The sequence below is a fragment of the Ursus arctos genome, unplaced genomic scaffold (genome assembly GCF_023065955.2).
Source record: "Ursus arctos isolate Adak ecotype North America unplaced genomic scaffold, UrsArc2.0 scaffold_30, whole genome shotgun sequence".
Taxonomy (NCBI): domain Eukaryota; kingdom Metazoa; phylum Chordata; class Mammalia; order Carnivora; family Ursidae; genus Ursus; species Ursus arctos.
The window spans coordinates 24,973,784-25,262,141 of NW_026622986.1; the positions used below are offsets into that span (position 1 = coordinate 24,973,784).

Sequence of the window (288,358 nt, forward strand, 5' to 3'; positions counted from 1 at the left end):
TTCTTTTTCTAGTTTCTTAAAGTGGAAGCTTTGATTACCAATCTTAGATCTTGAGCTCGATGTTATACATTTCCTGATAAGCATGGCTTCCACTTCAGCCCACAAACTTTGTGTGGTATTTTCATTTCATTTAGTTTAAAACTTATTTAAATCTCTCTTGAGAATTCCTCTTTAGCCCACGTATCATTTACAAGTGTGTTAAATCTCCAAATGTTTTTTTGAGGGTTCCCATGTATCTTTGTTTTTGATTTCTAGTTTAATTCCATTTTGGTATGAGAGCATATTGTGTATGGCTTATCTTTTTTTTAATTTGGTAAACTGTATTTTATGGCTCAGAATGTGGTCTATCATGGTGAACGTTCTCCTCGAACTTGAGAAAAATGCATATTCTGCTATATTTCGAATATGAAGTATTCTATAGATGTCAATTAGATCTTGTTGATAGTGTTATTCAGGTCAACTGCGTCCCTACTACTTTTTTTTTGACTGTTGGGTCTGTTAATTACTGATAGACAGATTTGGAATTCTCTAACTGTACTAGTGGATTCATCTATTTTTGCTTGCAATTCTATCAGTTTTTGCCTTATGTATATTTTTGTTGTTAGGTGCATACACATTAAGGACAGTTACGTTTCTTGAAGAATTGACCTTTTCATCATTTTGTAATATCCTTTTCCATCCCTGACAATTCTTCTTGCTTTGAAGTCTTCTTTAAATTAATATAATCACTCCAGCTTTCTTTTACTTAGGGTTAGCTTGCTATTTCTTTCTCCATCTCTTTACTTGTAATCTGTGTGTCCTTATATTTAAAGTAGGTTTCTTCCGGGGATGTACTGTATGGTGGCTAACATAATATAATAAAAAATCATTAAAAAAAATAAAGTAGGTTTCTTATAGACAGCATATAGGTGCAATCCTGTTTTTTTAATCCACTCTGACAACTTCTTTTAATTGGCATATTTAGACCAATGATGTTTAAAATGAGTATTGATATAATTGGATTAATATCTACCATATTTGTTACTATTTTCTATTCATTGCCCTTTTTCTTTGTTTCTTCTATTGGCTTTCACTCTATTTCTGGCTTTTCTGCTTTTAACTGAGCATTTTATGTTATTGCATTTTCTCTCCTCTCTTAGCATAACTTAGCATATACTTCTTTAACATTTTTTTCTCAGTGGTTGCAAACACAGAACACTATACCATTTCCTGCATAGTGCAAATACTCTGTAACAGAGTATCCCATTTCCCCTGCTCCCATCCCTTATAACACTGCTGTTGTTCATTTCATTGATCCATTAGCTATAATCACTGAATACTCATGGCTATTAATACTTTGAACAAACTGTTCAATTAAGAATATGGAAAACAAAAGACTTTATCTTCATTTTTGTTTCTCTAATGATCTTCCTTTTTTTGTGTAGATCTGAGTTTCTGACCCAGGTAACTTCCATTTTCTCTGCAGAACCTTTTGCGTTTCTTACAAAGCAGGTCTACTGGCAATAAATTTCTCAATTCTTATCTGTCTATGAAAGTCTGTCTTTCACTTTGAAGAACAATTTCCATGGACACAAAATTAGAGGTTGGTGGTTTTTCTCTCTCAACACTAAATATTTCGCTCCCTTCCTCCTGCTTGCAGAGCTTCTGAAGAGAGGTCTGATATATTTCTTATCCTTGCTCCTCTACAGGTAAGATTTTTTTTCCTTCTGGCTTCTTTCAAGATTATCTCTTTGCCCTTGATTTTCTGCAGTTTGAATACAATATACCTAGGGGAAGATTTTTTTGATATTTAACCTGCTTGGTGATCTCTGACCTTCCTGATCTGGAGTTTGGTGCCTGTCATTAATTTTTGAAAAATTCTCAGCCATAATTACTTAACACAATCTCTTTCTTTTCATGCTGATATTCTCATTGCACATACATTAAAAAATTTGTCCCACAGTTCTTGGATATTCTGTTTTCATTCTTTTTTCTTTCTGCATTTCAGTTTTGGGAGTTCCTACTGACACTGCTTCAAGCACACAGATTCTTTCCTTGGCCATGTTCAGTGTTTTCATGAGCCCATGAAAGGCATTCTTCATTTCTGTTACACTGTCTTTGATTTCTAGTATTTCCTTTTGATTTTTTCTTAGAGTTTCCATCTGTCTGCTTATATTACCCCCCCCTGTTCCTGCCTGTTGTCACTTTTTCCATTAGAGCCCTTAGGATACTGACCATAGTTGTTTTAGTTAAATTCGTCTTATATTCATCACATCTGCTGCTTGCTCTATCTTTTCAAACTGTGTTTTTTTAGTATGCAGTATAATTTCTTGTTGAAAAATGGAAATGATGTAGTAGGTAAAAGACCTGAGGTAAATAAGTCTAGAGTGTGAGGTTTTATGTTTACTTGGCTAAGACTTGGACTATGTTTACTGTCTGCGGCAGCTGGGGGTGTCATAGGCTAAAATTTCCTCCGGTGTCCTTGTTTTGTCTCCCCTGTTGTCTTTGGGATTCCCTATATACCTCTTCTGTAATAAACCCAAAGATGAGCAGTTCTTCCAGTTGTAATCCAGTCTAATCCCATATTAGGCACCTTGTTGATGTGGTGGTAGGGTAGGCGTGGGGGAGAAGAGTCCCACAGTCCTACGATGAGGTCTCGGTCTTTTACTGAGGTCCTGCCTCTGCGCTGTGACCTTTACAAGTGCTTCTCAGACTTTTTCTCTCCTCCTCAGGTGAGAGGAGTAAAGCTAGAGGGGGCTGGAGTTGGGTATCAGGCTCTGATAAAAACCAGCAGGTTCGGGTCTGGTAAAACAATTTCTTTTTGAGGGACAGCATTCCTAAGAACAGAGTGCTCTGGTGTATTTCAAAATGGCTACTTTCCCCCTCTCCCTGCTAAAAGTATGAAGAGTTTTTAGGAATCTTCACTGTGAGGATCTTCTAGGGCTCCTGGAGGTAAAATTCACACAAGTGTGGGGTCCTCTTAAGAATGGGCTCCTATTAGAGTTTTTAATTCTCAAGTGTGTCCGCCCTGAGCCTTTGGCAATTCTTCAATTACAGTTTTAAGTTCCCCAACTCAGACATTGGCTCCTACTGTGGTTTCTGCTCCTGAGACACTGATCTGGTCATCTGAGACTCTCTCTATCTGTCTGACTGTCTCTCCAATCTCTGGGCAGTGGTTTGCCCCGTGACTTCAGTTCTCTGAGGGATTTAAAAAGAGTTGATGATTTTGAGTCTGTTCAGCCTTTTCCTTGTTAGGAGCATGCGAGTGATGGCTTCCAAACTACTTACAGGCCAGACTAGATCACAATTATTTTAAAATAAAATACTTGAAGACTTAATATTATAATCTTATTCAGCTGTAAAATTTTCCTTGGCTCATCCCTATTTCTTCCCAGTTCTCATCTCTGTTGCTCCCATTTAGCCACACTTCGAGAGCACAGACTAGCGGGTGCTAGAAGAAAGGCCGACATTCCAACGACGTGTCATTACCTGGTAACAGGAGAACTGGACCTCCGAAGAGACTAAATTAGTTACAGAAGACATGCACAGAGTTTACAAGTTGCTTACCAAACTGTTGGCTTCCCTCAGTACGATGGCTTTAATTTAAACTGACTATATGAACTTGCCTTCATCTGGATAATCCTTTCAATTATCCAGCCAACGATTTGATCACAGCTTTATTAAGCCCACTCACCTTGTTAGTTCAGAGTTGGGAATCAGCTTAATATTTTTACTTGAACAACATAAAAGGATAGTCCCTTACCTTAAATGCGAAACCATCTGGGTTGCTTTTCTAAGATACTACAGAAATCTATTTCCTCCGATACAAAAGAGTAAAGAAAAGAATTTAAACTAGAAACTATAAACAAGACATTAAAAATGAAAATTTCATGGTTATTTCAGACATGTCTTTAACAAGCATTCTCCCTGGACGGAGGTGGGGGGAGTCTAAGTTACTGTGAATCTGGGCAGTGTGTTCTCTTGGCATGAAGACAGAACTAACTGTTTACTGTATGGTGACTAACATAACATAATTTTAAAAAATTTAAAACATATATGGATACGTACACACGTGTGTGTGTGTGTGTGTGAGTGTGTGTATTAAATCAAGTTTGCCTAAGCGAGATTATTATGACAAACCCAAACAGAGGAGATCTTTTAATTTTATTCTAAATGTTTTAGGATATACACACACAAAGACACCGTTGACTTTTACGACTGGCTAAGCTGGGTGAGCTGTGGGTTTACAAAATAGAGCAAATCCCTATCTTTTCACCACCTTAGCAAGAAAAATTTCTAATTCAAACAATACAGACTAGTCTCTAGTAAGGGAGTTTGCTTGTATTCATAGAATTCGCAAAACAGATGTGAATAAGTACTAAGCTTATATGAAGCTGAATATGGTTTGAGACACATCTCGTGAAACTGGCCAATCATATACAGACAGTGTGAATGATTCAAAAGCAAAATTTTATTTCGCGATACCTGTTTTTGTGATTATGAATATACAGCCGGATCCAGGGAAATTAATAGACAGCTGTTTTTTTTTTTTTTTAGAAATTAATAAACTCTCTACTGTACAAGCCCGTATACCTGTGGCTACAACGAAACCAGCGAACCTACTGTATGTTCTGCACGTGCGGCAGTACGTTTTCACTTGTTCGGACGATCAAGTAAAAGCCCACAGCGCTCACGTGAAAAGAGCCCCATCATAACTGTGGCACGATACCACGGCTGCAATAAGACCACAACGTACACACAACCTCAGACAGACGTGTCTTCAGTGGATGAAGAAAAACAACAATATAATTTATTTTAAAAAAACCTCCAAAGAGACTTTTCTTGATTAAATCTGTGACCACTTCCTTTTTCCCGCCTCCTTAAAAGATTTTCAAAGTTTATCTGTGAGGCCTCTTCCTTCAGTTATACTTACTCTCATGATGTCACACACTCATTAACCGCATGAACAGTTCAGCTCACACACATGCAACAACAACAACAACAAAAAGAAACAAAGAAAGAATCTATTATCGGAAGACTGGTATGTTCAGGATTCTAAGGAAATCCACAGAATATGTCCCGCTTAGAACATTTTGATTTTCTTTCTCCTAAAATAAACACAGTGAGGCAAAATGTTTGCATGAAAACAAATAACACAAAAGCACAACTCTTGGAGGAAGAAAATCTGATATTTACCAACAGTTTGGGGGGAAGTGAGGTGTGAACACCTAAATGATGCAGTCCATAACATGGATCTGGAGTGTGTCTATGTCGGGCAGAACTTCTCCACATTTGGGGCAAGAATGAATTGGAATATTCCGCTGTTGCTGCTGCCGCCAGTTTCTGTCCTCAGCTCCTGGGAATAAGCAGTACGTGAAACACTATTCCATTTCTTCCACGTTGCAAGTGACTTTGTTTGATTTTAATAACGAACAATTAATGTTACCATCTGTTAACCTTTGCAACTGATACCTAAAGGGGAGTGAATACAGGGATTTTGGGGGGGGTGTCTTTAACTTAAAAAATCTACACACACAGAGAAAATCTCCCCAAATGGTACCCACTTTCCTATTACTTTGGGATTTGGGCTCTAGTCTGGGTTGTAGACATGTGAAAATATGTGGCTTCAGTTCTAGGTACAGGACAATACATGCTCTAATAAAAACAAGAATATCTGAGAGAAGGAACAAGATAGATGAAGATACGAGCTACAGAGGACAGAAGGTATAGAAAACAGTGAGCAGCACATGGAGAGGTATCCTAGAACAGTGTGAACCTTCTCAGAAGCAGAGACAAAAATTCATTCATTCGGCCCATGAGTCTGAGCACCCGGGAGGTGGATGAGAGGGGTACAGAGATGGTGGGGACTTCAGGTGAGAAAAACGACGGCAGGAGAGCATGAGGGAAGGGCCACACTGTGTCATGCACAAGGCAGGTTAGTGGGAGGACAGAGAAGGGCCCCTGATGAGACTCATTGCACTTGAGAGGAGTTTTAGGGATAAGTAAGGGCTGCTCGGGCAAAGTCAGTGATGAGAAAGAATGGAAGAATGGGTTGTGTCACTTTGTCCAATTTTGGAACTGGACTGAGGGGCAAGTCTAAATTAAAGAATGCTCAAAATAAGCCTTGACTCTAAGTAGGTCCCACATGTGCAAACTGTGATCGATGCTGGAAATGACTTCTGGCTCCTGGGACCTCTCCTTGGTCTGACCCTCCTGGACCAATGCAAACCATTTTGGTCTCAAGACTTTCAGTCAGCCCCCGAAATGTTTGTTTTTGGAAGCTGACAGCGGAGGCAATTTTCAACATGGTTTTTGGCTTCTGAGTGTATTACTTGAATTGAATAATATGTGAGACCATGGCAGATAGTTTGTGTTCAGCAAACTCTAGAAGCATCCTTGAATGGAAATACTGATCCCAAGGCATGAGATCTGAAAGTGGGGGACTTTCTAATGGTCTCATGGTCCTAGATCAGGAGTCAGCCAACTTCTGCTCTAGATGACAACCGGCCACTGACTAGAGACTACTGATTCTTCACTTAAACTTTCTGGCATCCACCTGTGCCTTTTTTTTTTTTTTTGTCCTGGTGTAGACACAGACTTGGGCTGTTGCATTAGTCAGTTTAATGGGTTCCCTCTACCTCCAGGCGCTTTGCTATAAAAAGCTTAGTCCATTTTCATTGTTAACACACCACACTCCTCTCGACCCTGGACCCTTTAGTTTCATCCCATACTTATGTAAATCGTAGCTTCAAGGTCAAGTTTAAAGTCACACCTCTTCAAAGCCTTTCTCAGCTCCCCTGGCCCTCAGTGATCAACCTGTCCTCTGACCTTCAGCACCATTATTTCTATTACTTAAATATTATCTTGTTCCATGAACCCATCCTTTTATATGCACATCCTGTCTCTCCAACCAGGCCATACGCCACGGACCTGACCACGCCTTGTGCTCAGCTGAATGTCGAGGACCAGGGCAGGAGCACTGACGGCCACAGGTGACCATAATGATGAAATACAGTCAAGAGAGGCTACTGTTTAACAGGCAGCTTTGTTATGAAGCTAAAAACATTATAATAATAAAAATAAGATAAAATAAAAACCTCAAGACAGTCTGTTTGGAATATTGCTTTTTTCAAGACAAAAAGCTTATTAGGATAATCATGAATAAATCTGTACTTTGTGATGATTTTTAGATGATAAATATAAGAGTATGTGACTTTTTTTTTTTTTAAACATAAACAGGTTTTGCCTTCTTTAATTCTGACAAAATAAAATCTTCCTCTAAGAAATTCAGGTGCAAGAGACTGTCCTTTTGGACCCAAAACAGTGTTGTAGGCACTTTTGATAACAGAGGTATATGGGTGTTTCCGGGATACTTAAAATCAGATTGGAGAAAATGTCTGGTGGTGCTCAAGTGGGTAGACACAGCTTTCAGAGAAGAACACGGCTTTACCCTGTGACGCTAAACACGCCTGAGACCAATGTTCATGTCAGTCCACCTGACAGGTCTTAACTGCCAGGATGAAGAGAGTCTGGTGTCTGGACTCATTTTGGTAGTGGATGAAGCATGGGGTACACTGGAAATAAGACTAAGGGATGCTATATTTTTTGCGGTTTGACCTGGAATTCATTGTGTAGAATGCAATGAAATCTGTCTTCAAGCATTCTCTTCACAGGGTAGTTATTCCCTGGAACCCTGAACACCTACAATCACACGCAACTCACCTCTCTGAACGAGGTAGGCCTGCTGGTCGGGGTCACTGGTTCTTGCCCCATGACGGCTCTGCATCTCCATCAAGGACTGCCTGCTGGGATGAAAAGCAACACGACAGTGATGTTCTAATGCCCTGAAATACGACAACATTAAGCAGACATTCAACAGCAGCATGGGGAAAAAAGAGCTGAAAAAAATGCAAGGTTCAGAGAAACCATATCTTAAAGATTAACTTGAATTTTAAATATTATTGGCACCAGGACACGGAGTAGTGAAAGAAACTAACAATTATGATTAAAAAAATCAATCAGTAAATAACCAAACTGTCAACTGATAAGGGAATGGACTAGAAAAAAGTGGTATATTTCTAAAACAAGACACTATAGAGCAATTAAAGTGAAATAAAACTGCATATATATTTACAAATACACGCACCCAGAGTTCAAAATCACTGTGTTAGATAAAGCAAGCTGCAGAATACCTAGTGACCATTTTGTAACTTACGCATGTAGAAACTAATATTGTTTCAAGATAAGATATAGATATTATATTGATACTACGTAAAAGTATAGGACAGATGGGGACGTTACCCCCAAGTTCCAGGCAGTATGGGGCACAGAGACAGAGAGACATAATGAGGGGTGGGGAACAGATGAGGCTCCAACTTCGCCTACAACACCCTTTTATCTTTTGCTAAAATCTCCATGATGCAAATAAATGTGTGTCACTGTCAGTTCTGGGCGGGGGACATCACGGTGTGTGTTATTTTCTTCCCCGTAGTTTTCTATTTCTCTGCATTTCAAATTTTTTTCAAAATGGAAATTTAAAAGACAAGTAATTTTAGCCACGTCTTCTTTGCAACACATTACAGGATTGTTTAAAGTGTTTAAGACTACATACCCCTAACAATGGCAGGACAGGACTTGGGAACACGTAAGGTCATGTTTTTACAGCATGTCTGAAAGCAAAGAACTCCTCACGTTCCCACAAGATGTGGCCAAGCCTCGCGGTAAGTCATGCTGAGTGTCAGGGGCACAATCAAGCCAAGTGTGCTCAGCGTGATTCCTACAGCTCAACTTAGGGAGCACCTCTGACAGGCCCCCCGTGCTCGGCCTGTGCCCTGGGCTTCGGGCGTGTGCTCTGAGCCTTCCCGAGCCTCACCTGCCTCCATCTTCAAAAGCATTATTCTCTTTCAGCAGGATTGCCAGCTGCAGTGCCAGCTGCTCCTTTTCTTCGTGTATCTTCTCTCTTGCTGCTCTTTCAGCGTGAAAGTCAGAACAGTAAACCTCCATCTGGTAGAAGGTAAGAGAGACAGAAGTTACTACATAGATGAACGTGGATTCTCTCCGGCCCGCCGGATGACTGGGCGCAGGGGGAGGGCTGCCTCCTCTGATTCGCCTCGTAAGGAACAGGTGCGCACAGCCTTGCTGGAAACCAGCATGGCGACCACGACTTCCAACCACCTTCACACAGAAGACAAGTGTGTGTGTGTGTGTGTGTGTGTGTGTGTGCGCGCGCGTGCACTTTAAACAATCAGAACCCAACGATGACACTGATATAGGTGGTTTAAACACTGCACGTAACATTCATTCAGTAAAATTCTCCAGTCTTTTTAAAAAAAATCATATTCAGAATTAGCTTAATATAGTAAATGGTTTATTTACTCTGTCAGGTATATTCATGAAGGCTGGCCTTAAATTTTAAATAATAATAATTAATACACGCTATTCATTGAGTTCCAAACACGTACAAGGTCCTATGTCAGGTGCGAATATTCTTATTTCACTTTATCAAAAATCCTGGGAATGTAGAATGGCTATGCTCATTTTACATTTACAAGTTTAACAGTTCTCAGTCTGGGGTAATTTGGGTAAGTGGTCAAACCAGCGCTTGAACCAAGACCGAAACCCATATTCTATACCACTTCTCATGGTGGCAGTCAGCCTCCAAGATGGCTCCAGTGATGCTCACCTCTTGGTATTCATACCCTTACGTGGTCCCCTTCCGCACTGAATAGAGCCAACCTGTGTAACCACGTGGCTTCTGCCTTGTTCTCTCCTGGGTCCCCTGCTGTGGGGGAAGCTCGCTGCCATGTCATGAGGGTGCGCAAGCTGCCATGTGCGGAGGCCCACAGGGTGAGGAACTCAGGTCTTCTGCCCAGAGCCATGTAAGTGAGCCGGCTTGGAAATGGATCTTCCTGCCCATCCTGAGCAGAGCCTCACGAGGGGCCCTGAGCCAGAATCACCCCACTAAGCTGCCCCTGAATGCCTGACCCACAAAAACCTGAAGATGACAAATGCTTGTTGCTGTTTCAGCTGCTAAATCGGAGGGCAATTTCTTACCTAGAAATATATAAATATTATGCCGTGATAGCAATTTCTTCACTGTTACAAAAATTTTAAAGTAAAAATGAACTGCTTAATAGTGAAATGAACATTACTCTAATACCAGTTTTTTAACTTTCTGTATTTAAAATTAGTTTTTTCCCCAAATTCCATGGTTCTAGGATACAAATATTTAGCTCTTACTTTTAGAAGTAAAATTAATAAAAACTTAAATATTCTATCACAGTTTTAGTTATAAAAAAAGAAAAAAAACAAACCAAACCCACAACTATGTAATAAAAAGGTCATTTTAAGGGACTTCCTGCCATTTGTGAACGGTCCAACATTTTATGCGATCACTGATGCATCATGGGAATTTTTGAGTCAGATCTCAAGTTACGTTACTGTCTCACTTCTATCACTGATCAGCTTTAAGCCAGTCAGACCTGGGTCATTCTGTCCATTCCTACATGCCCTGCAGTGACACCAATGACTCACATTACAGGTGCTCAAAAAGAAGTGGCTGAATGAATGAATGACAGTATCTATGAAACCCCAACAAATACCCGTGTATAGGAAGACAAAGGACATGACAACAATATCATGAGGTACCCAACAAACAAAATGCTATAAAGAGCTTGGGCTTGAAATTCTCTTCCTATAGAAATAAAACTCAAGTCCATAAGTGCAGTCAACCACCTCCGGATTCCCTTTTTGAATGAGTATGTATGTAGTCATTAGGAAATAATAAACTGTTGACTTTGTTATGTTAAAAATAATTTATCAAACCGGCAAACATTTAAAAGAATGATGCAAGGAGGTGGGGAAATAGACGTTCTCACCTCCTTTGGTGAGAGGATAATTTTGGTTATGCATTTTTGGAAGACAACTTGTTAATATTTATTTAACTTAAAGACAGGCATACTCAATAACTCAACCATTCCATGTCTAATCTCACTATAGATTTCACAAGTGTGCAGAGACATACATACAAGAATGTTCAGTTCAGCATTGCTGATAATAGCAAAAATATTGGTACGACCTGTACCTCCATTAATAGAGGGCTGGTTAAATCTATCGTGGTAATGCACACTTGGGAATACAACTGTTCAAAAAAATAACAAATGGCTATGAGTATTAATGTGGAGAGAAGTCCAAGACATGATGTGAGTGAAAAGTTGTAGTATAAAAGGTATGCTGCAATCCCACTTTTAATTAAGCAAACAAAATAAAAACAGGAGACAAAGGTTTCCCCCCCTTTTTTGTGGTTTTACATCTCAGGCAGGATGAATCCAACTGATGAACTTTCTGCGAGTCCTCCACCCACCAGGAGCAAGAGTGGGGCCAAGAAGTAACAATAAGCCACGTACACAAATTCTTCCAGAGTAAAAGAAGGAATGTGCCTCAACTTGTTTTCATGAGGCCAGTAAAACCTTGATATCAAAACCTCACAACGATGTTAGCAAAAGGAAAGTTCTAGGCCAATCTTACAAAAGTCCTAAGTAAAATACGAGCAAGCCAAATCCAGCAATATGTACGAAGGATAACTCAAGAAATGTAAAGTTTGTTTAATATTTAAAAACCAATGTGATTCACCACATTAACAAACTAAAGGAAAAAGGCATGTAATTATCCAATTATATCATTACCGGAAAAAAAAAAAACATTTCCTAAATAAAATTCAACATCCACTCGAAATAAAAATTTTGGCAAACAAGGAAGAAAAGGGAGTTTCTTTGATTTGATAAGTGGTATCTACAAAGCCTATGGTAAACACCATACACTTAGCAGTAAAATGTTAAAAACACTGCCTCTGATACTGGGAGCAAGGCAAGGCTGCCCACCATCTGCACTGTCACACAACACTGTATGAGCGACCCAGTCGTGTAATAAGGCAAGAAAAAGAAATAAAACATAGGAAGAACTGGAAAGGAAAAAACCCAAATCTGGCATTATTTAAATGATATGATTATGAATGTAAAGAGTTCAAAAGAATATTCAGAGATATTATTAAAATTAAAATGTGAATTGAGCAAGTCTACTGCATACAAAATCAATATCTAAAAATCAATTGTATTTTTATATAACAGCAGGTGTTACAAAACGAAGATTTTAAAAAGGGGCTACTTATAATATCATAAAAATAGAAAGTTATCTATGAATAATCTAATAAGAGATGAGCAAAATCTTTACTAAGAAGAATTAGAAGAATTAAAGAAGATACATCATGTTCATGCATTGGAAGAGTCGCTGTTGTAAAGATGTCAGTTACCTCCAAATTGATTTATATATATTTAATAAAATTCCAGTCAAAGTTCCAGGAGGTTCTGTGTGTGTGTGTGTGTGTGTGTAAAATACCAAGTGGATGCTAAAATTTAAATGACAATGAAAAAGGGAAGGAATATCTAAGGTCCTCTCGACAAGTATCAATGAGGTAGGAAGAGTTACTCTACCAGGTATCAAAATTTTGGTGCTTCATAGTATGTCAAGACAGTATGGTACCAGAGCAAGGGTACAAAAATAGCTCAATGGAACAGCAGAGTCCAGAAATAGATCCATAGACACATGAACACAATATATGACAAAGAAGGCAGCACATTACTTAAGATGACATTTTAAATAAATGGTGCTAAGGCAACAAGGCAAAAAATAAATCTTCACCCTTACCTCACTCTACAAAGAAAAAATAATTCCAGATGGTTTCTAGATCTTAATGTAAAAGGCGAAACAGTAGAACTTTTAGAAGACGACACGGGAGAACATCTTCATGGCCTTGAGGTAGTGAAAGTCTTTTAACAGGACACAAAAAGCACTAATTGTAAGTACGAAGACTGATAATGTAGACATTAAAATTAAGAAATTTTGTTCATCAAAGACAACTTTATGAGCGTGAAAAGACAAATCACGGAGCCAAGATATCTGCAACAAATATAACTGGCAAGGGCTTGTGTCTGGAGTGTATAAAGAACTCATAAAATGAAGACAGCAAACCAGAAGAAAAATGGGCAAAGACATCTTCAGGCACTTCACAAAAGAGGGCACCAAGAAGACTAGTGAACACTTGAGAAAGTACTCAGTCTCATTAGTCATCAGGGAAATGCACATTAAATGAGACACTATTATATGCCCACCAGAATGCTTACAAATAAAAGTAAAAATACTAGGGGCGCCTGGGTGGCACAGCGGTTAAGCGTCTGCCTTCGGCTCAGGGTGTGATCCTGGCGTTATGGGATCGAGCCCCACATCAGGCTCCTCTGCTATGAGCCTGCTTCTTCCTCTCCCACTCCCCCTGCTTGTGTTCCCTCTCTCACTGCCTGTCTCTATCTCTGTTGAATAAATAAATAAAATCTTTAAAAAAAAAAAAAGTAAAAATACTGATAATACAAGTATGGGTAAGGATGTCAAGCAATGGGGACTCTGTTGACGGGAGCGAAAACTGGTACAACCACTTTGGAAAAGTGTTGGCAACATCCACTAACACCGAGTAACCCTTGTTCTAGGAACAAGCAATTCCACACATGGCTAGATATGCACGCAACAGAAATGAACACACAGGCCAACAGAGACATCCACAAGGATGTCAGAACAACCTCAATCATAATGCCCCAAACCGAAAATAATCCAACTACCTACCAGCCGTAGAATGGATAAATTCAACGAGCTCTACCCTTCGAAGTCTGGTGCACTTTGCACACATGATATACCTCAATAAAATTTTTAAAAATATATTGGTGGAAATTATATAAAACCCAAAAATATATTTCGAACACCATCACTTTCCCATAGGAGAATATAATCAGGGTTGGCCTCACCCAGATCATGTTCCAGAATGCAGCTCACCTGAGCCCGAAGAACAGTCATGGTCTCCAGGTCCTCCTCCTGCTTGGCAATGGTCTGCTTCATCTCATCCAACTGCAGCTGCTTGGAAGCCAGGGCCTTCTCTGCCAGTTCCAGCTTTTCACTTAGTTCTTGCAGGACCACCTTATCCACTTTTTCTGACTAAAAGAGACAAGATCATTCTAGAAATGGCTGAGAAATATTTCGACCTATTTTTTTCTGAAGACTTATTTATTTATTTGAGTGAGAGATGGTGCATGAGCAGGGGTGGCGGAGGGACAGAGGGAGAGGGAGAGGGAGAGTCTCAAGCAGGTTCTGTGCTGAGGACAGATCTCCACATGAGGCTCAATCTCACAACCCTGAGATCACAACCTGAGCCAAAACCAAGAGTCAGCTGCCTCACCGTTGACGCCCCCCAGGTGCCCCTAATTCAACCTAATTTAGTAAAACATTAAACGAAGTTTTATTTTTTTAAATGACTGGCTCTAAACTGTTCTGTTAATTAGCAATGATAACTTAGAGAATTGTATTCATTTAACTTAAAGCTTGCAAATTATAATTTCTTAATTTAAAACAATTACAAAAACACTAAAACTAGGGAAATAAATGACAAACCCTGATCTCAGTGAGGTTGTAACTTGCTGATACTGTTATTTTTCCCACTGATATTACTCTTACGTGGTGAAGTCAGTGGAAAAGATGAAACATGTTTAAATTAAAAACTGATCACCTCACACCTGTCAATATCAAAAGACATAAAAGAGGTTCCTCCAAAAAAAAAAAAAAAAATGGAGGTTCCTCAAAAAGTTAAGAATAGAACTTTTTTAAAAATAGAAATGGTCCAGCAATCCCCCTTCTCTGTATTGGTCCAGAGAAAATGAAAATACTAATTCAAAAAGATATAACCACTCCTGTGTTTACTACAGCATTATTTGTAATAGCTAAGATATGGAAGCAGCCTAAACGTCCACTGTTAACTGAACGGATAAAGAAGATGTGATCTATATATGTACACACACACAGATACACACACACACACACACACACACACACACAGAGGAATATTGCTCAGCCTTAAAAAGACTGAAATCTTGCCATTTGTGACAATATGCATGGACCTAGAGGGTATTACGCTAAGTGAAGTAAGTCAGAGAAACAAATACCCTATGATTTCACTTATAGGTGTAATCTAAAAAACAAAACAAATGAACAAACAGAAACAAACTTATAAATACAGAGAATGAACTGGTGGTTGCCAGACGAGAGGGAGATAGGGGGACGAAGGGGATCAAGAGGTACAAACTTCTAGTTACAAAATAAATAAGTCAAGGGATGTACAGTACCGTGTAGGGAATACAGCTGACCCTTGAACAACGCAGGGGTTAGAGGCACTGAGCCCCTGCAGAGTTGCAACTCCACATATAACTTTTGACTCCCTAGAAACTTAACTAGTAACAGCCTACGGTTGACTGGAAGCCTTACCAATAACTTAGTGGATTAACACGTATTTTGTATGTTATATGTATTATATGCTGTATTCTTACAATAAGGTAAGCTAAAGAAAAGAAAATGTTATTAAGAAAATCATAAGGAAGAAAAAATACATTTGTAGTTCTGTATTTTAAAAACTCTGCATATTAAGTGGCCCCCTGCAAAGCCTTTCTGTTCAAGGGTCAATACTATTGTAATAACTCTGTACGGTGACAGATGGAAACTACAAATATGAGCGTTTCATAATGTACGTAAACATTGGATCACTATGTTGGACACTGAAAACTAACATGACATTGTGTGTCAACTCTACTTCAATTCAAAATAAATAAGTAAATAGGTAACAAAAAAATTTACGAGTCCTAGAGAGGAACAATATTCTATTAAAAAAAAAAGAAAAACAGGGATGTCTGGGTGGCTCAATCAGTTAAGCGTCTGACTCTTGGTTTTGGCTCAGGTCATGATCATGGCTGTGGGATCAAGCCCTGTCTCCTCGGGCTCCACACTCAGCAGGGAGCCTGCTTGAAAGATTCTCTCCCTCTGACTCTCTCCCCATTTGTGTGCACTCTCTCTCTCTCAAAATAAATAAAACTTAAAAAAAAAAAGAAAAACAAAGAGTACATTTATAAGTATATAAAAGCAAAGACCCCTTCTAATTCAAAGCTTCCACGATCTTTACTTATTTATTCCAGCTTCATCCAAGTAAAACTGACAAATTAAATTGTAAGATATTTAGGGGCGCCTGGGTGGCTCAGATGGTTAAGCGTCTGCCTTCAGCTCAGGTCATGATCCCAGGGTCCTGGGATCGAGTCCCATGTCGGGCTCCCTGCTCAGAGGGGAGTCTGCTTCTCCCTTTCCCTCTACTGCTCCCCCTGCTCGTGCTCTCTTTCAGAGACACCCTGACTACCTGTCAGAGTCTTCTCTGACAGTCTGTTAAATAAATAAAATCTTCAAAAAAATAAGTTGTAAGATATTTAAAGTGAAGAACAAGACAATTTGATATGCGTATACAGCGTGAGAGGGTTCCCCCCACCAGGTTAATGAACACGCCTATCACCTCACACATGGACCCGTTTTTAAACTGCCACACCATGCTAGCGTTATACCAGTGTAAGTGGCAGGCTGGTGAGTCCAGGGTCTCAAGGTCACTGACAGCAGCAAGTTAGCCCTGTGACAGCTCCACGGAGACAACCCCTCCAGTGGCGGCCTGCAGTCTCGCTGTGCCCTGCTCATGTGGGAGCCCAACTCTTGATTTCAGCTCAGGTCATGATCTCAGGGTCGTGGGACTGAGCCCCCAAGTCGGGCTCCGTGCTCATCGGGGAGTCTGCCTGAGATTCTCTCTCTCCCTCTCCCACTGCCCTGCCCCACCCTGCCCTATTTCTCTCTCAAATGATAAATAAATCTTTAAAAAAAAATGCTAAAAGCTTACTCCCCGACTGTAGGGCATTAGTGCCATCTTTGCATACGAGGCACATTATACCCGGGTGGAACTTCAGTTCAACACACTTAGATACAAGAAATCAATTATAAACTGAAGAACAACCTTTGAAACAGACTTAGTTAAGGATTAACATAACTATTTTACATATAAAAACGTTTATAGTTTCTGTTCTTTAGGACGCTATGAAAGTCATTTTTTTCTAGGAGTACCTCTTTCCTTTTCAGTTCCTCGAGTGTTTTCAATGAATTATTGTATTCTTGAAGAAGCTTGTTATGTGTCAACTGGAGAGTGGCTAACCTGGACCTATTTAAAAAGAAATTAAGAAATGGAATCTTGGGGAAATATCATAAAAACTTAGTCTTGACTTCCCACCTTCTTCTGAACACTTGACTAGCAAAATCTTCTTTCCCACCTTTACCATCCCACCACCTGTGAGCATTTTCTTACGCTCAAAGAAAACAATCTTTCCAAAAAAAAAAAAAAAATCAAGGTAGATTACAAGAAACTTTACTAATTTTGTTATAATAGGACAAATTTTATCTCCTCAGAGAAGTCTCCCGGTACTCCTTCAAATACATAAAAGAGAAAAATTTTTAATTTATTCTTAAATCCTAATTCCAGTCTTATACAAGTGCTCTTCTATATTCTTGTAGCGAGTGGTCATTCAGTTGTGGGATACTCACTTTTCCTCTTCGGTTTTAGCTTGCTCCATTTTGATTTCTGATCGCATGCTTTCCACTTGTAGCTCCAACTTTTTGTTGTTATAAACAAGCTCTTGCTTTTCATTCAGTTCTGATGGGGTTGCAGAATTTTTCCTTTCAAGGGCCTGACATCTAGGGAAGACCAAAATTTCATGAGGATCAACAACGCTCCTTCGTTTCTCAGTGGCTTTTAAACCAATCCCAAGAGTATGTGGCAAATGCAAAGAAATTTAGGATTGCATTTTTCAAGGATTTAATAGTGCAAAGTAAAATATTTCACCCTCCTTGCTTCTTTACTAGGCTAGCAAGTAATATTTCTAAACTCTCACGACTAAACATTAAACAAATGCAGATCTTTTTTTTTTTTTTTGGAAAAAAGATTTCTATATTTCTGAACCTTTATGCCTAATGTAAAAAAAAGTACAGACCTAAGACCACACAAGCTATGGAATAACTGTCCTGAGTAGTCATGCAAATATATTTTTGTTCTCCAGACACAGACCAAAATAGTAACTGGCTAAAGGTGCTTTTCATATTGTGATCCATGGATATCTTCAATATTTTAAAAAGTGTGGGTTCTGTTAAACATAAAGAATATGACTTCTGACAAAGATTTAATAAGGGAAAAGGAAGTGTCCTAAGTTCTCTTAAAGATGAGAAAGAGAATTTCAATATAATAAGAGCAAATATGAACCAATGGTTGCTCTATGCAAGGCATTAACACCAAGCATGGTAAACATCTCAAAACGCCGTTATGAAGTAGGGCTAATGATGCACATTTTACAAATGATAATACTAGGCCTCAGAGAGCTTCAATAAATAACTTGCCCAAGGTAATACCACAGATAAATTCAGATCCATGCTTCAACTAAGTCTACGTGTCCAGTCCCTGGCTTTGTTAGCTGCTGGGCTGTGCCAGGTTACCCTAATACGGTATAGCCTCGGGAAGTCTAACTCTAAGGCAACGGACACTCATGTATTGTGCTGGACATAAGTTTGCCAACGAATCCAAAAGAACATCAACTTCGTTTTTTAAAATTTTGGGTAACTTGCTATAATAAGAAAAACAAGCAAATGCAAAGTTCTCAACTTAAATATTAGCTTTCATAATTGATTGAAAATGAATTTTTCCCCCAATAAATCTCAATTTTTTTCCCCAACAAATCTCACTCAAGTTCTTCTTTCTCCTTGCAGCTTTCATTTATTTTGCTTACGTCAATATTGTCAGCTCAGGTAAGGAAATCTGGCTTACTGCTTTTTCACAGGTCCTCACATAGGCTATAGTACACGTAATAAACATCCCTGAACAGCAGAATCAGATTTCCCTGGGCCCCATTCCCCCGTATTACAAGTATTTTATATTTATAAATGAACCTGTGCATTAATTTCGACGTTAGTGTTTGCTGAATTCATATTTTAATTAGGTTTCTATTTTTCTTCTAGTAACACAGTAACAAAATGTTTTTACATAGTAGTATATTTCATAAAAATGTCTATTTTCTGAAGGAAACTAGAATTCATCTCTCATTCTTACTTCTCTTGAAGTCTCTTCTTCATTAGCTCAGCCTCACTGAGTTTCGTATGAGCCTCTTGAAGCTCCTTAAATAGAGTTGTCACCTGAAGGTTCAACGTCTCCACTTCACTTCCAACCTGTCATTCAGAAAATCCCAAACACACACATGTGATTTGGATCAGAGAACAAATGAACCAGTTTGTGAGAAAACTGTGTGAACCATCAGCATCCAACTAAGACTGACTGGGGAACTGATTAAACTTTTGATAATTAATGCTGCAAATATCTTCCATGAAAAGAAATGTTTTAGATACAACTCTGTTTCCTTATATGTCTATATTTATTAATTATATATAACATTTTATATTTCATAATATGTAACTTCTATGTATAACCACTAATACATATGGCAATATTTATATATAAAACTTTTTTTTAATAACTGATCAATTTGGATGCACTGTGATAATGACCTTATCATAATTTTTCTTTTCCCTGTAGACATGTGTGCAATTTATTTAAAGGGAAGAAGAACTGTCTCCTTTTTGATTCTGGCAACCCAAGAACATTCCCTCTTAAGACTCGTAGGGGCCAAAATTCACACAAACATTCCCAGATGTTAAGGCTTTAGGTTTTGCTAATTTCTGCTCACCCTTTATCATACCTCAGTTAATCCCGATTGGGGTTCAGGGGATCATAGAGCACAGCAGTGTCAAAGCACAATCTAATTACCCAGAGAGCAGCTTATGCCCAGAGTCCTTGGCTGATTAATGTCTCTAGTTTATTCCATGCTTTTCATTGAACTGCGTTTTCCCTGGCAGCTCCAGATTGGGTGTCAGTGAGCTTTATGGTGCCTTGGAAAACTCAGTACTCCTCTATTACTGGTTGTCAAATTGGTTTCAGTCAACAACACACTATGACTCCAGGGTCGTCTCTTCATCTCAGTGTTTTAAATCTTCTCTGGTCTCTTGAAGTAGGAGATTCAGCGCAGAGCATGGCATACAGTAGGCATTCACCATATATTGTTGAATAAATGAACTGGCTGAAGTGAGCATCTTACACAAATGTCTTTCACGTCGACGACTGCAGCTCTTACAACTCTCTGCCTTCGTCCACCCTCCCTAAGCTTAAGACTGTGTGGCAGGCTCCAACGCACATCTGTGAGGTGCCACCAAACACTGGCTACAGAAACATGACCCTTTTCATTCAAACTATTTCATTCAAACCAGTAGTAGGGTAGAACTGAGATCTTTCAATTCTATCTCAAGTTTCTGAGTCATAGTCTCAAAACATCTCATTATAAAGTGGACAAAATTCTTTTCTCCACTAGAGGGCCTGTTCACTCACAAAGTTAGGAGAGAAAAATCAGTCAAGAAGAGATAGAGGCTCAGTGGGTTGGGCGTCTGACTCTTAATTTCGGCTGGGGTCCTGATCTCAGGGTCATGAGATGGAGCCCTGTGCTGGGCTCCGCCTTCTATGGACAGTCTGGTTGGGATTCTCTTTCTCCCTTTCCCTCTGCCCCTCCCCCCACTCATGCACCCTCTTGCTCTCTAAAATAAATAAATAAATCTTAAAAAAAAAAAAAGAAGAGATAGAGGTGTGATTCCTTAGAATCACTGGGATAGGAACGCATCTCACTACAATTTACTATGAATGAAATTCAAATCAGGACAAGGAAATAGAAGAGAAATAGAATATATGCAACATTAAAATTATTTCTATTTCTAAAGCTAATAACAAAGCACAAGACTTGACTTCAGATATGATTCTTAGGTCCATTGGGGGTGTGACAGCAGCCTTAGAACCTGGGTACCCACAGTTTCTGGACCTTTCTCCTCTTCTTTCTCTTTTCCTGTGCTCCCCTCTGTCTGGGTCTCAACCTCAGAATGATCACTGGCTTTCTTTTCAAAATATGAAACTCTGAAAAATATAGAATATGGAAAAGTTACTTTCTCTTTGGTTTCTTTTGGTTTCAATTGCAGAAGCACTAAAAAGAATATTGTCCAAAATTTGGATAAAGGATTGGGGGTTTCAAAATCTCCCTGCATTCGCTACATTAACCTTTTTGGGTTAAGCTCTCATCCTAAAATTGGCTAGACGTGATTTAAGGGATGAAATCATGCAGAGGTAAAAGGTGGGCATAAATCATCCAAAACACTGAAAAACACTGCCTCTTTTCATGTAACAGTAACAGACAGAAATATTTTTAAAATGTCTTTGTGTGTACATATGTGCATGCATGTGTGTTACACTGAGTGTGTGTCCCTTCATAAGGGTTCAGAAGAGAAAGGAAGTCTTTTTGGACCCACCTAAGTTCACAAGTCCTTAAAAACAAACAAATTGTACCGACATTCTTACACTGAATCATAACCGTTTACACGAAAGCCAGCCCAATGCAAATGAAACAAGAAGAGATTTCTGGTTAAAGATGGTGAACTGAATATACACATGGGATTTTTCTCCCACCCTGAACCCCACCAAAATGACTTTTAAAAAGCTTTTTATGTACAAGAACAAAGAGAAAGGGAGAAGAAATAACAGCAAGAAGATTTGGGGGGCACGGCTATGAGTGGGAACTGACTTGGCAGCCCAATAAGGCTGGGTCTGAAGCCAACAGTGGGGAAAGCCAAGATGTAACCTGATCGACACTGTGGGAGGCAGAAGGCTCAGGAGTCAGTGAGATCAGGTACCTCTGGACATGGGGACAGAGGTGGGGCCTGTTTAAGAGGGACTGGAAGTGGTGCCTGGGTGGCTCAGTCAGTAGGGCGTCTGACTCTTGATCTCTGGGTTGGGAGTTCAGGCCCCACATTGGGCTCCATGCTGGGTGCGCAGCCTACTTAAAAAAAAAAAGAGCGTCTAGAATATCACAAAATAAAGGGTTTCTGGGTTCAGACATTAGTCAGATATGAGACGTGGGTTCTTCTGTAAGGGGAACTTACACACAGAACATTAAGACCCTCAGTCACCTTTTTCTACTCATCTCAAGAAATTCGGCATTTGAAAAATACCCTCCAGGCAGGAGGCTGGAAGAGTGTCCTCTGGAGTATGTAACCAGGATAAGGGAAAAGATTTAAAGTTTCTGACATGGGGCTTCCCCAAGGAAACCTCCCAGCCAGATATCCCTAGATGAATACCCAGAGCTTCAATCAGCTTCTAACACCCTGTAATCCTGCTACATCTGGTCCAACAGCCAAGATGGCTAGATATTTAAGGAAAACCTTCATATGAAACAGAAAAAACTTACTGAAAATAGAATATGCCAGTGGGGGGGGGCGTCAAAAATATCACTAATATCCTTAGAGATATGAGGAAACATACAACCACAAAAAAATGGAACACAATAAAAAAGGAATGCTCAAAGGTTCTCCCCCACAAAAAAGGGAAGATGAAAGTTGATCAAATTTATCAGAAGGGAGAAAAAGGGGGGGACAGAAAAAGGGAACAAGGAGTTAAGAAAATTAGAGGAGATCCAATTCAAAATAATAGTAATGCTAGAAAGAGAGAACAAAGAAAATTGAAGGCAAGAGATTATCGCTAAATTAATTCAAGATCATCTTTCAAGAATTGAAGGACATGAGTTTGCAGAATGAAAGAGCCCAAGAGTGTCCAGAACAAACAGGTGAAAAATAGGCTCACACCAAAGCACGTGAGAAGTATCATCCCCAAAGATGAGCGACCAGAATGGCAGTGGGTCTCTCAGCATTAACACCAGAAGCTAGGACACAATGAAACAATGTTTTTAAAATGTGGAGGGAAAATTATATCTGATTACAGAATTCTATATCCAGCCAAACTGTCCATGAAGAATAAAGGCAGAAGGAGAGATTTTTAGATGTGCGGGTCTCAGAAGATATACTGCCCATATATTCTTTTTCAGTAAGTTAGTGGAAATGTGGTGAGCTCTGTTTGAAAAAACAACAAGAAACAACATTTAGAAAGAGTAGGAAAGGCATTGGATTCAGGAAACGTGATGGAACACCGGAGAGCTGAAGGAATTCCTCAGGGCAGAGGCAAAGGGAGATGCCAAGATGAGCGCCATGAGGCGGGACCTAGAAAGCTAGTCGGCCAGACTCCAGAGAGAATACGACTAGACTACTAACATGTCTGAATGTATCTGAGAGGTTTCCTCATTGGGGAAGAGCATGGGGAAACTGAACAAATTTTAAAGATGTAATTATGCACACAAGTAAAAAAGAAAAAAAGAAAAGAAAACCAGGTTGTATAAAAAAAGGAAAAATGTTTGGGGCACAGAACAGAGCTCAACTGAGTACTCCCTGTGTGCGCCTAATAACGTAATCACTGAGTAGTTCTAATTAAATTTCAGTATAGCCAGTTTTGGAGGTGGAGCAGGTAAGCCGGGTCCAGAAGCATCTGTGTGTGCAGTGGGAAGTCAACAGATTGTGCTCACAACAGGGGGACAACTCAGTAGCAATTTAAGCCTGGTGCATGGAGGGAAATATCAAAACGGTCACAACCATCGCAAATTGCCAAACCTAACTGGTGCACAGGCACTATTTCCCGCTCAGCCAGATAAATGGGTTACGAGCCAGCTGCTGTGGGGTTGATGGATGGGCCTTTTTCACGCCACTCATGTATGACCCAGGGCTCTGATCTACATTTGAATTACTGCTTATCTTACTTTTCTAGGGCAATTTTTCATCTTGGACTTGCTTTACCTGCTGCTGCTTGATTCTCTTGAGCCACACTTCCTATACACTTTCCCCCTTTTTACTTGCTGCCAGTTTAAATTTGTTTAGAAAACACAAATTACATGAAATATGACTCCTGGAAAACAATGAGGAAAAAAGAAGAGACAAATCTACAATCCCCTTTCCCCAAAAATTTCTTGAAAGTTTTCAGAAAAAAATTTTACTGTCTCTACGCCTATTTGTCATGATTAAGGAAAATAGTTGAAGACTCACTTGTTTGAGAAAGAGACGTGTTAGGTCTTGGGATGTGTTTTCATCGTATCCTATACAGCATGTAAGCCAAGCTGGTCTGTCCAGATATCAGGGATTTTATTTCTTGGGTTTCAGTTCTGCCATAGCGAGGGGGATATCATCATCCTGATACCCACCCACTGGACATGAGTCTTGGCAACTACTGTTGACTTACCAGTTGTTAAATACTGAGAGAAGGCTGGCTCACAGAGTGGAGATTTAATGCTCTTGAGAAAGGGACCCTTTACAGGTGGGAGACTAAACACAGCCATCTCAAAGGCACGCCTGACTCCCTAGCACCATCCAAAGAGCGATAGCTGCAGAGAGGGCTGTAATTAATCTGAAAGCAGGAATTATATATATCATATGAACGAAGAGGAGGTATAATTAGCAAATTCCCAAACTGACACTTTCATCATGAAAGTTAATCATGTTGTCTAAGTACAGATGAATTACTGGCCAAACTTGACTTCTGAGAATGGTGTACAGAACACAGGAAGGGTAAAGGTGCCCACAAAATACAAATAGGCTGATTATTCATGGCTAGTAAAGGTCTCCTTCAAAGCATGACATCTTCCCTTTAAAAACCAGCTGTGGTAATTAAGGTGTAAAAAGAGTGCTTTTATCTATCTATCTATGCATTGTTACTATGTTTTAGGATTTCTTTAAAAGATAGGACAAATATCTTGCTCCATTAGAATACATGGTACTGGTCTCCTAGAAGTCAACCTTTGAAATTTTCTAAGGGACAACAGTAGGATACGGGGTAAACCTAGGATTCAGAGCCAGTGCGTCCTCTGCACCTTTTGAAACGAGCTATCAAATAAGTCATTGGACCAATGTTGACGTGTCTTCCAGGTTAACCTCACCTGAATAAATAACTTATGTTTCATATTTTATGAAAAGATCTTTCTATAGTTAAAAATTTCAACTGTTTCAGGTGCACCTGGGTGGCGCAGTTGGTTAAGCGTCCTACTCTTGGTTTCAGCTCAGGTCCTTATCTCAGGATTGTGAGACTGAGCCCCGCACTGGGCCCCATGCTCAGGGTGGAGTCTGCTTGACACTCTTCCTCTCCCTGTCCCTTAGCCCCTCTCCCCCTCCCTAAAATAAATAAATCTTAAAATTTAAACTGCTTCAGTTAGAAAGTACTCCTCATAGTGCTGTAATTTTAAGATTAATAAGCCATTTATAACGTCTGAGAGAATTAATTATGTCACAGTATATTTATGATTAAATGCTGCAATCGCTGGAGTCCTAAAACTACTGCATAACCTCTCCCATGTCCTACATGGTTTAGCACTTTGCATTTCTAAGAAGTGCATTTGCACATAGAAATTCATTGTCTTCACAACTCTATAACGTAGATGAATTTTACCCCAAAGTGTGTGTGTGTGAGGTTACATGTATACCATATTCTATGAGGCCAGTATTTCCCTTACACCCAAACCAGACAAAGACATTACAAGGAAAGAAAACTATGGACTGATACCCCTTATGAATAAAGATGCAAAATTCCTTAAGAAAATTTTAGCAATCCAAACTAGCAACACATAGAAAGGATTATACATCATGACCAAGTGGGATTTACCCAGGAATGAAAGGTTGGTTTAACATGTGAAAATCAATCACTTAATACATCATATTAACAGAAGTTTAAAAAACCATTAATCGTCCCCATAGACATGGAAAAAGCATTTCACAAAATCCAAAACCCTTCAGGATAAAAAGTACAAAAAAACAGAAATAGAAGGGAGCTTCTCAACATGATAAACGCATCTATGAAAACCTGCAGCTAACATCATACTTGACGGTAAAAGGCTGAAGGCTTTACCCCCTAAGACAAGCATGTTTCCTTTCTCCACTTGTACTTAACACTGTGCTAGAGATTCTAGCCAGGGAAATCATGCAAGAAAAAGAAATACAAGGTACTGTTGTTGGTAAGGAAGAAGTAACACTATCCCTTTGCAGATGACATGATCTTGTACAAAGGAAATCCTAAAGAATCCACCAAAAAAAATTAGTGCTAATACATGAGTTCTAGCGAGGTTTCAGGCTACAAGATCAATGTACAACATACAAAAAACTCAGTGGTATTTCTATACACTAGCAAAGAATACTCCAAAAATGAAATTAAGAAAACAATTTAATGTACGACAGTGCTAAAAAGACTAGAAATCATAGTAACAGATTTTGAAAAGTAGTTTAGGACCTGCATACTGAAAATGACAAAACATCATTGAAATACATTACAGATGACCTAAATAACTCTATGGGTTATCTGTCATGGATCAGAAGATTTAATGTTGTTAAGATGGCAATGCTCCCCAAACTGAACTCCAGATTCAATGCAATCCCTAACAAAATCCCAGCTGGCTTTTCTTTTCTTTCTTTGTTTTTTTTTTCCCCCAGAAATTAACAAACCTATCCTAAGATTTATACGGAAAAACAAGAAACCCAGGATAGCCAAAACAATCTTTCAAAGTTGGAGAATCCACACTTCCTGATTTCAAAATTTACTACGAAACTGTAGTAATCAAGACAGTGTAGCAGTAGCAAAGGATAAACATATAGATCAAAGCAATAAAACCGAAGGTTTAGAAATTAATCTTTACATGATGGCCAACTGATTTACACCAAGGGTGCCAACGCAGTTCACTGAGGGAAAGAATGGTCTTCTCAACAAATGGTGTTAGGGTGACTGGATATCCACACACAAAAGAATGAAGTTGGACCCCGACCTCACACCATACACACAAATGAACTCAAAATGGATCAGAGACCTAAATGTAAGAGCGAAAACTATAAAGCTCTTAGGAGAGAAAACGTAAGAGTGAATCTTTGTGACCCTGGGTTAGTCAATGATTCATTAGGTACGACACCAAAAGCACAAGTGACAAAAGAAAAATAGATAAAGTGGACTACTTCAAAATAAAAAAATTTTTTGTGCTGCCAGTGAGAACACCCAGGAGGTAAAGAGGTAATTCAGAGAATGGGAGAAAATATTTGCAAGTCACATACCTCATAAAGGATTTGCATCTAGAATACATAACGAACTCTTATGACTCAGCAATAAAACGGCAATCCAATTTTTTTAAATGGGCAAAGGATTTCAATAGATATTTCTTCAAAGAAGATACACAAATGATCAACATGAAAAGATGCTCAACATTATCAGCCATTAGGAAAATGAAATCAAAATCACAATGAGACACCACTTCACAATTCATGAGGATGGCTATAATCAAGAAGACAGACAATTACAAGGGTGAAGGAGGATGTGGAGAAAAGTAGAACCCTCATACATTGCTGGTGGAAACGCAATATGGCGCAGCCACTGTGGAAAACAGTTGTAGTCCCTCAACCTATTAAACCCAGAGATGCCAATGACCCAGTAATCCCACTCCTGGGTCCCAGAGGATTAAAAATCCCAGAGGATTAAAAAAATATATACCCACACACACACACACAAAAACCTGTGCAAGAATATTTAGAGCAAACATTATTCAAAATAGGCAAAAAGTGGGAACCGAACTGTTCACCAACTGATGAGTAAACAAAATGCTAACTAGTCACACAATGGACTGTTATTTGGCAACAAAAAGAAGTGAAGAACGGAGACAAGCTACAACGTGGATGAACTCTGAAAACATGATGCTAAATAAAATTAGTCAATCGCAGAAGACCACATATTATATGGTTCCACTTAAATAAAATGTCCAGAATAGGCAAATCTGTGGAGACAGAGAACAGATTACTGGGAGGAATGAGGAATCGTTGTTAATGGGTACTGGGTTTCTTATTTGGAGAAAAAAATGTTCCAAAATGTGGTTATGGCTACATAACTGTGAATATTCTAAGTAATACTGAAATGTATACCTTAAATGGGTGGATTACCTGGTGTCTTAATTTTATCTCAAAAAAGCTGTTAAAAAAAGCAACATATGCATATTTCAAGTTACCTATTTCATACCTTTCTTTGGCTTCCTTGAGTGCAATTTCAAGCTTCTCCACCTTCTGGTTTTCTTCCCTTAGACAAAGCAGGAGTTGGCTCACAGTTAATTTCTCAAATTCCAAATTCCTGGTTCCTTCTGTAGATTTGTTCCTACATCAAGAACAGAATAAAGATTAAAACGTTTTCATCAGAAAACACAAATGTCAAAGTGTCTAAGAATGTAACTGGAACCAATGTAAAGGAACCGCTTTCCGGAACACTCTCCAAATAATTCTCATTTACAGACCAAACGCAGCTGGCCTTGCGACCACCAGGCCCACACTCCTCCACGCTTTCCGGGAAAGGGGTGCGGACTCTGGGGTAGGCTCCCCTTGCACTGCACGTGCTCACTTCCTCCAAATAGCCAGTGTGCCCACATCATCAGACCCCAGCACCCCCGGGAATGTTGGAGCAGAGGTGGCCCTGGATTCCGGTGCCTGGCCTTCCTAGCCTCAAAGAGGACCACAGTCATACAAAGTACACAAACACACGTGCTGCCTGGCAACATGCAGACTGCTGGCCTTTCTCCAACTTGATATTCTCAAGCCAAGAGAAGAACTATCTTTTGTTTCTTGATTTCAAATAATTACAGCAGAAATGTAGGCACTGCTGATATGTGAAATATTTTCCTTGATTTCGAAATCTGATTATATCAAGAAGCGGCTGGATGACAAACAAAACCAGGACCACTGTGCAGCAGCTACACTTCCGGGGTGATGCTCGTGTTCAAGGTCACATGTCTCATAAACAGCTGGGATTAAATCCCAGTTCTCGACTCCGAACTCCACACCCAGAAATCCATCTCTGACTCCTTAATATACCTTCAAATGAGGTAAGGAAGCTGTTCCTAAAACGTAACTGTGGCTTGAGGCGCCTGGCTGGCTCAGTCAGAGGAGTGTGTGTCTCTTCATCTTGGGGTCGTGAGTTCGAGCCCCATGTTGGGTGTAGAGATTACTTAAAAATAAAATCTTAAATAAACCCAAAAAACAAAAGACAATCTGTGGCTTAAAAGAAGAAGTGGTTTTAGCAGGTGGATATAAATGAGGAGGAAGTGGCTTGGAAATGTCAAACAGGGCTTTCTTCTTTCCTACCACTTCCAGGAAAGTCTTTCAATATTCATAAAAACAGTAGGGGGAAAGCTGAGGAACTGCTAAGTAAGCAAGAGAGTAACTTTCGTTTATGCCAACTGCCCTGTTTGGTGAAAGACTATTAGCTAACAATTATTTTCTCCCTGATGCAAGGGCTTGGGAGCACAACTGGGGAAAAAAACCCAGCCCATTTTCATGTTTTGTAAGTACATTTGTCCCGTTAGGGAAAAACAGGTATTAAAAGCCTATGAGAGAAGAGATTCCTAGAGAAATTTTCCAATAACTGTCTCTTTCAAATAGACTAACCTAGCAGGAACCTGCTTCCAGGGGATGAGCCAACAGCCCATTCCAGGTGACAGTCTCCAATGCCCAGCCCCTCTGTCATCTCTTCTGCCAAGACCACCACCCCCCCCGCCCCCGGCCATTTAAGATGCCTGCTTCCTAATGTCTCCTTGGAACAGGTCAAGTTGAGACTCCACAGGTAAGACACCTGGACACTGGGTAAGACTGTGACTCAGAGCACTCACAGTCGTCCCTGGAGGAGATTACTCGGGATCAGTCACCTGGGTTTACCCTCGGGAACGAACAGGGAGGACAAGATGATAACGTCCCACTTACAGAGCTGCACAGCCCAGGCCAGGTCAAACTGTACCAATAAACAAATCAGCAAGCCTGAGTCTTTTGATTAAGAACCAGTTTGTCTTCACTTCTCCTCTTACGGGAGATGAAACCAGACATTCTTAAAAATGTCCTGGCGTAAATTAGTAAGAATCGATTCTTGCAGCCCAGGGTGTTTGACCTCCCAGCGGCGGGCTGCAAGTGACAAACTGCCTGGGGGTGGGGGTGGGGGGTGTCCGCCAGCCCTAGCCCTTCTTCACATACGTGTCAACGGAATCAGTTCTTGCGGGCCCAGGACTTGTCCTGATTTCTCTCACTGCCACATCTGCTTCTCCTTCCTGTAAAGGCAGAAATGAAAGGGCTTTACCGTGATAATGTCCGCAAGACAAATTCTTTATCCAATGAGAAAAAGGCAAAAGATGAAGAATTTTGATGACCTGCAACCCAAGGAAGCTACCGACATTTAAATGTGAAATGTTTCAATGAGGTCACGGAGATGGAATGGGGATTTACCCTTCCCTCACCCTGCACACCCTGTCAGGATTATAAATATCTAGGCCAAGGCGTGAAGATTGGTCTCTCATCCAGAACAGTCAACCTGACCCCGAACACATGAAAACTTATCTCCTCCTTCTCCTTGGCAGTTCGTTCCCTTCTTTCCCAAGTTAAGGTCACATGGAGGTAGGGACACCTCCACACACCTTCCCTGTACAGGCCTTTAAAATGCAAAATGTCAGAACTTGCTGAAGCAATGTTGAAAAAGAGGCTGTCTTCGGTGCGCAAAGCTCACAAAGCACGAAGCTGGCTTCTAGCAGAAATTTGTATACATTGTGGGTCATTTAAGGGAACAAGAAGTCTAAGAGTGGTTACATGATTTGAAAGACATTAATATTCCAATGAGCTAGAGGGAAAATCTTCCAAAAATGCATCAACAAAGATGGTTCTAGATAATTCTGATTGTCTACATTTTTCCTGAATCTTGAGTAGTGTTTTCCAGTTCACAGAAGCTACGCATGATTATGCTAAAGATAACTGTCACTCATCACATCAGTGAAGGAGCGTATTATGCTAACCATGCACCCCAAGGGAAGAAGCCTCATTTGGAAACTTCTCATACGCTCCTTGGCCTTCCTGAATTTTGCCAGCTATCTGCAGAAGGTGAAAGCTGTTTGATCAAACCTGTGTTTCATTATCTTTGGTCATCTGCAGAAAGGGTACTCTGGCAAAGTGTGCTTTCCATTTGGTATTTTAATTCTCCTGATTTCGGCTGCTATGAACGCACCCCAAGATGTATCAGGGAGCACGGACGGCAACGTTACTAAGAGCCATTTCCCCATCCTACTATTCTGCAGTGCAGCAAACGAACAGGAAAGCACAGAAAGTCACATGCTAATAATCCCGACACACCCAGGAGTTCCATTTTTACAAGCTCCCCATGCATTATCTACAAGGTACATTTTTCCCTCTCAGAGACACGATCTCTTTTTCTATGTCAGATGTAGGGTTTGGCAAAGCTAAAATGCCAGTGTGCTATCACAGAGGATCTTATCCTGGTGTGTTTTTCTCCTTCGCTATTCAGTGCCTTTGAGCAGCGATGGAGGACAGGCCCCTCTGTGGCTCATGGACCTGCCCTGCTCCTTGCTAGGACCGCCCGCACACCCAGATGCGGCCACAGCAGACACTCCTCATGTGCTCAGGAACGGGCCGGCAGGCGCCCCTTCACTGAGCTTACTTCGTTTTCGGTTCCGCGTGGCAGACACCGGGGGCTTCACACTCAGCTCCTGCAGGTGCCCAGGCAGCTGCTGTCAGAAGCGGGGGCAAAGCCAAGGTCGACCCTCAACCACAACCCCAGAGGCTCTGCTCTTTCTTTTCTTTACTTCTTGTTTTTTATAAACCAAGGTTCCCTGCAAGGCTTGTCTGAGAAGTGTGATAAGGCCGTTAGTTTACTGCATCTGCTCGTGACTCAGCTCCCCTGAGTACAGTGCTGGACACAGCTGAGGACCTGCTCTGAAAAAGTTTATGTTTTCTGTTTTGGTTTTTTAGATTAGTCACAAAAATGTCTGATTTGTCAGTACCTATGGGAGGGAAAAAAAAAACCTATCTCTTTTGTCATAAAAGGTAATCAATATTCTTCCATTTCAGGCGTGATAACCCTCACGAGTATTATGTTATACTTTTTTTTTTTTTTCTGAGAGAGACAGAGAGAGCGCATGTGCAAGCAGGGGTAGGGGTAGAGGGAGAGAGAGAATCCCAAGCAGGCTCCACGCTCCAAGCAGGATCTCATGACCCCAAGATCATGACCTGAGCCGAAATCGAGAGTCAGATGCTTAACTGACTGCGTCCCCCAGGTGCCCCTGGATTATGTCCTACTTAAAAACAGGAGCCAATTTATCTTGGTGATATTGACGTTCAAACACTCCCCCTCCCCGGTTGGCTTCAGTGTGTTGAAAAGACATGGTACTAACCTAGGTGTCTAGGTGAGGTTTTATAATTTTCTTAAAACGAAGTCAAAACCAGGACACTTACAGCTATCCTGATTTCAACAAAGGAGTCTTCAGAGGGGCCGCCCGAGTTCAGCTTGAGCTGTAGTTCAGACACAATCCCCAGCAGATCCGCCTTTTCAGCTTGGAGATAGGCCACCTGGGTCTTCAGCTGTTCCAGTCCCTGGTGTGCTTCTGCCTTGGGGGCTCTGGGGTCCCCAGTAGGATCCTGGAAATGAGGGGAGCAAAGTGAATCAGTGACTCAAACTAACACCTAGTTAACCAATTCAAGTGTCCCCACACCCATGGCAAGGCAGCTATGCTTTATGGTAGAAAATTCTAGCCTTTTCTTGGTGATATCTTTTGATATAACACTTCAAATAGAAAATTTTACATTATTATATTATATCCAAACAATAGAAAGTTAAAATAACCTCATGACAAGAAAGAAAGGCTTCCTCAGCACATGGGATAATCTTGATTATGAAAATAACCAATCAGACTTTGACAGTGGCAGACTGGTAAACTGTAATCCAAAACCCCAGAAAACAAGGACAAAAAGGTGCCAAAATTAACCTCTTGCCTTTTCTTTTTCCCTCCAACAAAGGCAGACCCACCCCCGACTCTCCCCATACTCATCATGTACAGTTTGAAACCAAAGCACCAAGACATTGCATTACTTGACACAAGTAGCAAAAGACAATGAAAAGGCCAAAGTTCTCCCGGGCACGAAGGCTGGAGGCTGTTATACTTCAGGTTGGTGTTTTTAGGTTGCTAAAAGTAAGCCCAGGGAGAAATAAGAAAACTGAAAATTTGGAGGCTGCTACTAAAGGTAAAAAAATTAAATTTCAGCCTACATAAGTATGAATAATAAATACTCATATTTCACTAATACCAAATATGTGTTGTGTTCCTCTTGTTACAATTACTACACATGACAAAGCTGTAAGAGAAGGGGCCTGTTTAGATGCGGTGTTTTCACTTGGAAGCAGAGAAAACAGATTCCAGTCCACACCCTGCTAATTGCTGTGTACGCTGCCCTGAGCAGATTCGCTTAACGTCTTGGCCTTGGTTTCCTCAGGTGAGAAAGGAAGATGTGGTCCCACGTGGTCTCTGTGGTCCCTTCTAGCTGTGACCTATGGGGCCTCTGCGATTTCCTCCTCAGGAAACCTTCATTGCTTTTACGGGCATGGTGCCACCCAAAATATATACTCGAGATTATCAAAGAATTACAACACAACGATATTCTCTCTCTCTCTCTCTCACACACACACACACGTGCACACGCACATGCACACACACAGCCATCTCTGTGATAGACTTCCTAAGGAACTGGAAACAGACCCAAAGGCTGTTAGCAGAACCAAAAAGCATCAGAAAGGATACGCATAAACCAGTTGGTCCATGAAATACTAAAACCTGGAGGGAAAGATATTAACACACAGCATGGGAGTGTCTCTCACACCAGTGAGATCTCGCTCTTCCTTCACGGGGAGCAGTGTTCCCTTGCCAGGAAATGACCACAGGCCTGAGAGAAAAGAACTCATTGTGAAGCCGAGGAGGTAGGTGTGCAGGGAAAGGTTATCAGCCTGGGCATCCTCTCTTGGTAATGACTCATCCCAAAGAAACGTAACCGTGAAAGGGGTGGAAAGAGTCTAAGGAGAGGCACTGCTTAGCCTGGAACTAGGAAGCAAGCAGGTAAGGGCAAGGCCATGCTCTATTAGGAATGTTCACATTTTCCTGCTGGACCCCTCTGAGGACATTTTAAAGAATGGATTTTTTTTTTTTTTTTTTTTTTAAGAGAGAGCGAGTGCATTAGTTGGGGGGGGGCAGAGGGAGGGAGAGAGAGAATCCTAAGCAGGTTCCATACCCAGTGTGGAGCTGGGTGCAGGGCTTGACCTCATGACCCTGAGATCGTGACCTGAGCTGAAATCAAGAGTCAGACACCCAACTGACTGACCACCTGGGCGCCCCAGAATGGATTTTTAAAACCACCTTGGCGTAAGAGTAGGAAACAGAGTTTTAAGCAAGTGTCTGAGGATGATGGATGGATATAAGGCCATGATTCTAGAATCTCAGATTTGTCAGGTTAATTTTCTTTTTTGCAAGGGTGAGGATCTCTTCGTTATCCTCGGGAAATTCTGAATCTACTTATTTGGCCATAAAACACCTCACAAGATAACCTTTAAAATTTCTCTTCATTTTACTACTGAGACTCTTTTCATTCCCTTCCTGGACTAGAACTCACATGTTTTATTCTCTCTGATCAACCTCAACTCCATGATTTGTTACTGTCTTTCGTCACTTCCGAGTGCCTGCCATTGACATTCCTGCAACACAACAGCTCTCCTTGCGTACTTACATCATGTCTCCATCTTGCTGTCCCGGAAATCTGCCCGGAAGAAACATCCAGCTAATGACCTCAGCCTAGCAATCTGTACCATTACAAATTAACAAGTTCTCTCTACAGAGGATAATAATGTGTAATTCTGTGAAATTGGACAGAACCATGAAAACCTCAGCCTCACCCTGAGGATCAGAAGGCAGATCTCCAAAAGAAATTCCCTATTCCCTTTTGTTGTGCGGCACAGAACACGTGAGAGGCCCTGGTGGCTGGAGGGGATTCCCTGGAGAGACCACAGCAAGGATGGGTCAGCAAGAGTGAGAAAAGTCAGAGGCTGTGAGAGCTTTAACTCGGGAAGATGACAGCCTAAATTCCACAAATCACCTCAACCAGCCCACAAAATAAAAATAAAAAAAGAGGCAGGGAGGCAACAGGTACATTTTTGGGGGAGAAGGCTGATGACCAAGATTTTTAAAGAGCCATAAGTGTCTCTTTGTCCACGTATCCATGTCCTCTGTCCCAAGGACCAGCTTCTGAGTCCTGCTTATAGCTTGTTTCAACTATCTTCTGCATTGAAAGAAGCCATCCAGAGCTCCAGCTGCTGTTCTCAACTTCTTTCAATACTGGGACTTTTTAGGAAAACCCATACACTGACTGTTTCAAGCAGATAAACTGCTTCTGGAAGCTTCTTTCTGGGCCTCAATGTGATAGGCCCCAACAGGTGATGCCAACTGTCAGCTCACATCCCAAAAGCCAAAGGAGAAAAACAGTGTAAGATATTTTCTGGGGCGCTTGGGTGGCCCAGTCAGTTAAGCACCTGACTTCGGCTCCGGTCATGATCTTGGGGTCCTGGGATTGAGCCCTACGTCGGGCTGTGCACTCAGCCGGGAGTCTGCTTGTCCCTCTGCCCCTCTCCCCGGCTTGTACACTCTCCCTCAGATACATAAAATCTTAAAAAAAAAAAAAGATATTTTCTTACAGAGAGTAGAAAATTATTCACATATCCTACGTGATCGTTTCTTCAGAGTACTCTACCTTGCAAATGTTTAGAACAATATCCAGTCAGCCTCAGAATATGGGAGGATGCTTCAAATGTGTTCTGATACTTCTTTTCTCACTAACATCATTGGCACCCACTCTTGGCCATGAACACATTTCTCAGGTTCTCTGGGTCAGTGAAAATGTGGTAACCGGACAGCCTCCTATCACAACATGACATATACGTGCCACTTTCCCAAAGTAGATGTACAATGTAAAGTGAGGAATCTCTATTTTAGACTTGGGGAAAAGACGAGATCAGTAAGTGAAACTTCGGCGCAATAAAGTTTTAAATGTAAAACTTTAAATGTAAAATGTAAAAACTAAAAACTAACACTTGGATGGTTCTAGGCAGAGATTCTCCTGCACCACCTATAATGAATACAAAATACTGATTTATAACTGCAACCTTCTTTTGACTGTAATTAATATGGTCCAAACTGGACAAATTTCCTTCCCCCAACAGAGACTGTACACGACCCTTGAAATTGTGACCAACCTTTTTAACAAGAATGGTTCTTTCAAGACGATGCAAAATATTCGTCTAGCCTGAACCGTGAAAGGTTTTGATCTAGAAGTCTAGACAAGGAAGATCCTACTCTATATATTAATAAAATATATATTAATAAAATAAAATAAAATAAAATTGCAATGGATCAGTCTGCTCACCTTAAGGGACTTTTCTGTTTTCCCTCTTAGTTTTTCAAGTTCTTCCTTCAATTTTTCATTTTCATGACTCAAAGCCATGAGACGCTCTTTGGCTTCTTTGCTTTGTGTTTCAAAAAAAAGGCGTTCTTCCTTCTGTTTCTCTGTCCAGGCTGAAAGCTCTTCAAATCGCCCTTTCATCGCCTGATTATTTAGCTTCATGGCTTCTATATGGGGTTCAGAGGGAGAGGGCCACATATCAGACTCGATTTGATGACTCCAACCTCCAAGACCACCATGCAGCTCTAAATCTAAAGACGCCCTGCTTGGCCTGAGCCCCAGGGTTGGCAGGAAATGTAGCAAGGTGACTGGTTTTTCCTTCCAGACAGGACTAGGGGGCCTCATGTCATTTCTAGTCCTCCAAAGACTCCAGGAAATAAAACTAGCTTGGGTCCCTCCACTACAGCACACAGCTACAAGACTGATTTGAACACCAGTCTTGCCAGAAGCCATGGCCTGAGACCCCCGAGTGCTTTCTGTGAACAAGGTCATATTTAGGACTAACTCCGTAAATTCTTCCTGTTTCTTTCTAAATGGACTACATGCCATTATGCCATTTCCCTGGGGTGTGTAAATATCTTTTATTCTTACCTGTATCCCAAAGTAAACAACGGAAACAATTTTAGCCTTACCAAAAGCTAAATTGTATGCTCCTTCTCCCGCTAGTGAAACAGAGAGAAGGGAATTAATTCACCGACAAGCCTTTTGACAGAGAGATTGTGCTCACGAAGGCCCGGCGGAATGCAGAAACGTGGGGGCCCGGGGCTGCTCACCTTTGAGCTGATGGTTCTCGATCAGGAGCTCCTTCATCTGCTGCAGCAGCTCCTCCGGAGTGAACGTGTCCAGGTTTGGGTGAGCCAGGTTGGGGGGTCCATTTCCCGTGGTTTCGTTGGGGCTGTCCCCCTTTTCAGTCAGGCAGCTAAGTGGTTGGTGGGACATGGCAGCAGGACCTACAGAAACATCACACACTGAAAATAGAGCTGTCCTCTCTCTGCAACGGGTCCCCGAGAGTCCCACAAATCCATGGGCAATTGCTAATGAGTATTCCAAAAGTTGCATGCTTCTTCTCTAATTCTATGATGGACATTTTTGTTTCTTTCCTTTAAACAAAAAAGGTGTTTGCTAGCTTCAGTGTGTATGTGTATGTGGGTGCGGCGAGGGCCTGTGGGATGCTGGAGGAAGAGAAGAGCATGAGATCATGAGAATCGGGAATCCTAACAGAGGAATTCAAGGAAGCTTCCAAACGTGTATTTGTAGACATGGGTACAGTATCATTAAATTGGTTTTCCTATGCAAATCTTTCAAGCTCGAATCTTTTTGTTTTGAGTGAACTGCACATAAAGCTGTTAAATAATCTCCATATTTTAGCTCTTGAATTTTTGGCTAAGACAAAAGGGAAAACGAACATATTTTGCATGCTTACTACGTGCTGAATCACTGCACCAGACATGCCAGTTTCTAATCCTCACTAAAACCTAACTGGATGGCTATTTTACAGGAGATGGAGCTGAGTTCACAGCGGTTTTATAGCTCGGCCAAGGTCACTTCATAAGTGGTGCAACCGAGTATTAACAATACCTAACCCTAGCCCTGTAATATAATAAAGATGCTACTGAATATTTAGGCTTCAATATCCAATAATTCTGCAAGGCATCCTAAAAAGACTAAGAGATCTTGCTCACTTATTGCATATTCTGAAAATATTTTAAGCATACCACTTTATTTTGTAGAGGGGTCGATGTGGACATAAATAAGATAGACAAATGTATACCAAATCCATTTACGCATGTCCTACCCCCTGGGCAAACACAGGAGTCTCTTCTAACAACTGGTGACATACTACAGGCAAACATTTTCTTTTTTGCGCTTCGTGAAGATGATGCTAAGCCTTGTCGTGGGAGATGAAGAAGGGTAAGCGTACTCTCTCTGAGACATCACCGCATCTTAACATCTAGGAGTGCTCTTGGTGACCATATATCAAAATGCAACCAAACAGGGTGCGGGGCAATGCTTCTTCCCCACCCCAACTGGAAGCAATGCCTGGGGGTTCTCTGAAGGTCCCCCGGACCCAAGAGCCTGGTGACCTGTTTTTGGTCTGAAGGAACCTATAGGCCATGAGAGATAGTACTACCACGAGAGGACAGCAGGCTCCGGCTTCTCCCCTGAGCAGCCCCCTTAAGGAGAGGCAGTCTCATGAAATGCTTTAAGGAGGATGGCAATTTATGAAGTGAAAAACACTGATGGGCCATACTATTCAACTGTGAGCCTTTGGAAGGTATCTATGTTTTATGTATCCTATTGTATTTAGAAGAGAGGTATAATGCTGAAATGTGCTCTTACCATTTGGTGACTAGAAGAGACTGCTTTTGCTTTCCCCAATAAAATAATCGGGATAAAATAATTTAGACAAAAATTTGGAGAAAGCCAGTTTCTGGCTTTCCATAGCATTCATTTTCACACAGTATGATGTTGGAGCTAACATTTCATAAACATGAGTTTTTACCAAATAATAGGAATACTAAAGAGATCCAAAGATAAAATCCTTTTAATGTGCCCCAATGTTTATAGCAGCAATGTCCACAATAGCCAAACTATGGAAAGAGCCCAGAAGTCCATTGGCGGGTGAATGGATTAAGATGTAGTATATATATACATAACGGAATATTACTCAGCCATCAAAAAAAAAAAAGAAATCTTACCCCATTTGCAATGACATGGATGGAACTAGAGGATATTATACTAAGTGAAATAAGTCAGTCAGAGAAAGACAAATACCATATGATTTCACTCATATGTAGAATTTAAGAAACAAAACAGATGAACATAGGGGAAGGGAAGGAAAAATAAGATAAAAACAGAGAGGGAGGCAAACCATAAGAGACTCTTAACTCTAGGGAACAAACTGAGGGTTGCTGGAGGGGAATGGGGGGGAATGGGGTAATTAGGTGATGGCATTAAGAAGGGCACTTGATGGAATGAGCACTGGGTGTTCTTTTTTTTAATTATTGTATTTATTTGAGCTAGAACATAAGTGGAGGGGGAGGGGCAGAGGGAGAAGGAGAAGCAGGCTTCCCATCCCAGGACCCTGAGATCATGACCTGAGCCAAAGGTAGATCCTTAACCAAGTGAGCCACCCAGGCACTCTTAGCACTGGGTGCTCTATGCAACTAATGAATCACTAAATTCTATCCCTGAAACTAATAATACACTATATGTTAACTAAATTGAATTTAAATAAAAAAATTTTTAAAAATCCTTTGCAATACGTATCATTTACTTGTCAATGTTCAATTTGCTTAGGTATTCAGTGATTATAATACACCTTGCAAAAGTAAATGGAAACATTCAACAGATTTTTTTTTTAAGTTCCTAAGCAGTTCCCTAGAGATGTGCTTACTTTAATTTTATTATATACACATTTCTCCTTAATGGTTTTTCCAAGGGAGAGGAAAGGGGAGGGAAGGGGAAAGGGGAGGGAAGGGGAAAGGGGAGGGAAGGGGAAAGGGGAGGGAAGGGGAAAGGGCAGGGGAGGGGAGGAAAAAGAAGGGGAGGGCAGGGGAGAAAAGAAAGATTTTCTCTTAAAAATTATTCAGGTATTTTTCCTCTTCAACTTTCCTTTACACCTCCTTTAGACATAACCACAATAAAGTTAAAACTGGTTCTAGCTGTTATATCAGGGCTTCTAACTTTTTCATGTTGCCCAGATTTTTAGGAAGACATGAGGGAAAAAAGCAGGGTTATGCTAAAGGGGGACAGTAGAAAAAACACCATGTGCCTTAACCAGATTTATGCCCTCTTATGATAATTTACTGACTTGTCGAGCAAATGTTGATCATTACTTTTGCTTTCAGCTCAAAAACTCCATGAAAAGTATTCTTGGGTTTCTAGGAAGATCCAACCCCACCATCCAACACATACAGCCCAGCACCATCATGGCCATGCCACCATATGTATTATATGCCTGTCTCAATCATAGTAAACACTTCACCATCCAGCATTGTTAGGAAAAATTATTTGGTAATTCAAATGCCATAGTAAATAAGAAGTTAGTATATACGCCAAACATAAGCATGCAAATACTTATTACCAAATTTTTACCAAAAGCAATTTAATTGATTTTTGGTGACCCAAAGAGCACCCTAAGATTCTAGGTATTCGGGGGGCATCATTATGAGTTATGAGTACAGTGCCTATGTGAAATGTCTATTGGTAGAATACCCATTGGAGAAAGCTGGATTTTCTAAATCTTTGCCTTAAACTACTTTCTTTTTTTTTTTTTTTAAGATTTATTTATTTATTTATTTATTTATTTATTTATTTATTTGACAGAGAGAGACAGCCAGCGAGAGAGGGAACACAAGCAGGGGGAGTGGGAGAGGAAGAAGCAGGCTCATAGCGGAGGAGCCTGATGTGGGGCTCGATCCCACAACGCCGGGATCACGCCCTGAGCCGAAGGCAGACGCTTAACGACTGAGCCACCCAGGCGCCCCTAAACTACTTTCAACTGAACAAACACAGAGATGCATTATAAATTCTTGCACATATCTTCAAAGGTTACGGAAATTGGAACTAAGCCATTTATTCCAAGGTTCTATCCGGTAACAGAATTTCTTTTTTTTTTCTTTTCTTTTTAATAACAGAATTTCTCATAAAAATCCAACCAACCTGTATCTGAAACATGTCACTTTTTTCTTTGTATTATTTTTTTTAATGTAAGCTCTATGTTCAACATGGGGCTTGAACTCACTGCCCCGAGATCACAAGTTGCATACTCTAGGGGCACCTGGGTGGCTCAGTCGTTAAGCATCTGCCTTCGGCTCAGGGCGTGATCCCAGGGTCCTGGGATAGAGCTCCGCATTGGGCTCCCTGCTCGGCTGGGAGCCTGTTTCTTCCTCTCCCACTCCCCCTGCTTGTGTTCTGTCTCTCTGTCAAATAAATAAATAAAATCTTTCAAAAAACAGAAAAGAAAAAAAGAGTTGCATTCTCTACCAATTCAACCAGCCAGGCACCCCTGAGACGTGTCATTTCTAAGCAAAGGTGATATTTAACTACAGAAGGGTGAATAAATTTAGCACAGGATTTATCAAGATTTCACCAATGAGGAAGATGGCAAACTATCTGGAAGAATCTCCTAGATTTTATTCCCAGATCTATTTGAATTCTTAAGTATATTATCATTTTTAATTCCAGAGGTCAAGTAATAATAGTAATGACTTGACTTTGTGGGTGTGGGCATGAGCTTAAATCTCATTCCTGAGTTGGCCTTACAAATGATCCAGTTCAACTTCTCATTTGATGCAAGAATGTCTTACCTGGTTTCCATGGCAGATGGTCATATAGACCAGACTTGAAAGGCTTCAGTGACAGAAAATACCAGCAATGACTTTAGCAGGCAACAGCCCGTCTTATTGCAGGACCATTCCCATTGCCAGAAAGTCATTGTGTATCGAACAGAAATCTACTGACTTCCACCCAATGGACATTGGACCAGTGAGCATCATGCAGAATAAGTCCAGGCCCTTACCCTGTAATGGCTGACATTCCAAACTGGCTTAATAAGCATTCACAGGTTCAACCCCCACATGGATAAATTAATTTTAAACAGTGAAAACCTATTTCTTTTTTTTTTTTTTTTAAAGATTTTATTTATTTATTCGACAGAGATAGAGACAGCCAGCGAGAGAGGGAACACAAGCAGGGGGAGTGGGAGAGGAAGAAGCAGGCTCATAGCGGAGGAGCCTGATGTGGGGCTCGATCCCATAACGCCAGGATCACGCCCTGAGCTGAAGGCCGACGCTTAACCGCTGTGCCACCCAGGCGCCCCGTGAAAACCTATTTCTTGATCAGAGACCATAGGTGGCTATTGGCAAATTCTGGTTTGGGATCACGAGGGGGCTGAGTATGAATCCACGATTGCATCAACTAAAACCATCATCATCCTGGAAAAAGAACTCAATGTATCCTATGAAGGGGGAAAAAGAAGCTTTGCTTGTTATACCAGAAATGCTATTCTGATTTTGTCATTTGCTAACCTCCAGAAAATGGAAATAGATTTACCCTTATCACTTAAGGCAGGAGCCTGGCAGTGTCTTGATTCTCCATTCGAGTCTGATGGGTCACCAAGCTGCTGGCACTTCCTCCTCCTCCCCATCCCTGCCAGCTTAGGTCAGGCCCTTCTTGTCTTGTCTCAATTACAGCAGCGATGCACTCCACAGAGTACAGGATTTTTGTCTATTCTGTGAACCACTGTATCCCTGGCACCGAGAACACTTGCTGAATAGTCTACGCGGTGTGACTCGCCTCTTTCTACTGCAGTCCCCCAACCACCATGGTTTCTTTCCCGGCATGAGGTCACCCTCCTGCTGAAAACCCTTCCCATACAAGACAGAGTTCCAGCTCCCAAATTGAGAAAAACGTGGCCTTTCAGAGTCTGGTCCCCACTTACCCACCAGTATCATCTCCTGTCACCACGCCACTCGCACGCAAGGCACATGAAAGAGCTCACGGCTTCCCGCTTTCTTCTGCTTCTCTGCTCTTATCTCTGTTCTTCCCTCTGCAGAAAGTGTCTGGCCCCACATTTGCCCTGGCAAATACCCACCAGACAGTTCCACGTCTGGCTGAGATAGATGGCCTGTGTACAACAAACTGCTCTTTCCTCTCAGTACCCAGTAGCACTTGGCTCTCTCTGCAAAGTCCTATAATCATCCCATTCCAGTCCATCTTCTGTCAAACATCAGGGAAGGTCTCTATTTTATTCCTCCTTGTGAGCGGCACACAGCAGGCTCTCAGTAAATGTTCACAGAAATGAAATGAAAATACAGTGTAACAAGGTATTTTAAGGTCTAGCACTTGTAAAACACTTTCTGCTTTGTAGTGACAAACCCAGCATGCTAGTATTACGAGTTTTTCTACAGCTCACCGCAATCATTCCCAGTTTCTTGAACTCAACTTTTAAAACTTGTTTTGAGAATTAGTAGTTTCTTTTATTGTCCCCAAAGGTATCTGGGTGTCATTTTATAACACACATTCTATTATTCCATCCTCATACACGTGTCAAAATGAAAACCTTCAAAATAATATTTTCCTTTGAATGAAACAGACTTCACTTCTCAAAAACAGAGTCTTATTTCTTCCTTTTCATTTGGATTTACTAATCCCACTGATTCCAAAGAACATACCAAATAGTCCAAGTCTCTATAAAATTCAGAAAAAGCAGGGCTTGGAGAAGAAAATACCCATGCATCCTTACTTAAGGGAGAAGGTTCTGTAGGAAGGTAATACAATGGCCTTTCAAGAATAAAGTTTGTTTTTGTTTTTGGGAGGGTTTCGTTGGATTCCATAGCATAATATGCAACCTGAGATTAGTTACCCAAAAAAGAGGCTATTTTTATAATGTTGTGCACAATATACAAAGAACCACTAGAAGTGGCCCGGTAGAAAAACAGATCAGTCACTCGGAAGATTCCAGTCACTGTCCTCTCTCTGTAGGCCACATTTAAACTTCGCTTGTCCATTCCAGGGCAGTTCCTGGCCTCAGCCTCTGCTCCAGGATCTCTCCAGCCCAATACAAACTGGGCACATCCTGGGAGGTAGCCAGGGTTCCCTAGCTCTTGTCTCCCTCCGCAAGGAGCAGGGGGAGGGGCTGGTTCTTGTGTTAATAGCTCGGCCCTGCTTAACCAGATCTGAGGCTTCTGAGGTCGGACGCCACCTCACTGCTCTACGGTTCTGTTTTCCATTTCATCCTTCAACAGTTCTGGGGCATACGTTTCCATACAACAGTTTTCCTGGAGGAGGAGGCCAGACCAGAACCTGGGTTTCGTTTTCTCTTAGCGATGCTGACTCTGCCCCCAGCTTACACATTTCCGACAGTAAAAACAATTCCTCTGGGGTTCTCAGCCTCAGCGAGTGTTCACGGTCTATGTATGTAGGTACACACAAACACATACATACACACATGCTCTCCCGGACACAACGGTTTATGAAGATTCCTTTCAGACGTTCAGGAGTCTCAGCGCCTTAGAGAGAGGTCACCTGTTCCTTAGTGTTCCTGGGCCACCTCATAAAGCTACAGTTCTTGTTTCTCAAAGGTATACCTTTAACCACTTCCCATATAATGAGGAACTGGCTGTATAATCATTCCCAACCTGCGGGAGGATGTCACCCTCAAACCACCTCCGTGACCTACAGAGGAAGTCACCTGCGGCCAGCCGGGCCGGTAAAAAAGGGGGGAGGGCGCTAGGGGATGGCCGCCCCGCTGCCCTTTCCCACCAGGTCAGGCTCTGCCCCGGCCTGGAAACCCTCCCGGGAGAGAGGACGCCCCAACCCTCGCCACCCACACCCCGACAGGCCCCGGGTCGCAGGGAAGTGAGCCGCGGGAACAGCTTCCAAGGCGGAAAGGCAGCCGCCGTCTCGCCGAGCCCCTGCCCGCCCCCTGCCCCCGCTCACCCGGCGCCCGCGCTCCGGCCTCTCTCGGAGTCACTGCTTCTCCCGCATCTTGCCCGCTGGGGGAGGGCTTCGGACCCGGATGCAGACGCCGACCAGGGGATCTACCAGGGGCAGCGGCGCGGGCTCGGGGAGCCTCGGGCTGACTTGCGGCCTCGCGACCCCGCCCAGCGCCGCTCAGCTGACCGCCGCGCCGGCCTCCCCGCCCCCGCCGGGAATTTCCCGGGCCCCGCCCCCGAGGCCCCGCCCCGCAGCCGCGCCCCCACAGGCCCCGCCCCTCCTCCCCGCGCGCGCCCCCCTGCCGGCAGTCCCTGCCCCTACAGCGCGAGCTGCTCGCGCTGTAGGGGCCGGGACCGGGCAAAGGAGGGCTACCTGGGTCTGTGAACGACCGTGACCGGCGGCGCTCACTTAAATATTAATTAAAGGAGTGTGCGGAGTCGGTCTTCTGTTGGGGTCCCTTTAGAAGGCCGGAGCCGCGGGGGCTCGCTGCGCCCCAAGGAAAGAGGAGTACGATCCGAAGCATCCTTTGACCAAATCCTGGATCTCTGCTAAAAGCCTTACATCTAGATCTAGTTAACTGAGCATGCATGGCTTTCCCTTAAAATAGACCTTTAATTAAAAACACAAAGCCTGCAGGATGCATTTTGGGCTCTTTGTTCCCAGAAAAGAGGCCAATTGTTGACGCCTGGATAGTTCAAGTGCAAGGCAGGTGGGATGACTAGATTGACCTGGATTGTCTTGGGAAGCAGAAGTATTGATCTACTTGTACCAGAGGGGGTAAGATGCCTCCGGATTAGACGGAATTAAAAGGGAGGAAACAGACGAGGAAGGAGGAAGAAGCACAATAATTTGTGTCCTAAGCAGAGCGAGAAGGGTTTTGGAAGGACGCAGACACAGGACACAGAAGGGAACTAATGGTGAGGTCAAGGTCTGGGCAGGGTCTCGACCTAGGCGGTGCAGCCTGTGCCCCGGCAACAGGACCCTATGCAAGACAAGAAAACAGAAATGGGAGAGGAGAGGGGGAGGAGGGGAGAGTTGAGAGAGGAGAGGGTCTGAGAGTAAGTTTGTGCCAAAGATCAAAAAGGACTTTAAATACCAGGCATATACTCTAACCCTAACCCCTAATTCCAACCCCGGCAGAAATCTAGGGTTTTATTTTCTGGAGTCTCTGAACTGCAAAAAAAACCCTAACCCTAACCCCTAACCAAGAAAAAAAAAAAAAAAAAGGACTTCAGATGCGGGAAGAATTGTATTTAGTAATGAAGACGCTGACGCAGCCCAGCAGGGCTACGCAGCACGTGGTTGTGCGCCCGAACTGCCCAATGGCTGGAAGACAAGGAGAAAAAAAAAAAAAAAAAACACCACCGAGTCCAAGTGGGAAAGGGAGGATGCGCCCTCTCCTGGCAACTCGGAAGGATTCAGTTTCACTTTCTAGACCGCCTGCTCCAGTCAGGATCCCCCTGCCTGGTCTTTCACACCACCCTTGAGTTAATAATCTCTATAATTGGGCAGTGGGTAGCAACTCAGTCCCTGGCCCCACACCCAATACCCGAGGATCCCTCCTGAGCCTGTCCAGGGTGCCTGGAGTGAGTCCCACTCCCACTGGGTTTTCTTCTATTTTAAACCATATTAAGGTAAGATAAAATGAGTATGAGAGGATTTGGGGGCAGGGAGGTGCGGGAGTATTTGGGGGGAGGCTGCACTCAGCTGGGGAGTCATAAGGTTGGAGTCGAGTTTCTGGTAGAGAAAGTGGTCAAGGGAGTTTTCTCAGCTGTCGGGGAGGGGGCGTCTGAAGCGTGGGGCAACCCTACCACTTCTTAGCTCCGTGACCTTGGGCAAGTCACCTGATCTTGCCGTGCCCCATTCTCTTTATCTGCAACACCCAAAAAGTTCTGCGAACCGAAAGCCTTTCTTAGTTCATTTGGCGGCAAAACCTGACCTCAACTGATGAAGAGTTACTTACAGCCTTTAGACCACTTCATGGGATTATTTATTTCATTGAAGACACATTAATTAGTTTGTATGAGATGTGCTTCAGACTCTCTTGGGGAGTTATATAAATTACATACTTTGTAATACATTACTGTCTCACCTTTCTAAAACACAAAAAATTCTGCATTCTGAAACTGGAGCTTGGGTCAAAGGTATTAAATAGGGAACCTGGAGGTACAGCCCCTACTGCCTATGGCCATTATGAGGATGAAGGGCTAAGACAAGTAAAAGTAAGAGGGCCGGGGGCACAGTGTCGTTGCTGTTGTCGCTGGTGTTAGAGCCTGCCCTGCTTCTTAGCCTGACTAGTCTGGGGTGCTGCCTCCTTCCTCTCACACTTCCGTGAGTAGATGGAACCTAAGTGTAGATAAAAAGACTAAGATTATCACGTGCTTTTAGCTGTTCACTGATGTGGTTTCGTGGTAGGTAAATGCAAAGCCGTGTAGCAGCATATTCAGTTGAGATATTCATTTATTTCATGCTTTCTGTGCTCCCCCCCCCCCCCCCCCCCCCCGGAGAAAGCAGCTCATCTCTTTGTGGTTCGTACCTCAAGGGCATTTGCAGGACTCTTGAACAAACAGCCTTTCTATACGCAATCTACCCCAGGTGTCCTGGAGAGAAGGGGAGAGAGGCCAGGTGGTATGTGTCAAAGCAAAATGAACAAGACTTTTAGTTTCTAAAAAAAAAAAAAAAAAGGAAGAAAGTTTTATTGGAGCCCAAGTGAGGACAGCTGCTCTGGATACACAATCTTCACAAAGAAGGAGTGCTCCAAGAAAGAAGTTTTGATATAGGGTTATATATGGTTTTTGTTTTTGTTCTTACGTCAAGGGTTACAATTTGCCGTGACATAAGACATTTCAGAAAATTACGAACTTTATCTTAGGTTTTAGTATGTACAAGGTTGCGGTCTTCAGAGGCATGGGAACTTAGGGAGATTCTTATTCTTATCTCTAGAAATGTTTCTTTTAGATTTGCTAATGAAGCAGGTGTAAAAAGCGTGCTCACGGCAGAAATAGTGTCCATGCTCTGAAGTTTGGTTAAGTCATTCTGACCTTGGTAAAAGTTAAAAATAGAGCTTCCCTGAGATCCCAGGAGCAGAGCCCACAGCATTAAAAGTTGAAGTGTTCTTTCACAGCAGTTGGAGGGAAGCGTGACTCCCACAAAGTGGGAGAGGGCTAGAGGTTGGTGGTCTCACGAGCATCAGTGGCAAGCCTCAGCCCCTTTGCCTGTAATGATACTGCGACTGAGCCTCCTGAATAGGGAGAGGCTCTTCAGCCTCACCGTGACCAAAGAAAAAGCATTTGTCAGTGTCTCTTGGAGGAGGAACAGCTTAAGGTTCGTGGATTCTAAAGTGAACCTAACTACATGGAGAATTTCTTAAATAATTTTGTTCTCTAAACTCACTTTGGCTTCCTTGTGAAATGATTCTCTGCAGTGAACAAATTTTTTATTTATTTAATCATTCAAACTTCCATTCACGTCTGCACGATTATGGAAAACAAAGGGTATGTAGGCTAGTAACCCGTAAGAAAATTGCAGTACAGTGGTCACAAAACCCTGTACCATCTGAACATGTTTCCAGTGGAAAATATTTTGAGTGTTTATTTGTTTATTGGTCAGTTTGTTATTTTTCACTTGATTAAATGCCTTTTTGTTGTCTTAAACCATGTGTGTTGCAGTTTAACAATAAAGAAAAGTCTATGGGGAAAAAAACCCCAATTATACAATAGATCTATCTGAACTATGATTCCATATATTTGAGATGTCTGGAAAAGGGAAACAGAAACAGAAAGCACACCTGTGGTTCCCTGGGGTTGGGAGTGGCTTTGACTGCAAGCAAGTTCAAGGGAATTTTGAGGGGTGATGAAAATATTCTAAAATGGGGTTGTCATGATCATTGTACGACTCTATCGGCATGATTAGAATCATTGAGCTTACAATGGCTGAAATTTATAGCTTGTAAATGGTACCTCCGTAGAGCTGCAAAAACAACACCAAAAAGCACCCTAGAGCCTGAAGTCAATAATCATGAGGTCTGATGAAGGCTACACCCTTTCTTCTGAGGATACATTTCTTGGAAAAGTTCAACGGGATTACCGCGTGACCCTGCAATTCCTCTACTAGATGTACACCCCAAAGGATTGAAAATAGGCGCTCAAATGAGTGTGTGTATTTCCTCTTGCGGCTATCTGGCACTGAAGCAACTGCCTGTAGGAGAAGGGAGGTGTATAGTCGAGGCTTCCATCAGAAGAGGCTCTGGGATCAGAGTCTAACCTGCCATGAGTTTGCAAGCCAAGCATCTTGAGTGCTGGGAACAATGGCCCTGCTTTATGAAAAGCCAGAGCACAGCGTGTGTGGTCTTTGTTTAATTCCTCTCCTTTGCCTCATGTCTGTAGATCTTGAAACAGTAAACTCCTTGGGGAGGACTCAGTGTTTATCGGTCCTTTGCGAATATTAAAAAAGAACACCCTAGTGATACGACGACTTGCCAATTACTTCCTGCTCCTGTCCATTATGTATACACAGAAGCTGTCCCAGACTCCAGCACGTTTTCTCTCAAGTCAAAGCAGAGCGTGGATTTACACGTTAAATTCTTGTTTCCTTGTTTTGCTCTAGAACTGTCAAGAATTCCTGGAGTAAAATTTTCCATTGGAGTGCTTAGGAGGCAGAGCCAGGGATTCGGGAGTGTCATCACCCTAAGACAACACAGCTCTCTGTCGTGGTCTGAAAATCCCAGCCATTGTCTTCGTCCTACACCTGGTGAGTGAGAAACAGCCTGGGTGTCTCGTTTTCTACATAGTTCCTTGCTTCTGATTAAATAATTCATCTGTCACTGTTGAAGCCCATGTGATTTGTCTTTTTTCCATCTCACTTATTCTTTCTCAGAATGAAAGTCCTCACTTCTCAGAAGTGAAGGGTGGTGTAGGGGACACAGTCCTGGGTATCAGGCTACCTGGGTCTGGCCTGAGAACGCACGAAGGGGCAGAGTTCCTTGGACCTTGGCCTCTGCATAGGTGAGGTACAGAGGCCGGGACAGTACAGAAGCCGGGACAGGTGATCTCTTAGCTTCCCTCCAACTCTGAAAATACAGCATTCCTTTCTGTTCATTATATTCGGTATCTTGTCTTAACAAATGCCAAATTAACTTAATTTCAGTTTAGACTTCTTTTTTCTACTGTTGATCATGGTTCTTTAGAGAAACAACCAATAGGATATATGTGTGTATGTGTCTATACAATTTTATTTTGATTTTGCAATTTCAATTGTATTTATGTAATAATATATTTATTATAAGGAATTGGCTCATGCCAATAGAAGCTGACAAATTTCTAAATCTGCAGTCAGCAAGCTGAGGCCCAGGAGAGCTGTTGGTGTAATTCTAGTCCAAAAGCTGGCAGGCTTCACACCCATGAAGTTGCTGTTTCAGTTGGAGCCTGAAGGCTGGAAATAACTGATGTCTCAGCTCAAGGCAGTCAAGCAGGAAGACTTCCTTCTTATCTGGGATAGGGTCAGCATCCAGTTCTATTCAGGCCTTCAACTGATTAGATGAGACCCACCCACACTAGGGAGAGCAATTGCTTTTTTCCATCTTATCCATTTAAATGTTAAACTCATCCCCCCATTCCCTTCTAGAATAGTGTTTTTCCAAATATCTGGGTACCCCACAGCCCAGTCAGGTTGACACATAAAATTAACTGTCATATTTCTATAGAGGCTGGTTGAATGCTTGGCTAGTTCAATGATCACAAATGATGTTGCAATTTGAAAAGCCGCAAGTCCCCTGAGAAAATGTATTCATGGATGACTTCCAAAGAGACTTTGGTAAACCTGGATACAAAATCTTTGCTGGATTGCCCATGACCTTTTGTACCCATAAAACCTCAGTGTTCCCCTCAGCAGACTCCATTAACCCTTATATGGTTTTGTGGACAGAGGTCCTATCATAGGCCAATAGACAGTTATTAAATTCATAGACATGAGCAGGAAATCAGCTTTCTGTGGGCTTGGTCTCCTCTGATTTTCACAACTGGATGCCAGGAGCACATTTCTTTCCTAAGCTCCATGGGTCAATTCTCTAGCTAATAGAGCTTTAAATTTTGCAACCAATTACTCCATTGATATTCCTGCCCTCATCCATTCCTCTTTCTGGTTCCATTGGAAACTAAGGGAAAAAATGACTTTGATTACACAGGAGTTGTTCCAATGTGGAAGTCACATCAAGCAATTCACATAAAGCAGTTCTCACCAAGTTAATGGTATCCAACCCCAGGGAGGCGGGAAAAAGTCCCAGCCAAAATACACTTCTTGCAGAGACAATTGGATATTCATGGAATATTATGGCAGTGGTGGCCAAGCTTTGAAAAGCTGGCTGTGAAAACTCTAAGAGGAAGGTCTATTTGTGAACTTGGAAGTGCTGAGGCATTATTTCCCACTGCCATGATTTCAGAGATCTTACATAAATGTAGAGCTTTCCCATTCATTGGGTCTTATTGAAATTCTGGGAAACTGCTTCATTCTGTTTATTCTAGAAAAAAGGGAAGAGTCTCTGTGGATATTTTATAAAACAATTTCCTGTCTACCTTGGTGCACATCCTCATGAATTCTTTTAGTCACCTTCAGTGCAAAAGTATAGTTTAGTTGATTCTGGCTTGGTTGGCTCAACGGTACCTTGTTGGCCTGCGTGTTCATGAAATGTCACTCAGCGACTTCTCTCTGCCCTGGGCACCCTTTCTTCCTGCTCCTATCTCCCACCGTCTGATTTCCCACCCTCACTCTCTGTTTGTGTCATCACCCTTTCCCCTGGAAGGCTGTGTGATAAAGCAGTGACACCTGGGTGTGCTTTCAATGCAGGTTGCTACTTTTCCAGAGCCTTTTGCATTTAAGATCATTTCTAACATTGTAATAAAAACTTTGTCTATTAGAAGAGCTCCAGGGATCCACTAGCAGGGGGGGGACTTCTTCTTAGGGTTGGGTCCTTCCCAGTAAGCTTGAAATCGGAGATATTGGGGACCCCCATTTCAGCTACAAAAAAGTCATGTATTTTATTCTGTCATGAAAAGGGGGATACATTTGGGAGTTTTTATGTAGGTGGAGTGGACAGAATTTCAGGGTGATGAGATGTGACAGGTGAGAAGAGGCGAGCAGTTGAAGACAATTAAGAATTTCTGCCCTGGGTGACCAGATGGATGGGCAGTACCTGTGGGGTAAGTGTGTGGTATCCACAACCATTTGGGAAAATGAACCTCAGGAGAGAGATTAGTGTCCAAAGCCATAGAACTGTCAGAAGGATAGGAGCAGAGAAATAAGTTTGAAACTTGGAGACTTTAGTTAATCAATTCCCATAGGGTTCAGAAGAAAAAAGCAATAATACTAAACTGTTTGGTTGTGTTCTTTATTTGATTAAATATGCTCATACATGCTAAATAATAAACTCATTATGTAAACATGACTCTCTACAGATTTGGCCATTATATGTAAGCTGCAAGATATAGTTTATATGGTTGGCTATGTATTTCTTGGCTCTTAGTCAGACCCTAGAGAATTTGAGGAGAAAATTTATTCTACAACTAATTCTACATGTATCTCCATATTCAGTTAATAAAAAAATGCTTTCCTCCTTCTCATCCTGTCTTCTTGATGCTGCTTAATGCCTCATTTGCTTCTTTTGCCTAATTTTTTGGAGACGAGAGCAGGCAGGTGAGAGACAACCTGTCTCATTATATTCACTTGGTGGCTTCGGTTAGTTCTAGAATGTCGTCCATGGGAGACCTGCAGCTTAGCTTCCATCCCTGGTGCTCATGTTACAAGATCAAAAACTCATTTTTCAACATGATTCATCCTACTTAGTGGCTTGTGCTAATTATAGTTGATATGGGCATTTTAGGGGATGTCTTCTCATCATGTTCCTTTCTTGTATTTGTAAACATTGGTTTGCTCATTTCATATTTCCCCTTCATTTATTCCAAGATTTATATCTCTGCTATGGAATTGGAATCCTTCTCTCTTTGGAATGGCTTGTAAATCCTTTTGATCCTTCTCAACACTATTTCTAAACTGTTGAATCTTTTTATGATAACTAAGAACCAATTTTTAAAAAGCCAATAAAAAATGACTAAACAGTGGGGTGCGGGGTGGTTCCGTTTTTTAAGTGCCTGACTTTTGGTTTTGGCTCAGGGCGTGGTCTCATGGGTCTTGAGATCCAGCCCCACATCGGGCTCTGCACTCAGCGTGGAGTCTGCTTGAGTTTCTCTCTCCCTCTCCCTCTGCTCGTCTCTTGCATCTCTCTCTCTCTCTGAAATAAATAAATAAATAAATAAATAAAATCTTAAAAAAAAAAAAAAGACTAAATGCTGAGTAAGCCTGCCCACACTTTCTGTACATAAATTGGCTAACATGAATTTACCATGGTTTAGTCTTGCTAGGATTTGATTGAGGCTGCTCTGCACGATTGCGCTGGCTACAAACGGCATGGTGGCGCTTGGCGGTGGGGATGAATGCAGGCTGCCGGGCAGCTGGCACCATAAGTACCAAGCCATGCCTCTCCCCGGTAAAGCAATTCCTTTTTCTAATTTACACAAAGGCCCTGCATTGATCAGTGGAGTCCTCGATTCAATCATTTTCTATAGCTTCTCAGCCTATGATACTATCACCAAGGGGAGGGAGCAGTATAGACCTTGTCTTCATGCGAACACACACAGAAAGTCTGGAAGAACATATCAATCTTGCCTTCAGCTTCCAGCTATACATTCCAGCCCTTTTGGAGTTCACAAGGGGTGTGCTGCCATGGCAGCTGTGCTATGCATGCAACTAGCTCCCTGCTCCCATTCTCCATGGTGCCAGACCATACTTGCTCCAACACCACCAGCGTCTTATGGTCAGGAGGAATGCCCCTTCCCCATCAGACCTCCTGTTTTCCCCTTCTGTCACCCATAACCCTGTGCTTTTCTCTCACCCACCACTTCCAGGGTTCTGACTCCCCTTGTGTTGGTACACAGGGGTTGTGTTTGGTCACGTCGCTGCGTGCCCCCTTGTTGATTCTTCATGGGGAGAGGAGCAGAGGTGAGCGTAGAGTAGGGACTGGGGCAACAGTGTCCCAATTGTCTCTTATGCTCTCCCCTGTGGCAGAAGGGCAAGAGGTCTGGGAACTCTGTTTCTGAGACTCCCTTGTCACAAGGCTTCAGGACAGGGCTTAGAAGGTGAGTCTGTGCCGGGCTGGGAAATTGTGGATGCACCAAGTGTGGGGGGGGGGGGCTTCAACAGATGGATTTGTAGTCTCTTTCATATTCCTTTGATGGTTCTCAGTCCCCAGGTTGTGGACATCTGTGACCACTGACAGTGGTCTTCTGCATTTTGCTGACCTCTGGGTGGCAGTTGCAACTTCCTGACTTCTGGACCACAGCTCTGGGCACGAACCTGGAAATTAGGGGTGAACCCCTGATGCTCATTGTAGGAGCCTTTGTAGGGAATTAGAGTTTTATCCATAACTCCCCAAATATTAGGAACAACTGCCTTACATTTTAAATATCAGTAAGAGTGACTTTGCAAAGGACATATCAGATAAAGGGCTAGTATCCAGGATCTATAAAGAACTTATCAAACTCAACACCCAAAAAACAAATAATCCAGGCAAGAAATGGGCAGAAGACATGAATAGACATTTCTCCCAAGAAGACATACAAATGGCCAACAGACACATAAAAAAAATGCTCCACATTCCCTGCCATCAGGGAAATAAAAATTAAAACCACAATGAAATACTACCTCATGCCAATCAGAATGGCTAAAATTAACAAGTCAGGAAACAACAGATATTGGAGAGGATGAAGAGAAAGGAGAACCCTCTTACACTGTTGGTGGGAATGCAAGCTGGTGTAGCCACTCTGGAAAACAGTATGGACATTCCTCAAAAAGTTAAAAATAGAGCTACTCTATGGCCCAGCAATTGCCCTACTGGGTATTTACCCCAAAGATACAAATGTAATGACCCGAAAGGGCACCTGCACCCCAATGTTTATAGCAGCAATGTCCACAATAGCCACATTGTGGAAAGAGCCAAGGTGTCCATCGACAGATGAATGGCTAAAGGAGATGTGCTAAATACACACACACACACACACACACACACACACACACACACACACACGTATACAATGGAATATGACTCAGCCATGACAAAGGATGAATACTTACCATTTACATCAACGTGGGTGGAACAAGAGGGTATTTTGCTGAGTGAAATAAGGCAATTAGAGAAAGATACTATATGGTTTCACTCATAGGTGGAATATAAGAAATGATGCAGAGGATCATAGGGGAAGGGAGGGAAAACTGAATGGGAAGAAATCAGAGAGGGAGACGAACCATGAGAGATTCTTTTTTTTTTTAATAATATTTTTTTATTATATTGTGTTAGTCACCATACAGAACATCCCTAGTTTTTGATGTAAAGTTCCATGATTCATTACTTGCGTATAACACCCAGTGCACCATGCAATACGTGCCCTCCTTACTACCCATCACCAGGAAACAAACTGAGGGTTGCTGGAGGGGAGAGTGTGGGGGGATGGGTAACTGGATGATGGGCAGGAAGGAGGGCACTTGATGCGATGAGCACTGGGTGTTCTATGCAACTGATGAATCACTGAACTGTACCTCTGAAATTAATGCTGTACTGTTTGTTGGCTAATTGAATTAAAAAAAAAAAAGAGTGACTTGAAACTGTGGGGCCAAGATCTTTGGAAATATCTGAAAAGCATGATAACCCGTGTATTTTGCGTTTACAACTTATAAGTTTGGGGCTTCCTTTCATTTCTCATTGTCATGGACATATTTACCAAGTAAAATCTACCTGATTATAAACTCCTTGAGGGACTGAGATTATTCTGTTTATCCTATTTGTCATCTTTCCCTCTCTTGGGCCTTCTTCCCTTGGCCTAGAAACATATGGCGGTCCCTACCATTCCCAAAATAACTCCATCACTAAGTAGGTGAGGCCTGTCTTGAGTCTGCTTTTCTCTTTACAACCATCAAGCATCCTTTCTAATTAATATTCTGTACCCAGATGTCTTAAGTGATATGGGACTCCCTGAATTTCCCATGTTTTGGGGGGATATTCATAAGGTTTTTGGCCTGAAAGGGGCAATTGTGGATCAAAAACTGAATGCTCTATTAAGCAAAATTTAGGACATTTTTCTTTCAATGGCCTTGAATATGGTGACATGCATTATTCACACAGAATTCAGTATTTCCTGATTGCTCCTGAATGAGTTCCCTTTTGCTCCGTCCGAGATCACCAAGGACCTCTAATTGCTAAACTCAATGGATGTGTAATGGGATGCAGGATTGTTTTTAGCGGAAGAAGCTGACATTTCAAAATGGTTAGCCCTTTCTATTTCTGGCTTGGGACACCCTGGTCATCTTGGAGCAGACCTTCTTTGTTCTGGAAAGAGTCACGGGTGTTGCCCCTTTTAGTTCCTGAGCTGCAACGTTTCGAGGGGGAGTGTGCTCTAGCATGCTTACTTAATTTTCCTTAGGCAGGGGCTGGGTCCCTGGCTTGAGGTAGACCCCAGGCCTTGACCATAGCTAAAGGTTTCAGGGGGGATAGCTTTGTTGTTTTGTCAGGGTCTTTGCGGGGGCTCCGAAAATAGGACCTTTCCCTTTCCGTGGCCTTTAACACACTGACATGCATTATTCACACAAAACTCAGTCGTTCCTGAATGCTTTTGGCTGAGAACCCTTTTGGGGTGTCCAAGATCTTCCTCCCTGCCTGGCTTCTGAACAAATGGGGACATAAGACAAGAGAGAAGGGCAGATGGAAAAATTAACATTTTCCTTTAGGACTGATTAAGCCTTGGCTGGAGGGCTTATTTACTAGGGAACTTGGCTTGCTGAGTTTTGACAGACGAGTCCACCCAGGCCAGTCCCGGCTACCACACCCTGGGGGCCCTAGAGGAGCAAAGCAGAACTCATGCTTTTGCGGGCAACTCCCTCTGAAGAGGAAAAAGAGAAGGGAGCGAATAAAGAATAAATGTGCACCGTTGTTTCCTCCCAAATTAACCACTCAGACAAGTCACCCTGCCTCCCCTAGGTTGAAGTAAATAAATGGGCGGAAAGATCCAGGAGGGTGGCCCCAGTGAGCTCCTTCCTACCTCCCTTCCTGGAGGAAACACCCGGAATAGGGAAGACGTGTCCCCTTGACATGACCAATAGAACAGGGAGAACTAAAACCAGGTCAGCTGGTGGGAAGGTACCCTGGGGTACCTGACGGGAGGGTGCTTTCCACGCACAGCAGGTAAACTGATGCTGTCACTGCTTCTGTTCCCAAACACACCAGAATCATAAGGGTGCTTGGGGAAAATGGCTGCATGGTGTGTGTTACATGGAGTGGTACCTTGGCTCAAGGTAATACTGAGGACACAGGCAATCCTGCCTCCCGTGTCCCACATCGTTGGGCTGGCAGCAGCCTCAAATCCTTGGTTTTGAGCCTCTGACACAGAACTGGTGGCTTTTAGCAGAGACACCACCGGACTGGCCACCACTCCTGCCCCTTCTCTGTGAAGTGACACTTCTTGGGGTGGGTATCTTCCATGGTATAGGCTTGTCTGGGGTTCTCAGACTCATGAGATAGGAACCTTCAGAATGTTAGGGTGGGCTGTTGGCACTTATAGCTGGGAGCTTACTGTCCCTGTGGCTTGAATACTAAAGAAATGCCACTTTTTGTACCTCAAATGGTACGAAATGATGGTGCGGTGGGTATGTGACGTGTAGCTCCTTCCCTTGTGTGATTTTCCTGATGCCTCTGCTGCATTTAACAGCTGTGATCATACACGCAGCTCCTGTGCTCCCTTCACACCACCCTGAGAGCTCGATCCGGCCTCCCCCACAGCTGCAGTGTTTTCCTGATATTCCTCCTCAGCCTGCTGCAATGCTTAATGCTCGACGCTCTCCCTCCTCGCCCTGGAAAGCCTCTCTCCCTCTTCTGGTCCTGCGCTTGCTGTCCCCCAATCATCAGACCCTCTGTAACCAATCACTCGCTGCAACCCTTGAAACATCTCAAAATCAACATGCTACAACCCCCGAATTCATAATCTTGGCCAAATTGGCTCTCTGTCTCTATTCTCCATCTCGATTCATGTCATGACATTCAGACAGTTGAGTTAGAAATTTAGGGGCACCTCTGACTCTTCCCCCCACATTGAGTTAGTTATCAAGACCTGACCCTTAAAAAAAAACTTCTTAAGCTTTTCTAAACTCTATTAGCATTTCTGCTTCTCGTGTGCTGGTAAGTGACTAACAGCTCTGAGGGGAAGCTCTGAGGGGAAGCCTTGCTTTATAGCATTTGCCTAATGTCTGTGGCGTAAATACTCCCACCATGGCTGCCATGGCTGATTTCAAGCCATCCAAGGTTTAATAGTGTCTCCCCCAAATTTCTAGAAACTGCATTGGCTTTTGCAAGATGGTACAAGCCAGTTCCACTGCACCTTGGCCCCAACCCTCCTTGGTGCTTCTCAGCCCGTCCCTCTTCAAACTCCTCTCCCCTCAAGCCATTCTGTAGCCAGCTGCTACACTAGGGTCCGACCCTGCCACTCCCCTGCAGAAACCATGCTGGCGGCTTCCTGGGTGATTCAATCCACACCGCTCACCAGTGCCCTGAGCTCTTGGAGACACAACCCTGCCTACCTCGCCAGTGTCATTTCTTGGCTCCTATCTTTTTTTTTCTCTTTGAGGCTCAGCTCAGCTGAAACCCCCGCCCACCATTTTTCAGGTTGGGTCAGTTGCCCCTTCTCAGCAGGCTTTGATTACTGCACTTATAGCCTTGTACTTATGGGGTTTTGTTTTTGGTCTTTCTTTCTTATGAATCTATAAGCTTCTTGAGGGAGAGGTCATGTGTTTGTTTTTTTCCCCTAGCTTTCTATATATAGAACAGTGGCTTTCTCATTGAAATTAATCAATAAACACTTCTTTTTTTAAAATAAGGATTCTTTTTCTTTTCTTTTTAAAAAAGATTTTATTTATTTATCTGAGAGAGAAAGAGAGAGAGAGAGAGAGAGAGAGCATGATGTGGGGGAGGGGCAGAAGGAGAGAGAGAAGCAGACTCCCTGCTGAGCAGGGAGCCCAACATGGGGGCTCCGTTGGATCCTAGGACTGTGGGATCATGACCTAAGCCAAAGGCAGACGCTTAACTGACTGAGCCACCCAGGCACCCCTGAAATCAATCAATAAAGAGTTCTTACCGGGGATGTACTGTATGGTGACTAACATAATATAATAAAAAATCATTATAAAAAAAAAAAAGAGTTCTTAATTATTAAAGTAAGATTATCAAAGTTCTGCACGCACTCGTGTGTGTGTGCGTGCGTGTGTGCGCGCATGTGTGCGTGCATGTGTGTGCATGTGTGCATGCGTGTGTGTGTGCATGTGTGTGCATGTGCGTGTGTGCATGTGTGTGCGTGCATGTGTGCATGCGTGTGTGTGCATGCATGTGTGTGTGTGTGTGTATTGGGGATGAGGTGGAGGTTTAACAATTGTCTATTTACCTGTTTCTGTGTAACAACTGCTCCTCCCCCTATTGTAGCTTAAAACAGCAGCAATTGTTTTGCTCAGGGACCTGGGGTCTCACGGGGTCTGCTAGGCAGCCCTTGCCCTAGTTTCTTCTGCAGATGCTGCTGCAGTCAGGTGGGAGCTGGAGCGGGAGCCGTCTCAAAGACTTTACCTCCCTATCTGGGAAGACTCAGATGGTCGGGGCTCCTCAGGACTCTGTCCCCACACATGGCAGCCTCAGTGGCTGGACTTCTTCCAGGTGGTTGGAAGTGGACTTCCTCTGCCCCTGCTCCCACCTGTCCCCCCATGATGACTGTCATCTGTCTATTTCCATGTTTGGAGAGTACACCCCCTCCCCAACACTACAAGATGCTTTCAGATGTGCTTTTCCTGCTTTCAGTCATGACGGACCAGGTTTTAGGTCAGAAGCTCCAAGTTTTTCCTTCCTGAGGCTGAAAACTCTTCTCGGTCTTTCTGCAGCTAACCATGTGTCTCCCGAAAGTCACTACGATGGCGACAGTGGAAGCCAAGTTGTTGAGAGAAAGCCCTGGGAGCTCTGACTGGCAGATTATAGGTTAAAAAAAAATAGGTGAGTTTTTATTTTTAAAACGCACAATCCGTATTTTCCTTCCCCGTCCCTCTAAGTCCCGATCTCTGCCACTTTCCCCTTCCCTTCGTTGATCACAGATAAGGTCTTCACCAGCAATTTACAACAATTGAATACTTTTTGCACCCTATTTCGTGCAATAGATACTTTTTTAAAAAGGCAAGTTTTTTGACGGTGATAAAGCCATAAAAATGATCTTCAAGGATTTGAACTAAGCAGGAAAGATGCTCGGCCAGCAATCCGAAGACTTGGGCTAGATCCCAGCTGCACTATTCAACAGTCACCTCTCTGAGCATCACTGTCCTCATGTGTAGAACTGTAACGCCTGCCTTGATGGCCTTGAACATCCATAAGGATCAGCTGAGCTAATACACGCCAGGGTGACTGTCAGAGCGGGACACACACGCAACACTGCACTCTCCCAATGCACCAGATGAATGCCCTGAGCAGAGGAAGGGCCATGGACGCTGACCTCAGATCTGAATTCTGGACCCTGTCATGCACTGGCTGGTTTTCTGTGACACCCCTTTCCCCTGGTTCTCCTGCTGCCTGTTTGGGGTCACTGCTCCTAGGCAGGTGCTCCTCCCGTTGATGTCTGATGGCTGGAATCCTCAGGTCTTGCTCCTCGGTTCTACCCTCTGTGTGTGAGCTCTCTCCAGGGAACCTCATCATTGCCATGTCCTTAAATCCCATCTCTTTGTGGTGACTCCCAAGTTTATATCCCCCTGTCAGACCTCTTCTTTGAGTTCCATGCTGGTCTGTCCACCTGCCTCCTGGAGATCCCTCTTCTGGTGCTGCACACACAGCTCCAGTATAACTGGATGAAAGCAGTTCTGATCACGTCCTGTCCAGCAATGTGTGGGATGCCACCCGCATCCAGTCCACCCACCTGAGTTCTTCACGTGGTCTCCTCTACATCTCTGTGAGCTTGAAGTTCACCATCGGCAACTAACTTAGCTCTGGGTAGATCCATTCCAGTTACACCGTCACCTCCCCCCTACTCACTTCCCGCGTAGCTCGGTCCACACGCCCGATGGCAGTACTCATTTCTTGTTCGCTTGACCGTTACTGGTTATCCTTTCTAGAAAATTAGCTCCATGAGGGGGACCGCATCTCCTGTTCACCTTTCTAGCCCCAGGGCCATGCAAAGTGCCTGACCCATAGCAGATACTCTGCAATTATCTGATGAGCACATGAATGCGTGCCCTGAGCGGGTTACTAACCTTGAGATAACTAGGTCTACTCCGTAACAGGAGAATTGGGTGAGATATGAGATAATACCCTGAGAAGAGCCTAGTCCAGGACCTGGCACATCGTAGGTGCTTAATAAATGTTAGTTCCCCTTCCTATAAAGAATAAAAGAATACGCTATACGGGTTGTAAGGAATATGTCCTTAATAAAGATTCACTACATAAGAGGTGGGGAGAGGGTTCCTGGTTAGGAGCTTCTTAGGACCCAGCCAGGCAGAGAAGTCTAGAAAATTCTCTTCAAATAAAGACCTCCGTGTGTCATATTCACCCACCCCAGATAATACTTGCTTACTGTTGCATTCAGAAAGACATGAAAACAAAACAAAATCAAGGCCAGAGCTGCTACCATGTGGCCGTTGCTAGGCTGGATTCTAGGGATCCCGTGACAAAGGAAACGTTGACTTCCACTCCGTAGTCGTTGGTTGTCATGGGGTTCCTTAGTTCTCATGACTTGCTCAACTAAACAAAACAAAGGCGCTTTATGAAACTGCAGAGGAAATAGGAAGTAGTAGGAAAGACCCTTAGCTTTTGAGATATTTATTAAAAGTTGGAGAGATTTGTCATAAAGGGATGGAGAGCATCCGTGCCAGGAGGAACAGCGCCTGGAATGCAGTGGGTACCTGACGCTTATTAAGCCGGATCGAATTTTCCCCAATCTGTGACTGTTTGCGTCCAGCAGATGGCGCCAAACGACTGGTTCTAGCTGGGATACACAGGCTCTGGAAAACATGAAATGTGTTTCTACAAAGCCGGCATCTTAAACAGGGCGCTCGAATTGTCTGTCTCAGACCCTTTCTTTCTCCTTTTTTAAAAAAAGATTTTATTTTTAGGTAATCTCTACACCCAACGTGGGGCTCGAACTTACAACCCAGAGATCAAGAGTCATATGCTCTACTGACTGAGCCCACCAGGCGCCCCTTTGAGATCCTTTTGCTCTCTTTTAGTATGACCTGTGGATCAGAGTAAGGCGTGGACAAGAAAATGGTTGCCTGTCCTGGAATGTGGTAATATTGCGGAATAATGGAAATGTAGGTGAAACACAAGAGATAACCTAGTAAAACTGCATCTAAATATGGAGTGGACATGTGTGTGTGTACTTGTGATGAAAAATTCCTCAAAAAAGAGGTAATGAGAAAGTATTTTTTTAAATGTTTTTTTATTATATTATGTTAGTCACCATACAGTACATCCCTGGTTTTTGATGTAAAGTTCGATGATTCATTACTTGCGTATAACACCCAGTGCACCATGCAATACGTGCCCTCCTTACTACCCATCACCAGCCTATCCCATTCCCCCACCCCCCTCCCCTCTGAAGCCCTCAGTTTGTTTCTCAGAGTCCATAGTCTCAATGAGAAAGTATTTTTAAAAACCTATAAAGAGAATTAAAAAAGTTGGAGAAGATGAAAGAGCGTATACTCAAGTGAGCATAGTAGGGAACTTAATTTGGAAAGTATTAATATGGAAAGTCCAAACGAAAGGGTCCTATTCCTCTATTCCTCACAGTCCTAGTGGGTGACTTGAATTTCAATGACTATCCTAAGCAGAGGATTCAGAAAAAAGACCAAATTGTCTAGAACCAAATCAATGAAATTCATTTCAAGGGACTCTCCCTGGCTCTCAGGGACTGGGAAGGACCCAAACCACACACAGTGCCTGTTAGGGAAGAGAAAGCCAAAGCTTCGGGTTCTGAAAGAGGACATTCTCTACTGCAGAAAAGGAGAAAAGCAAAAAGCAGTGTTGAATGGTCATGGTAGACCTGTTGGGTTCACTTTCTTTTTAGGCTTTAAGAATCTCCCATTGAAGGGACCCTGGATGGCTCAGTCGGTGGGCATTCGACTCTTGATTTCAGCTCAGGTCATGATCTCGGGGTTCTGGGACCGAGCCCTGTGTTGGGCTCTATGCTCAGTGTGGAGTTGCTTGTCCCTCTCCCTTTGCTCCTCCCCCTGTACTTTCTCTCTCTCTCTTTCTATCTCTAAAGTAAATAAATAAAATCTTAAAAGAAACAAAAAGGGAAAATCTCCCATTGAAACAAAAAGTCTGCATTGGATAAGGTGGAGGCTATGAAGAAGGGGTTTCTTCCTGCTGTTCTTGGGGCATGTGTTGCTCAGGTTAGAAGCTATTTTCAGAGCAGGACCATTGCTCTAGTTTGGAAAATGGTTCTCTGTGTCCTGGAGCCCCTACCTGGAGACATTTCCAAAGGGAAGACACAGGGGAGAGCATCCCTGAGATATTCCAATGATTGTACACAGGCTACTGCTGAAGACCAGACTAAGACCCTCTCACAGCTTGCCCAGGGAGGTATGGCTGCTCTCGGGAATGTGCGAGTTAAAAAACTCTTAAGTGAAATGATGCTCCAGGCAGAAGCGTCATTAAAACATAATAGTATGTAATTACGGGCTTTGCAATTTGCCTCAATTCCAATGGATTTACAATGCTGCTTGCAAAAAATTTTTTTAATTCCTTTCTTTTACAAGAGTTGACTTCTTACAAAAAGAGTATGACGCCCAGGTTGTTTCAAATTTGAGCTTAATTATAAAATCTATGGAGAGGAACAGTGTTTAATCCAGACTATTCCAATTCATCATTCAAAAAAATGTCTTGTGAACATACTCTGATAAGCTAGTGGCTCTCAACAGTAATATGCTAAAGAGTCATCTGCAGTGAGGGGGGCACCTGGGTGGCTCAGTCGATTAAGCATCCCACTCTCGATCTCAGCTCAGGTCTTGATCTCAGGGTCCTGAGTTCAAGCTCCACATTGGGCTCCAGGGCATGGAGTCTACTTAAAATAAAATAAAAGAATCACCTGGGGTTCGTTTGTTAAGGTGCAAATTCCTACCCCAATGGCCAGACATTCTGATTGTAGAGACTGGGGGTGGAACTCAGGAATTTGCATTTTAGAGTTAATGTCTTCATTTCAAGTAATTCAGAGCAGAAGATGGAAAGACCATCCTTAGAGAAATACTGCCCTAAGCAAGGCAGGATTAGTCAGTCAGAGAAACCTTCAAACTGACTTACTTCCATTCATTCATTCACTCCCTCCCCCCCCCTTTTTTTTTTTAAGATTTTATTTATTTATTCGACAGAGACAGAGACAGCCAGCGAGAGAGGGAACACAAGCAGGGGGAGTGGGAGAGGAAGAAGCAAGCTCACAGTGGAGGAGCCTGATGTGGGGCTCGATCCCAGGACTCCGGGATCACGCCCTGAGCCGAAGGCAGACGCTTAACCGCTGTGCCACCCGGGCGCCCCCTACTCCCTCCCCTTCTTCTGAACACTTAATTCACCAAACATTTCTGGTGTCCTACTTTGAACTTGGTGCTGTGGGACATAGTTAATACAAGGAGACTCAGTTCCTGCTTGAAGGAACTTCTATCTAATGTCTGATACAGATATTCACGTCTATATGAATGACAATGTCAGGTGTTAAGCAGTGTTTGCAGATATGATATGGGTGTCAAAGAGTATCTCAGGGATCGAGAAGGAAGTCTTGTCCGTGTGAGCTCAGGGAAGGAGGAACCGCTCTGCGGACAGGGTGGAACATTGCCTGGGGCCTGAATGATGAGAAGTGAGCAGGATATTTGAGGTGCAGGAACAGCCTTGTTTCATATCCTATGTATTAAGCAAGAATATTATTATCATCCATAGCCTCTACTAAAGATAGCAGAGTGGCAAAGCACGGCCAGGGATTAAAAGTATAATCTCGTTAACTGCCTTCAGAGGAGAAATAAGGATGAGAAGCCAAAAGTTCCTGAATCAGCAAAATCATCTCCTTGTTTTTTTCAATATTCTGGTGTCAATTGGACCATTCGCTACTTTGCTAAGTTGATAGAGAGTAGAAATGCTTGACATGACATGTTTATTACATATAACCTGTTTTTCTCATAGACCGATATCTCTTTCATCCAGCTGCCTTCAGAAAGTTAAAATTATGATAAGACACATGACAGGTATGAGCAATTAGCACCTTAAGAAGAGGATTAGGACTGTTCAAAGCCAGGGGAGGGAGATTAGTCAAATCAAACATCACTTATTTAACAAAGAGATCTGTATTCCTAATACTTATGTTCAGACGTGGTATTTTTCTTAGCTGTATTTTTCCTATTTCATTACATGAAAGAAATTTTAATCCATCTACCTTGTTCCCCTGCCCCAGCCCTGTTTGCCAGTACCCTACAGAGCATCAGAAACCAAATATTTAAAGTATTATGTCACTGAGTGTGTAGAGAAGTGGCATTTTTCTACCGCCATGCTTGGTGAGAAAGGACACAGACTTTGGAGCCAGACAATTGGGTTTTTAACCTTAGCTCGATCACTTTCTATCTGCATAGCTTTAGCGAAGTTACTTAGCTTTTATGGGCCTCGGTTTCCTTATCTGTAAGCAGACATAAATAGGATTCTTATGATGATTAATGAATACATATAAAAGCACTTAGAACAGCCCATAGCAAGGGCTCAGTCATTGTCAGCTACCATCATGAGCTCTGGTGTTAAGGAAGATACACAAGGACAAGTTTCATAGGATACGTAGGTAGACTGGAGAGGTATTAATATATTTTGAAAATCAGCTATGATATGGGGCTAAAAGTTATTCAAACCCCCAAGAAAATTATATCTTCTCTTGTAACAGAAAACATTTAGACTATAAGAATGCGTAATATAAAATCATATAACACATATTTTAAATATGAGAATAACAAGAATAAGGACATAAAAGTACTGGAGAGGAGTCCAGTACAAAAACACATACATGGTGTCTTATGTACACGCAATGGCTGAACTACACATTTGTCTCTAAGCTCCCTGGTAATCACTGCAGAAAAGGGGGACATGATCAGTTGCAAGATAAAAAAAGGCCAATTGTTCAGGAGAAACACAATTACTTACACAATTACTTGCACTGTTGTGACCCAAGGGACACTCACCAGCTCAGCTTTGGCTGAGAATTTGTAATGCAATACACAACATCTTCCACATCTTTTCAGCAGTGGAACTCCTGGGTTTCACGAGGCTGCTCTGATAAAGGTCCTCAAATCATCACCCCAGGGCACTTCAGTAACTTGGTTCTAGGAGGAGAAGGATTGTGTGGCACCTGTGGGCAGGTGCTTGGCTGCCTGGCCATCTTGCCTCATCGGGAGGAAGATTTTACAATGCCTGGAATGCCCAAAACTTCTCTCTCATTCCAAGTTGTTTGGTTTCTTAAAAGCCAATTGCAACTGTTTTCTCATTTAATCCTCAGAAACCTTTGAGTCAGGGATCATTAAACCCATTTTACAGATAAAGAAACTGAGTCCAAGAGTACTTGGACAGTGAGGAAATGGTAGGTGAGGATTGAGGAGCTGGCTCCCAGAGCTCATCTGGACCTTCAGGCCTGACCCAGTACCAGACGTCTCCGAGCCCTGCTCCCTCCACCTCACTGCTCAGTCACTCTTTTATCCATCAACATCTGATTTTTATGCCTATAGCTCCATTGAAATTGTGCTGGCAAAAGTCACAAATGCTAATTTATTATCAAATCCAGTGACCCTTTTCTCAGCTTGCCTTTTTAAAAAAATTTGAAACAATCAGTTATTCACTCTGTGGCATTCTGTTCTCCTTCGGTTTGGGGAGCCCTAAATACACCTGGTCCTCCTCCTACTTTCCCTACCACTTCTGCTCATTAGGCCTTTTGAGCAGCTCCTTCACCTGCCTCCTAAATGTTGGGGTCCCCAGGATTCCATCTTTGGCCCTCTCTTCATACTCCCCAAGAGAGCCAATCCTCTCACACGAATCAGCTGCCATCCCGAAAACAGTAATTCCCAAACTTACAGAGTAGAGTCACATCCTGTATGAGGTTGAGTTCTAAGATCAGGGTCAGAGGAAAAACAACATTTCTTCAACATGAGACTTGTTCATTGTTTTTCAGTTGAATAAGATGAAACAGCTGGCTCAAATTTGGAGCAATTATGTAGAAAAAAACGTTTCGTTACAGACTGGAATTATACTTGGAATGGTGAGGTGTTCGTATCGTGAGGACATAGGAAGGAAATGAGACCATCTGGAGGAGGGGCAGGTTTGTAACCCCCATTTCACTGCCTGCTTAGAGCCACTGTGGGGGGAGATGGCAGAAAAGAGAACATTCCTCCCCTCTCTCTGTTATTTATTTAAGACCATGCACACAGGTGAATTTGCATGCATTAACAATGACTCCATGAGCCTCCGTTCTCTGTCCCCTGGACATTTTCATTTGGTTTTCCCACAAGATTTCAAACTTAACATGCCCACTATTTCTCATCTTTACTTCCCTCTCAGTTTTACTTGATACAGCAAGATATCCACTATCTGTTACTGCTGTTATAATGATACTCCCAAATTTTGGTGGCTTAACCAATAAAAACGTATTTCTCATCTGTGTCACATTCCAAGGTAGGCCAAGAGGTGGAGGGTGGAATGCGGCACAGGAGGCCCACTCTATGAGGTCATTCAGGGATCCAGACTCAAGAAGGTTCTGCCATCTTCCATAGGTAGCATCCAAGGTTGCCTTGGTGCCAACATGCAGTCAGGAGAGGGGGTAGAGGAGGGCATGGCAAGGCCACATCTATGTGTTAGCATCACACCACATCTATTCCCACTTCACCAGGCCACCTGGATGCCAGGGGAAGAGTTCCCATCCCATCACCAAGTCTGCACCATGAGAGGGAGCGTAGCACCACATTTCCTTGGGGAGGTCGCCATCTGTCATTCTCCTTCCTCCCCGTTCCTAATTTGTTCTTTCACTAGTTTTCTCTTTTGTAAAAAGGGCCAACAATTGTGCTCTTCACAGGGGTTGTTGTGAAAAGTGAGAAAACCTGTGTAAAGCAATCAGAATGCGACTGACTTACAGTTGATGCTCACGAATGGGTTAATTATTATTGTTATTAGTTAGCTGCAGGACTTCATCACCTGCCCTGTTATATCAACCTAGAAACTCTCTTCCCTCATCACCAACTGCCAATCAGTCAGTCCTACTTACCCAGTTAAAAATAATACATACATATTTATGTGTCTTTAAATGCAAGAAACAATGTTTGTGATATGAAAATCAAAACATATGGATTTGGATCTTTTTTCTAAAGAAGGAAACAAAAGCCATTCACCCTGGGGGATCCAATATGGCTTCAACTGCCATCTTTAAAATGGGTCCTATATGCCAGATGGACTTAACAGATATATATATTCAGAACATTTCATCCTAAAATAGCAGAATACACATTCTTTGTCAGATGTTCATGGAACATTCTCCAGAATAGATCACATATTGGGCCACAAAACAGACCTCAGCAAATTCAGGAAGATTGAAGCCATACCATGCACCTTTTCTGACCACAGTGCTATGAAACTTGAAGTCAAAAATCTGGAGAGAGCACAAATACATGGAGGTTATATAACATGCTATTAAACAATGAATGGGTCAACCAGGAAATAAAAGAAGAAATTAAAAAAATACGTGGAAACAAATGAAAATGAAGACACAACAGTCCCAAACCCTAGGGATTCAGCAAAAGCTGTGCTAAGAGGGAAGTTTACAGCAATAAAGGCCTACCTCAAGAAGAAAGAACAATCACAAATAAACAACCAAACCTTATACCTAAAGGAGCTAGAAGAACAGCAAATGAAGCCTAAAGCCAGCAGAAGGAAGGAAATAATAAAGATTAGAGCAGAAATAAATGATATAGAAACTAAAAAAAACAGTAGAACAGATCAATGAAACCAGGAATTGGTTCCTCGAAAAAAATCAATAAAATCGATAAACTTCTAGCCAGACTTATCAAAAAGAAAAGAGAAAGGACATGAAGAAATAAAATTACAAATGAGAGGGGGAGAAATAACAACCAACACCACAGAAATACAAACAGTTATAAGAGAATATTATGAAAAATTATAGGCCAACAAATTGGGCAATCTGGAAGAAATAGATAAATTCCTAGAAACATATAAACTACCAAAAGTGAAACAGGAAGAAATAGGAAATTTGAACAGACTGATAACCAGCAAAGAAATAGAATCAGTAATCAAAAAAACTCCCAACAAAGAAATTCCAGGACCACATGGTTTCACAGGTAAATTCTACCAAACACGTAAAGAAGAGTTAATATCTATTCTTCTCAATCTATTCCAAAAATCAGAAAACGAAGGAAAACTTCCAGATTCATTCTATGAGGCCAGCATTACCCTGATACCAAAACCAGATAAAGGCACCATTCAAAAAGAGAACTACAGGCCAATATCCCTGATGAACATAGATGCAAAAATTCTCAACAAAATACTAGCAAACTGAATCCAAAGATGTGTTAATAAAAATCATTTGCCACAATCAAATGGGATACATTCCTGGGTTGCAAGGTGGCTCAATATTTGCAAATCAACGAATGTGACGTTATCACATTAATAAAAGAAAGGATGAGAACCATAAGGTTATTTCAGTAGATACAGAAAAAGCATTTCACAAAGTACAACATTCATTCATGATAAAAACCCTCAAGAAAGTAGGTTTAGAGGGAACACACCTCAAGATTTTAAAGCCCACATATGAAAAACCCACAGCTAATATCATTCTAAATGGGGAAAAACTGAGACCTTTCCCCCTGAGGTCAGGAATAAGACAAAGATGTCTACTCTCAACATTTTTATTCAACATAATTGTTGGACTAGTCTCAGCAATCAGACATCAAAAAGAAATCAAAGGCATCCAATTGGCAAGGAAGAAGTAAAACTTTAACTATTTGCAGATAACGTCATACAATATATAGAAAACCCAAAAGACTCCACTAAAAAATCGCTAGAACTGATACACGGATTTAGTGAAGTCACAGGATACAAAATCGATGCACAGAAATCGGTTGCATTTCTATACACCGATAATGAAGCAGCAGAAAGAGAAATGAAGGAATTGATCCCATTTATGATTGCACCAAAAACCAAAAGAGACCTAGGAATAAACCTACCCAAAGAGGTGAAAGACCTGGGGCACCTGGGTGGCTCAGTCGTTAAGCATCTGCCTTTGGCTCGGGGCGTGATCCCGGCGTTCTGGGATCGAGTCCTGCATCAGGCTCCTCTGCTGGGAACCTGCTTCTTCTTCTCCCACTCCCCCTGCCTGTGTTCCCTCTCTCGCTGGCTGTCTCTCTCTGTCAAATAAATAAATAAAATCTTAAAAAAAAAAAAGAGGTGAAAGACCTGTACTTTGAAAACTACAAAACACTGATGAAAGATATTGAAGATGATAAAAAAGATGGAAAGACATTCCATGCTCATGGATTGGAAGAACAAATATAGTTAAAATGTCTATATTATATAAATCAATCTACGCATTTACTACAATCCCTATTGAAATACCAACAGCATTTTTCCCAGAGCTAGAACAAATAATCGTAAAATGTGTATGGAAGCACGAAAGATCCCAAATAGACAAACAAATCCTGAAAAAGAGAAGCAAAGCTGGAGGCATCACAATTCAGACTTCAAGATCTATTACAAAGCTATGATAATCAAGACAGTATGGTATTGGCACAAAAGTAGATGCATAGATCAATGAACAGAATAGAAAACCCAGAAATGAACCCACAATTTTATGGTCAACTAATCTTCAACAAAGCAGGAAAGGATATCTAATGGGAAAAAGACAGTCCCTTCAACAAATGGTGTTGGGAAAACTGGACCATTTTCTTATACCATACTCAAAAATAAATTCAAAATGGAAAGAAGACCTAAATGTGAGACCTGAAACCATAAAAATTCTAGAAAAAAACATAGTAACTTCTTTGACATCGACCATAGCAGTTTTTTTCTAGATATGTGTCCTGAGATAAAGGAAACAAAAGCAAAAATAAACTATTGGGACTTCATCAAGATAAAAAGCTCCTGCATAGCAAAGGAGACGACAAAACTTAAAGGCCACCTACGCAATGGGAGAAGACATTTGCAAACAGCATATCTGATAAAGGGCTAGTATCCAAAATCTGTAAAGAACTTACCAAACTCAACACCCAAAAAACAACTAATCCAATTAAAAAATGGGCAGAAGACACGGATAGATATTTTTCCAAAGAAGACATCCAATTGTCTATCAGACACATGAAAAGATGCCCAATCACTTATCATCAGGGAAATGCAAACCAAAACTACAATGAGATATCACTTCATGCCTGTCAGAATGGCTAAAATTAATAACACAACAGACAACAAGTGTTGGCGAGGATGTGGACAAAGGGGAACCCTCCTGCACTGTTGGTGGGAATGCAAACTGGTGCAGCCACAGTGGAAAACAGTATGGCAGTTCCTCAGAAAGTTAAAAATAGAGCTACCCTATGACCCATCAACCATTTTACTAGGTATTTACCCAAAGAATACGAAAATACAGATTCAAGGGGATAGATGCACCCCTATGTTTATAGCAGCATTATCTACAAGAGCCAAATTATGGAAACAACCCAAGTGTCCATCCATTGTTGAATGGATAAAGAAGTGGCATATATACACAATGGAATATTTATTAAGCCACAAAAAAGAATGAAGTCTTGACATTTGCAATGACATGGATGGAGCTAGAGAATATAATGCTAAGTGAAATGAGTCAGAGAAAGACAAATACCATATAATTTCACTCATATGTGGAATTTAAGAAACAAAACAAATAAGCAAAAAAGGGAAAAAAAGAGAAACCAGGAAACAGACTCTTAACTATAAAGAATAAATGGATGGTTACCAGACGGGAGGTGGGTTGAGGGGGGATGGGTGAAACAGGTGATGGGGATTAAGGGGCACGCTTGTTGTGATGAACACCGGGTGGTGTCTGGAAGTGTTGAATCATTATATTCTCCATTTGAAACTAATGTTACATTGTATGTTAACTGGAATTTAAATAAAAACTTTAAAAAAAGGGTCTTATATGACTGGATTAGAACTCCCAGATGGAAGGGATCTTATTCCCTCATTTTAAAACCAAGGAAACTGCAGCCTGTTAATGGCAAAGCTGGTGCTCAAATCCAGGTCTTTTGACTCCAGTCAAGTGCTCCGTTGGACTTAGCTCCTTCCTACATAAGAACGTTCATATATTCCTCTTGATACTCATCCTGTTTACCTCCCAGTAATGTCACAGAAAAATTAAGTCAGCAAAACTACCCAGGCAACTCCTCTCCCTTGTCCTCATACTTACTGGTTGGTGTCTATTAGGTGAAAATGACTGAGTTTTGAATGTCCTCTAATCTCCTCTGGTTACCAAGCCAGCGAAGATTCCAGAACACTAAATTCTGGCTCTTTTTTTTTTTAATGTAGTTTTTTTTTTTAAATGTTATGTTAGTCACCATACAGTACATCATTTGTTTTTGATGTAGTGTTCCATGATTCATTGTTTGCATATAACACCCAGTGCTCCATGCAACACGTGCCCTCCTTAATACCCATCACCGGGCTAACCCATCCCCCCAACCCCCTCCCCTCTAAAACCTTTAGTTTGTTTCCCGGAGTCCATAGTCTCTCATGGTTCCTCTCCCCTCAGTTTTCCCTCCCTTCATTAAATTCCGGCTCTCCTTAACCTGGTTCTTCAGATCCCCAAACCCAGCGCCACCTCCCTTCCTGCTTTTAATTCTGAGCGGCAGATGGCGCTGTGCACAAGTCTGGAAGATACTGAGAGACCATGCGCTTGAGCTGCCTGCAAAACCCTGCCTTGATTGCGCAGGCAGGCTCAGCCTCCTCTTCTGGGGTTCTAGGGCTCACAGCGAGTGTGAGCTGGTCTGGGGCGGTGTGGCAGAGGCTGCCGGTTCATCACTGATCTTGCTGCCTCGCCTCCTGGGCACACGACTGGACTATATTCCTTGGTTTCTGTTGTAGTGACGGAGCTGTGGCCAGTGTCCTGTGGGAGAAAGTGATCGTCCCCATTTCCAGGCTTGGCCAATGAAAGTCTCCTGCCACCCCCTGCCCCCACCACTCCTCTAGCTGGGTATCAATGCCCAGGATGACCTTGGAAACCATAGGATAAAGGTGGCAGAGTTGGCACCACCCTGGGTCCCTGAATGACTGCATGGAGCTGAAGACCCTCCCTGATTTGGACCCACATTGGGGTGTTACACGAGTATGAATTACTGAAGTCCCCTATGCTTGAGTCTTTTAGGCTAGGGTCCCACTCTCTGCCTCCCAGAGCTACGGCAGAGCAGAGGGAGACAGAAATGCACACAACTAGTTACTGGAATTGATATTGAGTGGGCAGCAAAACAATGGAAGCAGTCCATTTTTAAAAGCTTACACTGAGTTTATAAGCCGAGGAGATTTAATGAGTAGCTGGAGGGATTTGTAGGAGAGGAACCAAAGCATTCCAGGCAGGGGGAGAGTAGGCACAAAGACAAGGAGGGGTGAATCAGGGCTGTAAATAGGAGGAACGCAAGTACTCTGCAGTAGCTGGGCTGAGAGCGGGCAAACCAGGTGAGGCTCACCTTTCTGAGCCCCCTTGTTCTTAACACAGCTACGTGGCTGTGCTCGGCACCACACTGTGCCAGATGACACGGTGAGTTGTGTGACCTAGAGCCTGCCTATACACCTTACTAGGAGCAAACAAGGCAGCTCCTGTTTTGGTCTGAGTGGTGTACAAATGAAGTATCAGGCTCGGGTTTGTGAGTGACACAAGAATAACGAGTCAATATCCTTTACTTGCAGAAAGTGGTAATCTTTCTGTTTCTATCACCTCCTGTTTTTCTAAAGAGCATTAATGTGGGCTCTGTGTGCCTTTATTACACAAGTCAAGTGTTTTTCTCTCTCTGATTTTAACCCTCTGACCTACAGAAACAGAAACAAAAATGCAACAAATAACTCCACTTTCAGACCAGTGGTATTGGAGAGAGAAAAATAAGTTGTTATCTTTCTGAGAATGGAGGCGAATGCCCTTTCCCCTGACTCCACCTCCCATTTTGGGGGCAAGAAGTATCCAAAATTGTGTGTGCAAGATCCACTGAGAGGCAGGACAAAAAAAAAAAAAAAAAGAAAGAAAGAAAGAAAAAGAAAAAAAAACCACTGAAACTTCCATTAAAAAAAAATTATGTAAGAACATTTAAGATGAGGTCTCCCCTCTTCACAAATTTTGAAGCGCACAATACAGTATTGTTACCTGTTGTACAGGAGATCTCTTTATGTGCTTTTTAAAAAAAGATTTATTTATTTTAGAGAGCATGCATGGAGCAAGTGGTGGGGAGGGGAGGGACAGAGGAAGAGGGAGAGAGAGAATGCCAGAGCAGGCTTCGGGGAGACTGACTCAGGGCTCAGTCCCAGGACCCTGAGACCATGACCCCAGCCAAAATCAAGAGCTGGCCATTCAGCCAACTGAATCACCTAGATGCCCCATCTTTGTGTGTGCGTGTTTTTTTTTTAAATCTAAGCCATACTTAATATATAATCAGTGCAGATAAAAAACATGTAAATAAAAATATGGAAGGTAACTGATTTCATCAGGTAAGCAATCAACAAAGTTTGGAGAACGTACACCCTAGTCGTCTGCATGTTCCAGGTTCCTCCTCAAGTCCCGCAGGAGGGGCCGTCCTCTCCCTACCCTCAGGTGAGCAGCTGCACACCTTTTGCAGGAGGAACCTAGGGAAATGAGCTCCTCCTGTCTCTTCGCCCACAGCCCATTCCTTGGCTCTGGTCCCTGTCTGCTTATCTTGTCCTGGCAGAACTTTTGGTCCTGAAGTCTGCTCCTGCCCAGTCGAGTACTTTCCCTCCTGTCTGGTGACTTCATCATTACCTTTCCCCTATCCTCTCCAGCCCTCCCTTCCCCCTGGGGAGGGGCACCAATCCTTACGTGTCTCAGGCACACTACTTCCTGCCCTCCTGCCCACGATCTCCAGCAGCCGGCTGCCTCCTTCTACCCCAGCCCTGCCTTGGTAATATCTACACTCTGTCCTTAAGGGACTAGTGCCCCACCTAGTGAGTGTTTCCCAGATTTTGAAGGAATACTAATAATACAATAATAACCGTAGTGACAATTGCCATCTGTATGCTGCTAGCATCCTGTGCTTTACATGACCATCTCCAATGCTGACAACAACTCTTTAAGGGAAGGGCTGTCATTCCCACTTTTGGGACAACACAACTGAGGCTGAGACCGTAAGCCCAAATATCTGAGCTGGGATTTGTACATAAATGACCCATCTGTGACCAAAGCCTGGATTTTTCTGCCACACCCCAAGGCTTTCCTCACCAGTACCCAGCATAGTAGGGATTAGATATGTCAAATCAGTGCTGAAAGAGAAGTATCCCCTTCCTCTCTAAGCAAACCATCTAATTTGCAGGCTGTGATCAAAATAGATAAATAAAATATGTGATTGGAAATACTTGAGGTTCATCTGGGGCGGAGTCAGAATAATAATTCAAAGGAATTCCGACGTCGAGAGCTTTGGTAGTGCATAGGACGCCTGCGTTCCTCTCTCCCTCCTCCAGACAGTGGGAAGAGCAACCCAGCCCAGCCCAGTCCGGCTGCCCCCACCAGTGGCTCAGCCACGGCCACCGCCACAGGCTGAAAACAGATCCCCGCCCTTCCCGCCAGGTGCATCTGGGGCCACGACACAATGTTTCCTCTACTCCGCCTCACACCTGGGTTAACACCTGGGCCGATGTCATTTTTCCACCTTTCAGGTTTATGGTTGTCACTCCAGTGGAATCAAAACCACAGATTTACTCAACGCTGTGGCTTTGGACCAGACAGTGTCCTTGAGCCACATGGTTCTTCTATGCTTCCCCCCACCCTTAGCTACCACCTGAAGATCTGAGCCGGTGGAGAGAACGTGGTTTCTTGGGAGAGAGGCAGAGGCATGCTGAAAACCCACCGCAGCTGCTCTCCACACCTGGGATACATCTAATCAGGACCTAATGCGTCAGCTGTCCCAAAACAGGGCGAGGGTCCCTTCCTCGCCCAAGGAAAGGTAACAGCCCCTGGCTGCCTGTACATTTCCCCCACACAGATGGGGACGGCTAGGTGATCGAGGGTTTTAGACAATGTTCTTTCCCTCAAGTGAGTATCCAGCTGATGGTCCTGCTGCTGTTGTTTATTTCCAGGCCCTTCCGGGGGGGTGGGCGGGGGCTTTCTCTGAACCTTAGCTCCGGGAGGGTGGAGGGCTCTTTTATCGATCGTATGCCCACTGCTCGCTCCCTCTTCAACGGCAGGCCAACCATTTGGTTTCTGCCGTCTTTGTCTTCCTACTAAAGGGATTTCGGGGGATAATTTTACAAGAAATCTCAAGTGGTTTCCACCAAAAACTAGTTTTGATTCTTCATCTCTTCTCTTGCAGCTATTTTGAGTTTTGTTCTCCTTGGTTTGCAGAGGCTTATAAAAATGCATTCATTTCCAGCTTCACAGGTGATGGCAGAGGTTCCCAAAGAGCAAAGTGGGTTCTGGCTGAGGCTGAGTCAGTGATCAGCTTGGCTGGCCTTCGGCTCTGTCCACCTTGCTTGCTCTGGTGCACGGCGTGAATGGAGACGCAGAAATGCTTCGTGGTTCCTGTATTCCAAGAAGAAAGGTGGTCTGCAGGGTCATTCTACAACCTCCTTTTGCACAGGTACTGACTGATTTGTTTGAATTTTGAGCTCTAGTCAAGAACAGAGAGTCTAATTGGATCTCCACGCTAACCAAATTGTTCAGGGCTTGTGTACAGAATACTAATTTCTGACTTGTAGTCTTGTAGTCTTTCTGGTGATCTAAGGGAAAGGGTGGCAGGGGCTTAGTTTTGTTTATCTTCCATGGTGATGTCTTACAAGGGTCAGATGCCCAAGATGTCCCAAACCAGAAGCCAGGTCAGGTGACCTGGCCCTCATTCTTGGGCTGCTCTCTCCAGCTCTGACACATGAACTTGGTTTACTCATAATTATCATTCTTATATAGCCGACGCTTCATGTTTTGCAATGAAAAGATGGAAAATTCAAATTTGATAGTTAAAACCCACGTGGCTGTGGATGTAATGAAAAACAGTCATATACGGAGACGCAATGTCTCTCTCACACACACACACATCCCACTCATATATGTTTGGGTTTTTACTTTGCATCTAATTATAATCCTCTTTTGGCTTGTTCCATACTCCCAAGGACCAGGGGACACAGAAGGACAGCTGGGAAAGCACCAAGCTGATCATCCACGTGTGGCTCTTTAGGGAGCACTTTCAACGTCATGGCCCCAGTGGCTGCTAGCCAAAGTCAACAGCACAGAAACCTTCCTGTTATATCAGGGCCTCTATCTAAAACTAGGCGTACCTGGGTGGCTCAGTCGGTTAAGCATACGACTCGATTTCAGCTGGGGTCATGATCTCGGGGTCCCGCGATTGAGCCCCACATCAGGCTCTGTGCTCAGCGGGGAGTCTGCTTGAGGATTCTCTCTCTCCCTCTCCCCACCCCCACCTGGGATTAACCTCTCTCTAAAATAAATAAATCTTTAAAAAATTAAAAAGATAAAAATGGATGAACTCAATAAAAAAGCTACAGCAGAAGGTAATATTTCCTTCCTAGGCACAGGGGTCCGTGGAACAGGGCAGTCTGAGGTCTCGGTCTCTCTGGAGTGTTCTAGCGAGACCTGTAGTTGTCCTGGATAGTCAGGCCACGTAGGAAGGACACAAGAGAGTCAGCTTGGAGTTGTCAGGACCAGAGCAGACGACTAAGGTGCCTTTATATATAACTAGGTATTCTTTGGGGGAGAAAATGGGACTGGATCAAGTTTGTTTGGGAAATTCTACGTTAAATAAAGTGAAACAAGTTTCTTCAGCCTTTACTATTCGGATTTCATTGTGAATCTCTTAAGAGGGGGAAATAATAGGAAGCTTTCCCCCAAACTCTTTGGACCTGGGAATTCCTATTCCCTGAGAATCTCTAACATCCCAAAGGGCACTGAAATTCCCCAAAATCCAGTTTGGAGAATGCCATTTGGAGAAGTCAGGGAAGCCATAGCTGCCCAGGGTTATCAGCTCCACTGACACTCAGGTCCTAGCCCAGCGGGCTTCTCATTTGGGTACCTGCATTGTGGGGGCACACAAAGGCTTGCTAAGAGTACATAAATATACACGGATAAAAAAAAATTCTAGGTCCACCACTTCCATGGGCACACTTTCCTCCACCTGCTCTGCAGAGAGCTGAATGGCCGTGAGCCATGCCTACAGGGTGCAGCGCCCCCTTTCTGTTCTTCTTACACACTGGCTGCCCTTCTTGTGATGCTGCATAGCCCCAGGGTAAGCAGATCCCTGGGGTGTTTGACAAATGCTGTTTTTTTGAGAAAGTGAATATGTCTGTTGACTGAGTCATCTTTTTGCAACTCAGATGATTTCTAATTCTTTGCTTTCATGCAAATCGAGGGAAGGCCTAATTGAGTTGTCCGAGAATTAGATCATTAATAATAATTTTGATGATAGATCACCATATCAAAAGGGGCTCAATAATTGACATAGCCATGATAAAACCCTTCCATTCTAATCTTATTTTTATGAAAATGGTTTCATAGTGCTTACAATAACTGTGATTGCAAGATGGGAATAATGTTAATAAGAAATTTCATCTATTTTACTAAGAAGTCTGATGAAGAGTAGTTTTTCAATAAAATTCTACATCTTATGTTGAATATTGATAAAAATTGTATTTCTGTTATTTTCATAAATTGTGCATTAATAATACCTATAATGACAATTCAGTCCAGAAATATTTCTTCCATAACTAGAGCTATATAGTCACAGGAAATTTTAAACATTAATTTCAAATTAGTTAAACTATGCAAGATTAATTTCAAATTATGTGTTTTGCTGCAGATAATTATGGGTGATCAATAAAAGGGTTTCAGGCAGGAAATAGCACATCATACATTTATGTGGGGAAAATGGAATGCAAATATAACTTTAGGAGTAAATGAAATATTTTTTGCTTATTGGCATATATTTAAAATGAATTATGGTGGGTATCAAATTGCTATGGTATTAGATTGCACTGGAAACATTTTTGGAAGGTCATAGGAGTTTTTTTTTTAGTGTCCAGTGTATCCATTCACCAGCAGTTATATCCTTTGTAGCTATTTAAACCGATAAAGATATATTTTAGATGTTAACCTCAAAGGGTGTGAGAAGATGTGTTGTTTTTAAAAATTATTTTCAGAGGTAACTAAGCAGGAAGTTGAAGTCTCTGTGTCCAATAGCACATAAGGAGAAGGCAAACGGATGGGTTCAGAGATGGCAATGCTCGGCCTGGCTCAGCTTCGGGTTGTCCCTCCTGCCCCGTGCCCACCACTTCACACTTCCTCCCTCTGCGGAGCCCTCACTCTGGTCTGGAGCCCACATCCATCCACCCAGCCCTATGTCCTTCACCTCCCAACCTAATATCCCACCTTACCCGTAACCTCCTCCTCTTCCTCCTCTTCCTCCTCTTCCTCCTCATCCTCCTCCTGGACCCGGCACTCTTTCCCTTTAGACTTGATAACTAGCCATGTGAACTTGGTCTCCAGACACCTCCTGGTCCACTGGCTCACACTCCCTACCTCATTCTTGCCCCAATTCCAGAAACCCTCAGGCGGTAGGAAACCCACAGCTGGTCCTGGCCCCGGAGCCCCAGTCCACCCATCACCATCTCAACAATTAGCCTTAATGTGTGGATTCGCAGTCTTCAAAGTGCTTCCCCGTTTATAGTCTCTCCTTTACTCTCTACCACAACCTGCTGCATCAGATGAAGAAGTTGGGGCTCAGAGGATTGAAGTGATTTGCAAGAAATGGTGGCGTTAACATTCAGATCTGGGTCATCTGTCCTCGAAATCTATGCTTTATCCTCAATGTCTCAGCCACGGGGGAGTCTCCTTAAGTCCAAGGTCAAAGCAAAGCAATTGGGATCTCCCTGGTCTGGAGTGGCCCACCCGCTGGAGAAGGTGGTGGGTGTTAGCTCAGTGCCCTTCTCTGCCGGCCCCTCCATGGGGTCTCCATCGAGATTCTTTGCCAGAAACTTGGAATAGTCTTGCAGACAGCGAGAGGGAAATCAACACATATGCATAGTTGGTGTGGAACAAGATACGATGGTGCAGAGCCAAGACGAGATGAGTGTAAACAAACATTCACATAAAAATGCACAAGATTTGCCACGAGTGGTGTTTTAGTCTGTACAGTTGTACCAGAAATAACACTTGGTTGGATGTCAAAATACCAATCATCTCGCTTCAGTTTTTATTTTTAATTGAAGACAAAGACTTTTAGAAACCAAGAGAAGTGCTAAATCTGTTTCAACTTACCTCAGAAAGCCCAAGTGAATAGGTATTTCTGGCTGAATAAGTTGACTTTCTCTATGCTTTATGTGTTATTTTGCAAACTTTTGAGGAGAACTTTTTTTTTTAAAGATTTTATTTATTTATTTGACAGAGAGAGAGGCAGCGAGAGAGGGAACACAAGCAGGGGGAGTGGGAGAGGAAGAAGCAGGCTTCCCGCTGAGCAGGGAGCCCGATGCGGGGCTTGATCCCAGAACCCTGAGATCATGACCTGAGCCGAAGGCAGACGCTTAAAGACTGAGCCACCCAGGCGCCCCAGAACTTTTTTTTTTAAAGTACATTCAGGGGCGCCTGGGTGGCACAGCGGTTAAAGCGTCTGCCTTCGGCTCAGGGCGTGATCCCGGCGTGATGGGATCGAGCCCCACATCAGGCTCCTCCGCTATGAGCCTGCTTCTTCCTCTCCCACTGCCCCTGCTTGTGTTCTCTCTCTCGCTGGCTGTCTCTATCTCTGTCGAATAAATAAATAAAAATCTTTAAAAAAAAATAAAAGTACATTCAGACTGCTAGACATCTATATTCAAAAAATAATTACTCCATTTTTTAGGCCTTGATTTTCTATTCCTCAGTGTGAGGTGTTTCTTGAAGCTGACCCTTCAAGAACATGATAATTGGGGTTTCTGAAAGTGATGGATTCTCCAGGTCGTAAAGGAATAAATGTGTAGTCAAGATATATGGTAAATAATTAATTGCCTCTTAGCACACACAGACATAATTTACTAACGAAAGGACTACAGCATTGTAAACAGTTGGGGATCAGCCTCAAAGACCACCTGGAAGTTCAAGTGTGCAGATGACTAGGAGGTGAGCCACCTGGAACTTATTAAACCCGTCCCCATTGGTTGGCTCCAGCTGTTTACTTTGGAGTACAGTGTAACTTCATGGTTTACTCTCCACTGAGAGCTGGGACCTGCTTGCTTTCGTGAGAGTTGCTCTAGGGCTGGTGAATGTGTTAACACGCGTTGACGGGGTTACAAATATTAAATTCTTACATGGAACTTAAAAGCAAATCTGGGTGAAACAGTGGGTGGAGCCTTTCCCGAAGCAAAATCTGGGTGACCTGAATAACTCGCAGATGGTAGTCACCTTGCTGCTTCTCTGCTCACCTCTGGTTCTGATTGGCCCTCGGAAATGTCACTGAGCGTGGGACAGACTACTTGAACGTAGAACTGAATCCCTTTGTGGCCGAGCTTTCAGGGACAGATGTACATAATCTGTCACATTGGGAAGGAGGTTAGAGGTCATTTACCTGGGTGTAAATGACCACCGAGGAACATTTGGGGCTGTTGGCATTTGGGGCAGGAAATTTTTTTTTCTGCAAAAAAAGAAGAAACGGCACCCTGCCTTGGTCCCTAAGTATCAATAATGCATCTGCCACAGTTACTGTGACATTTCCAAATACTGGGGGAGAGGACGAGAGGGTCACAGGACTTTCAGGTGACCATGCTGGGTACAGGGAGGACACCAGGGTTCAGGGAGGAGAAGTGGCTTGCCTGAGGTCATGATGCAAATTAGCAGTGGAGACAGATTTTTACTCTGATATCTGTTGACTTTAATCACCCTACTGCTACCTATCCATCTGTAAACAAGGAGGTAACATACTAGTTAATTTACTATTTATGGGCAGTGTTTGTGAAATGCTTTAAAGTCCTAGGCAAAAGATACTAAATAACTATCCCAAATTATTTTTTATCTATTTATAGCACAAGGCACTATGAATGGGAGTATACATGACAGAATAAAAATTTACATTGTAATCCGGTACGGAAGTACTTTTTAGAAACAGATCAGGGATGGGCAGAAGAGCACAGTTGTGCCCAGAGTGACAGCTGCCAGAGGACAGGTCTCGAATATGCTCTTTACACCCCAGGGCTAAGCGCCAAGCCTGGCATGAAGCTGCCAGTGGCCAATGTTTGTTCCTTGGATCTGAGGCAAAGATGTTTGCATTTGAGTTGTTCTTCCAGTTTATCAAAAGGTATCTCTTTGGAGTTTCATTTCTAATTACTCCAGGGGCTCTGGTTCGGGCTTGCTTGCATTGTGGTAAGGAAACAGGACTCTGAAAAGAAGTCCAGACTGAACGGGAACTAAGGGAGTCACCTCAAAAGCAAGTGTGCAGGAGGTGGCCAAAACAAGCCATTGGGGCTGCTGGGCGGTGTACAGACCAGGCCTCCTCGCCAGCCCATAAATCCCTCCCACCTGGGAGTTCTTGCATCTTGAGTAAGATGCTGCCGGCCAACTGCTCCGAACTGCCTGGAACAGGTGCTGTACAGACATCATCCTGATTGTTTCTAATCTGCAGATCCTGGGCTGTGTGTCTGCAAACACAAAGAAAGGAACGGGGGCTGGGTAGACAGAAACTTGTGTCTGAGCACCCCAAGCTGCTTCTTGCTATGTGCCTTTCCAACAAGAGACGTTAAGCCCCTACTTCTAAGCCTTAGCAAGTCCCATGTATTTGTCTGTGATATGAGCTTTCTCTTTTGGAAAAAAATACTGTTTTTTTTTTTTTCCTTTCAACAATCAACTTTTGTTTTTTCCCAGCAAAGCTCCTACACAGCCCTAGGCTGCTTTTTCTTATAACTGAATTATGGGGTCACTACTCTGGTCCTCCAACTCTCCTGTATAATCTATTAGAGACCTCTCTGGAAAAGCTGTGTCTTAGGGTTCTAAGTGATCAGTTTCATCCTTCCACCTGGATCTAGACGAGCAGGGTCATGTGAACACTCAGGTTATACACCTGCTAGTTTCACTAAACAAGGCAACACAGAGTGCCCACAAGACCAAAGTCTGTTCCTCTGGGAAATCTCGGCTGACCAGAGTGTTTAAAGCTTGAGAAATGGCTTTGCAACCAAATTCAGAGCGTGGCAATTTCTTCAAGACTACGGATCCAGTTTCTTCAACTACCCAATGGCATGGGGGGAAAAAAAGGAAGAGGGAGGGCAATGTTCTAGTGTGAAAGAAATATAAAAGAGACTTAAGATGCATAATACCTTATACAGTGTTTCAACTGAGTTTATGGTTAAAAAAAAAAAGATTCCTTTAGACATTTGAGGAACTTTTATGAAATTGGGTATCAGATGATTAATTTGCCAGGTGTGCTAATGGCATATGGTTACATGCCAGAATATTTTCTTTTTACATGCCTCTTGAAGCAAAATGACTTGAAAACTTGGTCTTGCTTTAATCCATTCTAGCTTTAAAAAAAGTTATTATTGATAAAAAAGTATGGCAAAATGTTGATGATTATTGAAGATGGATAACTGGTAGCTGGGGTTTGTTATACTCCATTTGGGGTACATTGGAAATTTTTATCAAAATAATTTAACACAGAAAACATTAAATATCTTATAAAAAATAGGGACATCAGGTGTGTGATAAAGGTACTCAACATATGTAAAGTCTATACTTTCTGTTTAGCTTAGAGAGAGCATAATTTTTTAGAAATTGTTCCACATAAGCCCTTTGGGAAAGAGGTTTCTGTTTGCAAGGTTTTTTTTGTTTTTGTTTTTGTTTTCTTTTGAATAAATGTTCGGGTTTTTCCTTTTTTTAAATAATTTTTATTTTGTTATATTAGTCACCATAAAGTACATCCCCAGTTTTTGAAGGTTTTGTACAGTTTACCTGAAATTTAAAATCTATATATTTTGTGGATTTTTTTTAATGTTTTGGAAATACCGCTAAATTCATGGATGTCCACGGTTCCAAAGAGATAAAGTAGGATTCACGGTAACACCTCCATTCCCTAAAGCAATCTGTTTCCCACGTTCTCCTTATTACTTCACACTGGCGGACAGGACTTCCTGGTAGGATCAGACGCTTCAGCTCCTTTTTGCTTTTCTCCCTCAGGGAAAAGGTTTTGTTTGTCCAGACATTTCCATTCCAGTCCATTTTGAAATGTCTTCCCAAAGGGTTCCAACTCCAGGGCGCCTGAAGTCAAGGAACCATGACTTGTATGGGAGTGGTGACCATAACGCCTTGCTGTTCTTTCCTTTGAGACATAAGTGGCCCGTAACATTGCGTTCATTTTGGCTGTGCCACGTCGTGACCTGACCGTATGTACTGCCTAGTGATCACCGCAGGAAGCTGAGTTAACATCCATCACCATATGTAGTTCTTTTTTTTTTTATTCCTACGGATTTATTTTACTCTTTTTAAAATAAAAATTGCATATATTAAAAAGCATACAAGAGGATTTGATATACATGTACATGGGGAAATGATTTCTTTTTTTTAACATAATAATATTTTTTTATTATATTATGTTAGTCACCATACAGTACATCCCTGGTTTCTGATGTAAAGTTCCACGATTCATTAGTTGCGTATAACACCCAGTGCACCATGCAATACGTGCCCTCCTTACTACCCATCACCGGCCTATCCCTTATGTAGCTCTAAATGTGTTTTTCTTGTGATGAGAATTCTTAAGGTCTACACTCTCAGCAACTTTTGAAGAGATGACACAATATCGCAAACTGGAGTCACTATGTTCTATTACATCCGCAGGACTTACTTATCTTATAACTGGCAGTTTGTACTTCTTGACAACCTTCACCCATTTCACCCACCCCTTCACCCCCTGCCATTGGGGAACTGCGATCGGTTCTCTGTGTCTATGAGTTTGGTTTTGTTTTTTGATTCTGTATATAAGTAAGATCATAACAATATTATTTTTCTCTGTCTGACTTATTTCACTTAGCATAATGTCCTTGAGGTCCATGCATGTTGTTCCAAATGGCAATATTTCCTTCTTTTTTTATGGCTTAATAATATTCCATGTATTATATATGAATAATATATGGAATATTCCATATATTATATATATCCATATATATATCTAAAGTATTTTAGATATATATGTATCACATTGTCTATCTATCCATCCCTCATATATATCATATTGTCTATCTATATATGGAGACACACACATATATATATATCACATTGTCTATCTATATCAGTATTTATTATCACATTGCCTTTGTCTATTCATCCATCAGTGGACCCTCAGGTGATTTCCATGTTTTGGCTATTGTAAATAATGTTATAATGAACATGGGGGTGCATATGTGTTTTTGAGATAGTAATTTAATTTCCTTTGGATAGATATCTAGAAATGGATATTTTGAAATTGCTGGATCACATGGTAGTACTGTTTTTAATTTTTTAAGAAACCTCCATATTATGTTCCACAGTGGTTGCCCCAATTTATATTCCCACCAGCAGTACATACAGGTTTCATTTTCTCTATGTCTTCAGTAATACTTATTTCTTATCTTTTTGATAATAGCCATTCTACAGGTGTGAGGTGATATTACATTGTGGTTTTGATTTGCATTTCCCTGATGATTAGTGATGCTGAGCACCTTTTCATAAATCTATTGGCCATTTTTATGTCTTTGGAAAAATGTCTTTTCATATTCTCTGCCCACTTTTTAATTAGATTGTTTTTTTTTTTCTATTGAATTGTATGACTTCTTTGTTTTGGATAGTAACCTCTTAATCATTTATATGTTTGTAAATATTTTCTACCACTTGGCAGGTTGCCTTTTCATTTTGTTGATGGCTTCCTTTGCTGTATAGAAGCTTTTTACTTTGATGTAGTCCCACTTGTTTATTTTTGCTTTTGTTGCTTTTGCTTTTGGTGTGAAATATCATTGCTAAGCCTGATGTCAAGGAGCTTACCCCCTATGTTTTCTTTTAGGAGTTTTATGGTTTCAGGTCTTACATACAAATATTTAGTCTATTTTGAGTTTATTTTGGTGCATGGTATAAGAAAGTGGTCCAATTTCATTCTTTTGCATGTGGCTGTCCAGTTTTCCTGACACCATTTATTGAAGAAATGGTCCTTTCCCTGTTGCATATTCTTAGCTCTTTTGTCATAAATTAATTGACCACATATGGGTGGGTTTTTTTGGGGGGGGGCTCTCAGTTTTGTTCCATTCATTTATATGCCTGTTTTTATGCCAGTACCATACTGTTTTGATTATTATAGTTTTGTAATATAGTTTGAAATGAGGACCTGTAATACCTCCAGCTTCATTCTTCTTGCTCAAGATTGCTTTGGCTCCTGTATTCCATACAATTCTCTTCCATACAGATGTTAGGATTGTTTCCTCTATTTCTATGAAAAATGCCATTGTAGGGATGGCACCAGATCTGTAGATTGCTTTGAGTAGTTGGACATTTTAACAATACTAATTTTTCCAATCCATGAATGCTAAATATCTTTCCGTTTATTTGTATTTTCTTTAATAGAGATAGTTTTACTTCTTCCTTTCTAGTTTGGATACCTTTCATTTCTTTCTCTTGTCTGATTGCTATGGCCAGGAGTTATAGTAGTATGTTGAATAAAAATGGTCAGAGTGAACATCCTTGTCTTATTCCTGATCTTAGAAAAAAAAGCTTTCCATTTTCTTTTTTTTAATTTATTTTTTTTATTATATCATGTTAGTCACCATACAGTACATTCCTAGTTTTCAACGTAAAGTTCGATGATTCATTAGCTGCGTATAACACTCAGTGCACCATGCAATACGTGCCCTCCTTACTACCCATCACCGGTCTATCCCATTCCCCCACCCCCCTCCCCTCTGAGTCCCTCAGTTTGTTTCCCAGAGTCCATAGTCTCTCATGGTTCATTCCCCCTTCTGTTTACTCCCCCTTTCTTCTTCCCCTTCTTCTACCGATCTTCCTACTTCTTATGTTCCATAAATGAGTGAAACCATATGACAATTGTCTTTCTCTGCCTTACTTATTTTGCTTAGCATTATCTCCTCCAGTCCCGTCCATGTTGCAGTCCATTTTCACCATTGAATATGACACTGAGTATGAGTACAAGCTGTGGGTTTGTCATATACGACCTATATTATGTTGAGGTACATTCCTTCTATACTCACTTCATTGAGGGTTTTTATCATGAATTGATGTTGAATTTTATCAAATGCATTTTCTACGTCTAATGAGATGATCATAAAATTTTTAACCTTCATTTTGTTAGAGGTGTATCATATTGATTAATCTGTGGATGTCAAACCATCCTTACATCCCTGAAATAAATACTTGATTGTGGTGTATAATCCTGTTAATGTATTGCTGAATTTGGTTTGCTAGTATTTTTTGCATCTGTGATCATCAGGGATATTGGCCTATAATTTTCTTGAAGTGTCCTTGTCTGCTTTTGAGATCAAGGTAATGCTGGCCTCATAAAATGAGTTTGGAAGTATTCCCTTCTATTTTTTAGAAGAATTTGAGAAGGATTGATACTGATTTTTATTTAAATGTTTGGTAGAATTCACCCATAAAGGCATATGATTCTAGACCTTTTTTCCTTGGAGATTTTTGATTGCTGATTCAGTCTTTTTACTGGGAATTTGTCTATTTAGATTTTCTATTTCTTCATGATTCATTCTTGGTTGATTGTATATGTACAGGAATTTATTAATTTCTTCTAGGTTGTCAAATTCATTGGCATATAGTTGTTTATAGTAGTTTCATACAATCCTTTGTTTTTGTATGGTATTACTTAAAATGTCCCCCCCTTCATTTATAATTTTATTTACTTGAATCCTCTTTCTCTTGGTTAGCTAGCTAGACTTCTCTATTTTGTTTATACTTTCAAAAAACCCGCTTTTAATTTCATTTTTTCTACTGTCTTTTTCATTTCTATTTCATTTATTTCCACTGTGGTCTTTATTTCTTTTCTTGTACTAACTTTAAGCTTGGTTTCTTCTAATTTATTCTAGTTCCATGTTTGGTTATTTATTTGAGAGCTTTCTTTTTTCTTGATGTAGGTGTTTATTGCTATAAAATTCTCTCTTAGAAATGCTTTTGTTGCACCCCATAACTTTTGGTGTGTTGAGTTTCTGTTTTCATTTGTCTTAAGGTATTTTTAAATTTCTCTTTTGATTTCTTATTTGACCCATTGGTTTCTCAATAGCATGTTGTTTAATCTCCATATATTTGTGACTTTTCTAGTTTTCTTCTTTTAATTGATTTGTAGTTTCATATCATTGTGGTTGGAAAAGATGTTTGACATAATTTCCATCTCAACTTTATTAAGACTTTTTTGTGGCTTCACATTGATCCTGGAGAATGTTTCATGTGTGCTTGAGAAGAATATGTATTTTGCTACTGTTGGATGAAAGGTTCTGTAAATGTCTATTGAGTCCATCTGGTTCAATGTGTCATTGAAGTCTAACGTTTCCTATTGATCTTATCTGGATGATCTATCTATTGATGGAAGTGGGGTACTGAAGTCCTCTACTATTATATTTCTGTCTACTTCTCCCTTTAGGTCTGTTAATATTTGCTTTATATGTTTAGGAGCTCCTTGGTATTCTTGATATTTTAACAAATAACTTTGGATAATATGGCCTTTTCTTAGTATGAATCAAACAAGCAGAATAATCTTGGTTCAGTGGAACATATATAAACCCTATATGTTTCTTGTCCTTGAGAAGCTCACAGGTTTAGCCAAAATGACAAATGTGGAACCACAGGAAAATTTTTTGCTAAACTTTTTGAAAGGATCCCATAGGGTAGGAGGCCTGTCCTGGCAAAGTGTTTTTGAAGGATATGGTCATTCATTCCAGAACCAAGTTACCAGACCATGATAGCAGTCATACCAAAAAGTGTTTCTTTTGTCTAGCTTTCAGGAAGTTAGCAGAAAAAATAATGTAAGAAATGCTAGAGCAGAAACAGGACCAAATTGCACTGAAGCCATGCAGAGGCCACTTCCACGTAGCCAAGGCTCCATCTGTAAGATTGTCACCTGGAAAAGGAGAGAGCAATGGTGCTCTCTATTTGGGCATCCTGAAATGATGCTAGGACTGGGTTTTGTAGTATTTCCTTTACTCATTCATGTTTTGAATTCAAATGAACAAAGGAAACTGATTTTTGAGGTGATATCAAAACAACTTTTCTTATGCCGTGAGAATTTCCAGAAGTTTGAGAGTTGGAGGTGGAGTCTGTGGTAAAGGCAGGGGTATCAGAGTATGCCACAGCAGTACCGGGAGAGATGCTGGTAACTCATCTGAGTCCACTTTCATCCTTGATCACATACCCACAAACTTGGTTTAGTTGTAGAACAAGTTACTCTAAATCAGAGGGAAATTCCAATCAATATCTGTTGCGTGTTGAAAAATATAGCTGTCGTTTTTTAGGGTGCTATGGTGTGGTAGGGACTGAGACACTGTTCTTCCTGTCCTTAGGTCACTTATAGTCCTTGTCTGGATGGGAAAATACCTTTTTTTTAAAGGGATAGAACTTGGTTTTGGTAGATTTAACTATTAGAGAGACAGTGCCCTTTAGATTTTACTGTCCTATTGCCTATTTGTGTGTATTTGTACACCATCAATTCATCTTCCTAGGACTTCCACCCAAACCAGTTATTGAGCGGATGAGGCCTAGGGACTAGTAGTAGTCTATAAATTCACTCTACTTCCGTGTGTGTGTGTGTGTGTGTGTGTGTGTTTGTGTGTGTGTGTGAGAGAGAGAGAGAGAGAGAGAAATAGGACAACCCACTGAAATTCCTAGAGGTTTGGTTCTTCTCTGTCATCTGTGGGTGCTCTATGAACTGAGAATTGAGTATTCACATTAGAAAAAAATAAACTTGAAATCCCAGTAAGGGATTCAAGTGTCTGGGTGGTCTGGGTCACATGTGTTCTAAATTCTGTTCTGAGCTATTCCCCTGACTTATTGGAATTGTGATGCTCCCTATTGCCTCAACCTGGCCATGTAAGCCAAGGGGTCCTAGTCAAACATGTGGTAAACATTCTACTGCAGAATAATGATATCTCCCTACGAGGACTGTTGACCTTGGCTTCCATGACTAATTGAGAAGATAGAATATGAGGTTTAAATTCTGGCTTCAACATTTATTCACTGTGTGACCATGAGAACTCGGGCAAGTTAATATAACCTTTCTGAGCTATTGCTTTAATTCATTATTAATGAAATGGGGCTAATAATATTTACCTTGTAAGGTCATGGTGATGAAATGATAAAGGACCCAATAGAGTGTTGATGTATCATATGGGCACCTGGTGGCTGCTTGATGAATGGTGTCTGTGAATGAATGAATGATTAGTGTTTTAGTGGAGTGAGAATTCAGGGAGAAAGGAGGCAAAGAGGAAGACTTCATAATATTAAGTGATGTGAAGAAATTCCTGATAAATCATGACTAATGGAAACTATTACTGAAGGAAGCTACTGAATCTCTTTCTAATTAGATTCTTTAATATAAGACAGTATTCATTTGTTGGAAGAGTTTGCTGTAGAGTGGACTACCTCCTGAGGTGCACTTTGGCTTCTGGGACATGCTGTTAGTAGACGAATTGCTGTTGAGATTCACCTATGATCCCAGACACTGGTGCTTCTCATAAACTCATCCCTAATAAAGGTCCTACCTTCTTGCTTGGTGACAGACTAGCTGGTTTGCCTTTTGGTAGTTTTGTTTTCAAGTGTGACAGAAACAGAGCTCATATTGAAGCAGCTTTTATAGGTCCTTTAAAAATGATTGAAATTACCAGGGAAACTGACAAAATGACAAAACACCAAGGGGGGGACATCCTTTGTTAATTGCTTATGAAGATATGTGAAAGGATTGGAAAGTTTGGGCCTGGTAAAACGATAGATCTGTTCAAGAAAAGGAAATGAAAAAATAGGTAACAACACCCTGGGGCAGGCCCAGGACCGCACTGGTGAAATCACGGGCTCTGTGGGAGCGTTTTGATTAGTTTCAGTTACACTACCTGTCAGATTTATGTTGGGGTAAAAAAAAAAGAGCTTATGTTACATTGACTAGTGTGTGATTAAACTGAGACTCTCAGGGGAGAAAAACAAAATGGTCAACATATATACTTTTTGGTTGGACTTTAAATCCCTTTTTTACAAATTACCTGTAATTTCATCAAGGATTAAATAAGAATGGAGAGTGCTTCCTAAATCTCAGTGAATTCAAACACTTCAGATTTTTTCTATTATGTAAAGAAGACATAGCCCAGCTATCCAGGGCCAAATGTAGACTGCAGAGTCTTATAAAACACAAAGTGTTCTTGCCATTTAAAGTTTCATTTAAAACTAACACATGTAGCAGAGAACAAAATTAAACCTCTATTTAAAAAGTATACCTTTGTTCAAATGTTCTTTATGTAGACTATAGGCCTTTCAGAACAAATTTATGTAGAACTCTCATACAGAAACAGTTTGTAAAAGCTATGGGTTATTGAGGTTTGACGAGGAAGGTACTATTGTATATAACTTCAAGCCACATCTGGTTATCAGTGCCTGGTTAGCTGGGAGAGTGACCATTTAATTCTTTATGAGTGAAGTTAGGAAACTATGTCAGGATGAGGGCGGATATGTGGGTGCTATAATGATGGTATTATTTCCAAGGACTAGTGATCCCCAAATTCTGTTTTGTGACTCACTCTTTCTCTGCAAAGTGCTCTTGACCTGAGAGTGAAACCAAGGCACAAAAACTAAATGGGAAATAGAATAACCAGAAAAAAGCCACTCCAATGGAATCCACTTAAAGTGGGGACCAAAACGTCATAGTAGACAATGTAAAACAGGTTTTGATAGGTATGATTTTTGAAAAATAAAAATAAAATAAAATGAAAATTTATAAAAACAAGTTTATTTTGTCTTACAATTAACAAAATAATTATGTAATGACAATTATGCACCAATCATTTGCTCAACCAAAAACAAATCAAGTGTTGGTTTGAAGGGTGTGATACACTGTTAACTTTGGTGGCCCTCAATGAACCATGCTTCTTTGTATTTGTACTCTTATGAGTCCTTTTACATATGGATTTTGGACTTGACCATGTTACTGGCTTTGGCCAATGGTACATTAGCAAGAGTGATGCAAGTGAAGGACTGGTGAATCTTTGCACATTGGGCCTTATTGTCTTGGGATGCTTCTAGGAACCCATCTACCATATTATCAGAAAGCATATTATCAGAAAGCATAAGCAACCATATGAAGAAGCCCACATGAAGGAGAATTGAGGCGCTCTAGCCAACTCCAATTCAGTTCCCTGCCAGTAGCCAGTACCAATTTCCAGCCACAAATGTGAGTCCATTTTATATCTTCTAGACATCCTGGCTCCAAGCCAACAACATGTGTACCATAATAACCTCTAGGTCAACCCAGAGAGTTGTAAGAAGTAATAAATTGTGATAAGTGCTTAAATTTGGGGGTGGTTTGTTATACAGCAACAGATAACTAAAACAGAAACTATTACCTGAAAGTGGGGTCTTGCTATAACATGTGGCATTGATTTTGAGTCTGGTAGAAGTAGGGAGAAATTTGGAGGAATTACAAGGAGACTGTTGGGGGGGCTGGAAGTTAATGAGGAAATTCCCATTGGAAGCTGAAGAACAGGGAACCTGAGTTAAGTCTTGGCAGAACAATGATCAAAACTGCTTGTGGTATAATGGGAAATAGAAAGGGTACCTAATGAACTTGTGAACCTGGCTAAGGAGATTTCTGGGAAGGATGTGGAAAGTGCCATCTGGCTTCTTTTAGCTGTCTATGCTAAAGTATTGGAGGAACACACTGAGCCAACAAAGGGACTGCTCAGATTTCAAGTAGAATTTGAGCTAAAGAAGAACTAGAATGTATGGGTCTGATAATGAAATTGTTTTTCATCCCCAGTCTCTATGAGAACAATTTTCTCAAAGTAAGTGATAGCCTTGGTTTGAAGATGAAATCCAGGGTACTCTTAGTGAAGTATGCACTGAGAGTCAAGGTCTGTGTTAAGGCATCTGAAAGATGTGAGGAGTATCTCAAAGATCCTCTCAACTAGACAAGAAAACGTCAAAGAATCTAAGGGTATTTTCCCATAAGATTCTGATTTCCAGCCCCAAACAGAGAGAGGATTGTCTTAAAGAGATTCGTGAGTGTGATTTTGTTTAATAAGGTGAATATAATTTGATACATAAAATATACAATGTATGTAATGAAATTATACAAGCCTACATTAAAAGGACAGAGACAATTCAAAATGAGAAGATGCCTCAAGATCCTCAAAATCCTATGGGGAGGAGGAAACAAGGTGAGGAGAAAACTCAGCTGTGCACTCTTGGAAAAATGATGGCTCAGAACAGAGTCTAAGAACACAGAGGGTGGAGGTAAGAGCCACAGAATATCACTCTCAGGGAATAGAACTGGGTCATCATCAGGAAACTGGCTACAAGTGCCTGGCTGGATTTCAAAATTGCTATGGACCAGTAACTACTGTGTGCCTTCCATTTTCAACCTTTTTTGGGTAGAAGTACCCATTGCAATTTTCTTTGCCTTGACTCTTCATTGCACGTTGACTGTGTGAGGGCCAGAAATACTTGTCTTTTTAGTTCACACTTCTTCAGATCCAAAAGAGCTCCACTCAAGAGAATTTGGTTGCTTTTAGATCTGACTTGGGTGATGAGAATCTGTACTTGATGCTGTAATGGGATGAGGCCTTGCGAGCTTTGGAGAGGTTAAGTGTACTTTGAGCGTGGAATGAATATGACCCATTAAAGGCCAGGGGGTCCTTTGTGGTAGACTGTACGTTAGTGACCCTCAGTGAAATTTTATCTTCTGGTATTCCCTTCCTCATTGATTCTGGGCTTGGCTATGTGACTAGCTTTGGAAAATGGGAATTTGGCAACTTTGATGCAATAGGAGACTTGATAAGCACTTGTACATTGGGTGTTGCTCTCTTGGGATAGTACTTCTTGAAACCTAGACACTAAGCTATGAAAAAGCCCAAGCAACCATGTGGAGAACTGAGACCTCAGAAAACACTTGAAGCTAAACTCCCAGCCAATGGCTGGGCCCAACTTGCAGCCATGTGAATGACATCATGTTGGATTTTCTTGTCAATCCAGTCAATAACATGTGAAGTGGAAGAACTACCAGATTAACTAATAGAACTGTGAGAAATGTTACACTGTCATTTTTTAATTTCATTTTATTTCTATTTTTTAGAAGAACTTTGAAACCACATCAAAAATTAATTTATTCAGATTTTGAAAAATGTTAAGAACTTTTCTTTAGCTTTAGGTGAGTGTTGCCATGTAAGAAATGTTATAAAATTATAATCAGTATGTTTTGTTTCAAGGAGCTTTCAAATTTGCTAATAAGCATTTTATTAAATTCATTAACATTATTGAACTCTTGCACAGACTTATTTATCTATTTACATTTATCACAGAATATCAGCTAGTTGTGGAAAAAAAACTTAGTTGCTATATCAATGGTCTATACTCCCAACTTTGTTAACTAATAATCTGGATTAATTGGAATTTTACAACAAAAGACTGATTTTTCACTTCTTGATTTTCTCCACTCTGCTAAATATTGAACGTAGTTGTGCTCATGGGTACAGTTGTTAAGACCATTCAGTATTGCACAGTTTATGTGATTGATGAAAGAAGAAGGCAGTGAATTTAATGACAGGTCTTTACCAGTGCTTATTGGTTGTATACTGGAAGGGTTTTACATAGATTTACTCTACTATTAACTCAAATTCAAAATTATCTTAAAAGACTGCTTGATTAAAAAAATTATTTAATCAAAGACAAAATATGGTCTTGTGGTTTATATTCTCTCACAGATAATGCACTACAAATGAAGAAGTTCATCTTAGAGCTACAGTGGGAAAGAAAAAGCTTGTGACCTAGGTAGAAAGGTACGAGGATTTGTATTGAAAATGAATTTTAGAGGGGAGAAAAAAAGATGGTGGAGGAGTAGGGGACCTTTTTTCAGCTGGTCCTCTGAATTGAGCTGGTTATCTACCAGATCATCCTGAAACCCATGAAACCAGCCTGAAAATGAATTTTAACAGAATGAAAAAAATAATGATGATTTTCAACATTTTCTTTTTCTTTTTCTTTTTTTTTTAAAGATTTTATTTATTTGACAGAGAGAGAGGCAGTGAGAGAGGGAGAGGAAGAAGCAGGCTCTCAGTGGAGGAGCCTGATGTGGGGCTCGATCCCAGGACTCTGGGATCACTCTCAGAGCTGAAGGCAGACGCTTAATGACTGAGCCACCCAGGCACCCCAGATTTTCAACATTTTCTTACATTGATCAATACAGAGATTTTAATTCTTTTTTTTTTTTTTTAAAGATTTTATTTATTTGACAGAGAGACAGCCAGTGAGAGAGGGAACACAAGCAGGGGGAGTGGGAGAGGAAGAAGCAGGCTCCCAGCGGAGGAGCCTGATGTGGGGCTCGATCCCAGAACGCCGGGATCACGCCCTGAGCTGAAGACAGACGCTTAACGACTGTGCTACCCAGGTGCCCCCAGAGATTTTAATTCTTGACAGTGTAATGTAAATTGCTGTAAAAGCTAAGAAAAATTTTAGAAAACATTTTCATATTGATACATTTGAAGCTGCTTTCCAATTTATGCAATACACTTTTGAAGTTGGCATTAATAGTACTCAGTTTACTTTAGAGCTAGGTAATTTATTTAACTTAGATGTAATTTTGAAATCAATATATTTTTGCTTAAAAATGAAATAAATTATTCTCAGATAGATGAGCTAGTTGTGTCAATGTCGAATACACTGTCATTCTTTTAAATTATTTAATGTATGGTTGGTTTGTTACACAGCAATGGAGAACCCAAATGGGAAGCTAATCATTTTTAGATAAAATTTTTAACAGCAAGATAGAATATCTTTTACTTCACATTTGACTTTTGCCATATAATCACAAAAGGGCTATTTTTGTAAAAACATTAAAAAGTTGTATTTAATTTTTCCCAAGTGCTTTGTTAATCCTTTGATAGTTGAATATTTTTATTTTTAAAGTATCTTTTAAGTTATCATTCTTGTTTATTTTCTCTTTGTTAACTGGCACATTGTGCTGTATCATGTATTTCAAATAGTTTTGCAATATTTCTTTCATCGACTTCATGAAATTCTTCATCTTTTGCAATATTTACAATTTTGTTTCACAGTAGACCTCTACCGTATTTGAATTTATTATCTGCTATAATGGTGAGGTAGATATTGATGTCTTGAAAGGAAGGGGCTTTGGTCAGAGATTAATTTTATAAGAAGTCAGTTTATTAATACATAGTTTTGTTTTATGATGACTTTGCTTTTCTTCAACAGGTCAGATAATGTATGCTCATGTAATAAGAGGTCCCCTGTACTGCTATATTTATAGCTGAGCAGGCCCTGGTACCAGACAATGCTGGGCTTTCTGGTAAAAGCTGAGTTGAAGCATGTGTGTTAGGCTCATGGCCTAAGAGGAGTTTCCTACTTTTCACCATGAATCTAAATCTTGGCACAACCCACTCAGGTTAAACTTTGGGTAGGGAAAGAACTAGAGAGAAGCCTGGATCCCCAAGCCTGTTTTAGCATGCTGTTATAGGTGTGGAAGAGGTGGGAAAAGGACATGAATGGTCTGAGAATTCAGCTTTTTCACAGTCTGCAGAGGGGGAGGCTGAAGAGAAAGAGGTCTGTTAACCTGTGTGGCCCTTAAAGGCACCAAGAACCTAGTAGGTGGGACCTAGTGAATGTTCTGGACTCTCATCAATAAAATTAATAAATCTTCATCTCTTGGGGGAGGGTGGAGGTAGGAGGGGTAGAGAAATAGAAGAGTAGAAAGAGAGGACTGAAGAACCCCATCCCTCTACAATATCCACCTTACTGGGGGAGAATCTACCATTGGGTGATGAGATGGGGGGAAGTCACCAGTTGAGGAACAAGGGAGGTCTTTCACTCTGAGGGCAGATCACTCTGTACTTTCCTCATTCTCCCTCATGGAAAGGAGGAGAGAGAACGAAGCAAAGGAATTGCTCCTCTGGGCAGAACCACTTTAGCAAGACTAAGAGAAGGCGGGTCAAAGGACATGAGCTTGTCTGAGCTGAAGTTCTTATAACTCATTGTTTGAAAAAGCTGCAAGGTTTTTTAAAGCCAAGAGTTCCTAAAGTCTGGCACTACAGCTAGGGGGGCACTGACTCCAAGGGAGGCTTGAAATGGAGGGAGCAGGTCTTGAGTGAAGATCTGGAGATGGGGCAAGATCAAGCTGTGACTGAGAAGAGTGCAAAGATGGGAGGGACAGGTGTACGTTGAAGTGGTTTCCTATGAGAGCTTGTTCCGGGAGAGCTACATCCACTTTCTCTTGGTAAATGTTAAGCTTGGTTATTTCCACGAGACTCATTTTTGTAAATCATTAGCACAACATTTATGGTTCTTTTATAGTATAGCTATAATCTAACCCTCAAATCCCACCCCTCTGAGTTTAAACATACAAATTCAATACACAAGAGAACATTTAGACTGAATAAACAGTTTTAGTGTGGAACAAACTTTCGGGAAGCTGAAGTTGTACGTTTATAGCTATGGAACATATATATATCCATTAATTCATTCAACAAATATTGAGTGCCTGATGAGGGCCAGTCACTATACCTAGTGTTCATATTATTAAAGCAGATTTGGAAAACTTATTTTTAAAAGCTGTAATGTATAAAGTGGGGTCACTGGCGCTAAGCCATAACATTTTTAAATGGAACGAAGTCAGTAATGGAAAATTTGGAAAAAGCAGATATTCTTCTACAAAGTACTTTACCTTAGGCAGAGAAGTTGCTGAAATACCACAATTATGCCTTTGCAGTGAGAGCACGGATAGAAAGGTTAGTAAACGCAGGGTGCAAGTAAAAAATCACTTAGGGAAAAAACACTAATTATGATGCCTTCAGGGTTTTGTTATAAATGAATCAATTGGATGCCAAGAAAGGACTGTAATCAGTAGTATTGACTTTCATTTATGTTTCAGAGCAATATTTGTTAAGCCCTTTAATACAGTGCTTTCATAGTAAACATAATACCCAAATTTCTTCCACACTTTCTGTTCATTTCTTAACAGTCATCACAATGCCCTACCAAGCCAAAAATCCTGTGAGATCCTTCCTCCAGAATCAGAGACCATTTCTCCAGCAAGCTTTTCAACAGGATTTTAACTCTTCTGTCAGCTGGCAAAAACATTGAACCAGCAGACTGAAAACACACAGTGGTATGTATGTTTGGAGTCTCTGTAAACTTTCCCATGCATGCTATCCCATCGGCTTTGCACATTCCCGGAGCAGATACCGATGAGCTGAGAATTCATGCAAGTGCTCAGAGGTGAAAATTGGTCTAGTATGCACAGTTTGTGAATTTACAGTCTATTGAGTGGGCCCAGCTGTGGGCCTTCCCTTCAGGAGGGCTCTTCCCTTTTAAGAACTTAGTTCCGTTCCAGCCTGTATGGCTTCTACCACCTCCCCCAGGAGACTTCACTTCCTATGGGAAAGAGCCACTTGTTGACAATATCTCAGGGAAACTCAGGGCAGCTTTATGATAAGCACACATTACCCTCTTTCCACCCCTCCTTAAACTTTGGCTTATTTTTTCCCCCCATTTCACTCCAAGGACATTGATGTGAAAGGAAGATCAGTGAAAACCACCTTGCTTTAGGTCTGAGAGTTAGTAAAAAAGGGAAGCTTGTCTTCTTAGAGACTCGCCTGACATCTGGCATGCTTAACCTTAACCTTGTCAGTTACAGACATTTAAGGGAAGGTGTTTCAGAGGATGTTGAACTAGATTTTTCAAGGTGTTCTTTCTTAGATAAAGGTTAATGCCTTCAAAGGCAATTTTTTCTCTCCCCAATTTTTCAATGGTACCAATTTGACTTTGAGCACGTGGTCTCTGTTTTAGTCATTTCTATTCCCTCAGGGACTTAAATGGTGCCTGACACGTAGTGGTTGAAAGGTAAATGCCTAAAGTTGTTTGTTGAAACAAATACAGAGTGATGACTGCAGAGTATAGAGTATAAAATCCTCAACCCATGCCTTGTATTTTCCATTTTGTGTCTAAAAATTTACACTAGAGGATGTTGGGAACTTGATTTGATGGATTTAAAATTATAACAGGAATCTTAGAGCCTCATCTTGATCACTTGAAAAATCAACCGGTCTCCCTGATTCTGTTTTGCCAACTGTGAAAGGGGCTGTTGGCAGTAGACTGAGGAAGGAAGCATAGCGCATTGTTACGGGGTGCTTGTTGACTCCAAGCTTAGCTCATTTCCCCCCTGAAATGTAGATGCCAAAATGGCACAGATTATGAGTTCTAGCAAGAGTTTAGGCTCCTGTTTCTGTCCTTTCCTGATGGGACAGAATTGTCATAGACTCATGGTCACTGGAAGGGTCATTTGGGCTAAATATTAGTCTCCAAACTGGTTGTATTTTCAACTACTGTAGACAGTGGCTACATGTTCTAAACCCACCTCCTGAAGATGTACCATGCATTAATGTTTATTCTCAGCAGTCCCATAACATTCCTGTGATGGAGCAAGATTCCAACAGAGTTTTAACAAACAGAGTTATCTCATATGAAGGAGGCCCCATTTGGGAGCCAGGGGACCCCAGGCAGGGATTCCTAACCCCGTGCCCCATTCCCAGCACCCCCGACTGCCTATAGTTATGTGACCCCGGGTAAGGCATTTCACCTCTTGGGATTCCAGCTTCTTTATCTGTGAAATAACATTGGCTTCCTGCCTCCCGGGGATACCAGAAGGAAGAACGAGTTAACATTTACATAACTGCATTGGGAGCTTCCAAGAAAGGCACTGCATGAGTAGGAAATATGATATAACAGGAAGAACGTCTTCTATTTTAAAGTTGGTCTCTGGTCAGTCTTTCTGGGATTATTCCCTATGTACAGTAGTAAAAGAATAGGCAAACATAAAAGAAAGCTCTGGACTTAATTCAGATAGGATGACTCTGAATCATAGTTGCTGGGGGGTTTTGTTGATTTGTTACCTTTGGGGTGAGGTAACTGGATTGCTATTGGGAGAAATATTTGACTCTGGACTGTATTTAGGCAAAACAGATAGGCACTCGTGTTGGAGAATGGCAGTAGGCATAGATGGAATGGCCTAAATTTGGAGTTCATCAAGATGGTAAGCCTCTGGAGGGTAGGAATTGTGTCTTAATGTCTTTATGTCTCCAGGATCTTTCCAGAGCCTGACATAGGGGTGCAGATTAGTTAGTGTTTATCTAATGAGTGCACTGGGATCTGAATTACAGCTTCATTGACCAATATTGTGCCCCTTTTCCTTAATTGTGAATTGGGAGTAATGTACCCTCTTTGCACGTTACTGTGAGGGCTAGATGAGTGATATGTGTAAAGTGCCCAGCTCACTGTCTGACACCCTTTTGGGGGCACATAATCACAGTAATTGTTGTGATGTAACAGAGTAACCATTGTCTTTCTCACCACTAATGTTGGGGACACAGGATAGTGCTGTGGCCAAAGCACAGAGAAGTCCATATCCTGGCCTTGGTATCTATCAGTGCTCAGAAAGCAATGGTTTAACTTTTCTGGAACGTGGTTCCTCATCCGTATAAGAGGGTGCTAAAATTTGATCTACTTAGCAGGTCAATATTTGAAATATAGTCCAGTATGATAAAGGGTCTTGATGTCCTTTAAAGATCTTTTGTTGTAACATACATCAGGACAATATGTAGAACAGATTTATGAAACAAAATTAATGACCTTATGGCTACCACCACAGTCAAGACATGGAATGTTACCAGTACCCCAAGAACCCATCACGTGCACATAGATCATTTCTACTCTTCTCTCACTAAACATTGCATCATGTGCATGTCATTTGGAATTTGTTAAAATATGTTTAATTGTGATAAACTATTCAAATCTATAAATGTGTGACAATTTATAAAGCAGTCCCTGATTTTTGGCAGTCCAGGTTGTTCCCACATACTGTGTTAAGTTCTTATAAACACAGATCTCTTTTGTTCTCCAAATATGCCAGTTGCTCCTTGCATAGTTACCACCATTTCAGCCTTGTAGCTGTACCATATACTTTAATATCTGGAAGGGCAAATTATCCCTGCCAGTCCTTATTTATTTACTTATTTGTCTATCTACCTATTTATTTATTTTTAAGATTTATTTATTTTATTTTATTTTTTATTATGTTATATTAGTCACCATACAGTACTTCATTAGTTTTTGATGTAGTGTTCCATGATTCATTGTTTGCGTATACAAGATTTATTTATTTTAGAGAGGGTGTGTGTATGTGCAAGTGTGGGGTAGGAGCAGAGGGAGAGAGAGAGAGAGAGAGAGAGAAACAGGCTCCATGCTGAGTGTGGAGCCCAGTGCAGGGCTCAAACCCAGGACCCCGAGATCATGACCTGAGCTGAAATCAAGAGTCAGACACTCAACCGACTGTGCCACCCAGGCGCCCCTCCTGCCAGTCCTCTTTTAAACATGTCTTAGCTATTCCACTTACTAACTTTCCTTCCTTTTTTAGCTTGAAACATCCTCAAACTAACAGAAAAGTTGCAGATTCAGTACCAACAACTTTTTTTTTCTGGAACCATTTGAGAATAAGTTGGTCCACAATGCCTCATTACCTGCAAATATATTAGTGAGCATTTCCTACAATCAAGGCTGTAGAAATCGAAAATTAATTCTGACATATTACCATCATTGAAATGCCAGGTTCTACTCAAGTTTTGCCACTTGTCCCAATAATGTCCTTTGTAGCAAAAGGACTCAGTTCAGAATCATGCTTTGCATTTATGCTTTTGCTGTCTTTTCCATCTCCTTCAATCTGGAACAGCTACTGAGTCTTTTACTGGTTTTTGTGAACTTTACACTTTCAAAGACTATAGACGAGTTGTTATGTAGCATATTCCTCAGTTTTTTTGTCTGGTGTTTCTTCACTATTATATTTGTGTTACACACCTTCAGCAGGAACATTATAGCAGTGACATGGTCATTGCATTTTATCAAGTAGCTCATGATTTCGACGTGTCCCACTACTCATGATGTTTATTTTGCGGAAGGTAGTATCTGCCAGGGTTTTCCAACCATAAAGTTATTCTTTTTTTCCTCTGTAATGAATAAATATGTTTTTGGGAGCTATTTGTAACTAAGTAAATATCCCTAAAATGTTCTGTTTATCATTCATGCATTTACTATTGTAATAGTAAGCTATTTACAATTAAAATTGTCAAAAATAGTAAACTATAGGTTATAATCTATTACTATCATTATTTAATTTTAATTGATCACTGGGAGCTCCTTCAGGCTAGATGTGTGTGTGTGTGTGTGTGTGTGTGTGTGTGTGTGTGCATGTGTGTGTTGACATGTCCCTGATGTTCGCTGAGTACTCCCCTACTTTTTGACTTTTTTGGCACAGCAGTATTCCTGGCTCATCCCACAACTACTCTATGGAATCAGCCATTTCTCCGAAGAGCCTGGTTCCTTTATTGGAGAATGATATTTAGAAACTTAGATCTGGGCACTAGGTGCTCTTATTTCTTCTATGTGTTATTGCTCCTAGGCTCTCTTAGTGGACAGAGCTGGGGAGTGTGTAGGTGTGTGTGTGTGTGTGTGTGTGTGTGTGTGTGTATCAGGGTGTTCCTAAGTCTTAGTGCAGTCTTAGGTTTTAATAACTTCCGAAGTAACAAATGCTATAAATAAATAAAAATCATTGGGAAGGTTAGTTATTTATACTTCTTTATGCTTAGTTTCTTGAATTTCGAATAATGAATTTTTATTTTAAGGTTTTATTTGTGATAGTTTTATGGATGAGAATTTCTAAGACCAGTGGATTGCTTCCCAGAAGTGGAGGTTCCCTTGCTTGGCCACCTCTGTCACCTGATGTGTCTCCATCAGAGTTTTTCTTGTAGGATCACAACAAAACTGTCATGTATTTATCGAAACAACATTCTTCCAACAAACTAGATAACCTAGGTGAAATGGACAAATTCCTAGAAAGGCACAAATTGCCAAAACTGACTTAAAAAGAATTAGAAAATCTGAATGGGTTTATATCAGATAAAGAGATTGAATCAGTAATCAAAACTCTTTCCACAAAGAAAGTTCAGGAAGACATGATTTCCCTGGTGTATTCTACCAAACATTTAAACAACAACTAATACCAATAAATCACAAAATCTTCCAAAAAAATTAAAAGATGGAAGGATACTCTCTCACTTATTCTATGAGACCAGTCTTACCTTGATACCAAAACAAAACAAACAGAAAACCCCCATCACCACAAGAAATGAAAAATACAGACTAATATCTCTTATGAATATAGATGCAAAAATCCTCAAAAAGATACTAGCACACTGAATCTAGCAACATATAAAAAGGATTGTACACCATGACCAGGTAGTATTTGTCCCAGGAATGCAAGGTTGGTTCAACACATGAAAATCAATACGCCATATTAATAGAAGTAGAAGACAACACATAATCAAATCAATAGACAAAGAAAAAACATTTGGCAAAACCCAACACCCTTAAAGATAAAATACAACAAATTAGAAATTACAAATGGGAGGGAACATCCTTAATGTGATAAAGGGTATCTGTGAAAAGGTCACAGCTAACATATTTAATGATAAAAGACTAAGAGCTTTCTGTCTATAAACGGGGAAAAAGACAAGGATTTTGTTCTTGCCACTTCTATTCAACATTGTATTGGAAGTTCTAAGCAGGGTAATTAGGTAAGAAGCAGAAATAAAAAGTCATTAAGATTGGTAAAGAAGAAGTGAAACTACCTATATGCTAATGACATGATATTTTATAGAAAAATCCTAAGAAATTGACAAAAAATGTTAGAGCAGATATATGAGATCACCAAGGTTGCAGGATGCAAAATCAATATACAAAAACCAGTTGTATTTTTACACACTAGCAATGAACAAGCAAAACATGAAATTGGAAAAACAATTCCATTTATAAATAATATCAGAAAGAATAAAATGCGTAGGAATAAATTGGATCAAACAAATACATGACTTATACACTGAAAACTACAAAACACCAATAAAAGAAATTAAAGAAGTCCTAAATAAATGGAAGGACATCCCATGTTCATTGAATAAAGACTTAATATGGTAATACTCCCCAATGTGATCTACAGATTCATCCCAGGAATGCAAGATTGGTTTAACACACAATTGCTAGAATAAAAAAAAACAAAGACAACTGTTGGTGAGGATGTGGAGAAATATGAACCCTCATAGATTGATGGTGGGATTGTAAAATGGTGTCATTGCTTGGGAAAACAGTTTGGCAATTCCTCAAATGTTAACATATATTTATCTTATGACCCAGAAATTCCACTTTTATGTATTTACCTGAGAGAGTTGAACACATATATTCATACAAGAACTTGTAAATGAATGTCTACAGGAGCATTGTTCATAATAGACAGAAAGTAGAAACAACCTAAATGTTCAGTAATTAATGAATGGATAAACAAAAGATGGTATATCCATACAATAGAATATTATTCAGCCATAAAAAGGAATGAGGCACTAATTCATATTAAACATGCATAAACCTTGAATGTATTATGCAAATTCAAAATAGCCTAACACAAAACACCATATACTGTTTTAGTCCATTTATAAGAGGCATCCAGAATAAGAAAATTTATAGATATAGAATGTAGGTTAGTAGTTGTCAAAAATTGAAGGGAGAGGAAGTTGGCAGTGACTGGTAATGGGTCTGGGGTCTCACTTTGGGTTGATGAAAATGTTCTGAAATTACATAGCAATGGTTATGCAACCTTATGAACATACTAAAAACCACTGAATTATATACTTTAAAGGGGTGAATTTTATGGAATGTCAATTTATGTCTCAGTAAAATAAAGCAAAACCAATGAGAGTCTAAAGCCCTCATTTTTTTACAATCTGAAAGCTAGAATTATAAAGAAAATCTTTTGTTATTGAGAAATAGCTGATGAAAGTTTTATAAAATTTGAAAATTGACTGGAATTGTGTATAGCACAATGTAGTAATTATATGAATTTAAAACATAGTTTTCTTTATTACCATTGACATACACTAAACTGCACATATTAAAATGTACAATTTGGTAAATTTTGACATATGAATATATTCATGAGAATATAACCACAATAAAAATAACTAGTATATTCATCATCATCCCCAAAGGTTTCTTTATATCTCTGTAATTCTCACATCTCCCTGGGCCCTAGGCAACCCCTAATCGTATTACTCATATTAAATATTAATTTGCATTTCTTAGAATTTTGTATAAAAGAAACCATATGATATATTCCTTTTTTAAGAATCTGTTGTCTTTCACTTAGCATAATTATTTTGAAATTCTTCCATGTGTCGTGTGTATTAATAGTTCATTCCTTTATACTGCTGTGTAATATTTCATTGTATATCACTTTATCCATTTACCTTTGGTAGACATTTGGGTTGTTTCCAGTTTTTAACTATTTCAAATAAAGCTGCTATGGGTATTGATATACAAATCTTTGCATGGAATATGCTTTAATTCTTTTGGGTAAATACCTAAGTGTGAAATGGCTTGGTCATATGTTTAGCTTTTTAAGAAACTATCAAATTGTTTTCTAAAGTGTTTGTGTTGTTTATGTTTCCACCAGCAGTGCATGGGAGTTCCAATTCCTTCACATTCTCAGCAGTGCTTGGTATGGCCGGTCTCTTTAATTTTTACCGTACTAGTAAGTTTGCAGGGTCTTGCGATAGTTTTAATTCGCATTTCTGTAATGACTAACAATGTTAAGTATTTTTCCACGCAGTTAGTTGCCAACCTTATATCTTATTTGGTGAAGTGTCTGTTCAAGTATTTTGCCCGTTTTTATATTGGGTCATTTGTCTTTTTCTATTGGGTTTGAGAGTTCTTTTTGTATCTGGATATGCGTCCTTTATAAGATACGTGCTTTGCAAGTATTTTCTTTCAGTCTATATCTTGATGTTTCATTCTCTTAACAGTGTCTTTTGAAAAGTAGAAGTTTTAAATTTTGATAAAGCCCAATTTTTGTCTAACCCAAGTTAGCAGAGGCTTTCTCTCAAAAGCTTTAGAGGTAATTTTTGCACATGATCCAAAGTATGGATTGAAGGCTTTTTCTCTGTTTTGTTTTTATTCGTTTTTTGGCATACAGTTATCCAATTGTTCTAGCACCTTTTGTTCAAAATAGTACCCTTTCTTCAATGATCGCCTCTGTATCTTTGCAGAAAATCAGTTATAGAAAATCATATATATGAGTTTATTTCTGCACTCCTTATTTTGTTCCATTGACCTGTGTGTCTGTGTTCATAACAAAGCTCATTTTACTGATTTTGCTTTGTTGTCTTAAAACCAGGTAATGTTAGCCTTCTAACTTTGTTTTCATTTTTTTAAGTCATTTTGGCTATTCTAAGATCTTTGCATTCTTTTTTAGAAAAAGATTTTATTTATTTATTTGACACAGAGAGAGAGAGCACAAGCAGGCGGAGCGGCAGAGGGAGAGGGAGAAGCAGGCTTCCCACTGAGCAGAGAGCCTGATACTGGGCTCGATCCCAGAACCCCGGGATCATGACCAGAACTGAAGGCAATGCTTAACTGCCTGAGCCGCCCAGGTGCCCCTAAGATCTTCGCATTCTGTATAAACTTTGGAATCTGCTTGGTAATTTCTACTGAACAGTCCACTGGGATTTTGATCAGGATTGTATTAAATTTGCAGATCAGTTTGGTTAAAATTGACACCTTAACAATATTGACTTTCCTGACCTATTAGCAAAGCATGTGTCACCATTTTTCAAAGTCTTCTTCAATCTCTCAGTAAATGCTCTGTAGTTTTCAGTGTGCAGTCTTTCATGTATATTTTCAGATTTATTTCTAGGTATTTTATGCATTTTGATGCTACTGTATTGATCTTTTAAACTTCAGTTTCCAGTTGTTCATTGTTAGTGTATAGAACGCAGCTGACTTTTGTACATTGGTCGCGCATTCTGCGTCTCGCTAAACTTGCTTATTAGTTGCAGCAGCTTTTCTCTAGACTCACTTGTACCATCTAGATAGACGATTATGTCATCTGTCAATAAATGGAATTTTGCTTATCCCTTTTCACAATTCTTTTTATCGCCTGACACTTTATGGCCAGACCCTCCAGCAATATGTTGAATAAAAATGGTAAGAGTGGTCTTAGATGGAAATATTCAGTCTCTCACATTAATGTTAGCAATAGATTTTTCACAGATGCTCTGTATTAGGTTGAGGAAATTCCCTTCTATTGCTAGTTTGCTGAGAGTTTTTCTTTTTTTTTAAAGATTTTATTTATTCGACAGAGATAGAGACAGCCAGCGAGAGAGGGAACACAGGCAGGGGGAGTGGGAGAGGAAGAAGCAGGCTCTCAGCGGAGGAGCCTGATGTGGGGCTCGATCCCGTAACGCTGGGATCATGCCCTGAGCCGCAGACGCTTGAGGACTGAGCCACCCAGGCGCCCCGCTGAGAGTTTTTAATCAAGAATTCTTTCTCTCTCTCTCTCTCTTTTGTAAGCATGCAACATGTATATTTCTGAGTTTATTAAAACTTGAAATTGCACTAAGACTTGGAGACAAAGATGTATATACGTGCATAGTCACACACCGTTATATTTCTACTTTATTTAAAACAATTTATGTTATAGTGAAAACCATGAACCACACGATTTATTCTGTTTTTCTTCCTTTTCATATTTGTAACTCCTTTCTCTAACAGTAGAAACCTGGCTTCCATTAACCTTAATATATTTGCCTATTTGGTCAACTTCCTGTGTGTATCCAACTCCCATCCCTGCCACCATCCCATATCTCCTGCAGCTGCACTCGGGCTCTTACACTCACTAGACTGCTGGTGCTTTCCCCAATATGGACACTCTCTACCCTGCTAAGCCTCCGACTCCATGCCCTGAGCTGCCCTTCTGCATGGACACCACCTTACTCTGACTACGCTTTGACACTCCGCACTTGTTATCACCAGCCCTTCCCACTGGCTTATGCACTGACATCCCATACTGGATAATTATGTGAATGTCCTCACCCCTGTTGGCTTCTGAAACCCATGTTGGGCTGCAGCCCTGTAAGACTCCTTCTTCGCCCTACTTAGATATGCATCTCTGCAAAAGCTGCTCTTCCCCATGGTTATCTTCCTCACCTTCTTGGGCTCCAAAGTCCCATCACACACAATTCATATGCAGAGGCTCCCTCCTAACCCTGCTGGAGCTCTGGCATCCTCTGCGGGGCCACTCCTTTGCATGGAGCTATCCTTACATTTTGTGGCTCACTCCTGTGATGGGCAGGTGTATTTGGAAAAGTACTTATTTTGTTTGGTCTCCTATAGCCCTCTTCCCACCCCAGCTTGAACATGTAACATGTTTGGTCCCAACCAACAGGTTTAGGACTGAGTTTTTCAGGAAATGATATGAAGAGGAGAAAGACTAGGAAGAATTCACTCATTTACTTATTGTGATTAACTTAGAATAATTATTTTTTTTATCAAACTAAAAAAACTTCCATTGTGCTTTTTATTGGGACTTTGTTAAACTTATTTTAGAAGGAAATGACATATTTGCAGTACTGGATCTCTCCCTCTTTGGATGATCCTGCTCAGAGCAGAAGAGTCTCCCAGAAGGCAACTGTAGCCACAGTTAAGGTCAGCTGGAGCTGTAATTAAGGTCAAACTCAGTATGCTTCAGGGGACAGGTACAACGATGACCCAGGAGGAACTAGCCTCCGCACTAAAGGAATTGCAAGACTTTGCCAATATATATCGACAGAATCTGGGCAGAACTGAAGTGGGCAGAGCATAACACTAGTTCTGGCCAAATTTATTGATATTGATGCATTTATCAGAGTGTAGATTCAGTGTGCTGCTGGAGGTGGCTCTAAGAGTTTCCTTGATGGGTTGACTAAAATTTAGATTCAATGATAGCATATATTTAATGAGATTGAGATGTCAGAGCTTCTGTGGTGTCATGTGGAAAAGGGAATTCAAAGCTTAAGAAGGTAGGAATATTGATCTGAATGTTTTACGTGTGACCTGCACAGTCAGCTCCCAGCTACATTCCACAAGACGGCCCAAAGACACTCCTTCACAAAAGCAGTGAGATGTATATTAATGAGGGGGCACCTGCATCCTTAAAAATCTCTGTGGCTGTTCTCCTTTCTAGGCAAGGCATGCCTGTAGAGGATGCCACTGTTTAGTTGGGTTCCCTGATTTCAAAGGGGATGATGAGATTTTGAAGCAGCAGGGGACAAGCAGTCACATTTAACTGCCTAAGGCAAGGTGAGCACATCTGCTGTAAAGACAGGAGGGACATACTAGTCATCAGAATGTTTTGAAGGTCAGAGATCTTTGGCAGTGGCTAGTTGATCATCGTGTCCCTCAGAAGCAAATACATGGAGTCTACTAGAATATTGCTTAATCCGTATTACAGGAAAAACTGTAAGCCTCACAGCAGAGTACCGAACTTAAGTTGCCACCGAAGAGAGTTGAGGCCTCTTACCCAGTTTCCAGACAGAGGTAAATTCACAGACACGGAGCCCTTTGATTGAAGGGTAGGCCAGGTACCCTTGAGGAAGGACTCCACACCATTGCCACAAGTATACATTGTAATTATTCTTCTAAGACTTCTTTAAAAGGACCAGAGGCAATTTACTAGAATGACTGTCCATTGGAAAAAGGAAAGTACCAAGACCTTTGGGGGACTTTCAGACACCGGCTCTGAAATGATCTTAATCCCAGAGGGCCCCACAACCAAAGTGAAATTTTATAATGTTCAGATTATAGATGAAGTGTAGCTCAAATCAGACCCATATCGGGTCAGTTTGGTTCGGAGACTCAGCTAGTGGTTATTTTCCCCGTTTGTGGAGGTGTATGTAGAAGAGACATGGTTGGCAACTGGGAGAATCCCCACATGTGCTCTCTGCCCCATGGGCGGTGGCCACTAGGGCAGGAAGGGCTAAGTGGAAGCCCCTAGGATTTCCATTCATAATAAGAAAGTAAGTCAGAAGTTAATACTACACCCTGGAGGGGGGGGATTGCATAATGTTACCCTGGCTGAAGGCAGGAGAGAAGTGCAGGGAGTAGAAGATCTGACAGTTGTCTTTCTCTTTTTTCTTTTTTTGTGATGCAAATGTGTGATTTAAGCTTTGATGGCTGAGGCCTGCACTTCAAAGACAGCTATCTTGAATAAACACAGTGCCAGCCACAGGACTAGATGAAGAATCAAGCTGACCCCAGGCTCCTTTCTGTTAGAGATCTCCGTTGATTTTGATAACTGAGCATTTGAGCTGCTGGCTTTTCTAGTCTCAGGCTGTAAATTTCTGCTCTTATGTTTTAAATTCACCAATGAAGAATGAGTCTGCTAAATCCTAGGCATCCTACCCTCAACCCCAATAAAAGCACAACTCCAGGCCCCTGCTCTCTTTTTCTACCTGTGACCTTGCCTTGCGGCCTCAGGTGTGCTGTGTAATTTCCAGGACTTGTAAGTAATAAACTTGTTTTTCAAAGTGTCCTGATGGTTTTTGCTGAGGGCATCTTGCAGTCATCATGAGAACCACAAGGGCTGGTCCAGACCCCAGTCTCCAGCTGAGACCAACACAACACGTGATACTTATCACATCTCCATTGAATTCATCAGTTTGGCCTGGGCAAAAGTCACATGGATCTTGAAGAAGGAGCAACGTCCACTGTAAACTAATAAGGTGGTAACTAAAATTTCAGATGCTGCCCCAGGTGTGGTATCTTTCCTGGAGAAAATCAACATGTTCCTTGGTGTTTGTTTTGCAGCTGTGGGTCTCGTATGTGTCTTTTTCTCTATACCGATTTGTAAAGACCGCCAGAAGTAGTTTGCCTTTACTCGTCAAGGCTAACAGTGCACTTTCCCAAGCTTGCCTTCGGCTAGGCCAATTCTACTCTTTGCAGCATTTATTCTGCCGAGATCCCGATTGTCTTGACATTCCGCCAAACATCATACTCTGCCTCGCTGGTGACATGATGATGATTGGCTCTGATGTTCATAAGCTAGAAGATACTTGAGAGGCCTTCCTAGTGGGAACTAGATGATGGGAGACAGAGCCCACGAAACTTCAGGGGCCTGTGACCTCAGTGAAGTTTCTGGAGGGTTAAATGTCACTTTTTCCAGGGGAAAGTAAGGTTGCTATTCTTTGGCCCACCTACAATGAAAAAAGAGGAAAAATGCTGGCGAGCCTTTTTGTCTTTGGGGAGCAATATATACAGCACATGCAGGATTTGAATGCACTACTTGGGTCGTCTACAGGGTCAATGAGAAGGCCACCGTTGTAAGTAGAGACAAGCAAAGGCATGTCCTGCCACAAGTTCAGGCTGCTGTATAAACCACTGTATCACCTGGGTCTTTTTCCCCTCAGGTCCACCAATATGTAAAGTGTCTGGGGCAAATGGGCATGCCGTAAGGAGCCTCTGGACAAGCACAATAGTCACAGCACCAGGCTCTAGGATTTTGGAGCAGACCTATGCCTTGTGCTGGATAGGACTATTTTCCTTTTGCAAAATAGTGGTATGTATCAGTGTGAGCCCAAGGGCCTGAGAACCAGGGCACCTAATGGTATAAATTCTGAGAATAGGAGAAGATGAGATGAGATGTCCCAGCTAAAGGAGTGATGCAGGAAGATAAATGACGGGGTTGCAAATTCCTCCTTCCTCCACTTTTTGTTCTATTCAGGCCCTCAATGGATTGGACGAGGCCCACTCGTACTGGGGAGGGCTGCCTACTTTTCTGTACTTTTCTGAGTCCAGTGATTCAAATGCTAATCTCATCTGGAAACATCCTTACAGACACACTCAGAAATAATGTTTAATCTGGGTGCCCTGTGGCCCATTTAAGTTGACACATAAAATTAACCATCAACAATTGCAAGGGACTTGAATGAAATAGGCTTGGAAAATGGGTGACAAGGATGTCTGGGGAAAAGGGCTGTGGATGGACCTCTTGGGATGGTCAGATGATAAAGACGTTTGTGTCCCATGTAAATGATGACCACAGGCATTCACTGAAGAGAGGCTCTCAGTAATTAGGTTGGACAAATCATGTGCTCTGTGGATACCATTCTCTCTTCTCAGCCACTCCAGTGCTTGCTCTTGGGTCCATGAAAAGGGTGGTCATGGTGGTAGGGATGGAGGCTACCATTGGTTTGACAGCACGATTTGCTCTTACCAAGGCTGACCTGGCAAATACTGCTGTTGAGAGCCTACTATGTTACCAACAGAGACTAATACCGATCCCCTGATACGGTCCTATTCACTGGTGGCAGGCTGATGACATTGGACCTCTTCTATCTTGGAGAGGGCAGAGATTTTTCCTCATTGGAATAGGCACATTCTGGACCTGGATACACTTTCCCTGCTCCACAATGCTTCTGCCAGTAGCACTATCTATGGACTCATGGAACACCTTACTCCCCATCGTGGTATGTCCCGTAGCACTGTTCCTGATCAATGATTTCCATACAATAAAGGGAATGCAGCCATGGGCTCTTGGCTGTGGAATTAACTGGTCTTCTCCTATACTCTGTCAACTAGAAGCAACTGGACAAATTTTGAAAGCTCACTAATGTAATAGAATGGCTCACTGAAGACTCATTTGTGTCAGTTGAGAGTCACAGCCTGAAAGGAATGGGTGCTGTATTATAGAATACCGGAGGGCGCCTGGGTGGCTCGGTTAGTGAAGCGTCTGCCTTCGGCTCAGGTTACAATCTCAGGGTCCTGGGATCGAGTCCCGCGTTGGGCTCCCTGCTCAGTGGGGAGTCTGCTTCTCCCTCTCACTCTCCCTCTGTGCTCTCTCTTACTCTCTCTCAAATAAGTAGAGAAAATCTTAAAAAAAAAAATACCGTATGTGCTTTGAAACAGAGAACAATCCAGGGTGCTGTTTCCCCACAGTCAGAACATATGGGTCTTGGAATCAAGGAGTGGAAGTGGCTCATTGACTTATAAGCCCAATCATTCATTGACATAATTTTTGCCTCCCACCCTGGCTACCTTGTGCTCTGCTTGTATGGAATTCTTAGTCCCCTAAGAGAAGATGCTCACCAGAGGACACCCTCATGGCCCCAGGTAAATCACCCCCATCGGCGCAGCACTGCCAGACCTGACAGAGAAGAGAAGCATGACTGATGTTTCTGTGATGAGTCCAGGAGAAAGACAATCTCTCAAAGGTGCTCGTTTCTGGAAAATACATTATGGGTAGAATTGGAAGAGTTTGGATTCTGTCAAGTTTATACAAGAAGAGAGAAATCAGCCACACGTACAGATTTTTTTATTTGAATGGAAAGAAAAGTTACGGTTTTATGATCTGTCGAAGTGTACGAATCTTTCCCAGGCTTCTGAGATGCTTGAAGATGCAATTGAAAAGCTTGCTTACCATCTTGTCTGGATAAGTTACAGCATAAGATTAACAGAGCACGGTTGCTGGGTAATAGAAAATTAATGTTAGTCCAATGACATACTGCTTTAGCCATCCCTGGTGACGATGCTGAGGTTATACTATGCATATATTCACTTCTAGATGGACGACCCACCTGTGCTTTTAAAACATTGCTGATTTTGTGTATATCCCCGTGTTGTAGTTAAATGCACATACTCGGGAGTCTGATGCTGGGGTTTGAATCCCAGCTCAGTCACTTGCCAGCTCTGTGATCTTGGGTACATCAATTAACCTCTCTGAGCCTAAGTTTCCTTACCTACAAAACAAGGATGATGGTAGTATGTACTTCGGAGTGTTGTTTGGAGAATTAGTCCTTACAATAGTGCTTGGCCCACAGTAAGCAATGAATACATGTTAGCAATTAATAGCATAATTTGGCAATACTTGCTCAAAGTCTGCTTGTCAGGAATGCAAACCATTTTATATCTTCTCTCTTTCTCTAGCAAACCTACAGAATCCCTGCTAAATATCTGTAATGGACCAAATTGTGTCTCCTTTCCTCTCAAATTCACATGTTAAAACCTTAACCCCCAAAGAAACTGTATTTGGAGATGAAGACTTTAGGGAAATAATTACTTCCTTTTTTTAAAAAAGATTATTTACTTATTTGAGAGAGAGAGAGAGAGAGAGCATGAGCAGTGGGGAGGACCAGAGGGAGACTCCCCGCTGAGCAGGAAGCCCCATGTGGGGCTCGATCCCAGGACCCTGGGATCATGACCGGAGTCAAAGGCAGATGCTTAACCGACAGAGCCACCCAGGTGCCCCAAGTAGTTAATTCCTTAGGTCACATGGGCGGGCCTCTAATCTGATGGGATTGGTGTCATTATATGAGGAGGAAGAGACATCAGAGATCTCTCTCTCTCTCCATGTAGGAAAGGAAAGACCATGTGAAGACACAGAGGGGAGGCAGCTGTCTACAAACCTGGAGAGAGCCCTCCCCAGAAACCAATGCTGATGATGTCTTGATCTTGGGCTTCCGGCCTCTAGAACTGTACCAAGAGAATTGTCTGTTTTTTAAGTCGCCTAGTCTCTATTTTGTTATGGCAGCCCTAGCAGACTAAGACCACGACATGATGAAGTTTCCTAATTTACATGTTCAGGGAGAGACAAGTGAGTAGTGCTGACATATGGTGTCAGAGGTCATCCCTGAACACCATTTACCCATCGTGTGAAAGTCTGGTATCAACCATGGGGCGTGTATGCGTGTGTGGGGGGGGGTCATATACATCACCTGAACAGGGGACTACTGTTCACTTGATTCCATCTAATGATAACTTTTTTTCTGCAAAATTCATCAAAGCCCTAGGCTGACACCCAGATATGCAGGCATCAGTTATTATCTGTGAGAAGCCCTCACTCTTACTTCTGTCTGCTTTTAGGGTCATCACAGAGGACTCTGTAGGATTAGGAACTTGGTCGACTGAGTCACTGATCAGATTCTGGGCTAATGTGGCAGCGTGTCACCTGGAGCCACCCATTCCCTCACCAGCAGGGCGGTGCTGGCTGGAGTCCTCATCATTCCAGTTTGGGGATGCCCGAAGCCCTCCCTTGGTTGTCCCCCTGTTGTGTGAGGCTGCCCTTCTCACAGCCTCTTCTTCTGGAGTCCCTGTCCTGCAGGGGTGGGATCTGGACCACAGAGATGCCTTTCAAACACTGCAGTCACGACAAGCATGCATGAATTCAACTGCCCTAACTGGAGATTTAGGGATCCCAGGAAGAAGATTTGGGGGCCACAGGGAGGTGAGGCCCAGCCTGGAAACTTCCTCTCCTGCTTCTTTATCCTTGCTTCTCCTTACCTTTTCTTCCAGAATTCCCTAAGAACTTTCCCTTCAGTGCATGGAAGAATTTAGCTGGGTTCCACGACTCAGACTTGCAGAAACCCTAGTAAATAAGATGCTTACAGAACAGAGTCTTCCATTTTAAGGCAGTTCCGCTTATACATTTATTACAAATATAGATTACATATAATATGTATGACGTACCATGGAATGCATATTAGATGCATGATTATGTATGATGTAATACATATATAAAAATATTATAAATACAGTTACAAATAAACATCCTCTTTTTTCTTCTTCTTACTACCTTAGGAACACTTTCGGCAATTTGGAGATAAAAGGAGCTGCTGAGTTTAGAGAGAAACAGACTGTTGAGCCTGCGTCTCATTAGACTCACGCACTGACTTGTGAAAAGCTGGTTGGAATTTACTTCTTAATTTATTCCTCAGGTGTAAAGAGTTCAGAATCTGAAAGTAGGAATTATATAAATCATGCAGCTTTAGGAAAATCAGGACAAAATGGCTTTTCAAATCTTTTATTAAGGCCTTCCTAAAATTATCATGAAGTAATAAGCCGCATGAAAGACAGCGAAAGAGAGAGAGCTCAAAAAAGTTGATTAGTCCACGCTGAATTTCCTAATTAACCTCTCGAAGCCCAAGTCAGATTTGCTTTCTACGCATCTTGACTCTAAACGAATCACACAGAAAATGTAACCGTGTCTACAGAGGAATCCTGCAAAGCAACAATGATTACTGTCAGGAGGCCACGCGTCCGGAACAGGCTTTAACGCCGGGAAAGCTTTGACCCAGCGCATCCGCGGGGCGCGGGAGGAGGGCTGGGCTGCAGCTCCCCGCAGCGAGGGACCTCCTGGCGCAGCCTCCAGCGCTCCCCCAGCACCGCGCCGGGCCTGGGGGGGACGGACCGCGCGCCGCGGCTCCCGAGCGCCCCTGGCCCGGGGCCGGCGGCCGCCTCGGCCGCCTCCCCGCCCTCTCCCGCCGCCGCCCACGCCCCGTCGCGGGGGGCAGGGCAGGAGGCGGGCGGCTGGCCCGCCCCCCGGGACCCTTTAAAGCTTCGCGGGCGAGGGCCAGGCGCCGTAAGCTCGGCGGTTGAGAGAGCGGCGCTCCGAGCCCAGCGCCCAGGGCTGCGCTTCGCCGGCCGGCGGGGCGGCGCTGTCGCCCGGGGCGGGCGCTCCGGGCTCCCCGACGCCTCCTGCTCCCGGCGGCCGCGCGGCCCCTCTCTGTCCTGCCAGTCCTGGGAGTCCCCGCCATGCGCCCGGGCTAGTGCGCCCAGGGCGCAGCGCCGACCCCGGCCGCGCCCGCCGCCCGCTCCCGCCGCCGGCATGCTGCGCCCGCTGCTGCTCGCGGCCCTCTGCCTGGCCGGCCGGCTCGGAACCGCCCGCGGCTGCCAGCTGCCCTCCGAGTGGAGACCGCTGAGCGAGGGCTGCCGCGCGGAGCTGGCCGAGATCATCGTGTACGCCAAGGTGCTGGCGCTTCACCAGGAGGTGCACGGCCTGTACAACTACCTGCCGTGGCAGTACGAGGCCAGCGACGCGGGGCTCTTCTACTCGGCCGAGATCGAGATGCTGTGCGACCAGGCGTGGGGCAGCATGCTCGAGGTGCCCGCGGGCTCCAGACTCAACCTCACGGGCCTGGGCTACTTCTCGTGTCACTCCCACACCGTGGTCCAGGACTACTCCTATTTCTTCTTTCTCAGGTGAGCGCCCACAGCTCCTCCTCCAACTATTTGCGTGACGTCCCGAGGGCACCGTTCTCCGGAGCCAGGTCAGGAGCAACAGGGAGTCCTGTCCGTACCATTTTGGAATACGCCTTGGGCTCCTTTCCTTACTCTTGATTCTCTCCTGCTCCGTGGGACGTCTCGACAAAGGTCCTGCGTGTATTTGGCTAAGGCTGTTAAAAACAAAACAAAACAAAAAACCGGGAGTGATTTTTGTCCTTAATACATAGAAGTGTGTTTCAGGCAGAAGCCCAAGGTGGTTTCCAAAATCCATTTGACTCCTCTTTAAATTTATACTTTTAATTGGATTCACCGGGAGTAGCTTGGGATGGTGATGGGGGGGGAACCCCAAACTTTGAAATTACACTCTCGTTGGAATTCTGGCTCAGCCCTTCCTGTGATTTTTGGAGCAAATTGTCTTTTGAAGACCCTCCGTATCCTCACTTCCATAATGTGAGAAACCAGGTTGGTTGAGACCAACGCCCAGTAATTATGTAGAACACCTGGTGCAGGTTAGAAGCAGAAGGAAGAGTCACGCTTTTCCGCACCTGCTTAAATGCCAAGATAGGCATGGTGTGGAATGCAGCCCAGCTGTTCCTTTGTTTCACCCCTTGTCACCACCAGCCGACCTCAGTGCTGGGCTTTTCAAAATAGCAAAGGTTTATGTGGGGGCCTGCTGGGGGGAGGGGAGTGGAGACCTGGCTCTTAGTGCTTTGAAGAGCATAGGTGAAACAGGCTGGAGGTTCTCTCTGACTGGAGACTCCTGGAATCTTGTCAAGTTCCATGAAAGTTGGCCTGCAGCCAAGACGGAATTCACGTGTGTAAGAACTCAGTCAATGGGTTTGAAGTTTGAAATGGAGAACAGCAGGTGGAACCCTAAAGGCATTGGCTGCATTAGCGTGATGCAGAGCAGCTGAGAGAAACCTTGAACTGGAATGTAACCTGCATATCAAGCTAGTGAGTGAGTTAATCCACAGTTGAGACTGGTAGCGGTTCCCGTTTTCCCAGTCCGTGAAGCGGCAACAAGGGCATTCGGAATGACTATGACCCGTCTGCGGATTCACTTTTAGCTCTTGAGATTTCGCATCCCTCTGAGAAAGAAAACCCGTAAGATCCACCAAGGGGCTGTTCCTAAGCTCATGGCAACACATGTTTCCCGTATTGAAGCCAGAACCTCTAAGTTTAGAATACATGGCGTGCTTTGTGTCGGCTTCAGTGGTTTAGTGAGATTAAGTTGTTTTTCTCTTTTCTAATTGCTAGGGAAGTATAGTTTCTAAAAAAAAAAGTCAGCAAGGAGTGAGATTGTATCCTTCTTGATACAAAGAAACTTAGGTTTTTCATGCTTTTCTTTAGGAAGGACAATGAGATTCCAGCTATAAAGCTATTAGTCACTGAAACTTTATTTTCCAAAGAAAAAAGCTGGAGAACTTGGGCAGACATTATATTTTCCTGATTTTTATCATGAAAGAGCTTTGTCCAGTGGCTCTGTGGTGATCAGCCAGCTCTTTCATCTTTCCCTCTGATATATTTACAAAAAGTGTGAGCAGAAATAGGGAGTCAACTGGTAGTCTGACAGATTTCCATTTCACAGGGCTGTGTTGCCTGAAGTGTGTTAACAACTGCATACAAATCATTCCTTCCCTGTTATTCTGGGACCCAGTGAGATGAGAACAGATTCTGTGCAGTGTCACAGGAGAAAGTGGCAGTGGAGGCTCCCTGGTGAGCCCCACATCCCCTCTTTGTGCCGGAGGGTAACTTCGGCCTCCTCTCCCTCTGTGGGATTTCTTTATCTTTCCAAGGGGTGATTTATAAAATGTTATAAGCTCTATAAAAATGTTAACATCTACACTGCACTCACTCTGTGCCAGATACTTTATCTGATGCAGTCCTTCCGCCACCAGCGAGAAGGTGCTAGTCTCCTCTTTTTACAGATTGGAATAGTGAAGCTTAGATAATCGAGGAAATTCATCTCCTGTCAGAAGATCAGTAGCAATGGCAGGATTCGAACCTGGGTTGTAAGAACTGGCTTTCCTTTGATTGAGAAACAACAGTCGGTGAGAAAGAAGGCCACTTGGGAGATCTACAGGTAGACAAACATATGCACACCCCCTACCCCCCACAACCCTTCACCAAACTCCCCTTTGGGAAAACCTTAAGGATAGACTCCTGTAGTGTGAGGCAGAGAAACATTTAGAAATAGTAGGTCCTCTAATGAGAGCCATGTGAGACATAGTTGGGTAATGGCAAGGCTGTCAGTATTTACAACTCTTGATTAAAGCTGGTATATCTTATGGCTGTCCAAGCTACAGTTCTGCTTTTTTCCTCTTTTATCCCATTAGGATGGATGAAAATTATAATCTCTTGCCCCACGGAGTCAATTTCCAAGATGCCATCTTTCCAGACACCCAAGAGAACAGAAGGATGTTTTCCAGCCTTTTCCAGTTTTCGAACTGTTCTCAAGGGCAGCAGCTGGCAACTTTTTCCAGTGACTGGGAGATCCAGGAAGATAATAGGGTAAGAATTGCCTGTTTCCTTTGTCAGAGCAAAATAATAGAATAGCTACATCTTGTCTGAATTTCGTGACCAAAGGATTCAAGAGTACTCTTCCAGAAGCCCAGACCAAAGAGCGTTATCCCTCCTGTTCCCCTGGCAGTTAAAACAAACAAACAAAAAAAACCAAAAAAACCCACTGCTCGTAAACTAGATTCCCCAGGCTTTACTAGTTAGTTTGGGGTTCCTCATAAAGTGAGAGAACAGATGGAATGAAGGTTGGCACACGGCCTCCGTTTTGTCTCCTGTAAAATGGAAACAATCTACATCATAGGGTTGATGAATATGATTTAACTACGTAAAAAGGGCAAAAGCGTTTAACCTAGTGCCTGACCGAGCAAGTACTCAGTACATGAGAGCTTTTATGACTATTACATCATTACTGCTATTGATAGCATAAGGCTCTCGGGACTCTTCTAAGGAAGAAGAAAGTCCTCAAGGAAATGGTTGCCCTAGCTAACACTTCCATGATCGTTAACTCTCGTTGTGAAGACCGAGAGGTACAGGGTGGCCGGTTGTGGAATGTAAGGCTTAAGATAATTTGGGGTCTGAAAATATAAAAGGGATCTGCCCCTCTGGGACAGATGCCAGAGTTGGGGGGAGATTTTGAAGACTGTCCCTTTCCCAGATGGCATTGCCATACTCGAGCTGGAATGATGGTAGGACTGGGTCAGTAGAGCGGGTGGCTCTGGTCCCAGTCTCCCATCAGAGATGTTTTCAGGCCAGTGTGACAGACTGCTGGGAGCGTTCTGATGTGGGGTTTTAGGTATCTCATGGGACAAGGACTATTTGTATGGGTTGATGAACTAATTTGCCCATGTTAAGTGGCTCACATGGCCCCAAATCTGGAAGTGTACAGTGTTGTAAGTCAATGTAGGATTCGAACCTGGGTCGTTAGAACTGGCTTTCCTTTGATTGAGAAACAACAGTCGGTGAGAAAGAAGGCCACTTGGGAGATCTACAAGTAGACAAACACCTCGGACGCCCATCCAACCTGGGTCCCACCTACTCTTCAAACAAGTAGCTACTATTACTAGTTTCTTTTAAATGTTGGAGTATTTTCAACCAACAGATAATTCAAACTTGTGTTATTTACTGTTGTTTTTGACAAAAATGGCAGCCCACTGTGCACACTTCGCTATACATTGCCTTTATTCACAAGTAGATCTTGATCTTTCTATATCAATGTAGATAAAATTTCGTTAAATGGCTGCGTAGTGGGTTCCATTGTGTGCATGCGTCGCAGTGTATTTAATCAAGCCCTCTGCTAATAGGTGGTTCGGTTGGTGTCCAGTACGTTGCTATTACAAAGAGTGTGGACACATAGGATATTCTACATACCTCATTTCGCGGGACCGCAGAGCCCAATCTTCAGCAAATATTATATGCTGACTATAAAGCAGCTACTGTGTTAGGTGCTAGTTTTTCTATGTTGGGCAAATACAAAGTCCCTGTTCTCCTGAAGCTTGTAAACCTACTGTTGGTGATTGACCGAATCAAAAGACTGTATTAATGATTGCATAGTTTTAAATGGAAACATAAGCTCAAAAAAAAAAAAAATCAGGGAATCTGACCTAGACTTAAGGGTGAAGAAAGCCTTCTCTGTTGAATTGATACTGGAGCTAAGAGCCGATGGATGAAGAGGCATCCTAGATCAAGGAGAGATGAGTGCAGTCCGAAGAAAGTCTGTGCAAAGTCCCTGTCGTGGCAGAGTGCGTGGTGCCTTTGAGGGAGTGAAAGAAAGCTACTTGGCTGGAGCAAAGGGAGTGCGTGAGAAGGATGGGACAAGAGCCGGAGGTGGGGCCAGACCTAGTGAGGATTTGGGCTTTGTCCTAATAGGAATAGGAAACCTTTTATGTTGTGAAAGGGGCGATGGGGGTCAAATTTACATTTTGAAAAATGAACTGGGGTGGAAGGAATCCAAGTGATGTGAGAACAGGTAGTGGTTATAAAGCTACCAGGTAGTTGCTGAACTACCGTAGAGGCAAGAGGGATGGAGTAAAGTGGAAAAATTTGGTAGAGATTTAAGAAATAAGTAGGTGTTCCTGATGGCTTGGTTGCAACAGAGGTGGAAGAGGGTCAAAGATAACTTCTGGGTTTCTGGCATGTGAACTGTGTGCCAAAGACCGACACTGAGAAATGTGTATAGGAAAGGTTTGGTAGGGGAATTCATATGTCAGATGCTGAACGTGCAGAGTTGAGGTGTTTTTAAGCCATCTGAGCCATTTTGCACCGGGTGAGATCTTGAATACTAGTTGGATCTGTACGTTCGGAGGTTTGAGAAGAGCTCAAAGTGGAAGATAGACCTTTGGGACTTAATAATTAGATGTCAGTTGAGAATGGATGTGAATGCAATTTTTAAGGGCGAGCATGTAGGGAGAGCAGAGTGTAGGCCCTAGGGTAGGACTGAGCCTTGTGGAATGCTAATACTGGTTGAGAAGGAACAGTCAGAGGCAGAGGGAAAGCTAGGAGAATCCAGTGTACAGAGTGTTTCTAGGAGGATGAGTGATCATCAGAGTCAAAAGCTGTTGAGAAGTCCAGTAAAATGACTGAGAAGTAAACTCTTTGGTGACATGAGGACAGTTTCTGTAATATGAGGGAGTAGGGTGGTGGGGCATGAGTGAGGGTAGACAATTCTTTGACGAAGTTTGCCTGTGGATGCTTTAGTACATATAGAGCTGCAGGTGAAGGGGGTAGAATAGTTGAGGGGAGGGGTTTTGTTGTATTTAAAGATGGCAGCCATCCTGTTCACACGACTTGGTCTCTGTTTTCCTACTCTTCAGACGCTGTTCAAGTCGATAAACCAACCAAGGGCAGGGATATCTATTTTGTTTACTGTTGTATACTTGCGCGTTTTTTATGGGTCTTACACATTTGTTAAATGAATCCCGTCTCTTCATCCAGAGAGATCTAATGTCTAAGGAAGCAGAGCCTTCTCTCTCATTTTCTACATTAATATCAAAAATCCATATACAGTAAAAATCACTCTCTTGCAGATGGTGTTATGAGTTTTGATAAATGCACACTGTTGTATAATCACAACTACAACCACAGTGCGGAAAAGACCATCACTGAAAAGAACCTCCCTTCTGCCCTTTTTTGGTCAGACCCTTCCCTAACCTGAACTCACAGGAACCAGTGATACGTTCTCCCACACTAGTTGTGTATTTTCCAGAGTGTCAAATGAACGGAATCATACAGTATGTTGCCTTTTTTTTTTTTTTTTTTAGTTTGGCTGCTTTTACTTAGCGTAATACATTTGAAATTTGTGCTGTGTTTATTAGTAGTTCACTTTATTTTTAAGCAGAGTATTCCGTAATAGGAATGTACCATGGTTTTATTTACCCAGTCATCCGTTGAGAGAGATTTAATTCACAATTTTAGGCTACTAGAGCTTCCATAAAGACACATGTACAGGTTTTTGTATGCACATAAATTTCAGTGTGTCTTCGGTAAATACCTAGGATGGGTTTGCTGGGTCATTCGGTAAGCGTGTGTCTAACTTTGTAAGAAACTGCAAAACTGTTTTTGAGGACAGCAGCAATGTTTTGCATTTGTATTAGCAATGTGTGCAAGCTTCGGTTTTGCGTCCTCATCAGTACTTGGTATGGTCAGAAAAAATAGACATCCTAATAGGTGTGTGGTAGAGTGTGTGTGTGTGTGTGTGTGTGTGTGTCTGTGTCTGGTTTGTTCTTAGATTCCACATGTAAATGAGCTCATCTGGTAACTGTCTTACTCTGACCTATTTCACTTAGCATAATGCTCTCAGTGTCCATCCTTCATCCACTGTTGGAAATGGCAGGATTTCCTTGGTAAAGGCTAAATAATCTTTGTATATGTACCACAGTTTCTTTATCCCTTCATCTGTCAGTGGACATGTAGGTTGTTTCCCTGTCTTGGCTATTGTGAAAAACTGCGCTGAACATGGGAGTGCAGATAAGTCTTCAAGGTACTGATTTCATCCAGTTTGGGTTTATACCCAGAAGTGGAATTTCTGGATCATTTGGTAGTTCTATGTTTAATTTTTAAAGGAACCTCCATATTGTTTTCCATAGAAGCTATATCAGTTTATCTTCCTACCAACAGTGTATGAGGGACCTACCTCTTCTCCACATCCTTGCCAACACATGGTATCTTCTAGTTTTTGGATAATAGCTGTCCTAACAGGTGCGAGGTGACACCTCATGGTGCTTTTGGCTTACGTTTCTTTGATGATCAGTGATGTTGAGCATTGTTCTGTGTGTGTTGGCCCTCTGTGTGTCCCTGGAAAAGTGTCTGGTCAGGTCCTCCGCCCATTTTTTAAAATTTAAATTCAATTTAGTTAACATACAGTGTACTATTAGTTTCAGGGGTGGAATTTAGTGATTCATCAGTTAGATACAAACCCAGTGCTCATTACATCAAGTACCCTCCTTAATGCCCATTCATCCAATTGCCCCATTCCCCCACCTACCTCCATTCCAGCGACCCTCAGTTTCCTATAGTTAAAAGTCTCTTAGGATTTGCCTCCCTCTCTGTTCTTGTCTTTATTTTTCCTTCCCTCCATGTTCATCTCGTTTGTCTTTTAAATTCCACATGAGTGAAATCACATGGTATTTGTCTTTCTCTGACTCTCTTGCTTAGCATAATACCCTCTAGTTTCATCCACGTCATTGCAAATGGCAAGATTTCATTCTTTTTGATGGCTGAGTAACATTCCATTTTGTGTGTGTGTGTGTGTGTGTGTGTGTGTGTATATAAATACATAAATAATCACATCTTCCTTATCCATCTGTCTGTGGACATCTGGGCTCTTTCTGTATTTTGGCTATTGTGGACATTGCTGCTATAAACATTGGGGTGCAGGTGCCCCTTTGGATCACTGTTTATATCCTTTGGGTAAATACTGAGTATTGCAATTGCTAGGTGGTAGGGTAGCTCTGTTCTTAACTTTTTGAGGAATCGCCATGTTTCCCAGAGTGGCTGCACCAGCTTGCATTCCCACCAGCAGTGTAAGAGGGATCCCCTTTCTCCGCATCCTTGCCAACATTTGTTGTTTCCTGAGTGGTTGATTTTAGCCATTCTGACTGATGTGAGGTGGTATCTCATTGTAGTTCTGATTTGGATTTCCCTGATGCCAAGTGATGCTGAACATTTTTTTTCATGTGTCTGTCAGCCATTTGTATGTCTTCCTTGGAGAGATATCTGTTCATGTCTTCTGCCCATTTCTTGACTTTTTTTTTTTTTTTTTGGTGTTGAGTTTGGTAAGTTCTTTACAGCTTTTTGGATACTAGCCCTTTATCTAACGTGTCATTTGTGAATATGTTTTCCCATTCCAGAGGTTGTCTTTTAGTTCTGTTGATTGTTTCCTTTGCTGTCCTCTGCCCGTTTAAAATCCGATTTTTTTTTTTTTTTGGTGTTACAGGAGTTCTTTGTATGTTTTGGATATTAACCCGTTATTGGACACATCCTTTGTCAATATCCTCTCTCATTCAGTAGGTTGCCTCTTCATTTTGTTGATAGTTTCCTTCATTGTGCAAAAGACTTTAGTTCGATGTGTCTCAATTTCTTTTTTTTTTTTTTTAAGATTTTATTTATTTATTCGACAGAGATAGAGACAGCCAGCGAGAGAGGGAACACAAGCAGGGGGAGTGGGAGAGGAAGAAGCAGGCTCATAGCAAAGGAGCCTGATGTGGGGCTCGATCCCATAACGCCGGGATCACGCCCTGAGCCGAAGGCAAACGCTTAACCGCTGTGCCACCCAGGCGCCCCGATGTGTCTCAATTTCTTATTTCTGCTTTTGTTGCTTTTGCCTGAGGAGACTTTTTTTTTTTTTTAAAGATTTTATTTATTTATTCGACAGAGATAGAGACAGCCAGCGAGAGAGGGGACACAAGCAGGGGGAGTGGGAGAGGAAGAAGCAGGCTCATAGCGGAAGAGCCTGATGTGGGGCTCGATCCCACAACACCGGGATCACGCCCTGAGCTGAAGGCAGACGCTTAACCGCTGTGCCACCCAGGTGCCCCTTGCCTGAGGAGACTTAGACAAAAATCTGCTCAGACTGATGTCCAAGAGTACTGCTTATGTTTACTTTTAGGAATTTAATAGTTTCAGGTCTTATGTTTAGAGTTTTAAATCCATTTACAGTTTATTTTGTGTGGTTATTTCATTGGTCCAGTTTCATTCTTTTCTTCATGTAGCTCTTCACTTTTTCCAACACTATTTATTGAAGAGACTGTCTTTTCTCTATAGTGTATTAGTATATTCTTGCCTTCTCCTTTGTAGATTAATTTACCATATATGTGTGGGTTTATTTCTGGGCTATTCTGTTCCATTGATCTGTGTGTCTGTTCTTGTGCCAGTACCATACTGTTTTGATTGCTACAGACTAGTAGTATAGCTTGAGATGTGGGCGGATGGTCCCTACAGCTTTGTTGTTCTTTATCAAGATGTCTTTGGCTCTTCATGGTCTTTTGTGGTTCCATACAAATTTTAGGGTTCTATTTCTGTGAAAAAATGCCATTGGTATTTTGATAGGGATTACACTGAAGGTGTGAATTGTTTTGGGTGGTATAGACATTTTAACAATACTAATTCTTCCAGTCCATGAGCATGGTATGTCTTTCCATTTGTCTTCTTCAACTTATTTCATCAATGCCTTAAAATTTGCATAGTACAGATGTTTCACCTTCTTGGTTAAATTTATTCTTAGGCATTTTATTACTTTTGATGCAATTGTAAATGGGACTGTTTTCTTAATTTCCTCTTTCTGATAATTCATTATCAGTGTATACAAATGCAACAAATGTCTATATTAATTTTGTATATTAGGGTTTCCTATATTTAATGTCCTATCATGTGCACATAGACACAGTTTTACTTCTTCCATTCCAATTTAGATGCCTTTTCTTTCTTGTCTAATTTCTCTGGCTAGCACTTCCAGTACTATGTTGAATAAAAGTGATGGAAGTGAACATAACCTTGTCTTGTTCCTGATTATGGGGGATACGTTTCCAGCTTTACACTGTTGAGTGGTTTTTCATACATGGTGTGTATTGGGTTGAGGTGTGTTCCTTCTGTACTCACTTTGCTGAGATTCTTTGTCATAAATGGATGTTTGGTTTTTGTCAGGTGCTTTTTCGGCATCTGTCATGATAATCTGATTTTTATCCTTCATTTTGTTAATGTGCTGTATCCTGTTGGTTTTTGTGGATGTTGGATCATTCCTGGAATAAATCCCACTTGACTGTGGTGAATGATCCTTCTAATAAATTTTTGAATTGGATTTGCTAATATTTTTGCATCTACGCTTATCATAAATATTGGCCTATAATTTTTTTGTAGTGTTTTGGCTTTGATAACAGAGTAACACTGGCCTTGAAGAATGAATTTGGAAACGTTGCTTTAATTGGTGTGAATAGTTTGAGAAGGATAGGTATTAACTCCACTTTAAATGTTTAGTAAAATTCACCTGTGAAATTGGTCCTGGAGTTTTGGGAATTTTTGATTACTGATTCAGTTTCATTGCTAATAGTCTATTCAGATTTTACATTTCTTCTTGATTCAGTCTTGGAAGTTTATATGTTTTTAGGAATTTATCTGTTTCTTCTAGGTTTCCCAATTTGTTAGTCTATAATTGTTGGTAGTCCTCTCTTATCCCTTGTATTTCTGTGGTGTTAGTTGTACCTGCTCTTTCATTTCTGACTGTGAGGTTTTTTTTTTCCTTGATGAGCTGGTTAAAGGTTTATCAGTTTTATCTCTTCAAAAAAATCAGTTCTTAGATTGATCTTTTCCTATTGTAATTTTAGTCTCTATATCATTTATTGCCCCTCTGATCTTTATTTCCTTCCATCTACTAACTTTGGGCTTTGTTCTTGTATTTCTAGATGCTTTAGGTGCAGGTTTAGATTGTTTGAGCTTTTTAGTTTTGTTTTCTTTTAACATAGGCCTGCATCACTATAAACATCCCCCTTAGAACTGCCTTTGCCATGTCTCAAATATTTTTGAACATTGTGTTTCTATTTTCATTTGTCTCAAGGTGTTATTTGATTTCTTTTTGATCTCTTCCCTGGGTTAGTAGCATGTTGTTTAGCCTTTGTGTGTTTGTGTTTTCTCCAGTTTTTTTTTTCTTGTAATTTCTAGTTTCATATCTTTTGTGGTCAGGAAAGATGCTTGATATGAATTTAGTCCTCTTAAATTTATTGACTTGTTTTGTAGGTATTCATATGAATAGATCAAGCAAATATTCACAGACATAAAAGAAGAAATCAACAGTAATACGTTGAGTGAGACTTTAACACCCCGCTTATGGCATTGATACATCATCCAGACAGAAAATCAATAAGGAAACAGTGGCTTTAAATGACACATTAGACCAGATGGGCTCAACAGACATACATGGAACATTTCATCCAAGAGCAGAATACACATTCTCTTCAAGTGCCCATGGAACATTCTCCAGGAAGATCACAAGTTAGACTATAAAACAAGTCTGATTCCTTGATCATTATGCCCTTCTTTGTCTCTTGTGACAGTCTTTGTTTCACGTCTATTTTGTCTAGTAAGTATTTCTAGCCCAGCCTTTTTTTTTAAATTTCCATTTGCATGGAATATCTTTTTCCGTCCCTTCACTTTCAGTCTGTATGTGTCTTTAGGTCTGAAGTGAGTCTCTGGTAGGCAGCATATAGAGGGTCTTATTTTTTTGGTCCATTCCGTCACCCTATATCTTTTGAATGGAACATTTAGACCATTTACATTTAAAGTAACCACCTTATACCAGTTAGAATGACAAAAATTGATAAGGCAAGAAACAACAAATGTTAGAGATGATGTGGAGAAAGAGGATCCCTCTTACACTGTTGGTGGGAATGCAAGTTGGTACAACCACTCTGGAAAACAGTGTGGAGGTCCCTCAAAAAGTTAAAATTAGAGCTACCCTATGACCCAGCAATTGCACTACTAGGTATTTATCCCAAAGATACAGATGTAGTGAAGAGAAGGGCCATATGCATCCCAATGTTCATAGCAGCATTGTCCACAATAGCTAAATCGTGGAAGGAGCCGAGATGCCCTTCAACAGACGAATGGATTAAGAAGATGTGGTCCTTATATACAATGAAATACTACTCAGCCATCAGAAAGAACGAATACCCAACATTTGCAGCAACATGGACGGGTCTGGAGGAGATTATGCTGAGTGAAAAAAGTCAAGCAGAGAAAGACAATTATCATATGGTTTCACTCATTTATGGAACATAAGAAATAGCAGGGAGATCGGTAGGAGAAGGAAGGGAAGAATGACGGGGGTAAACAGAAGGGGGAATGAACCATGAGAGACCGTGGACTCTGGGAAACAAACTGAGGGCTTCAGAGGGGAGGGGAAGGAGGTGGGGGATTGGGCTAGGACCATGATGGGTATTAAGGAGGGCACATATTGCATGGAGCACTGGGTGTTATATGCAAATAATGAATCATGGAACACTACATCAAAAACTAATGATGTACTGTATGGTGACTAACATAACATAAAAAATTTTTAAAAAGTAATCATTGGTAGTATGTACTTTTATTTCATTGATTTATGGTTTTCTGGCAGCATTTTATTTTTTTAAGTATAACTAACCTATGATGTTATTATTCAGTAATTCTTTTTTTAAACGTTTTTTTATTATGTTAGTCACCATACAGTACATCCCTGGTTTCTGATGTAAAGTTCGATGATTCATTAGTTGTGTATAACACCCAGTGCCCCATGCAATACGTGCCCTCCTTACTACCCATTACCAGTCTATTCCATTTCCCCACCCCCCTCCTCTCTGAAGCCCTCAGTTTGTTTCTCATAGTCCATAGTATCTCATGCTTCATTCCCCCTTCTGATTACCCCCCCTTTCTTTATCTCTTTCTTTCCCTACCGATCTTCCTAGTTCTTATGTTCCATAGATGAGAGAAATCATATGATAATTGTCTTTCTCTGCTTGACTTATTTCACTTAGCATAATCTCCTCCAGTGCCGTCCATGTTGCAGCAAATGTTGAGAACTCGTTCTTTGTTAGCTGAGTAACATTCCATTGTATATATGGATCACAACTTCTTAATCCAGTCATCTGTTGAAGGACATCTCGGTTCCTTCCACGATTTGGCTACTGTGGACAATGCTGCTATGAACATTGGTGTGCATATGGCCCGTCTCTTCACTACGCCTATATCTTTGGGGTAAATACCCAGTAGTGCAATGGCTGGGTCATAGGGTAGCTCAATTTTTAACTTTGTGAGGGACCTCCATACTGTTTTCCAGAGTGGCTGTACCAACTTGCATTCCCACCAACAATGTAGGAGGGATCCCCTTTCTCCACATCCTCTCCAGCAATTGTTGTTTCTTGCCTTGTCAGTTTTTGCCATTCTAACTGGTATAAGGTGGTATCTTAGTGTGGTTTTGATTTGAATTTCCCTGATGGCTAATGATTTTGAACATTTTTTCATGTGTCTGTTAGCCATTTGTATGTCATCATTGGAAAAGTCTGTTCATGTCTTCGGCCCATTTTATGATTTGTTTATTTGTTTCTTGTGTATTGAGTTTGAGAAGTTCTTTGTAGATCTTGGATACCAGTCTTTTATCTGTAGCATCATTTGCAAATATATTCTCCCATTCCGTGGGCTACCTCTTGTTTTTTTGACTGTTTCCTTGGCTGTGCAGAAGCTTTTGATCTTGATGAAGTCCCACAAGTTCATTTTTACTTTTGTTTCTCTTGCCTTTGGAGATGTGTCATGAAAAAGGTTTCTGTGGCCGATGTCGTAGAGGTTGCTGCCTATGTTCTCCTCTAGGATTTTTTAAAATTTTTATTTTTAAAAATGTTTTTTAAAAGATTTTATTTATTTATTTGACAGAGAGATAGCCAGTGAGAGAGGGAACACAGCAGGGGAGTGGGAGAGGAAGAAGCAGGCTCCCAGCGCAGGAGCCCGATGTGGAACTCGATCCTGGAACGCCGGGATCACGCCCTGAGCCGAAGGCAGACGCTTAATGACTGCGCTACCCAGGCACCCTCCTCTAGGATTTTGATGGATTCCTGTCTCACATCGAGGTCTTTCATCCATTTGGAGTTTATCTTTGTGTATGGTGTGAGAGAGTGGTCAAGTTTCATTCTTTTGCATGTAGCTGTCCAATTTTCCCAGCACCATTTATTGAAGAGACTGTCTTTTTCCACTGGATGTTTTTTCCTGCTTTATCAAAGATTAGTTGCCCAAAGAGCCGAGGGTCCATTTCTGGGTTCTCTATTCTGTTCCATTGGTCTATTTGTCTGTTTTTGTGCCAGTACCATGCTGTCTTTGTGATCACAGCTTTGTAGTACAGCTTGAAATCCGGCATTGTGATGCCCCCAGCTTTGTTTTTCCTTTTCAACAGTTCCTTGGCGATTCGGGGCCTTTTCTGGTTCCATATAAATTTAAGGACTATTTGTTCCAGCTCTTTGAAAGATGTCATCGGTATTTTGATCGGGATAGCATTGAAAGTGTAGATTGCTCTGGGTATCATGGACATTTTAACTATGTTAATTCTTCCGATCCATGAGCATGGAATATTTTTCCATCTTTTTGTGTCTTCCTCAATGTCTTTCAAGAGTGATTTATAGTTTCTAGAATATAGGTCCTTTACGTCTCTGGTTAAGTTAATTCCAAGGTAACGTATGGGTTTTGGTGCTATTGTAAATGGAATGGGTTCCCTAATTTCTCTTTCTTCAGTCTCATTATTCGTGTATAGAAATGCAACTGATTTCTGAGCATTGATTTTGTATCCTGCCGCATTACTGAATTGCTTTATAACTTCTAATAGTTTGGGAGTGGATTCTTTTGGGTTTTCCATATAGAGTATCATGTCATCTGTGAAGAGAGACATTTTGACTTCTTCTTTGCCGATATGAATACCTTTTATCCCTTTTTGTCGTCTGATTGCTGTTGCAAGGACTTCTAGTACTATGTTGAATAATAGTGGTGAGAGCGGGCATCCTTGTCGTGTTCCTGATCTTAAGGGAAAGGCTTCCAGCTTTTCCCCATTGAGAATGATATTTGCTGTAGGCTTTTCATAGATGGTTTTTTTGATATTGAGGAATGTACCGTCTATCCCTACACTCTGAAGGGTTTTAATCAGGAAAGGATGCTGTATTTTGTCAAATGCTTTTTCTGCATCAATTGAGAGAATCATATGGTTCCTGAGTCTTTTCTTGTTGATATGTTGTATCACGCTGATCGATTTGCAAATGTTGAACCATGCTTGCATCCCAGGGATGAATCCCACTTGGTCATGATGGATAATCCTTTTAATGTACTGTTGGATTCTATTAGCCAGGATCTTGTTGAGGATTTTGGCATCCATATTCATTAGGGAAATCGATCTGTAATTCTCCTTTTTGAGGGGGTCTTTGCCTGGTTTGGGGATCAAGGTAATATTGGCCTCATAGAATGAGTTTGGTAGCTTTCCTTCTGTCTCTATTTTTTGAAATAGCTTTAGGAGAATAGGTATTATTTCTTCTTTGAATGTTTGGTAGAATTCCCCAGGAAAGCCATCTGGGCCTGGAGTTTTGTTATTTGGAAAGTTGTTTATCACTGACTCAATCTCTTCATAATTGATTGGCCTGTTTAAAAAATCAATTTCTTCCTATTTCAGTCTTGGTAGTTTATAGGTTTCCAGGAAGGCCTCCATCTCTTCCAGATTGCTTAATTTATTGGCATATAGCTGTTGATAAAAGTTTCTAATAATCCTTCCAATTTCGTTGGTGTTTTGTGACCTCTCCTTTTTCATTCATAATTTTATTAATTTGGGTCCTTTCTCTATTCTTTTGGATAAGTCTTGCCAGTGGTCTGTCAGTTTTATGGAATCTGTCAAAGAACCAGCTTCTAGTTCTGTTGATCTGCTCTACTGTACTCCTGTTTTCTAATTCATTGATTTCTTGGTCAGCTGCTTCCTCGTGCGTGGATTAGGCCTGTCCCTCTGTTGCTGTTCCAGCTTCTTGAGGTGAGAATATAAAAACTGCATTTTAGATTTTTCTATTCTTTTGAGTGAGGCTTGGATGGCTATGTATTTCCCCCTTAGGACTGCCTTTGCAGCATCCCATAGGTTTTGGACCATTATGTTTTCATTCTCCTTGGTCTCCATAAATTGTTTAAATTGATTTTTGATTTCCTGGTTTATTGAGTCATTCCTGAGCAGGATGGTTCTTAGTCTCCAAGTGTTTGAGTTTCTTCCAAATTTTTCCTTGTGGTTGAGTTCCAATTTCAGAGCGTTGTGGTCTGAGAAAATGCAGGGAATAATTTCAGTCTTCTGGTATCGGTTGAGACCTGTTTTGTGTCCCGGAACATGGTCTATTCTTGAGAATGTTCCATGGGCATTAGAATAGAATGAGTATTCTTTGGTTCTGGGGTGTAGTGTTCTATGTATATCTATGAGGTCCAACTCGTTGAGTATGGCATTCAAAGCTCTTGTTTCTTTGCTGATTTCTTGCTTAGGTGCTCTGTCTATTGCTGATAGAGGAGTGTTGAGGTCTCCTACTATTAGTGTATTTTTATTTATATGTCTCTTTGTTGTGGTCAAGAGTTGGCTTGTGTATCTTGCTGCTCCCCTGTTGGGGGCATAGATATTTATAATTGTCATATCCACTTGTTGGATACATCCTTTAAGAATAATATAGTGCTCTTCTGTGTCTCTAACTATAGTCTTTAACATCCAATCTGTCTGATGTGAGAATTGCTACCCCAGCTTTCTTTTGAGGTCCATTGGCGTGAAAGATGGTATTCCATTCCTTTACTTTCAGTCTGAATGTATCTTTAGGTTCAAAATGAGTCTCTTGTAGACAGCAAATGGATGGGTCATGTCTTTTTATCTAATCTGCAACCCTGTGGCATTTATGGGAGCATTTAGGCCATTTACATTGAGACTGATTATTGAGAGATATGATTTTAATGATGCCACGTTGCCAGTAAAGTCTTTGTTTCTATATATTGTGACTTTCTGTTCTGTATCACTCTTGAGGCCTTTTTACTTTTATAGAACCCCTCCTTAATATCTGGTTTTGTGGTTACGAAATTGGTCAATGACTGGCAATTCTGGAAGGTCTTTATTTCTCCATCAATTCTGAATGACAGGCTTGCTGGATAAAGGATCCTTGGCTGCATGTTTTTCTCTGAAAGAGCTTTAAAAATGCCCCCCCCCCCCCATCCCTTTCTCTCATTCCAGGTCTGTGTAGACAGGTCTGACGTAATTCTGATGCCTTTGCCTTGGTACGTGAGAAATTTCTTTGCCCTGGTCACTGTCAATACTGTATCCTTGGATCTAATATTTGCGAATTGCGCTATGACGTGACGTGGCGTAGGTGTGTCGTGGTTGAGCTTGGGAGGGGTCCTCTCTGCCTCTTGGACAGGAATGTTTGTTTCCCTTGCTAGATTAGGGAAGTTTTCAGCTACAATTTGTTCAAATATCTCTTCTAGTCTTCTGTTTTTCTCCACCCCCTCGGGGATGCTGATGATTCTGACATTGGAACGTTTCCTTGAGTCAGTAATCTCCCGTAACCTACATTCTTGAGTGTGGATTTTTTTTGAGTCCAGATTCTATTTTAGCTTTTTCTTCTACTAACCCATCCTCCAATTCGCTGATACGTTCTTCTGCCTCATTCACCCTGGCCGTCAGAGCCTCTAGTTTTGACTGCATTTGGCTCATAGAATTTTTAAATTCTGCCAGATTTGCTCTCATTTCCGCCCTTAGAGATTCTATATTCTCATTAACATTTTCGTTAATACTTTTTTCAAGTCTACACATCATCTTGACCATTGTTACTCTGAATTCCATTTCTGAAAATTTGGTTATATCCATATCCATTAGTTCTGTGGCAGAGGCTACAGACTCATTGTCTTTCCTTTGCTGGAGAGGATTTCTCCTCCTCATTCTGATGAGGAGAGGTTGCGGGGTTCTCCGGAGCCCAAATTATTGACCGGGACCCAGGCTGTGCGCCCTTGTTTTATAGGGATCTTAGGGATGTGGGCTTCTTGATTTTTTTTTTTTTTTTTCAGCCTGCCTTCTGGGGGAGGGGGCCTGCCGCGCCGATACTCAGGCAGCCCTGTTTGGGTAGAGTCTCCGTGTCCCCTGCGAGGGGGGATGGGGATGGGCACACTGCGAGCCGGTATTTCCAGGCTTTTGTTCTCTGGCGACTTTCCCTGGAGGTTTGCTGTGCCTCTTCTGAGAGTCAGAGCAGCAGCGGCTGAATTTCAGCCTCTGTCACAGAACAGAGGGATTGCATCCCGTTCTCTACTAATATTCTGGCCACTTTAACTCTGTTACTGTTGGTGCTGCTCAACCCTGTAGCGTCCCGGGATGTGCGCCCCACACCCGGCGTCCCAGCCCTCACTTCCAGGGCCGGCGCGTCTCTGTCCTTTGTGTTTCTAACACCGCCAGCTGCCAGCCGCCCCGCGCGCGCTCCCAGATCTCCCGGTCTCAGTCTGGTTCCAGTGAGCGCACCGGAGCTCCGTTACAGTCTGGTGGCGTGCGTTCCCGGCTCACGGTCTCAGTCTGCTCTCTCGCGGGTGCCGTCCACGAGTCCGCCCGCTCCCCCGTGCAGGTGGCTATCGCTTCCCGGTGCCCGAAGGTGGTGGGTCCCTTCCCCTTCCGTTTATCTTTCGATATCTGTGCGCGGTTTCATGGCTCCCCTCTTGGTACCTCAGTACTCAGCGCTGGAGATGTTCATTTGTAGAGATCCAGATGCATCTTCCTGCATGTCAGGCTGATTCCGTGGATGTTCAGGCTGGTCTGGTACCTATCCAGCTCGACTCAGGGGACCGGCTGAAAAAGGGGTCCCCTACTCCTCTGCCATCTTAACTCTCTCCTATTATTCAGTAATTCTCAGTGCTCATAATGATAGGTGCACCCTTAGTTATCTATTTCACCTACTCCCTCAATCTACTCTTCTTTGGCAACAACCAGTTCTATGTTTTTAGAAGTCTGTTTTGGGGTGCCTGGATGGCTCAGTTGGTTAAGGATCTGCCTTTGGCTCAGGTCGTGGTCCCAGAGTCCTGGGATTGAGCCCCACATCAGGATCCCTGCTCAGCTGGGGGGGGGGGTGGTCTACTTCTCCCTTTTCCTCTGCCCCGTCCCTGCTTGTTCTCTCTTGCTTTCACTCTCTCAAATAAAATCTTTAAAAAACCGACTTTTTGGGGGTTTTTTTGTTTGCTTGTTTTCTTAAATTCCACATACGAGTAAAATCATATGGTATTTGTTTTTCTCTGATTGATTTCACTTAGCATCATACCTTCTAAATTCGTCCATGTCGTTATAAATGGCAAGATCTCCTTTTCATGGCTGAGTACTATTCCTGTGTGTGTGTGTGTGTGTGTCTGTCTGTCTGTCTATCTATCTCCATCCCACTTCTTTGTCTGTTAATCTATGGATGGACACTTGGGTTGCTTCTATATCTTGACTATTACAAATAATGCTGCAGTAAACATAGGGGTGCATATATCTTTTTGAATTAGCATTTTTGTATTCTTTGGGTAAATACCTCGTAGTCGAATTACTGGATCATATGGTAATTCTATTTTTAATTTTCGGAGAACCCTTCATACTGTTTTCCACAGTGGCTGCATTAATTTGCAGTCCTGCTAACAGTGCACAAGGGTTCCTTTTTCTGCACATCCTTGCCAATACTTGCCATTTCTAGTCTTTTTGATTTTAGCCATTCTGACAGGTGTAAAGTGATACCTCATTGTGGTTTTAATTTGCATTATGCTAATGATGAGTGATGTTGAACATCTTTTCATGTGTCTGTTGGCCATTTGTATGTCCTCTTTGGAAAAAAGTCTATTCAGATCCTTTGCCCATTTTTAAATTGATTATTTGTTTTTTTTGGTGTTGAGTTGTATAAGTTCTTTTATATATTTTGGATACTAACCCCTTATCAGATGTATCATTTGCAAATATCTACTTTCACTCAGTAGGTTGCCATTTTGTTTTTTTGTTTCCTTTGCTGTGTAAAATCTTTTTATGTTGATATATTCCTATGGTTTAATTTTGCTTTTGTTCCCCTTGCCAGAGGAGACATATCTAGAGTAATGTTTCTGTGGTCAATGTCAGAGAAATTATTGCCTGTATTTTCTTCTAGGAATTTTACGGTTTTAGGTTTCTCATTTAGGTCTGCAATCCATTTTGAGTTTATTTTTGTATATGGTGTTTTTATAGTTCTTCTGTTGCTTTCTTCCCTTGTCTTTGATGACTTTATTGTTATGCTTGGATTTCTTTCTCTTTGTTATTTGTGTGTCTATTAAAGGCTTTTGGTTTGTGGTCACCATGAGGTTTGTATTAAACATCCTATGCATAACAGTCTATTTTAAGTTGTCAGTTGCTTATGGTCTGACACATTCTAAGGGTGCTACGTTAATATCCCTCAGCATTTTATGTAATTTATGCCATATATTATGTTTTTATTTTGTGTATCCCTTAAATAATATTGTAGATCTGGTTGATTTTGCTCTTCTGTCTCTTAATTTTCATAATAGCTTTATAAATAGTCAATATACTGCCTTTATGTTTGCTTTTATCAATGAGATTTTTCCTTTCACAGTTTTCTCAAGTTTATTTATGGCCTTTTCTTTTCTGCTTCAAGAAGTACTTTAACATTTCTTGTAAGGCCACTGTAGTGGTGATGAACTCCTTTAACTTCGGCCTGTCTAGAAAACTCTTTCTCCTTCAATTCCGAATGATACATCTTGCCATGTAGAGCATTCTTGGTTATAGGTTTTTGTTTTTTCTTTTTTCCTTTTAGCTTGTAGATTATACTTTGCTGTACTTCCTTCTGGCTTATAAAGTTTCGGCTGAAAACTCTGCTCATGGTCTTAGGGGTGTTCCCCTGTACATAACTAGTTGTTTTTTTTGTTGCTGGCTTTAAGGTTCTCCTTTTATCTTTCACTCTTGACATGAAAATTATGTGTCTTGGCGTGAACACGTTTAGGTTCATCTTGCTTGGGACTTTCGAATTCTTGGACCTGGGTGTCTGTTTCCTTCAGGTTCAGGAAGCTTTCAGCTATTATTTCTTCAAACAAGTTTTCTGCCCCTTTCTCGTCTCTTTCTGGGAACCATATAATGAGAAAGTTAATCTGCCTGATGTTGTCCCAGAGGTCCCTTAAACTATCCTCATTTTTAAAAATTTGTTTTTCTTTTTGCTGTTCCTCTTGGAGGATTTCCACTACCCTCTCTTCCAGATCACTGCTCTGTTCTTTTGTGTCCTTGGATATGCTATTTATTCCTTCCAGTGGATTTTTCATTTCAGTTATTGTATCCTTTTTTAAAATTTAAGTTCAATTAGCTAACATATAGTACATCATTAGTTTTTTGATATAATGTTCAATGATTCATTAGTTGCATATAGCACCCAGTGCTCATCACATCACGTGCTCTCCTTAATGTCCATCAACCAGTTACCCCATCCCCCCACCCACCTCCCCTGCAGCAACCCTCGGTTTGTTTCCCAGAGTGAGGAGTCTCATAGGTTTGTCTCCCTTTCTGATTTCTTCCCAGTTTTCGCTCCCTTCCCCTATTGTCCTCTGCACTATTCCTTATGTTCCACATATGAGTGAAACCATATAATTGTCTTTCTCTAATTGACTTGTGTCACTTAGCATTCTCTCCTCCGGTTGTATTCAGCTCTGATTGTTTTTTAATATTTTCTCTTTGTGGAGGTCCTCACTGTGTTCATCCATTCTCCTCCCAAGTTCGGTGAGCGTCTTTATGGCGATTACTTTGAATCCCCTATCAGGTGCGTCGTTTGTCTCCATTTCACTTAGCTCTTCTTCTGAGGTTTTGTCTTGTTCTTTCATTTGGAACATTCTCCTCTCTCTCCATTTTGCCTAGCTCTGTGTTTGTTTCTGTGTATTACATAGATCAGGCAGACATTTCCTGGTCTTGAAGTCCTGTGGAGCCCAGAAGTGCAGTCCTCCTGGTCACCAGCACCAGGTGTTCCAGGGGTGTCCCTTGAGTAGATACTTGCAGTGTCCTGTTGTGGCTGGGCTGAGACATGTGGGCACGCTCTTGGGTGGAGCTAACGAGTAGTGTAGCTGGCTGAGAGTCCTACCTGCCGTTGCTGTGTGCACTGTTGCACAGGGCTTCATTCCCTGCCCCTGGGCGGGAGCTGCTTTGGTGGAGCACTAGTTCTAAGGCTGTTAGCCAGGTGTAGAGAGACAGGAGCCACTTTGTAGGGGTGCTGGTCCCAGCTGAGGCCACCCGCAGGGTATGGCAGGGTAGGAACTGATTGGGGTGGGGGGTCACGTCTGGCAAAAGCAGGAGCTAATGGGGGGCTGGAGATGTGTGCTGGGTAGGAGGTGCTTTCAGTGTTGGGGGGGCATTCTGCCAAGGCCACCTGCCAGATGTGGTGTGGCAGGAGCCACATTGGATGGTACCTGCTGGGGTGGGTGGGTTGGGCAGGGCGTGTTTGCAGTGGAATGCAGGGGTAGTGCAAATGGTGCCAGCAAGATAGATGGGAAGTGTCAGAACTAGTTCTCATCCAGGTCAGGCTAGCTAGGCAGAAGGAGGGCAAGAAAAATGGCACCTGCCAGCATTTACATTCCTTGGTAGAATTCCTACAGATCCCTGCCCCTCTGGCACATGCCCTAAAATTCTTCAACTAACTGGACCTTCAAGTTTGGTCCAGGTGCTTATCAAACTGTTTACTTTGTTCTTGGTCTTGGAGCAAGTGAGTTTGTGTGTGGGCCCTTTAAGAGTGGAGTCTTGGTGTTCTATAGCCCTTCTGCTCTCCCGGAGTTAAGCTCCACTGGGTTTTTTTTTTTTTTTTTAAAGATTTTATTTATTTATTTATTTATTTATTTATTTATTTATTTATTTATTCGATAGGGAGAGAGAGCACAAGCAGGGGGAGTGGGAGTGAGAGAAGCAGGCTCCCCACTGAGCAGGGAGACTGGTGCATTGCTCCCTCCCAAGACCCTGGGATTATGACCTAAGCTGAAGGCAGATGCATAGCTGACTGAACCACTCAGGCGCCCCCTCCCCTTTAAAAGCGAGGCATGGTGGTGCATCTTGGTGCAGGTCCCCAGGGTGCCCTATGTGGGGTTTGAACCCCTCTCTTCTCATGGGACGTCAATCCCTGTGCTATCCCTCCTGTTTGTGGGTTGCCGTGCTCGGGGTGTGAGTCCTGACTAAACTGTGTCTGCCCCTCCTACCCTTTTCACTGCGGTCCTTCTCTCTCTGGCTGTGGAAGAGTTGTTCTGCTAGTCTTTAGGTTGTTCTCCGAGAGACTTGTCTCTGTCATTGCAGACTTGACGTGGTGTTGGACGAAGTGAGCTCAGCAGCCTCCTGTTCGGCCATCTTGATCCTGATCCCACATGCTATGTTCTTAATGTCACTGTTTACTTTGATAAATATGTTCATTAACAACATTTAGCTTTAGTTGCTTCTAATACTTTGTTTTTTTAGCTTTTATAGAAGTAGGAGTAATGGCCTGTCACTGTTACATTACTGCAGTATTCTCTTTTTGTCTATATATTTACCTTAACTAACAAGTTTCATACTTAATCTCCTAGGTTTCTGTTAAGTGTCTTTTATTTCAACTTGAATTCTCTTTAGCATTTTTTTTTTTTTTTTGGTAAGGCATGTGGTGAACTCTCTAAGCTTTTGTTTGTCTCAGGAATTCTTTATCTCCCACTCATTTTTGAAGGTGGTTGGCATTTTTCTTTCAGTACTTTGAATGTATCACCCCACTCATTTTTGGCCTGCAAGTTTTGTCCTGAAGAATCCTTTGATAGTCTTTTTTGAGGAGGGGGTGTCACAAGTCACCTTTCTCCTGCTGCTTTCAAAATTCTACGTTTATCTTTAACTTTTGACAGTTTGATAGTGTGTCTTGGTATGGGTCTCTTGAGGTTTATCTTACTGGTGTTCTTTAGGTGTCCTAGATCTGGGTGTCTGTTTCCCCAGGTTTGGGAAATTCTCAGCCATTATTTCTTTGAGTAAACTTTCTGCTTCTCTCTCTCTCTCTCTCTCCTCTCTCTCTCCCTCTCTCTCTCCCTCTCTCTCTCCCCCTCTCTCTCCCCCTCTCTCTCCCCCTCTCTCTCCCCCTCTCTCTCCCCCTCTCTCTCCCCCTCTCTCTCCCCCTCTCTCTCCCCCTCTCTCTCCCCCTCTCTCTCCCCCTCTCTCTCTCCTCTCTCTCTCTCTCCTCTCTCTCTCTCTCCTCTCTCTCTCTCTCCTCTCTCTCTCTCTCCTCTCCTGTCTCCCCTTTCCTCTCTCCCCTCTCCTCCCTCCCCTCTCCTCCCTCCCCTCTCCTCCCTCCTCTCTCTCTCTCTCTCTCTCTCTCTCTCTCTCATCCTTTAGGGGCTCCCGTAATGTATATCAGTTGGTCTTCTTGATGGTCTCTTGAGCTATCTTTGCTCTTTTTCATTTTTCCTTTTTAGTCCTTTGTATGTATGTATGTATTTTTATTATGTTAGTCATCATACAGTACATCATTAGTTTTTGATGCAGTTGTTCCTTTGATTAGATGATTTCCAGTGACCTGTATTCAAGCTCACCAGTCCTTTCTGGCACTTGTTATGGTATGCTATTGAGCTGCTTAATTGAAATTTTTAGTTCAGTTACTCTGTTCTTTAACTCTGTGATTCCTGTTTGGTACTTTTACATATTTAAAATTGCAGCATACAGATCCTGTACATATTTTGTTAGATTTATACCTATTTCTTTTCTTTCTTTTCTTTTCTTTTTTTTTTGGTGTTACGATCAATGGTACTCCTTTTAATGTTCTTGTTTTTAATAGTCTGTTGCTTGTCTATGGAAATGCAATTGATATATTTTTCACATTAACCTTGTAACCCACAGTCTTGGTAATCTCACTTATTCTAAAAGCTTTTTGTACATTGCATTTTCTTTGTAAATGATCATTTTGTCAATGAATAGAGTTTTATTTCTTCAAGTCGGTGTGCCTTTTGTTCTTAGTGCATTGACTAGGACTTACCATATGAACTGCATAGTAGTGGTGAGAGTGGACTGCCAATTTTAAGTATGTTAGCTATAGTTTTTTTGTAGATAACTTTTATTAGGTTAAGGATGTTCACTTTTATTTCTAGTTAGCTAAGAATTTTAACCATGAGTTGAAGTTGAGTTTTGTTTAGTGCTCTTTCTGCATCTGAGACGATCATGAGATTTTTCTTTAGTTTGTTAATAAAGTGAAACTACGTTGATACTGAAACACTGAACCACACTTATATTCTCAAGATAAGCCCTACTATTTATATATTGATGGACTTACTTTGCTAATATGTTGTTGAGGATTTTTTTACACCTCTGTCCATGAGGAATATTTGTAGTTTTCTTATAATCAAAAAACGGTATCTGGGTAATATTAACTTCACAAAATGAGTTTTGTTCCCTCTTCTTGGATGAGATTTTAGTTAAGATTTTTTTGGATGAGATTGTATAGAATTGGTATTTGTTGTTGTTGTTAAATATTGGTATATTAGTTTACTAGGGATACATAACAAAATACCATACAATTGATGGTTTAAACAACAAATTTTTTCTCTCACAGTTCTGGAGGTGAGAAGTCAAGATCAAGGTACCAGCAGGGCTGGGTTTCTCTGAGGCCTCCCTTCTTGGCTTGCAGATGGCTGCCTTCTTGCTGCCTCTTCACATGTTATCCCTTTGTGTGTTGAGCATCCCTCATGTTTCTCCAGGCACCCTCATCTCTACTTACAAAGATACTAGTCATGTGGGATTGGGGCCTTGTTTTAACTTAATGACTTCTTTAAAGGCCTTGTCTCCAAATAGTCACATTCTGAGGTAGTGGGGGGTCAAGACTTCAAATCCTGAATTTTGGAGGGACACAATTTGGTCTATAACAGTTTGGTGGAATTTTTCAGTGAATAATCTGGTCCTGGCGTTTTCTTTTGTTGGAAGGTTTAAATTACTCATTGAATTTCTTTAATAGGTGAGTCTGCTCAGGTTACCGATTTCTATTTCCCTATATCATGATAACTGTGCAGACCTGGGGCTGAATTGGCCTTAGGACAAGGTGGGTGAGGAAAAAAATAAGAAAAAGAAGAAATCCAGAGACTTATTCTATGCTCTTTAGTACACTGGGACCCCTTTCCTGGGTCTTCTGGAAAGGAGTGAGGGATTTGTCCTGAAGTTGGTGCTATAAAGTACAACAAGTCAGTCTCTGTTGGTTCAGGTTCCGTTGTCTCTGTTTAGTTTTCAGAGTCCTCAGGTGGTTGCCTTTTGTATTCTGTGCAGAGATTTTAAGTGTAATCAGTAGGAGCCATAGGCTGTGTTCAGCTTATTTTACTTGAATGGCACTGGAGGTCAATCTTTGATTGGGCCCATCAAGAACATCAGGTCAAGCTTGAGTAGAACATATTGCAGGGAGGAAAAGAACAGCATTTACTTGATTTTTTTTTTCCTCTCATGATAAAAAGCAAATAGAAATGGGAAAGAGTATCTGTAGTTTTTAAAGTGAGGTTTGAGTCTGCAGCTGATCAAGAAAATCATAAGATCAAGAAAATACCACATCAGAACTCAAAAAGCGAGTCTCCTGAAAGCTAGTTGCGATGCAGAAACTGAAGCCTTATAAATGAGCTGTTTGCGTTCCTGCGGGAAAATCCATCTTTAGTCTGTCTTGCACTTTAAATGGATTTGTTTTTAACCCATACCTGATTTTTTGTAACACGATGAAGTAACTATATGGAAAATTAGTTCACAGAATTACACAGATCTCGCAAATTTTGAGACTTTTAATTATACAATATTTAAAAAACCCTATTAATATCATCACCAATCTCATTCAGAAAGTCTTTTAGCGTTGGGAAAATGTCAAGCATGCAAGGCAGGTTTCTTAAAATTCCAATTTTTGCTTGAAATCTTGGATTTTATCACTGACAACAAATACTGTGAGTGTTTTTCTTTGAAATGACAGGCTTTATCCATTTTTAAAGAAAATGTCTATTGAATACTCAAGTCTGAATAAGTATAGTTTGTAATTTTTTAAATGAAAACAGTGTTTCAGGAAGAAAGCCACCAGATCAGCTCAGAACTCAATCACCTGAGTGCTTTTCCTTGAGATCGCCGTTGTACTTTGATAAGCAGCAGGGGTGCTTTATGTGTGTTTCTGATTGCTTCACACAGTATTATAAATGTGTATTCAAGGGTCAGGATTTAATTAATGATTTTTACTGATTTATCAAAAATATTAAGTGAAGTGTGCCTTTTCTTTTCTGCCAACACAGCACTGAAAGCTACCATGACTGTTAGTATAATCTGATGCTAGTGCCTTGATCTGCACCAAGTGCCAGTAGTTTTACTTACCTTTCCTTCTGTGCCAACAGTGCAAATGTCAATACAGTGACAAAAACCTCTCGGTATTATTCTGAAAATAGTTTGATCTCTTGGATGCACTGAAAGGATCTTTAGATCCCCCGAGAATCCTCACACTTTGAGAACCACTGTTGTAGACCAACTTGGTGATGGGAGAATAGTAGAAGAGGCATTGGTACTTGAGCGCTCAAGGGTGGGGGACATTTTGCAGTCTGGACTGTGAAACTGTGTGACCTCATGTTGGGGGCCAGAATTTTAGAGGACCCAGAGCAAGCGTTGAGCTGGGGATTATTTCAGCAGTTGGATATCCAGCATTGAGAATAGTGGGAAGATGCATAGTTAGGGTTGGACCACATTGTGTAAGGTCATGGATGCTTCGGAAAGAATCCTAGGCTGGGATTCGGGAGCTAAGGATTCTAATTGAGACACTGCCTACTAACTAATGTTAACATTGGGCAAATCCATTGGATTTATGGATCTTTGTGCCTAGGACATAAATAATATATGCTTAATATTCTTTGGAATTATTTCATCTCTAGAAAATGAAGGTTTTTTTTTTTTCTTTAGAGGGTTCTACAAACACTAAACATTATTTCTGTTCTTAATAAAACCATTGAATCAGATGAGCCCAGACAAGTCAGATGGGATGTGGGGGGTGGTCACAGAGCTGGAAGTGAGGCCATGATCTCCTTACTTCAAGTCCATGCTATTTATGATCTTCATCCTTCCTGCTCAGTGGTCTCTTGCCTCCCAAACCTGCCTATAGAGTAACTGTTACTTCTCTGACCCACTTTGTACCTGCTTTCCTTCCTTTATCCAGCTGGTCTGGTTTTGTCCTCCAATTATGCCATCAGCACAAATTTAAATTTCTTTGTGGTACTTATCACAAGTGTAATTAAGCAATCATTAGTGCAAATATTGGTTTAATATCTATGACTCCCATCCAGAGTATAAATTCCAGATAAACTACTAACTCATTGTATTCCCAGGACCTAGCACAGTTCCCTCACATGGTAGGTCGTCCTACTATTGTGATCTTTAATAATCTCCAAATTTACATTATTGAAGACAATAAAAGCTTTAGAAAGCCAGAGAAAGAAGGGATCAGTAAGACCTTGGAGTCCAGGAAGAGTTCAGGGAAGAGAGGGGGCTTGATCTGGATGTTGTAAGATGACCTGTAGTAGACTGTCTCCAAAGTGCTTTTGAGGTATGTAGCATCATGCTAGTCACTCACGTTTTAGGTGAGAGCTATTAACTTACTCTCAGATTGTCATTACTAGACCATTCCTTTGGCCGGAAAGAGCCAAAACTGAAGTATGGAGGGCGGTCTTTTTCATTCATTCATACCTTTATTTGATGCATATTTATTAAACACATACCGTGTATGAGATGCTGAGAATCCAAAAGAGAGCAAGAGAAAAAGTTCCCTGCCCTTTTGAGGCTTACATTGCAGTGGAGTGAGCAAAGGAGGGATAGTCAATACATCCACTGATACTTGGGTCAACAAGACAGGTGTCAGATAATTGTAGGTGTTTGGCAAAGACTTAAGAGAATGGTATGATAGAGAGGAACAGGTAGGTACTTTAGGTTGAGGAGATAACAAACTGACATCTGAATCCTACAGGGCCAGCCATACAAAGATCAGGCAGAAGAGCATTTCAGGTAGAAGGAAAAGCCAATGTCATTAGCCAAGGCTGAAACTGCCTGGCGTACATGGGGATGGGAAAATGTGAATGGAGCATCGCTTTGGGGGAAGAATGGAACAAGGTGAATTAGGAGAGGTGAGCAGGACCCAGACTGAGAGAGTTGTCTAAGCAAGGGTAAGAAGTTTAGCCCTTTGTGCTCTGGGGAACCATTGAATGGAGCAATCCGATCTGAGTGACAAAAGCTTGATTAGGGGACAACAGTGGCACTGGAGAGAAATGGCTGGGTTCAGAGTGTACTTCAGAAGTGGAGCTTTTCTTCTGGTCTTCCAATTTGTCCTTGATTGGTCTACTCCTCTGTCCCTACTTTTTAAGACCTCTACTCTGTGTCCTACTCCTGCAGGGCCTTGGGCATCCCCAAGGTGTTGGCTAAATATATTTTGTGCAGCAAAATATTACACTTGTTTTAAGATCTGCATCTATTAACTAGTAATTTGCCTCCTTAAAAATAAAGCTTTAAGACCAATACCATGTGTTTTCACTTATATGTGGAATTTAAGGAACAAAACAAAGAAACAAGACAAAAAACCCCCGGACTCTTAAATACAGAGAACAAACTGGTGGTTGCCAGAGGGGAGGTGAGTGGGGGGATGGGGAAAATGGGGGCTTAAAAGTGCACTTAACATGATAAGCGCTGAGAAATATATAGAATTATTGAATCATTAATATAACACTGTATGTTAATTAAAAAAAGTTTTATAGTGACCGTTTGCATCTTTATAGGGCTTCTGAATGAGTTCTAACCCGAGTCAGTACCAACTGTGACTTTACATATCACTTAACCACTCTGAAACTCTGTGCCCTTAGCTACAAAATGGGTCTGATTATACCTACTAGGCTTCATTCACGGAACTGTAATAAATGAAAGGACCTATTTAAACATGCAAAGCATCAGGTATTTGTGGAATGTTCTATTACGGCTCTCATGCCCCTACCTATATACCCGTCTTCCTCATCCCGTAGAGCACAAGAGTAGGAGTAAAAGATCTTGAGGCCAACAGACCTTGAAACCATCAATGATGATTTTTGAGTACACCCTGCATTCTTGGCACCATGTTGTGTATGATGGAGAATATAAAAGAAAACTTGGAGTCTGAACTCCAGTAACTAGTTAGATACAGTTAACCCACGTGGAAGGCTGGATACTGCTGCTGGGCCTTATGTGATGGGAGGGGTTTGGGTAGTGGGGGAGGAGGAGTGTTAACGAAGGCCCAGAGTTCAGACTGAGCGTGTGTTAGAGCACCGTAGAGCTGCATGCAGGGCAACAGAGGGCAAATGAAGATACATAAGTGGGTGGGTCCACGCTGGAAGTTCTTCACTTATTTTTGAGTATGGGCAGTTCACACTAAGAGGAGGATTCCCTCTGACATGCAGAAGTGATGGCTTGTGGCTGTACCATGCAGGCGATCATTTCCTTTGCCATCAAATACGAGTTAGTGAAACCCAGCCATTACTCTTAAACATTGACTAATGCCATCACTGTATTGTTACTTACAAACAAACAAACCTTATTTTAGAAAAATTAGTTTGACAGGTGGTTGCAAAGAAAGGGAGAGAGGTGATTGGTACCCCTACCCAATCTTCCCTACTGGAAACATCTTGGATAACTAGAATGCAGCAGCAAAACCAGCTAATGATGGATAAAGCCTGCTGATTCAGCTGTTACCAGTTAGGCACATGCACACACAAAACTCTATGAAATTTTGTCACATGCGTGGCTTTCTGTCCTTACCACTGCAATGAAGGGACAGGACTATCCTATCACCCCAAGGCTCCCTTGTGCTACCCCTTTATAGCTCCACCTTCTCTTGACCGTTCCTGAATACTGGCAGCTACCAATCTGCTCTCTCCCTTTGTCTAGAATTCTGTCGTTTCAGGTGTTCCAGAAGTAGCTCCACACAGTATGTAACTTTGTGAGATTTTCTCGATTCCGCATCCTTTCTCTGACCTTAATCCAAGTTCTATTTCTTTTTGCTGAGTAATATTCTACATTATGGATATACCATCGTTGTTAAACCATTCACTCACTAAAAGACATTTACGTAGTTCCAATTATTAACTATTATAAATCTATTCTGAGTATTCAGGCGAGGTTTTGACATGGGCCTAAGTTTTCATTTTTCTGCAATAAATTCCCAGGAGTATCCTTGCTGGTATCTATGGAAAGTCCATTTTTCATTTTAAAAAAGAAACATGCAAACTGTTTTTCCAAAATGGCTGAATCCTTTATATTCCCACCAACAATGTGTGAGTGATCCAATTTTTCACATTGTTGCCAGTATTTGGTTTCCCACAGTTTTTGGTTTCAGCCACTGTTGTTGCTTTTAGCCATTCTGTTAGGTGTGTAGTGCTAGCTCATTGTGGTTTCAACTTTCTTTTTATTTATCGAGGATAATTCACAGGCCATAAAACTCAACTTTTATAGGAGTACGACTTGCTGGCTTTTTAGTACATTCACACATGTGTGCAACCATCATCATCATCCATTTCTAAAACCTTTCCATTCCTCCAAAAAGAAACCCGGTCCCCACTACCAGACACTCCCCATTCTGCCCACTTCCCAGCCTCTGGCAACCACTAACCTGCAGGATCTATGGTTTTGGACACTTCACATAAATGAAGTCTTGGGGTACGTGGCCTTTCATGTCTTGTTACTGTAACTTAGCGTAATGTTTTCGGCATACGTCTGTGTTGTAATATGAATCAGGACTTCATTCCTTTACAAGGCTGAGTAATATTCCCCCATGTGGTTAGACCACATTTTGTTCATTCATCAGTGGATGGATGTTTGAATTGTTTCCACTTTTGCCTGTTGGGAATAATGCTGCTGTGAATGCTCATGTATAAGTTTTTGTGTGGATGTACGTTTTCACTTATTCTGGGTCTATACCTGGGACTGGAATTGCTGGGTTATGTGGTAACTCTATGGTTAGCCTTTTGAGGAACCTCCAAACTGTTGCCCAAAGCAGCTACACTATTTTATATCCACACCAGTGGATGAGGGATTCATTTCCTCTACATCTTCACCAACGCTTGATAGTATTTCTTACTGAATCTAGCTGTCCTACTGGGAGTGAAGTGGTGTCTCATGGTTTTGATTTGTATTTCCCTATAACGTTGAACATCTTCTCATGCGCTTACTGGCCATTTGTATGTAACTTCTTTGGAGAAATGTCTCTTCAAGTCTTTTGCCCAGTTTTTAATTGGGTTGTCTTTTCAGCATTGGGTTGTCATAGTTGCTTATATATTCCATATACTAGACCGATGCGTCGGATCCCAGCCTATTGGTAATAATGCTGTTGGCTAGGAATGTCTGAGGTGCTCGCCCAGGCCTATACTCCTTGTGATGAAGCCCCCCCCAGACATGGTACCTATTGGAGCCCATGCTGTGGCTGGACTGGACCCTGTGGCTCTTATCATGATAGCAAGATGAACCTCTGCAGCAACCATCAGGTGACTTTGTGGGGGAGGAGGAACCCCCGAGATTTATTACAGGTTCTAGAGGACACGAACACCCTGAGGGCTACACAGCAAGGTCACAGGGAGACAGGGAGAGAGAGGGGAGCACGGACCTGGGGCTCAGCCTTTATTAGGGTCCAAGGGCAAAGTGGCTAGGGTTTTAAAGGTTTACTCTTCATTGGGCAATTGAAAACATGAGTAGGAATTGGGGCGCAGGAAGGGGAAAGTGGGGTCATTCATGTGGTCATTTATCTAGATTATCCAGGGCTTTATAAAAGGGGAACTTCACAGAGGGTGGGCAGCCTGGTTTCTTATTTAGTTGTGCAGCTAGTCAGCTAGCTGGCCGTGTATTTATTCGAGATGGAGGTCTTTGAAATGGATGCCTTGACAATCAAAAGTTAAATGTCAGAAACTTACACGATAATAAAAAACTGAATGTCAAGCGTTTCCACTATGTAGACCCTTACCAGACATGCGGTTTACACACATTTTCTCTCAGTCTGTGGGCTCTCTCTTCACTGTGGGCTTAACTTGTATTTCCGTAATGACTAATGATGTTGAGCATCTTTTCATCTGCGTGTTTTATCATCCCTATGTCCTCTTGGGTGAAATGTCTATTCAGGTCTTCAGTCTGTGTTTGTTCTTTCCTCCTACTGGACCTATGGCTTTAGACCTTTCCCTTTATAAATTAAATGTTCTCTTGCTTCTCGAAGTAACACTTAAGGTGGATCAGAGACACAACTCTGAAGCCACTCACAGCTATGGAATTTTTATAGTGGTACAAAATATATAACCTGAAATCTCCCCGTTAAGACTGCGCTGTACACCTGAATTTCTTCACTGTATGCACATGGCCTCATAGCGGATCTCTGAAGCTTACTTGTTTTGCAAGACTGAAACTCTAGACCCACTGAATAGCAGCTCCCCATCCCCGCCCGACCCCCAGCCCTTGGTGACTGCCATTCTCCCTTTAGCTTCTAGGAGTCTGACTACTTTAGATACTGCATATAAGTAGAGTCATTCCATACTCGGCCTTCTGTAATTGGCTTATTTTACTTAGCATGACATCCTCAAGCTTTATCCATGTGGTTGCATGTTGCTATAGCTATGGATTTTGTCCCACGCTAGGTCAATCCTCATGTTTCACTCACTGATAAACACACGATCTCAACAGGACTCCGTTTCTCCATCAGCAGAATGGGCCACGGTAGGTCATTATGGCATGGAACGTAGGCGTAATTAAACTCAGAGCTTTGTAAATAATTAGTACTCTATTCCTATGGGCCGCCTCACAGATGCCGTCAGTTAGAGCACCCATCCCAGAAAGGCAGGAGTCAGAACAAAGTGCTCATCCTGGTTTGTTAAGCTTCACTGAGTGGCCTCTTTTCTTCCTTTATTTTTAATTCCTCGCATAATAAAGTTCGCGCTTTCATCCCAAAGCCTTTCCAGAGGACCTCGGTCTCCGTATACTGAGCTGTGAAGAGAGGGAGTCCTACGGGAGTGTGGTTCTTCATCAAGGGTCTGCTGCACCCTTGAGGAGGCCAGTCCCCCAGCCAGCCTGCACCTGGCTGCAGGAGGCACCGAGGTCCTGGAGAGTTACTGTGTAAATGTGCTCCAGGACAGGAAGGGAAGGAAATAAAGCATTCCTAGAGGCCCACGGGCTGGGAAGTAGAAGCTCTGACTTCTGGTCCCAAAGTCTCCCACAGTTCCTTTGTTCGTTAAATTCTTAACGTTTCATTGTCCCCATGTGGACAAGGAGGCTGAATGTGTTGACTGTGCAGGGGCTCTGCAGAGACGAACGAGCGTTTCGGAAGATCTCCCGGCCATCAGGATGTAGTTTCCAGTACGGAATGGTGATCATTTTCCCCCCTTTTGTCTTGGAAGCGGAAAAATCTGCCACCATCTGAGCTCTCCCTGTGGACATCTTAGCTCATGCGAGCTTTTCTTGCAAAGGCGGAAAAAATCCCTTTGCCTTAATCCCCACACCCCCTCCTCCTCCCGTAAGCCCTTTGCTTCTGCATTTTCCTGCCCGGCAACCCATCAGCTGCTTCAGCTTTCGCCTTGCTCAGCACACACTGTGGTTTTGCAGACGGGAGGGGACATTTCTGAGGGTTGATCTCAGTGGTTAGAACAAATGCTGCTTGTGAATCTTGGGCCATAGGCGGTCTCCCCTGTGTCCCCCATACTGCTCTGGCTGTCACTGGACAGACCCTCAGGGACACTGTCAAGCTTCGGTTCCCCTGGCTGGTTCTCCTCTTTTAGCTAAATCAGCTGTGACACCTGGCAGAGCCATGCTCTCCCCCCAGCCTCTGGGGCTTAGGCAGACCTGGATGCTGCCAGCATGTTCCACGGGTCATTGTCCCTGGAGGGCACTCAGGGTCAGTCCATTTTTTTTCTGCGCAGCTACAGGATGAAGAATATCATGGGCTAGAAGGAGCTGAGAAGCCACCTAATCTGATCTCTTAATGCAACATTACCAAAGAATTTCCTAGGAACCCAAGATCCACCCACAGCTACAACTCTTAGCATGTGGCCTAGTGATGCTGTTTTGGCTTTAAATACAATAATCCTAATTTGAATGATACAACTATAACAAATTAGAAACTAGCATAGGCTTCCGAAAGCACGCAAGCCTTTGTCACAGCTTTGTAGTAAAGCCAGACGGGGGCATAGCAAAGGGGGAGGTGAATGGACACCCAATCACGTGTGCACACAGCCACACACACACACGCACACACACACACGCAGCAAAGGAGGGACACTTTTGCACAGTATCAGATGATAACTCTATACGTGCTTTCTGAGTTACGTCTGCTTATTTCCTCCGAGGAGAGGGTCCTTTCCCACTTCCTTGTTCTCTGGCTGGAGAGAAGGGTTGACGCCTCTGTTTTCTGGGCGATGGTTGTAGTTGTGCATGGAGACAAGGCTGGTCTCTCTGGTCTGTCTGTCTGGTTTCCTCTCTGGGTTCTCCCTGCAGACCCAGGTTGGCTGCCTGCTGGGTGCCCACGGCTTCCTGCCTGGCCTCTTTCTCGGTGAACCGCTGTCCAGGCCCCACCGGTACTTGGCTGATCCATGTCGTGGAACCCCGAGGCATTGCTAGATGGTTGACGCTGATCCCACAGAATAAGTCGACTTAAAGTGATAAATGGTAGGGGTGACATTATTTGTTTGCTTTCTCTAAACTTGTACATTTGAAAGCTTTTGGGGTTTTTTGGTTTTTTAGTTTGGTTTTTTTTCTTAGAATTAAGGTAAGTGGAGCAGACTTTTCAAGCAAGAAGGGGAAAATAGCCTTTTTTTTTTTTTTTTTTTAAAGATTTTACTTATTTGACAGAGATAGAGACAGCCAGCGAGAGAGGGAACACAGCAGGGGGAGTGGGAGAGGAAGAAGCAGGCTCATAGCGGAGGAGCCTGATGTGGGGCTCGATCCCAGAACGCCGGGATCACGCCCTGAGCCGAAGGCAGACGCTTAACCGCTGTGCCACCCAGGCGCCCCGAAAATAGGTTTTCTTGATGCTACAGTGGGTCACACAAGCCACATGGCTAATTCAGCCACGCACAGCCCAGGCCTGAGGCTGTTCCTCTGCCCGGTGTTCCTAAGGGAGATTAAGCCACATTTACCCTAGGTGTGTCTTTTCTTTTCTTTTCTTTTCTTTTTTTTTTTTTTTAAAGATTTTATTTATTTATTCGACAGAGATAGAGACAGCCAGCGAGAGAGGGAACACAAGCAGGGGGAGTGGGAGAGGAAGAAGCAGGCTCATAGCGGAAGAGCCTGACGTGCGGCTCGATCCCATAACGCCGGGATCACGCCCTGAGCCGAAGGCAGACGCTTAACCGCTGTGCCACCCAGGCGCCCCTAGGTGTGTCTTTTCTAAGTATCTATATAATTAGGTTATAAGCTACTAATGAACAAGAGTCCTATCTTTTAAATCTGATTCTTTCTGTGGACAGTAGGAACTTAATATGTATTTGCTAATGGTGAAATATTAATACGATTGAAGGAGTCACTAGGAGTCTTTCCTAGTGTTTGCAAACTGCTTATAAAGCCTTACTGGAAAGGCCCCATGAAGGCTTGGACTTTGTGTTGGAAGAAACACTAATTAACTGAAATTCTCTAGCGAAGGTCCTTGCCAATTCCTGCTGCAGACAGGGTTCTTTCACGGCTAGGACTTTCCGCTCTCGGGCCTGGGGGACTAGCTTCAGATGCTCCTGCCGGCACCTTGATCCGCTACTACGTGGGGTGGTGGGTTTGCTCCCCTCGCCAGCATTGGTCTCCCCACGCATGCAGGGGTGCCGAGGAACGATGCGGAAGGTGCTGCTTACGCCTTCTTGTGCACACCGTAGGCGATGGATACTATCTTGAGTGATGGATGAGGGCAGACCCAGTGGTTGAATCTTAGTCCTGCTCCAGACTGATTCTGTGACTGTAGGCAGCTCATTCAGCTTCTCTGAGCCTCAGCTGCTTTCACTGCAAAACTGGGATCGTGATCTCTCTTCACAGTATTGAGATTTAAATGAGATATTTATGCAACACACTTGGCACAGACTAAGAAGTGTGTAGCTGGTGAATGGGAGATCTATAATTTGGTAAGTCCCCCAGTGGCTTGCCTTTTGGCCCATTTAATCACTGTGTTAGAATGTGGTGCGTCCGTGTGTGTGTAGAGCTTAAGACATTTTGGACTTCCCAGGGTAGATTTCTTCTCTTTAAATCTTAGACCCAAGAAGGTAGGCAAGGAGACCTAAAAGCCTGGCATGCTGTGAAATATCTCCTGTTTTGGCATGTGGGATTCTCCCTCTGGGGACAGCCTGTGTTTGATGCCTGCCATGGGGAGGGTTCTGTGCAAAGAGAATACTTGGGCAAGTAGCCCGCCTGGATGCCCAGGACTCCCATTGTCATAGACTGAATGTGTCTCCCCAGATTCACATGGGAAATCCTCATCCCCAATGTGATGGTTGGGAGGTGATTTAATTGCAGTGGTGGAACTTACATGATGGGATTAGTGCCCTTTAAAGAGCGACCTCAACAAGCTCTCTTGTCCCTTCTGCTCCGAGAAGAGGGCCGTCTATGAACCAGTAAGTGGTCCTTATGCAGACAGCAGTTCTGCTTGCACATTTCACTTAGAATTCTTAGCCTCTACAACCGTGAGAAGTAAATTTTTATTGTTTATAAGCCACTGTTGAGTCATTTTTTTTAAGTTTTAGTTTTAATTCCAGTTAACATAGCATTATATTCGTTTCAGGTGTACAATATAGAGATTGAACAATTCCACACATCACCCGGAGCTCATCGCCAGTGTACTCCTTAATCCACATCACCTATTTCACCCATCCACCACCCCTTCCCTCTGGTAGCCATCAGTTCTCTATAATTAAGAATCTGTTTTTTTATTTTTATTATGGTATGTTAGTCACCATACAGTACATCATTAGTTTTTGATGTAGTGTTCCATGATTCATTGTTTGCGTATAACACCCAGTGCTCCATGCAATACGTGCCCTCCTTAATATCCATCACAGGCCCAGCCCAATCCCCCACCTGCCTCCCCCTCTGAAACCCTCAGTTTGTTTCCCAGAGTCCATAGTCTCTCGTGGTTCATTCCTCCTTCTGTTACCCCCCTTCATTCTTCCCTTCCTTCTCCTACTGATCTCCCTGCTATTTCTTATGTTCCATAAATGAGTGAAACCATATGATAATTGTCTTTCTCTGCTTGACTTTTTTCACTTAGCATAATCTCCTCCAGTCCCATCCATGCTGCTGCAAATGTTATGTAATCGTTCTTTCTGATGACTGAGCAGTATTCCATTGTATATAGGGACCACATCTTCTTAATCCATTCGTCTGTTGAAGGGCATCTCGGCTCCTTCCACGATTTAGCTATTGTGGACAATGCTGCTATGAACATTGGGGTGCATATGGCCCTTCTCTTCACTACGTCTGTATCTTTGGGGTAAATACCCAGTAGCGCATTTGCTGGGTCCTAGGGTAGCTCAATTTTTAACTTTTTAAGGGACCTCCACACTGTTTTCCAGAGTGGCTGTACCAACTTGCATTCCCACCAACAATGTAGGAGGGATCCCCTTTCTCCACATCCTCTCCAACATGTGTTGTTTCCTGGCTTGTTAATTTTTGTCATTCTAACTGGCATAAGGTGGTATCTCAATGTAGTTTTGATTTGAATTTCCCTGATGGCTAATGATTTTGAACACTTTTTCATGTGTTTGTTAGCCATTTGTATGTCTTCATTGGAAAAGTGTCTGTTCATATCTTCCCAGTTTTTGTGGCAGGATACAAAATCAGTGCTCAGAAATCAGTTGCATTTCTATACACGAACAATGAGACTGAAGCAAGAGAAATTAGGGAATGGATTCCATTTACAGTAGCACCAAAAATCATACAATATCTTGGAATTAACTTAACCAGAGAGTAAAGGATCTATATTCTAGAAAACTAGAGATCACTCTTGAAAGATATTGAAGAAGATACAAAGAGATGGGAAAATATTCCATGCTCATGGATCGGAAGAATTAACATAGTTAAAATGTCTATGCTACCCAGAGCAATCTACACTTTCAATGCCATCCTGATCAAAATACCAATGACATTTTTCAAACAGCTGGAACAAACAGGCCTTAAATATGTGTGGAACCAGAAAAGGCCCCAAATTGCCAAGGAATTGTTGAAAAGGAAAAACAAAGCTGGGGGCATCACGTTGCCTGATTTCAAGCTATACTACAAAGCTATGATCACCAAGACAGCATGGTACTGGCACAAAAACAGACACATAGACCAATGGAACAGAATAGAGAACCCCAGAAATGGACCCCCGGCTCTATGGGCAATGAGTCTTTGACAAAGCAGGAAAAAACATCCAGTGGAAAAAGACAGTCTCTTCAATAAATGGTGCTGGGAAAATTGGACAGCTGTATGCAAAAGAATGAAACTTGACCACTCTGTCACACCATACACAAAGATAAACTCCAAATGGATGAAAGACCTCGATGTGAGAGAGGAATCCATCAAAATCCTAGAGGAGAACATAGGCAGCAACCTCTTTGACATCGGCCACAGCAACTTTTTTCATGACACATCTCCAAAGGCAAGAGAAACAAAAGATAAAATGAACTTGTGGGACTTCATCAAGATCAAAAGCTTCTGCACAGCCAAGGAAACAGTCAAAAAAACCCTAAGAGGCAGCCCCCGGAATGGGAGAAGATATTTGCAAATGACACTAAAAGGCTGGTATCCAAGATCTACAAAGAACTTCTCAACCTCAGTACACGAGAAACAAATAATCAAATCAAGAATCTGTTTCTTATCTCTTTTTTTTTATTTGCTTGTTCATTTTGTTTAAAGGCTGGTATCCAAGATAAAGGCTGGTATCCAAGATCTACAAAGAACTTCTCAAACTCAATACACAAGAAACAAATAATCAAATCAAGAATCTGTTTCTTATCTCTTTTTTTTATTTGCTTGTTCATTTTGTTTAAATTCCACATATGAGTGAAATCATATGGCATTTGTCTTTGGCGAATTTTGCTTAGCGTTATACTCTAGCTCCATCCGTGTTGTTGCAAATGGCAAGATTTCATTCTTTCTTATGGCTGAATATTCCAGTGTATGCCACATTTTCTTTATCCATTCATCAGTTGATGGACACTTGGGTTACTTCCCTATCTTGGCTACTGTAAGTACTGCTCTATAAGCATAGGAATGCATGTATCCCTTTGAATTAGCGTTCCTGTATTCTTTGGGTAAATACCCAGTAGTGCAATTGCAGGATCATAGGGCAGTTCTATTTTTAACTTTTTGAGGAACCTCCACACTGTTTGCCAGAGTGGCTGCTCCAGTTTGAATCCCAACAGTGTGAGAGTGTTCTGTTTTCTCCACATCCTTATAAACACTTGTTGTTTCTTGTGCTGATTTTAGCCGTCCTGAGAGGAGTGAGTATATTTCATTATAGTTTGATTTGCATTTCCCTGATGATTAGTGATGATGAACAGCTTTTCATGTCTGTCTGTGTCTTCTGCCCATTTTTATTTTATTTTTTTATTTATTTCATTTATTTTATTTTATTTTTTTATTCTTTTTTTAAAGATTTTATTTATTTATTCAACAGAGATAGAGACAGCCAGTGAGATAGGGAACACAAGCAGGGGGAGTGGGAGAGGAAGAAGCAGGCTCATAGCGGAGGAGCCTGATGTGGGGCTCGATCCCAGAATGCCAGGATCACGCCCTGAGCCAAAGGCAGACGCTTAACCGCTGTGCCACCCAGGCGCCCCCTGCCCATTTTTAAATTGGACTATTTGTTTTTTGGGGTATTGAGTTTTTAAAGGTTTTCTCTATATTTTGGTTACTAATCCTTTATCTGATATTTCATTTGCAAATATCTTCTCCCATTCCATAGGTTGCCCTTAAGTTTTGTTGACAGTTTCCTTTGTTGTACAGAAGCTTTTTATTTTGATGTAGTCCCAATAGTTTATTCTTCCTTTGTTTCCCTTGCCTCAGGAGACAAGATAAGAAAGCAGTTGCTATCGCTGATCTCAAAGAGGTTATTGCCAGTGTTCTCTTCTACAATTTTTATGGTTTCAGGTCTTGCATTTAGATCTTTCACCATTTTGAATTTATTTTTGAGTATGGTGAGAGATAATGGTCCAGTTTCATTCTGCATGTTGCTGTCCAGTTTTTTCAGCACCATTTATTGAAGAGAGCCTTTTTCCCATTGGATACTTTGTCCTACTTTGTTGAAGATTAGTTGACCGTATAGTTGTGGGTTTATTTCTGGGTTTTCTATTCTGTTGCATTGATCTCTGTGTCTGCTTTTGTGCCAATACCACACCGTTTTGATGACTACAGCTTTGTAATAACTTGAAGTCTGGAATTGTGATGTCTCCAGCTTTGCCTTTTCTTTTCCGAGACTGGTTTGGCTATTGGGGGTCTTTTGTGTTTCCATACACATTTGAGGGTTGTTTTAGTTCTGTGGAAAACACGGTTGGCATTTCGGTAGGGATTGCAGTAAATGTATAGATTGGTTTGGGTAGTAGAGACATTTTAACAACATTCTTCGAATCCATGAGCGTGGAATGTCTTTCCATTTCTTTGTGTCATCTTCAGTTTCTTCCATCAGTGTTTTGTAGTTCTCAGAGTACAGGTCTTTCACCTCTTTGGTTAGGTTTAGTCCTAGGTATCTTATTTTTGGTGCAATTGTAAATGGGATGGTTTTCTTAATTTTCTGCTGCTTCATTATTGGCCTATCAAAGTGAAACAGATTTATGTATATTGATTTTGTATCCTACAACTTTACTGAATTCGTGTATCAGTTCTAGCAGTGTTTTAGTGGCGTCTTTTGGGTTTTCTATATATAGTGTCATGTCATCTGCAAATAGTGAAAGTTTTACTTCTTCCTTATTGATTTGGTTGCCTTTGATTTGTTTTAGTTGTCTGATTGCTGTGGCTAGGACTTCCAGTAATTATGTTGAATAAAAGTGGTGAGAGTGGACATCCCTGTCTTGTTCCTGACTTCAGGGGGAAAGCTCTGTTTCTCCCCATTACGGATGGTGTTAGCTGTGGGTTTTTCACATATGGCCTTTATTATGTTGGGGTATGTTTCCCTCTAAACCTACTTTGTTGCGGGTTTTAGCATGAATGTATGTTGTACTTTGTCAAATACTTTTTCTGCATCTGTTGAAATGATTATATGGTTGTGATCCTTTATTTATTGCGATGTATCACATGGATTGATTTTGTGACTATTGAATCACCCTTGCAGCTCAGGAATAAATCCCACTTGATTGTGGTGAGTGGTTTTTAAATGTATTAAATTCAGTTTGTTGATATGTTGAGAATTTTTGCATCTATGTTCATCAGGGATATTGGCCTATAGTTCTCTTTTTGAATGATGTCTTTATCTGGTTTTGGTATCAGGATGATACTGGCCTCATAGAAGAAATCTAGAAGTTTGCCTTCCTTTACTATTTTTTTGGAATAGTTTGAGAAGAATAGGTATTAACTCTTCTTAAATGTTCTCTAGAATTTGCCTGTGAAGTCATGTGGTTCTGGACTTTGGTTGGAATTTTTTTTTATTATTGATTTGATTTCTTTTTTTTTTTTTTAAAGATTTTATTTATTTATTCGACAGAGATAGAGACAGCCAGCGAGAAAGGGACCACAAGCAGGGGGAGTGGGAGAGGAAGAAGCAGGCTCATAGCGGAAGAGCCTGATGTGGGGCTTGATCCCATAACACCGGGATCACGCCCTGACCCGAAGGCAGACTCCCAACCGCTGTGCCACCCAGACGCCCCTGATTTGATTTCTTTGCTGGTTATCAGTCTGCTAAAATTTTCTATTCCTGTTTCAATTTTGGTAGTTGATGTTTCTAGGAATTTACCCATTTCCTTTAGGTTGTCCAATTTGCTGGCATATGGTTTTTCATAATATTCTCTTATGATTGTTTGTATTTCTGCAGTGTTGATTATTTCTCTTCTCTGATTTGTGATTTTATTTATTTGGGTCCTTTATCTTTTTTTTTTTTTCTTGATAAGTCTGACTAGAGGTTTTTATCAATTAATTTTTTCAAAGAACTAGCTCTGGGTTTCATTGATCTGTTCTGTTGTTGAAGTTTCTATATCATTTGTTTCTGCTCTAATCTTTATTTTCTTCCTTTGCTGGTTTTAGGTTTTGTTTGTTGTTCTTTTTCTAGATCCTTTAGGTGTAAGGTTAGATTGTTTGTGATTGTTCTTGCTTCTTGAGGTATGCCTGTATCGCTATAAACTTCCCTCTTAGCACTTCTTTTGCTGCATCCCAAAGGTTTCGGACTGTTGTGTTCTCCTTTTCTTTTGCTTCCAGGTACATTTTTATTTCTTTCTTCCATTTCCTGATTGACTCATTCATTGTTTAGTAGCATGTTATTTAACTTCCATGTTATTTGTGGTTTTTCCAGATGGTTTCTTGTGGTTGGCTTGTAGTTTCATAGCATTGTGGTCAGAAAAGATGCATGGTATGACTTCGATCTTCTTGAATTTGTTCAGGCTGGTTTTGTGGGCTAATATGTGATCTAGTCTGGAGAATATTCTGTGCACTTGAAAGGAATGTGTGTTCTGTTTTAGAATGGAATGTTCTGCATATATCTGTTAAATCCATCTGTTCCAGTGTGTCATTCAAAGCCATTGTTGCCTTGCTGATTTTCTGTTTAGATCTGCCCACTAATGTAAGTGGGTGTTAATAGTGCCCTACTATTATTGTATTGTTATTGGTTAGTTTTTTTATGTTAACTTTTTTGCATATTTGGGTATTCTTATGTTGGGTGCATAAATATTTACAATTGTTATAGCTTCTTGGTGGATTGTCCCTTTATTATTATATAGTGTCCTTTTTTGGCTCTTGTTACAGTCTTTGTTTTAATGTGTATTTTGTCGGTTATAAGTTTGGCTACTCTAGCTTTCTTTGGACATCCATTTGAATGATACAGTTTCTCCATCCCCTCATGTTCAATCTGCGGGTGTCTTTAGGTCTAAAATGAATCTCCTGTAGGCAGCTGGTGGGTGGGTCTTGTTTTTTATCCATTCTGTCACCCTATGTATTTTGACTGGAGTGTTTAGTCCATTTATATTCAGAGTAATTATTGATAGATATACCCCGTCTAGTAATTTTTAAGGTAGGCTGAATAGACTACGCTACCTGTCAATATTATGATCCAGTGGTCTTCCTGGATTACAAAAAAAAAGCTTTATTTTTTAGAGCAGTTTCATGTTCACTGAAAAATCAAATAGAAGGCATAGATATTTTCCATATAACTTCTGCCCCTAAATAGGCATAGCCTCCTCCATTATCAACATTTCTATCAGAATGGTATATACGTTGCAATTGATGAACCTACATTGGCTCATCATCACCTGAAGTCCATAGTTCACGTTAGGGTTCAGTTTTGGTGTTGTACGTTCCATGGGTCTGCACAAATGTATAAAGACCTGCATCAAACGGAGTGGTTTCACTGTCCTAAGATTCTCCTATGCTCTGTCAATTCTTTCCCCTCTTCCCTGTAGTCTTACTGGATTTTTAGCAAGAATTAAATGATTTTGCATATTGGACAGGGCATATTTAGAGATCTATGTATCTCTTTATGTATTTGTATCATGAGATTATAAATAAAAGTAGGTTCATGGATCAGATGAAGAAAAATAAATTCTATAACCTGTTTCTTTGTGGCTGTGGATTCTTGCCTTGATAATTCGACTTCATGTGGTACAATTCTGTCTTAGAATTCATAGTCACTCCTGCTCGCCATCCCTGCCACTCCTCATCTTTCACTTCTCCATTATAGTAGCTAGTCAACGTGTAGGGACCATGTCTTTCTCATCTTTGTGTCTTGGAGCTTAACACACAATAATTGCTCAGCAAATGCTCAGCGAGCGAGGTAGAGACTGCTCACCTACCAGCTCCAAAATTGTCACTTGCTTTCATTCTACCTTTTCCATAATTTGCTGACCACAGGCTGCTCTTCCCTCACTTATGCTGCTGCCCTTGCTCATTTCTCTACCATTCCATCTAAGGGAAATAGGGCAGAGGCTTGGGTTTCCAGAGATATGAACCAGTTTCTTCTCACCAAGCCAAGGCACATGGCTTTGAGCAGAGAGAGCAAGGGTGTGAGTTGGTTGGGATGGCATTGCTCCACTGTCGGGACCCCAGCTGGAGAGACATGGGGGCTTAGATGCAAATAATAGCAATCTTAGCCCTGTGGGAATTCTCCTTTGTCTTTAAGGCCGTAGGAAGCGGTGTGGCAGGGTATGTCTTAGGGATTGAGGTCCCGTGACTGCACTGTGTCCTGAATTTCTAGCCTACATCATCGAAACCTGGGGAAATTAAACTTTGCATATACAAACTAGGACTGGGTTAACTCTATCATCCTCAGTAACATGGTTAAAGGATGATAAGAGTGAAATGCCTTGAGGTAGTTCTGTGAAAATGGCAGGTGGAAGGTACCATGTGTCCATTTTTTCTGTCAGATGCTAGGGGTACCCCTTTGAGTGGCAGAGGGTGCTGGCAAGAGAAGAACTGTCAGCAGGACTTACCCACCTGAGGCCTGGCAGCGGGCACCTGCCTTCAGAGCCTCCTGCTGGTTTGGCCATCTACACAAAGGAAGACTTTCAAGTCCCAAGAGGGGTGGGTTCAGTATTGATTTGCCCATCGTTCCTCTAACTGAAAAGCAACCAGGGGTGGATTGGTTTGGTGGATTTGCTTTCTCTTTAAGCTCTTTTCTTCAAAGCTCCTGAAATTCATCATGTTCCTGTTCCTTTATAACACTGAACTAATGCCCAGCCTGCAGGGAGAGTGGGAGCGGAGCAGAACATGGAAGTTTCTTGACCGTTCAGAACTTGGGCTGGTGGTTAGGCCCCAAACAAAGCTTGGTTTGTTTCTATTGGAGGGCTTGCAAAAGCCTGGGATGTGCATGTGTGTTTAACGAGTTGGTGGGAGGGCCCGTGAGGACCTTCCCTCACTAAGCCTTCTGAGATGGGCCAGGGACAAAAAGACTCTGGGTGGAGGACATTTTTGTGGGGCAGGGAGTGGGGGTGGTCCCTGCTGTCTGCTGAGTCAGGGGCTTAGGAAGAAGATGTGAACAGGTGGTTGAAGCCCACAGCACTAGACAATTTAAAAATTTAAAATTTATTTTAGAGAGAACACATGGGAGCAGGGGCAGGGGTAGAGGGAGAGAATCTCAGGCAGACTCCTTACTGAGGGTGGAGCCCAGAGTGGGGCTTGATCTCATGACCCTGAAATCATGACCTGAGCTGAAATCGAGAGTCAGATACTTAACTGCACAACCCAGGTGCATTCCCCCCCCCCCAACACTAAACAATTTAAACCTATGGGTGGGACTGACCAGAGAAGGCCACATAATGGTAGTCATTTAGCATGGAATTGACTCCGGCCTTGCATAACAATACCTACCTTGATGGGGTTATGATTTCATGAGCCAGGGATATAAAACACCAGAGACCGCAAGTCTCTGATGCAACTACCATTTTCCAAACCTCTCCTATCAACTATTAAACCGGGGAGGACTGTTAGCAGACCTGTTATTAAGGAGACTATGCTGTAGCTCTAATGAAATCCTAAGAAGATCCAAATCTCCTCAACCATTGATCCTGGATAGGATTCAAGAATACAGCTGTGCTTTGTGCTCTACGAGGACTCATTGAGGAATCCAAGATATCAAGACACCAAAAGCCCACAGAAAGCCCAGCAGTTGGGCAGTGATCTAAGATGATGGGAACCTACCCATGTAGTGGGCATCAAGGACCCAGTTGCTCAGAAGGGTATGTGCCTCTGCTGGTGGGTCCGTACCAGAGGGTGCCCCAGGGCTGCTCAAGGCTGCATCTCCTTCTCTCTCCTACAGTCTTACAGAAACTTTCAACAACAGCATGCCACGCTCCCATTTTGCCACACACAATAGCATTTCCCAGACATGCTGCCCTTTTCTATTTGGTTATTCAGTGCGACAGTAAAATCAGGTCTTGGAAGGCTCAGGGGTATTTTTTAAAGACCTGTGAATGTGAACCATGCATATGAATGACAGGAGCTCTGGGATCAGTCTACTCATGTAAAAGATGGGATGATACAACCTACTTTGTAGGGGGTTGTTAGCAGGGTTAAATGTATTAACTCATGCCTATATACTTAATGCACTTATAATAAGGGATCAATAAATAATGGCTCTGTTTTTATTACTGTGATTATCTTCTGTCTTCTCCCCCATACCTCCATCTTCTCCTTCCATCCTCTACTTTCAGTTTGGGTTTCAGGAAGTTTCCAGGAAGGGGTGTGGATTGTTGGGACCAGCTGTCTTGTGGAAGCTGTATTTATCCTGTCCCCCATCTCCCACCCACCCATCTCTGTTGCATTGAGTTAGCCCAGTTTTCTTCCCATGTGCCTGGAAGAAATCAGATCTTGTTCTCCATAAGGTTGGTTGCTACCATTGCAGGTGATAGCAAGAGTTTGTCCTTAGGAGACCTTGAGGAATGGGCCTCTAGGGCAAGGAGGAAACGAGCAGACTATTGGCTTGGGTACACAGGGGGATTCTCTGGGCTGTGGGAAGAACTCTCCTAAAACAATGTGCCAGTTTCTTTTTTGGGATTCAAGCGAGAGATCCTACTACTATCAAAATCTAGTCCTCTTGTTAACCCTCTGGTCTACCTTCCTTTCACTCCGTCTTTGCCCTATGCAATTACCTCCTGTTCTGGCCAAGTCACCATTCCTTTCCTCCTTTCCTGCCCTCCACCCCCCTCTGCCTTTTCAAGGATATTGAGAGGCCAAGTTTCAGTGGATACAATGGCCACATGTATGTTTTCCATATTCTGTATGAGTGCTATCACTTAAATATATCAATTTACTATCAGCCAGCTCTGTCCCCTCTGCTGGTAGAGATAACAACTGTAAAAACAATTTCACAGAAAAACAGGAGGAGAGGAATGTGGCCAGTCCCTGGCAGCAGGATAGTCATTTTGGTGGTAGTGGAAACCTGTGACCTGCACTGAACTGTCCTGTTCTTATGTTCTGTGGATGACGCTTTTCATGGAACATGCTGACTGGCTTGGCCAGGTTCAGAAAGCAGCCTGTCTAATAAATGGAAACTCCAGACAGGAAGTTTGAAAAGCTGGCCCTTATTCTACATGGACACGATTATTACTTTTTTCACTGTACCCAACAGGCCTTTCCTGTCCAAAAAATTTCATTGTAGTGGCTGAGGTTTTTTCAGATTTGGCATGCCCTGGCCATCACTCCTCCTCCCCTACCATTAGAAGGGCTACTGGCTGTGTCCTTTGACCATCTTGGACCTTTCTGGATGTCTGCCTAGATCTTGGGTGTTTTCATTTCTCTTTGGACCTTCACAACCACAGATAACGTGATAGGTGAGAACCTGGAGGTAAGTGGCCTGCTTTAGGTCATAGAGGTTGGTAACAGGTAGGAAGAAATTCAGGTTCTCTGTTTTATTTGGCACTGGTTTTTTTCCCCCTTTACATCATGCTGCTTGGAGAAGAGACAGGGTGTCATTTACAAGAGGCCTGGGTCAGGTTAATCAGGAGGTCCAGGGGTGCCTGTATGGCTCAGTCAGTTAAGCATCTGACTTCGGCTCAGGTCATGATCTCGGGGTCCTGGGATCGAGCCCTACATCTAGTTCACCACTCAGTGGGGAGTCTCTTTCCTTCTCCCCTCCCCCTGCTCATTCACTCACTCACTCTCTCTCCAATAAATCTTAAAAAAAATTCTGGAAGTCCAAAGTCCAGTACAAATTGGGAAACATGTGCCCCGAGTGAGAGGATGCTTCTTCATTGACGTGGAGACAGCAACAGCTTTCAGGTGGTAATGGGAGCCCACCAGATAATCAGTGCCTCTGACCTTTTAGAGGAGCCTTCCATATCAGAAGAGTATCCTTGGCACCCCCTACCTTCCCTGAACAGACAGTGCCAGTGCAGGCCCTAAAGGATCTCCTTTAGGACCTAGGGATGAGGCCAAGATGTGTTGTTTGCTGTCCTGCCCTTTTCCGTTGCTTAGGTCTCCCACCTTGATTGGACTCTTTCTTGAGCCACTTCTGTTCAGCCTTGTAACTCATGCTATGGGTTGGGCTGCTGCAGTGGGCCCCATACCAGGATCCATGCTGGGTTAAGGGTTTGTGCTGTGCTATGGTATTCTTTTTCTTACACACGTAAGGGCAAGTCTCAGCTAATCTTCTATCCCCGCTGTGATCCAGCAGACTGTTCATTAGCACAAAATACCTCAGGTCTTCAAGAAATAAGCTGTAGGCTTTGCTTTCTTTGTCTTCTCTGGGTCCCTAGCTGAGCATATAGTAAGGGCTCCATAAATAGTTGTTGCTGTCATTGTTCTTATGATTTCCTTTACTCCTCACAACTCTGAAAGCAAGGTTGATGTTGTCCCTGTTACACAGATGAAGAAGCAGGCTTGGAGAAGTCTGCCGAATCACATTTGTAAGTAAGTTGCAGCAGTGGGACTCCAACCCAGGTCCGTTCAGATCCACAGGTGGGGTTCTCCTGTACCACACTATTTCCCTCTGCTGTGCTGTTCACCCCAGACTGAGCTGATTTCTGGAGTTCCTTATTTTAAAGGAACCCAGGGTTTCTAAGTGGCTATGGGTTTCTCACCCTGGTGGGTGGGGACTTGGCAAGAACTAAGACAGGGCTCCGGCAAAGAATGGAATGTGGCACAGGGTAGGGAGTGAGGTCCAGCAAGGCATCTAGAAAGCCAGGCTGGAGAATAAGGCAGAAGTTCAAATAAATGGCCTGGACCTGTGGCAGAAACTGCAGGGCATTCAAAGTTTTGGCTTTGGAAATAGGGGGCAAGGTGTGAATGAATCCTGAGTACATGGTGCCTTCTTGGAGTTGAAGCCTGCATGGCTGTGAGTATAATGACCAAAAAATACCCCAAGTGAAGCTGGGGAGAGGGGCTGCCTTGGAAGCCTTGGGGTAGAAATAATGAGCTTGGTCCAGGTTGTGGATGGTTTGACATTGAGGGCTGCTGTCCTACAGGCAGTGGGGATGAGAGGTGAGAAGATATGTTCCCAGCCTGGGAGGGAGATGGTTGGAGCCATCAGGAAGAGTGAGTGCATCTCAGAGGAGATGGGAGAACAAAGTTGGAGAGTCCAGCCTTGGGGCTTGGCTGTAGTTGGGGCTGGAAACATGAATAAGACTCAGCAGACAGATGGCCAACCATGAGAATCCTGGGTGGAAGAGCAGAAGATCTCAGCGTGATGCGATGCAGACCTGGAGACAATCAGGAGGAAGAGGGCAGTAGTGCCAAGAACTGAAATTCAAGGCACGGAAAGGACATTGGATTTGGCAAGAAGGAAGTCATTTAGGACCCCAAGGAGCAATTTCCCACTTTTCCAAAGCTCTCTCTATACATAGACAATGGTCTATGATGAGAAGTCGTGCTCTGAGGGAGTGGTCTGAGGTCCTCAAAGAGTGAGTTGTGTTCACTGTGCAAGATCTGTTAAGACAGAAAATGTCCTAGTTCATTTTAGAAAGGATACTAGCCTCTTACATTTTCTGCCCCAGCATTGGTGCAGCTGATCACAATGGCCCCTTTCCCATTTAGCAAGGTAGTTTTACTCCTTGGTGTAAATAGAGTCTACAACGCATTACCCAGGGATGGTGGGGAGGCAGTAGATAACTTAGGGTCTGATGCCATGTAATGGCAGTCAGGGACTTCTCTTCAAAATATGCTAACTTGGTCAATTTCTGTTTTAGAGAGATTAGCCCTGACACTACACCTGTAAGTAGATAGATTCCCAATTTAAATTACGGCACCGAGAAGTTGAGAAGTCAGGATTTAATCATGTGCCTGGCTTTGCAAAGTGCTTTATAATTGCTTAGTTTATTAGTCAATTTATAGAGTGACTTTTAAAGATCTTTGTAAGAGTCTCTAATTTGTGTAAAGACATACCGATTAAGAATGAAAAATAGGCGCTTGAAATGACAAAATAATTAATTTAATTATCTTCTTTGCCTGGTAGAAGCCTCCAAAGCTTGCAAAACTTAAAGTTGGGGCTTTTGGTAAATTAAGCTATTTATGAAATGGCACCAAAGTCAATTCATTGTGTTATGTATTGAAGTAGCCTTTAAAAAGCAGAACTGTTGTTTTGAGGGGGTGGTGAAAAGAGCCTATGTCCACATCCTGCCCCATCTTGGGTAAGCCACTCAGCTCATTAGACTCTTGTGGTGCTAGAGGAAGCTGGGAGGGAAGGGAATTCCAGAAAAAAACAAGTGCAGGAGGTTGAGATCTGGAATTTTGTATGGGACTGTGTACCCTGGACAGATCACTTAAAGTTTCTGGATCTGTTTCCACACTGGTGTCCAACTGGGATAATAAAACCTGCCTTCCTCCCAGGTTTGTTGAGATGGTCCAAAGAGATAAATACCGGAGATTGCTTTGACTGCCATCAAGCACTATACAAAGTATAGTGTGGTGAAGCCTCTCCATTTTTGGAAAATGTTGGGGTTTGTGTGAACTCAATAAGTCATCCTTGGCTTCCTCACCCATGTTCTGATTTAAATGTGTGGAAGGTAGGTTTAAAAAATTTTTTCTTAAATGATCAAGATGCTATTGGAAAATGTGGTTCCCATCTGTAGGTGAGTGGGCTGAATCCTAAACTCAGGATTCTGTGGACAGGCCCACCCAGGTGGGCACAGGCAGTCCTGGAAAACCATAGCCCATATCTGTGGGCCCTGATGCTCTAACAGTTTCAGCTTTGATGAGAAGACTGGACTGGCAGCTCCCTGCGGTCCACCAGCTCTCAAGAGGATAAGGGGTGAGGATTGGATGGAGTGATACATGCTCACTTCCTGTTCCTGAACACACCAGTGAGAGTTCACTCCCTGTGCCTAGGGCAGTGTGAGTGAGGGTCCCAATGGAGACCAGGAACTACGTCTAACGAAAGACCCTCTACAGAGAAACTAGACATCAGGGGACAGGAGATTCCTCCCCTACATAGTACCATTTAGAAGTAATTCATTGCCCTAGAATCGATGCTGTGGGTGCTGAATTCAATGCAGCCAATTTAAATCACTTCCAGATGCTTCTCGTCTACAGACCATGACAGGTATATTGAGACATGACTTTAGGAACATCTGGGAAAAGGCTTGCAAAGAGGACATATAAGTTAAGATGCTTGGATGGAGGTGTACTTTCTATGCTGGAGACTCTTAATGATCTGCAGTAGCTCAAAGGAACTCTTTATTCATTGTCATAGAACTCGGTGATTGATGATCCACAGTGAATGGTACTGGGAATCCCATTTGCTGCCCACTTGAGTGGGATCTCCTTTTTCTACATGTTATTTTATAGTTACTATACAGAAATGAAGTCTTTTAGTATGAGCGTTCAGAAGTTAATGACTCATTGCAGGAGAAAAGAAGCATTAATAATTAACAGACGATTACTGCCTGTGTGTAGACTTTGCCTATCAGGGTTAGTCACTTGTTAAGATGAACTGTTAGAGTCAAAAGCATTAGACTTTAATAACAAATGACAATATATTTGCCTTTCCATGTGCCTTATGAGACTTTTAGTGACTTCTGTATTCTCTCACCCAAACACACACACACACACACACACACACACACACACACACACACACACGTGTGCGCACGCACACACAAAGTCTAACAATCTTTAGAAGTAGGAATCAAATATATATTGAGCCCTAGATGAACTTGCTAACCGTAATTTCAAGATTAATGTGTATGTGAGTGTGTGTGATTGTGAAAGTATGCATACATACAATTTGTAAAATGTTGGTATTTGAGTGCCCTTCTCTTATCACCCTTTAGAATAATTTTATATATACATTTTAGGACTGAAAGCCCAGTGTTCTTAGCACACTTACTAGCAGAGTAATTTTTGGTAAGTCACTCACCCTGTTAGCTTTCTTTTCTTCATCCGTAGGGTTAACTATGTCATTAAGGATGCCTTTGGCTGCATGTAAAAGAGAAATCAACTAATGTAAAACAATGAGGAGATGTGTTATCACATGAGGCAAGAGCAAAAGCTATGGCAGCTTCAGACACAGTATAATCAGGGCTCTGGGTCCCCCCAGGGTGACTCTCTTGGCTTGGCATTCTGTCTCTGGTGACTTGGTCCTCAGGCTGGCTTCCCTCATCATTGCAAAAAGGCTGCAGCAGTTCCAGGCATCAACTCTAGACCCAACAGGATCCAAAAGAGGGAGACCTTCTCTCATCCTGTGTGGCTTTTATTAAAAACAAAAATTATTCTCTCAAACAGTCCCCCTTCCCCACAACCAGCAGGCTTACTCTCTTGTCCTTGGCCAGGAGTGTGTCACATACCTATACCTAGTGGGATCTCCTTAATTAGCTTAGAACAACGAAGACCAACCTCCTGGGACAGCCCCTCCAGAAGTAATGGCCGTGAGAAAAAGGGTGGAACTGTAACAACATTAGGGTTAATTAGGATGGGGGAAAAGGATTGAACCAATCAATTTAATAAACCCAGAGGACTGTTGTGAAGAATATGTGGCATAACCTATGGCTTAATGAACGAACACATACAAAACTCTGCAAACACTGGGACGTAGGAAATGCTTTATATGTGTGTGTTTATTGTAATGAATTTACGTGGTGGATAACTCTGAGTGCCTCACCAATAAAAATAGCATTACGAGCGGTGGCGTTTTATTAAAGATGAGAGAGGTGGGTGGTAAAGCTAGACAAGGGGGGGAAATCTAGTTGATACTTGGAGGCAAAGAGGAGACCAAGTGAGCAGCTGGCCCATATTCGGTCATCCTCTTTCCATCGGGAGGAGCTGGTACAGCCTTCTAAATAAAGGAAAAGTGAAATTGCCCAAAGTGTTAATGAGTTCCAGTCCCTCTAGTCTCTTTCCCACAGCTATTTTCTTTCACTGGTTGAAAGTGGTATTTAATAGCAGAAGTCTTTTAAAACAGCCAGAGGTTTCTTAACCAAATAAAAACTTCAGACTTTATTGCTTTTCATGGGGGAGGGGGAGAATGGAGGTAGAAAATCGTGTTGTTGTGTGTCTATGTAAATTTAAATATCTTTTTATGAGATGTACACACATACACTTGTAAGAAACCATGTAAAAACTATAGCTGTCTAAGCCAAGAAAAAGGAAAAGAAAAAAATTGGCTCTTGAAGCTTTTTTAGCTATAACTAAAAATAATCTTTCTGGTCCACATTTGATACAGTACTTGAGAAATTGCCTCTGTATCCTAAACTTCAGAGTTCATTTCACTCTGTGTGACCTGAAGAGGGTCCCTGTTGTATCTGTGGCATTTGATGCTGTTTGGGACTTCGGTTTTCGTTCTGGCTACTTGATATGGCATTTTAAATGTGACAGGTGACAACTGTAAAACTACTACTCTTCATTTCTTTAGAAGACAGGAAACAGCAGCTCTAAATGCAAGAGCCCATTTCACACTAATGCACTGAGTTTTATTTTCACAGCCTTGAAGAGATTTTGGGTGTTTTCTGATTGTTACATGTTTTTCTTAAATGCAAAGCAAATGATCTTAAAGGAAAGGTGTCCACCTGACAGTGGAACGTGTCCTCTCAAATCCTTCTACTTCAGAGAAGCCAAAGAAGGCAGGGAGCAATTTTGGAGCTCTTACTCTGGTGTGAAAACCGCGGTTTCTGTTTTCATGCTTTCTGGGCTCTTATCAAATTTTACTTTGAATCTTGTCAGAAAGTAATGTCCCATTATTTATAATCAACTGCAGGAAATCTGATGTTTGCCAGTCTATCTGATTTGGCACTTAGCATCTATGAGTCCAAATAATCATCCTTTATCAGAGGCTTACACTTCCCCCCACTTATACCCCTCCAAAAGGGATCAGGGATGTTTCTCTGCATTTCTGGAATAGTCTCTTTGAAGTTAAGACTGCAGCTAGCTGTTTGGAAGCTTTGTAAGGGGGTAGTTAGAGCAAACCTGGATCACCAGGAGAGGGTTGAAATGGGAACTGTACGGATTTCAGCTGAGTATCTGGGGGTGGGAGAGCTTTTGTGCATCTACTGCGCTATGAGTGTAAAATCCCTTAACTTCTGAATGCAGAGCCCTCCTTTGGGAATGAAGCTAATGAACTTCACCAGTTGTACTAAGTTGCTGTAGACTTAAGAGCAAACATGGATGGAGAGTAGGATACATGTATGCCATGGTCCCAGAGTCTTTGGGAAGAAGCAACAGGAAAAACACCCGAAATTATGTATGCCAACATCTTTGCAAAGGCTCATGGTGACCTTTTCTATTAATAGTTTTGCTACATAGACTGTAGCTAGGATAATTTAAGACAGATGAAAGATTTTCCCCTTTCTCTACATGGTATTTGGCTTTATTCTTATTATCTGGCTTTAAAGGAAATACTGGTCTTAAAAAATGAGTTGACCCACATGCTCTATTTTTTCCTGACATGTTCTTAGGAACAGCACATTGTATGGGTAGCAGTCACTTGTAGGGCTCTGGTGATGCTAGGTTTCACAACAGTCCTGTGATGTGTATACTGTTATTACCCTCATGTTGTAGATGTAAAAACAGGCGTGGTTGGATTAAGCCACTTGCTGAAGCCGCTGAGCTAGTGAGGGCAGAATCTTGCCTGGGGGTTGGGTCTGTGGGATTCTAAGCCCATGCTCATTCACAGCACCACATAAAGCTAATTTCCTGGTGGTGGTGCTCTCTGCCAACACCTTAAAGAATATCCGTGTTGCTAAGTGGACGGTGTATTTCTAGGCTCCTCCCCTGCTATTATGCACTTCTGTTCCCCCTCCTACCTACTTTTCTCCCACTGAGATACCATATTCTAAGAATACCAACCCAAACTGTAAAGGGTAAGAAAGTCTAATTGTTAGCAAAACTCCCTTGTATTTGTGCAGAGCACTTTTTCCCCTATAGAATGCTTTTCTGCTTACTATCCTGCTTGGTTTGGTCAGTAGGGCTCATTCCGGGGGTCAGGGCAGAAATCCCAAGCTTGTGATATGGCAGTTGGATTTTGGGCAGCAGAGGTACTTGGGTCAGTGTTGACTTTTCCAGACCCTTGGCTCTAGGGCAGGGTTGTGCAACCTTGACCCTTTCTGGGGCTTCCTAGCCATTTCCCACATTTTTTGCCCCTCCCTCCCCCACTGCTGGGTTCCCCCTGCCCCACCTTCTATTTTGATTCTGTATAGCTTGTCACTGTGGTGGGAAAGCTCTTGACCCTCGTACAAAAGCACTGGACACACATTGAGTTTTGTGGGCTTCCATTTGTTCCACATAGATCAGGGTTGGAATGACATATTATAAATCTCCCATGCCTGGCAGCTGCCTTCCCTGAGTCGATAAACAGATAAGCCTTGAACCAAGGGATGGGGAATTTCCGTGCTCTGAGGCACCAGGACTCAGACGTGTGGTTTGGCTCCAGGGGATCTATCTTGCCCAGCCTTCCTCCATTCTGGCTTTTCTCCCCACCTCTTCCCAAACACAACGGAAACAGGAAGAAACAATACAACAATGCCAAAGGTCTGGAGAGCTAGAGGATAAAAACACAACAGTTATTCAAAAGTCTTACGTCTGTTCTTTTTATTGCTTTACCCCCAAGGACAGAATGGTTATGCTGAGAAAACTTTTAAGAAAGCAAAGAAATTTCAAGTTTTCCTTGAGGCTCACATGTATGTGTTCTGGGTGCCATGTGACACAGTGGTAAGCATTGGGCTTGCATCCCTGGCTTCTGCCCTGACCAGCCTTGAGATTCAGGCCACAGCACTTACCTTCTCCAGGGCTCTGGTGTTTGCATGTTTATTTGTTTGTTGTAAACCAAAGGGTTTGCACTAGATGATTTTTGAGGTGTCTTTCAGCTCTGACATTCTGTTGTTTGAGTGGAGGAGATACTGTGTCCGTAAAGATGACTTTCCCATGGGCTGATCCTTGGCTCACCCTCCCCTAGTGTATGTGGAACACTTGGGTAATTAGTATTTGCTGAGGAATAATAAAGCATAGTCCTATTCACTGTAGCTTGTATAATAATGAGGATGGGCGATATGGGGTGGGTGGCCTGCTCTAGTTGATGACGAATTAGGGCAGTCGTAGTAGTCCATCAGTTAGAATCTAAGATTGAATTCTTCATTCCCTACTTATGGGCAGCTGCTGCTTCTGCCTGCCTTATTTTGGGTAATGGCACCCTGACTTTCCTTGGCTGTCCTTTCCCATTGGGTTGATCACATCTCTGATCTAGGTCTGGCCATTTAAAACCCATATTCCATGGCCATGGTCAGTGGTTAAGAAATAGGCAGACACCTAAGCCATGCCAATGAGATTTGCTGGAACTACAGGGACAGAGGCTCTCTTTTCCCACTAGGGTTGCAAGGCAGGAGGAATGCACCCCTGACGTTGCTGGTGGCCATCTTCACCTCGATATGGGATGGACCTACTGAGGGTGAGGCTGACGCTGGGGGAAGCAGATCAGAGAAGAAGAAGGGGCTTCTGAAGGCATCATTAGCTCTTGAGTCCAGCTCACTTGGGTCCAGCTCTGCCAGAATATAAAGCGAGGCCTGGACTTGTCAGTTATATTGGCCAGTATATTTCTTTTTCCCTGTTCAAGTTTTGGATTGAGTGTCACCTATAATTGAGTCTCATTCAGTACTACTCTTCAGGCACTATTGCCTTTCTGTCATGTCCTCTGAGACTCTTTGACTTCGAGACTGTAGCAGCTTAAACAGGTGGGGTATTTCAGTCTTCTGTAACAAGAAGCCCCAGCAACATGGGTCCAGGATTGGTATTTAGGGTCATTAGATGATTAGGTTGTCATCTGCAGCTCTGGCTTAGCCCTTAAGGTTGTCCCCCTCATGGTGCAAGGTTCCAGCTGTAGAATTTGCCTCCTCCTATGGCTGCTTTATTTTAAATGGAAGTTTCTCCCCAAATTCTTTCATAGTCTTGGGTTCTTGGTTTATTGGATTTGTTTGTTTTTTTGGTCCCATTTTTGCTTAGATCAGAGGGAAGAAATTCTAGCAGCCCTTTAGCAGACTTAACCTTTGTATTTCTGTTAGAGAAGAGCAAACCCCAAGATTAGTTAAAGGTGGCAAAGGCGGATTTCATTCAGTCCCTTTCCAATTAAGGAAAGAGATGCAAGTGCCTGTCTGATCTGCGTAGAGGTGACTGGGTGTTTTTAAAGGGAGGATGAGGGGGATGAAATGGGGGCTTGAGCAGAGACAGACAAGAAGAAAAATCACGAAGAGCAGGAAGGTTGGTCAATGTAATAGACCATCTGGGTTTGCTAATGGGTGCTTATCAAAGTTTAGGCTTCTACCCCCCACAGAGACTGGGGGACAGGGGTCCTATTCTTCCTGATGATAACATTTCAAAGGAATAAGGCTTTCAGTTTATTGAGAAAGATATGCCAGGGTTGTAGGAGATACATACATATCTCAAAGGGACAGGGGAAGGATCACAATTGTAAGTTTTTAAATACATTATGAAAAGCAAGATCAGAGGCTTTTGAGGTTGTTGGCTGGAACAAGTGGTAAATTCGTCTGAGAGCCTTGAGTTTTTTTCAGACAGGAACTCAAGGGGGACTGTGCCAAGCGAGGGACATGACCGAAGGCAACTAGAAGCCATGTTGGAGTTTGCTTGAGTTTCCTAGTGTGTTGGAGTGCACCAAGTCCTTCGTGCCAAAAGTTGTTGTTCTTTCAGCACAAGGTGAAGGCCTGTTGGGGAGGGGGGCTCCAAGGTGCATGACCAAAAGCTTGGCCAAGGAGAGGTCTTTGTCATTTCCTTGGCCATAATTAAATTACCAGCCCATGATAGATGAAGCCATAAGAAGCTCTAGGCTTATATTGTGGCAAAAGAAAGGTGATTTCTGTTATTAGCGTAGAGTTTAACCTTAGACTCCTCAGGATTCTCTCGTGGAGCTGGGAAGGACCTTTTCTCTGAGCTTGTTAAAAAAAAAAAAAAAAAAAAAAATCAGGGTTCCATGGGCAGGAAGAAGGAGATGAGTGGTGGCTTTTGGGTCTCCCAGTAGGTCTCTATGCTGACTCCCCAGCTGTGATGGTCAGAGGGCCTGTTACTGTCCATCTTAGCCATATTCCTGTTCCACAAAAATTCTAGATGGAGGAAAAATGGTCTGAAGAGCCCAATTTGTTTTGCTCCCTCGGGGACAACCCAATACATCTTGAAAGGCATAGAATGATGGGGTCAGAATGTTTTCCTCTTTTTCACCACGGGGATGGTGGTTTGGCAGAACAGCAAATGTAGGGGCCACAAGTCACTGAGACAAGGATGAAGTTACCGAATCTGGGTCTTGGTCACAAACCAAATGATCCACAGGCCTTGCTTTGAGCTCACCTCCCCCTCTTCACTCCCAGCACCCTGCCTTGTAAGAACTCCGGATAGGCATGAGAAGTGGAATCTTACTTGGAGAACAGGTAGTAGGATTTTCTTAAGCAAAAGACTACAGGTTGCCTAACAAATAAGCCCTTGAAAAGTTAATTAGATTTTGAAATAGGAGAACTTAGCATTTAAAGGGATCTTATAGTGACTCTTGATGGGAATAGAAGTAAACAACTTTGGTGACTCACAACTCTGGTATATCAAAAAGTCTAAAGGCCAGACACATCTGAACAATAATAGAATTATTCCAAACATTTTAAAAATCAGTGATAATTCATCCCCCAAAATTGAAAACCTGTCTGCTGTCGTGGGTGGTGTGTGGTGATCACGTGAAGTACTGGGCTGTGAGTGACAACTGGTGATGTCTGGGTGGGCTAGTCCCCAGGCTAAAAATGGAGAGGCAGATGGTAACGGATGTTATCAGGGCTATCATGGCAGTCTCACAGGTGACAAATGCATCGTGACTGTATAGGTCCCTTAAGTTTTCATGGATAACAATCATTTTGGAGTGTTGGATTATAATTGGGCAAATATATATTATATATCCTATCCAATAATCTGTATCATTGAACGAAGTGTAAGACCATTCAAAATAAACATTTGGGTTGTGTGAAGTCTTTCATGAACAGCACGTTTGTTTGGATTTAAAATAGCCAAGTTCTGAAAATACTGATAATTTAGACCAGATAGTGGGCATTCTGGGTAAACTAGTACAGTATTTGTTTTCTGACTGAGGGTTTTCAGATACCATTATGTAGCATGACTTCACACTGGACCAGAGATTGGCAAGCTTCAGCCCACAGCCCATACCTAGTCAGCTGGTTACATCCAGCCCACTGCCTATTTGTGTATGACCCCTCAGCTAAGTACGGTTTTACAGTTTTTAATATAAAAAAATATTTTGTGACACATGAGAACTACATGAAATTCAAAATTCAGTGTGTTTAAATAAAGATTTATTGGTTCACAGCTTTGGTCAGTTGCTTACATATTGTATATGGTTGCTTCTATGTTACGACGGCCTAGATAAGTAATGGTCACAGGCCACATGGCCGTCAAAGCTGAAAATATTAACTGGCCCTTTATCCACAAAGTGTGCCTATCCCTGCACTAGAGCCCTTCAATGACTTCCGTTCTCTTCTTCCCACAGAGGAGAAGGTCCTTTCTCTTGGGGTCAAACTGTCTGAGCATTCCCTTGGGCTGAGTGCCGATGGGTTTCCTGGGGCTCCTCCTAAATTACAATTACACAGGATTAAAACCTGAGTGAGCCCTCCTCTTGGCTCATTGTCCCTCAGCAAATGAAGAGGGACACTCCGGGAAGAATTTCCCCTCCCACATTTAAATAATTGGTGCCTGAGTAGCAGATGAACAGCCTCTTTATGTATTCCTATGAAAGCATGATTCATCATTTAGTTCCTAATTTCTTTTTGCCTCAGGTCATATCAGTATTTGCATATTTTAATCACTTAATTTCCTCAGTATTCCCCCACACTTGTAACTTAGGGGGATATGCTGAGGTGGGCTAAATAAGAGAGGGCAGAGAGGGGTCCAGGAGGACTGACTGGATCATCCATTCATTCATACCTCTTGTAACTGCTTACTGAAGAAGATCCACTGTAACCCTCAGGGAGCTCAAAATCCCATGAGGGAATGAAACCACCACCAGACAAAGTGCAGCAGGCTATTCGAAGAACAACGGATACGCACCCAACGCAGAGGTAGCGTGGATGAGAACTTGGTTGACTGTGCAGAGGCCGGCGTTAAGGGCGCGTGGTCAGGAAAGGCTTCGAAGAAGTCACACCTGGCCTGGGACTTCAGGGAGGATGGTCCGTTTGGGCTCTCAAAGGAGGCCACTGTTTCAGGCAAGGGACACCAAATGTGCCATGGTACCAAGTCTTATAACAATCCCATGTGTTTGGAGAATTCAAACTAGTTCATTATTGCTGAAGAGTAAGTTTTAGGATGGAGCGGGGTGGGGGAGGGGAATGGCGTCGCTAGAAAGGTAGGCAGGAACTCGGAAAGTAGGAAGAATGTCGCGGGTCAGTTTAGTGTCGAGTCTAGAGGATGCTAACCAAACACTTGCAGCTGGAGGCAGATGATCCTCGTTCTGTTGCTAACTAGTTCTCTAAACGTAGCTGAGCCTCTTTGTTCCGCCTCAGTGAAACTTGGTGTCTTTGTAGGTTTAGGTAAATGTTTACATCAGTAGGTAATGATTTTTGAGTTTGGGGATTGTCTTAATTTCCTTATTAAATTATTCAAGTATTATTTATTGAAGGCCTACTTTGTGCCCGCGACTGTGGTGGGAACTAGGGATAGAGCGGTGAGCTGACCAGACTTTTCCCTCGTGGGGCTCCTGTTCCAGCTGGTGCCCACAAGCTGTCTGTGGTCCTTCATTGTTTGTCTACATAGACGGTTTGGCGAGAACCACACAAGCCTGGTTTTTGCTTTTATCTGTTTTGGCCCAAGCATTTCTGGTTCTCGCCTCTGTGTGGCCACAGGAAGTCCTTTTCTGTTTTGCACGGTTATCCCTTTTTCGTCAAAAGGGTTTCCACGTGGCTGTTTTAGTGCAAACACCAGAAGAATACTATCTGTCACTGTACAGGTGGGGGCTGAATGCCATGGAAGGCGAATGCACATGAGACCTAAAAAGAGGAGTTCCGAGGAAAACATGGGCTTATCCGTTTCTTGTTCCATCCGTGGCTTCCCAACATTTTTTGGCTATGGCTCAAAGAACAACATTTTGGGACCAAAAAACTTTCCCAAAGTCATGAAAGTGATGCCCTGATACTTCCTGTTTTATCCTGCTTTACTTACAAATGCTGGCAGGGACCTACTAAATTGATTTCACAACCCACCACGACCGGGTCACTGCCTCCAAGCGAAGAAACACTGCATGAAGTTGAACATTCCTTGCTGGCTGACATGGGGTTTTAAATATTATTTCTCTCCGTTCTCACTAAGTAGCTGTTGATGAATTGTTTTAGCTTCTACTTGGCCTTTTAGAACCCAAGCAACCTTATACAAACGGAGCTATAGATCACTTAGTCTTGGTGTTACCAGAGGAACCCGGTCCTCCATGCCCTACTGCACAGTCGGCCCCTGGTGGGGTAACCCAGGCTGCCCTGTGGTAGTTACTTTGGGCATTAAACAGAGTCAGATGTGGTGGGAGAGTAGCGGCCTCCCCACACTCTCTTCCTTACAGAGGCCTCACTGTTAGGTCTGAATAAATAAATGATCCTGACAGTACACCTTTCCCCAGAGAGACTGCAGGTCTGAGCTTGCGCACTCGGCTCCGGTTGGAGCTCATGGGCTCTTTTGGGTGAGATGGTGGGAAATTTAGAAATGATTGTCTTCTCTGTTCTAATGGTGTGCAGGAGATTTATCCAGAAAATCTGGGATAAGGGGGAAAAAATCACAAATATATACATTTTTCTGGGGTTCACCACCTCTGACATGTCCAAGCATTTCATGAGGTTTTAATAGAGAATACTTCACCTTGTTCTGCTGTTTGCTCCTGAACTAATCGCAGTGGCAATTGCTAGAATCTGATAGGATGATGCATGAATTCCCTCCTTTGGGTTCTTGCTTAGCATTTCTGTAGTTTTCTTTATTTTCAATGGAAACAATCCCTTGGTCAGACCAGCCTGGTGACCCCTTAGGTTGATTCTCTCTCTCAAATGTACACACTTGCAGGCTTCTGGGGATGCTTTGAAGAGAGTTTTCTGTCAGCTTGAACTTCTCAGGTCTGAAGCCCTATTGATCATATTTAGGTTCAGTACTTATTGAGCTTTAGCGTGTCAGAGGGAGCCCTGGAAGGGTGGATGAGAAAAGGACCCGCTTCCAGGAGGTGATGGGGCTGGGTCTGTGTCTTGAAGAAAATAGCAGGTGCAGGAAGGGGAAGTCAATGGGTGCAGGCCTTGGGGAGGAGACAGCCGGGGGACATAGGAAGAGCTAGTGCACCGGGAGAGAAGTCGGGTGTGTGCACCTGAAGCCTGCTCAGACCAGTACAGTGTGATCCCCGGTCCTTTCTTGCCAGCATTTTGATGCAGAGGTCTCGGGCCTACACAGTTACCAACCGCACATGACCTCAACCTGGTGCGAGCGTTCCGTGTTCATTGTGATCTGCTTTCAGAGCAGTCCATGGTTTCTCTTGTCTGGTCAGAAAACCTAGGCACGGGGGCGCCTGGGTAGCACAGTCGTTAAGCGTCTGCCTTCGGCTCAGGGCGTGATCCCGGCGTTCCGGGATCGAGTCCCACATCGGGCTCCTCCGCTGGGAGCCTGCTTCTTCCTCTCCCACTCCCCCTGCTTGTGTTCCCTCTCTCGCTGGCTCTCTGTCACATAAATAAATAAAATCTTAAAAAAAAAAAAAAAACCCAGGCGCGGTGTATTAACATAATAGTCCTTTGTATTAGAATCTACTCAGACCTCAAAGAGACAGAGCAGGCTATTACTTCCATTGATTTTAGAATAGTGAGCCTGTTGTAGCTTCTCTCCCAGCGAGCAAGCCAGTCCTGTCATGTTGGGCTAACTGGCATCTCTACTGTAGGAGTAGGTTCAGCTCAAGGACCAGAAAACCCAGGAGGCTGAGGTAGAAGTTTGTCCCTCTCTCACGCGACAGTCATTAGTCTGCGCTGGACGGGACCTCCACGGGGTCAAGGCCTCCCAACTAGTTGCTGCACTGTGCGTTGCCTCTGCTGTGAAGTTCACCATGATCCGGGCGTCCGCTCGGCTCCAGCCAGAGGGAAGGAGAAAAGGGTACAAGCATGTTTTTCCCTTAGTGAAGCACTTCCGGTGGTTGTGTATACTCCTTCCACTAACACCCCATGCCAGAACTCACTCACGTGACCACATTTGACGCAAGGCAGGTGGAGACATGTGGGCTTTATTCTGGGCAGCTGTGTGCCCAAGTACACAGTTCCTATCGGAGCTCTCTGATACGGCAAGAGAACCAGTATTGAGGGACCAATACTGAGGGACAGAAACAGCGGTTTCTGGCTCTTTTACCGCTTAGCTAACCAGGAGTCTTCCTTCCCAAGAACCCTAAAATCTTCTGTGATGTTTCAGTCTGCTCACAGCCTGGCTGCTGCCCCAGGATCCTCAAAATGTCACAAGATAAAGTGAACTGGCTTATGAGCAGACTTGAATTGTGACCAGACCCGTTGGTCCTCAGTTGGTCCCCAGATCTTTTTTAGTGTGGCGAGTGACTAAAGGAGTCAGACCCTGAGTCTAAGAAGGGCAAATCCTGTCTGACAGTGACCTTCACATTAGAGTTGAAGAGAGAGATCAGGTACCATAGGAAAAGTCCTGTAAGTAGAGAGCAAGAAGAAAAAAGAGGGGTCCAGGTTGAAGGTAGACCTTTTCCTGTGTCCTGCATGAGCACTGCACGCCTTCTTTCAGCCACAACAGATTTTTATCTCTGCCATCCTTGCCTGTGAGGCCCTGCTCTCCCCGTCCCTGAGAGTCAGTATAGTATGGCCGAGAGCTAGACTCTGGAGTCAGACTGCATGGGTTCAAGGTCTGGCTCTGCTGCTGAATGGGTGGAGCATGTCAGGTCTGTCCTGTAGGCCCAGCTTCCTCGTCTATAAACTGGGGAAGACGCTAATCATAGAAAGCATCTCCCAGGATTGTCAGGAAGTGGTAAGGCCTCCACAAATCTCAGCCGTGATTAATATTAATTATTATTAATGTTGCCCTTTAAAGAAATCTACGAGTTACTCATGTCTTCATGTAAGAGACACTTTCTTTATTAATTCATTGTAACATATTCTACTCAGTCAAGTACTGAGCACCTTCTGTTTGCCGCCTCCTGTTGTGTGTACACACACACACACACACACACACACACACACACACACACACAATAATAGAAGAGTGGGTTTTTGCCCACAGGGAGATTATAATCTATTTGAGAATGTGGGCATCATACGTGCTATGGTAGCTTGTAGCTGAGGTGACAGTGTGCCACACTGTGGGGGGGAAAGTACACTCACCTGTGATTCCTTAATGTATTTTGGACACCCAGCATCCAGGCATAGGGTAGATGCTCAAGAAATGTTTGTTGTAGAGAACTAAGCAGAAAATAATGAGTGTGGAATCTTTGGCCATTTCTGGCATAAACTTGAGGAAGAGTGGGCTATCCTCTGGCTTCCTGGAAATGCAAATCTAAATCATATTTACCTAATGCTTGATATGCAAGGCCTGTACAAGCTAAACCCCTAGTCTGGAGCCCCTTTGCCACCTGATGCCTCTTTCTGAGGTGGCCTCAGAGCAGGAAGATGGCAGTGTTTTGAAGCTCCATCGGGCACACCCATATATGGGCAGGAGGCAGAGCTGTGATTTCCCTGGGAAACTCAGAGTTGGGGGAAGAGGCAGTTTTTGACAGAAATAGAAGGTATTTCTATTCTATGTAATTTCTATCTGGGGATAGAAACAGGAGGGAAAACCAGTAATAAGAGAGCTGCCCCCTACTTTCTTTTTTTGTTTGGTTTTCTAGGGTTTGATTCCTTCCTTTGGCTTCTGTCCTCGCTTATTCATGTGGAGAAGGGGCTGCAGTGACTTCCAGACCTCCCCCAGGCCATTCCCTGTTGTTGATGAGTTCTTTCTTCAGAACTAGTAACACCAGGGCTTTCTTGTTCAGTTCTGCCTTGTTTAGATTGAGGGGCAGGAGACAAAGGAGGGGGTCAATGATCTGCCTTCTGCGTACACTTGACTTGGGTCATTAGCGTCACCCTCACCACCAGTGTAGGAAGGAAATGTGCTTATACGTTCAGATAAAGGTCTGAGAGGTTAAGCGAGTTGTGGTCAGGCAGCTAGTTAGTGGTTGGGCAGGATTTAAACTTGGATGTGTCTGACTGCAGACCCTGGGTTATCTCTGCTACACTTTTCCCCTGGGGCTATGGAACATTGACCCTGACCCTCAGGTGACTTCCGCAGACTTGAAGCCCTCCAAGGGTCATGTGGGAAGCCCCTGCAGACCCCGTTGTTGCAGTCTCCTGTGTGCCAGCCATACACCTGGAGGGCAGCAGCTCTGTCCATGTCACGTGTCCCGGTGGTACAGTCTCACTCCCAGGAGAAACAGTGATCAGGGCTGAGGCTTAGGGAAAAAACTATTTCAGTGACTCTTTTTCCAGATGTCTTAGTTTTCTTTTTGCGTTGTTGCTTCTGTAACTGAAATAGTATGGTGTATTTTGAGCTGTTTTCCTTTCTGTGTAAAACATCTGCCAGCAGGGGCCTGTGCTTTTCAGAAAAATCTGTGTGTTTTCAGACCTTTAGGTCTGGTGTATTCATGAAGAAGAAAAACTAGAGAAGGTGAGGTTGAGTGCTGGAGTAGAAACTGACCTTACTCAAAAAGAGGACATCTTTTCTACTAGAATGGGAAGATTAGAGGGTGCAGATACATTTAAAGAATGGGGAAGAAATCTGAGGGGTCTTTACTTCTGCGTGTGTTTGTGTGTGTATAAGCCTTTATTTCTCTGTAAAGTAGGAAGCAAAGTTATCTGCCAAGAGTGAAGAAAGACGCAGTAGGGAAGAGGGGTTTGAGAAGTGTGTTAAAGGTTAGACATCAGTGTTGTCAGGACCAGGAAAGAGAGTTGCCTAGATATATACACAAAGGAATGACAGGCAGGGCTGAAGTTGTGGTGGTTGCAGTCAACAGGAGTAGGAGGAGAGAAGATAGATTTTTTGTTAGATCAAGGGCTGATGTATTGTTGAGGGTGTTGAATAGAAAGGACCAAAGGGGGGCGCCTGGGTGGCTCAGTCGTTAAGCGTCTGCCTTGGGCTCAGGGCGTGATCCCGGCATTCTGGGATCGAGCCCCGCATCAGGCTCCTCCGCTATGAGCCTGCTTCTTCCTCTCCCACTCCCCCTGCTTGTGTTCCCTCTCTCGCTGGCTGTCTCTCTCAAATAAATAAATAAAATCTTAAAAAAAAAAAAAAAAAAAAGAAAGGACCAAAGGGAGCTGAAGATATGGATAAGAATGTAGCCGAAATTATGGATCATTGATTCATTCATCCATTAAACAAATATTTCTTAAGCAACCATGGGAGACAGTGTGGCTGGCTAGGGAGGGAGGTGAAGATAGGAGTAAAAGGATACTATTGAGGAAATGGAGGGACAGGAGATTAGAAGCCTCAGGGGGTTTGAGGAACAACCAAGGAAGTGAGGGCGTGAGAAATCTGAAAGTATGAAAATGGAAGCCAGTGTTTCAGTAGTTCTGTTTTTGCGCCAGGCACTGTTACAGATGCTTTGTACACATTCACTCATTTACATCTCTCAGTAACCCTGTGAGGTAGAACTATTATTACTCACATTTTATAAGCATGGAAAGATCAAGTAATTTGTCCAAGGTCTCCCAGTTAGTGCATGAGGTAGAGCTGGGATTTGAACCCAAGGAGTTTGGCATCAACACTCAGTCTTTCCATACTATACTGCCTGTAAGAGCTTGTGGTCAGAATGGGATGCAGAATGTTACAGGTGGAAGGTTCCTGGTGATTACGCAGTAGGAGAAAGTGGCTAAGACTGAGTGCGGGCAAAGGTCACTGGAGGCAAGTTGGCTGGATGTCTTCTCCGTGGGATTGCTAATGTCCCCTGGAATACTGACAGGGTTAGGGGCTTGAGGCTAAAAGCATTCACAAACGTGACTGGCAGTTAGAAGACCAGTAGACGACAAAATGAAGAGGTGGAGGTAGTGATAAAATCAGATGGCCCGAGTCCAAAAGTTCAAGGGTTATTACATATGAGTGGGGGAGGAACAGTTTGGAGATACCTTTATTGGGGGGAAAAGAAGCTAAGCCTCCTCCCAACCCTGAGTCTGAGGGATTGGGAGGCTGTGTTCTTGGGAAGGAGCCAGGCTTCAGCTAAGCAGCCAGATGGAAGGAGTGTACTCTGCGTGAGTGGAAGATGTTTGGGGATTTATTTTCTCCACTACAAGGTTCCAGGGACTGGAGAGGGAAGAGCGTTCAGGGAGCCTAGGTCAAGGGGAGAGGAATATAAAAAGTTGGAACGGAAGTAGGGCAAAGGGTGGGAGATTGAAGGGGCTCACCTTCTGGGTAGTGACTGAGACATGGTGGACTGTTGGCCTTTGAGGTTGCGTATAAGGTATGGGGTTGCATGGGCCTCAGTGCAGGCCAAGGGCCCCGTACCGGCTTTTGTCCAAGGGGCCACATAGGCCTTTCATCTGAACCAGACCAATGAACACACTTTCCACAAGACCATCAGCTCTCCCTTAGCCACAGCAGCAAGCTGTGCATAGGCTTATTCTGAGTCCTAGTCTACCCCTAGCCAATGGGGTTTTTGAACTTTCCTGCGCTGTTGAGCTCTTTGGCCAGCTAGCTCTTGACAGTCTGCTAATAGACCTCATTTCAGACTATTTTTAAATGCATCAAATAAGATGCCCAGGATTACAGAGGCAACCAGTTAAATGGAACCTAGGTTATCAGATTATGAAAAAAATTTGCAATGTAGAAAGGCACATGCTCTATTAACACTGTAATAAGAACCAGCAGCAGGTCTATTAACAATTATAATTTCAAATTAATGATCATAAATAATATATAACATTGAGGTAAAGATTCCTGTGATTTTTTTTCCTAAGATTTTTTAAATTAATTAGTAGAGCATGAGAGAGAGGGAGATTACAAACTGGGAAGAGGAATAGAGGGAGAAGCATGCTCCTGGCTGAGTAGGGAGCCTGATGAGGGACTCAATCCCAGGACCCTAGGATAATGACCTGAGCTGAAGTAAGACACTTAACCAATGGAGCCACCCAGGCGCCCTTTTTTTTTTTTTTTTTTTTTTGAGAGTGTAATGAGTGCAAGCAGGGGGAGGGGCTAAGGGAGAGGGAGAGAGAGAATCTTAATCTGAGACCCTGAGATCATGACCTGAGTCAAAATCATGAGTCAGAGGCTTAACTGACTGAGCCACGAAGGTGCCCCGAGATTCCTGTGATTTTTAGTGCTTACGAAATGTCAGGTACTGCTAATACTGCTATGGTCTGTTCACTACATGCATAATAGAGCGAAATGCTATATTTTCGTTAGAGATTAGTGGAAAAAAATGTAATATTTTCCCACTCAAATGCACATACCCTCTGAATTCTAGTCACAGACCCTTTGAGTGTTATTAACACCAGATTGAGAAGCCGGTGTAGAGGAAGCTTACAAGTAGGACCATATTCTTGAAATGCAGACATTTGAGGATTTCTGTTTTTCTCCATTCCACTGTATCTGCTATACATTGTAAATAACTAATTAGAAACTAATGTAGTTGATAATTGTTGCATTTATGGGTGGACCTCATTCATAAAGTTTTGTGACTACAGTATAATTATCAGACTATTTTTTTTAAAGATTTTATTTATTTATTTGACAGAGAGACAGCAAAAGAGGGAACCCAAGCAGGGGGAGTGAGAGAGGGAGAAGCAGGCTTCCCTCTGAGCAGGGATCCTGATGTGGGGCTTGATCCCAGGACCCTGGGATCATGACCTGAGCCAAAGGCAGATGCTTAACCAACTGAGCCACCCAGGTGCCCCTAACTATCAGAGCTTTAGAGTGACTTGTGCCCCTCACTGTGTAGAATCAGAGTGGGACCAGAGCCTGGGACAAATTCTGGTCATTGGTGTTCTCACTGAAGCCCCATCCTTTGCTCTATGCTCCATATCTCTTTCTAGGATGGGGGTTCTCAACCTTAGCACTAGTGACATTTGGGGATGGATAATTCTTTGTTGTGGGGCTGTCCTGTGTGTTGGGGATGTTTGGCAGTACCCCTGATCACTAACGGCAGTAGCATTATTCCCCAAGTCATGACAACCAAAATTGTCTCCAAATGCTGCCAAAGGTTCCTTAGGGGCTAAAATCCTCCCTGATTGAGAACTGTTTCTCTAGGACATGGTTTCAGCTGTTAACCCGATGGTCACAGCCCCTACTTGCTATGGCAGTTGTCACTTGCACAGGAAGACAGTTCTGCATGTATCAGAACGATATCCCATCCCCTTTATGTCATATTAACCTGTTACTAGTAACACAGGGGAACAGTCACAAACGGAGGGGGACTGTTTCTGCAATCATAAGGTGAGCACGTTTTCCACTGTTCCCAGTGTTCATCACCAGAAATTAGGTAACGCTTTCCCTCCAAGTAAGAGATGATGATACTTTCCACCGTTAAATGTTTGCAAACTGCTTTTGTGGCACATGTTTTTTGAGGGTGTGTTGCCAGTAGATGGCCTATTGTCCCTGAGTAGAAGAGAAACTGAGAAATGTTGAGCCATTTTGTGGACAAACTTTACAGTCTCCTTTCCGGGACAGCTTTTTTAAAAAAAGATTAGAAACCTATTTGATGAGAATGATTTGGCTGAGTTTCTGCCTGGAGCAGGAAGGAGCTCGATGACATCTGGGATTCTGTCCTAGCTGTGCGGTTACGGACCACTAAGAAGATCATCATCGTAACTTGCTCCCGAGTTAGCATCTCTCATCGTTACATATACGTATGCAAACAGGGCTTTTTTATTTGAAAATGTAACTGTTAGTCGTCATTTCTCATTTTATGTTTGTGAACCACTTTCTACCACTCTTTACCTTTCCGTGTACTCACTACTAAAAGACATTTCAGGGGCCAGGTAAAAAACAAAAACATTCTTTCTCATTCTAGCTTTTCTCCTGTTGTGCCCTGCAGAGGATTACGTTATCCCTCCCACTTTGATTTCTTAGTCGGCTTGTGTATAGCACTGTAGAGTTTTTAGAGACCTTCCATACATGTTTTCATGTTGGATACTTCCCCAAATTCTATCAGACTGGCGTCATGACTCTCATTTTAAATATAAAGAAACAGCCTCAAAAGATAGACCTTAGGGGATGCCTGGGAGACTCAGTCAGTTAAGTGTCTGCCTTTGGCTCAGGTCATGATCTCAGGGTCCTGGGATCGATCCCTGCCTTGGGTTCCCCACTCAGCGGGGAGTCTGCTTCTCCCTCTCCTTTGTCCTCTCCCTCTGCCCCTCTCCTCTACTCATGCTTGCTCTCTTTCTCTCTCTCAAATAAATAAACAAAATCTTAAAAGAGGTGGAGCTTACCAGCTCAGGATCATGGTTATTGGACTGTCTAAATGGGGTCATTCTTGACGCTTATTGGTCTTTTGCACCAGTGGAGAAGGGGCGAACCAGTACTGGGGTGCCATGAAGGCTGAGGGCATCACTGGGGGGATCAGTGGCATGTGGCTGATAGTGGTGGAGAAAAGCTTGGCAGGAAGGGGCAGAGTGGGCTCCATGCCCCACTCTAACCAGCATCTGCATATGTGGGTGTCATCACAGGGAAACCACAGAAGCAGAGCAGCTGTCTCACCCAGCGCTCCCAAGCTTTGCTTTTGTAAAAGGACCTCATCAGAGCCCCTCATGGCCTTAGCACATCAAAGTTCATGACCTTAAGAAAAGGCAGAGGCAGGTTCAGTAGTTTGTCTAGAATGACATAGAGTAAAAATAAAACTCAGAGTTGGGCAGGGGTCCTGTTTAGGCAACATTCCCCCTATAGAACTCAGAGTTCGCTTTTAGTCTGACAGTCCCAGTTGGTTGGATCCTCAATGGGGTAATCCGAGTTCTCCAGAGAAACTGAACCAAGAGGAAAATGGGAAGATTCTTAGAAGGGGTTGGCTCATATGATCTGCTTTCTGGAAGCTGAGGGCCCAGGGGAGCCGGTGGTGTAGTTCTAGTCCAAACCCGAAGACCTGAGAACCAAGGGACCAGTGGAGTAAGTCCCAGTCTGAGTCTGAAGGCCTGGGAGCCAGGAGTGCTGGTGTTAGGGGGCAGGAGAAGATGGACATCTCCACTCAAGCAGAAAGCAAGAATTTGCCCTTCCTCTGCCCTTTTGTTCCAGTCAGGCCCTCAAAGGATTGGATGATGCCCACCCACGTTGAGGAGGGTGATCTTTACTCAGTCTACCAATTCAAATGCTGATCTTTTCCAGAAACTCCCTGAAAGTCACACCCATAATGTTTTACCAACTCTCTGGCCGTCCTTCAGCCCAGCCAAGTTGACACATAAAGTTACCCATCATACTCACCTCCAGTTGAGGTCAACCTGGTGCCCAGGAAGCTGTTGCTGCTCCCTCTGGAGCATGTGCCAAAGAGCCTCCGTTAACAGCGGTGGCTGCAGTGACAGAGACATTCCTGTCCCCTGTCTTGGATGTTGGAGGATGAGCAATGTCCTCGGTGGAACAGGAGCCACTTGCCACGTCAGAACCAGCTCTGCAGGAAGGGCTGAGGCTTCACAGTCGCTGCTCTAGGAATGGAATGGGGCTCAGAGAACAGATTACCTAGATGCCTCACACTCGATTCCAGCAGGAGCTCCTGTGTGCAGAATCACCGCCTGCAGGGAGGCACAGAGCAGGCCAACTAGCAGATCGGATAATGTGGGTCCAAATTAAGATTTGACTATTGGTATGAATTATACACCCCTGAAAGGAGTTCCAGGGGGAGATTACTGAGGTTATACAACCTCCCTTATTTAAGAGACAACTTTTGTTTGGTGACTGAATGCAGTCCTGCCAATGGGCAAGAAGATGCATGATACCCTGCTATTGGTTCACTGATGTGTCCTACTGAGGCTGTCAAGCATTACAATTCCTGAAAACACCACAGAGAGACTTAGCAGGAAACAGCCAAGAGAAAGCAGTCATTTCATGCTTAAGTCTTTCTTTCCTTTTGTTGTTTTCTGTCTTGTATTTTTCTCTTCGGAACCTGGGGCCTTTTGAAGGTTTTCTTCCCAAGACTTTGGCATTCCAAATGCTCTAAGAGAGAATGAAGTTTGGGTTTGCTGTGGGCAAGTGTCGGAAATTGTTCCTGTGGTACTGGCTGGCTAACACCACATGCCTTGGGCCATGGTTTTCATAGGCACCTCTTCCAAGCGCTGAGTATGTCTCTATTTAGCTGTGTTTGAAAAGCGTTGAGATGCCATTTGCTTGGCTGTGTTTGAACACGCTGAAACCCTGGGTGTGCACACCTGCATTCCTTGATGGCTCCCATATGCCCCAGCAGGCCTGGAGGTTAGAAGAAACTTACTTATGACTTGGCAACATTCATCTTCTTCAGACTTAGGGGGCTCTTTAAAGACCTTGCTCCATTTTAGTTAATTTTCTGGAATTTGCTTGTAGTTTGAGATGGATAGAACCTAACGCATCTCATTAGTGCTTTTGAAATGCAGATGGAATTTCACTTGAAATTGAATTGAAAAAACGTCTCTGCCCTTGATGATTCTAGTGGGGTCTAAGGGATTCTGATGTGGTTCAAATTGAGTTAAACAGTTTCAGTGAATTCCTTGGGCAAGGAGGAGCAATCTCTTTGGAGTGTTTTTGGAACAAAAAGTATGTATTAAAGAATTCATTTCTAAACTTTCATATTCTGTGTAGTAATAATCATCTCTAGATAAGATCTTTAAATTTTTTTTAAAAAAGCTCTTTTTGCCACTTTTTGGCATAAGTGACCCACTTTCTCTTAAATCGGTGGCATTTAAAAAAAAAAGGAAAGAGGATTATTATAGCATAAAAAAGACTCAGGAACTCTAACAACCAAATGCAATATAGGGGTTTTATTTGGATCATAATTTGAACAATCCAAAAGGGAAAAAAAAGACATCTGGGAGGCATTTATACTGGGTATTAGCTAATACTAAGGAGTTATTAATTCTGTTAAATTATGGGGGGTGATTGATTGATTGATTGAAGTAGGCTCCATGCCCAGCATGGAACCCAACACAGAGCCCAAAGTCACAGGATCCTGAGATTAAGACCTGAGCTGAGACCAAGAGTGGGAGGCTCAACCGACTGAGCCAGCCAGGCACTCGAGGGGTTATGCTTTTTAAAAAATGCCTTTATCTGCTAGAGAAGCCTACAAAAGTATTTGCAGGTTAGATAATGTGATACCTGGATTTCCTTTAAAATGCTTTTTCAGAAAATAGTAAGAGAAGGACCACTGAGTGGATGAAACAGAAGAGGTCAAATCTGGGAAGTGTTGAGGGTGGAGGGTGATAGGTACATGGAGGTTCACTATACCAATCTCTCCACTTTTGTATGTGCCTGGGAATTTCCATAACAAAAATTAAAAAAAAAAAAGATTCCTTTTCTGGGTGGGGATGGAGAATAGGAGCTGGCAAGTATCACATCAGCTGATAGGAAGAAGACTGGGATATTAGGGTGTCTTTTTTTGCTGCTAATACCTACTCTGAAAATCTTTAAATACTTGTTTGTTTGTTTGTTTTACAAGATGGAAGGTGCTTTGGGGAAGTGACCATGTTTTACTAATCTTTCTAATGCCCTCAGTGCTAAGTCAGTGTTTCCTGACTTGAAATACTTTTTTGTTTTTAGGAGTATAAATATTTATGATTATAGTGTCTTAAATATCTCTGATTATAGGGTCTTCATGTTGAGTTGACCCTTGATGAAATATCCCCTATTATCTTGAGTAATAATTCCATGTGCTGGAATCTACTTTCCTGATAACAGTATAGTCACACCAGCTTGCTTTCTTTTCTTTTCTTTTTAATTTTTTAAAAATTTGTATTTTTTTTTTTTTTTGAGAGAGAGTATGTGAGTTGGGGGGTGGGGTGGGACGCAGAAAGGGAGACTCTGGATCAGATTCCATGCCCAGCACAGAGCCTGATGCAGGGCTCAATCTCACAACCCATGAGATCATGACCTGAGCTGAAATCAAGAGACAGATGCTTAACCGACCAAGTGACCCAGGTGCCCCGCCATACCAGCTTCCTTACGCAGAATGTTTCCATGATACAGATGTATACATTTGCCATCGTTTTACTTTGAACCTATTCACGTCTGAGTATTTACAACTCATTTCTTGTAAATAGCATATCTAGTTGGGTTTTGCTTTTGCGTCCAATTTGATCATCTCTGTCCTTTTAAGTAGCATTTAGTCCTGGGCCTTCCAGGAGTTCCCAGCTTTTCCCTCCCTGCTCCTTCTTGCCTCACACATAAGGTCTGAGCTTTGACAGCCCCGATCAGACTATCCTTCAGGCTAGAAAAAAATAGTGGATCAGACACCAGGTGTGGCTGAATTGTCTTGCCGCAGGGGGCTGACCCGCCACTTTCAGAGGAGATACTAAGGGTTTGCCTTCACTGGGTAAGAGGTTGCCTGTGGGACCTTGAAACATGTGATTCTGTGGGTCTGGATGTTGAAATTATTCCTAACTGTGGGCCACAAAGGATTTTGAAGAGGGGAAAGGAAATCTTGATGATCTAGGATCCGTTACCTGTTGAATATAAGCCAGAGAGTCCGAGTACACCCTGGTTTGGGGACATGAACAGCCCTCCCACTGGATGTATTTCTCAACACCTTGGGCCATCTCTGTATACTTTGCTTCTTATACCCTTTCTGGGATCCCCCTTTCCTACCAAACTGCCTCCTGATGGAGACCCACTGGGTTGTTGCTCCCTGATTGTACGCTCCTGCAATCGCGTGTCTTATTTAGACCCTGTCTGCCTCCCAAACCTGCCTTTCCTCCTGAACAGAATGGGTGGCTCCCTCTCCTTCAGCACACAGAAGCTTCTAGAACTTCAGGCTAACCCCATCCTCTACACCTGTGACAGTGTTTCCACAGTCCTATGCGGTTCTCACTTTGCAGAACTGTAAGTCTTCCTTGAAAATCTGTAGCCACTCTCATTTTATTCTCTTCCATTCTCGTCCATGGCCCCCATGCTCTTGAGAAACCGAGTTTCCCACATATTTTGGAATGTCTCAAACATAGGCATACACACAGAGAACGTGACAGAAAAGTAGGAGTTAAAGTCTGGATACTTTGAAAGCCTGTGTCCTAACAATGACATTCTGAGGAAGAAGTCAGGGATTTTTTGAAATGCACAGAAAGGCAGTGGGTGAGGAGCAGGAAAATGGATGTTAACCTGGGCGCCTTACGGTGAGCGCACCTGGCCGTTCCACTTAGCCTGTTCTCAGAATCGTCAGGTTTTAGATATTCTTAGGCTGAGTGAAACGTGACAGATTGGCTGCCATGACAACTGAGTTATAAATTCTGTTTTGGCAATGAATTTCTACTTCGGAAGGCATTCTAGGATTTCTACTTCAACCCCCAGGCATAGGATTTCCTAAAACATAACATATAACAAGCTTGTTTCTCCTCAAAAGTCTTTGCAGGCTCGTGGTGCAATGCGTTTTGCGTCTTAAGCCACAGTGCACGGCAACGTGGTTTAAAGATAAATTGGCAATAAGGAATGTCCAGCTCTTGGACTTCTTTGCAGGTTTCTAAAGCAGAGCTTTCTAAATAGATCTAAAAACAGAGCTTCATCTAGGAGGTTGTATGGCCTAAGCTAATGATGCCAGATATTTAAAGCAGAAATTGAGGCCATGACAATTCTCTAGCATCTGAAACCAGTCTCCCCCAAGGCACAAAATTGTGCTCACAAACCCATCTCAAACCAGAACTAGTGTTTCATCAGCTCACCAAAGGGAGGAAATAATCCTTCTTGGTTTCTCTGTGAAGTGCAGCCATTCCATGGGGATGTGCCTCGCTGAGTTCGGGCATCCTTATCGACATTGGCAGAGATACACGTGGCGGGGAGCTTGCGTCCACAGGCTGTGTGCTGAGCGTAGGGCTGTGACTTACAAAGCTTGATAGGCTAACATGTATTGAGCACCCAGCAAGTTCCCGGCACGGGGTGAGGTGGTGAGTGGTGAAGACAGGAGCAGACACACATGTTGCTTTTAAAGAGCTGATCATTGAGTGCAGAGGGGAGGACGAGGTGACGTGGCTATGATGAGTACCCCGAAGGTAGACCTGTGCGTTTGATAACAGAGTAGACCATAATTGGTTTTATTGTTGACTCTGCAAGATAAGTGCAAGCAGAGAGGCTCCAAGCGCCATGGAGCGCGAAGTGAGTGGATCACAGGCAGTGGCGGGATCCGGGAAAGACGGAAGGGGGCATCCGACTGGCCGTGGGGAGGGTGCTGGCTAAGCTGAAGGCGGGGGAGAGACGTGCTGGGTGGAGGAAGCATCAGGAATGGACTCAGGAGCGATCTCTGGGGCATGTTTAGGGAACAGTGAGAATAGTTCAGCGTGCCTGTAACTTAGTGCTTGCGAAAGAGGAATCGTAAATCAGGAAGCTGAGTGAGGACCATCTCCCGGCAGCTCTCATTGCCTTTGAAGGTTTCTGAGCAGAGGGATGACATAATGCCGGTGACCAGCATCTGTTCCCCAAGCAGGGGACCATCACCCGGGGATTGCTTTCCCTTCTAGAAGATTAAAGTTACAGACAGTGGGCCCATGGGACGTCTATAGAAGGCCTTTCCAATCTGGTTTTGTCTACTCGTTTTCTTTCCTGTGCTCTGAGGCTTTCCAAGACTCTGGATCATCTCCTTCCCCCCCCCCCCACTGACTTTTAAAAATAAATGATTTATTCTTCAAACCTGTCAAGGGATTGTCTTTCTTGTCTCAGAAAGAGAGGAGGCAAAGAAAGGATGTCATAACTCTGAATATCAACAATTTGGCAAGAATCAGAACATGAGTGTATTCTCCAGAGCCTCAAAGGCTCCCCTTCTAGGCTGTAAATGGGCTTTTGGGAAATTGGCTCTTTGGCACATTCTACACTATGAGATGTGACATCTAAGTGGCTTTTTTTTTTTACACCAGACTCTGCCGAAAGGAAAAGATTGGAAAGGCAAGCTCATTAGGGTTCAGATAACTGAGAGGCTCTTACTTTCTACACCTCCTGGATAACTTGAACATGGCAGCAGGCGGGGGGTGGGGGGGCTCCCACCGAAGGGCAGTGAGGAGGGTGGTCATGGGAAGAAGAGCAGGGAAGGAGGAAGATGAGAACGGGGAGGAAAGTGACGGACTAGAATGGGAGCAGCAGGTCGGGGCTATCGGACAGACGGGACAGGACATCGGTGTCTGACATGGCTGCCCAGGTCCCTGACCTTGACAACCACCCCACCGGCTAGATACGGTGGTGTCATTTTGGGGAGCGGTGAATAGGGTCCACGAAGTTTGGCGAATTGCCCAGGAGCATGCAGCTGCCCGAGGAGGTGCCAGCTAGTAACCTGGGCTCCCGATGCAGAAAAGCCCGGGGTGGGGGAGAGGTGCGGGGCCTGGCCAGGGGGTGGCACAGGCGGCAGCCCCTGAGCCCTCTGGGCAGCGGGGTGGGGGGGGTCTAGCCGGATCTGCTGGCAGAGTGGGGGCCACGAAGGAGCCTGTGCGGTGTGGACTGGTCTCGCTGCAGGCTTTGCTCACAAACACGGCGCCTCTGTGAAAACCAGAGAAGCATCTGGAGAAGTGGACCAAATGAGAGAGGTTAGGGTGGCTGGAAACACGTAGGGAGCCCGAGGTTTCGGCCTGGGGAAGGGTGGTGGCGGCAGCTGCACAGCCGCGGGAACGTACCGGATGGCCATGAGCTGCGTACTAACAAAGGGTTCACATGGGACATCGTATGTTCTCCGTGTTCTACCACAATAGAAAAAAATCATTAAAAAAAAATAAGGCCTGACTTTTCCACTGGGCAGTGAAGTCTGTCAGCAGGTGGGGCTTCCTGGCTCCCTGTTCAGTGAGTGGCCGTGTTGGGTGCACGGTGGGGGGGCTGCTGCCTGCTCTGGGCTTCCCTCACAGCAGACGGCATCACGGCACAGGGGCGGCTGTGGCCACAGAGGGGGCATAAAGTTGGTAAGTCAAAGGTCACCTTTCTTGGGGACAGGAGTGGAATTCCGTGTTTAACTGAGTTTCTTAAAGTTGGGGGCTGACATCCTTCCTCACTCAAGTTGCCATCCTAATTTGTTTTAAATTGAATATCCAGACTGTTCGCAAGTGGGATTATGGGAGAGGAGGAGAAGGCGGTCCTCTGGAATGGTGGTTTCAAGTTTTATTTTTTGGTAATTAGAACCACTGTCTCCCAGGCGAGTATCCTATGTAGTTTCCGTTTTCAGGGAAGCAGCTGGGAGGTGGTGGTTGTGCAAGAAGAGTGTGCCCTTGTGTGTGCTGTCGAGGGTCAGGGAAAGCCGAGACGGGAAAGCTAAGCCCGCCTGGAAACTCCACTAGAGCTTCAGGTTTGCAAATAAATCTCCTTCTTTGAAAACGTCAATAGTCTATCGGAGAGCTCCAGAGCATGTGTTTTAAGACAGATGGTCTGATTTCAAGTTCAAGCTCCATCCCATCCCACGGGGCCCTAGGCAAGTTACTTCAACTCTCTGGGTATCTTTTTGTTTTGTTATGTTTTTGGTTTTGTTATTTTGATAATCTCTAAAAATGGGGGAAAGAGTGCAACCTACTGTCTGGGTTGGATGTCAGAATTTAGTAAGAGAAAATATATCCCCGACCCCAGTACGGTGCCTGGCACATAGTAGATGCTCAGTAAATGACAGTTATTGATATTCTTAGTCTAACACTGGAATATAACGAAGATGAAGTCCTAAGTCTGGGGCTATTAGTGTCTTGGATAAGTAGCTACCGCCACCCCCAGAGACACCCTCCAAGAGCCATTAACCAGATCTGACCAGTCACCGATGGATAGGGACAGTTAGCATACTTAGCAACTGTTCATGACTCATCGTTGGGAAGCCTGGATGCCACTTGTGCTGGGCTCTGAGTCACTGCCAGTCCCTGGGCAAGCCCTTCTCTTTCCTGAGCATGGTTTTCTTACCTAAACTGGCAGAGTCTTTGTGATTCCTGCAGGGTGAGGACTTCGTCATAGCACATCTCCCGGGGGGCTGAATGTCCCCCCACTCTGCCGAGTGTTCACACCCTGGGTGCTCGCTGGGGCGAAGTGTGTGCGGAGCACCCACAGAAGGACCTGCGTGGTGCTAGGGCATCAAGGAGTATGTGAGAGATTAAAACCCAAGAGCCGATAAGTCCCTTCAAAGAGTATGACCTCTAAATATGTAATAATTTCTTTTTAAGATTTTATGTATTTGAGAGAAACAGAAAAGAGAGAGCATGAGCAGGGAGGAGAGGGAGAAGAAGGCTCTCTGTTGAGCAGGGAGCCCAACGCGGTGCTCGATCCCAGTACCCAACGATCATGACCTGAACTGCCAGGTGCTCCTGTTTAATGAGTTCTAATTGCCCGTGCGAAACACTTTGAATACATTATCTGTGTAAAAGATGTGTTAAAAATAAAAGCACAGCTTCCTTTACCTACTCAGACCCAAGCCCCTCCCAAAGACAACTATGCTAATGGTAAAGATCCTTCTAGATCTCTGAACAGGGCTTTATATACAGATATATGGACCTTAAAAGTAAAACCATTTTCCAATGATGACATACAAATGGCTAACAGACACATGAAAAAATGTTCAAAATCATTAGCCATCAGGGAAATTCAAATCAAAACCACACTGAGATACCACCTTACGCCAGTTAGAATGGCAAACATTGACAAGGCAAGAAACAACAATTGCTGGAGAGGATGTGGAGAAAGGGGAACCCTCTTACACTGTTGGTGGGAATGCAAGTTGGTGCAGCCACTTTGGAAAACAGTGTGGAGGTCCCTTAAAAAGTTAAAAATTGAGCTACCCTATGACCCAGCCATTGCACTACTGGGTATTTTCCCCAAAGATACAGACGTAGTGAAGAGAAGGGCCATATGCACCCCAATGTTCATAGCAGCATTGTCCAAAATAGCTAAATTGTGGAAGGAGCCGAGATGCCCTTCAACAGATGACTGGATTAAGAAGAGGTGGTCCATATGTACAATGGAATATTACTCAGCCATCAAAAAGAACAATTTCTCAACATTTGCAGCAACATGGATGGGACTGGAGGAGATAATGCTAAGTGAAATAAGTCAAGCAGAGAAAGACAATTATCATATGGTTTCACTCATTTATGGAACATAAGAAATAGGGAGATCAGTAGGAGAAGGAAGGGAAGAATGAAGGGGGAGTAAACAGAAGGGGGAATGAAGCATGAGAGACTGTGGACTCTGGGGAAACAAACTGAGGGCTTCAGAGGGGAGGGGGGTGGGGGATTGGGATAGGCCGGTGATGGGTATTAAGGAGGGCACGAATTGCATGGAGCACTGGGTGTTATTTGCAAACAATGAATCATGGAACATTACATCAAAAACTAGGGATGTACTGTATGGTGACTAACATAACAAAAAATTATTATTTAAAAAGAAAAAAGGATTAGAGATATTAATGATGCCATGAAAAATAAAAATTAAAACAATGAAACCATTTTGTGGGCTTTTTCCACCCCCATAAAAGATATCCTGCAACATGAACGGTTCTAAAACTTGATGGTTTTTTGATAACTTGATAATATATGTTGGAGCTCTGTCTCCTTTCCTGTTTTAATTTCCCAGAGTGTTTCATAGGGTGGCTGGGCTGTAGTTTATTTAGCTGTTCCTTTATAAATTGATGGGCATGAAAGTTGTTCCCAGTTTTTCAGTCGTATAAAGAATTCTGCAGTGACCCTCTTTGAGTCATTAGGAACAACTGTGCATGTTTCTAGCTAGGGCATGAGAAGAGGGGATAATGCAAATTTTATAGGTTAAATCAAATATGAAACATAAATTTCCTGGCTTTATTCCTTCCATAGGAACAAGACAGAGAATCAAGAGTGTATTTCGAGAAAAATAATGGGCAGGGAGATGGATCAGAAAAGAATATACTTGAAACTAATTTTTATTTTTATTTAAATTCAATTAAGTAACATAGTGTATTATTAGTTTCAGAGGTAGAGTTTAGCGATTCATCAGTCTTATATAACACCCAGTGCTCATTCCGTCACGTGCCTGCCTTAACGCCTGTCACCCAATTGCCCCAGCCCCCACCCACCGCCCCTCCAGCAGCCTACTACCTCATACCAGTCAGAACGGCTAAACTTGGAACTAATTTTTAAAGTTACGTGATAATTAAATATGCGTCTATGGTGTTTGATCTATTCAAAATATGTATAGAGCTGCATAGGCCCATTTTAAGGTTTTTCAAACATCCTTCTGAATTTAAAAAATTTGGCCCCCAAATTTATAAAGTCACATCACATATACCCACATAAGTTCTAGGTAAATTCAGGATATAGCATGAGAAATTAGACCTTATGCAGCAAGCACAGTGCTTTTAGAAAACAATTTGGCAACGTAAAGCAAAATTCTTAGAAATGCTTATTTACTTCGAATCTAATAATCTAATAATTTCATTTCCAAACATCAATCTGAAAGAAATAATCCTGATAAAGAAAAATGTGGTGTTATTCTCTTTAACATTATTTCAATAGTATGGCATTTAGACAGTGTGTATACCTGATAAAGGGAGTACACATGAGTAAATTAAAGAACAGCCTTATTAAAAAGCTACTGGAGGGGCGCCTGGGTGGCTCGGTGGGTTAAGCATCTGATTTTTTACTTTGGCTCAGGGCATGATCTCAGTCAGGGTCGTGAGGTCAGCCCTGCATTGGGCTCTGTACTGGGCATGAGGCCTCTGAAGGATGTCTCCCTCTCCCTCTGCCCCTCCCTGGCTTGCAGGCACGCATAGTCTCTCTCTCTGAAGTTAAAAAAAAAAAATTATAAAAAATAATAAAAAACTTCATGGAATAGAATAATGACATTCTTAGATTATAATTTTTTTAATGAAATGTGCGTTTTACAAGCCAAATTCAAAATTGAAAATACAGCAAGTTTATAACCAGGTTAAAAAAAATTATGCCAATGAAAAAGAAAGTTGTTGGGCATTAGGGAGGGCACGTGTCGTGATGAGCACTGGGTGTTATACACAACTAATCATTGAATGCTATGCCAAAAACTAATGATGTATTATATGTTGGCTAACGGAATTTAAATTAAAAAAAAAGTTTGAGGGCGACTTTTCATTTTTTTTTCCTGTTTTTCAGTAGTTTCCAATTTTTAAATGAATTAGCATATAATAATTCTATAACTTACGTCAGTCAGCAGTTGCTCTCTGGGGCTCTGACTGTGTACCAGGCACTGTATTAGGTAGCAGTGCTAGAGCAGTAACGGGAGACCAAGTCCTTGTTTTATGGTGTCATGGAAGAAAGAAACCACTAACCGCTGATAAGCAGACTTGACAGTGCTGTTCGGGGCACAGGTGGGGTGCTGAGATAGGCATTCAGGGAGGTCACACACAGGGTGGTACGGAAAGACATCTGAGGAGGTGACACGGGACCCAGAATGCTGCAGACAAGCTTGCCATGCAGACTCATGGACCTGCACTCCAGAAAGATGGAACAGCAAATTGAAGAAGGTGGCTAGGAATAATGTAGGTTGTTGATCTGATGGATCCTCACAAAGGCATATTTAATGTTTCTCCTCGTGGCTAGCGTCCACTTCTCATTTGTCGCAGAGTCTGGCTGTGACTGTGCACTGGTTAGAATTCTGTAATGTCATGCCTTTCACATGTTAATTTAGCCTGGACCATGTTGTTGAAACTTTCAAGCTCACAAGGTCTTGTGCCAGATACCACACCGGAAAGGACAGCCCTTGAAAGTTGGCAGAAACCCATCACTGTGCTTCAGTATCCGTTTGTCATCTGTTCTTTAAAGGTTTTCCAATAATATTTTTACCAAATAATAACTGTGAGTTGATTCTGGGACATGAGCTGATGGACTGAGCCTGGCAATATGTAGGGATGATAGTCGACATTTAGTGGCTTTAAGGCTTGCTTACTACGTCTATGCATATTCTCACCGATATTATCAGTACCTCTCCTTGATAAAAGAAGGAAAATATCTACATAGCCAGCGAATGGGAGAGCCAGGTGTGAAGCCAAGTCCCACCAAATCCCACCCCCAGCTCTTTCTTCTCAAAGAAGAGACAACTCCAGGGCCACCTGTCTTTATTAGTAGCAGAAAAACCTGCTTCTGGGTTTGATAAACTCTCCCAGACAGACTGACTTTCAGCTGAGTCAGGCTCTGGATGTGGCCACGTGGACAAGTCATCAGTCACTGAGAAGTAAACAGGAGCACACTCAGAGCTTGTAAATCTCCGTATTCCCCGTTAGGGCGGGTGGCAGGAGCTCTTCGGGGTTTTCAGCCAGTGATGATGTCAGGAAAGCACACTAGCCATTGGGAGGAAAAGTAGAGCCCGGTCCTTAGCTGCCCTTCTCAGGGGAAGAGCTTGGAGACTGAGCCCCAGGTACTCAGAACCCGAGACCTCGAAAGACCTCAGTGAAATGAGCATCAGCTCAGAGGGCAGTCGGACCGACAGTGCCGCTGGGGAAAGAGCAGGGGCGGAGCAGGCTGGCTCTGGGCTCCCCTCCTCAGTAGGCTGCTGGGGCCATGGCCCAGCCTTCTCACTAAGCATCCTCAAGGGCATGCACTGAGATCAGAGGGGACTGTCTTTAGATCACCCTGGATCAAGTTCAGAGGCCCCCAGGGCAAGGTGGAAGCTTTGACTTGTTTAATGACCTACTGTTCCCTTAGGCAACAGCAGTGACCCAAGTGGCTCAGTGTACCTCATTCAGAGAGGGTCAGCACCCCCAGGGCTGGGGCAGGAATGAACGTGGCCCCCCCATCCCCAGTGGCAGCTCATCTGTCATCTGCTTGGTTTGGGGGAGGAGGTTGCATTATCAGGCCCCCTTCTGTCCTCTCCGAGAGTCTGAGATGCCGCAGAGGCCGAGCACAGACACAGCAGACGGCAAGGGGTCAGATACTGACAAAACCTGAGATGCCAGGGACCGCGAACAGCACCCATCCCTCCCCAGGGAATCCTGGCATCAGCAAGTCTGGCATGGGCCTACTTTACCTGGGAGTCTTGTCTCCACTGCACCTTGAAGAGTGTGTGGCATTCACTGAGAGCTGCTAGCAGCCTCAGGGATCTGTGAGGTCACTTTTTTCTCCCCTTAGTAGGTCTAGAAAAGCACTGGGAGTTGGAACCTGTACTCCACGGTCTAGCGCTCTCCAGACTTCTTGATGTCCTAGACAATGGACACTATTTGCCAAACCCTTGGGAGGGATGCCTAGCAACTAGATTGAAATGTCACAGAACGGGACAAGTTCGGTTTCCATCGTGAGGTCCACTTGCATACAATTGAGTAATAGAGAAAGAACAGTGGGGATTTAGTGAGGAAATTCATTCATCTTATGTATGCGTGGTAATAAAATGTCTTCAAAATTAATTTTAAAAGTTACTAAACTCCTACACCCGTGCCATTTTCAGCCGTACCAGAGGATTTTTGTAGTTGACGTTGAACAACAGTTCCGTGGGGGAAATGCTGCGGGCTGCAGCGAGCTGGCCGGCAGCCCGGGTGCCTCCCTGGCCAAGAGGAGCGAAGCATCTGCACCCTTGTAGTCTGTTCTTGCTGCCTGTTGGTGGGCTCTGCCATTGTCAGCTGAGATTTGGGATAAAACAGTTACAGGAGGTTGATTTAATGCAGGACCCGTGTGCATGGCTGATATGTTAGTATTAACATCAAAGAGAGAGACATCTATGCAGCACCTCTGAGCTTTATTTGGCAAGAGAAAAAAAAAATCCCTTTGTCCCCATGCAAGCATCTCATGAGTTGAGAAGCCCTTTGTAAACCTCGCTTGGGGCAACACTTTGTAGTGAATTTATCTCAAGATAGAACTTTGCTTCTCTGTAACTGAACTTAACCAATAAATTTACCCTTTCATGATGGCAGCTAGTGACCCAAGGCAGCAAAGACGTTCCTGGTTATAATTATGACCAGTGGAGGACTTAAGCCCTGGCTCTCTAAGACCCTGTGCCCCTCCTGTCTCCACCCAGCCACGGCTGCTCTCTGGAGCCAGCTTCTGAAATGGGATCCCATCCGCTGCGTTAACCTGGGTGCCCCGTAACTCAGCATCACTCCTCAAAACTCAGTCTTCTCTCCTTCCTGTTCTGCAACTTTTGTGGGATCTGGTATGGAGCTATAGAAAGCAACCCAGCCGGCTGGGTGGATGGGGAGAGCAGCAGAAAAGTGAAATGCACTGATTTCAGCAATCCTCAAAACCAGTTCCTGATCACCCCAGAACAGGTAGTCCAAACCGACTTTCTTCTCAAGAATCAGGACTTTGGAAGGATCATGGTGAACTCAGCACCCACTTTCAAGAGGTAGTTTCTGCTTCTCTGTTTGTCACTCACTCTTTAGTCATTGAATTTGTTTCTGTTTCAGTCTGCATCCTCCCTTCCTTATTAAGTGCTTGCTGTGTGCTGGGGTGCTGGATACAAAGAAGAAAAGCTGGAACCATTGTACTTGAGGGGCTCATGGTCTTAGGAGAAAGTTGGGCTTGTCAAGAGGGCACAATGGGATAAACTGGACAGTGGAATCAGGGAATGGTAACAGGGCTTCGCCTGTAGGAATCAGGGAAGGCTTCACCGAGGAGGTGACTCTTGAACTGAGACTTGGAGAAGCAGAAGGATTCTATCAGTAGGATAAAAGTGTGAGGAGTGGGTTGGTGGAGATTTTCCATGCAGAAGAACTACACGTGCAAAGGCATAGTTATGGGAGAGAGCCCAGTCTAGCTAGGGAGCAGTACTTTGATTAGGGAGGCTCAAGTGCAGGTGAATAATAGTAAAAGCTCATTTATTGTCCACTTTATGCTAGGAGTTATGTCACATGAGTTATACATATGACCTGATTTCATCTTCAAAGTAAGTTTATGGTAGAGGCATTCATATCCGCACATTCCTACCCAGGATACTAGCCAGAGTGGTGGGAGGGGAGGGGGGAGTAGGGAGAGGCAGGTGGGGGGTGCTGGCCTGCTCTTGCTCCAGCTCCCTCTCCTGACGCCTGCCTTTCCCCACACCCCACTTGCCCATCCTCACCCCCTCACCTTCCAGCTACAGCCTGTCTGGGGCATCGGCTTTCCCATCTGTTGGGCTCCTGGCACAGGAAGATGACTCTTTTGACTTTGGGTGGAGCAGAGAACCAGCCGCCAAGTCAAATACAGTCATAGGAATCTCAGGTTGTTTCTCCAGAGAGTCCTCAGAAGAACTGCCCTGTTGTCATTTCCGTGGCTTGGGAGGTGTTTTGTTTTTTTTTGTTTTTTTGGTTTTTTTTTTTTTTTTTCAGTAGCTCTGGGTATCATCCAGCTTGTTGGTGCTGAATCATTCAGGAAACCATTCTGCATGGACTTGGCCCTGCTGCCCCCTTCTTCACACATCTCTGTCTCTCAGGGGTTTAAAACAATGATGGAACAAAGACAAGGCCAAAGAGACCTTGGAGAACTTGGGCTGAGGCTTACCCACCCCCGCCCCCCAAGAGTTCCTGAATCACACAGAGAGTGAAGGAATCCCTCCTTCTGCCCTTGACTGGGTCAGAAAACACAACACAATGTAAACTTCAAGAACTGACAAATCTCATGACCATCGGATCCCCGGATCTCCAGAGCGATAGTGAACGTTCCTGAGCAGTGCACATTGTAGGTTGTAGAGAGCTTATCTTTCCAGGGTCGCTGGGGAAGCATCTTGGAAACAGTTGGTTAGTCATTTTGCAATGAGCTGTTCTGTTCATTTCCTCCTGGAGGTTTGAAATTGGCAGCAGTCCAGTAGAGGCAGTGAAAAGGATCCTTGACAGAGGCTGTGGAGAGGCCCGAGTAGTAATCACAAATCAGTTTTCTGAAAGTAGCGTGAGAAGGGCAAGGTATGAGCAGTGAGGGGCGGGGGGGGGGGGGGGGACGACTCGGGTACTGGTGTTTATCCTGTCCCTTGGCTCTCCCTTCATTCTTCGGTTGCAGGCTGTGTCCCCTCCAAACCCATGCAATTGTCAGCTGTTGTCTTTGCATGTCCCTTTGCCCGGGGCTCCTCTGGAGATTAAGGCTGGGGAACTTTTCCTGCAAAGGGCCAGATAATAAATATGTTAGGCTTTTTGGACCATACAGGCTGTGTCGCAACGACTCAGCTCTGCTACTGTGGCACAGAAGTAGCCGCAGACGATATGTAAACAAATGAACGTGGCTGTGTTCCAATAAAGCTTTATTTGCAAGAGCAGGCAGGGGGCCCGATTTGGTCCACGGGCCGTAGTTTGCTGACCCCTGGTTGAGATTTTAATTCTCTCCTCCTTTTTCTCATTCTCTTTTCTGAATCCCAAAAACAGGAACAAAGTGTTAAAAAGGCAAGCTGTCGGTCTGTGGTGTTTCTTTTGGACTTGCCTTTCCTCATTTTTAACATTTCAGAAAGTACACTTTGTCTTGTCTTTATAGGTGGTTATTTAAATTGAAAGCAGCTGTGGAAGGCAAGAATCCTTTCGGAGTATTTGGTATGTCTGCTGCCGTGAAATAGTAATTTTAATGCACTGTCTTTTTGTTTAGTTACATACAGAGTTTATTGGTAGATTGAAGAATAATTCAGGAAAACTACACCGTATGGTGCCAGGCATGGTATGATAAACGCTTCTTGCTGGGACAAGTGAGTGCTCGCTGCGGCAGCACATACACTTGCTGGAATGAGCGCACGTACAGAAGCTGAAACTGTTTCGAAATAAATTTAGAAATCATTTGGAAGTGACGCAGTGGTATATGGATTCTCTGGGGTAATTCTATGTTAATCTAGACGGTAAGGTGGATACGGTTCCTTAATCTTTCATATTCTTATGAAACTTTCCCATAGCACCTGAGGTTCCTACGGAAAGCAGAGAACACATACGAAGGTTTTAGGCAGAGGCACAGGTGAGAAACTCTCTGGGTTTGTGCTGTCCTTGGAGATAGGTGACCACCCAGAAGACCGCACTAAGATCACTCAGCCTCACAGATGCAGAGGCCCATTTGGGCATCCTTCCCTGTCAGCCTGTGGTCCTAAGGATAGAGGAAGATTAACAGCTAGCGTCCTGGTAGCTGGGCACCACCACCTGACTCCCCTCCCCCAGCTCCCACTGAAATGCGCAATGGCAGTGCACAAATGAACATCCCAAAACTAGTTACGACAAGGGCCAAAGGGAAACCATTAGAACTGATGGCGTGATCCCAATGGCTTGATCTAAGTCTCACTTGGCATGATCCCAACTCTGTTTAAATATTTATCTATACCCACAGAAACAATCCTAGGAAGAAATACATTGAAATGTCAACAGTGGCTATCTCTGTATAACAGAATGACAGATGATTTTGTCCCATATTTAAAAAAAAAAAGATTTTCTGTAATGAACAAATGTTGCTTTTGTAGTTCAAAAGATGTTAATTTGAAAGGTGAAGAAGAGGTATCTTAGCCAACCTTTGGTCTCACGGAGAATAAGAGCGTAGGCTCGCCTGCGACAATCTGCCCATCCATGCTGAAGCACGCACCTACCCCATTGGTCATGTAGAGTTTTCCAGAGAAAGACATCCCTGCCATAGGCTCATGCTAGGCGTGCTCAGACCTCTGCTGGGCAAGGGCTTTCTCCTGCTCAGCCCATCAGCACTGGTGATTAGGAGTCTATTGTTTTGGGGTCACCTGATAGAATCATTTGTTTCTCTTTGGTTCTTCTTCAAAGAAGATGTGGCAATACCTAATTCAGCTTGACTTGTTCTTTAACCCTCCTCAGCTCGCCAAAAACTACCGCAAAGCTAAGCGAGCAAATGAGATAAATCTTTTTATGTATTTTTAAAAGCAAATTTATAAATAAATTAATTTCATTTGGAAAGCATCCCAGAGAAAGGACAGTTTCTTAAAGAAACACATGTATTTAAAAGCATAGCTCTTATGTAGAAATTCTTGCTTCCTTAAGAGGCGATGGGCAGGATTCAGGCGGCTTCCTTATATTGCAGGGTTAGCCTCTATCTCAGGGCGGAGGGTCTATTTGCAGGCATCGTTCACTTTGCACAGAGAGAAAGACCTTCTGCCTGGGAAGGGGTCCTGGGTCACAGCTTGGATTGGTGACATTGGACAAGTTACCAAGGGTCCTTCTGTGTCTTTCTGCTCCAACTCAAACCCTATCCAGATCAAGGAAAGGCTGTGGGGATCCAGAATGACCTATTCACTGAGGAACGCCAGTCATCCTGTCCATCCCATCTTAACTGCCCCTGTCGCACACTTCCAAGGGACCCTTCGTTCCATCTTGGTTTCTTCAGGCCATTGCCAAAGTGGTCTTCCTCTTGCTCTAACTCCCTAGAGTAGGGAACACCTGGCCCCTTGGAGAACGTCGACGTCTTAGCGGTGATCACTAACGTTCCACCAAGAGGACAGATCTTGTTGCATCCCGCTGTGTCTGCTTTTGTTTATTGTTTTAAAGTGCAGCTTTTGAAGAATGTCATAAATAGAACTTAACCTTCTCTTTGATGTTATGTTTCAACACAATATTGGATTCTGTCCTTCTAAAATTTGAACAAACACGTTAAAACCCAGTCCTCTTGTTTTAATAGAATTTGCTTGGACCCTTTGATCCTGTGCTTGGTCAAAGAATCCACGGCACCTTATAGAAAGAGCACGATTTAATGAGAGAATGGATATAAAGAGCTTAGCCTAGTATGCGGCCATACGAAACCCTCCATAAGTTGACCAGACAGCGTCTGGTCACATACAACATAAATAATAATGTCACCTGTGCCCACCTTCTTTTTTCTTTAAGGGGGATCATTTTGGCCAGAAGAGGGCACTGTTGAATGTGTGGTCTCCCCCTTGCTAACAGTGGCAGCTCCAGGGGACCAAAGCCTTTTATTAAATGACAGGTATTTAGGGAATGCTTAACTGGATTCTGATTTTTCAGTGTATGCCCAAAATGGCCAGCATGACGAGGCTACAAAGGCAAAGGTGAAGCAGGCCTTGAGGAGTTCGTCATGTGACAAGGGCAGGGAGAATACAGCCAGTGCTGTGTGATAGTTGGTGTGTGCTGTGTGAACACCTAGAGAGTGCTATGCAGACGTTATGCACAGTTTCCCTGTGGAAAGTAGCTGGAGATGGTCTGGAGGATGGTTATAGGATTGCCAGACACAGCTGGGTGAGCCCAGCCCTCCAGGAGGAACATGGCAGAGGCCCAGAGATGAGAAAAAAGGCAAGACAACAGGAGCCACATTACTTTGGGCATAAAGCGTATGAACAGAAGAATGAAAAGTAAGACTGGAGATGCAGACTGCATCCAGTTGCAAAGGTTAAGGATTTTAAGAGATCGAGCTTTATCTCAAAATAATGGCTAACATCCAGTGAGCATCTCCGCTGTACCAGGGGGTCTTAACATTGGAAATACCGTAACAAACTTCCACAGCCTGGGTGGCTTATAAGCAACAGGAATGTATCTCTCTCAGTTCTGGTGGCTGGAAGTCTGAGGTCAAGGTGCCAGCACGGTGGGGTAGGAAGCCTCTTCTGGGTCACAGGTTTCTAGTCATAGCCTCACATGGCAGGAGGAGCAAGGGAGTTCTCAGGCCACTTTTATAAGGATATCACTCCCATTCGTGAGGGTTCTGCTGCCAAGACCTAGTCGCTCCCAAAGGCCCCACCTCCCGGTACTACCACATTGGGCGTTAGGATTTCAGTATAGGAATTTTGGAGGGGATACAACATTCAAACCATAGTCTAGGGTATGGTTCTAAGCATTTTACAAGTAAAACTCATTAAATCCTTGAAACAACCCTATGATCTGTGTACCGCCACTCTCCCACTGTACACACGAGGAAACTAAGTATGGCGTGTCGCGTTCCTTGGAAAGCAGACTCTGAGCTGAGAGCAGCATGCAAGAAGTTTTTTGGTTTTTTGTTTGTTTGAGAAGGTTTTCTTAGGTTGCTTCTGGAGAAGGGGTGGGAAGGAGAGGGAAGAGCAGGATTGGGCAGAGGAAGCTGGGCTACAGTGCAGTCTGGCAAAGGCCGTACCCTACCCTGTGGGGAGCTCTGAGGCTGGGTTCCCTTCAGACATGTTCCAAGTTGGGATGAGGGTCCTGCCGTTCATTCCCTTGTGTCAACCAGTCGTTGGATGTGGGTGCCTGGGAAGGAGGTGCGACCTCAGCTGCCATGGCTCTCTGAAGGCAGGGGCAGTATCTGGAGAGACTCAGTGCAGGGCTGCAGGGACAGCAGGGTCCGGCTGGTGTCGTCCAGAGCCCGCCACCCTGAGTTGAAGAAGCTTGCTCAAGGTCACACCACTCATCAGTGGAAGAGGTGGAACTTGAAACTAAAGCAGCCTGGCTTCAGAGGCTGGCCATTTGACCACTGCACTATGCTGCGGTGTGTAGAGTGGGGCTCGATGGAGATTTCTAAGCAGAGGTAACCAGCTCAAGCCTTACTTTGGTGGCATAAGTCTTAATGGTGACGTGTAGAATAGGCGGGAGAAGAGCGATTTGGAGGTGAGGTTTTTTGTTTTTTTGTTTTTGTCTTACAGTAAAGGGAATACGAACATAAAGTACAAAATTCTGAAAGTACGAAAGAATACACAGTAAAAATCTCCTCCTCTCCCCTGTCCTCTTGTTCCCCGGACACAGCCATCCTTACCAGTGCCTTCTGTCTTCTTCCAGACACAGTATGTGTATACTTCCGTATACATATGAATTCCATATTTTTATACTCTTGTATCACAAGATCACACTGCTCTGGGCCTTGATTTTATAATAAGAACATAACTTGGATATCACTATAGTGCCAATCATAGACGCTGCCTTTTCCTGTCAGATGGTAGAGGTTTCCGCTGTATGGATTTGCTGTAACTTACGAACCATCCTCTCTCGGTGGACATTTTTAGATTGCTTTCAACTTTCTTTTCTCCCCCCAGCTTTATTGAGATATAATTGGCATCTAACATTATATGAGTTTAAGGTGTACAGTGTGTTGATTTGACACCTTTATACGTTGCAAAATGATTACCACCTGAGCGTTAGATAACACTTCCATCATGTCACATACTGACCCCCTTTTGTGGTGAGATCATTTAAGATCTACCCTCTTAACAACTTCCAAGTATTTAATACAGTGTCATTAACTAAAATTACCATCTTTACATTAGATTCCTATAACTTAGCATCTAATAAGTGGAAGCTTATAACTTTTGACAACACCGCCCTATTTCCCCAACCTTCCAGCCCCCAGTAACCATTTATTCTGTTTCTCAGTTTACGCTTTTTTTATATTCCACGTGTAAGTTATATTATACAGGACTTGTCTTTGTCTTATTTCACTTAGCATAATGCCCTCAAGGTCCGTGCATATGGCCACAGATTGCTGGATTTCCTTTCTGACAGCAGGGATAATAATCCACTGTGTATGTATACCACGTCTTCTTTGTCCATTCATCCTTTGATGGACACTGAGGTAGTTTTCATATCTTGACTATTTTGATATCAAGTATCAAGATGGTGCAGTAAACATGTGAGTGAAGATACCTCTTTAAGATTGTTTTTATTTCTTATCTGTATATACATGGAAGGGGAATTGCTGGGTCGTATGGTAGTTCTATTTTTAATTTTTTGCGTAACTGCTCTACTGTTTTCCATGGTGGCTGTGCCATTTATGTTCCCACCATAAGTGCACAAGGGTTCCCTTCCCTCCACATCCTCACCAACATTCGTTATCTTTTGTCTTTTTGATAATAACCATTCTAACATGTCTGAGGGGATATCTTATTGTGGTTTTGATTTGCATTTCCCTGGTAAATAGGGATGTTGAGCACCTTTTCTTGTTCCTGTTGGCCATCTATGTATCTTCTTTGGAAAAATGTCTGTTCAGATCCTCTGTCCATTTTTTAATCTAATTGTCTTTTTGCTATTGAGTTGTAGGAGTTCTTTATATATTTTGGTTATTAACCCCTTATTGGATAAATAATTTCCAAATATTTTCTCCTATTCCATAGGTTGGCTTTGCTTTTTTTTTTTTAATTTATTGAAGTTTTCATTGAAGTATAGTTGACCTATAATATTTCTTGCATGCAACATAGTTTTTCAACAATTATATACATGAAATGCTCACATGATGTATTTTACAATATTACTATATTTCCTATGCTGTACTTTTCATCCTGTGACTTATTTATAATTGTAAGTTTGTATCTCTTAATCTTCCACCTATTTTGCCCATCCCTCCACTGCCTCGCCTTTGGCAACAACCAGTTTTCTATATTTATTCAAATCCTCAGCCCATTTTTAAGTTGGATTATTTGTTTTTTTGGTATTGAGTTGTAATAAGTTCTTGATATATTTTGGACATTAACCCCTTACCAGATAACATCATTTGCAAACATTTTCATCCATTTGGTAAATCGCCTTTTAATCTTGTCCATGGTTTCCTTCACTGTTGAAAAGCTTTTTAGTTTGTTGTAATCACAGTTGTTTATTTCTGCTTTTGTTTCCCTTGGCTGAGTAGACAGATCCAGGAAAATATTGCCAAGGTCCAAGAGATTACTGCCTATGCATTTTTTTGTTTGGTTTTTGGTTTTGGTTTTGGTTTTGGTTTTTTGTTTTTTTGTTTTTTTGTTTTTAGGAGGTTTAAGGTTTCAGGTCTCACATTTAGGCCTTAAATTCATTTAGAATTTTTCTTATGCACATAGCTGTCCAGTTTTCCCAACACCATTTAATAAAGAGACTGTTTTTCCCCCAGTTGTATGTTCTTGTTTCTTTTGTCATAAAACTACACATGTATGGTCAATTAATTGATTTCTGGGCTCTCAATTCTGTTCTATTGATCTATTTTTGTGCCAGTACCATACTGTTTTGGTTACTATAGCTTTGTAGTGTATTTGGAAATCTGTATTGTGAAGCCTCCAGGTTTGTTTTTTTTCTCCAGGTTGTTTTGCCTATTTGGGGTCTTCTCTGGTTCCATACAAATTTTAGAATTTTTTTGGTTCTAGTTCTGTGAACAACACTACTTGTATTTTTTTTTAAATATTTGTTTATTTATTTGATGGGGGGGGGCAAAGAGAGAGGAAGAGAGAGACTCAGGCAAACTCTGTGCTGAGTGCAGAGCTTGACTTGGGGCTCAATGCCATGACCCTGAGATCATTCCCTGAGCAGAAATCAAGAGTTGGACGCCTAAATGACTGAGCCACCCAGGTGCCCCAACACTATTTGTATTTTGATAGGGATTGCATTGAACCTGTAGATTACTTTGGGTAGTATGGGCATTTAATAATATTCTTCCAGTCCATGAGTATGGTATATCTATTTACTTGTGCCACTTTTGATTTCTTTTATCAGTGTCACAGTAATCAGGATAAAGAGTCCTTTGCCTAAATGGTTAAATTTATTTCTCGGTATTTTATTTTCTTTCTTTTTTTGTTTTTAATAATAATATTTTTTATTATATTATGTTAGTCACCATACAGTACATCCCTAGTTTTTGATGTAAAGTTCCATGATTCATTACTTGCGTATAATACCCAGGGCACCATGCAATATGTGCCCTCCTTAATACCCATCACCAGCCTATCCCATTCCCTCCCACCCCCGAAGCCCTCAGTTTGTTTCCCAGAGTCCATAGTCTCTCGTAGTTCATTCCTCCTTCTGTTTACCCTACCTTTCTTCTTCCCTTTCTTCTCCTACCGATCTTCCTACTTCTTGTGTTCCATAAATGAGTGAAACCAGATGATAATTGTCTTTCTCTGCTTGACTTATCAATGCTCAGAAATCAGTTGCATTTCTATACACGAACAATGAGACTGAAGAAAGAGAAATTAGGGAATCCATTCCATTTACAATAGCACCAAAAATCATACGTTATCTCAGAATTAACTTAAACAGAGATGTTAAGGATCTATATTCTAGAAACTACAAATCACTCTTGAAAGACATTGAAGAAGACACAAAAAGATGGAAAAATATTCCATGCTCATGGATCGGAAGAATTAACATAGTTAAAATGTCTATGTTACCCAAATAAATCTACATTTTCAATGCCATCCCGATCAAAATTCTAATGACATTTTTCAAAGAACTGGAACAAACAGCCCCCCTTAAATTTGTGTGGAACCAGAAAAGGCCCTGAATCGCCAAGGAATTGTTGAAAGGAAAAACAAAGCTGGGGGCATCACGTTGCCAGATTTCAAGCTATACTACAAACCTATACCCACAAATTGTGGGTATTTTATTTTCTTTGATGCAGTTATAAATGGGATTGTTTTCTTTATTTCTCTTTCTGCTATTTCATTATTTACCAGAATACAACAGAGTTCATGTATTGATTTTGTATCCTGCAACTATATGGATTTATAAGATCTAATCATTTTTGGTAGAATTTTAAGGTTTTCTATTTTTAAAAAAAATTTTTATTATGTTATGTTAGTCACCAACAGTACATCATTAGTTTTTGATGTAGTGTTCCATGATTCATTGTTTCTGTATAATACCCAGTGCTCCATACAATACGTGCCCTCCTTAATACCCATCACTGGCCTATCCCAATCCCCCACCCCCCTCCCCTCTGAAGTCAGTTTGTTTCCCAGAGGCCATAGTCTCTCATGGTTCATTCCCCCTTCTGTTTACCCCCCTTTCTTCTTCCCTTTCTTCTCCTACTAATCTTCCTACTTCTTATGTTCCATAAGTGAGTGAAACCATATGATAATTGTCTTTCTCTGCTTGACCTTTTTCACTTAGCATTATCTCCTCCAGTCCTGTCCATGTTGCAGCAAATGTTGAGAAATCATTCTTTTTGATGGCTGAGTAATATTCCATTGTATATATGGACCACATCTTCTTAATCCAGTCATCTGTTGAAGGGCATCTTGGCTCCTTCCACGATTTAGCTATTGTGGAGAATGCTGTTATGAACATTGAGGTGCATATGGCCCTTCTCTTCACTACGTCTGTATCTTTGGGGAAAATACTCAGTAGTGCAATGGCTGGATCATAGGGTAGCTCAATTTTTAACTTTTTAAGGGACCTCCACACTGTTTTCCAGAGTGGCTGCACCAACTTGCATTCCCACCAACAATGTAGGAGGGATCCCCTTTCTCCACATCCTCTCCAACATTTGTTGTTTCCTGCCTTGTCAATTTTTGCCATTCTAACTGGTGAAAGGTGGTATCTCAGTGTGGTTTTGATTTGAATTTCCCTGATGGCTAATGATTTTGAACATTTTTTCATATGTCTGTTAGACATTTGTATGTCTTCATTGAAAAAATGTTCATATCTTCTGCCCATTGTTTGATTTGTTTATTTGTTTCTTGTGTATTGAGTTTGAGAAGTCCTTTGTAGATCTTGGATACCAGACTTTATCTGTAGTATCATTTGCAAATATATTCTCCCATTCTGTGGGCTGCCTCTTAGACTTTTTTGACTGTTTCCTTGGCTGTGCAGAAGCTTTTGATCTTGATGAAGTCCCACAAGTTTATGTTTTCTTTTGTTTCTCTTGCCTTTGGAGATGTGTCATGAAAAAAGTTGCTGTGGCCGATGTCAAAGAGGTTGCTGCCTATGTTCTCCTCTAGGATTTTGATGGATTCCTGTCTCACATCGAGGTCTTTCATCCATTTGGAGTTTATCTTTGTGTATGGTGTGAGAGAGTGGTCAAGTTTCATTCTTTTGCATGTAGCTGTCCAGTTGTCCCAGCACCATTTATTGAAGAGACTGTCTTTTTTCCACTGGATGTGTTTTCCTGCCTTGTCAAAGATTAGTTGCCCAAAGAGCCGAGGGTCCATTTCTGGGTTCTCTATTCTGTTCCATTGGTCTATGTGTCTGTTTTTGTGCCAGTACCATGCTGTCTTTGTGAGCACAGCTTTGTAGTACAGCTCGAAATCTGGCATTGTGATGCCCCCAGCTTTGTTTTTCCTTTTCAACAATTCCTTAGCGATACGGGGCCTTTTCTGGTTCCGCACAAATTTAAGGGGGGGCTGTTTGTTCCAGCTCTTTGAAAAATGTCATTGGTATTTTGATCGGGATGGCATTGAAAGTGTAGATTGCTCTGGGTAGCATGGACATTTTAACTATGTTAATTCTTCCGATCCATGAGCATGGAATATTTTCCCATCTCTTTGTGTCTTCTTCAATGTCTTTCAAGAGTGATTTGTTGTTTCTAGAATATAGATCCTTAACATCTCTGTTTAAGTTAATTCTGAGATAACGCATGATTTTTGGTGCTATTGTAATTGGAATGGATTCCCTAATTTCTCTTTCTTCAGTCTCATTGTTTGTGTACAGAAATGCAACTGATTTCTGAGCATTGATTTTGTATCCCGCCGCATTACTGAATTGCTGTATAACTTCTAAGAGTTTGGGAGTGGATTCTTTTGTGTTTTCCATATAGAGTATCATGTCATCTGCGAAGAGAGACATTTCAACTTCTTCTTTGCCAATTTGGATACCTTTTATCCCTTTTTTTTGTCTGATTGCTGTTGCAAGGACTTCTAGTATTATGTTGAATAATAATGGTGAGAGTGGGCATCCTTGTCGCGTTCCTGATCTTAAGGGAAAGGCTTTCAGCTTATCCCCGTTGAGAATGATATTCACTGTACGCTTTTCATAGATGGTTTTTATGAAATTGAGGAATGTACCCTCTATCCCTACACTCTGAAGGGTTTTAATCAGGAAAGGATGCTGTATTTTGTCAAATGCTTTTTCTGCATCAATTAAGAGGATCATATAGTTCTTGACTCTTTTCTTGTTGATATGATCTATCGCACTGATTGATTTGGGAATGTTGAACCACCCTTGCATCCCAGGGATGAATCCCACTTGGTCATGATGGGTAATCCTTTTAATGTACTGTTGGATCCTATTAGCTAGGATCTTGTTGAGAATTTTGGTGTCCATATTCATCAGGGATATCGGTCTGTAATTCTTTTTGATGGGGTCTTTGCCTGGTTTGGGGATCAAGATAATACTGGCCTCATAGAATGAGTTTGGTAGCTTTCCTTCTGTTTCTATTTTTTGAAACAGCTTCAAGAGAATAGGTATTATTTTTTCTTTGAATAGTTGGTAGAATTCCCTGGGGAATCCGTCAGGCCCTGGAGTCTTGTTTTTCGGGAGGTTTTTGATAACTGCTTCAATCTCTTCATAATTAATTAGTCTGTTTAAAAAATCAATTTCTTCCTGTTTCAGTCTTGGTAGTTTATAGGTTTCCAGGAAGGCATCCATTTTTTCCAGGTTGTTTGTTTATTCATCAAGATGTGTCTTTAGAAGTATTAGAAACAGGCTGGACACCATTATTTGTGATTACCACAGATAGCCATTTAAAAAATAAACTTCACTGTATTTTGTAATACTTTATTGAGTGAACTCTTTATGCTATTCCTAAACTGTAAATAATAGGAAACTAATTATCAAAGGAAACACATCAGAGATCATATGTAACAGAGAAAAACCTTAAATTTTCTTATTGCCTTTATATACAATCAATGCATATCTGAGTAAAACTGAATTTATTAGGCAAACATTTTTTTAAATTTTTTATTACGTTATGTTAGTCACCATACAGTACATCATTAGTTTTTCATGTGGTGTTCCATGATTCGTTGTTTGCGTATAACATCCAGTGCTCCATGCAATACGTCCTTAATACCCATCATCAGTCTATCCCAATTGCCTGCCCGCCTCCCCTCTGAAACCCTCAGTTTGTTTCCCAGAGTCCGTAGTGTCTCGTGGTTCATTCCCCTTTCTGCTCACCCCCGCTTCATCTTCCCTTCCTTCTACCGATCTCCCTGCTCTTCCTTATGTTCCATACGTGACTGAAACCATATGATAATTGTCTTTCTCTGCTTGACTTGCATATGCTGCCTTCTCTTTCTCTTTCTGTGCCTTTATCTTTTGTTTGACTTTCAGCAATTTTGCCTGGATAGCTTTATCTTCTGGCGATAGCTCCTGAACTTTCTTAAGATCAGCCAGTGTTTGATCATATTCTTTTAATCCTTGTATCCTTGATCTCTATGGTACAATGCTTTGGTATTGGATGGGTCTATTTCAGGAGCCTCCGAACAACTGTAATTGTTCCCTGCCAATTTGAATCGTTCAGTTTACAAGAACCAATATTCAGCACGCAGCTTAAAGCTATAGGTTGCAGCTTCGATCAGTCTGCTGGCTCAGTAACAGCCTTTGAACCTTCCACATATCTTAAAACTTCTGTATATTTTTTAATGGCCATCTCTCAGTTCTGAGATTTGAAAAAAAAAATATTTCCAACATTTTTTATATCCTCTATTCCTAGTAAAATTTTATTTACTTTTGCAGGTTTGTCACCTTTCACTTCTACATTTTCCAGTATCCTTGCCATACCCATTCCTTTAATTAGTTGGCCAAATAACACATGTTTCCCATCCAAGTGAGGAGTCAGGACAGTTGTGATAAAGAACCGAGAACCATGTGTATTGCAGCCTGCATTTGCCTTGCTCAATAAACCTTCCTGGTCATGCTTAGAATAGGAATTTTCATCTTCAAATTTTTCACCATAAATACTTTCTCCACCATTCTTTCTCCATTTCGATTTGAGAAATCTCCACCCTGAATCATAAATTTCTTAATAATTTGATGGAAAGGGCATCCTTGGAAATGGAGAGGTTTCCCAGTGGTGGGTTCAATGCCTTTTTCTCCTGTACACCAGGCATGAAATTTTTCAGCAGTTTGGATACAATATCTGCAAAAAATTCTGAGACAATTCAACCAACTTGCTCCCCTCCAATGTCCATGTCAAAGATGACTCTGGGGTTACTGGGGTTAGTTTGGGGGGACAGGTGTGACATTTTGAATTGCAGATGCACTTGGGAGTGAACTCAGAGAACCTCGTGGACGAACAGCAGCTCTTTTTTCATCCCTTTACTTTCAGTCCGTGTGTGTCTTTAGGTATAAGGTGAGTTTCACGTAGGCAGCATATGATGGGTCTTATTTTTTAACCCATTTGGTCACATATGTTTTGAGTCCATTTATACTTAAAGTAATTATTGATAAGTATATATCGATTGCCATTTTGTTCATTGTTTTCTGGTTGTTTTGTAAATCTTCTGCTTCTTTCTCTTTTGTTCTCCTGCTTTGTGGGTTGATGGTTTCCTTTACAGTTATGGTTGGCTTTCTCTTTATTATTATTTTTTGGGTATCTGTTACAGGTTTCTGGTTTGTGGTTACCCTCTGGTTTATATATAACATGCTATGTGTATAGCCGTCTATGTTAAGTTGCTGGTCACTTAAGTTTGAACCCGTTCTAAAAGCACCCAATTTTTACTGCCACCTCCACATTTATGTGTATGTCACACTTTATTATCTTTTTACTTTGTGTATCTCTTGACTAATTTTTGTAGATCTAATTTGACTAGTCTATGTGTTTGCTTTTACCTGTGAAATTTTTTCCTTTTGTCACTTTCTTCTAGTAACTTTCTGGCCTTTTCTTCCCCAGTTAAATAAACTTGTCAGAGTATTCTTTGCTATAGGTATTTTGCTTTCAGCACTTTGAATATGTCGTGACACTCCCTTCTTGCCTGCAGTGTTTCTGCTGATGAATCACATGCTAGCCTCAGGGATTTTCCCTTGTATGTAACTATTTTTCTTTTATTGCTTTTAAGTTTCCTTCTTTACGTTTAATCTTAGTCATTTGGATTATTGTGTGTCTTGGTGTGGACCTCACTGAATTCATCTTATTAGGGAAGTTGGTAGCTATTATTTCTTCAAATAGGTGTTCTGCTCCTTTGTCTCACTCTTCTCCTCCTGAGACCCCTAGAAAGGGAATGTTATTATGCTTGATGAGGTCACAGAGGTCTCTTTAATCTATTTCTAATATTCTCTTAAGCTTTTAATTCCAGTTAACACAGTGTTTTATTAGTTTCGGGTGTAAATACAGTGCTTCAACAATTGCACATGTCACCAGGTGTTTCTCACAAGTACACTCCTTAATCCACATCACCTGTTTAACACATTTCATGCCCCCCTCCCCCAACCTCCCTTCTGTTACCTCTGGTAACGATCAGTTTTTTTTCCTCTATGGTTAAGAGTCTGCTTATTAGTTTGAATATTTTTCTTCCCTTTGCTCATTTATTTTCTTAAATGGCACATCATTGAAATCATATGGTATTCGTCCTTCTCTGATTTCACTTAGCATAATACTCTCTAGCTCCATCCACGTTGTTGCAAATGGCAAGATTTCATTCCTTTTCATGGCTGAATAATCAATTATATATATTACATATTTATATATATATAACTATGTGTATATATATATATATATGTATATGTCACACTTTATTATCTTTTTACTTTATCTCTTGACTAATTTTTGTAGATATAATTTTACTAGTTTTGTGTGTTCACCTCCATACTGCCTTTATAAGTAACTAATGTATTTTGTATAAGTAACTAATATATATATATTTAATGTATAAATAACTAATATAACTATAACTATATATATATATATAAATATAAATAATCACATCTTCTTTATCCATTCATCAATTGATGGACACTTGGGGTGCTTCCATATCTCGGCTATTATAAAGCTGCTATAAACATAGGGGTGCATGTATCCCCTTGAATCAGTGTCCTTGTATGCTTTGGATATGAGTAGTGTGATTGCTGGACCATAAGGTAGTTCTGTTTTTGCTTTTTTGAGGAAACTTCATACTGTTTTCCACAGTAGCTGCACCAGTTTGCATTCCCACCAACAGTGCAAGAGGGTTCCTTTTTCTCCACATCCTCGCCAACACCTGCTGTTTCTTGTGTTGTTGACTTTAACCGTTCTGACAGCTGTGGGGTGATATCATGGTTTTGACTTGCATTTCCCTGATGATGAGTGATGTTGAACATTTTTTCATGTGTCCGTTGGCCATCTGGATGTCATCTTTGGAGAAATGTCTGTTCATGTCTCCTGCCCATTTTTTAACTGGATTATTTGTTTTTGAGGTGTAGATTTATCAGTATTCTTTATATATTTTGAACACTAACCCTTTATTGGATACGTCATTTGCAAATATCTTCTCCCATTCCATAGGCTGCCTTTTAGTTTTGTTTCCTTTGCTGTGCAGAAGCTTCTTCTTTTGATGTAATCTCAATAGTTTATTTTTGCTTTTGTTTCCTTTGCCTCAGAAGACCTATCTAAAAAAACGTTGCTATGGCCAATACCAGAGAAGTTACTGCCTGTGTTCTCTTCTAGGATTTTTATGGTTTCAGGTCTTGCATTTAGATCTTTAATTCATTTTGAATTTATTTTTTTTAAAGATTTTATTTATTAATTTGACAGAGACAGCCAGCGAGAGAGGGAACACAAGCAGGGGGAGTGGGAGAGGAAGAAGCAGGCTCTTATCGGAGGAGCCTGATGTGGGACTCGATCCCAGAACACTGGGATCACGCCCTGAGCCGAAGGCAGACGCTTAACGACTGCACCACCCAGGCGCCCCTTAAATTTATTTTTGAGTATGGTGTAAGAAACTGGTCCAGTTCATTATTTTGCATGTTGTTGTCTAGTTTTCCCAATACTGTTTGTTGAAGAGACCGTATTTTTCCCATTGGATATTCTTTCCTGCTTTTTGACAGATTAATTGACCATGTAATTGTGGGTTTATTTCTGGGTTTTCTGTTCTTTTCCATTGATCTATGTGTCTGTTTTTGTGCCAGTGCCATACTGTTTTGATTACTACAGCTTTGTAACAGAAACTGGAAGTCTGGAATTGTGATCCCTCTGGCTTTGCTTTTTTTTTTTTTTTTTCAAGGTTGCTTTGGCTATTTGGGGAGACTTTTGTGGTTTCACGCATATTTTGGGATTGTTTGTTCCAGCTCTGTGAAAAATGCTGTTGGCATTTCAATAGGGATTGCATTAAATATGTAGATTGCTTTGGGTAGTTTAGACATTTTAATAATACTTGTCCTTCCAGTATTCCATGAGCATGGAATGTCTTTCCATTTCTTTGTGTTATCCTCAATTTCTTTCATCACTGTGTTATAGTTTTCAGAGTACAGGTCTTTCACCTCTTTGGTTAGGTTTATTCCTAGGTATCTTAGTGTTTTTGGTATGCCTGAAAGTGGCATGATTGCTGGATTTCTGTTTCTGCTCCTTCGTTATTAGTATATAGAAATGCAACAGATTCCTGTACATTGATTTTGTATCCTGTAACTTCAATGAATTTGTGTATTAGTTCTAGCAGTTTTTTGGTGGAGTCTTTGGGTTTTCTATATATAGTGTCATGTCATCTGCAAATAGTTAAGGTTTTACTACTTCTTTGCCAATTTGGATGCCTCTTACTCCTTTTTGTTGTCTGATTGCTGTGGCTAGGACTTCTGGTACTATGGTGATAGCGGACATTCCTGTCTTGTTCCTGATCTTAGAGTAGGTCACTTTTTCCCCATTGAGGATGGTACTAGCTGTGGGTTGTTCATATAGGGCCTTTATAATCTTCAGGTATGTTCCCTCTAAACCTACTTTCTTGAGGGTTTTTACTATGAATGGATGTTGTACTTTGCCAAATGCTTTTCCGCATCTGTTGAAATGATCACACGGTTCTTATCCTCTTACTTATGTGATGTATCACATTGATTTGCAAATATTGAACTATGCTTGCAACCCAGGAATGAATCCCACTTGATGGTGGTGAATGGTTTTTTAAATGTATTGTTTGGTTTGCTAGTATTTTGTTGAGGATTTTTTTTAATAATTATTTATTTGAGGTGTGCATGGTAGGACAGAGGGAGAGAGAACCTCAAGCAGACTCTGCTGAGCGTGCAGCCTGACACAGGGCTCTAGTTCATGACCCCGAGAACATCACCTAAGCTGGAACCAAGAGCTGGACACTTCACTGACTGGACCACCCAGGTGCCCCCTGTTGAGGATATCTGCATCTGTGTTCATCAGAGATACTGGCCTGTAGTTCTCCTTTTGAGTGGTGTCTTTATCTGGTTTTGGTATCAGGGTGATGCTGGCCTCATAGAGTGAATTTGGAAGTTGCCCTTCCTTTTCTATTTTGAAGAAATAGATAGGAATTTACTCTTTAAGTAGGTATTAACTCTTTAAATGTTTGGAGGAATTTGCCTGTGCAGCCGCCTGGTCCTGTACTTTTGTTTGGGAGTTTTTTGATTACTGATTGGTTATCGGTATTTTCAAGTTTTCTATTTCTTCTTGTTTCAGTTCTGGTAGTTTATGTTTCTAGGAATTTACCTATGTCTTCCAGGTTGTCCAGTTTGTTGGCATATGATTTTTTATAATATTCTCTTATAATTGTATTTCTGTGGTGCTGATTGTTATTATTCCTCTCATTTGTGATTTTGAGTCCTTTCTCTTTTTTTTTTCCTGATAAGTCTGGCTAGAAGTTTGTCAATTTTATTGATCTGTTCTATTGTTAGTTTCTGCATAATTTATTTCTGCTTTAATCTTTATTATTTCCTCTCTTCTGTTCAGTTTAGACTTTGTTGTTATTTTCCTAACTCCTTTAGTTGTATGAACATTGGGGTGCATATGGCCCTTCTCTTCACTACGTCTGTATCTTTGGGGTAAACACCCAGTAGTGCAATGGCTGGGTCACAGGGTAGCTCAATTTTTAACTTTTTAAGGGACCTCCACACTGTTTTCCAGAGTGGCTGTACCAACTTGCATTCCCACCAACAGTGTAAGAGGGATCCCCTTTCTCCACATCCTCTCCAGCAATTGTTGTTTCTTGCCTTGTCAATTTTTGCCATTCTAACTGGCGTAAGGTGGTATCTTAGTGTGGTTTTGATTTGAATTTCCTTGATGGCTAATGATTTTGAACATTTTTTCATGTGTCTGTTAGCCATTTGTATGTCCTCATTGGAAAAGTGTCTGTTCATATCTTCTGCCCATTTTATGATTTGTTTCTCGCGTATTGAGTTTGAGAAGTTCTTTGTAGATCTTGGATACCAGTCTTTTATCTGTAGCATCATTTGCAAATATCTTCTCCCATTCCGTGGGCTCCTTTAGGTGTATGGTTAGGTTGTTTGAGCTTTTTCTTGCTTCTTGTGGTAGGCCTGTATTTCTATAAACTTCCCTCTTTGTACAGCTTTTGTTGTATCCCAAAGGTTTTGAACCATTTTGTTTTTGTTTTCTTTTGTTTCCATGTACTTTATATCTCGTGTTATTTTCTGGTTGACCCATTCATTGTTTAGTAGCATGTATTTGTGGTCTTTCCAGATTTTTTCATGTGGTTGAATTCTAGTTTCATAGCATTGTGGTCAGAAAAGATGGCTCATATAACTTAAGTCTTCTTTAATTTGTTGAGGGTTGTTTTGTGGGCTAATATGTGATCTATTCTGGGGAATGTTCCCTGTGCACTTGAAAAGAATGTGTATTCTTCTGTTTTAGGATGGATGTTCTGAATATATCCGTTAAGTCCATCTGGTCCAGCGCGTCATTCAAAGCCACTGCTTTCCTTACTCATCTACTGTTTAGCTGATCTATTGATTTAGGTGGGACATTAAGGTCCCCTACTATTATTGTGTTATTATCAGTTGGTTCCTTTGTTATTAACTGTTTTTATGTATTTGAGTGCTCCATGTTGGGTGTATAAATATTTACAATTATTTCTTGGATCGTCCCCTTTATTATATAATGTCCTTCTTTGTTTCTTATTACAGTCAATGTTTTAAAGTCTGAAACTAATGATGTACTATATGTTGGCTAATTGAATTTAAATAAAAAAACGATCACAAAAAATTGTCTGTCTGATACAAGATTTGATAGTTTGGCTTTCTTTTGACATCCATTTGCATGATAAATATGTCTCCATCCCCTCATTTTCAGTATGTGGATGGCTTTAGGTCTAAAATGAGTCCCTTTTAGGCAGCATACAGATGGGTCTTTTATTTTTTATCTGTTCTGTCATCCTTTGTGTTTTGATTGGAGCATTTAGTCCTTTTACATTCAAAGTAATTATTGATAGATATGTATTTATGGTCATTATTTGTTTTGTGGTTGTTTCTGAAGATTTTCTCTCATCCTTTCTTGTTTTCATTGGTGATAGAGTTGGATTTTTTCTTTATTCTTTGCATATTTATTAGTGTTTTTAAATAAGATTTACTTAGGGTGAGAGGTGGGGTGGGCAGAGGGAGAGGGAGAGAGAGAATCTCAAACAGATTCCCTGCTGAGTGAGGAGCCTGACTAGAGGTTTGATCTCACAACCCCAAAATCATGACCTGAGCTGAAACCAAGATTCATATGCTCAACTGACTGAGCCAGCCAGGTATCCCTTATTAGTGGTTTGTGGTTTGTGGTTGCCAGTAGGTTTGTATATAACACTCTCTGTACATAGTGGTCTATACGGTGAGGGTCACGTTTGAACCCATTGTTTACTCCTCTCCGTGATTTTGGTATATGGCTTCACGTTTTACAACCTTTTATTTTGTGAGTTCCTTGATATTTTTACAGAAATACTCACTTTTCCCCTTGCTTTTGTGTTTCCTACCTTCATACTATTACTTTTCGTTTTCCTTTCCTCTCAAAGAATCCCCCTTAATATTTGTTGCAGACTGGTTTAGTGCTCATGAACTCCTTTAGTTTTTGTTTGTCTGGAAAGCTCGTTCTCTCTCCTTTTATTCTGTGTAATGTCCTTGCTGGATAGGGTATTCTTGACTGCAGATTTTTCCCATTCAACACTTTGACTCTATCGTGCCACTTCCTCTGGTTTGAAAGTTCTGCTGTAAAATCCCCTGCTAGCCTTAGGGGGTCTCTCTTGTGTGTCACTGTCTTCTTTTGCTGCTTTTAATATTTTTTGTCACTATATTTTACCATTTTAATTACAATATGTTTTGGTATGGATCTGCTTTTGTTGATTTTGTTGGGGGGTTCTGTGTACCTCCTAGATCTGGGTATCTGATTCCTTCCCCAGATAAGGGAAGTTTTCAGCTATTATTTCTTAAAATAAACTCTCTGGCTCCTTTTCTCCCTCTTCTTTGGGGACTCCTATAATGTGAATGTTATTACATTTGATGAAGTCAGTCACTGAATTGCCTAAGTATTCTCATTTTGCATAAATCTTTTTTCTCTCTTTTGTTCAGCTTGATTACTTTCCATTACTCTTGTTTTCTAGATCCTTAATTTATTTCTCTGCTTCTTCCAGCCTGCTGTTCTTTCCATCAAGGCATGTTTACTTTGTTGAGTAAGTACTTTATCTTTGTTATTTCTTATCTCTGTGTTAATTGGTCTCAGTAATGCCTTCCACTCTTTTCTCAAACCCTGTGAGTATCTTCTTGATCATTATTTTAAATTCTCTGTTTCACATAGGTCTCTGGTTGTGGTCCTGTCCTGGTGTTTCATTTGGGAAATTCCTCTGTTGTCTCTTGTTGTCTAAGCCTCTGTGCCTGCTTCTTAGGAAGGTCAGCTACATCTCCTGTTCTTGAGGGTAATGGCTTTATGAAGAAGAAATCTTGTAGTGCCCTGCTGTATAGTGTCCTTTGTTCCTCAGGGTCTGGCACTTCAGGGAGCATCTCCAGTGTGTGTTGTATGCACTCTGCTGTTTACTCCTTGCCCCTTTATCTTTCAGGCCAGTCATCTGCAGAGGCTCTATTTGTGGGCAGTGTTTGGTCCCTGGCCTGAATGTGGCAATTTTTAACTAGCTGTGTTCTGGTCTGCTTATGAAATGAAATCTGTTACCACCACTGCCAGAACTGAGGTCCTGCAAAGCCCCTGGTTCAGGAGATATGCTGTGGGTAAGGGTTTGGGTTGGTCTTCTGGGGGATAGGGCCTGCCATGCTGGGACTAAAGCAATCATGACTGGGACTCCATTCCACTGGAGTGGGTTGGGGGGAGGCTTGGTGTAAGCAAATTAGGCAGCCAGTGTCTGCTTTACACTGATTCCTGCAGGTGGTCCTGTGGTTATGCTGAGGAGCTGGGGAGGGAAATGGCACCTGCCAGTTCCTTTGTTCCCTAGGAGGGTTCTCTCCATGAATGCTGGCTCTGTGGGACGCAGTCAGAGATGGGCAAATAACCTCTCCACTGTGTTCCCAGACACTCTTCAGATGAGTTTCCATGCTGTATGTTGCAGGCCGTTTGCCCTGCCTTCTCTCCAAGAGCAGCCCCAGTGCACTCTGGGCTCTCTCCAAGCAAAGCCCACTGACATTTAACACTCCAGACTTTAAGCCCCACTGGTTGCCAAAAATCAGAAAATTTGGCCTCTCTCACTTTCTAAGCCACTTGCTACAGGGATTCATTTCCCCTATGCACTCCTGTCTTTCACCCTTCTCCATGACCTCAGCGACCATGATCTGTTTCTCTCCCAAACCATGTCTCTGCACTTTCCACCTTCTTCCGTGTGGCCTCTTCTCCACCTTTAGTTGCGGAGCTTGTTGTGCCAGTTTTCAGGTTGATTTCTGGGTGTGTAGGATGATTTGATAATGATCTAGTTATACTCTTGGGGTGGGTGAGCTTAGGGTCCTTTTACTCTGCGGCCATCTTCCCTTCTCCTTTAATATACTTTTATCTTTTGGCTGCTCAGCTTGATTACTTTCCATTACTCTGTCTTCCAGCGAGTTGATCCATTCTTCTGCATCCTCTAATCTGTTGTTGATTCCCTCTAGTGTACTTTTCATTTCCGTTAGTGTGTTCCTTGGCTCTGTTTTATATTGTCTCTTTGTTGAAGTTCTCACTGAGTTCATTTACTCTTCCCTCAAGTCCAGTGAATATCTTTATGACCATCACTCTATCAGCCATATTGCTTAGCTGTTTCATTTAGCTCTTTTACTGTGATTTTGTCTTTTTTTCATTTGCAATATATGCTTCTGTGTCCTCATTTTGTCTAATTCTTTGTGCTTGTTTCCATGTATTAAGTAGGCAAACTAAGTTTTGAAAGTAGTGGCTTTATGTATATGGGATCTTATAGTGCCCTGTGGTCCAGTTCCCTCTGGTCACTAGAGCCAGGTGCTCCAGGGGTGTCCCCTGCGTGGGCCGTGTATGTTCTCTTGTTGTGGCTGAATCATGATTGATGTGAACATGCTGGTAAAAGGAGATGGCCCTCAGCTCAGCTGGCTGCAATGACCCACGTTACATGCCATGGGCACACTGGTGTACAGGTCTTGCTCCCTATGTGCAATTTAGAGGCTAGGCTGTCTGGTGGGTGGGGCTGGCAATTAACCTGGGTGTCAGCACTTACCACTAGGACAGCTGTGAGTGTACTGATTAGAAGGGCTTGTTCCCTGCACATCCAATGAGAGGCTTGGCTAAAGGAGCTGTGGGGGTACTGGTGTATGGTGTTAGCTACCCCCACCTCAGGGCAGGAGACACTTCGGAGAGGTGCCGGTCCCATCCTGGGCTGCCTGCTGGGTGTGGTGGGACAGGAACCACTTTGGAGGACTGCCTGCTAGGGTGGGGTTTGCAGTGCTAGCAAGGTAGATGTGACAGCCAATGTTAATGCTCTCCAAGTGTCAGGCTGTCTAGGGTGGGGGAAGGCAAGAAAAACAGTACCTCTCAGCACCTTTGTTCCTGGAGAAATCTCCTGCAGATGGCTGCACTTCTGGCGCTCATCCTAAAATTAGTCAACAAATCTCTTTCACATATATCCTAGGTACTTTTCAAACTGTGTTTGTGCAGAGTTAGTTGGAATGCTGGCTCTTTAAGGGTGGGAACTCAGTTTCCTATCACCTTAGGCTCCTTAGGCTCCCCTGGAGTTAAGAACCACTGACTTTCAATGCCAGACTGTATGGGGACTTGTTTTCCCAGTGTGAGTTCCTAGGACAGGTGGTTAGTGCCCCGTGTGGGGTGTGATTCCCTCTCTTTTCTATGTTTGTGGTATTCCTTACTTTTGTGGTTGGTTGTACCAGGGGTTTAGTTCCCGACTGCATTTCTCCCCCTTCTTACCCTTTTCAGTGTGGCCTTCCCTCTACAGCTAGCTGTGGAGGGTCTGCTCTGTTTTCAGGGAGAGTTGCCATACTCTGTTGTCTCTGTGTGTCTGTGGGACAAGTTGAGTTCAGGATGCTCGTACTCCCCCATCTACCCAGTCTACCCTAGGTGGTTTGTTCATTTTGTTCATGGTTCTTTTGCTGTGCAGAAGCTTTTTAGTTTGATGGAGTCCCACTTATTTACTTTTGGTTTTGTTGCTTTTTTGGTGTTAAATCTAAAAATTCATTGCCAAGACCAGTGTCGAGTTTATATTTTCAGGTCTTCCATTCAAGTATTTTAATTCATTCTGAGTGAATTTTTGTGTATGTTGTAAGATGGGGGTCCAGTTTTCTCAGAACTCTTTATTGATGAAACTGTCTTCTCCCCATTGTATATTCTTCTCTCCCTATTGTAAATTAATTGATTGTATATACATGGGTTTGTTTCTGGACTGTGTTCTATTGATCTATGTGTCTGTTTTTATGCCAGTATCATACTATTTGATTACTACAGTTTTGTGATATAGTTTGAAATTAGGAAGTGTGTTGTCTCATCTTTGTTGCTCAAAATCAGAAGGGGGAATGAACCATGAGAGACTATGGACTCTGGGAAATAAACTGAGGGCTTCAGAGGGGAGGGGGTGGGGGAATGGGATAGACCGGTGATGGGTAGTAAGGAGGGCACGTATTGCATGGTGCACTGGGGGTTATACGCAACTAATGAATCATCGAACTTTACATCAGAAACCAGGGATGTACTGTATGGTGACTAACATAATATAATAAAAAAACATTAAAAACTGAAAAAAATTGCTTTGGTTATTCAGGGACTTTTGTGGTTACATACAAACTTTATGATTCTTCCATTTCTATGAAAAATTCCATTAGAATTTAGATAGGGATTAAACTTAATTTTACAGTTTTTTGTACCTCTTTGCTTAAATTTATTCCTAAATTTTGTATACCTTCTGGTATAGTTATAAATGGGTTTTCTTAATTTCTATTTTTGATAGTTTATTAGAGTATGGAAACACAGCTAATTTTAATATATTGTCTACTAAAATTTTACAGAACTTCTTTATTCTAACAGGTTTTTTGTGGAGTTTTAGAGTTTTCTAAATGTGATACCATGTTCTCTATAAATAGGGACAGTTTTACTTTTTTAACTCCAATTTGAATGCCTTTTCTTTTCGTCTAATTGCTGTTGTTAGGACTTAAAAGTGGTGAGAGTGGGTATCCCTGTCTTCTCATTAATCTTAGGGGAAATCTTTTAGCATTTCACCACTGAGTGTGATGTTAGCTGTGAGCTTTTCATGTGTGGCCTTTATTATGTTGAGGCACATTCCCTTTATATCACTGAGAGTTTTTATCATGAAGGGATGTTAAATTTTGTCAATTTCTTGTTCTCTATTGATTGAGACGATCATATGGTTTTTTTCCTTCATTTTATTAATGTGATGTATCACATTGATGGATTTACAGATGTTGAACCACCTTTGCATCCTTGGAATAAATCCTGTTTGATTGTAGTGTATGATCTTATGTTTAATTTCATTTGCTAATAAGTTGAGGATTTTTTCATATATGTTCATCAGGGATATTGACCTATAATTTGTTTTCTGTGGTATCCTTGTCAGATTTTGGTATCAAGGTTTGCACAAGGAATGGTATTATTTCTTTAAATTTTGGTAGAATTCATCACTGAAGTCATGTGGTTCTGGACTTTTTTGGGCAGGTTTTTGATTACAGATGACTGATTCGATCTCCTTACTATTCAGATAGTTCAGATTTTCTATTTATTCATGAATCACTCTTGGTAGGTTGTATGTTTCCAGGAATTTGTCCATTTCTTCTCATTGTCCAATTTCTGTGGTAAAAGTTGAAACATCTCTTTGATTTCTGGTTTATTCTGTTTCACTATTTATTCTCCATGTCTTTCTGGTCTGATCTTTATTATTTCCTCCCTTTCATTAACTTTGTGCTTTGTATTTTCTTCCTTTCCTAGTTCCTTGAGGTGTAAAGTTTGGTTGTTTATTTGAAGTTTCTTGTTTCTCATATTTTGCTGCATTCTGTAAGTTTTGGTATGTTGTGTGTGTGTGTTTTGTCTTGATTACTTGTTTGACCCATTGGTCAGGAGCATGCTTAATCTGCACGTATTTGTGAATTTTCCAGTTTTCTTCCTGTAATTAATACCACTTTGATTAGAAAAGCAGCTTAATTAATGGATTTCAGTTTTCTTATTTATTAAGATGTACGATGTGATGCCTAATATAGGATTGATCATGGAGAATGTTCCATGTGCATTTCAGAAGAATGTATATTCTGCTGTTTCTGGGTGAAATAGTCTGTATATATCTGTTAGGTCCATCTGGTTTAACATGTAATTTAAGTACAGTGTTTCCTTATTTTTCTGTCTGCATCATCTATTCATTTTTGATGGAGGGATAGTAAAGTCACCTATTGTACGACTGTCTATTTCACCCTTTAGGTCTATTAATATTTCCTTTGCATATTTAGGTGCTCCTCTGTAGGATAGATGAATTGATTCCTTTATCATTACATCATGATCTGTGTTTATTATAGCCTTTCTCTTAAAGTCTATTTTTCTGATAACCATGTAGTTACCCAGCTTTTCTTTAGTTTCCATTTGCATGGATATCATTTTCCATCCTTTCACCCTCTGTGTGTTCTCAAGGCTGAAGTGAGTCGGACAGCATATAAGTGGGTCATGTATTTGAGCCATTAAACCATTCCTTTTGATTAGAACATTTAGACCATTTACATTTAATAATTGATAAATACTTTTTGCCATTTTGTTAACGGTTTGCTGGTTGTTTTGTGATTCCTCTATTCCTTTTCCTATAGCTCTCTGTTGTTTGATGATTTGCCGTAGTGGCTGCTTAGAGCTCTTTATCTTGTGTATCTACTATAGGTTTTTATTTTGTAGTTACCATGAAGTCTATATAAAACAACTTAAGACAGTGTTTTAAAGATAAGAACTTATTTTTGAAAGCATTCTAAAGCTCTACACTTTAACTCTCCCTTTCCATTTGTTGATGTCACAATTTACAACACCTTTTTATCCATTAACTATGTATATAGTTATTTTTACTACTTTTGTTTTTTAATTTTCATACTGGCTTTATAAGTGATTAACCTACTGCCTTTATCACATTACATTATTTTGAATTTTAGTATATATTTACCTTTACCAGTAAGATTTATACTTTCATATATTACCTTTTTTTTTCAGCTTAAAGAACAACTTTTAATATTTCTTGAAAGGTGGGTCTAGTGGTGATGAATTCCTTTTGCTTTTGCTTGGCTGGAAAACTCTCCCTTTCAATTCTGAAGGACAGTTTTGCTGTGTAGGGTATTCTTGGTTGGCAGTTTTTTCCTTTCCCCTCTGTGTCAATAGGCATACCTGTGAGATATTGTGGGTTCAGTTCCAGACTAAAGTGAACATTGCAATAAAGCAAGTAAAATGAGGTTTTTTGTTTCCCAGTATATATAAAAGTTATGTTTACATTATACTGTGGTCTGTTAAGTGTACAATATTATATCTTAAAAATATACATACTTTAAAAATACTTTGCTAAAAACTGCTAAGCATCATCTGAATTTGCAGGAAGTAGTAATCATTGATGGCTGCTGACTGATCAGGGTGGTGGTTGCCAGAGTGATCTTCCTTTCAGGACGGATTTCTCCATTGCATGTGAGGCTGTTTGATAGTATTTCACCCATAGAACTTTTCAAAATTGGAGTCAATCCTCTCAAATCCTGCTGCTTTATCAACTAAGTTTATATAATATTCTAAATACTTTGTTTACATTTCAACAATCTTCATTAGGAGATTTCATCTCAAGAAACCACCTTCTTTCGTTCATCCACAAGAAACAACTCATCTGTTCAAGTTTTATCATTAGATTCCAACAACTCAGTCCCATTTTCAGGCTCCACTTCTAATTCTAGTTCTCCTCTACTTCCACCTCATCTGCAGTGACTTCCTCCACTGAAGTTTTGAACCCTTTAAAGTCATCCATGAGGGTTGGAATCAACTTTTTCCAAACTCCTGTTAATGTTGATGTATGACCTTGTCCCATGCATCATGAATGTTCTTAATGGCATCTAGAATAGTTTTTATTTTGCCCAGATCATCAGAGGAACCAGAATCTGTGGTAGCTGTAGCCTTACAAAGTGTGTTTTTTAGATAATTAGACTTGAAATATAAAGTGACTGCTTGATCCGTGGGCTGCAGATGGCTATTGTGTTAGCAGGTATGAAAACATTAATCTCATTGTACATCTCCATCAGAGCTCTTGGGTGACCAGATACGTTGTCAATAATATTTTGAAAGAGTTCTTTTTTTCTGAGCAAGTCTCAACAGTGGGCTTAAATTATTCAGTAAACCATGTTGTAAACAGATGTGTGTTCAGCCTGCTTTTTTGTTCTGTCTATAGAACACAGAGTAGATTTAGCATAATACCTAAGGGCCCTAAGATTTTCAGAATGGTAAATGAGCATTGGCTTCAACTTAAGGTCACCAGCTGCATTAGCCTTTAAGGAAAGAGTCAGCCAGTCCTTTGAAGTTTTGAAGCCAGGCATTAAGTTCTCCTCTCTAGCTATGAAAGCCTTAGCTGGCATCTTCTTCCAATAGAAGGCTGTTTCCTCTACATTGAAAATCTCTTAATGATCTCAGGTAGATCTGCTGGAGAACTTGCTGCAGCTTCTGATTCTGTACTTGCTGTTTCACCTTGCACTTGGAGGTTATGGAGACGGTGTCTTCCTTAAACCTCATGAACCAACCTCTGCTAGCTTTATACTTTCCTTCTGTAGCTTCCTCACCTCTCTCAGACTTCATGGGGTTGAAGATAACTAGGACATCATTCTGGGTGAGGCTTTGGCTTAATCCTGTGGCTGGGTTAATCTCTCCAGACCACTAAAACTTCTCCACATCAGCCATAAATCTGTTTTGCTTTCTCCCCATTTGTCTGTTCCCTGGAGTAGCACCTTTAATTTCCTTCAAGAACTTCCCCTTTGCATTCACAGCTTGGCTAACTATTGGGTGTAAGGGGTTTAGCTTTCAGCCTGTTTCAGATTTTGCCATGCCTTCGTCACTAAGCTTATTTCTAGCTTTTGATTTAAAGTGAGAAATGTGTGACTCTTCCTTTCAGTTGAACCCTCAGAAGCTATTGTAGGATTATAAACTGGCCTAATGTCACTATTGTTGTGTCTCAGGGAATAGGGAGACCCAAGGTGAGGCAAAGAGATGGGGGGAATGGCCAGTTGGTGGAAGAGTCAGATAACACACATTTAAGTTTACCTTCGTGGATGTGGTTAGTGATACCCTAGAAGAGTAACATCAAAGATCCTAGGTCACTCTGACATATAATAATGGAAAAGTTTGAAATATTTGAAGAGTTACCAAAACGTGACACAAAGTGAACAAATATTGGTGAAATGGCATCAATTGACTTATTCAGCAAATTGCCACAAATCTTCAACTGGTAGAAAATGCAGTATTTGTGAAGCACGACAAAACGACGTATGCCTGTATATATCATGCAAGTCTCCATGGGCCTGGAAAATCTCTGCTGAAAAATCTGATCGTCTCGTGTGTGTGTATTGGGGGTGGGGAGGGTCCCCTTGTATGTAGCAAGTTTTTTTTTTTTTTTGCCCTGTTTTTAAGATTCCTTGTCTTCGACAGTTTAATCACAGTGTATCTCAGCGCTAATATTCCAGGCATCCTGGATCTGCATGCCTGTTTCCTTCCCCAGGTTAGCGAAGTTTTCAGCCATTATTCTTTAGATACATTTTCTGCCTCTTTCTCTATTCCTCTTAGGGGACAACATCAAGCAGGCCAACATTCACATTATGGGGTCCCCAAATCCCGTAAGCTATCTTCACTATTTTTAAATCTTTTTTTTTCCTTTTTTCTGTAGTGACTGGTAAGTTCCACTGCCCTGGGCTCATGGATCCTCTTTTCTGTGTCTAAGTATGCTGTTTACCTCCTTTGTAGTAGTTTTCTGTTCAGTTATTGTATTCATCTGTCACTTCTATTAGGTACTTTCTTCTATTTTTGTTGAAATTTTCACTTGGTTCATGTGTTAGTCTCCTGAATTCAGTGGACATCTTTATCACTGTTATTTTGAACTCCTTGTTAGGTAAATCTCTTATCTCCATTTCATTAAGGTCTTTTTCTGGGGTTTTGTCTTGTTCTTTTGTTTGGAACATATTCCTCTGTTTCTTCATTTTGTCTATTCTCTGTATTGGTTTCTCTGCATTAGATAAAAGAGCCAAGTCTCCCATTCTTCCCTGGCTTATTAGCTCTTGTCTGTCAACCTCTGTGACTGTCCAAGAAGCCTACTTTACTGTTACTGGCTCCCAGTAGTGGAGGTTGTGCCAAGACTTTTCAGTGTCTCAAAGGGGAGGATCTCAGTCAGCACATGGATTCATGCTGACTGTGAAGCAGAACTTCAGGTAGCAACTTTTAAAGTTTGCAGATTTCTCTCTTTCAGGGGACGGTGGGCTTTTCTGCCTGCCCCTCTGTGCCGAGCGCTGTGATGCTAGACATTTATTAAGTGTTCTAATGAACCCATGAACATCTGCCACGTTCTCAAGGGATGTGTCCTCTGAGCATCAGACACAAAAGCCAGGGTGCCAGATGTGTAGACAAGCCCTTTTCTTGGAGATAACCTGGGACATAGGGAGAGCGTGAAGATGACACCCACAGGCCTCCACAGTCTTTGCAGAGTCTTATCAGTGGGCCTTCAGTTGTGTGTTAAATTAGAAGTCTGCTTATCAGGCCAAAACTCTAAGATAAGCAAATCAACTTCTTTCACAGAAAGCTGGCGTGCTTTTCGGTCTGCTGCCTCGTGCCTGGGTCCTGAGGGGTGGTTGCCATGAGGTTTTTAGTTTTGTAGAGCCTGTGAGTCTCATGGACATAAGTCTCATGGACATAAGCTACCTGTTGTGCAGGGGCTCTTCTCTCAGATATGCAACTTAAAAGTTGGGGTTCAAATCCTTTGCTCCTCAAGGAAAAGCTCAGAGGTGTGAGTCCCCTGTTACGGGTTGTGGTTGATGGTGTGTGTCTTGGCTTCTCCTACATATTTCAGTGTGGGTTTTTTACTTGTTTGTATAATACATAGAAGTCACTCAACTAATTTTTTATTTTTCAGAGGAAATAGTTCTTTAGGTAGCTGTAGATTTGGTGTGTGCATGGGAGGAGAGGAGTTCAGGATCCTCTTATGTCACTTTTTGATAATAGCCATTCTAATAGGTAGAAGGTGATGATAATTGTGGTATGCATTCTCATTTCTCCAATGAGTAGTGATGTTTAGCACCATTGCATATACCTGTTGGCTGTATTTGTTTTCTTTGAGAGACCCTGAAACTGGCTCACAGGTGACTGTAGGGTTCCTAGGTAGGAATAGGTTCTCTCTGCCTGTTACCTGATACATGGGTGGCCCAGACTCTTCCTGGATCCCTTGGCATATGGTGCTGGATCCCATAGCTCTCTCAAAGGCACTAATGTTTAGGGATGGATGCTCAATTTTTACTATTGGGTTGGGGGACAAAAATGAGGATGTCTTAGGTGGCCGTGATGCTACTGTCACTCTTCAATCTTAGAACAATATTATATGTTTGTACATGTGGAAGTATGAGATGAAGTTCCAAAATGACTAGGTCAAAGGGTATATGCAGTTTTCATTTTGGTAGATATAGCCAAATCAATCACTTTTTATACAGGTTTACTCTCTACCCACAGTGTAATACTGCCTATGTCTCCCAACTATTGACTTCTTGATTTTGCCAGTCTCATAAACAGCAATTCATTATAGCCCTAATTTGCACATATTTATATTTCCTTTCCAGTGACCTATCCATATTCTTTATTTTTTTTTTTTTAATCTCTACACCTGTGTGGGGCTCAAGCCCACAACCCCGAGATCAAGAGTCACATGCTCTACCGACTGAGCCAGCCGGGCTCCCCACTTTGTATATTTTTGGGTTTTGGTCTCTTGGATTTATTGGAGCTCTTTCTTTATTGACTGATGTAACGAAATTTAGAATAACTTCTGTAAAAAAACAAAAAAAACAAACAAAACCCACAACGACCAAAAGAACCCGGGTGGCTTAGGTAAGAACAAAAACCTCAGTTTTAAAAAAGTGTCCCTTCCTTCAAGCCCATCCTGCCATGACCAGAATAATTCCCAGAGGGGGTATTTGATGCAGGCAAAGCCCTTTAAGTAGAGCTACCTCGATGGCTGATCCTCACACTTTGGCTTTCCTGGGAAAGGTCTTAAACCCAGATTAGAATTTAATAGGCAAATTGCTGAATCAGAGCCAAATGTGAAAAGTCACCAACCCCCTCAGGGACTCAATAGTATAGTATATAAGATGGTAAGCATGTAAAAAACAACCCTGCAATGGCTTAAACTATGGAAGGTACCCCAAAGAGGGTCTTTATATTTGCTGTTAGGGCAGGGGGTTCATAGGGTGAAACCAAGAAGGAGCCTTGAGGGTTGTCCTCATTCTGGGGCTGGAGCCATCGACTGTCAGACCCTTTGTACTTGACCACATCCAGGGAACTTGGAGGTTTTATGAAACTCACCTGCCTCTCCCATGGCATTTTCACCCCAACAGCTCATGTGCTCGTCAGTGCAGAAGGCTCTGTTCGAGGAGGAGGACCATGTCAAGAAACTGCAGCAGAAGGTGGCCACTCTGGAGAAGCGGAACAAACAGCTTCGGGATCGGGTGAAGAAGGTCAAGAGGTCATTGAGGCAGGCACGGAAGAATGGTCGCCACCTGGAGCTGGTGAACCAGAAGCTCGGCGAGAAGTTAGCGGCTGCAGCAGGTGCCCTCCCACACATTAATGCCCTGGGGCAGGAGCCACCCGGTGCCACCTACCTGCGGGGGTAGCAGGGACTGAGTAGTGGCCTAGCCTGGCTCTGCTGGAACATGTTGCCTCTTGCCAGGGAATGTAAAATGATGGTAGGTTTTAATGTGCACATAGGGCAAAAACTCTTGTAGATGTTTTTAATATGCATTTGATAGTGTCTAGTTACTTGAAGGGGCAAGTCTTGCTAATTTTCCTAGTTGCTGGGCTCCTTCCCTTCTCAGCCTCGCTCCCAGACCTAAGTGCTTGCAAGTCTGGAGGCAGCATGATCCTGGAACATCAGGTGCTTGCCTAGGGCCTGTCTCCAGCTTTCAGGAGCACAATGGACAGTGTACTTACTGTGGAAAAAATATCTTAGATGTACAAGAATCAAGGGGTTCAGCCTTCTTTCAGAGGAGAGGCAGTGCTATCTCCAGCTCTGAACTCCAGGACCATCATGAGTTTTAAGAAGGGATCTGCAACAAGTCTTGGAACCTTTGGTGTCGCATTTGCCACATTTTCGGTGGGAGGATGGCAGCCTTGCAGAGCACCCAGGGATGCCTGACACTGACCGTGTGCATGGTGGTGTGTCTACTCCAGCCAGCATTTCCTCACAGCTGAAGCATAGCTCATAACAGGCAGTACGGAGTTGGGGGGGGGGGTGCGTGGCAGCAGGTAACTGAACACGGTGAACTCTACCCGCTTTCCAACACCAGCTACCCAGAGTTAAAGAGGATACCTGTGCGCCACTTTAATCTAAACGGGCCTTGCCTTTGCGGCCTGGTCATGTTTTATCAAACCGCACTCCTGAGTCTGGGAGAGCCTGAGCAAGATCTCAGCCCCTACTGCAGGCAAACTTACTGTTTGCTCGTTAACTCCTTCCAGCTGCTCTGAATTTGAGGTGAGTTGACTCAGTACACGATTAACTTCTGTTCTGCAAAGATATCTCCTTACCTATTGGAATCAAGTGACCTTGCCTCATTCCCATCCAGGCACCCGAGGAGCTTGTTCCCGGCAGGTCTGCAGAGGCTTGATGCGAGCATTTCCACCACCTAAGTAAATTGGCTGTAAGGCAGTTTGCTGCCAGAGAGAAAATAATTGTCAGTAGAGAAATGAAACCAAACTACATTCCCATTTTTATATCACATGAATCTTAGCCCTCCTAGTGGTCTGTGACCAGTATACATGGTAGCCTTAAAACAGTGGATGATAACTCCATTTATCAACCTGATAGAAAATACAGTAACAAACTGGAGTGTGAAATAAGACTATAAGGCCAGACTGCAAACCACACTGTAATAGAAAATGGTAGTTTATCAGTTATAACTCAGAAATGCATTACAGCTTTTCTTTCGCATGTCCCGTAGAACTTTTGAACATCTATCAACAGACATGCATCATTTTGCTAAGAGCGAACGGTAAGGTAGAAAGCTTCTTTCACAATGTAATACAGTTACAAATATGCATCCTAGGATGTGGAAAACGGAGACTTCTCTTAAAAAGGACATAATGAAGACATTAGTAAAGTCCCTCTTTTGTTGTTTTATCTTTTATGGCCAAATTGCCTTCTGGCCCAATGAGTTAGGCCGTGAAAATGCTTGTGGCAAAGATGCTTATGGTGGAAATACCGGACAGAGTCCGGGCACTGCAATCTCTGCTTCTGTGCGCACACTTTCCACCCACCAGGACCGTCCAACCCTGGGAGTAATGTTTGCACACGAGCCCACTTGTCAGTGTGTCAGGTTTTGTACAGGAGCACTGCACCCGGTTTGGAAAGAAATCTTTAAAGACAGACAGTACTACAGTAGAAAGAGTACCCGCTATCCCTTAATTTAGGTACATTTGATCCAGTCACAGGTATGTTCTTAAGAAGGCAACGGAGTGATTGGACCTCCAAGTCTCTCTCTCTTCCAGCTGTTCCAGATAGAACCTAATTCCTCATCAGGAAATCTCCCCCTAGACCACTCCAGACACTGCAGCACCTGGTTATGTTGTCCGTTGAAAATGGCAATTACACTGTCAGATTGCCCTTCCACTGCCTTTAGGAAAACCACATTGGTTGGGAGGATGCACCTATGTTGCTTGAGGCTACTGCTCAGAGAGAGATGTCCGCACTCTGGGCTGGAGAGAAGGGCAGCTTTTGCTTCATTTCCAAGCTTTGGCTGCTCCTTTATTAGCTGTAGCCTTCACAGTATGGTACAATAGCTTAGTTTTTCTGGGGCCATTTCATTAAAGCACTTTTGCTTCCACCCAAGGGAATGACAAGCCTAAGGCTGATTTACAACTAGTGTTTTGAGAACTGTGGAACCTGGGTCCCTACAGATGCATTATGTTCTGCCTTTTTAATAAATATGAGCAATATTTCAGCCACAATGGGAAGGTGATGTGTGTTTCTTTTGGGTCAGGGAGATTCCAGCTTTGGTCTGGAAAAGCACTTGAGATCCTTTTGGGGAAGCATCTGTGAGTAACAGCTGGGGCACATAGGACACTGAGCTCAGATTGCTTTTGATGTTCCCCTGAGGATATGGCTTGACCCTCTCTTTCCCAGGGTTCCCACCTTTTGACACACCTGCAGAAAAGCAGTGGTATCTGGGTCTGCCCCTCACAAGGGGACAAGAAACTTCATTAACCAAAGTCTGCAAAAATACATTTGAACCTGTTGCCAAAGCGAACTCCCCAGGTCCCTGTTATCTGCTGCTCTGTCATCTTACTGAAGCCCTTGCAACCTGTTTATTGTACTCCTAGGAATTTTTCATGCAAGAAGAATCCAAGAAGTACTTCAAAATTGATTGATTGATAATGCTACAACAGGTTGGTTAAGCATCTCTCTGAGATGCAGACCACTGTTGAGTTCTACTTTGGAAAAGTCACTTCGCCTTCTCCAACCCCACAGTCACAAAATAGGCAGACAGAATATTTCAACTACAGACCAGGGAGTCAGAGCTGTCAGCATGTGAGCCACAGCTAGTGTGGGGTAGTTTCTTAGGCCTCCAAAGTGTGTCTGAATGTGAATGCCCTTGTTGTGTGACTCCAGACTTTTTTTTTATTTTTATGCCAGGCTATGTCACACTATTCCTGGTACCTGCCTGGTAACAGAGGTTAACGGCGATTCTCATATCTATGGTGCAAGGCCCCATCTCTCTTAGGGGACAGATGATAAATTGTTGATTCAACAACAGTCTGTATTCTAAAATGGTTTTAAAATCAAGAACCCAGTGTGTATTAGGCTATTTTACTATTTCTAATGATTTTATAAAATAGCGATCCTGTTCTCCATGCTTAAAGAAGAATCTGGAATTAAGTAAATTGTCCAGTGAACACAGGTAGTGTAGGCAGTCAGTCAAGGATTCAACTCCATCTTGACTTCACTCTTTCTTTGTACTTCCTCTTGTAAAATGAGGATGATAAACACTTCTACCTCAAAGTCTGTTAGAAGATTGAAAAAAATCATTCCTTCGAATACTTAGCTTGGTTCTTGACACTCTGCAAGCACCAATCGATATAAGAATTTTTGTTTCTAATATTCACCACAAAGGCCCAATGCATGTCAGAAATGAGAGCTTATTTGGAGGGATTCCATATAATTTTCCTATTAACAAGAGGAAGGATAAAAACTATTTGATCATATCAATAGATACTGAAAAAGTGTTTGGCAAAATAAACATCCATTTATGATAACTACTACAACAAAGTGGGTAGGGAGGGGATGTACCTCAACACCACGAAGGCCGAAGCTAACATCATACTCAGTGGTGGAAAATGGAGAGCTTTTCCTTTAAGATCAATAATAAGACAGGGATGTCCACACTCACCACTTTCATTCTAAATAGTACTAGAAGTTCTAGCTGTGGCCATTAGACAAGAGAATGAAATGAAAGGCATTCAAATCAGATTGGAAGATGCAGATATGTATTTGCAGATGACATGCTGTTATATATAGAAAACCCTAAAGACACCACCAAAAAACTTAAAGAGTAAACAAATAGGATAAATAATCAATATACAAAAATCTTTTATATAAATAGAAAATTAAAACAATGTCTTTTATGTTTGCATGAAAAAGAATAAAATACCTAGAAATATATTTAACCAGAGATAAAAGATCTATACACTGATGCTGTAAGACATTGGTGAAAGAAATTGAAGATGAGTGTAATATGCTAAGAAATAAGGCAGACAGAAAAGACAAATAGCATAGGATTTCACTTATATGTAGAATCTAAAAAACAAATGAACAAAAAACCAGAAACGGACCCAAAGATACAGGAAATAAACTATTGGTTACTTGAAGAGGAGGAAGTTGAGTGAAAGAGGTGAAATGGATTAATACAACCCCATGATTTATAACTGGACCTTGGGATGTAATATATAGCCTAGGAAATACAGTCCATAATATTGTAATACACTTATGATGACAGATGGTAGACTTATTGTGAGGATTTTGTAGTATATAAAAATAGCAACCAATATGACATACATATGAAAATAATTCAGTGTTGTATGTCAATATACTTCAGTTTTTTAAAAGGCATCCAAATTGGAAAGGAAGAAGTAAAAAACTGTCACTACTTGCAGATGACATGACACCATATACAGAAAACCTTAAATCCTGCACCAAAAAACTATCACAACTAATAAGTGAACTAAAGAAAGGTGCCAGATAGAAAGTCAATATAGTAAATTCTGTGGCATTTATATACACTAATAACAAACTATCAGAAAGAAATTAAGAAAACAGTTCCACTTACAACTGTGTCCTTACATACACAGCTATACTCCTGGGCCCAACACAGAGGAAGCAAAAATACCCACCTTCCATTTCTCCCTAAATGGAGCCTAAGTACATACTTTCCCGGGTGCTGCCTAAGGATCCAGCTTCCAACTTGCTTGCATGTAGGTGCTGACTGCAATCTCTCCCTCTGGGACCCTGACAAGTCTTGGTGACCCTCAACTACTGGGAGCCAGGAGGAACAGAGATAGTGGCTTGGACAATCACAAAGATTAAAGAGACAATCAAAACCATGGACTAGGATGATAGATGAGTTTCATCTCTTACAATGAGAGCACAGTTAAGACTGGTTTAGGTGGCTGTTTTATCTAGTACACAGAAATTAACACAGAGAGTCAAGGAAAATGAAGAAACACACTATATTCCCAACTAAAGAACAAGATGAGATAAGTGAAATAATGGATAGAGAGTTCAATTAGCAAAGCTGCTCACCAAAATCAGGAGAGCAGTTCATAAACAAAGTGAGAATTTCAACATAGAGAAAGGAAATGTAATAAAGTACCTAACAGATTGCAAGGCTGAAGGATATAATTACTGAACTGAAAAATTCAAGAGAGGCATTGAACAGCAGAATAGATCAATCATAAGAAAAAAAAAATCAGTGAACTTGAGACAGGGAAGTAGAACTCATCCAATCATAGGAGCAAAAGACAAATGATTAAAGATAGCTTAAGGGAATTATGGGCCATCATCACACAGACCAGGAAGCAGAGAGAGAAAGAAGGGGCAGAAAGTTAATTCAAAGAAATAATGGCTGAATGCTTCTTTAACCTGGAGAAAGAAACAGACATGTAGATTCAAGAAATGCAGATTTTTAAAAAAAAGGATGAATACAAAGTAAAACACATTATAATTAAATTGTCAAAAGTTAAAGACAAGGAGAGAATCTTAAAAGCATTAAGAGAAAAACACCTTGTTATGTACAAGGGAGCCACATATAACTTTCAGCAGATTTATTAGCAGAAACTTCACAGGCCAGAAGGGATTGGGATGATATATTCAAAGTGTTGAAAGAAAAAAAAAATACTAGCCAAGAATACCCAGCAAAGTTGTCTTTTAGAATTGAAGGAGAGCATGGTATTACATATTAAAAACCCTAAAGACTACACACACACACACACACACACACACACACACACACACACAGAGTTATAAAACCTATATATAAAGTTGTAAGATATAAAACCTATATATAAAAATTAGTTGAGTCTAAGTTGTCCTTCATAATTGCAAGAGAGTTTGCTAGACAAGCAAAGACTGAAGGAGTTCAGCAACACTAGACTGACCTTATAAGAAATGCTAAAAAGAGGGGCGCCTGGGTGGCTCAGTCATTAAGCATCTGCCTCTGGCTCAGGGCGTGATCCCAGCGTTCTGGGATCAAGCCCTGCATCAGGCTTCTCTGCTGGGAGCCTGCTTCTTCCTCTCCCACTCTGCCTGCTTGTGTTCCCTCTCTCACTGGCTGTCTCTCTGTCAAATAAATAAATAAAATCTTTAAAAAAATGCTAAAAAAACTTTAAGCTAAAACATAAGGGCATGAATTAGTAAGAGGAAACACATATGAAAGGATAAATGGCACTGATAAAGAGAAATGAATAGTCTAATGGTATATACATACAACAGAATATTACTCATCTATCAAAAAGAATGAAGTCTTGCTATTTGCAATGATGTGGATGGAACTAGAGGGTATTATGCTAAGTGAAATAAATCAGAGAAAGACAAATACCATATGATTTCACTCATATGTGGAATTTAAGAAACAAAACAGATGAACATAGGGGAAGGGAAGGAGAAAGAAAATAAGATGAAAATTGAGAGGGAGGCAAACCATAAGAGATGCTGAACTCTAGGAAGCAAACTTGAGTTGCTGGAGGGGAGATTGGTGGGGGAAGGGATAATTGGGTGATGGGCATTAAGGAGGGCACATGATGTAATGAGCACTGGGTATTATATGCAACTGATGAATCACTAAATTCTACCTCTGAAAGTAATAAAAAATGGGACAAAAAAGAGTCTAACCGGATTTTAATGGTGGGTTAATTACTTGTAAAGGCAGTACAAAGATTACAAGGCAAAAGTACTAAAAATAACTAAAACTACAATGGCTTGTTAATGGAGAATCAAGATAAAAAGATGTAAATTGTAACATCAAAAGCAAAAATGTAAAGGGGGAATCAAAAATAGAGAGCCTTAGAATATATTCAAAATTAAGTTGTTACCAACTTAAAACTGATTTTTATAACTTTTAGATAAGTCTCAAGGTAACCACAAAGCAAAATCCTACAGTAGATACACAAAAGATAAAGAAAAAGCATAACACTGCAGAAGAATAATCAATTCACAGAGAACAAGAACAAAAGAATTACAAAACAGCCAGAAAACAATTAATATATAACAATAAGTTCAAATCTAATAATCACATTAAATGTAAATAGACTAGATTCTTGAACCAGAGGACATAGAGTGGCTGAGTGAATAAAAAAGCAAGACCCATCTCTATGCAGTCTACAAGAGACTCACTTTGGCTTTAAGAACACACATAGGCTAAAAATGAAGGGATGCAAAAAGATTTTTCTATACGTATGGAATACGTAGCTCAGGTAGCCATACTTGCATTCGATAAAAGAGGCCTTAAGACAGACTGTAGTTAGAGAAGGTCATTATATAATCATAAAGGTATCAATCCAACAAAAGGATATAATGTTTGTAAATATTAATGCATTCAGCATAGAAGCATCTAAATATATAAAACCAACCAATATTAATAACCTAAAGAGAAAAATATACAAAATATAATAACAGTAGGGGGCTTCATACTCCATCAATGTATAGGTTATCTGGGAGAAAATCAATAAGGAAATATTGGACTTAAATGACATGTTTGACCAGATGGACTTAATGGATATTTAAAGAATATTCTACTCAACAGCATCAGAATACCCATTCTTCTCAAGCACACATGGAACATTCTCTAAGATAGACCACATGTTAGGCTACAAAACAAGTCTTAGTCAATTTAAGATTTAAATTACATCATCTTTTCTGGCCACAGTGATATTATTAGAAATCAACTACAAGAAGAAACTGAAAAATCACAAATATGTAGAGATAAAACAGCATGGTACTAAACAATCAATGGGTCTAAAAAGAAATTGTAAGAGAAATTTTAAAATATCTTGAGACAAATGAAAATGGAAACACAACATACCAAAAATTATGGAATGCAGCAAAAATACTTTTAAAAGGGAAGTTTAAATGGCAAATGCCCACATTAAAAAACAAGATAAATGTTTGTCTCAAACAACCTAACTTTCCACCTCAAAGGACTAGAAAAAGGGGCAAACGTTAAGCCCAAAGTTATTAAAAGGAAGGAGATAACAAAGATCAGAGCAGAAATAAATGAAATAGATATCAAAGTGACAATATAAAAGGTCATTTTGAAAGAAACAAAATAGACAATCCTTTAGCTAGAGTCATCGAGAAAAAAGACACAAATAAATACTATCAGAAATGAAAGATGGGACATGACAACTGATACCACAGAAATATTAAGGGTTGGAAGAGACTACTATGAACAATTATATGGCAACAAATTGGACAATGTAGAATAAATGTGAAAATGCTAGAAACATGACACCTACCAAGACTGAATTGTAAAGCAATAGAAAATCTGAACAGACCGATTAATAGTAAGGAGATTCCATCAGTAATCAAAAACTTTCTCCAAAAGTCTGGGACTACCTGGAGTATGCTGGTCAACTTTTTAAGGTGCTGAGAACTCCAGTGAAGAATGGAATATTCACCAACTCCCTGTGTTCCCTTTACCCTCCCTAGGTCCTGTATCAACCGATTTAACCCAGAGCAATAAACCTGACATTGTTATTTAAAAAAAAAATCCTAGGACTAGAAAGTTTGCTTGGTTTATCCTTTAAAAGAATTTAAGAAGAACCAATACCAATCCTTCTGAAACTCTTCTAAATATAGAAGGGAATACTTCTACTTTTATGAGGCCAAAATTACCCTGATACCAAAACTAGACAAGGACACAATAGGAATGGAAAACTACAGGCCAATATCCCAAATAAAAGAACACGCAAAAATCCTCAACAAAATATCAAATCAAATTCAAACATACATTAAAATGCTTATTGGGGTGCCTGGGTGGCTCAGATGGTTGAGCATCTGCCTTCAGCTTAGGTCATGATCTTGGGGTCCTGGTATTGAGCCCGGCATCAGGCTCCCTGCCCAGTGGGGAGTCTGCTTCTCCATCTCCCTCTGCCTCTCCCCTCTGCTTGTGCTCTCTCAAGTGAATAAATAAAATCTTAAAATAAGTTTATAGACCATGATCAAATGGGATTTATTCCAGGAATGTAAAAATGGTTCAATATCCACAAATATATAAATATGATACACCACATAACAAAAGGAAAGATAAAAATTGTATGATTATCTCAATATAGATAGAGAAAACAGTATTTAACAAAATTCAAGCATTCATTATAAAAACTCTCAACAAAGTGCTTATGGAAGGAACAACCTGAATATAATAAAAGCTTTATGTGACAATGCACAGCTAACATCATACTCAATGGTGAAAATCTAAAAGTTTTTCCTCCAAGGTTAGGAACATTCTAGACACTTTTACTCAACAAAGTACTAGAAATCCTAGCCTGACGATTAGGCAAGATAAAGAAATAAAAGACATCCAAATTAGATTGGAAGAAATAAAACTCTCTATGTGCAGATGACATGCTATTATATATAGAAAACCCTAAAAGACACCACCAAAATGTTAGAATAAGTAAAATAGCAGGATACAAAATCAATATACATAAATCAGTTGTATTTCTATACTCTAATATTGAACTACCAGAAATAAAAATAAGGAAAACACATTGACGTTTGCATCAAGAGGAATAAAATACCTAGAGATATATTGCACCAAGGAGGTGAAAGACATGTACGCTGATCCTGTAAAACATCAATGAAAGAAACAGAAAAAGACCCAAATAAATAGAAAAAGACCCAAATAAATAGAAAGATATTCTATATTCTTCTATTGGAAGAATACTGTTGAATGTCCCTACTACCCAAAGGGATCTACAAGTTCCATGCAATTCCCATCAAAATTCCAACAGCATTTTTCACAGAGACAGAACAAGTAATTGTGAAATTTGTATGGAACCATGAAAGACCCCAACTAGCTAAAGTGATCTTGATTAAAAAGAACCAAGCTGGAGGCATCATGCTGCCTGATTACAAACTACACAAAGCTATAGTTATTAAAACAGTATGTACTGGCATAAAAACAGACACAGAGATCAATGGAACAGAATAAAGAACCCAGAAATAAACCAACACATTTATGGTCAATTAATTTATGACAAAGGGACCAAGCATATACAACAGGGAAAGCAGACTCTCTTCAAAAAATTGTGACAGGAGAAATGGACAGAAACATACAAAGAATGAAACGGGCTATCTTACACCATACACAAAAATTGCCCCCAAATGATTAAAGACTTGAATGTTACCTGAAACCATGAAACTCCCAGAAAAAAATATAAGGGGTAAGCTCCTTGACATTGGTCTTGGCAAAGACTTTTTTGGATTTGTCCACAAAACAAAGGCAACAAAAGCAAATATAAACAAGTAAGACTATATCAAACTAAAAATCTTTGGTACGGCAAAGAAAACCATCAATGAAATGAAAAGGCAACCTGTGGAATGGGAGAAGATATTTGCAAATCATATAAATGATAAGGGGTTAATATCCAAAACACTCTAAGAAGTCATACAACTCAATAGGAAAAAAAAAAAAGCAAACAATTAACATGTAGACAGAGAAACCGAACAGACATTTTTCCCAAGAAGACATATAAATGGCTAACAGGTACATGAGAAGGTGCTCAACATCACTAATCATTAGGGAAATACAATCAAAGCCGCAATGTATGATATCTCATGCCTGTTAGAATGATCAGTACCAAACAGACAAGAAACAGAGAAAACCCTAAGATGGCAATGTAGGAACATCCTGAACGCACCTCCTCCACAGACACACCAAATCTCCACCTACTTACAGAGCAATTCCTCCTGAAGAAAAACTAAGGGCTGATTGAACAGTTTCTGCACAACAATAGATAGAATGGAAAGAGAGGCAGAAGCACAGAAATGAAGACACCCTCCCTGATGCTACAAACCACAGTGGGGAGGGATAATACTGAAGGACAGGGAGCAGATTTGTCTCCTCTGGATCGCACACATACAAAAGCCATGATTTAAAAGAGCAACTAGTACATAAAAGAGCCAGCCCTTGCACTTCACCAAATTGTGGAAGAGCTGCTGGAATTCTCTCTAGGCTGGTGGGCACCACTGTTTACACTTTCCCTCTGCCTTGATAGCATGAATGGGAGAAGGGTCTCTTTGCCCTATGCGTATTGCTGCCTCAGTGAGCCCTGGGCCCCTAGCCTGCACCAGCTTCAGTTGTCCCACAGTGACAGCCCCTAGGATGGTGCACACTGGCATACCCCTGGTCAGCATTCACTCCAACTCCAGCTGATATGCCAAGGTACACAGGTGCGAAGAACCTGGAACATGCCAGGTCTACACCACTTCAGCTTCACATGGCTTGGTAGAGCACCCCTTGCACAGAGTCCTCTGGAACCTTCTGGCTGATTCCTGCCTTGGCTTTAGCCACCCTGCCAGGGAACTCTCTGTGTGGTGTGCCCTGGAACATCCCAGCCTGCACCTATTTCAGCTTCAGCTGTCCTGCCATGGGACTATTTGTGCAGAAAGCTCCAGGACCCCCCAAGCTCACACACTTCAACTTCAGCCATCCTGCCAATGTGACCTCTACACATAGAGCCCTAGGATGCCCCAACTTGCATCCACCTCAACTTCACCTGTCCTGTCAGAATGGCCTCTTCGCACAGAACCCAGGACCCCTCTAGCCTGCACCCACCTCAGTCAGCTGTCCTTCTAGGCTACCATCTGCATGTAGGGTCCCAGAACACCCCTGGTCTACACCTACTTTAGCTTTGTTGTCCTGCCAGGGTGCCCTGTGCAGGGAGAGCCCCGGACCTCCCAGCCCACAGCCTGCTTTGGCTCTAGCTGCCCTTTCAGGGCATCCTCTGTACATGGAGCTCCAGGATCCACCTGGCCTGCACCCACCTAGCCTCAGCTGTCCTGCCAGGGTGCCCTCTGTTTGTAGAGCCCTGTGACCATGAGGGCTTGCATCCACTTTGGCATCAGCTGTCCTGCCAGCATATCCTCTATGTGTATAGCCCTGGGATGCTCAGGGCCTGCACCCATGTCAGCTTCAACTGTGTAGAGAGCCTCAGGACTGCCCGGCCCTGCACTCACTTCAGCTTTGGCCATCCTCCAGGGAAGCCCTAGCATGGAGTGCCCCATGACCCCCAGCCGACACCAGCCACACCTCCATTCAGCCAGTGAAAGTCACCAGGCATACACAGTCTACTCAGGGGATGACCGTACATAAGATCATTCATTCAGGTTCAGAAGTAGCAGTCCCACCTAATTCTTAGAAACAAAGAAAGTCAAGCAAAGTGGGGAGACAGAGGAATATGCTCCAAACCAAAGAACAAAACTCAGAAAAAAGACCTAAGTGAAATGGACATAAGCAATATGCCCTATAAAGACTTGAATGATTATAAAGATGCTTACTGGGCTGGAGAGAAGAGTGGAAGAACTCAGTGAGACCTTCAACAAAGAGATAGAAAATGTAAAAGAGAACCAATCAGAGTGGAAGAAGACAATAACTGAAATGAAAAATACACCAGAGGAAATTAATAGATTAGTGGATGCAGAATTATGGATCAGCAAACTGAAAGACAGGATAATGAAAGGCACGCAAGCTGAAGAGCAGGAAAAAAAAAAAAGAGGACAGGCCAAGGGATCTTTTGGACATCACAAGAACATATATTCACATTACAGAGATCCCTGAAGGATAAGAGAGAAAGAATGGGGCAGAGAAAACTTAAGAAATAATTTGAAGCTGGAAACTTCCCTAATGCAAGGAAGGAAATAGACATTCAGGTTCAGGAAGCACAGAGTTCCAAACAAGATGAACCCAAGGAGGTCCATATCACAAATTATAATACATTCTCAAATGTTAAAGATAAAAAGAGAATTTAAAGACAGCAAGAGAGAAGGAAATAGTAACATACAGGGAAAACTCCATAAGGCTGTAAGATAATTTTTCAGTAGAAATGTTGCATGGCAGAAGGATATGGCATGATATATTCAAAATGCTAAAAGGAAAAAACCTATAACAAAGAACACTATACCTGGCAAGTTTATTCAGAATTGAAGGAGATATATTTTCCCAAACATAGTGAAAAGACTTTATTACCACTAAACCAGCATTAAAATAAATTTTAAAGGGACTTCTTTAAGTGGAAAAGAAAAGACCATAATTAGATGTAAGAAAATTATGAATAACATATGTAAAATATGACAACACGTGCATAAACTGTGGAGGAGGGAGTAAAAAAAATTTTTTTAAGAATGTGTTAAACGTAGAATATGTCCAAATGACCATCAACTTAATTGAGACTGCTATTTACTTAGGGTGTTATATGTGAACTTCATGGTAACCACAAATCCAAAACCTAGAATAGTTACCCAAAAAAAAGAGCAAGAAAGCCAAGCATAACGCTACAGAAAGTCACATCACAAGGAAAGAGAGCAAGAGAAGAAGAAACAGAATAAATACAAAAGCAACCAGAAAAGAATTAACAAAATGACAATAAGTACATACCTATCAATAATTACTTGAAATGTAAATGGTTTAAATGCTCCAGTCAAAAGTCATAGATTGGCAGAATGGATAAAAATAAAAGGCCTGGAAGAGTTCCTGTTCAATATGGTGACGTAGGAAAACTCTGAACTCACCTCCTCCATGAAACACTCTAATTACACCTATTAATAGAACGATTCCTCCTGAAGAACTGAGGGCTAAATGAACAGCTACTGAACGACCAAAGACAGGGAGAATGGCAAAGAACAGCAAGAAAGACAGAGACACGTAACAAAGGGAACCACTGCCCCTGACACTGCAAACGGCAGTAGGGATGGAGGGATAGTACTGAGCGGCTGGGAACAGATCCCTCTGTCCTTGGGCACAGAAAAAAAGCTGCAGTTTAAAAGAGCAACTAGCATATAAAAGAGATAAGACTAGAACTCTGCAAGCAGTGGAGGAGCTGCAGGAAATCTCTGCAGGTCAGAGGGCCTGGAGAATGACAGGGTTTACATTCCCTCCCCACCTTAAATGCATAGACCAGAGCAGAGTCCAGACACTGTAATAGGCAGGTATGGTCATCTCAGTGAGCTTCTGACTTCAGCAAGTCCAGGGTCCACAAGCCCACAACAGCTCTAGTCATGCTGGGGCAGAGAAAAAGAAGCCAGAGTTTAAAGGGCCATGGAGCTGTGGGAGCACTTTTCCCACCGCCCACCTTCAAAGACCAGATAGGAGGGGCGCCTGGGTGGCACAGCGGTTAAGCATCTGCCTTCGGCTCAGGGCATGAACCCGGTGTTGTGGGATCGAGCCCCACATTAGGATCCTCCGCTATGAGCCTGCTTCTTCCTCTCCCACTCCCCCTGCTTGTGTTCCCTCTCTCGCTGGCTGTCTCTCTCTCTGTCGAATAAATAAATTAAAAAAATATTAAAAAAAAAAAAAAAGATCAGATAGGAGCAGGATCTTGCTCACAGTGACCCAGTGACCTGAGCAAGCCCAGGGACCACAAGCCCACACCAGTTGCCCTATGGTGCTCAAGCAAAGAAAACAAGCCAGTTATTCTATAGTTGTTTTTGTTTTCTGTGTGTGTTTTTCTCTTTCAATTTAATTTTTTTACTTTTTAAAATTTGTCTCATCTTGTTTTGTTTTTATTTTTTCTTTTTAGCTCTGTTCTTCTTTTATTACTTTTTAAATTTTATTATTATTTTCTTTATTCTTTCTATAAAAAGCCACAGTTTAAAACAGTAATTAGCATATATAGCTACAGCTACAGCCAGCCAGCAAAAGTCACCAAGCACACACGTTCTCATAGGGGTCACCACACACAGGACCACTCTTCATTTAGAAATAACCATTTTGCCTAATCCATAGAAAAAAACACAGAAAGTCAAGCAAAATGGGGAGACAGAGATATGCTCTAAACAAGAGAACAGGGGCACCAGGGTGGCTCAGTCATTAAGCGTCTGCCTTTAGCTCAGGGAGTGATCCCAGGGTCCTGGGATCGAGCCCCACATCAGGCTCCCCGCTCTGCTGGGAGCCTGCTTCTTCCTCTCCCACTTGCCCTGCTTGTGTTCCCTCTCTTGCTAGCTGTCTCTATCAAATAAATAAAATCTTTAAAAAAATAGTAAACAAGAGAACCAACCTCAGTAAAATAAATGAAACAGAAATAAGCAATTTGCCTGATAAAGACTTTACAGTAATGATCATAAAGATACAGGGCTGGAGAAAAGAGTGGAAGAGTTCAGTGAGACCTTCAATAAGGAGATTTGTATATTTTACAAAAGAACCAATCAGAACTGAAGACAACAGAAATTAAAAAAACACACCAGAGTGAATCAAAAGTAAATTAGAGGATTCAGAATATATCAGCAATCTGGAAGACAGGGTAATGGAAAGCACACAAGCTGAACATTGAAAAGAGAAAAGAATTTGTAAAAATGAAGATAAATTAAGAGATGTCTTTGACAACATGAAGCAAATGAATATTTGCATAATAGGGGCTCCTGAAGAAGAGAAGAGAGAGAGAAAGATGCAGAAAATTTATTTTAAGAAATAATAACTGAAAACTTCCCTGTCCTCAGGAGGGAAATAGACATCCAAGTCCAAGAAGCACGGAGTTCCAAACAAGAGGAACCCAAAGAGGCCCACACCACAACATATAATAATTAAAATGTCAAAAGTTAAAAATAAAGAAAGAATCTTAAAAGCAGCAAGAGAGAAATAAAAAGTTACCTAATAAGGTAAAATGCATAAGGCTATCAGCTGATTTTTCAGAAGAAACTTTACAGGCCAGAAGAGAGGGGCATGGTATTTTTAAAGTGCTAAGAGGAAAAAACTACAAACAAGAATACTCTACCATGCAAGGTTATCATTCAGGTTTAAAGGTGAGATAAAGAGTTTCCCAGAATAACAAAAGATAAATGAGCTTATCACCACTACACCAGCCTTAGAAAAAATGTTAAAGGGCCTTCTTTAAATGGAAAAGAAAGGCCATAATTCAACATAAGAAAAATATGAATAAGAAGATGTAAAATATGACAACATAGACATAAAATTTGGAGAAGGGGGTCAAAAGGGAAGAGAAAGGGGAAAAGAAAAATATTTTTTCTGTTTTTTTTTTTTTTGAATGTCTTTGAACTTAAATGATCATCAAATTTATATGTACTGAACAGAAGGACCACATGCACCCCAATGTTCATAACAGCAATGTCCACAATAGCCAAACTGTGCAAGGAGCCGAGATGCTCTTCAACAGATAAAGAAGATGGATGGATCAATGGATAAAGAAGATGTGGTTCATATATACAATGGAATATTGCTCAGTCATGAGAAAGGATGAATATCTACCATTTACATTGACATGGTTAGAACTGGAGGGGATTATGCTAAGTGAAATAAGTCAGTCAAACAAACACAATTATCATATGGTTTAACTCATATGTGGAACATAAGGAATAGTGCAGAGGACAATAGGGGTGAGGGGGGACTGAATGGGAAGAAGTCAGAGAGGGAGATAAACCATATGAGACTCTTGACTCCAGGAAACAAACTGAGGGTTGTGGAAAGGGATGTGGGCAGGGGGAGGGGTACCTGGGTGATGGACATTAAAGAGGGCACATGATATGAGCACTGGGTTGTACTCAACTAATGAATCATTGAACATTATTTCAAAAACTAATGATGTACTATACCTTTGCTAATTGAATTTAAATTAAAAAAATTAAAAACTGCTGGGATAGTGGAGTGTTGAGGTCCCCTACTATTAATGTATTTTTATCTATATGTCTCTTTATTCTGGTTAAGAGTTGGCTTGTGTATCTTGCTGCTCCCCTGTTGGGGGCATAGATATTTATAATTGTCATATCCACTTGTTGGATACATCCTTTAAGAATAATATAGTGCCCTTCTGTATCTCTAACTATAGTCTTCAGTTTAATATCCAATCTGTCTGATATGAGAATTGCTACCCCAGCTTTCTTTTGAGGTCCATTGGCATGAAAGATGGTTTTCCATCCCTTTACTTCCAGTCTGGATGTATCTTTAGGTTCAAAATGAGTCTCTTGTAGACAGCGAATGGATGGGTCATGTCTTTTTATCCAATCTGCAACCCTGTGGCATTTATGGGAGCATTTAGGCCATTCACATTGAGACTGATTATTGAGAGATATGATTTTAATGATGTCATGTTGCCTGTAAAGTCTTTGTTTCTATAGATTGTAACTTTCTGCTCTATATCACTCTTGGGACCTTTTTACTTTTATAGAACCCCCCTTAATATCTCCTGTAGGGCTGGTTTCATGGTTACAAAATTGGTCAGTGACTGGCGATTCTGGAAGGTCCTTATCTCTCCATCAATTCTGAATGACAGCCTTGCTGGATAAAGGATCCTTGGCTGCATGTTTTTCCCTGTCCATGCTACCCAGAGCAATCTACACTTTCAATGCTATCCTGATCAAAATACCAATGACATTTTTCAAAGAACTGGAAGAAATAGCCCTTAAATTTGTGTGGAACCAGAAAAGGCCCTGAATCACCAAGGAATTGTTGAAAAGGAAAAACAAAGCTGGGGGCATCACAATGCCGGATTTCAAGCTGTACTACAAAGCTGTGATCACAAAGACAGCATAGTACTGGCACAAAAACAGACACATAGACCAATGGAACAGAATAAAGAACCCAGAAATGGATCTTTGGCTCTTTGGGCAACTAATCTTTGACAAGGCAGGAAAAAACATCCAGTGGAAAAAAGACAGTCTCTTCAATAAATGGTGCTGGGACAATTGCACAGCTACATGCAAAAGAATGAAACTTGACTTACTCTCTCACACCATACACAAACTCCAAATGGATGAAAGACCTCGATGTGAGACAGGAATCCATCAAAATCCTAGAGGAGAACATAGGCAGCAACCTCTTTGACATCGGCCACAGCAACTTTTTTCATGACACATCTCCAAAGGCAAGAGAAACAAAAGATAAAATGAACCTGTGGGACTTCATCAAGATAAAAAGCTTCTGCACAGCCATGGAAACAGTAAAAAAAAAAAACAAAAAACCTAAGAGGCAGCCCCCAGAATGGGAGAAGATATTTGCAAATGACACTAAAAGACTGGTATCCAAGATCTACAAAGAACTTCTCAAACTCAATATGCGAGAAACAAATAAACAAATCATAAAATGGGCAGAAGATATGAACAGACACTTTTCCAATGAGGACATACAAATGGCTAACAGACACATGAAAAAATGTTCAAAATCATTAGCCATCAGGGAAATTCAAATCAAAACCACACTAAGATACCATCTTACACCAGTTAGAATGGCAAAAATAGACAAGGCAAGAGACAACAATTGTTGGAGAAGATGTGGAGAAAGGGGATCTCTCCTACATTGTTGATGGGAATGCAAGTTGTAGTACAGCCACTCTGGAAAACAGTGTGGAGGTCCCTTAAAAAGTTAAAAATTGAGCTACCCTATGATCCAGCCATTGCACTACTGGGTGTTTACCCCAAAGATACAGACGTAGTGAAGAGAAGGGCCATATGCACCCCAATGTTCATAGCAGCAATGTCCACAATAGCTAAATCGTGGAAGGAACCGAGATGCCCTTCAACAGATGACTGGATTAAGAAGTTGTGGTCCATATATACAATGGACTATTACTCAGCTATCAGACAGAATGAGTTCTCAACATTTGCTGCAACATGGACGGCACTGGAGGAGATAATGCTAAGTGAAATAAGTCAAGCAGAGAAAGACAACTATCATATGGTTTCTCTCATCTATGGAACATAAGAACTAGGAAGATCGGTAGGGGAAGAAAGGGATAAAGAAAGGGGGGGTAATCAGAAGGGGGAATGAAGCATGAGAGACTATGGACTATGAGAAACAAACTGAGGGCCTCAGAGGGGAGGGGGGTGGGGGAATGGGATAGACCGGTGATGGGTAGTAAGGAGGGCACGTATTACATGGAGCACTGGGTGTTATACGCAACTAATGAATCGTCGAACTTTACATCAAAAACCAGGGATGTACTGTATGGTGACTAACATAATAAAAAAATTATTATAAAAAAAAACTGCTGGGAAAAATTTGTATGTACTGCTTTTTACTTCGGATGTTCTATATGAACCTCACGGCATCCACAAGCCCAAAACCTATGATGTATACACAAAAAATAAGGAGAAAGAAACCAAGCAACACACTATAGATACTCACTGGTCACAAAGAAAGAGCAAAAGAAGAAAGGAACAAAGAAGAAATACAAAAACAACCAGAAAACAAATTTTTAAATGGCAAGCAATACACATCTCTCAATACTTTAAATGTAAATGGTTAAATGCTCCAATCAAAAGACATACAGTGGCAGAATGGTTAAAAATAACAAGACTCATACACTGTGTTCAAGGGAGTCACCTTAGACCTAAAGACACATACAGATTGAACTGAAAGTAAAGGGATACAAAAAGATTTATCATGTAAATGGGAGTGAAAAAAAAAAATCCAGCCACCAACACTTATATCAGACAAAACAGACCCTGAAACAGACTGTAACAAAGACAAAGAAAGGCATTATATAATGATAAAGGGATTGATCCAACAAGAAAATGTAAAACTTGTAAACGTCTACCCACCCAACACAAGCACCTAAATACATAAAGGAAACAAACAATAAAAAGAGAGAACTTGATGGTAATACCATAGTAGGGGACTTTAACACTCCAATCACATCAGTGGATTAATCATCCAGACAGAAAATCAACAAGAAAACAATGTCTTTGAATGACACATTGGACCAAATGGACACAACGGATACGTACGGAACATTCTTTCCAAAAACAACAGAGTACACATCTTTTCAAGTGCTACCTGGGATAGTCTCCAGAATAGATCACATGTTAGTCCATGAAATAAGCCTCAATAATTTTATTTAAGAAGATTGAAATCATGCCATGCATCTTTTCTGACCTCAGTGGTATGAAACTAGAAATGACTCAAAAGAAAAAAAAAAACTGGAAAAAGCGCAAACACACGGGGACTAAACAACATGATACAAAACAACCAATGGGTCAATGAAACAATCAAAGAAGAAATTAAGAAGTACATAGAGACAGACTAAAGTGAAAATACAATGGTCCAAAATGTCTGGGACACAGTGAAAGCAGTTCTAAGAGGAAAATATACAGCAATTCAAGCTTACCTCAAGAAATAAGAAAAAGCTCAAATGAATAATTTAACATTATACCAGAAGGAACTAGAAGAACAAAGCCCAAGGTGTGTAGAAGAAAGGAAATAATAAAGATCAGAGCAGAAATAAATGACACAGAGACTAAAGAAATAATAGAAAAAAAAAATCAATGAAAACAAGAGCTGGTTCTTTGAAAAGATAAACAAAATTGACAAAATGACAAACCCTTGGCCAGACTCATTAAGAAAAAAAGAGAAAGGATCCAAATAAATAAAATCAGAAACAAGAGAGAAGTAACAACTGACACCACAGAAATACAAAGGATTACGAGGGAATACTATGAAAAATTATATGGCTATATATTTGTTTATTCCTGGGATGCAAGAATGGTCCAATATTCACAAATCAATCAATTTCACACACCACAGCAACAAAATGGTTAAAAAATCATATGACTTCAATAGATGCAGAAAAAGCATTTGACAAGATTCATCATCCATTCATGACAAAAATTCTCAAGAAAATGGGGTTAGAGGGAACATACCTCAATATAATAAAGGCCATATGTGACAAGCCTACAACTACCATCACATTTGGTGGTGAAAAATGGATAATTTCCCTCTAAGGTCAGGAATAAAACAAGGATGTCTACTCTTGCTACTTCTATTCAACATAGTACTGCAAATTCTACCCACGGGATTCAGATAAGAAAAGGAAATGAGACAGCCATACTGGTAAAGAAGTTAAACTGTCACTATTTGCAGATGATATGTTACTATACGCAGAAAATCCTAAAGACTCTACAAAAAAACTATTAGAAGTAATAAATGAATTTAGTAAAGTCATAGGATACAAAATTAATATTCAGAATTTGGTAGTTTCTAAGCACTAACAATGATGTTGCAGAAAGAGAAATTAAAAAAACACCACCATTTACAATGGCACCAAGAAGAGTAAAATGCCTAGCAATAAACTTGACCAAGGAAGTGAAAGACCTGTACTCTGAAAGCTATAAGACATTGATGAAAGAGACTGAAACATGACACAAATGGAAAGATATTTCATGCTCATGGATTGAAATAATTCATATTGTCAAATGTCCATGTTACCCAAACCAATCTACAGACTCAGTGCAGTCCCTATCAAAATGCCAACAGCATTTTTCACAAATCTGTAACAAATACTACTAAAATTTGTATATAACCACAGATGACCCTGAATAGCTAAAGCAATCTTGAGAAAGAAGAACAAAGCTGGAGGTATCACAATACCAGATTTCAAGATACAGTACAAAGCTGTAATAGTCTAAACAGTATCGTTCTGGCACAAAAATAGACATATGTCTGTGGAACAGAGCAGAGAGCCCAGAAATAAACCCACGCTTATGTAGGCAATCTATGACGCAGGAGGCAAGAATATACAATGGGGAAAAGACAGTCTCCTCGATAAGTGGTGCTGGGAAAATGGGACAACTACATGCAAAAGAATGAACCTGGACCACTTTCTTACATCATACATAAAAATAAACTCAAAATAGATTAAAGACCTAAATGTGAGACCTGAAATCATAAAACTCCTAAAAGAAAACATAGGCAGCATTCAGATTTGGCTGTAGGAACATTTTTCTAGAAATGTCTCCTCAGGCAAGGAAAACAAAAGCAAAAACTAAACTATTGGGATGATACCAAAATAAAAAGCTTTTGCACAGCAAACAAACACAAAATGAAAGGCAATCTACTGAATGGGAGAAGATATTGGCAAATGATATATCCAATAAGGGGTTAATATCTAAAATTTATGAAGAACTTATACAATTCAATGCTAAAAAGGTATCTCTCCAATCAGATTAAAAAATGTACCGAGAACCTGAATATACATTTTCCCAAAGAGGACATCCAGACGGCCAACAGACACATGAAAAGATGTTCAACATCATTGATCATCAGGGGAATGCAAATCAAAACCACGATGAGGTATCACTTTATACATGTTAAAGCGCTAGAATCAAAAAGACGAGAAATAAGTGTTGCAAGGACATGGAGAAAAAGGAACTCTTACACACTCTTGGCTGGAACGTGAATTGGTGCAGCCACTATGGAAAACGGTATGGAGGCCCCTCAAAAAATTAAAAATAGAACTATCATATGATTCAGCCATTTCACCTCTGGCTATTTATCCAAAAACAAAACCACTATCGCAAAAAGGTACCTACATGTCCATGTTCATTTTGGCATTATTGACAATAGCAAAGACATGGAAACAACCAGAGTTCATACACAGAGAGAGAGAGAAAACAGGCGATGTATATATGTACAGTGGAATATTATTCAGCCATAAAAAAGAAGGAAATCCTGCCATCTGGGACGACATAGATGTACCTTGCAGGCATAATGCTAAGGGAAGTAAGTCAGACAGAAAAAGACAAATACCTTATGTTACCACTTACATGTGGTATCTAAGAACAAACAAAGTCACACAGTGAAGAGGCTGGTGGCTACCAGAAGCAGGGAGTTGGTTAAATGGGTGAAGGTGGTAGAAAGACTCAAGCTTCCAGTTAATAAGATAAATAAATCCTGGGGATGTAATGTACAGCCTGGTGACTGTAATCAACAATACTGTACTGTATTTTTTTTTAAGTTCTTAATAGAGTAGTTCTTAAAAGTCCTTATCATACACACAAGAAGTTTAACTTTTTTTTTTTTTTTTGGTGTTGGATGTTAACTAAACTTACTGTGGTAATCATTTTGCAATAAATACACATATCAAAATATTATGTTGTAACCTAAACCTAATACAATGCTATATGTGAAGTATATCTCCAGAAAATCAGTTGCTGTTCTATGCACTAACAATGACCTATCAAAAACAGAGATTAAGGAAACAATCACATTTACATTTGCACCAAAAACAGTGAAATACTTGGAATAGATTTAACCAAGGAGGTAAAACATCTGTACACTGCAAATTATAAGACCTTGAGAAAAGGAAGTGAAGAAGAAACAAATAAATGGAAAGCTATCCCAAGCTCTTGGGTTGGAGGAATATTGTTTAGATGTCTGCTCTACCCAAAGTGACCTACAGATTCAATGCAATTCCCGTAAGAATTCCGATAGCACTTTTCCACAGAAATAGAACAAGAAATGCTGAAACTTGTACAGACTCACAGAAGACCCAAACAGCCAAAGCAGTCTAGAGCAAGAACACAAACCTAGATGGATCACATTATCTGATTTCAAAATATATTACAATCAATAGAATGAGGAGACAATCTACTAGATGGGAGAAAATATTTGTGAATCATGCCTCTGATAAGAAACTAATATCCAAAATATATTAGTAACTCAGACAGTTCAATAGTTTAAAAAATCAGATTTAAAAATGGGCAGACGATCGGAATAGACACTTCTCCAAAGAAGACATACAAATGACCAACAGGTATATGAAAAGCCGATGAACATCACTAACCACCAGGAAATACAAATCGAAACCACAAGGTATCACCTCACACCTCTCAGAATGGCGATCATCAAAAAGACAAGAGATAACAAGGGTTGGCAAAATGGGAAGAGAAGGCTACCTTTGTGATTTGATGATAGGAATGTCAATTAGTGCAGGTGTTATGGAAAGCAGTATGATGTTTCCTTAAAGAATTAAAACTAAGGTGCCTGGGTGGCTCAGTCGGTTAAGCATCTACCTTTGGCTCAGGTCATGATCCTGGGGTCCTGGGATTGAAGCCTGCATCGGGCTCCCTGCTCAGTGGGGAGTCTGCTTCTCCCTCTCCCTCTGCCTACTTGTGACCCCCTCCTCAAATAAATAAATTTTAAAAAATCTTTTTAAAAATTAAAAATAGAACCCCTATATGATCCAGCAATCCCATTTCTGGGTATATTTATTTAAAGGAAAAGAAAGCAAGATTCAGAAAGACATCTGTACTCCCATGTTCAATATCCACAATAGTCAAGATATGGACCAACCTGTCTTTAAATGAATGAATGAATGAATGAATGAATGAATAAAGAGGATGTGGTGTATGTGTGTGTGTGTGTGTGTGTGTATGATGGTTATTCAGCCATAAAAAAGAAGAGGAAGAAATGGGGAAATGTTGGTCAAAGATTACAAACTTACAGTTGTAAGATGGCTAATTTGGGGTTCTGATATTTGCACAGTGATTATAGATAATACTAGTGTATTATATACATCAGAGTTGGTAAGAGTATATATTTTTTTTACAATGAACTCCCATACCCTTTATCTAGACTTATCAATTTAACATTTGCCACATTTTCTTTTTAATTGAAGCATAGTTGCCACACAACATTACATTAGTTTCAGGTGTACAGCATAGTGATTTGACAGCTTATGCTCTGTATGTTACGCCATGGTCCCCACAAGCATAGCTACCATTTGTCACCATTTGACGCTATTACAATACCACTGACCATATTACCTGTGCTGTACCTTTCATCTCTGGGACTTTTTCATCCCATCACTGGGAGCCTGTATCTCCAACCTCCCTTCACTCATTTAGCTCATCCCCCAACCCCCTTTTCTATGGCAACCATCAGTTTGTTCTATTTATAGATTTATAGGTCTGATTCTGCTTTTTTGTGTTTGTTTTTAGATTCCACGCTAAGTGAAATCATATGCTATTTGTTGTTCTCTGTTTGACTTATTTCACTCAGCATCATACCCCAACAGGGTAGATCTTAAATGTTGTCACCACAAGAAAGCAATGGTATATATGTAGGTGATGGAGCTGTTAACTAACACTATGGTGCTAATCACTTTGCAATATATGAATGTATCAAGTCAACACATTGTATACCTTCAACTTAATGTTGTATGTCAATTATATCTCAATAAAGCCAAAAATAAAAGTATTGAGTGTTACTGTGTTACTGTGCTTGAAAGTGGAGGTGGTTTGCAAGCATAGTAACATAAAGGGGCCCACCTTGAATCTCTACTTGTGGGTTAGTCATAGTTTTTCAATGAATTCCAAGACCTGAAATAGTTCACAGAGCCCCTTGATGAAATGAAAGCTAAGAAACCCTTGAAGAAAGACCCTGTGATAACATTATAGGATGCTATAAATCTTAGTTGTCTACCGAGGACCTGCAGGTGCTCACCAGAATAAATGAGCACCAGAGAAAAGGAAATCCTAAAACCTTTATGGGATTAGATAATGGTGCTGAGCTATGCTTGAGCCAACAAAGGAGATGCTTAAGGGGGTCATATGGTAAATGATGTTTTGGCCCAAGTCCATCTTACAGTAAATCTCATGGGTTTGTGAACCCATATGGTGATTACTTACTCCAGCATCTGAGTATGTGATTGGGATAGACATTCCCAGCATCTGGCAGATGCCCATATTGGATCCCTGAACCATGGGGTCAAGGATATTATGGCAGGGAAGGTTTCAAGGGGAAACCCGGAAGCTTCTCCTCTTCAGTGATGCTAAAGTATATAAATAGTAAACAAAATAGAATCAGTGAGAACACTCTTACCAAATAGGGGATATCAATAAGAAAAAAATTATAAAAAGGCAAAAACTGGGGATGCACCGTATGGTGACTAATATAACAAAATAAAAATTATAAAAAGGAACAAAATAGAAATTCTGGAGTTAGTTCACTAAAGGGACTCAATAGCAGATTTGGACAAGACAGAATATAAAACCAATGAACTTAAAGATAGGTTGAGATTATCTGGTCTGATGAACAGAAACAAAAAAGAACGAAGAAAAATGAACAGAGACTAAGGAGCCTGTAGGATAACAGCAAGCTTGCCAACACACAATAATGGGAATCCCAGCAAGAAGAGGGGGAAAAAAGGGAAGCAGAAAATAGATCAGTGGTTGCCAAGCAATGGGGTGAATGGAGAGTGGGTACAGGGTTCCTCCTGGAGTGATAAAAATGATCTGGAACTAATGATGATGTTTGCACAATATTGTGAATGTCCTGCTTATATGCCGTATGATTTTTTGTTATATAAATTTTATCTCAATAAAAAGAATATCGTTTCAGTTCCTTCTGCCTTCCCTCCCTTATTATATCCCCTCGTCCTCAGCCACACTAGATGAAATTCAGTCTGCCCCCACGTCTTTGTTTATACTAATGCCCTGCCTTTTGTCTTGCTCTTCGTTCCATCTCAGAAAAGCTATTCAAGCTTCAGAATCTGCTCCAAGTCTACCACGACTCTCATTCCCCATAGCAACACTTTTAATTCTTTAACACTTCATAGTGTACAAGTGGGTAACTATTGAGAAGCCTCGGGTGATCGTCTAATCTAAATTGTAAAAATTTACTAAGGATCATTCTTTTTGATTCAATCAAAGCCACCTACCATAAAATTTCCCGTCTTAGCCATTTTTAAGTGTGCAGTTCAGTAGTGTTAGTTATATTACACTGCACAACAACTAAGACTCATTTAAACCCTGATTTGTGAAGCTTTCCTTAACCCCCTAATTGGAATCAATTACTCCCTCCTCTGTGATCCCATAGCGTGTGAGGCAAACTTCCATTCTGGTGCTGACTAGATTTCTTTCTGGTTCGATTTGTTTGTTTCCCTAATTTGTGGGCTCCTTCAGGGCTGGGCTTGTGGCTAATTCTGTTCTGAACGCTCAGTGGAGAGCACCACCGAGCAACACGAACTGAATGCGCACCACGCTAAAAATAAAGCTCGTATGCTGAGCTTCCCAGAAGTGTGACAACTGGGGGCATGACGGGAGAGAAGCAAAAATGACTTTATCATTCAGGCTTTCTGCTCTTCCTCTGTCTTGGCCTGACATCTTGCCTCAGCCTTGGCCAACCACAGGGGCCACGGGGATTACGTCATGGGTTCCAGAGTCCTGTCGGCTGCTAGCCTCAAGGAAAATCCTACCTTCAGAGCAGTTTCTTCCATGGCTAATGTCCTCAAGCAGGCAAACTACCGTTCTCCAAAGCTGTTTTGTATATACGTTTCTATCCTCTTTCTAGTTTCCAACTCTCCTGGACTATAGGACCATAGGAAACCACCTTGGGTGGTCCCATTTGCTGGCTACCTTATACGACCAACAGGCAAGAAAAAAAAACCACGTGGCAAAATCACTCTGGTTATTTAGACACTCTCTCTCCAGAGAGGGAATTCAAAAGCCCCTTGCTCTTCTCTTCCTTCTTCACCCCTGGCTGCCACTCCCTTGGTGTCTACAGAGCTTGTTGTCTTGACACTAAAGGCTGGACAGAGGGAAGGGGTAAAACTAGAATTTTGCTGCTTTTCTTCAGGTTTTGCTGAAGGCTCACAAAAGAGGCTGAACAAAGGAACTAAAATGAAACTTTGATGATCTGGGGTTTTCCAATTAATCCTGCTCCCCATTAAAGGATCATGAGTTGGCGGCATCCCTCTGTCCCTCTGAGATGAATCCCCATTTGCCAGATGGCTGGGCATGAACTGGATGGCCTGGCATTTTGTTTCTTCCTGTCTGGTAAAATGAGAAAATTCAAACCAGACACTGAAATGTTCTTTTCTTTTATTAAAAACATTTCTTAACTGGGTAGTCGGGTACTCTGAACCTCAACATTTCTGAATCTTTGAATGCTGGAAACAGATAAAACTGCTCTTCTAAAAGTGCCAGACAATTACATTATGTGCCTCTCCACCGAGGGCTCTCAACCCCAGCAGCCCTTAGGAACAATGGAGAAACTGTAAATAAAAGGATGCCTGCCAATCCACCCCCTGTCCTACCTGAATGGGGCTCTACCATCACGGCATTTAAAAGCAAAACCAGCCAAATCAAAAAGCAAAACAAAATACCTTCTGTACGATGATAATATGTGGTGGGGATTGAGAAGTCACTCGGTGGGTAAAATAAGTTATCTGTTATTTTTTTTTTATGTTAGGTTAGTCACCATACAGTACATCCTTAGTTTTTGACGCAGTGTTCCATGATTCATTGTTTGCATGTAACACCCAGTGCTCCATGCAATACGTGCCCTCCTTAATACCCATCACCCACCTAGCCCAGTCTCCCACCCTCCTCCCCTCCCCTCTGAAGCCCTCAGTTTGTTTCCCAGAGTGCATAGCCTTTAGAATAAACATTTTATTCTAGAGAAATTATTCTGGGGAGGCCTGTTGGTAAGAAGATAAAAATTCAGGTACTTGGAGCACCTCTGAATACTGGTAAACTGATCTGAAAGCAAATACTTTAGACTGGTATATATTGCTATGTAACAAATTACCACAAGGTGAATAATGACTGTGTCATTACCAAAAACTTAGTGAAGCTGTGAGATAATAATATGTATGTTTTTGAGAGACTACGGACCCCGGGAAACAAACTGAGGGTTTCAGAGTGGAGGGGGTTAGGGGGAGGGGGTACCTGGATCATGGGCAGTAAAGAGGGCACATGTTGTGATGAGCACTGGGTGTTATACGCAGCTAATGAATCACTGGACACTACATCAAAAACTAATGATGTACTATGCAGTGGCTAACTGAACATAATAAAAATAATAATATGTATGTTTTACTGGCTTAAAGCCACCCACATATATTATCTCACAGTTTCCCAGATTAGCTGGGTTCTCTGCTTCAGGGTCTGTCAGGGCAGGGGTCTTATCTGAGGCCTTGAGTTGATTTCCAAGCTCCCATGGTTGTCAGCAGGATTGGTTCCTTGCACTGCTTAACTGATGCCCTTAGTTCCTAGCTGGCTCTCGGCCAGAGGCTGCCCTCAGATCCCCACGGGCTTCTCCAGCGAGGCTGTTTGCTTCATCAAAGTGTACAAGCCAAGAGGGCAACACAGAAAGTCTGAAAGCAAGATGTAAATTACAGGAACACCCAAGCATCTTGGTAATACTCTATTACTTAGAAGCAAGTCACAGATCCCAACACACCCAAAGGGAGGACAATACACAGGACGTGAATATCAGGAGTTAGGAATCTGTGAGCGCCATTGGAGAGTTTGCCTGCCATAATTTGGCTTCAATAATTTAATGGTATAAAAACATGTCCTTTGGTGAGGAGGGTATATCCCTACTGATATTTGGGGGGGTATAATTGACAAAAATTGTATATATTTAAAGGGTACAACATGATGTTTTGGTCTATCTTTAGTGAGAAATGTTTACCACAATCAAGCTAATTAACATATTCATCACCTCACATAGATTGTTTGGTAAGAACAATGTCCACTCTCTTAGCAAATCTCAAATATGTACACGGTATAGTACTGTTAACTATAGTCAACCTCCTGTTAGATATCCAGAACTTACTCATCCTGCATATAATAAACTTTGTACACATCGATCAGCGTTTCCCATTTCCCCTCCCCTCCAGCCCCGGCAACTACCATTCTACTGTCCGCTTCTCAGAGTTTGACTCTCAGATTCTATGGGTAGGTGTTACCATGAACTATTTGACTTTCTGTGTCTGGCTCATTTCACCTCCGGGTTGAACCATGTTGTCACAAATGACCAGATTTCCTTTTCTTTAAGGCTAATATCCCAGTGTACTCATGCACCCCATCTTCTTTATTCATTCGTCCATCGGTGGACACTTCGGTTGTTTGCGTATCTTGGCTATTGTAAATGCCGCAATGAATATGGGAAAGCAGGTATCCTTTTGAGACACTGATTTCGCTTCCTTTGGATATATACCCAGGAGTGGGATTGGTGGATCATACGGTAGTTCTATTTTTAATTTTTTCATTATGTGAGTTTCAGGTATACAGCTTTATAATTTAACATCTGTATACACTACAAAGAGATAACCACCACAAGACTAGGTTATCACCCATCAGCATACTTTCAATCTCATTCACTTATTTCCCATACTTCCCAGCCCCCTTCTCCTCTGGTAACTGCTAGTCTGCTCTTTCTAGGACTTTATTTTTATTCATTCATTTATTCATTAGATTTCGCATATGAGTGAAACCATATGGTATTGTCTTTCACAGCCTGAATTATTTTGCTTACCATAATATCCGCAAGGTGCCTCCATGTTGTTGCAAATGGTATAATTTTTTTCATAGCTGAGTAGTAATGCATTGTATAAATATACCACATCCTTATCTATTCATCTGTTGATGGACTTTTAGGTTGTTTCCATGTCTTTGCTATTATAAATAATGCTGCAGTCAACATAGAGATGCATCTACCTTTTTGAATTAATGTTATGTATTCATCAGATAAGTACCCAGAAGTGGAATAGCTGTGTCATATGATAGTTCTAATTAATAATTTTGCACAGGGGCTGCACCAATTTACGAACCCACTAACAGTGTACAAACGTTCTCTCTCCTCCACATCCTCTTCAACACTTAATTTCTTGTCTTTTGATAATAACAATTCTAACCGGTGTTAGGTGGTATCTCATTGTGGTTTTGATTCCCATTTCCCTAATAATTACTGACGTTTAGCATCTTCTCACATGTCCATTGGCCATCCGTATATCTTCTTTGGAGAAATGTCTATTCAGATTCCCTGCCCATTTGTAATTTAGTTTTATTTGTTGTTAAATTATAGGAGTTCCTTATATATTTTGGATATTAACACCTTATTGGGATATATAGTTTTCAATCTCTCCCATTTAGTAGGCTGCCTTTTCATTTTGATGGTTTCCTTGAGGATGGCCTTTTCTCAAGGTAGGCCTGTATTGCTACGAACTTCCCTCCTAAACCCACTTTTGTTGCATCCCATATATTTTAGTATATATTTCCATTTTTATTTCTCTCTAGGTATTTATTTCTCCTTTGATTTCTTTGATGACCCATAAGTTGTTCAGTAGTATGTTGTTTTATCTTCACATTTTTTTGTTGCTTCCATTTTCTTCTTGTAATTAATTTCTAGTTTCAGACATGGTAGTCCGAAAAGATGCTTGACAGAACCTCAATATTCTTAAATTTACTGAGACTCATTCTGTGGCCCAACATGGGAGAAAATGTTCCATGTGCTCTTGAAAAGAATGTGTATTCTGCTGGCTTTGGATGGAATGTTCTATAGATGTCTGTTAAGTCCATCTGGTTTAACGTGTGGTTTAAAGCCAATGTTTCCTTATTAATTTTTCTTGGTCTGGATGATCTCTCCATTGATGAAGGTAGGGTATTAAAACTGTCCTACTATTACTGTATTGCTATCAATTTTCCCCCTATGGTCTGTTAATATTTGCTGTATGTATTTTGGTGCTCTTATGTTGGGTGCATACATATTTGTAAATGTTATATCTTCTTGCTGGATTGATCCTTTTATCATCATGTAATGCTCTTCTTTGTCTTTTATTACAGTCTTTGTTTTAAAGTGTATTTTGTCTGATATGAGTATAGCCAGTCCAGACTTCTTTTCATTTCTGTTTGTATGGAATGTGTTTTTCCATCCCTTCACTTTCAGTCTGTGTGTGTCCTGCCTTCTGAAGGGAGTGTCTTGTAGGCAGTATATAGATGGGGTCTTGTTTTTTATCCATGTAGCCACTCAGTGTCTTTACAATGGTAAATTCAGTCCATTTAAAGTAATTTTTGATGATATATACTTATGCCATGTTGTTAAAATTTTTTGGCTGTTTTTCTAGTTCCTCTCTGTTCCTTCTTCCTTTTCTCTCTTCCTTTGTGGTTTGATGGCTTCCTTTAATGTTATGTTTACATTTCGTTCTCATTTGTGATTTCACTATAAATATTTTCCTTGTGGTTACCATGAAGTTGACATCATATACAATATACTTATGTAAATAGCAATTTGTCAAGTTGATAACAAATTTTAAACATATTTCAGACCTTTTTACTCCCACCAAACATTTTATATTTTTGATGACCCATTTTACATGTTTTTATGTTATGTTCCTTTAAGTATTGTAACTTCAGTTAATTTTTCTACTTTTGTCTTTTAACCTTTATGCTTGGTTTATATGTGATTCATCATTTACCTTTGTTACATATTTACATTTTCCAGTAGATTTTTACTTTTGTATGTTTTCTCGTAAGTGCCGTTCCTTTTTGGCTTCAAGGAGTCCTTCTAGCATTTCTTGTACAACAATTTTAGTGGTGATGAACTCCTTTAGCTTTGCCTTACCTGGAAAGCTCAATCTTTCCTTCAATTCCGATTATTTTTTTTAAAGATTTTGTTTATTCATTTGACAGAGAGAGAGCACTAGAGAGAGCAAGCACAAGTTGGGGGAGGGGCAGATGGGGAAGCAGTTTCTCCACTGAGCAGGGAGCCTGACGTGGGGCTCCATCCCAGGGCCCTGGGATCATAACCTGAGCCGAAGGCAGCCATTTAACCACCTGAGACACCCAGGCGCCCTTCAGTTCTGATTATTAACCCTGCTGAGCAGAGAAGTCCTTGGTTGGGAGATTTTCTTTCTAGCTCTTTGGATATGTCAAGCCACTCCCTCTGGCCTGGAAAGTTTCTGCTGAAAAATCTGATAGCCTTATGGGGTTTTTCTTGCAGGTAGCAAGTTGTTTTTCTCTTGCTGCTTTTAGGATTCTCTCTTCATCCTCAACTTTTACCATTTTAATTATAATGTGTCTTGGTGTGGATCTCTCTGGGTTTATCTTATTTGAAAGCCTCTAAGCTTCTCAGACCTGATGTTTGATTTCCTCCCCAGATTAGGAAAGTTTTCAGCAATTATTTCTTGAAATAAATTTTCTGGCCCTTTCTCTCTTGTCCTTCTGGGACTCCTATAATTTAAATGTTATCCTGCTTGATGTTGTACCACAGGCCCCTTGTCTTCACTTAATATTTTCATGTTGCTGCTGTCTGGATGAGCTCCAGGACTACTTCTTCTAGCCCACTGTTCTGTTCTCTTACTTCATCTAGTTTGCTGTTCAACCCTCAAGTGTGTTTTTCAGTTCAGTTATAACTTCTCTTCAGTATTATATTTTCTACAACTTTGTTGAAGTTTTCACTGTTTGTCCATTCTTCTCCCCAGTTCAGTAAGCATCTTTATGGCCATTACTCTGAACTATTTATAAGGTGGGTTGCTAATCATCATTTCATTTACTTCTTTTTTCCTGAGGTTTTGTCTTATTCTTTTGTTTGGAATATATTCTTCCGTCACCTCATTTTGCTTTACTCTGTTTCTATGTATTAGGTAGGTCAGCTAACTGTTCTAGTCTTGAAGGAGTGGCTGTATGCAGGAGATGTCCTATGGGGCCCAGAAGCAAAATCTCCCCTTGTCGCACATCCAGGCACCTGAGGGGTATGCCCTATGTGGGTTGTGTAGCCTTCCTGCTGTGGCAGGAGCACAACTGTGGCACATTATTGGATGGGGTTGGTCCTTTGGCTTTGCAATGTGGCTGTTACTGCTGCAACATGTTGGTGGGTGCTTTGTATCTTCTGCTCTTTTGATGCTTTTTAAAAATCCTTTGTTGTGGACACTCTGTTTATTCAATTTTCTGGTCCATTTGAGAGGCAATTATTACGTATGTATTCATAGCTTTGTTTTGTCTATAGAAGGAGGTGAGTTCAGGATCATGCTAACTCCTATTTTGATCCAAACTCCTATTTTTAATTTTTTGAGGATCTTCCAGAGTTTTTCTGTAGTGGTTATACTAGTTTACATTCCCACCAACAGTGTTAAGGGTTCCCTTTTTCTCCACATCCTTGCCAACACCTGTTATCTTCTGTTTGATAATAGTCATTCTAGTAGGTGTGAGGGGATGTCTCACTGTGGTTTTCGCTTAACATTTCCTGATGATTAGTGATGTTGAATGCCTTTTCGTATACCTGTTGGCCATTTGTCTTCTTTTGAGAAATGTCTAATTCGGATCCTTTGCCTATTTTTCAGTTGGGTCGTTCTCTTGTTTTTGAGTTATTTGAATTCCTTATGTGTTTTGCATACTAGCCCCTTACAGACATAGGATTTTCAAATATTATCTCCCATTACGCAGGCTGGTTATTTACTCTATTCATTGTTTCTTTTACCGTGCAGAAGCCTTTTATTTTGATGCAACCTCATGGACCATTTTGCTTCTGTTGCCTGTGCTTTTGGGCTTATATCCAAAAAATTATTGCCCAGACCAATGTCAAGAAGATTTTCCCGTGTTTTCTAGTAGTTCTACAGTTTCAGTCTGTGGCACTTTCTCTCTGCTGACTGTTCAGTGTCCGTGGTTCAGTGATAAAGAGAGTGCTTCCCAAGCAGAATTTCATCCTTATGAAAGACAAACCCACAGTGCAGGGTTTTATTCTTGCACCTTGTAAATGTTATCTCTATGATGTTGTAGACGTGATTTAGCTTCTCTGTACTATTTCCCCTCCATCATAAATTAAAAAAAAATCAATTTATCTATCATCTATGTATATTTGCTTTCCAAGCTAGCCCCTAAAAATAGATGAAGACTGAATGTTTTTTTTTTTTTTTACACTTGTTCAAGTACATGGATCCCTTCCACAGAACAGTTCTGCCTACACCTTGTTGTCTGTAGGCAGTGTTTAAAGCTGGCTTTCTCTGTGTTTGATTTTGCTTTGGATTCTCCAAGACAGTTTTTTACTTGGAGTTAATAACTCGGACCCAAATGCTTAGTTTGGAAGATGGAGGCTGTAGCCAATCTCTGGATTATGCAATCCAAGGCCAAGTGGAAAGTTTTTCTAAGCACCAACTGGAGGGAAAAAGCTAACCGAGTCCTTCCATGGCTCTCCTCCAGGTAACCCCTGTCAATGTCCCAGAGGCATAAGCCTTTCACATCCACCCAGTTTGCCTGATTGCCAAGAATTACACACCATGGAGAACTCTGAGAGCAAGTCAACACATCAGTTTGAGAGATGTGATTTTTTAAAAATTTCCTTAATTTTTTTTCTTATTTTGGTCATGAGCATCAGTGATGATGGTAGAGTATCTGTCCTGCCATCACTACAGAATTTTCATCCCAGACACCTTCTACCCCAGCAAGCAGTATAAGGCTGGGCCTCTAGCAGCCCTCCCTCCTCTGCATACCATGACCAATGGCCTACCAGTGACATGCAGTGGGGTCACTGATGGCGGCTGGGAGCCAATGGGGATGGGGAAGGGGAAGCTAAACTGGCTTTCAGCTCAGGAAGAGCAGAAAAGAATGGGAGGATTCTCCCACAGTGCTAATTCCTACCACATAGAACCTATTTCTACTTAAAAATCATATGGTGGTCATGGGTATACATGTTTTCAACCCATGCTATTGGGTTATTTTTTCATTTTACTTTTGCGCTAGGACTTTCATGTCAAAGATTGGGTTATTGTCTTTTGTATTTTGGAGGGTGGTAGTGGTAAAAAGGAACACTAAACCCCACAAAGCAGGAGCTCCTGCATGGTTCAATTGGTTAAGCCCCCAATTCTTGACTTTAGCTCAGGTCATGATCTCAGGGTCCTGGGATCAAGCCCCATGACAGGCTCTGTGCTTGGCAGGGAGTCAGCCTGAGATTCTCTCCCTCTCCCCCTGCTCTCATGCGCTCACTCGCATGCTTTCTCTCTAAAATAAATCAATCCTAAAAACAAAACAAAACAAAAACAAAAACCCAAACAAAAAAGAACAAAGCAGAGGACCCAAAAAAGTGAATATACAGCATTTCACAAAGAGCTATTCTCACATCTCTGAAGAAAAGCCTCTACTCTCAACTTGTTTTCACCATTTTGGTGTCAAGTACCAACAAACCAGCAGGTTGTACAAATAAAGCACTTTCCATTTTCTGGCTCTCAAATCAACCACTATCAGCAAGGTTCGGGCTGGTGGAGTTACCAGCTCCTCCTTCCTGAAAACTCAGGCTGCCAAGATTTAAGCCCTCCCTTTTCTGCTTTCCCCTTACAAAATACGGTGATGGACACATACAGATGTTTCAACACTTCATCATACTAACTGTTTAGTGAGAAAGAAGCAGCTTTTCATCAAAGAGAGGCATAAACAATATTTCAAAAGAAAAACAAATGCTAACAACTTCCCACATGCATCATGATTTCTCTCAACCCATGAACTCTGACCTCCTCTACAATAATGGAAGTTTTGCCAGGTTTCCTCTTTGTCTTTATGCCTCCATGTTGGCTGACAGGCATAAATAAATACTCTTTAGAATGGTAGGAGTCCCTTTGTTCAGATTAACAAAAGTCTTCACCATTTCAATATCCCTTCATAATTTTTCTGCCACTTTATGGTCTACTCCCTTAATTGGACCGTGTTCCTTCTTGTTATCCTGCAATAGATCTGGAAAACAGACATTGCAGAGAAGCAGAGACCTCTGTGATATTTTCAGCTTCTTCTTTGGGAGGAGAGCTAGCCCTTAGCTTCTCATTCCAGTCTCTCTCAAAGAAGTTGGATACATGCTGCATTCCCAGAACTCTCCAGTGTGTTGGCTTGGAACATAAAAATAGCCTTCTTCCCTGCAGGGGATAGATCCTGATTAGAAATCTTGAAATATTTTCTCAATTTCATTTTCCATAGAAGGGACTAGATTTTAAACCGGGCCGTTGGCAAACAGCCACATGGTTTTTCAGCTTGCTGGCCCTGACATCTCATGAGAACAACACAGAGTACATTTCAAACTCTTTTGTTTGAGAAGTTTAGCAGGGAGTTGGAGTAGCTCCATCCCTCTCTGGACCACGAGCCTGCTACAAATGATGCATATGCCATGGTATTCAGTAACTGACACAAATGGCGCCCAGCACCCAAGGGTCTTGGGAATCTGCCATGTCGTTTGCCTCTACATTCCCTCGTTATTACTCCCTGTGCCACCCTTAAAATCAGTTTGTTAGACTGTATCATCTTATGTAACTCAAAGTTTGTAGCCCCTGAATACCATCTTCTCCTTCCGCACTTACTTTAGCCCTTGGTAACTACCATTCTACTCTCTGCTTCTATAAGTTTGATTATTTTGTTAAGAGGGTAAATCACACGTTAAATATTACCACAATAAACAAAACAAAATCCTTTCCTCATCTTGGTCTGAGGGCTCAGTGATCTGGAAGGCGGCTACTCCTGCACATGCTTTGAGGGCTAATTAATTCACTCATGCTATCTGAGTCAGGAGAAGTTCGTGCACTTCATCAACAAATATTAATGAGCACCCACTACGTGCCAGGCACTTGTGCTAGTTCTGGCTGACAATGGTGACCAAGACTGGCAGGCTCCCTTCTATCATGCAGTTTAATTCTCTCTCCAGTGGAGATGAGAAACAAAAAACCGTAAACTGATCATTATAAATGAATGGTATGAATGACATCGTTTGCTGAATGAGGAAATGCTACACTAGGGGTTAGAAACCAAGAAAAGAGACATATTTTACATAGGATGGTTAGAAAAGTTCTTTCTGAGAAGGTGACCTTGAACATGAGACTTAGAGGAGTTAGGAGTCTGCCAATCTATATGATACCTCAGGAAAGGGAAATATTCATTAGAATGTGGTAACTGGGGGTGCCTGGGTGGCTCAGTCAGTTAAACATCTGGCTTCAGCTCACGTCATTATCCCAGGGTTCTGGGATCAAGCCCCACATTGGGCTCCCTGCTCAGCGGGGAGTCTGCTTCTCCCTCTCCCTGCTGCTCTGCTTACTTGTGCCCTCTGTGTCAAATAACTAATTAAAATCTAAAAAAAAAAAAAAAATAGAATGTAGTAACTGGTTATCAGGGCCTATCGAGAGCCACTTCTGTGCTTGTCCCCCTCCTGCCCCACACTTCTGCTCCTAGTAGGCTTCCAAGGAGACTGAACTATACCTTAGATGGAGACAGGAGAAATGATGACCCCTGCAATTCCAAGAAGTGGTAACAATACACTTTACAATGCTATGGACATTTTCTTATATTTTTAGCTTCAATTTTGCCCCTGAGCTCGATTCTAAGTTGTGTGCTCAGCACCTCCATATGGTTGTCTAATACACATTTCAAATTTAGCAGGTCTAAAACAGAACCCTTGATTTTCTTCCTGAGACTCTGTTACTCCAGCAAATTGTACCAATATCTATCTAGTTGCCCAAGCTAAAAATACCCAAGAGTCAATTCTTGATTTTCTTTTTCTCATCCCCTTTATGTAATCTATAAGCAAGACTTGCTGACTCTATCACCAAAACATATCCAGAATCCACCCACTTCTTTCCTTCTCCAAGGCCACCTCCATGGCCCAAGGCCTGGTGCCTATACTGCTGCTACAGCTTCCCACAAACTTCCTGGCTTCTGTAACTGTCTCCTCCACAACTAATTTCTTTTGATGTTACATTAGATCTTCTTAACCCCCTTTGTAAACCTTCCGAGAACTTCTCATGACCTTCACAATTCCTGAAAATCCATCAATCCATGCCCTCTTTAGACCTATTTCAGACCATTCCCCTTGCTTCCAACCTGCAGTTTTGCTCACTCCACTCCAGGCATACTGGGCTTTTCATTTTTTGACTATCCATGCTCATTCCAACCTAGGGTCTTTGCACACACATTCCTTCTGCCTGGAGCCCTCATCCTTCAGATCTTTGCAAGGTCTCCTCCTCCTTTAAGATGGTCACCGCATCAGGAGACCTCTCCTTGAACACACTCTCTAATACTTTCCCTAGCTAATACCATTACTTGGTTTAATCTCATTCGTAGCATTTATTTCTATCTGCAAAACAATTTATTTTTACTAGTCTACGGTCTCTCCCTTCCCCCTATTAGAAAATTAGTGCCATGGACATAGAAATACTGTTTTGTTTCCTGCTACACTGCCCAGAATGGTGGGTTCCTTCTTCCTACCTAGAATGGAGCCTGGCACACAGTACATATTCATTATATATATGTGCGATAAATACATAAATGAATAAAATATAGTATAAAATACTTTTATGACAGTCTTAAAATATATACTAAGAAAACATTCTTATCCCCATTTTATAGATGAGGAACGGGAAATGGAGAGAACCAGAGAGATGAAGTAACTTGATCAAAATTACACAATTTGTAAGGAAGATGGGATTCAGACCCAAGCATTCTGATTCTAGTTATTTTTTTTCTTTTTAATAGCAAGAATCTGATTTTTCTTTTAAAAATTTTAATCATTTGTATTGAGTTATGAATTACCTGTAATAGAGTAGAGCCATTTTACGCGTGTAGTTAGAGGAGTTTCAACAAATATATTCACCCTACCGTGATATAAAACAAGGATATAAGAATATTTCTATCACCCCACAAAGTTTCCTTGTGCCCCTTTGCAGCCAATCCCCACTGACTTGTCATCAGGCAACTACTGATCCTCTTTTCATCGGTGCCCGTACTTTGCTGTGTGTGTGTGTGCGTGTGCGCGTGCCTGAACTACTTCACAGCACTGAGGTATAGGACCTTTCTAAGCTTCGAGCTTCTTATTTGTATTACGTAGATGGTGATAATACATTATCTTCCTCATAGGTATACAGCTGATCCTTGAATAACACAGGTTTGAATTATACAGATATATTTTTTAAAGGGTTGAAAACAAAAGACACATGGCATTTATTTACAACTGCTAACCCCAGCCTTCACAGGACCAAACTGAAGGTGACTGTCACAGAGGATACACCTGCTCCCTGCTGGGTACCTGACTAAGGCCAGCAAGGCAATGAGAAGCCCCCAGGGGACCTGGGGCCAGCAGGACTGCAGGTTGCCCCAGGTGCTGACAGGGTGACTGGGTGGATGGTCTGGGGCTGATAGGCAGGTGGCTAGCTGGAGTGGAGGGGTGTATCCAAAGGGCAGGGACAGTGCTGTCTGGCTAATTCTTCTCCCTTGTACCCAGAATTCTGTGTACTGAGCTCTGGGGCTGTACAGCGCCAGCCAACTGCCTCAGGCCTCTACTGGCCCAGACATACTCTTCCCCACCACAGGCCTCCCCCCGCCAGCCCTCTGGCTTCCCAGAGGCCAGCACAATCACATGTGGCCACAGTTGCCAATGGCCACAGCCCAGTAGTACAACTTCAGGCAGAGGGAGCAGCTGTACTGTGCCTCTAGGTTGCTCTCACAGTTGGTAGGCCTGCCCAGCAGCTGCCATGGTTTAGCCAAGGCCACCAGGATGTGGGAGATCACCATCTCAGAGCCAGACACTGCTGCCACCCCTGTCCCACCAGCCCAGCTGGCCAACAGATTGTTTTTTCAGTAACTATACATAGAGAACTCTTGATATAGTTTCTCTTATGATTTTCTTAACAAAACATTCTCGTCTCTAGCTTATTGTAAGAACACAGCATATAATACATATATCACACAAAATATGTTTGAATCGAGTTTATGTTATGGGTAAGACTTCAGTCAATGATAGGCTATTGGTAGTTAAGTTCTCAGGGAGTCCAAAGTAATACATGGATTTTTGATCGTGTGAGGGAGTTTCCACCCCTAACCACTACATTTCTCAAGAACCAGCCTATACATCAGAGGTGGATGGATGTACGTGATGTGCTTCTAATGGTGTCAACCACTGCATTAGTCTGCTTGGGTTGACATAACAAAACACCACAGACTGGGTGGTTTAAACCACAGACACTTATTTCTCACAGTTTTGGATACTTGAAGCCTCAAATTAAGGCACAAAAAGATTCGTTTTCTGGTGAGGGCTTTCTTCTTGGCTTGTAGAAGGCCACCTGCTCACTGTGTCCTCATACGGCCTTTCCTCTGGGCATGTATGGAAAAGAGAGAGAAGTCTCTAAGTGTCTCCTCCTCTTCTTCTAAGGACACCAATTCCATTTGATCAAGGCCCATCCTTGTGACCTCATTCGATCCTAATTACCTCCCAAAGACCCCACGTACAAATGTGATCATGTTGGGAGTTAGGGCTTCAAAATACGAATTTGAGGGTAATATAATTCAGTTCAAAACATTCTGCCCTCTGGCCCCCACGATTGATATCTTTATCATGTGCAAAACACATTAATTCCATCCCAACAGCCCCCAAAGTCTTAACTCATTCCAGCATTCACTCCAAGTCCAAAGTTTCACCTAATTATCACCTAAGTCAGTTATGGGGGAAACTTGAGGTAGTATTCGTCCTGGAGCAAAATTCTTCTCCAGTTCTGATTTTTTGAAACCTAACGAGTGATATGCTTCCAAATTACAACAGTGGGACAGGTATAAGGACATTTCTATTTTAAAAGGGAGAACTTGTAAAGAAGGAAGGGGAGACAGGCTGCAAACAAGTCCAAAATCTAGCGGGATAAATTCCACTGAATCTTACGGATAGGGAATAATCTTCTTTTGCTGGATGCTGTGCCCACTGGGGTGGCTGCATCACCCCATAGCTTTAGGCAACAGCCCTGTCCCCAGCTCTTTGTGGTAGCCCCAGCCCTGCGGCTCTCTGTGGTAGCCCCAGCCCTGAAGTCCCAGGTGGGGCAGACTGACATGCAGAAACTTGAGGAAGGGAGCTGTATCTTCTGAAATCTTTGAGACTAATAAGGAGGAAGCCTCCTTGAGGCCTGCCTGTGGTGGGAGTGACGTCCATGATGATCTCTGGATCACCTTTGGGGTCATTCTTCTCTTTTTGTGCAGCATTAAAAAAATGTTCACAGCCAAACAGCTCTACTGCTCTGTTCCCTTTGGTCTAAGCTGGCAGTGTCTGCTGGTATAATCCCATCTCTGTCTCTGCTTCTGCTGAGATTGCTGACTAAATGTGGGGCTCACCTCCATGACCTCTTTATCAAATGATTTCCCACTCACATCCTGGGTGCTCTCTTCAGAGCATACGTTCTCATTTTTTGCAATAAAGATAGGCTGGGGATTTTCCAAATCTTCAAGTTCTGGTTCCTTTTTGCTTAATAATTCCTGCAGTTTCTCTCTCTCCTCTCACATTTTCCTGTAAGTGATAAGGAGAGGCTAAGCCACTCCTTTAACGTTCTGCTTAAAAACCTCCTGAAGGGTATTAAGGAGGGCACGTGTTGCATGGAGCACTGGGTGTTACACACAAACAATGAATCATGGAACACTACATCAAAAGCTTATGATGTACTGTATGGTGACTAACATATCATAATTTAAAAAAATAATTTGCAATTCCCAAATCACCAAAAAACCCAAAACAAAACAAAAACAGAACAAAAAAAAACGCTCCTCATCTGTGTTCATTATACCTCAATAAAACTGAAATTTTAAAATCTCCTCAAGTAAATATCCAATTTCATCACTCACAAGTTCCACCTTCCATAAAACACTAGAACATTTCGGCCAAATTCTTTGCTACCTTATAACAAGAATAACCTTTCTTTCAGTTTCTAAAACCATATCCCTCACTTTCATCTGATAGCTCACCAGAATCACCTGCATGCTCGTTTTTCTATCCATGGTCTCTTCAAAGCCGTTCAGCCTCTACCCATTACCCAATTCCAAAGCCATGTCCATGTTTTTAGGTATTTGTTACAGCAACATTCCACTTTTTGGTATCAAAATCCATATTAGTCTGCTTGGGCTATCATAACAAAGCACCACAAACTAGGGGGCTTAAACAAAAATTTATGTTGTCACGGTTCTGGAGGCTGGAAGTCCCAGATCAAGGTGCTAGCAGGGTTCCTAGATGACATTCAGTTCCTGATGAGAGCTCTCCCCCCGGCTGGTATATTGCCACCTTCTTGCTGAGTCCTCACATGGGCTTTCCTCTGTGCATATGCGGAGATAAAGCAAATGAGCAAGTTCTTGGTGGCTTCATTTCCTCTTTTAAGGACACCAGTCCCATCAGATTAGGTCCTGTCCTTGTGACTTCATTTGCCTCTAATTACTTCCCAAAGGCCCCATCTATAAGTACCATCATGTTGGGAATTAGGTCTCGAACATATGAATTTGGGAGAGTCAAAGTTCAGTCCATGGTAGCTATTATTATCATAAAGTCATTCAAACTTCAGAATTGAGACTTGCCCCCAAGGCCCTTGGGGGCATGCTCATTCCATTGGTCTAGTCTGCCTCCCTATTTACTAAAGCCATTGGAATGGCATTAATAATAATGGAAAGATGTGTCCTATTTCCTTGTAGAACTGGTGACTTTCCTAGTAACCCTGCATTGTGGTTGTCTCATCTCAATTACAGAGAGGAGAACGGCTACGGCACTAGAAGGGAAAGGATATTGGGTCAGACAGCTCTGGAATGGAATCTGAAATGAAGATAATGATAGGCACCCATACAATTGAATCAAGCACTCACGAGATTATGTAGGTAAAGAAACTTCCACATGCCTGACTTTAAATATGTGCTCAGTTGGTACAGCCTCTTTGGAAAACAGTGTGGAGGTCCCTTAAAAAGTTAAAAATTGAGCTACCCTATGATCCAGCAATTGCACTACTGGGTATTTACCCCAAAGATACAGACTAGCGAAGAGAAGGGCCATATGCACCCCAATGTTCACAGCAGCATTGTCCACAATAGAAAATTGTGGAAGGAGCCAAGATGCCCTTCAACAGACGAATGGATAAAGAAGATGTGGTCCATATATACAATGGAAAATTACTCAACCATCAGAAAGAACGATTACCCAACATTTGCAGCAACATGGACGGGACTGGAGGAGATTATGCTAAGAGAAAAAAGTCAAGCAGAGAGAGACAATTATCATATGGTTTCACTCATTTATGGAACATAAGAAATAGGAAGATCGGTAGGACAAGGAAGGGAAGAATGAAGGGGGTAAACAGAAGGGGGAATGAACCATGAAAGACTGTGGACTCTGGGAAACAAAGTGAGGGCTTCAGAGGGGAGGGGGTGGGGGAATGGGATGGGCTGGTGATGGGTAGTAAGGAGGGCACGTATTGCATGGTGCACTGGGTGTTATACGCAAGTAATGAATCATGGAACTTTACATCAGAAACCGGGGATGTACTGTATGGTGACTAACATAACAAAATAAAAATTATTATAAAAATAGGTAAATAAATAAAATATGTGTTCTGCCCATGGTTTTAATGTGTTCAATATTTAAAGAATCATACACTATGATATACTGGGATTTATCCCAGGGATGTAAGTAGGGTTTAACATGCACAAATCAGTGATTTACTACATTAACAAAACAAAGTGCAATGGATCACGGAACACTACATCAAAAACTAAGGATGTACTGTATGGTGACTAACATAGTAAACAATTATTATAAAAAAAGTGTAACAAATCATATGGTCATCTCAATAGATGCAGAAATAGCATTTGACAAAATTCAAAATCCAGTCATGATAAAAACTCTCAACGAAGTGGGTAGAGAACGTACCTCACACAATAAAAGTTGTGTGTGCCAAGTAACATCAAGTCAATAGTAAAAAGCTGAAAATTTTCTCAAAGATCAGGAATAAGACAAGGATGCCCACTCTTGCCACCTTTATTCAAAATGGCACTGGAAGTCCTAAACAGAGCAACTAGGCAGAAAAAGATAAAAGGCATTCAAATAGGAAAAGATGAAGAAATAGTCTCCATTTGCAGATGACATAAGCTCATATATAAAACTCTAAAGATTCCACAAAAAAATATTAAATAAATTCAATGAAGTTAGGGCACCCAGGTGGCTCAGTCGGTTAAGTGTCTGCCTTTGGCTCAGGTCATGATCTCTGGGACCTGGGATAGAGCCCTGTGTTGGGCTCCCTGCTCAGTGGGGAGTCTGCTTCTCCTTCTCCCCACCCCGTTTGTGCTCTCTCTCTCTCTCAAATAAATAAAATTTTAAAAATTCAATAAAGTTGCAAGATATATAATCAATATTAAAAATCAGTTGCATTTCTATACACTAACAACAAACTTTCCAAAGGGAAAATTTAAAAAAAAATCCCATTTGCAATAGCATCAAAAACAATTGAATATTTAGGAATAATTTAATCAAGGAGGTGGAAGACCTGTACACTGAAAAGTATAAAACACTGATAAAAGAAATTGAAGTCTCAAATACATGGAGTGATAATCTGTGCTTATGAATTAGAAAAATTAATATTGTTAAAATGTTCATTGTATCCACGGTGACCTCCAGATTCAATGCAATCCCTATCAAAAATGCAACGGCATTTCTCTCAGTAATAAAAAACAATCATACAATTTGTTAAATCTACAAAAAAAAAAAAAAACCACCCCAAATAATGAAAACAATCTTAAGAACAAAGCTAGAGGCATCAAACTCCCTGATTTAAACCGTATTACAAATTACAGCAACCAAAACAGTTTGGTACCGACATAAAACAGACATGTAGGTCAATGGAACAGAATAAAGATCTCAGAAATAACCACACACACACACACACACACACACACACACACACAGTCAATTAATTTACAACAAAAGAGGCAAGAATATACAATAGGTAAAAGGTAGCCCCTTTAACAAATGGTGCTGGGAAAACTTGATCGCCAAATGCAAAAGAATGAAACTGGATCACTGGTTTATACCATAGATAAAAATCAACTCAAAATTAAAGACTTGAACATAAGACCTGAAATTATAAAACTTATAGAAGATAGGGAATAAGCTCCTGGACACAGCCTTTTTTTTTTTTTTTTTTTTTGTATTTGACACCAAAACAAACACAGCATTACATCAAACTAAAAAGCTTCTGTACAGCAAAGGTTATCATAACAAAACAAAAAGGCAGCCTACTGAGTGGGACAAAATCTTTACAAATGTGACATGTGAGTGAGGATGTAAATTGGTGCAGCCACTATGAAAAACAGCATGAAGTCTCCTCAAAAACTAAAAATAAAGCTACCATATTATCCAGCAATTGTACTTTTGGGTACTTAGCCACAGGAAGTGAAATCACTGTCTCAAGAAGGTATCTGCATCCCCCCATGAGCACTGCAGCATTGTTTACAATAGCTTAGGTATGTGTCCATTTGTGGTCAAATGAACAACAGAAATGAGCTATTTGCACACATGGAATATCATTCAGCCATAAGAAAGGAAATCCTGCCATTTGTGACAACAGGGATTTCACCTAGCATAATCTCAAGGTCCATAAGTCAGACAGAGAAAGACAAATACTGTAAGATCCAACTTATATGCAGAATCTTTAAAAAAAAATCTTAAACTTGTAAGACGGTGAAATGTACATGCTGCCTACGAGCCACTCACCTCTGACCGAAACACACATAGACTGAAAGTAGAAGGATGGAAAAAGATATTCCGTGCAAACTCAAGTGAAAAAAGAGCCGAGGTACCAATACTCAGATCAAACAAAACTGCCTTTAAAACAAAGACTGTAACAAGAGACAAAGGACATTACATAATGATAAAGGGTTCAATTCAACGAGAAGATATGACAATAACAAATATCTACGCACTCAATTCTGGTGCACCAAAATACAGAAAGCAAATATAAACAGCTATAAAGGGAGAAACTGACAGCAAGACCATAATAGTCGGGGACTATAACACCTCTCTTAAATTTTTAGATCGATCATTTAGGCAGAAGACCGGCAAGGTGTGTCTTTGACACATTAGACCAGATGGACTTAACAGGTATATAGAGAACATTCCACCCAAAGGCAGAAGGCACATTCTTTTCAAGTGCACATGGAACGTTCTCCAGGACAGAACACACATTAGACCACAAAATAAGTCCTAATACATTTAAGACTGAAATCACATACTGCATTTTTTGTGAGCACAATGGTATGAAACTACAAAGCCATCACAAGAAAACAACGGAAACCACACAAATACGTGGTAGCTAAGCAACGTGCTCCTGAACAACCTGTGGGTCATGACGAAATCAGAAAAGAATTTTAAAAATACCTGGAGACAAGTGAAAATGAAAACACATGGTCTAAAATCTTTGGGACACAGCAAAAGCAGTTCTTAGTGGGAAATTTATAGTGATACAGGTCTAACTCAAGAAACAAGAAAAATCTCAGTCTAACAAAGAGAATAAATAAAGCCCAAGATCAGGAGAAGGAAATAAAGATCAGGGCAGAAATGAATGAAATAGAGACTAATAAATAAATAAATAAATAAATAATCAATGAAACTAAGAGCTGGTTCTTTGAAAAGATAAACTTAATAAACCTTTTGTAAGATTTATCAAGGAAAAGAAAGCTTGGGAAGAGGAGTTAAGATGGTGGAGGAAGAGGATAACTATCAGCTAGATAGTTATCAAACCAGTCCGAACACCTGTGAAATCAATTGGAGATTTAAGAAAAGCATTGGTACAATTCTACAAATAGAAAAGTGACCACTTTTTGGAATGTGGGAGGTGCAGAGATATGAATCTGGGGCGATATATCGGAGGATACAGTGGAGGGGAGGGAATCTGCTTAAAGAGGCTACTGCAAAGTTTAAGCACTTTAAGCAACAGTGGGGGACTTCCCTGCCTTAAATGTGCTCAGGTGGCAGAAGGGGGCAGAATCCCACGTAGGACAGCGTGGTCTCAGATCCCCAGGTCACAAGAAGAATGGGGGTGCTTGAGGGCGGCAGAGCTCCCAGGCATTGGAGCGGGGAAGCCTGCTGAACTCAACCAAGTCTAGGTATGGGCATTCTGCTCAGTGTTGCTATAAACTGCAATCCGCTGCACAGTTGGGGGACCACTCTCCCGGCAGGGGCCCAACAAAAGGCAGAAGCAAAGTGAGACACAGACCTCTCCCCCCAACCCCGCTCCTCCCCAGGGAGGAGGAGCAGCATGAGTCTATGCCCTGGGAATCCATAAAGTTTGGAGACTCAAAACTGGTCATGTGCCTGAGACAAAAACACTCAGTTACGGGCTGGGTGAATACAGAGTTTGGACACAAACCAGAAAGACAAGAGTGATTGACTGCTTTTCTGTGCGGGCTCACTGAAGAGTAGGAGTTGAAAACTTTCAGTTCTGGGGCTAGGATCAGACACCACCATTTTCATCCCCCCATCAGTGCTGAAAGTTTTCAGGGAGCAAAACAGCGCCACATAGTGGAATCCAGAGCTGCTTACACTGAGCCCAGACCCCTGGCAAGGGTGGTGCATTTCCACCTGAGCAAAGACACCTGAGAATCAGTGCAACAGGCCTCTTCCCCAGAAGACCAGCAGGAACAACTAGCTAGCAACAAGTTTACTGAGCACAGAGAATTGCAAGACTTCAGCTCTTAGGGAAAACAGTATATAGCATTTGTGGTTTTTAAATTATTTTTAGTCTTTCAGTTTTATTTTTATCAGGTATTTTATTTTTTCATTTCTTTTTTAAATTTCTTTGAAAATTTTCATTTATTTTTATTTAAAAAAATTATTTATTTATTTGAGAGAGCGCGCGAGACAGAGAGAGAGATAGCAGGAGCAGGGCAGAGGGAAAGGGACAAGCTGAGCAGGGAGCCCAATGCAGGGCTCGATCCCAGAACCCCGGATCACAATCTGAGCTGAAGGCAGACACTTACCCAACTGAACCACTCAGGCACTCCTAAATTTGTATTTTTACATATATGCTATATATGTTTATTTTTCTTTTTGGTTTCATTTCATTTTTGTATATAAGTTTTTCTTTCTTTCCTATTTTATGATCTAGTTTCTTTTAACAACAGGCCAAAATACACCCAGGATCTAGTTTAGTATTTTGTTCTGTTTTTAAGATTATTTATTTATTTGAGAGAGTGAGTGAGCCAGCAAGAGAACATGAGCAGGGGGAGAGCAGAGGGAGAGGGGGAAGCAGACTCCCACTGAGCAGAGAGCCCGACACAATGCTTGATCCCAGGGCTCCGGGATCACGACCTGAGCTGAAGGCAGACGCTTAACGGACTGAGCTATCCAGGTATCTCCTGTTCTGTTTTACTTTTTGATTTTTTCTTATTTTGTTTTATTTTTGTTTTCTTCTAGTTTGTTTTTTTTCTGCTGTTGTTATTTTGTCTTTTCTCCCTTTCTTCTATTCTTTTCTGGACATAATAACAAGATGGAGACACTTGCCCCAAAAGAAAGAACAAGAGGTAGTACTCACTGCCAGGGATTTAGTCAATACAGATATACGTAAGAAGTCAGAACTAGAATTCAAAACAAGGAGTAAAAAGATCCTAGCTGGGCTTAAAAAAAAAAAATCATAGAAGACACTAGAGAATTCCTTGCTGGAGAAATAAAATAACTAAAATCTAATCAGGCCAAATTTAAAAATGCCATTCCTGAGATGCAGTCACAAATGGAGGCTCTAACATCAAGGATGAATGAGGCAGAAGAGAGTCAGTGATATAGAAAACAAAATGATGGGAAATAAGGAACCTGAGAAAACTACTGGATCAAAAAGGGAGAGTTTGAGAAATCAGCAATACCTTCAAGTGAAATAATGTCCAGATAATAGGGGTCCCAGAAGATGAAGAGAGAGAGAAAGGGGGGCAGAAGATTTATTTGAAAAAATTATAGCTGATAACTTACCTAATCTGTGGAAGGAAAGAGTCATTCAAGTCCAGGGGCACAGAGAACCCCACTTGACATCAATAAAAATAGGTCAACACTATGACATAATAGTGAAGCTTGCAAATTTCAGAGATAAAGAGAAAATCTTGAAAGGAGCTCAAGACAAGAGGTCCTTACCCTACAAGGGTAGAAACATAAGGCTGGCAGCAGACCTGTCCACAGAGACCTGGCAGGCCAGAAAGGACTGGCATGATATATTCAATGTTCTAAGTGGTAAAAATACGCAGCCAAGAATACTTTATCCAGCAAGGCTGTCATTTAGAATAGAAGGAGAGATAAAGAGCTTCCAGGACAAACAAAACTAAAGGAATTTGTGAACACTAAATGACCCCTGCAAGAAATATTGAAGGGGACCCTTTGAGCAAAGAGAGAGCCCAGAAGTAACAAAGACCAGAAAAGAACAGAGACAATATATAGAAACAGTGACTTTACAGGTAATACAATGGCAGTAAATTCGTATCTTTCAATAATTACTCTGACTGTAAATGGACTAAATGCTCCAATCAAAAGACATAGGGTATCAGATTGGATTAAAAAAACAAACAAAAAAACCAAGACACATTATATGCTGTCTACAAGAGACTCATTTTAGACCCAAAGTCACCTCCAGATTGAAAGTGAGGGGGTGGAGAACCATTTATCATGCTAATGGACATCAAAAGAAAGCTGTGGTAGCAATCCTTATATAACACAAACTAGATTTTTTTTTAAAAGATTTTATTTATATATTCGACAGAGATAGAGACAGCCAGCGAGAGAGGGAACACAAGCAGGGGGAGTGGGAGAGGAAGAAGCAGGCTCATAGCACAGGAGCCTGATGTGGGGCTCGATCCCATAACGCCGGGATCACGCCCTGAGCCAAAGGCAGGCGCTTAACCGCTGTGCCACCCAGGCGCCCCACAAACTAGATTTTTAAAAAGATTTTATTTAATTGTCAGAGAGAGCACAAGCAGGGGGAGTGGCAGCTAGAGGAGAAGCAGGCTCTAGGCTGAGCAAGGAGCCCGATGTGGGACTCAATCCCAGAACCCTGGGATCATGACCTGAGCCAAAGGCCAGATGCTTAACTGACTGAGCCACCTAGGTATTCCAAGACAAACTAGATTTTAAACCAAAGTCTGTTGTAAGAGATGAAGGACACTATATCATAATAAAAGGATCTATCCAACAAGAAGATCTAACAATTGTAAGTATTTATGCCTTTAATTTGGGAGCAGCCAACTATATAAACCAGCTAATAACAAAATTAAAGAAACATATCAATAATAGTACAACAATAGTAGGGGACTTTAACACCCCACTCACAGCAATAGACAGATCATCTAAGCAGAAGATCAACAAGGAAACAAGGGCTTTGAATGACACACTGCACCAGATGGACTTCACGGATATATTCAGAGCATTTCATCCTAAAGCAATAGAATACACATTCTTCTCAAGTGCACATGGAACATTCTCCAGAGTAGATCACATACTGGGTCACAAATCAGGTCTCAACCAGTAAGAAAAGATTGAGATTATACCATGCATGTTTTCAGACCACAACGCTTTAAAACTTGAACTCAATTACAAGAAAAAATTTGGAAGGAACACAAATACATGGAGGTTAAAGAGCATCCTACTAAAGAATGAACGGGTCAACCAGGAAATTAAAGAATTAAAAAAAATACATGGAAGCAAACGAAATTAAAACATGACAGTTCAGAACCTTTGGGATGCAGGAAAGGTGGTCCTAAGAAGGTGGTATACAGCAATACAGGTCTTTCTCAAGAAACAAGATAAGTCTCAAATACACAAACTAACCTTACACCTAAAGGAGCCAGAGAAAGAACAGCAAATAAAGCCAAAATCCAGCAGGAGAAGAGAAATAATGAGGATTCGAACAGAAATCAATGAACCATGAAAGACTATGGACTCTGAGAAACAAACTGAGGGCTTCAGAGGGGAGGGAGGTGGGGGACTGGGATAGGCTGGTGATGGGTAGTAAGGAGGGCATGTATTGCATGGTGCACTGGGTGTTATACGCAAGTAATGAATCATGGAACTTTACATCAAAAACTAGGGATGTACTGTATGGTGACTAACATAATATAACAAAAAATATTATTATAAAAAAAGAAATCAATGAAATAGAAATCAAATCAACAGTAGATCAATGAAACTAGGACATTGTTCTTTGAAAGAATTAATAAGACTGATAAATCCCTAGCCAGACTTATCAAAAAGAAAAGAGAAAGGATCCAAATTAATAAAATCATGAATGAAAGAGGAGAAATCACAACCAACACGGAAGAAATACAAACATTCTAAGAGAATATTATGAGCAATTATATGCCAAAAAATTAGGCAATCTGGAAGAAATGGATGCATTCCTAGAGACATATATAAACTACCAAAAATGAAACAGGAAGAAAAAGAAAACCCTAATAGACCCATACCAGCAAAGAAATTGAAGCAGTAATTAAGAATCTCCCAAAAAACCTTGGGACAGCCACATGCAGAAGAATGAAACTGGACCATTTTCTTACACAATACACA

At 41.7% G+C, this 288,358-nt stretch overlaps 2 protein-coding genes, 2 long non-coding RNA genes and 1 pseudogene across 14 annotated transcripts; 2 read left to right on the forward strand and 3 right to left on the reverse strand.

The window, feature by feature from the left end:
- Positions 1-4,430: 4,430 nt before the first annotated feature.
- On the reverse strand, positions 4,431-44,847 carry OPTN (optineurin). 4 transcript variants are annotated; one of them, XM_048219416.2, is made up of 15 exons: positions 44,647-44,833; positions 36,975-37,151; positions 36,166-36,368; positions 32,161-32,343; positions 29,899-29,972; positions 27,908-28,039; positions 20,815-20,917; positions 19,019-19,134; positions 17,467-17,616; positions 16,993-17,086; positions 13,855-14,013; positions 8,852-8,982; positions 7,702-7,781; positions 5,176-5,335; positions 4,431-5,087 (listed from the first exon to the last, which is right to left on the reverse strand). In XM_048219416.2, exons 2-14 carry the CDS (start codon positions 37,138-37,140, stop codon positions 5,208-5,210), a joined length of 1,719 nt encoding a protein of 572 aa, XP_048075373.1. In that variant the 5' UTR covers positions 37,141-37,151; positions 44,647-44,833; the 3' UTR covers positions 4,431-5,087; positions 5,176-5,207. The 4 variants fall into 4 exon arrangements, with proteins under 4 accessions (XP_048075373.1, XP_026334437.2, XP_026334436.2 ...); XM_026478652.4 differs by having other exon boundaries at positions 7,702-7,784; XM_026478651.4 differs by having other exon boundaries at positions 4,431-5,335; positions 7,702-7,784; positions 44,647-44,847.
- A 1,197-nt stretch (positions 44,848-46,044) lies between these two features.
- On the forward strand, positions 46,045-116,278 carry LOC113241073 (uncharacterized). 8 transcript variants are annotated; one of them, XR_007190102.2, is made up of 8 exons: positions 46,051-46,277; positions 49,249-49,392; positions 59,653-59,761; positions 75,774-75,945; positions 76,372-76,578; positions 98,167-98,313; positions 114,465-114,702; positions 115,686-116,278. It is a non-coding gene; the product is annotated as an uncharacterized LOC113241073 (long non-coding RNA). The 8 variants fall into 8 exon arrangements; XR_008956537.1 differs by lacking the exon at positions 114,465-114,702; XR_006411950.3 differs by lacking the exons at positions 114,465-114,702; positions 115,686-116,278 and adding an exon at positions 66,933-67,079 and having other exon boundaries at positions 98,167-104,160.
- A 228-nt stretch (positions 116,279-116,506) lies between these two features.
- CCDC3 (coiled-coil domain containing 3) lies at positions 116,507-238,751 on the forward strand. The gene is made up of 3 exons (XM_026478649.4): positions 116,507-117,086; positions 119,447-119,621; positions 236,147-238,751. The coding sequence occupies exons 1-3, from the start codon at positions 116,713-116,715 to the stop codon at positions 236,420-236,422; spliced, it is 825 nt and encodes a 274-aa protein (XP_026334434.2). The 5' UTR covers positions 116,507-116,712; the 3' UTR covers positions 236,423-238,751.
- Positions 198,618-237,458, reverse strand: LOC130542154 (uncharacterized). The gene is made up of 2 exons (XR_008956507.1): positions 236,115-237,458; positions 198,618-204,734 (listed from the first exon to the last, which is right to left on the reverse strand). It is a non-coding gene; the product is annotated as an uncharacterized LOC130542154 (long non-coding RNA).
- On the reverse strand, positions 216,101-218,846 carry LOC113241070 (peptidyl-prolyl cis-trans isomerase D-like; annotated as a pseudogene).
- Positions 238,752-288,358: the final 49,607 nt, after the last annotated feature.

Coding starts and splice junctions, on each gene's coding strand:
- OPTN (XM_026478651.4), bottom strand. CDS start 37,140: ATGTCCCACCAACCACTTAGCTGCCTGACTGAAAAGGGGGACAGCCCC. Junction 36,369..36,974: donor CGAGAACCATCAGCTCAAAG/GTGAGCAGCCCC, acceptor AACCCCATATAG/AAGCCATGAAGCTAAATAAT. Junction 32,344..36,165: donor AAACAGAAAAGTCCCTTAAG/GTGAGCAGACTG, acceptor CCTCATTTCCAG/GATCCTACTGGGGACCCCAG.
- CCDC3 (XM_026478649.4), top strand. CDS start 116,713: ATGCTGCGCCCGCTGCTGCTCGCGGCCCTCTGCCTGGCCGGCCGGCTC. Junction 117,087..119,446: donor TCCTATTTCTTCTTTCTCAG/GTGAGCGCCCAC, acceptor TTATCCCATTAG/GATGGATGAAAATTATAATC. Junction 119,622..236,146: donor AGATCCAGGAAGATAATAGG/GTAAGAATTGCC, acceptor TCACCCCAACAG/CTCATGTGCTCGTCAGTGCA.